This window comes from Lissotriton vulgaris, chromosome 12 (genome assembly GCF_964263255.1).
Source record: "Lissotriton vulgaris chromosome 12, aLisVul1.2, whole genome shotgun sequence".
Classification (NCBI taxonomy): domain Eukaryota; kingdom Metazoa; phylum Chordata; class Amphibia; order Caudata; family Salamandridae; genus Lissotriton; species Lissotriton vulgaris.
The window spans coordinates 811,911,017-812,159,264 of record NC_141700.1 but is presented as its reverse complement, the minus strand read 5'-3'; the positions used below and the strand labels follow the sequence as shown (position 1 = coordinate 812,159,264).

The 248,248-nt window shown below is 47.0% G+C and overlaps 3 protein-coding genes across 8 annotated transcripts; 2 read left to right on the top strand and 1 right to left on the bottom strand.

Annotated features, from left to right (window-relative positions):
- Positions 1–37,195: 37,195 nt before the first annotated feature.
- Positions 37,196–91,542, top strand: LOC147678859 (uncharacterized). Of its 3 annotated transcripts, XR_015302498.1 has the most exons (4): positions 37,227–37,505; positions 76,340–76,427; positions 79,088–79,271; positions 81,264–91,542. XR_015302498.1 is itself a non-coding variant. In XM_086946301.1 (3 exons), the coding sequence occupies exon 3, from the start codon at positions 79,739–79,741 to the stop codon at positions 80,600–80,602; it is 864 nt and encodes a 287-aa protein (XP_086802427.1). In that variant the 5' UTR covers positions 37,216–37,505; positions 76,340–76,427; positions 79,088–79,738; the 3' UTR covers positions 80,603–91,542. The 3 variants fall into 3 exon arrangements, 2 of the variants coding, with proteins under 2 accessions (XP_086802426.1, XP_086802427.1); XM_086946301.1 differs by having other exon boundaries at positions 37,216–37,505; positions 79,088–91,542; XM_086946300.1 differs by lacking the exon at positions 76,340–76,427 and having other exon boundaries at positions 37,196–37,505; positions 79,088–91,542.
- A 14,922-nt stretch (positions 91,543–106,464) lies between these two features.
- LOC147678858 (uncharacterized) lies at positions 106,465–227,797 on the bottom strand. The gene is made up of 7 exons (XM_086946291.1): positions 227,600–227,797; positions 204,973–205,093; positions 200,032–200,124; positions 177,969–178,139; positions 145,357–145,449; positions 142,680–142,895; positions 106,465–108,027 (listed from the first exon to the last, which is right to left on the bottom strand). Exons 1-7 carry the CDS (start codon positions 227,789–227,791, stop codon positions 107,270–107,272), a joined length of 1,644 nt encoding a protein of 547 aa, XP_086802417.1. The 5' UTR covers positions 227,792–227,797; the 3' UTR covers positions 106,465–107,269.
- A 117-nt stretch (positions 227,798–227,914) lies between these two features.
- On the top strand, positions 227,915–246,222 carry LOC147678857 (uncharacterized). 4 transcript variants are annotated; one of them, XM_086946287.1, is made up of 4 exons: positions 228,122–228,218; positions 236,382–236,594; positions 240,505–241,569; positions 244,183–246,222. In XM_086946287.1, exons 3-4 carry the CDS (start codon positions 240,597–240,599, stop codon positions 245,793–245,795), a joined length of 2,586 nt encoding a protein of 861 aa, XP_086802413.1. In that variant the 5' UTR covers positions 228,122–228,218; positions 236,382–236,594; positions 240,505–240,596; the 3' UTR covers positions 245,796–246,222. The 4 variants fall into 4 exon arrangements, with proteins under 4 accessions (XP_086802416.1, XP_086802414.1, XP_086802413.1 ...); XM_086946290.1 differs by lacking the exons at positions 228,122–228,218; positions 236,382–236,594 and adding an exon at positions 227,915–228,079; XM_086946288.1 differs by lacking the exon at positions 236,382–236,594 and having other exon boundaries at positions 228,120–228,218.
- The last annotated feature ends 2,026 nt before the right edge of the window (positions 246,223–248,248 follow it).

Genomic DNA, 248,248 nt, shown 5'->3' with positions numbered 1-248,248 from the left:
AGAAAAAGGGGACTTCCTTGCCACATTATACCTCAAGGACGCCTACTTCCACATTCCCATTCATCAGTCTCACAGAAAGTACCTAAGATTCGTGCTAGAAGGTCAGCACTACCAATTCAAGGTGCTCCCCTTCGGAGTGACAACAGCACCTCGAGTATTCACAGCACACTTAAGAAGGGACAACATTCATGTATTCCATATTTAGACGACTGGCTAATAAAATCAAAGTCATACAACCAATGTGTACAGCACATGCATCAAACAGTCTGCCTGCTGCACAAATTGGGGTTTACAGTAAATCAAAACAAGTCACATCTACAACTGTCCCTATCTCAGCAGTACCTAGTGGCAACGATAGATACCTCCAAGGCAGTAGCAGTACCCCAACTTAATGCAGAATCTCATACAAAAATTCCAAGCACAACACTCACTACAAGCTTTAGTGTTCATGCAGCTAATAGGAATGATGGCATCTTGCATTTTCATAGTGCCATACGCAAGGCTACAAATGCGCCCCATACAAAAATGCTTGGCAGGTCAGTGGAATCAGGCTCAACAAGAGATAACAGATCTGGTGGTAGTAGACGACCAGACGCATCGCTTTCTGCAATGGTGGAACACCAAAAACCTTTCCAAGGGCCGGCCGTTTATAGAGCCAGTTCTACAAATAATACTGACCACAGACGCATCTCTCCCAGGATGGGGAGCGCACTTACAAAGTCACACAGTACAAGAAATATGGACAATAAAACAAAGAGTACTTCACATAAATTATCTGGAGTTACTAGCAATCTTTCAAGCTCTAAAATCATTTCAACATTACATATCAAACAAGGCTGTACTAGTCTGGACGGACAATATGACAGCAATGTATTACATTCAGAAGCAAAGAGGAACACACTCCCTACAGCTCTCCCGGCTGGCGCAGAGCATTTGGAGATGGGCCATTCCTCAAAACATTTTTCTGTTAGCAGAGCGCCTACCAGGAGTTCACAATCAATTGGCAGATCTGTTAAGTCATCAGAGACAGCAGATACACGAATGGGAGCTTCAACCTCAAGTTCTTCAGCTATTCTTTCAAATGTGGGGACAACCAGAGATCGATCTGTTTGCCACACAAAGCAACTCCAAATGCCTAAGCTTCGCCGCCAGGTACCCACACCCATTATCCAACGGCAATGCGGTATGGATGAACTAGTCAAACATATTTGTGTCCATTTTCCACCTCTCCCACCAATTCCATTAGTGGTACGCAAACTAAGACAACATTCTATCACATTGATTCTAATAGCACCAACGTGGGCGAGACAGCCATGGTACCCAATGCTACTGCAGCTCTCTGTAGTACCACACCACAAACTAAAACTCTCCCCACATCTACTAACACAGAACCATGGAGAGATTATGCATCCAGACCCAATGCAGCTCAATCTAGCGATTTGGCTCCTGAGGTCTTAGATTTTGGATATCTAAATTTACCTCCTGATTGCATGGATGTCATTAAAGAGGCAAGACGGTCTACCAATAGAGCATGTTATGCGGCAAAATGGAAACGATTTGTTGTATATTGTACAAATAACAACGTTAACCCCTTAGATGTTTCAATACAAAACATCATATGCTATCTATTACATCTGCAAAGATCTAATTTAGCATACTCTTCAATTAGATTACATCTAGCAGCTATAGAGGCATGTCTCCAAAACAGACATTTGTCATTGTTTAGAGTACCCGCAATCAAAGCGTTTATGGAAGGACTTAAACTAATAATTCCTCGGAGAATACCACCTTCTCCAGTCTGGAATTTAAATATTGTTCTCACAAGACTTATGGGTCCACCATTTGAACCATTGCATAAGTGTGAGTTACAGTTTCTTACATGGAAAGTTGCCTTTTTAGTAGCAGTTACATCACTACGAAGAGTGAGTGAGATACAGGCACGAACAATTCAAGAACCATTTATACATCATCATCATAATAAACTAGTTCTCAAGACAAATCCAAAGTTTCTGCCAAAGGTCATTTCACCATTCCATCTCAACCAATCCATTGAGTTGCCAGTATTTTTTCCACAACCGCAAAGAGTTGCAGAAAGAGCTCTTCACACACTAGGCATAAAAAGAGCAGTTCTATACTACATAGATAGGACAAAACCTTTTCGGAAAACTAAACAAATGTTTGTGTCCTTTTCGCCTCCACATAAAGGCAATCCGATTTCAAAATCAGGCATTGCCAGGTGGATTGTTAAGTGTATTCAAATTTGCTACCACAAAGCAAAACACACTTTAACCATTCCTCCTAGGGATTATTCTACCCGTAAGATAGGAGCATCTATGGCATTCTTAGGACACATACCATTAGATGATATCTGTAAAGCAGCTACATGGTCTACTACACACACATTTACAAAACACTATTGTGTAGATGTGCAGGCAAAACAACAAGCAAGTGTGGGCCAGGCTGTACTAAAGACATTATTTCAAACTACTGCAACAGATGTGGGTGACCGCCGCTAAGGGAGAAACTGCTGTGCAATCTATGCAAAAGTGTGTGGTGTGCAGCCCATATGCCTCGAACGGAAAATGCTACTTACCAGTATGCATCTGTTCTTGGCATGTAGGGCTGCAGAACCACACACGCCCACCCGGTTACCTATATCTGTTCCAGTATTATCTTATTTAGATACACAATACATGGTTATCCTTATCTGTAATAATACAACAACTCCATCATTTGCCCAAATGGTGAAAACAATCTGAGGATGGAGTCGATGCCCATGCGCACTACGGTCTAAAGGAGGAGTCACCCAGCATACAAAGACTCTTCCAAGACAACAACAAAGTGTAATCATCCGGGCCCACCACCAGATGGTGATCTAATGCAAAAGTGTGTGGTTCTGCAGCCCTACATGCCAAGAACAGATGCATACTGGTAAGTAGCATTTTCCTTTCTGCCTCTTAAGAACTCAAAAGGAGTGAAGTTAGTTGTAGAATGAGGTGAGTTGTGATATGCATTGACTTTGTTTTTAAGAAAAAGATTCACATCTAAGCCAGAGGATAGAGCAGTCTGAACACCTTCTTAAAGAAAACGGTTCGCTCTTTCAACAAGTCCATTAGAAGCAGGACTGTATAAAGCTACTTGAACATGTTTAATATCCATGGATTTTAAGAAATCTTGCATGGCATTCGATACAAAATGAGTACCGTTGTCCGTAACAAGCTCTCTTGGAGGACCTTCAGAGGAAAACATTTTTGGGAGGAATTGCAAAACAGAATTGGTCGAGGCTGATTCAACAAAAGAAAAATATATCCATTTGGAAAAATAATCAATCAAGACCAATAAAAATCTTGACGAGGTGGGTAACAGATTAAAAGGTCCAGCAAAATCCAAGGCAATTTTCATCCATGGACCTTCAGGTAAAAAAACTGGACGTAGTGGATTTTGTGTCGTCTTCCAATGTTTGTCAGAGGCAACACATTGAGGATACAAATAAACCAAAGAAGAAACCTGAGTGTTTAAAGAAGGCCACCAGTAATTTTCCCTGAGTTTCTTACAAGTAGCAGTGACCCCTAAATGTCCTGAATGTGCAATCCATGTAAGTTGATTCCTAAGAGAAATTGGAGGAATAATACAACCATTCCTAGTGCAGATGCCATTTTCTAGGGATAATTCTGAAGAAATCTGAGCAAAAGGTCTTAGATTATGTGGAACATTGCGAATGGGATGCCAACCCTTGACAATAAAGTTAGAATTTTTTTTAAATCATGATCTGTAGAAGTAGCCTCAAGCCAATCTCTTTCAGATAGAGCACCATTAGCTGAAGAAGAAGCATCAATGGAAGCTACGACACAGTCAAACTCATCGACCTCATCAGTTGAAGGTAATGGAAGCTGAGAGAGGCAATCCGCCCTGAAATTCTTACCACCTTGAATATACTTAATGGTAAAATTGTATTCTTGCAAGTTGGATAGAACACGTACAAGGCAAGCAGAAGCTTTGCCTAAACCATCTCCTTGCAAAAGATAAACAAGAGGCTTATGGTCCGTGTATAAAGTAAAGGAATTACCTCAAAGATAAATTTTAAATTTACAGACATCCCAAACACAGGCTAAAGCCTCTCTTTCAATTGTCGAGTAATTTGACTCTGCATTAGACAAAGATCTCGATGCAAAAGAAATTGTGTAATCCTTACCCAGATTTTGTTGTCCGAAAACTGCACCAAGACCATTTAAACTGGCATCAACAGTAACAGTGCAATGATGACCATGAACAAATGGACTGAGCGCAGGGGCATTGACCACCAACTCTTTGATATTTTTAAAAGCAGCACTAGCATCATTGGACCAAACAAAACTAGTACCTTTTTTGAGCAGAGTTCTCAAAGATTGAACTCAGGTGGAATACTCGGGTACAAAATGAGCATAGTACTCTCAAAGACCTAAAAAAGATCTGAGAGTATCTTTATCAGAAGGAGGAGGAGCTTTAAGAATAGCCTCAACATTGCACAATTTCAGTTTAATACCTTCTGGTGTGATGGTATGACCTAAATAATCAATTATCTCAACTAAAAAGTTACATTTCTCAGGTTGAACCGTAACTCCTCTTGAATTTAAAATCGAAAAAACCCTATGTAAAGTGTGCACATGCTCTACCTTTGTCTCTGTGAAAACAAGAATATCATCTCGATATGTGTCAAAAAGAAATTCCCTTTGGGCACCTTAATGAGAACAAAGCGACTTATACATACAAAATATACATCAATTCATCAAACATGAAAACATATCAATCAGAGCAATGCAATGCAAATTCTGTAAGAACAAATAGATTCAATATGCACAGTTTATTTATATAATTAAAAAACAGATTAAACAAGCATTTGCAAATTAATACTTGTAACAGGGTGAGGCTGCGGACTGATGAGGAGTGGTGGACACCCGGAATTGACCTAGTACAACCTCCTTCCTTGCAGACAGAGTAATGGGGGACAGATCACGACGAACACGAAGAAGAGGAAAGCGGCTCCTTTAAGTGGGCATACACGGAGGAGGAGGATCCGCCTCCTGCACACGTCAGCGAGTCAGGATTGGCTAAAACGGAGGAAGTGTTGTTCATGGCGTGTGACATCACCCCAGAAGAGACGGCGAGGAGTGGAGACGGAGACGAAGAACCGGAGACCGGAGATACCGAAGAAAGAAGTAGAGAACCCGAAGAACTTGGAGTAGGCGGAGGAGAGTCCGTGGGAAAGCCAGGAGGCCAACGACCCTGCGAGCCGCCGTGCCACTCTCCCGGGGGAGGAGCGTGGCTTTCCCAGGTACGGCAGCGTATGGCGGCTTGGGTGGGAAGCAAGCGTGTTAAATAGTGTACAGAACCCCTGTTTGTGTCCTGCGTTCCCCCCCCTCTTGTTTCCCTTTACCCCGCGTTTTCCCTCACGGTCTGTGTACAACCCACCCACTTCACTGGCATAGGTTAGAGGTGCACGTTCACCGGTGACTCCTCTCCCAACACACTACACCCGGTCCCTCGGTGCCTAAACCCCAGCGGACAGCTGAACTAACAGCTCCCTTTCTGTTGGTCTTCTCTTTCCATGGGACACCGGAGTCAAGGGAGCAGCATACAACCCGGACCCTAACCAGACCTTGAGAGGCAGCGCTGTGCCCAGAATAGGAGAAGGAAGAACCCCCGAACGCCAAAACGGATCCCAGCCAGTTTGCAAAAGAGAGACTCACGTTTAGAACAAGGAGAACATTAATGTTAAGAACAAACCGAGGAATACCAATAAAGCCCTCTTTAACCCCACGAACCGGTGTCCAACTCGTTCCTGCATCACAACCTGATACCTCTATTGCCCCTGGTCCACAAGCCCAGTCCACAATACTTAAATAAAAGTGATTTTCATTTATAATGGCAATAGCTTAAACTTTTGTAAATAACTTTTGTGAAGATTATGTTCAGTGTATTTTATTGTGACGAAAATCCAAGAACAGAAGTGAAATATTAACATCTTTTTGTGACATTTGTAATAAAGCTTGAAACATTGAGAGAACATATTTAAACCAGTTGTTGTTGAATGGTTGCGCAGATTGATGCTGGGGTGGCGCTGAGGGGTGCTGTGGTGGTGCTGAGTGGTGCTGTGGTGATGCTGAGTGATACTGGGATGGTGCGGAGTGATGCTGAGGTGGTGCCGACTGGTGCTGTGGTGGTGCTGAGTGGTGCTGAGTGGTGCTGTGGTGGTGCTGAGTGTTGCTGTGGTGGTGCTGAGTGTTGCTGTGGTGGTTCTGAGTGATAATGATTGATGAGTGATAATGTGGTGGTGCTGAGTGGTGCTGCTGAGTGATGCTGTGGTGGCGCTGCTGAGTGATGCTGTGGTGGCGCTGCTGAGTGAAGCTGTGGTGGCGCTGCTGAGTGAAGCTGTGGTGGTGCTGCTGAGTGAAGCTGTGGTGGTGCTGCTGAGTGAAGCTGTGGTGGTGCTGCTGAGTGAAGCTGTGGTGGTGCTGCTGAGTGAAGCTGTGGTGGTGCTGCTGAGTGAAGCTGTGGTGGTGCTGAGTGGTGCTGTGGTGGAGCTGAGTGGTGCTGAGAGGTGCTGTGGTGGTGCTGAGTGGTGCTGCTGAGTGGTGCTGAGTGGTGCTGAGTGGTGCTGTGGTGGTGCTGAGTGGTAATGTGGTGGTGCTGAGTGATAATGTGGTGGTGCTGAGGGGGTGAGATGGTGAGAGGGTGTGTGAGGGTGTGTGAGAGTGGGGTGTGTGAGAGTGGGGTGTGTGAGGGTGAGTGAGGGTGTGTGGGTGAGTGAGGGGGTGTGGGGGTGTGAGGGGTTGAGGGTGAGTGAGGGTGAGTGAGGCGGTGTGAGGGTGAGGGGGTATGAAGGTCATAGAACAATCTCCCCTGCAGCATTGTACATATCAATTAATAATAGTGCCTGGCAATGGTCATCCTACACCCATGATGGAGAAGGAAATGGAGCATCAAGTATGTAGAAGAAAATCGAGCGGAAACCAGAGAAAGAAAGTGACTGGCTCTCCTTGGAAAGAATGAACGCGGGAGATGAGGCGAATGCGTCACAATGTTAGAAGACATAAAACCACATCACTGGTTAGGCAGCTGATTCTAGTACAGAGTCTGTCATGAATAGGATTATACATTTCGATTTCGGGTACCTGAGCACCAGAGCTGCTGATAACCAGCCATGCCCTACAGGGGTAGCTAGCGAGTGGGAGGGAGGGCCTAATCTTTTGGAATGTGTATGTGCTAAGATCGGAGTTAAAGGGATACGATAGCGATGAAGGCGGAAAAAAAAGGAGTTGGGAGGGTATAGAGAGAGTTAGCCGGTCCCAGGGTGTAGTGAAAACGAACAGGCAGCTGTTCCTATGCACAGGGCATCTGGATGCTCATCTTCATAACCACAATGGAGTGAGTCAGCCAGTCCCACCACACCAGAGTAGTGTACGATATAATCATGATAAACTCTGTGTCACAAAATTAAGCACCCGGGCTCTCCTTGTAATGAGCTGCATACATACTATAGCCAGGTGTTTATTTTAATTTTCAGTAATGAAGGAAAACACAAAACTAATAGTATTTAATTAACTAATCAGGGGGGATGAAAGTGGCGCTGATTCTGAACAAAGAAATGCAAGCTCAAAGTGAAAACTGCACCTGTAATAAATAAATAAAGGCACACTGCCATGAATTGTGTTAGTGGCGTTCACCTCTGCTACTCCTTTACATTAGTATTGAAAGCGGCTCAGTGGAGTTACATTTTAAGTCAAAGTGTTGCCGTGCAAACTCGGGAACTAAGAGGGAATGGTGCGTGGTGTTTCAAGCTGCTTGCATAGTACTTACTCAAAACTACGGTCTACAAAATAAACCAGCAGGCAAAGAACAACAAGGGAGGAAGGGTGACGAGACGCGTGGGGAGCAGCAGCCTTTGATGTGCCGGCCGGCCATGCAGTGAATAATTAGGGGAGGAGAAATGCCGGCCTGAGGCCGATCGCAAAGCAACAGATGGCGGTGGGGTATGACAAAAGGAGAGAAAGCCTGTGAGCTTATGAAGCTACAAACACTACACGATTCACACCACACACAGACAGGGCCTCTTTGATCATACAGAATTAAGACACCTACTTTAAACCATTTATGAGTATTAGGAATCTTGCTCAAAGTTTACTGTATTTTTAGGATTACCTTGATCACAGTCTCTTCTTTCGTGGGTTAGACATACTGCTCTACTGGCATTACAAACCCAAGAAAATAACAAAACGTTACTGTAGTCCACAGACTATTCAGAAAAAGAAAAACATTGTTCTCCTCTTTTCACGTTTTTAGACATCAGCGATTCAAAGCAAAGCAATTATCTTATCAAAAATGATGTTGGTTTGCACGGAAAAGACCACATTCATACAAAACCGAAAGTTAGAACATGTTTATCTCTAAGTAGGTGCTTTGACAACTTTACAAATATTTAGACAATCATGGCAGGTGGAAAGTCACACAATATCGGGTTCAGCATTTGGGTCAAATTTTGCGGCAAAAAAAAAATTACACAGAGGAAGAGGTTTTGCAAAACTGAATCATATTGTAGCTTTGTAAAGTTGCAAAGTTTGAAACGTTTGCAAAACTACGGCAGTGGAATTATAATTTTGCACACCACAACTCCAGGAATATGTGACATCAGCACACACTTAAGCTTAGTTTGCTGATGCAGCTCAGCCTGGATGAGTGACGCAACCTGTGGGGCGCTGAAGCAAAACACCGTTATGGCTTATGTTTAGAGCTAGAAGTACAGAGGCATGCCCCATCACAGACTACGTCTCACCTTGCTCACTGAGTTACATGCTCTTTACTGACATCTTTGATGATTTGCAGGGCCACACGTTTTGAATCTTGAGAAGGCCAATTCAGTCTTCCAGTCTTTTAGGGTGTAAAAATGAACACAATTGTACTGCCTAATAATTATACCTGTGATTTATAGGTCTTATGATAAGTAGAGGTTTGATAAGAATGTTATTATTTGCTAGACGTCTGACCCCCTTCACACACGAAGCGATGAGGCAGGCACTGTAGAGGGAGGGGGTGGGCTGCCTGCAACTCGACCTACCATATGGAGAGGGAGGGAGGTGGGCTGCCTACTAATGCGTGTGGCAACTGAGAGCGAAAGGGGGCGCGTGCTGGAGAGGGAGGGGGTGGGCTGACTGGTTACTTTCGTGGGTTAGACATACTGCTCTACTGGCATTACAAACCCAAGAAAATAACAAAACGTTACTGTAGTCCACAGACTATTCAGAAAAGGAAAAACATTGTTCTCCTCTTTTCACGTTTTTAGACATCAGCGATTCAAAGCACAGCAATTATCTTATCAAAAATAATGTTGGTTTGCACGGAAAAGACCACATTCATACAAAACCGAAAGTTAGAACATGTTTATCTCTAAGTAGGTGCTTTGACAACTTTACAAATATTTACACAATCATGGCAAGTGGAAAGTCACACAATATCGGGTTCAGCATTTGGGTCAAATTTTGCGGCAAAAAAAAAAATTACACAGAGGAAGAGGTTTTGCAAAACTGAATCATATTGTAGCTTTGTAAAGTTGCAAAGTTTGAAACGTTTGCAAAACTACGGCAGTGGAATTATAATTTTGCACACCACAACTCCAGGAATATGTGACATCAGCACACACTTAAGCTTAGTTTGCTGATGCAACTCAGCCTGGATGAGTGACGCAACCTGTGGGGCGCTGAAGCAAAACAACGTTATGGCTTATGTTTAGAGCTAGAAGTACAGAGGCATGCCCCATCACAGACTACGTCTCACCTTGCTCACTGAGTTACACGCTCTTTACTAACATCTTTGATGTTTTGCAGGGCCACACGTTTTGAATCTTGAGAAGACCAATTCAGTCTTCCTGTCTTTTAGGGTGTAAAAATGAACACAATTGTACTGCCTAATAATTATACCTGTGATTTATAGGTCTTATGATAAGTAGAGGTTTGATAAGAATGTTATTATTTGCTAGACGTCTGACCCCCCTTCACACACGAAGCGATGAGGCAGGCGCTGTAAAGGGAGGGGTGGGCTGCCGGCAACGCGACCTACCATATGGAGAGGGAGGGTGGGTGGGCTGCCTACTGCAACAGATGGAGAGTGAGAGCAATTAGGGGGGAGGAGAAGTGAGGCCAGAGCGAGGGGAGTGGGCTGCCTGCTGGGAGAAGCTGGGCTGGGCTGCCTTTGGTGCGAGTCACGGCCTGCAGCGCTGGTTGGGAAGCAAATGGCTGAGGCTTTGAAGGCTCGTGCATGAGAGCAGGTCACATGATTGGGCTGCACATGAACTGTTGGAAATCCTCCTTGAGAGCCAATCAGCTGCCTGAAGAGAGCCTTTGGGGAAAGAACTGGATCAGCGACAAGGACTCACCCCTGTTTTCTATTTCAACGAAATAGAAAAGGTGCGAGACCTAAAAACACATTAAAAAAAGTATATAAAACAAGGGAAAACAGACAATATATAGAGGAACAAATCATATACAAGAGTTCATCCAATTGATTCCTAAAACTAATGAGGGAGGTACAAATAGTGTATATTCAGCACCAGTCAGAATACTCCTTGATCAATATATATTGTACTTCTCCCTGAGTTTTCAACGCGTTTTGACGGGCATTTAACATATAGCCGCGCTCATCAGGAAAATATTAGCTGTCTTCCCAAGATAGCTTTAAGGGAAAGCCTGCCTTCTGGGTAGGGGATTAACGCCTCCTTCCTCTCAAGCAGGGTCGTATTTTCTAGAGCTGACGGTGTTTGCATAAGCCACAGCTAAAACGATCCTATTTGCTTCTCGATGTCATATACACGAAAGCGAATACAGTATGTCCCTTCTAGGCAGAGTAAACATATAAGCCTTAAAAAGCCGTTTTTAATATCACTTGCACGCGGTAACGAGTTATGGTTGCAGAAATTCGATACTCATAGTACGACTTTAATAAAGCGCACTAAGGGCCTGAGAGCTATCTCCAGTCTCTTCAGTCTTTAAAATGTGCCGCCTCATAAGATAAAATGCGCCGAACGTTCCGCGTGCAGTTCCACTAGTTTTCAATCATCTTGATATGCCTGAACATTTCCGATATCTCTAAAAAGAACATCCATGATTTTTCGAAAAACCGAGGCTGTCGAAGCTAAGCCAAACGTCAGCCTCAAACATTTGTAAGCTCCATTAAGGAGTAACAAATGTGAGTTCTTGAGAATCATTTTTAAGAGATATCTGGTGAGCGGAGATCGATGCTAGAATTTATTTTAGCATGACCAATGTTGGCAAGCATTTGTTGTATATGTGGAAGGGGATGACAGTCAACAATGATGTTGCGGTTAAGAGACCTGAGGTCCACACAAAGACGAAGATCTCCATTTTTTTTCTTTCCAAGAACAATGGGAGATACCCACTGAGAGGAATCAGTTTGAGTGATGACACCATTTACAGTGAGTTTCTCTAATTGCTTTTTAAGATCATTCCTAACACTGATCGGAACAGGTCTGACTTTGTGAGTGACTGGTGTAGCATTAGATTTTAGCCTGTTAACATGTTCAAAAAACCTTTTATAGTACCAATCCTATCACTAAAGACAGAAGAACATTCTTTTTTAAGTAAATCAATAGGAGAAGAATCATTGTTGATAGTCAGACTAGGGAGGTCTCCTAGAACAATTGGATTTTTGTGACCAGGTTTCAAATAAATACCTAGTTTGGCCAGGTCTCTCCAACCAACCAAATCTCTGCCTTTGAGTGCAATATAAAGCTTGGTTTCAGTAGATCTACCAAGAATTTCAAGGGACCCAATGAAGAAACCAAGAAGATCAATGTCCTTTTCTCCAAAAGCTTTTGGGGAAATATCAGGAGCTTGCAAGGGTATTGAATGACCCCAAACACTGAAAAAAGTGGTGTCAGCCAATACAGTAAAGGGAGCACCCGAATTAGCCATAACCTGCAAGGGTTTGTAGTTGATGAGGGCTTGACATAATGGTTTTTCACAATCGGATGGTTCATCAATAGACAAAAGCATATTGGAAAACATGTTGGTGCACTCAGGAACAGAATGAACAGAAACTGGGTTGGGAGAAGACTGTGAAGGAGACTGCAATCAAACAGTGTATTATAACATTTTGAAAAAAACGACGAGATTTACAAAATTCCTGGAAATTACCTGACCTTTTGCATTTACCACATTTATTACCTAAGGCAGGACATGAAGGATAATTGGTAATGTGATTTTTGGAACCACACCTAAAGCAGAAGGCATGTTTAGAATCCTTATTAACCTTAATAGCTGAAATAGAAAACTCAGCATTCTCAGAAATATATGAAATAGATGAATGGCCTTCATGCCCAGCTAAAGCTTGAGATGAAATTATTGATCGCTCATTTGCTTTTCCCAATGTCAATAATCTCCGAAAGAGAGGGATTGCAACAAGTCAATAGTCGTTCTTGCATTTATTTTTGAAAAACAATTAAAAACAAACTGATCTCTTATAGAAGTGTGAGTATAATTATCAAATTCACAAGTTGAAGCAAGAACCCGGAGAGCGCCAATATACTCTTCAACAGATTCATCACTCCCTTGTTTTCTCTTAAAGAAGCTATGTCTTTCCAACATAACATTTGGTTAATCAGAAAATTGTTTTTTAAGTTTGGCTTTGGATTCAATATATAAATTCCATGTGCTATCGCCAGAAGGTCTAGGAAAAGGTGGTAAATGATTACAAGCATTTGCAATGCAATTGGTCTCGCATTATTAAAGTTTGAGCTATTGGTGTTGCATTATTTAACAATGCCAATAGCTCAAACTTTAATAATGCGAGACCTATTGCATTGCAAATGCTTGTTTCAATTTGTCCAAGTCAATGCAGTGTCATGCAGGGGGTGGGGCATGTGTAGGAAGGAAAAAGGCAGCACAGTGATCCCAGCGCCAAATACTTTGCCGGCTAGGTTTTTCAATTTGTCTAAGTCTGAGCTTTTGACATTAAAATTCAAGACTTGACAGCAGAGAAGGGGAGCGAGCAGAGGAGGCAACGAATGGCCAGAGATGGGCAACCAAACAAAAAAAATGGTGATGTCTGTTGGGAGGGAACCAAGCACACAATGGAGGGACAGATGGATAGTATTGACCAACCAGAGTAAAGGAATTTAGAAAGGCAGGCTAACAAACCAACTAGAAGCGCTGGTCATGTTGAATGCCCATATCCTGAATACTGCATGTCTCGAAGAGAAAGCAGAAGCGCTGCGTAGGCAAAACCCAAAAAGGGCCAGGTGTCATCTGTACCCTGATACCTGGCACACAAGAAAAATAAAACTGCCAGGTACCTACGGACTGCTGTCCCCGAAGGCTAGGTGTACCCAGGGTCAGGGATCATACACATTAGAAACAGGTTCTACCTGTATGATGCTTCCCGGATGTACACAGTAATAGCGCTTTGGCAAGGATTACTTAATTCGAAATGTCAATAAAGCATTATCTCACATGAATAGACGTCGCCCACACCAAGGATGCCATGTACACATGAGAATAAGTCCCAGTTACTAGAAGCCAGGGTTACACTGAATTGAAATGGAAAGAGGCACAAAGCGAAGAAGAAAGAGGCAGAATTAAGAAGAAAGAAGCGCAGAGCGAAGAAGAGAGGCGCAGAGCGAAGAAGAAAGAGGCACCGAAACAGGTAAGTGAAGTGCATAAACAGGCAAGTGAGGCACAGAAACGGTCAAGTGAGTCGCAGAAAGAGGAAAAGAGAAAGAAGCAAGAAGAAGAGAACGAGACAAGAAGCAGAGAAAGAAGCAAGAGGCAGAGAAAGAAGCAAGAGGCACAGAAATAAGACTGCAAATGAGAAACATATGACTAATGAACTAGTGGAAGGTGAGGGAATGTAAGTTGAGGTTTGACTGACTGGGCAAGGGAGGGAGCGGGCACAGGCAAAGAATGAACTTACAAGAGGTGAAAGACCACAGGAGAGAGATGGAGAGACCAGCAACTTAGGCCAAAAAAGAACCAGCAAAGGGTGAAACACTAGACGAAAGTAGAGTAAGGCAGACCAAGAGGCGTACGATGTACCTTATCAAGAGCCAAATTCACTCCGCCTCCCATTGCACCAAATGTGAACAGTGGTTCTTGACTTTACCATTAAAATTGAACAAGAAAAACAATTGAGAGGAGAGAGATGGCGCTGAAGGCTGGCGGTTCAAGACAGATGGCGCTGAAGGCTGGTGGTTCGCGCGTGCACGCTCGCGTGAACGCAAGCGTGTAGCCAGCCAGCAGCACTTTGAAAACTCGCCTACTAAAGTCTCTCCGAGCAGCACATGCACGGTGACTCAGCGAGACCTAAAAACAAAAAAGAAGTTTCTAGGCCAAACGGTTCAAAAGTTACTGAAAACACAATAAAGTGTTGCAGCACAATGCAATGCCCTTTGCAAAGGTTGACTGGTCGCCTTTCTGTTGCTTATTGCTTATTGCTATATGTGGGTGTTGAATCAATACTAATGAGCTGCGACCTATGCCTAGACAGAGCAACATGTGTAACAAGTGCTGGAGGTCAGCACAAGATTAGAGACGGACACCTCTCTAAGCAGGCACATGCATCCTTGCTACACCTCTTCATGATGTGCTTAAATCACCCTCCGTCAGACAGCTGAGGAAAGCAAGGATCGAAGTAAAAGTGTAATGGCTCAGATGTGGCATACTGGCCAAAGCTGCCAACTTTGTAGCTGGGGAACCGGGTTTGCGTCTCGGTTCAACATCCTGTGATTCTTGGCAATTAATCACTTAATCTCCCCGTGCCTAACAAAAATGAATGTGTCCTTGTGTGTCTTAACTGGTGCTCATGTAATGCACTCCACCACCTTCAAGTCCATCGCACTGACTAAAAAAAACAGGCATTAATAAAAAATCCTTTGACAATGCTGACATTCTGATGCCCATGACAATTTGTGCAGGGATGGGAATTATGAGATGTGCTGTAATGAACTCTGTCCTAAAATGTGGCTGCAATATATAGAGACGTTTGTGACTTATGTTCAAAACTGAAAATGTGAGTCAAACTATATTTGTTAAAATGCAAAAAGAAATGGCTACACCATGTAACCTGCAACACAAGTCATGGAAGAAATTTTAAATTATTTGTACAATATAAATAGGGGGATTTATTGCCAAAGATAAATTGTTTTTAAATATCACAAACAAACTCAATGTAAAAAGTGTTCTTTTTAATTACAACACAGAATACGAGATGATTGTTTCCAATGCGAGTCCATTTTAGGCTCTCATGAAAGGTCAATAGAGGTCAGAGTGGCATGGTCTAAATTGATAGATGTGCACGTGGCTTCCAATGCACTGGAAATAACTATGCCTGAAGGAGGTTAAAAAAACTCTAGCACTGATTTAAGATTACATTTTCCATCTTTTCTTTCTCACTACTGTTCAAAATGACACTGGGAGCAAAACCACAGCTGACATCACAATCAGTTAATGAAGACCTGTAACTAGGTGAATTTATGTTTCTACTTAGTCTTATCATCTTTAGCTATTTTATTCTGGGTGCGTACTCCGCAAAGGTGAGAGCGTTCCTAGCATACAAGGAACTGTGAACACAGAAGAAAGGCAGCAGTGTGAGGGAAGACAATTGTGCGGAGAGGAACAGGAACAGGCCAAGACTAAAATAGCAAGAATGTTTGAGAGTTGGAGAACATTAAGTGCTGAAGGCAATAACTGCAGGGGCTAGGATGAACAACTGCAGATGTACTAAAACAGTGTATATGGAAAAGAATGAACTTCAGGGAAGAAGTGAGTTTGGGAACTGCAGAGAAAGCCCAGGACTGCTTACACAGTGAAGGGTATAAACTGCAAGGGAGGTAGAGAGCAATAACCGGGTACTGATCAGGAATTGCTGCAAATGGAGTGCAACAGAATTGCAAAGAAAGTAATGAAACAGGAACTGCCAAAGAAAATAGTAGCAAATGATGCCCCAGAAAATCAACAAAATAGAGTGCACTGATGGCTTAGAGCTGAGAGTAAGGTGCACACTGCTGAAGAGAGGGAGTAGGACTTGGAGGCGAAAAAGCAGGGACACGTTAAAACAATGACTGCACCTCTCTAAATGTGGGTTTCACTTAATGAAAACATCCACTTATAGGATTGGAAGAAAATCGCAGAAGCTCATTCAAACAACCATCTTCTCTTCCAGGATGTGCACAATAGGAACAGGAAGCTCTAGATCTAAGTAAACGGGAGGAATTTAGGCACGTCTCTCTGAAAATTTCGCCACTTGCCCCTGTAAGTTCACTCCTGACTGATCAGATTCCATGCTTGAGAAATGGAAGTAAACATGGAAAATTTACGGGACTCAGCATGTCACTTTGCTTTGCGTCGGACTCAGGTTGATAAGAATCTGTGAGAGGAGCGACTTAAGAGGGCAAGCTGCTGCGCCTGTGGAAGAGGTCGGGAGGAGGACTTTGCTCAGGACTGAAAGCAAGACTTGGAGCACGATGCATTCCAAGCCTTGTGTAATAATAAATTTAAAAAAATGAAAAAGGAGCCCTTCAAAAGCCTGAAACGCAGCAGAGGGGAGATTAGGTAAATAAGCTCGGTGCAAGCACTGTGCAGGAAAAACATTAAACTGCCACATATGCAACCACAATTTACCCGGTACCCCATAAACCAACGTCAATCCCGCGAGTAATGTGTGCGGCTGCCACTGCAGCACGGGGTGCCGACTACTTAAAAAAAAAAAAGAAGCACAAGCGCGCGACACTGCCAGCCCTCCTGCTTGGGTCCCCCGAGTTCCTGTTGGACAGGCTCCAGAGGGTCCAATCTGCGAAGCTGGCTCTGGGGCTTCCGAGAAGATCTCCTGGACCATCCGCCCTGGCAAAACTGCACTGGCTACCTATTATACAGAGGATACAATTCAAGGCCCTCTGTATAGTTTTTCGGGCTCTTCACGGTACTGGCCCAGCACCCTTACAATCTAAATTTGCCTGGTACACCCCCACCAGACAGCTTCGTTCCTCTGACGCCAAACTGGTAGTTGTCCCCAGATTCCGGAAAGTCAGAGCAGGAGGCAGATCCTTGGAGGTGTCAGCGGCCAGACTATGGAACTCTCTCCCTGTCGAGATTAGACACTTCACTGAACTCCTCCCGTTCAGAAGAAGGATCAAAACTTGGCTCTTCCCTTGTTAGTCCGTTTGTAAGCTCTCACTCCCTGTGTTTTTTTCTTCTGCCTCTTTTGATCTTTCTAGCGCCAGGATGCCTGCATGTGTTTCTATGATCGCGCCTGTGTGTGCACACTAATAGAAACCACGTGACGGCCTATTGGTGTCTATTACGCGCACCAAGCGCGTAATAGACACCAATAGGCCGTGGGCGGAGCAACGCGCCCGCCTTTGGCCAATTGCGTGCAGTCTTTTATAAAAAGACGCAGGCAAAGGCCAATGGGGTAGCACAAAGTGAATCGCACACGCACGAGCGTGTGCGATTCCTAGGTCAGTGCTAAAACCCCGTTTTTGATTACAAAATGCCTTGCGCTGCGAAGCACTGCTTTCGCAGTGCAACGCAGGTCGCGAGACCTAAAAAATGTTCTGTGCCGCAACACCCAAATGATTGTAAAGCAGCGCATTTTTCCTTTGAGCTGAAAAATCCACTCCATCAATAGCAACAAGATAGTTCTAAAAAATGTTGATCCATTGCTTCTAAACAATTTCAGGCTTGCCTGGTTTCTGTAGGAACGGTGGAGGGTGTAGAGAACTTTCTGAAGAGGACATAGTAAAAAATAGTAAAACTAGAGTAAAATTATGATGTCACAAAATATAATCATGAAGTTTCAGAAAAAATAGAATGAAGGAACAATATGAAGAATGTTGAGAGTCCGGCAGATATGTGGAATGAAGAAAATAATGTCTTTTGTAGTAAGGATTATAATGTCATCAGGCAGGGAAACATCCTTTACAACGCAACTTTTACCACGCAGTGCTTTTACATCGCAACTTTTACAACGCAAACCATTACAACGCATTGCGCTGGGGGGCGCTCTAGGATAGGGAATAGATTTAATTTACTATCCAACACCTTCCCTACTATCCACGGGCACTGGAGTTGGAATAGTAAATTAAACTATTCACTATCCAGCACCCCTCAACACTATGCGTTGTAAAGGCATGCGTTGTAAAACTTGCGATGTAAAAGCATGCGATGTAAAAGCATGCGTTGTGATGTCATACATCTCATCAGACACATTCTTGAAGTAAAGGTAACTCCCTTTGTTTGAAAATAGAATTAAAATTGCACATCAGAGTCTTGCAATAATTTTGGAATGAACATGTAAAGTTCCAAAAGAATACAAGGAAAGCTGCCACTCATTTGCGTATAAAACACTCTATGGATTGTGCTCTTCAATGAAGTTCTTTCTAATAATCATGCATTAAAAGATTCCAAAAGAACACAAGCTGTCCATCAAGCTGGTTGAATCTGGAATATGAGTGAAAGGAACTTGCAAAGAATGCCAATAATGCGATGGGAAATGGTGCGCTGCAGTTCCTGGGATACAGGAACAACAAGGAGACAATCCCACGCTCTGAAGAAGTGTTCACAAGACACATTTGAAAAATGCCTGACAGTAGAAGCTTGCTCGCGCTGATAAGACCGTTTCCGTTATCATTAGGTTGTTCACAAAGTTAAAATCCTTAGTTGTGAAACAAAATTGCAGCGAATTCTTTTCTTTTTTCCTTGAAAGTATAAAGCGCAATTACAATGAGCACTGCAGGTGCGATACAATAAATGTTCCAAAAAGACCTGCTTTGAATAAAACTGTCAGCTGGCAGGAACGTGCGCTGTGGGTCCGAAGAAACAAGGTATCTGGGCAGCTAGTCAGAAGCTCAGGAATGTGTCAACAACCTCTCCGAAAGAAACGCGTTTGAAGAGACGATCCAGGCAGGGAGCTTCAAACGTCAGCTGGGCAGAAATCCTCGAAGTACAATGAAGAATGCGAGTGAGAAGAGACAATATCTTCTACCCCACTCCTGGTACCAAAATATGTACAGAGGAAGGATTACCAGAAGTCAAATAATCTTCTAAGTAAAGAAACTTTATTAAAGTCTTAAAATCAAAGAATAACGGACCCACAGCAGAGCAGGCTATTATTCATTTATTTATTTTTGGAATTTGTAGAGTCCAAACAATCACCATTGCAGGCATCCTGGCGCTAGAAAGATCAAAAGAGGCAGAAGAAAAAAACACAGGGAGTGAGAGCTTACAAACGGACTAACAAGGGAAGAGCAAAGTTTTGATCCTTCTTCTGAACGGGAGGAGTTCAGTGAAGTGTCTAATCTCGACAAGGAGAGAGTTCCATAGTCTGGCCGCTGACACCTCAAAGGATCTGCCTCCTGCTCTGACTTTCCGGAATCTGGGGACAACTACCAGTTTGGCGTCAGAGGAACGAAGCTGTCTGGTGGGGGTGTACCAGGCAAATTTAGATTGTAAGGGTGCTGGGCCAGTACTGTGAAGAGCCCGAAAAACTATACAGAGGGCCTTGAATTGTATCCTCTGTCTAATAGGTAGCCAGTGCAGTTTTGCCAGGGCGGATGGTCCATGAAATCTTCTCGGAAGCCCCAGAGCCAGCTTCGCAGCAGCAGATTGGACCCTCTGGAGCCTATCCAACAGAAACTCGGGGGACCCAAGCAGGAGGGCATTGCAATAGTCCAACCTGCTGAGGATGGTACATCTAACCACTTGGGCGCGGGCATGGGTAGGTAAGAGGGGTAAAACTTTCCTTAGGGAACGAAGAATGGCAAAACAACAGGCTAGTGCAGTGAAAGAACAGTAGGAGAATGAATTCAAGGTGAATTCTAGAATAGAAGGGAGAGATGGAATAGAGATAGAAATAGAAGAAATATAAAAGAACAGGACATTACACCCCCCTCTCCCTTTGGTATTCCCTCTTCTGTTGGTCCCCCCTCTTCCTTTGGCCTCCCCTCTTGCTACTCCCCCCCCTCTTGTTGGTTCCCCCTCTTCCTTTGCCCCCCCTTCCTTTAATTTCCCTTCTTGCTGGTCCCCCCTCTTCCTTTGGTCCCCCCTCTCTTCCTTTTTCCCCCCTCTTGCTGGTCCCATCTCTTCGTTTGGTCTCCCCCCCCCCTCTTCCTTTGGTCTCCCCCTCTTCCTTTGGTCTCCCCCCTCTTCCTTTGATCCCCCCTCTCTCCCGTTGGTCTCCCCCCTCTCTTCCTTTGGTCTCCCCCCTCTCTTCCTTTGGTTTCCCCTCTCTTCATTTGGCCTCCCCCTCTCTTCCTTTGGTCTCCCCTCCTCTCTTCCTTTGGTTTCCCCTCTCTTCCTTTGGTCTCCCCCCTCTTCCTTTGGTCTCCCCCCCTCTTCCTTTGGTCTCCCCCCTTTTCCTTTGGTCCCCCCTCTCTTCCTTTTTCCCCCTCTTGCTGGTCCCCCCTCTTCCTCTGGTCTCCCCCTCTTCCTCTTCCTTTGGTCCCCCCTCTTCCTTTGGTCTCTTCCTCTGGTCTCCCCTTCTTCCTCTTCCTTTGGTCTCCCCCTCTTCCTTTGGTCTCTCCCTTCTTTTTGTTCAAAATATTTTATTAGTTTTTGCATAGATACATAAACAAAGACAATACAAAAAACAGTATTATAAATCAAAAATACCTAGAAATTTAAAATCATACAATAAGTAATTTCATCAATGGCTATCAAATACAATAGGTAATACAATATTCTAGAATCCAATAAAAATAAGAGGAAAGGGGAAACAGGGCACATAAGAAATATTGTAATGCATAACCATCTGAAAAGAGCTACAAAAGTAAAAAGTAATAATATACAGAGAAGTAAAAAATCTGGATTAGTAGAACTAATACAATACTTAAGAAGATAAATAAGTATAAACAGGTAACCAAAAGGAGTCATAAGATAAAGGATTATGAGCAATCCCCTTTAACGATAGCTGAGATCCTCTTCTGGAAAAGATAACCCATGACCACCATGAATGAACAGATAAAAGAGAAGCATCTTTCCAACAAAAAGTGATAGATAGATAGATAGATTTTATTTTTTGGTCTCTCCCTTCTACCTTTGGTCTCTCCCCTCTTCCTTTGGTTCCCTCTTGCTGGCCCCCTCTTCCTTTGGTCTCCCCCCCCTCTCTTCCTTTGGTCTCCCTCCACCACCACCCCTCCCCCTTTGGTCTCCCCTCGCTTCCTCCTCATTCAGACAGAAAAAACGCATTCATGTATTTTTTTCCCTCACTGTTATTATCAATCCATCTTGGAACAGTAATAAAAAAAAATGTCCATATGAAAGACTATTTTTTGTGTATTCTTTAGCCATGTGTTGTGTCTTGTAAATAACCAAGCGGAAACCTCTGGTTAACTTCCAAGTATTTACTCTACAGAACGAGCTTGTGGGGAGAGGAGGAGGAAGGACTGACAGGTTCACTCAGGAAACTCTGTCTCAACTCAGCCGGAGGCTGACGTCATATAAATACCTTTGCAACATTCTATACCGCGTCATCAGTATCCACCAATGGTGAGAACATATGGTATACAGGGAAAAATAGACTAGACCTACAACATCTCCCTTTCTTATGGAAAACAGCATTTAACTAATTTCATAGTCTTTAAAGGACTCAGGTAACTTGGAAATTCTGCCATACCTAGTGCAGGAACCTAACTCATTTCATAGTCTTCAAAGGACTCAGGTAACTTGGAAATTCTGCCATACCTAGTGCAGGAACCTTCCCATCCTCCATGACACCCTGCGCTATCATTTCCTGAACTATTGGGTGTGGGGATCACCTGACTAGATGCAACCTCATCACTTTCTAGGTTACCAAACACATTGTCATTATACAGTTCACTCTCTGTGTCAGTTACATTATCCATGTTTGGCACTTTGATTTCATCTTCACAACTGTTAGTAACAGGATATTGACAGGTTTGCTCATTAGATACAATAGCATCATAGTCTCCTTCACCTGTATAAGTGTCAAGCCACGAAAATTCATCACTTTCGAACACTGCTTTGTTAGTCATACCTTTGAACCATAACTCAACTTGATTTTTCTTTAATTTTATTGCATCGCTCTTGTTGCGCCAACCCAGATACCTAAGACAGATTGCGCTATCTGAAACATCGACAATTTCTTCTGGGTTGAAATATTTAGACTCCCCTTTGAGCTGACTGTGGGGTTTCTTAACTAGAGCCCATTCTCCCTTGCAGAACTCTTTGTAAACAGCTCTATGTACGTTGTTGTGATATATTTTGGCTTTCACTTGCCAGTCAACAATATTCTTCCTGACTTCAAGTTGCTCGTCACTGATAGCAACAGTGGTAGGTAATGACTTCTCAAAACAAGTAATCTTTGGCATGTCCTTTTGTCACATCTTCTTCCTCTCCTTAGAAAAAACGGAAAAAAACCTGTAACACTGTTTAGAGTTGTGTTGTTTGCAAAAACTCTTTCTTTGACGAACTTCTTCACTGGAATTCTTGAAGCCACAGCCAATTGTATTCCATCTTTGAGAAAACGATTCACCCTTTCTATCTGACCGTTGGACTTGGGCGAATACAAAGGAGTTTTCTCCTGACGAATGCCGTGATGGTCCAGAAAGGCGGTCATTTTGTTTGATGTTAGTTGCTTCCCATTGTCTGATACCATGATGCGGGGACTTCCTTCAATTGCGAAACAAGTGTCCAGAAAGTCAATGGCAGAGTCTGAGTCTATTATATGTACAAATTTGTGATATATCCACTTACTGTAGTAGTCACTCACAGCTATTAAAAATTTTGCATTCTGCTCTAAAATTTGAAAGGGGCCAGCCATGTCAATAGCTATCTTAAACCATGCAGAACTAGGGATAGATACCAGTTGCATCTCCTGAACTCAGGGTTTCCATCGTTTGTCTGACTTAACACAAACATCACATCTGTCAACAAACAGATTAACATTAAGATCCATCTGAGGCCACCAATATTGTTCTTTCAATATTTTTTTGTCATGGTAGATCCTAAGTGTGAACTGTGTGCAATTGCGATTAAATGAATTCTGATTTTGGAAGGGGGAATAAGTAAATCTCCTCTCATGAGGAAACCTTTAACAACACTTAATTCATACATGTAACATAACCTTTAAATCAGCAGTGAGATTACGAACCGGGGGCCACGCAGTAGACATGTAGCATTTAACCTTTGTTAACACCTGATCCAAACTCATGGCCTTCATCCATTCTTTCTCCGATATTACATTGTTTACGCATTGGAAACTTTCTATACTTGATCCTACATCCTCACCTGTGCATTCTGGATTCGGAGTGGGCAGCCTGGAAAGAAAATCGGCTCTGACATTGTCTTTGCCTGCTATATGTCTAATAGAGAAATTATATTCTTTTAATTTTGCAAGCAGTCTCACTAATCTGGCTGAAGCTTTCCCATTTCCTCTACTGTAACCATCAAACATGTTCGTGAGAGGTTTGTGATAGGTAACTAACTCAAACTTCTTACCCCATAAGTACATTTTAAGTTTATCTACAGCCCAGACGCATGCGAGGGCTTCCCTTTTGATGGTGCTGTAATTTTTCTCCGAGCTAGACAACCTGCGTGAAATAAAAGCAACAGTGTGCACATACTTATCAACTTTTTGAGTGAACACAGCTCCTATGCCCACCGAACTAGCATCTACCGTGATAATGTTTGACCCTTTGGTATCGAATGGCTTTAAAGTGGGGGCATGTACAATGGCTTTTTTGATATCTGTAAAAGATTGATCCTGTAGACTTTCCCATACAAATAGTTGACCTTTGCGTAACATAGCTCTCAATGGTTCAACCATGTTGGAATAACTTTCAATAAATCTTGAGTAATACTCGCTGAGACCTAAAAATTACCTCAGCGAGTCCTTATCTTCTGGTCTGGGTGCATCAGAAATTGCCTTTACTACATTCAATTTGGGTTTGATGCCATCCTGACTGAGAACGTGACCCAAATATTCCAATTCTGTCTTAAGGAATTCACATTTGTTCTTAGAAACGGTCATTCCCTTCTTTTGCAACTTACCTAGTGCTGAATCTAAAATAGCGTTGTGTTCTCCTATGGTACTTGCATGGATGAGAATATCGTCTTGGAAACTCTGGATACCACTCATACCTCCAAACATATTCAGCATGAGCTTTTGGAAGACACTAGCAGAAGATGCTAGGCCAAAAGGTAAACATATATATCTGAAGGCTCCTACGGGAGTGATAAAAGTGGTTAATTTTTTGGAATCATCATCAAGTCTGACTTGGTGGTACGCCGACTTGAGATCGAGGAGTGAAAAATACTTAGAACCAGCAGTTGCAGCCAAAATTTCCTGAATTTTAGGCAGCGGAAAACAATTCACTAATATATTCTTGTTCAACGATCTCAAATCGGTGCACAAACGGAACTCACCATTTTTCTTCTTAATTAGTACAATACCGGAAATCCACTCAGCTGAATCAGCTGGTTCTATCACGCCTTCTTTGACAAGTTTGTCCAATAACATTTGTAACTCCTCTTTAACTGACATCGGTAAGGATCTAACTTTAAGTCTGACAGGGATGGCATCCTTTTTAAGAATAATTTTATGAACAAAACCTTTTATGCATCCAATGCGATCTTCAAATAGAGACTCATATTTGCGAAGAATGGTAGAGATATCATCGTCGTTGGGGGTTATCATAGCTATATCAATACTTGATACAAACCCATCATCAAGTACGATGGGGTCATCTGCTCCAGGTTTCAAACTTATTTTTAACTTAGCCAGATCCCTCCAACCAACGATGTCCCTACCTCGTTCGGCGACATAAATTTTTGTTTTCACACACCTTCCCTTGATGTTTAAAACATCCTCGAAGTAACCAAACATGTTGATGTCAAACTCGCCGAATGCCTTTGGGTTCACATCAGATGACAATAAATCTACACGTGGCCAATGTTGGAAAAACTTTTTGTCTGAGATAATCGTTATCGGTGAACCAGAATCGGCTGTGATATTAAGTTGAATTTCCCCAACATAAGCTGTACCTAAAGGACCTTTGATACTTTTGTATTCGTCTTCGACCATTAACACAATGTTAGAACACATGCTCTCATCAAATTCCTCCACATTACTCACTTTCTTAGGTATGAATCTTTTCTGGGCAAATGTGCCACAAACCCCAGCAAAATGCCCTACCTTTTGACATCTTGTGCATTTCTTTCCAATAGTTGGACAATTCAATGAGTCGGCTTTGTGATTTCGAGAACCACATCTAAAACACACAAATTGAGATGTGTTAGCATTCGAATTAGGTCTGAACTCATTACTCGAAAGATTCTCTTTTTTTCTTCCTGTCATTCACAAAACTTATGTTACAACTTGAACTAACCACTCTTGACAATTCTTTAGACCCTTCCAATGAACGTTGTATGGGCTCTAGTTGTAACTACACTTCTTACAAAATCACAGATGTATGCATTAAATGTGCAGAATCTCTACAAAACGCTTGCTCAAATGTAGTAAAACAATTACTGTACTTGGAAACAATATGGACTCGACAATAGATATAAACACAATACTAGTGTATGACGCTCTGTATTATACGTTACCAATTAACTTTTGGCACTTAAAGCGCAGACCGGGTTTGTATTAAAGAAGTTACAAAAGCAGTTTACTTAGCAAAAAGAAAACATTTTACATGAGTACAGCCTTAACATGACAAAGAACTTTTTCTCGATCTATGCTCGAATTGCTGAAAAAAACAGAAAGTTCACTTTCCACTCGACGAATACTTAACTTGGAAGAAACGGTAAAACGGCTGGGAAATATCGCTCTACGCTGAAATAAAAAAATGTAATTACAAGTACCTTGTGGATCAAAAATTAGCTAGCATTCGCGCCAAGAATTTTCAATTCTATTAAGGACACGGAGGCAAGGATTATACTTCTCTTTCTTATATTTGCTACTCACAGCAGCCAATGAAAAACGTTTTGTATGCAAATAAAACTACATTTCCCATGATGCTTGCCCATACATCACATCCTGTATAGCCCCAAGCTGCACCCTGTGTCTCCTCCTCTTTCTTTGCTCGAACTTATATAGACCACACATCAAGAAATCCAGTCCACATTAATAAATCCAGTCCAATCCGCGGAATATGAGTCCCAATAATTATCCTTCATCATGGAGAACCATCTTCAAAGTGGAAAGTTTACGTCTTCTAAGCCAGAAGAACGCCTGCTCCTTCTTTACTCGAAGCTGAAAGGAATAAGACAGGGAAAACCCATAACTTCTGTTGATATAGAATATCAAGTACATGCGGGTGGGTAATTATTACCAATACTGTAATAAACCAGGTGGGATAATCCTTGCCTCCGTGTCCTTAATAGAATTGAAAATTCTTGGCGCGAATGCTAGCTAATTTTTGATTCTATTACAGGACCGGAGGCTTCGGATTATGCTAGTTTAACGCTTATCCGCACACTACAGTCTTATATCCCCCACCGGTACATAATAAATTGTTTAAATATAGTTTGAGAAAATCAATCAGTAGAATTGAAACTTGTTAAACAATGGGAATCATCAAAAACAAGAATGATAAGTATGGTCCTTTGAACGGACTGCGTCTCACAATTGGTTTTGAACATCAATCCTGGCAATATGCCCTCAACCATCGGCTATACTAGCCTCGGACCTACATATAAAAGTGTCAGTAATGATCAACAATAATATGAACAATTATACGAGAAAACCTCAGATAATAAATCCGATAATCATCATTGCATGCTGTAAGGAATGGAAAGAAACACCCACAAAGTACATTCATTCGAATTCATGTGACCAGGCCCTGACCACCTGCAGTCCAGACATTGCTTACAGAGCAACTTACTAGAGTAGGTACTGTACCTGTAAAACGCGACTTGTCTCGCCATAGGAACACCTAAAGGTGGGATGCCTCGTAACACAGCCTGACAAATAGTTAATGTCCGTTTGACATACTGATATCTATCTTTTGGCAAAAAGCAAATCACGAGCATAATCTCGGGCTGGGACTTTTACGCTACAAATAAGGAACTCAAAAGAAAAAACCCGACGCAAGTTAAGCAACCTGCCCTGCACCGAGAGTGAGCCTCAGAAAAACGGCCGAACTGGCCGCTGTAACGTGAACACTACTAAATTCCCCGAACATTGTTCAATGAATAATTCACAAATCAGAGAATCCGGTCCTCACAAAACTGCCACATGGTGTTCATACCAACAAAGCGACCCTCTGTTGCCGAAACATATTGCATGAGTGGGACCCAGAAATACAAAATGAACGCCCTCAGCGCGTTCGAAAACCTGGAAGTAATGTAGACCGGGAGCATAGTCATAACTAAAAGCAAGGTTGGCATATGTACCACCTGGGGAAAACCGTACTTACCACATTGCCATGTGTCAACCCTGACCCCTGCTTATTAAAGGCAACGGTTAACCTGCGAACCGTAGGTCCCTGGTGAATCATAAACATCTGCCCGGATCTACATGAGTGCCTGCATGAGAAAAGGGGGAAATTGTAAGGTAAGGTAGGAACCGAGCCGGCTGCCACCGACCCAAGGAGCGTTCGAAAAACAAAATGGAGACCTCCATGCGCGAAAGTTGCGATCCCAGGGAACGCCTGTAACTGAGAAATCAGTCCTGCCCCGAAAGGATCTAAGAGAAAGGACTCAAAAGGGCCTACAAATACTGACTGTCTCTCGGGTGAAGTTGCCAGCCATAGCCATCTCAAGGTACCCGAGGCCCCAGTCCTTTACTTTCCTGTGTGCTAAAGGAGGCATGCCGCAGAAACCTATACCCGCTGAAGGTTCTCCCAGTCGAGAAACTGCGCCTGCTGAGCAGAAGCCTAAAGAGGCCTGCACGATAAAGAACCAGAAAAACGGAAAGATCGGAAAAACTGTCGAGTGGCGGTGCCCAACGGACCGCTACTTTGGCACTCACCCGAATGGAAACTCTTTTCTGATACCATCGGAAAAACTCTTCCTAGCACTGTAGGTTCGGTCGTACAACAACTGAGTCCTCGCCTCCGTGTCCTTAATAGAATTGAAAAATCTTTGTCGCGAATGCTAGACAATTTTTCATTCTATGTCAGTCCACGGAGGCTCTGATTATGCTAGTTTAAAGTTTCTCCACCACCACCGAGGCCACATCCACAATAGGTTTATGATAAAACGTTTTAAAAGTAGATTCAGATGACCAATCAGCCGCAGTCATGATGTCCTGAAGCCGAGAACCGGCACCAAAGGATTTTGAGGCCATAGCCCCTCTTACAGAATGAGCTCCAAATTTGGAGGAATCAATACCCGCCGGACTCAACAACCAGGAAACCCACCTGGCCAGAGTAGCATTTGCGACTGGGCGGAAAGGTCTCTGTAGAGAAATCAATAATTGACCAAAATTGTTCCTAAACTCTCTAGTACAATCCTCATATACTTTCAAACACTTTACTACACACAATTTACTGTGGTGAGGAAAAGCAGGATAGGAAATACATTTTGAATGTGTTTTAGTACGTTTTGAAATAGTAAAGGAAACTCCAGTGGGAGTAAATACTCTACCTGACAAATCCAGAGCTCGAATGTCCGAGACTCTTCTGCAGGAAATCAAGCATAGAAAATCGTAAGTTTCGCTGAGAGCTGTTTCCTAGACAGACCCTCATTCGCCGGCCAAGCCGATAAAAAACGCAAGATAACAGAAACGTCCCAAAGTTCCGTATACTTAGGCTGAGGAGGGTTCACCAGCCGGATCCCCCTGACAACCTTACACACCAGTGGGTGTTCACCGACAGGTTTACCATCCACGTGCGGATGTCCCTCCGAAATAGCTGATCGGAAAGTTTTCACCGATCTGCATGCCAAGCCTGACTGAGCCAAATCTGCCAAAAATTCGCAATCATAGAGATATCTGATCCCACCGGATCTCCCTGTCGTTCGTTACACCAACCAACCCAACGTCTCCAAGCTGACTCATAACGCTTGTGGGTGGAAGGCACCCATGCCTGTGACAAGAAAAAGAGTGTCCTGAAAAACTCCCGGCACTTGCCAGCGTCTCCTGAAAGTCTACACGCCATGAGAGACAACTGATCCAGAAGGACCAGCGGATGTTGAAGGCCCACAGGGTCCGTCAGAAGGTCTGGGAACGATGAGATTCGCACCGGAGGTGCGCATGCAAGACTCATCGCGACCGGAAACCACGCTTGGGTTTTCCAACATGGGGAGATCAAAATCACCTCTGCCTTCTGCCTCCGAATCTGAGCTAGAACCCTCGAGATCATGATGAACGGGGGGAAAGCATAAAGAATGCCCATCGTCCATGACTGAAGAAAGGCGTTCGAGCTGATCGCCAACGGATCCGGGCGCCAACTGAAAAAATGGTTCAGAAAAGGGGGTGGTGATGAACAGAGTGTCTGAATTAAGCAGACCCCTCTTACCCAGTCCAAAGATCAGGGCTTGATCCATCACTGTTATGTAGCTCACTGCACCATCCCAGCTCAGAACCTGGCTATATGCAAATCAGTCTGTCCCTGGCCCAGTGCATCATGGGAACAGGGCAGACTAAACTACCAAGCCAATTCTTCACCAGAAAGGAGACAAGCTTCCGGGGGCCAATTCTTCACCAGAAAGGAGACAAGCTTCCGGGTGCCAATTCTTCACCAGAAAGGAGACAAGCTTCCGGGGGCCATTTCTTCACCAGAAAGGAGACAAGCTGGGGCAACTGTCTGTTGAGTCATGAGGCAAACAGATCTATCACACACGGACCCCAAAGGTGGTCCAAAGCCCTGAAAATCCTGGGATGCAACCTCCAATCGCTGGCATCCCTCAAATACAGAGAATTCCAATCCGCTGTCACGTTGACAGATCCCGGAATGTACTCTGCCGTCACCGATATTTGATGGTCCAGGCAATAGTGCCAAAAGTCCTTGGCTATCTCCGCCAGGAGACGAGATCTGGTGCCCCCGAGGCGATTTATGTACCGTACCGCGGACACATTGTCCATGCGTAGGAGAATGCAACAAGAGATCTTTTGAGGGGATAGAGTCCGCACCGCAAATGAACCCGCCAGGAGTTCCAGACAATTGATGTGGAGTTTCAATTCTTCGCGGGACCAACGGCCCCCGGTCTCCACCGAGCCGCAACGGGCTCCCCAGCCCCACCGGCTCGCATCCGACTCTATCACTACTTCTGGGGTGGCAGCAAAGATGGCTCTGCCGTTCCAGGCCTCCAAATGCTCCAACCACCAGTTCATCTCCGTGCAAGCGTCCGTCGACAACAAAACCTGTTGGGTGTAAGTCACGCCCTTGCGAAGATGCAAAGCCTTCAATCGTTGCATCGCTCTGTAGTGCAAAGGGCCCGGAAAGATCGCCTGGATGGACGAGGCCAACAGCCCCACCAGGCGAGCTAAGGTCCTCAAGGAAATTGTCGGAGAGACAAGCGCTTTCCTCAACTCCTTCTTGATTGCTACCCTCTTCTTGAGCGGTAAGAGCAATTGAGCCTTCACAGAGTCTATTTATTTTATTTTATTTTTAGAGTTTTCTATAGCGCGAACTTGAACCGATTAGGTTATCAGAGCGCTTTACATAGCACCAGTTCCGTTACATGTTATCACAGTAGTTTACATAGAATCAGTTACGTTGCACATTTCAGGATCTTGAACCTATTATGTTATCAAAGCGCTTTACATAAGACAGCATTCGATGTCCAGTGCCCTCCTCCGCCGTAAAGCGGGGGACCACTTCCAGCCCTCCGAAGTCGTCGAGCTGTTGGGACTAGGCTCCTGGAATTTCAGCTGCCCCTTTGCAACTAATTAGTTTGAAGTCATGACAGAAATATCAGTCCCAGCATATCAATCGGTGCATTACAGGTAAAAACAGGATATAGGACCACTACGAAAGACCAAACGGAGTAAACTGTGGACACCCCGGAGTATATGAGGAAGCAGTCGGTGCGTTACAGGTAAGAACCAATTTCATAACAGGTTATAGGGCGAGTACATAGAGAAACATATTGTTGTACATTGTGAGGATCCGAGAATATATGTTGTAGCAGTCGGTGCATTATAGGTAAGGACAGTTGCAGAAACAAGTAAATGTAGAAAGGCTGCAAAAAAAAGAAAAAGGCAGACACTATCACAAGATACAGGCAGGTAAGGAGCGCGGTGGTAGAACTTAGACTATGTGTCTGGTCTCAGCTCTTGTTCCAAAAGTGAGATTGAACTAGTCCATGATGGCCGCCACTGCGACAGAACAGTCTAAGATGGCCGCCAAGAAGGGGAATCATAGTCCTCTGTTTGTTGTTATTGCTTTGGACCTGTGTGGAGGAGATATGCCGAGGAGCCTCGTGGGCCTCTGGAGGTACCGGCAGAGATTTATGGTTTCAGTTGGTGACCCCTGCCCTTGTGAGCAATGGCGGTTTAAAAATGTGAAATGAATGGAGTAAATAAAGTACCTTATGATTATTTTCAGCTCAGTGGCGCCTTAGAGCTTAGGATGTAGGATGTAGCCCTTGCAGCAGCATGAGAGGGGAGGGGGGGGCAACCGGGTGTCACGTCCGCCAGGGCTCCTAGGCTGTTCACGCAGCCCGTTGTTGTTGTTGGGGGAGGGGTCCGGTGTTCGTCTCGCCTTCGTTGTCTGCTCCGATTGGGGGAGGGAAGGGGTCCGGTTTTCGTCTCGCCCTAGTCCCGGTGTCGGCCGTTGATGCCTCGGGGCAGCCACCACCACCGACCCGAGCCTCCCACAGCCCTCCACGCCGACGGGGCTCCCCTGCCGCAGTGCGGACCGGGCACCGCGCCGATCCGTGATCCGCAGCCCCTCTCCGCTCTCCGATGCCGCCGAGACTGCTCCGGGACTTCCGCTGCTGTCACATCGGCTCGGGTGAGCAGCGCCTGCCCGCCCGACTCGCCCCCGGTCTCCGCTCCTCCTCCCTGCCGCTCTACAGCCCGAGCTGGCAACGGGCGGCCGCCATGTCAGGTCCTCGGCGGGGATCGGGCGCACCCAGCAATCACCGCTCCACAGGCACCAGCAGCGATCGGGGCAGCCCGGCAGATGCCCCGCACCCTCCGCCACAGTTCGGAAGCGTGTGCGTCGCGGGGGGCCCCCCAAGGACGCCGGGATCCAGGCCGGAGCAGCGCGCGGGCCGGGAGCCGAGACGGTCCACGTCCGTCCCGTCTCGGCTCCTCCTCCGTGAAGAACATGTTGTTCTTTCCCATGGAGCATACCGAGACACAGTCGTTTTGTTCAGTGCCAGGAACAATTGTGGCAATGTGCCTATGCTTGTTATAATGGTGAGGGCCCAGCAGCTCCCACACCAGTAAGGTTTTACAACTGACAAAAAATAAAAGGGTGACCATCAATTTACGACCTGCTGGATTTACTAATGCTTGTTTATTTCCATATTTCCCACAATCTTATAAAAAATGGTTACACTGGCTTTTCATTATGAATATTTCTTGAAAATACTAACATACATCAACACATTTTACAAAATGATGCTGCAAAGAGGTACCTAAATGTTTACAGTATTTAGCTAAATATTTTTGCATTTTTTGTGAACATTTAATTTTGAAAGCAAAGAATCATCAATCTTGCTTTCAAGCTTCTGCATTTGCATCTAATCGGAGAGCATTCTGGGAGCAGTATACATATTGCTAAACATTGAAAAAGTGTACATATTTTTATACTGGAACCACTGTCATTAGTGCATTCTGAGCTTACAACATTTACTAAAAGCGCTCATCCAAATAATAAAGGCTTCGCATTAATGAACCATAAATACAAGTTTGAACAGCATTACAATATGGACACAAATATTACCTTAACTGCAGGCAATGCCTTTCCCTGATCCATAATGTGGTACTGTAAACTGGCAGCCAAAGGGTTTGTGCTGGAGGAGGTTGGGCCTACTTGTCCCCAGGACAAAATACACATGAAAACTTGTTGCCCCGGACCCCAAACAATATGTCCCCATTGGACTACAGGAATTCAACATCCCTGAATACTGATCAGATGTACGAGCAACAGGACAATAAATCAAGAGGATGGCAGCTTCAAATGTGTTTAAATACTGCAGATGCAGAGAAACTATGAAAAGTACTTTGGTTACTTTTGCAAAATACCAATGGCAAGGTACATAAGTGCAAAATGCCACATCCAGTTCTACATAATTTACGAATGTCACAGAATTGTCATAAGATAAATCAAGACAAAACAAAATCAATGTTAAGAATGTTGCATTTAATATTTCCGAACTGAAGACTAATCCTCAATATTCACACAAATCACGAGAACACTTAATGACATTCATTTTGCAGATTGACATTAAAAGTTGAGAGGTTAATATACTGAAAGCTCTCTGAGGGAGGTGAGCCGCAAGGAGGTATAGGCGTGACCGATACAAACTCAATGCTGGATGCTAGACATGTACAAAATGTATCCACTGGCATTTCAATCTAGTCGACCTGGAACCCCAGGAATTCCATAACCTGTGAAGGTGTCAGAATGGACTTCTGCAAGTTCAAAAGGAAGCCCAGTTCTTGAAGGAGGTGAACCGTCCATGACAAATGGAGCGAAACAATCTCCGGAGAGCATCCCAAAATCAGGATGTCGTCTAGGTAGATGATCATTCTTACGCCCCTCTCCCTTAAGCACTGAACTATTGGTTTCATCAGTTTGGTGAAACACCAGGGAGCGGACGAGAGGCCAAAGGGCATGGCGGCAAACTCGAACCACTTGTTGCGCCACTAAAATTGAAGAAACCGTTGATGCGGTGGAAAAATGGGCACCGCCAGGTAAGCGTCCTTCAAGTCCAGACGTACCATCCAATCCTGTTCTAACAGAATGTCTTGCAGTAGGTGTATGCCTTCCATTTTGAAGTGTCGATACACCACCCATGCGTTGAAATCCCTGAGGTTTAAAACGAATCGAAAGCCCTGGTCTTTCTTTGGAACCACGAAGACGGTGCTCGCAAAGCCTTGAACGTGTGGCAAAGTTTCCACTATTGCTCCCTTTCTGAGCAAAGCCAGCACCTCTACGTCTATGAAACTCTGTTCTTGTAGGGAAAAATGCAGTGGCGCGGGCGCTTGACGCTGCGCGGGGGAGGCATAAAACTCTATGTGATACCCTTGGACGGATTGTAACACCCAGGGATCTGTTGTTAGCTCCCGCCACCTGTGAATAAATAAGGCCAACCTGCCTCCCACCTTGTGTTCTGTTGCACAAAGAATTCGTACCTGAATAGGAATTGTCTCCTGAATTATTTTGCTGTCCTCTGTAATTTCCTTTCTGTCCGCTGCCACGTGAGGTCTGATTAAAACCTCGGCCGGACCCTCGACCTCGCTGACGTCCGGCCCTTTCAAAAACACCGGTGTTAAGCACCCTCTTTATCGTAGTCTGCGCCTTGTCAAACGCGGAAAAGGTGGCGACGTATTTGCCCATTTCCTTAACGAACTTGTCTCCGAAGAGCATGCCGTTAGTCATAGAACCAGGTTCGTTGGTGGCCATCTCTGCTAATTGGGAATCAATACGCATCAGAAAAGAACGTCTCCGCTCTGTAGACAGTGCCACATTCGCGTTCCCCAAAAAGCACATGATGCGTTGGGCCCATTCCATGATATCAGACGTGTCCATAGGCACGTCTTGTTCTTGGCCTTGACTGCGGCCTCCAGAATCTTAGTAAGGGGCCAGAGACGTCCAGTAATTTGTCCTGGCACCCCCGCCATGCCCTATCCAGTCCTTTTTTTGGGATCCTTAGCAAACTTCCTCATGAACGCTGTCATGGTAGGGTCAAGGTCCGGAGTATCCGCCACTTTCCCTGTCACTGAAGGTCTGGGGCATTCCGATCTCAACGTGGCCCGTACCCCACTCTCAAAGCCTTGCCGCAAGTTATTGGTTATCGGACTATCATCTGCCTTGAATGCTGTGTGCTTAGTTTTCTTAGTCTTCTTTCTAGAAGCTATTGAATCCACCTCCGAGTCTGAAGTACCAGGTGGCGTCGAGGAGGAATCCCCCGAGGTCTGACAAGCCATAGAGCTGTGGTCCCTCATCACTGACTTGGCCATCTGCGCTAACTTGTGGGCCTGGGACTGATCTGAAGTATCCCCCTTTCGTGAGGATTTAAACTTCCTCTTGCCCGATGGATGATGGGACTTAGTAAAAGGCTTTAACGCCTTAATCAGGGCTTTACTGACAGAGCTCTGGTCGTGGGTAGCCAGGGCTTCACCTAAGTTCTCCTCCAGTTGTTCTTCCTCAGGCTCATACTGCTCATATTCATTAAATTCGACCCACTGGTCGCCCTCCTCAGCGTAATACGCCATATCCAAAGGGAAAGGAGGTGAGGAGGAGATTAACAGGGGTGGAGTAACCCAGGGGTGCCTCTACACACACTCAGCAACCCCAGTTGCCAACACACCACAGAGGCAGGTCACTACACGGTGGAAGGAGACCCCTAGAACAACCAAAACTCCCCTAGAGCAAAGCTCTTACTCCGGACACGCTCCGGTCAGCGTTAGAATAAGGCCAGGGATTGATGCAGTCACTAACGTGCAGATCGCGAGGAGCCGGTAATGTAAAAATGGAACTCGGCTCCTCGCGCATGCGAGTTGCATTGGGGGCACACACTCGACTGCTCCCTGCGCGCGGCGAAGCCGCGTCTGCCTCCTCCTGCTCCACCGCCCCCTAACGCGCTCAGACACACAGCGCACCGCAGGACGGCGGACCGGGAAGCGAAACCCGACGCCGAAAAACAATCGCAAAAGTGCAATAACAAATAGCGCAGTAGCGCTACAATCAGTCGCGCACTCGAACACCTTTATAAAGTCACACACCATAAACCCCCATCCGCAAAGCAAATAAGGGAAAGGCACTTAACTCGCTGCTGCAGCAGCAAAGAAAGAGGAAGGTTCCGGTTTTGCATGGACTGTTATGTATGGGACTGGACAGTGATTGGTGCAGACTGATGGAGGGGGTTGTCCTTCCGGGGTCATGCCAGTTTAAAGTTTGTATTGGCTGCTGTTTTTGTCAGTAAAGATAAGAGAAGCATAATCAGAGCCTCCGTGGACTGACATAGAATCCGAAGCCTCCGGTCCTGTAATAGAATTTGAACTGCGTACTCGTGAGGCTGGGGTTTCCGATATTAGATTGACACTCTCAAAATGGCGTCACGTAACCAACGTTGAAGCGTGATGACGTGTGAGATGAGTCATCGGTTGCCGCACAGCTGAGGCGGTTGACAGATAACAGTTGAACTGACGTACTTGTAAACTGTAGCTTTGCCACTGCGTTACCTCACATAAATTCCGTTACACTCTGCGAACACACAAGTTGAAGAACATTTAACAGAATGAAAAACTCTGTCGGAATTGAAATGTATTCGTAACTTGCCTGAGAATTTTCTTGAATCAGCCTTGCAAGTTACGATCGCTACACTCGGGAATATTCTTTAGTAGAACGCTGCCTCACACAGGAAGAACCGTCTTCTACCGCAACTCAGAATCTCCACAAAAATAACAGAGAATGAAATTAGAATACACGAAACATTTCTCTTCCGAAGACTGAAATCTTGTCACTTTCCTCAAAGTATTGAACACGCTGCTCAATAACACTTCCACAAGCTCGTCGAATGACTCTCGTCCCGCCCTCGTCGCCAACTGTTGTGTCTTGTAAATAACCAAGCGGAAACCTCTGGTTAACTTCCAAGTATTTATTCTACATTACGAGCTTGTGGGGAGCGGAGGAGGAAGGACTGACAGATTCACTCAGGAAACACCTCTCAACTCAGCCGGAGGCTGACGTCATATAAATACCTGTGCAACATTCTATACCGCGTCATCAGTATCCACCAATGGTGAGAAAATATGGTATACAGGGAAAAATAGACTAGACCTACAACACCATACTTCAGAGACGTTGTACAGCATCTCTAAACCATTGGCACAGACAGTCGGTTGAAAGGCGGGTCCTCTTGCCTTTGCCAGTGCTTGTTTCTCTAGTCGGGAGCGCGCGCATCGTCAGCCGACACCTCATTTGTTGTTGATTATAATCTGACGAGTTTCCTTTTCCGGGTCAGCGCCAGGAGCAGGTGCGACCAATTCCCCGCCTTTTCCGGGTCAGTTGTGGTAGAGTCGGCAGTAGCAGCTACCGCCGTCACTTCCGGCGCCCGCAGTTGATTCTGACATCACTTCCGGCATCTCTCTGTCCCGCTTGAAGCTGAAGAGGAAGGTCCTCGTCATCTCGTGCAGGAATCCTCAGAGGTTCGGCGGCAACGCCGAACCCCCCCCCCCCTCCCCCTCAACAGCGCCTCACACACACCGAACATTCCCCCCCTCGGGCCAACTCCCCATACACCGACCCCAGGGCAACGTCCCTCACACCCCCACCCGGGGCCACCCCTCAGACACCGAACCAAACCCACGTCCCCGGGGCAACGCCCCAGACTCCGATAGCAGGAGGGGCGCCTGGAAGTGTCTGCGCCGGACCCGCTCAGGTAGGAGTTTGTCGGCTCCGTCAAAGCGCGCGGGACCCTGGAGGAGGCGTCTGCGGGAGCTGCGCTGTGCTGCTCCTCTGACCTCCCCTGCCCCTCTGTGCTGCTCATCTGCCCCTCTGACCTCCCCTGCCCCTCTGTGCTGCTCATCTGCCCCTCTGTGCTGCTCATCTGCCCCTCTGACCTCCCCAGCCCTTCTGTGCTGCTCATCTGCCCCTCTGACCTACCCTGCCCATCTGTGCTGCTCATCTGCCCCTCTGTGCTGCTCATCTGCCCCTCTGTGCTGCTCATCTGCCCCTCTGATCTCCCCTGCCCCTCTGTGCTGCTCATCTGCCCCTCTGACCTCCCCTGCCCCTCTGTGCTGCTCATCTACCCCTCTGACATCCCCAGCCCTTCTGTGCTGCTCATCTGCCCCTCTGACCTCCCCTGCCCCTCTGTGCTGCTCATCTGCCCCTCTGACCTCCCCAGCCCTTCTGTGCTGCTCATCTGCCCCTCTGACCTCCCCTGCCCATCTGTGCTGCTCATCTGCCCCTCTGACCTCCCCTGCCCATCTGTGCTGCTCATCTGCCCCTCTGACCTCCCCTGCCTCTCTGTGCTGCTCATCTGCCCCTCTGACCTCCCCTGCCCCTCTGTGCTGCTCATCTGCCCCTCTGTGCTGCTCATCTGCCCCTCTGACCTCCCCTGCCCCTCTGTGCTGCTCATCTGCCCCTCTGACCTCCCCTGCCCCTCTGTGCTGCTCATCTGCCCCTGTGACCTCCCCTGCCCCTCTGTGCTGCTCATCTGCCCCTCTGACCTCCCCTGCGCTGCTCATCTGCCCCTCTGACCTCCCCTGCCCCTCTGTGCTGCTCATCTGCCCCTCTGACCTCCCCTGCCCCTCTGTGCTGCTCATCTGCCCCTCTGTGCTGCTCATCTGCCCCTCTGTGCTGCTCATCTGCCCCTCTGATCTCCCCTGCCCCTCTGTGCTGCTCATCTGCCCCTCTGACCTCCCCTGCCCCTCTGTGCTGCTCATCTACCCCTCTGACATCCCCAGCCCTTCTGTGCTGCTCATCTGCCCCTCTGTGCTGCTCATCTGCCCCTCTGACCTCCCCAGCCCTTCTGTGCTGCTCATCTGCCCCTCTGACCTCCCCTGCCCATCTGTGCTGCTCATCTGCCCCTCTGACCTCCCCTGCCCATCTGTGCTGCTCATCTGCCCCTCTGACCTCCCCTGCCTCTCTGTGCTGCTCATCTGCCCCTCTGACCTCCCCTGCCCCTCTGTGCTGCTCATCTGCCCCTCTGTGCTGCTCATCTGCCCCTCTGACCTCCCCTGCCCCTCTGTGCTGCTCATCTGCCCCTCTGACCTCCCCTGCCCCTCTGTGCTGCTCATCTGCCCCTGTGACCTCCCCTGCCCCTCTGTGCTGCTCATCTGCCCCTCTGACCTCCCCTGCGCTGCTCATCTGCCCATCTGACCTCCCCTGCCCCTCTGTGCTGCTCATCTGCCCCTCTGACCTCCCCTGCCCCTCTGTGCTGCTCATCTGCCCCTCTGACCTCCCCTGCCCCTCTGTGCTGCTCATCTGCGCCTCTGACCTCCCCTGCCCCTCTGTGCTGCTCATCGGCTCGCTGACCTCCCCTGCCCCTCTGTGCTGCTCATCTGCCCCTCTGACCTCACCTGCCCCTCTGTGCTGCTCATCTGCCCCTCTGACCTCACCTGCCCCTCTGTGCTGCTCATCTGCCCCTCTGATCTCCCCTGCTCCTCTGTGCTGCTCATCTGCCCCTCTGACCTCCCCTGCCCCTATGTGCTGCCTCAGCCCCCCTGCCCTTCTGTGCTGCTCATCTGTCCTGCTCATCTGCCCCTCTGTGCTGCTCCACTGCCCCTCTGTGCTGCTCCACTGCCCCTCTGTGCTGCTCCACTGCCCCTCTGTGCTGCTCCTCTGCCCCTCTGTGCTGCTCCTCTGCCCCTCTGTGCTGCTCCTCTGCCCCTCTGTGCTGCTCCTCTGCCCCTCTGTGCTGCTCATCTGCCCCTCTGACCTCCCCTGCCCCTCTGTGCTGCTCATCTGCCCCTCTGACCTCCCCTGCCCCTCTGTGCTGCTCATCTGCCTCTCTGATCTCCCCTGCCCCTCTGTGCTGCTCATCTACCCCTCTGACCTCCCCAGCCCTTCTGTGCTGCTCATCTGCCCCTCTGATCTCCCCTGCCCCTCTGTGCTGCTCATCTGCCCCTCTGTGCTGCTCATCTGCCCCTCTGTGCTGCTCATCTACCCCTCTGTGCTGCTCATCTACCCCTCTGTGCTGCTCATCTACCCCTCTGACCTCCCCAGCCCTTCTGTGCTGCTCATCTGCCCCTCTGACCTCCCCTGCCCCTCTGTGCTGCTCATCTGCCCCTCTGACCTCCCCAGCCCTTCTGTGCTGCTCATCTGCCCCTCTGACCTCCCCTGCCCATCTGTGCTGTTCATCTGCCCCTCTGACCTCCCCTGCCCCTCTGTGCTGCTCATCTGCCCCTCTGACCTCCCCTGCCCCTCTGTGCTGCTCATCTGCCCCTCTGTGCTGCTCATCTGCCCCTGTGACCTCCCCAACCCTTCTGTGCTGCTCATCTGCCCCTCTGACCTCCCCTGCGCTGCTCATCTGCCCCTCTGACCTCCCCTGCCCCTCTGTGCTGCTCATCTGCCCCTCTGACCTCCCCTGCCCCTCTGTGCTGCTCATCTGCCCCTCTGACCTCCCCTGCCCCTCTGTGCTGCTCATCGGCTCGCTGACCTCCCCTGCCCCTCTGTGCTGCTCATCTGCCCCTCTGACCTCCCCTGCTCCTCTGTGCTGCTCATCTGCCCCTCTGACCTCCCCTGCCCCTATGTCCTGCCTCAGCCCCCCTGCCCTTCTGTGCTGCTCATCTGTCCTGCTCATCTGCCCCTCTGTCCTCCCAGCCCCTCTGTGCTGCTCCACTGCCCCTCTGTGCTGCTCCACTGCCCCTCTGTGCTGCTCCTCTGCCCCTCTGTGCTGCTCCTCTGCCCCTCTGTGCTGCTCCTCTGCCCCTCTGTGCTGCTCCTCTGCCCCTCTGTGCTGCTCCTATGCCCCTCTGTGCTGCTCCTCTGCCCCTCTTGTCTTCCCAGCCCCTCTGTGCTGCTCATCTGCCTCTCTGTCCTGCCCATCTGCCCCTCTGCCCCACTCCCCCACTCCTCTGTTCTGCCCTGCTTCTTTGTTCTGCCCCTCTCTCCTGCATCTGTATATACCAGACGCCTCCGACTTCTTTCCTGACATTTTACTTCTTTCCTGACATTTTACTTCTTTCGTGGCACCTGTCCTAGATTCTTCCCTCAGTCACGCGGTTCTGCAGTGTTTCTTGTTGGGTCTCTCTGCAGGTTCCCTCTTCTGGTCCAGTTGAATCCCCTCTTTGACCGCCTCAGGGACTCACGGGGCCTCCTTAAGGCCTGCTTGGGTCAGCTCGGCAGACACGCTTTGTGCATTGGTTGTGATCGGTGATTTGAAACTCCTTTCAATTGAACAGTCTCGTGATTTATGGACTGGGATTGTTAGATGTAAAAAGTGTACAATCTGTGGTCTTCTAACCCGTGCATGTTGTAGTTCAATGAATGTCTCTATCCCATTAAAGTTCATTCAGCATGCACAGTCATCACACAATGTTGGGTTGTCGTAAGTGTATACGTATATTTTGCTTGAAAGACGGTATAGATTGTGATAGCATCATTACGTTGTGCATTTGTCGATGCGCTGTTAAATGGCTACCTCTGTCTGTATGGTGGGACTCCACATTTCGCCCCAGATCCCAAATTGCCCGTCCAGGACCTGCACAGGGAGGTGCTGAGAACGAGTCCACTAATAGGAAATGGATCCTAGAAAGTAGCACAGAGAAGTCCTGGGTAAAAATTCAAACCCAGGTGGATCTACAGTCAGTTAAAGATGATTAATTTATTGAACAGAGGCTTGTTGTTTTCATTTATATATAAGAGGTGGCAGACCTCTAAGGCCAAGCATTGATGTCTGAGCCTGTAAGGTCTGGCGGCCAGAGGCACAGCTTTGCTGTCTGATGTCTGAAAGTTCCCACAGCCACAGACCTGGCTCTGATGTCTGAAGCTGAGCATGGAAGGTCTGACAGGCAATTGCATAGCTTTGCTGCTTGATCTGAGCCTAGCAGTTCTGGTAATGTGTGTGCTGTCGAAGCCTGGTGCAATTTCTGTAACCTAACCGCTTCGAGGAAGAGGTTTGTATTCTCAGTAATGAGATGGGTATGATGTCTGGCACCCAGAATCTAAGCTTCCTGAGTCATACCTCAGTTACCCGAGTTCTGCACCTGTGAAACCTGTAGAGCCAGTGCTTAGCCTTGATGCCTTCGGCCCTGGCCTGTAAGATCTCTGTAACACCAGTAGTAGTTCTTTGGTCTAAAATTTGAAACTGTCAATCTCTGTAAATTAAGAAAGAGTTCTAAGGCTCTAGTCTCTTAGATCAGTGCAACCCAAGGGGTTGATGTTTGAAACCTGAGCCTGCAGTATTGGTGCAGCGCAAGGCACAATTATATTGTCCGAGGTATGAGCCTGTAAGATTTGTTATATTCATGGAAAGCTTAGATGGCCAAGCCAGTAAATTCTCTGGTAAATTGGGGCATAAATATTGTCTCTGAACACTGGGCCTGTACCATCTGTGTCCCAAGGGAGGTTACTCTCCACCTAGCACCTGATGTATTTTGCTGCTGAACGGGGCCTCTGGTTTGGTTCCGCACAGGGTTTTAGGGTAGCAGGAGAATGGCGCTCAGGCAGGTAACATAGCTATGTGTATAGCAAAATGAGGAACAGAGCAAGTGGTGCTGCCAGGTCAAAGGTGAACCCAAAACCCCTGAAAGAGGGAGGGGCAAGAGCCCTTCACCAAACAAACATGAACAAATCCTGGGCACACATAGAACATCAATAGTTAATACAAGTATGTAACAATGAAACAGTCGGCACCGGTGGTTATTTTCTAAAGGGATCCTTATGTTTCTTGGGGAAAGCAAAAAACGCCAGCCGACACGTGTTTCGTCAACAGGTCAATGCCTGTGACTCTTCAGGGCTTAGAGCGAGTGAAGAAGGTATTCGATGACCGGTGAGAGTTCCAGACCGGTGTGTGTGTAACAAACAGCCGGGGTGCGGTTGTCCAAAGGTCAGGATAATACGGGCGAAAGCGTCAGTGTGCGTAGGAGCAGGGGGACCGGTGAAAACAAACCAGAAAGAGGATAAACAGGACAGCCGAAGTGCAGTAGTCCCAGAGGGCTGGTAAGCGGGCGGGTAGGTCCTTATAAAGAGGAACCTGGAGTTGCCGGTTACGCATCGTTGATCGTCAATGCGCCGAGGAGGTGTGTCGGACACACCTCCTCGGCACCCTCTGGTACTACCACACTTCGGCTGTCCTGTTTATCCTGTTTCCAGTTTGTTTTCACCGGTCCCCCTGCTCCTACGCACACGGACGCTTTTGCCCGTATTATCCCGACCTTTGGACAACTGCACCCCGGCTGTTTGTTACACACACACCGGTCTGGAACTCTTACCGGTCATCGAATACCTTCTTCACGCGCTCTAAGCCCTGAAGAGTCACAGGCATTGACCTGTTGACAAAACAAGTGTCGGCTGGCGTTTTTTGCTTTCCCCAAGAAACATAAAGATCCCTTAAGAAAATAACCACCTGTGTCGACTGTATCATTGTTACATAATTGTATTGACTATTGATGTTCTATGTGTGCCCAGGATTTGTTCATGTTTGTGAGGCCTTTGGTTTAATCAATCAATCAGGGGTTTGTAAAGCGCGCTGCTCACACATGAGGGTCTCAAGCCGCGGGGGCGGCGGCCCCGGATCAGTCGAAGAGCCAGGTCTTGAGGTCCTTCCTGACTGCGTGCAGGGTTGGGGAGCGTCTGATGTTCACAGGGAGCTTGTTCCAGGTCTTGGCTGCGATGTAGGAGAAAGCTCTCCTGCCTGTTCTGCGGATGCAGGGGACTTCCACCAGGGCGAGGTCGGCGGAGCGGAGGTTCCTCTTGGGTACGTGGAAAGATACTCTCTCGTTGAGGTATTTGGGTCCGATGTTGTTGAGGGATTTGTAGCGTGGGTGAGGAGTTGGAAGGTGACCCTCTACTCGACAGGGAGCCAGTGGAGGCCTCGTATGTGTTGGGTCATGTGTTCGTGACGCGGTGACCCGAGGACTAATCTGGCTCCGGCGTTCTGGATGGTTTGGAGTTTGTGTAGAAGAGTTCCATTGATTCCGACGTAGAGTTGCCGTAGTCCAGTCTGCTGGTTATGAGTGCTTGGGTGACTGTCCTTCTGCAGTCGGTACGGAGGATGCACAGGCAGTTGAAGCTAGTGGAGGCTACGGTGTTGATCTGGCTGTTCATGGAGGAGGAGTCAAGGATGATGCCAAGGTTTCATGCGTGGTATGTAGGGGTGGGTGGGTTCCCGAGGGCAGAGGGCCACCATGTGTTGGCCCAGGCGGAGGTGCAGGGTCCGAGGATGAGGACCGTGGTCTTCTCTGAGTTGAGCTTCAAGCAGCTGTCTTTCATCCAGGCTGCCACGTTCTTCATTCCTTCCTGGAAGCAGAGTCTGGTGTCTTCGGGATTCTTCGTGAGTGAGAGGATGAGCTGGGTGTCGTCGGCATAGGATACAATGCTGAGCCCATGCTGTCTTACGATGGCGGCGAGGGGGGCCATGGAGATGTTGAAAAGCATGGGGCTGAGTGATGATCTTTGGGGTACTCCGCAGTTGATATCTGTGGGTTCGGAGAGGAAGGGAGGGAATCGGATCCTCTGGGTTCTGTCGGAGATGAAGGATTGGATCCAGTCGAGGGCGGTTTCCTGTATCCCCGCGTCGTGAAGTCTGGCTGCGAGTGTGCGCTGTGAAACAGTGTCGAAGGCTGCTAAGAGGTCTAGAATGGTGAGGGCCGCTGTGTGTCTCTGGTCGAGTAGCATGCGGGTGTCGTTAGTGTCAGCAAGAAGGGCGGTCTCAGTGCTGTGGTTGCTGCGTAATCCAGACTGGGAAGCGTCTAGGATGGAGTTCTCTTCGTGAAGGCAGTCAGCTGGGCGTTTGCGAGTCTCTCTGTGACTTTGGCCATGAAGGGGATCAGAGAAATGGTCCAGTAGTTTTTAAGGGTCCCTAGGTCTGTATAACATGAGATAGTTGTGAGAAGGTGGCCTGATATGCAGTGCTCACTATTCTAGTGAACACTATGTATCAGTCCAGCAACCCTTATTGATGATTGGTTGTAAGTCAACCTTATAGACCAGCTATCCTAGTAGCGTGGATACGAGCAGTCTAAGGCTAAAGACTCGAGAGGGCGTGTTAAGCCAGCTGTTATACCACACATGTACCCCTTGAACACCCAGTGAAAAGGACACCACACAAGTGTTATGAAAATAAACAGTGTATTTATTAAAATCACAACAGCCCTGTACTCTTTATGAGGACAGGGTACTAAGCACAAAACAAAACTCTTACGAAAATACTTAAGTTAGCACGGTATATACAAATGCCCGAGGGGCACGGAAAACCATATACTCTGAAAGTGGAATGCGAAATTACTAGCAGGTAAGTACAGTACTAATAGGCTTTGGAATCGCTAGGACTTGACTATAGAATCGTTAGATTACTTCTAGGAGACCCAGGGGACTTGGATGCAGAGTGTGCACTCTCACGCGTGATGCGGGACAAAGTCTATGGTAGCTAGATTTCACAAAGTTAGTGTTCTCGGGCGAACCCGACCTGGTAGGAGGAAAACTAAAGTGGATCCTGACCCTTGGATAGTGAGGCTATGCTGGGGCACCGAAATGCCGAAGTTACCTAGCCCAGGGGCTGCATAGGTCTCAAAAGACGTCGGGAATCCTCGTAGACGGACCAGGAGCCTGGAAGAAAGAAGTTGCTGGCAGGCGACCAGTGAAGAAAGTTCGATGGATCCAAGCCTGGATCGAAGGAAGATGACACCTGAAAGCAGAGGGGACCAAGTTCGAGACTACTAGCCAGTAGTCAGGTGGCACCAGGAGGGCACCGGATGGTAGTCACCTCGACTAGGTGAGTGGGTGACGCTGTGCTCGCAGATCTCACGGACCAGGAGGCGTTGTCGGCGACCAGGATGGAGGAGCGGGCTGTCCCACGAAGATTGAAGCTGTCGGCGTCGCTGGACCCAGGATTGGGCAACAAAGCCTTGGCAAATTCAAGCCCTAGCGGTGGACTCAAAATGGCGTCTGGAGTGGACCAGGAGGGTCCGGGGTGCTTCTCTTGAAGAAGGAAGCAAGGGCCAGTCTGGAGCAACCAGACCAGCAGCAGTGATGTCGTCGGGCGTCATGAAGAAGGCCACAAGCCAGCCGGCTAGTAGCCACACAGCGCGGTGAGCACGCAAAAGCAGAAGGGCCCCACGCAGATCGTGGAGATGCTGATCTTCGGTGCTGGAGCTGCTCAGGGTCGGGCTTCTCGGACCCCAAAGCACTCACCAGTGGAGCACACGGTGGGCTTGTTACAAAGAAGTCGTGCAGTCTTGGCGATCGTCGGTCCCTCGAGGTCTCGTCGCACTCACAGTTCTCAGCTTTGCTGTAGAGGTCAGAGGTGCCAGGGAAGCCGGGTCTCGTCGAGCTGGGTCGTCGGATTCGTGAAGAAGGACTTTCAGCAGACCGCAGTGTTCTTAGGATGGTGCCCGCTTGATGCAGGGTGACTACTCCTTAGCCACAAGGGAGAATCTTGAAGAAGAAATCTTGATGTCCTTTCGCAGAAAGTCGTGTCTTGATTCCAAAGATGATCTAATTTGAACAGGGGGCCCGCTCCTATCTTTATACTAAGAAAAGGGGCTGACCCGGTGACTAGGTCCTGCCTATGGGTGGGACTAGGAGGGGGGTGGTTACACCCCTCTGCCATGCCGGACTTTCCCCAGGCCAGGGGCTGGTGTGCCCCTGGAACTGGTTCTGACCGGCCTATGCGTAGTGAGCACCGGGGTGCCACTCAGCAGTCACCTTCCTGTAAAGCCCTGCCTACCCAGGATACACAAAACCATGTCTGGGACGGTGCTAGCACCGCCCCTGACAGGAAACCCTTTGTCCAGGCTCCCCTCGCTGGAAGGACTCCCAGCTGCAGGGGGTCAGACTCGTGTCTGTGGTGGCAGCATCCATTTTGTGGAGCTGAGGCTTCGTTTAACTTTAACCGGGGTTCACAGTTACATACATGTCGTGTCCCTCTAGAAGGGTGGAATGCTAACCCCGTCGCCTGAATTGGCGAGGGGTTAGTATTCCAATTCGTATGACACCTTACTCGACATGTTTTGATAAAGCAATACCAAAGATAGCATTTAACCGCGAGGATTATAATGCACTTAAGAGTATATGGTATGCGATATCATGGAACAGCTATTAGGACTTGATTCCGCAAGCTGCAGACAGGCTCAGCTCATGCCAGAGCACCATCTCACACGATTCCAAGCACTCTGCCTTCAGGATTGTTAAGGCCTGCCATAGGAGTGACTGATAGGAATCTGTGTGTCCATTTTAGGGTTAGATATAGGTATACTATATCTACAGCAAAGGGTGATTACACGACTTTGCCCCAGCTGTCATGCAGCCAGTTGTGTCAAATTTAGGAGGCCAGCCAGGGGTGGCATAATACATGCTGCAGCCCCTGGCAGCCCTGGGTACACCCATGCCCTGAGTTACAGGGTCTGATAGGGTGGCCCAGTACCAATTGGAAATGCACCTAGGGTACATGGAATCCATTTTAAAGAGAGCAGTAGGCCTGGGGTCCTGATTGGCAGGGTCCCAGGTCGACTATGTCCAAAACCAGCTAAAACACAGGGCAAAAAGTTGGGGGCAACCATAGTCAGGAGGGACCTTCCTACACAACCCCCCCCCCAAACGAAAGGAGATAAGGCTATCCTTGTCCAGGTAAGCCTCTATTACCTAAGTGGCCATATAAGGAAGGACCAGCTCTGGCTTGGTTTCCCCCTGTGTCATGGTCCACTAGGCAACCCCTCACCCTAAGGGTATCTGAGGGTCTCCACCATAGGGAATCTCTGTCTCTGGTGTGTCTTGGGAAAGTAAAAGGCTGATGCTGGGATGGAGTACTGAAGTGAGGCTCCTCTACCTTTGGGCTCAACTTCCTCCAATCACCATCCATCATGTGTGCCTTTCTTTCTTTAGCTGAGATGCACTGAGCTCTCAGGGTCAGCCTCTGGCTACCTAAAGCTGGAGGCTGAGTCCCTCTGTTTGGCTTACTGGAGGGACAGGTCAGGTTTGGGGTTTTTAGGCCCCAGGTTTGGCTGTGCCCAACAGTGTCCAGCTGTGGGAGGTCCTTAACTACTTTTAAGGGGGATCCCTCAGGAGTCTGTTTTACTTTCACTTGGCTAGGGTTACCAGCTTCAGTGATCCTAATCTGCTGATTAAGGGGTTCTTTTGGACAGGGGGGCCTTTGGGGACCACCACTGGCCTCCTTGACCTCCACAGCCCTGGGCTGACTGAGGCAGGGTAGAGAGGTGCAGGTTACCTGCTCCAGACTGGGTCCCACCTGGGAAGGGTCCACTGCCATCAGGGGCTCTGCCAGGCTAGGCCTGACTACCTCTGGGGCAGTTCCTTCAACAGGGGTAGAGTCAGTTCCCTGAGGAGGCTGGCTCTCACCTAGTGTCTGGGAGGGGGAAGACTCTTCTTCCTCCTCAATGCTCTCTGTTTGAGTGGAGTGATCCATTGTTTCAGGCTTCACAACCTCACTATCTGTTTGAGTAGAGGCTGAGACCATTTCAACCTTGCCAACCTTTTCAGGAGGGCACTCAGTTTGTGTTTGGGCTGTGACTGTCACAGCCCTCCTATCCTGTTCTGGAAAGTCTGTCTGAGCCTGGGCAGTGGCTACCACTGCCCTTCCAACCTTTTCAGGGAGGAATGGTGCTTGGACTGGGGCTGTAGCTATTACTGCCCCACTAACCTGGCTGGATAGGCCTATCATTCTGGAGTGAGTTTCTTGCTCCACCTCAGCCCATGCTGAGAGTTCCAGGTCATTCCCCAGTAAGCAATCTACAGGTAGGTTATCTGTCACTGCCACTCTCATGGGCCCTGTGACATTACCCCAGCTGAGCTTGACTACTGCCATGGGATGCCTTCTCTTCACTCCATGAATGTCTGTCACCTGATAAGTAAAACCAGGGGTCAGTTGAGCAGAGGGGACCAGATGGTCAATCACCATGGTGATGCTGGCCCCTGTGTCTCTGAATGCCTCAACTTTCTGACCATTCACTATGACCTCTTGTCTATACTTTCCCAAAATGTGGGGTCCAGTAGTGAAGTTGGCAAACCCCATGCCAGTCTCACAGACAAGTGTGGTCAGGGGACCTGGCTAGGCCATAGTCCTCCTGATTGCCCAAAGTAATGCCCACCACATTCTTGGGGGCACTCCCACCACCTGGGGGATTACCACTAGTGGTAACAGGAGGTTTAGGAGTATTACCTGGGGGTATATTTCCCTTATTGCCATTTTTAGGGCAACTGGCATCACTTTTGTAATGGCCCACCTGTTTACAGGTATGGCAATAAGGTTTCTTCTGTTCTGAAGGAGTGTTCTGGGACCCACCACCCTTGTTGGAGTTTTGGGGCCCTTGGGAGGTCTTCTCTGTGGATTTATCCCCACCCTTCTCTTGAGGCTTGGTTGATTCCTTCTTTTGGTCACCACCCTGGTTCTTAGGCCTGACCCTGGTTCTGACCCATTTGTCTGCCCTCTTACCCAATTCTTGTGGAGAGGTCAGATCAGAGTCTACCAGGTGCTGGTGTAATAACTGGTTCTGACAATTATTTAAGATTTGCTCCCTCATAATTAGATTGTACAATCCTTTGAAATCAGTAACCTTACTACCCAGTAGCCAGCCTTCAAAAGCCTTAGTGGCACAATCAACAAAGTCAGTCCAATCCTGAGACTGAGTTTTCTGGGTGTCTCTGAACAGCATCCTGTATTGTTCAGTGGTTAAACCAAACCCATCAACCAGTGTATTCTTCAGGACTTGGTAATTGTTAGCATCCTCAACTCTAGTAGTGAGGAGCTTATCTCTACCTTTACCATCAAAGGAGAGCCACAAGATAGCTGCCCACTGACTTTGGGGAACACCCTGCACAGTGCAGGCCCTCTCCAAAGCAGTTATCCATTTGTGGATGTCATCCCCTTGTTTAAAGGGGGGCACTATCTTATTCAGGTGCTTTGTATCAAAACTCCTTTCCCTATTGCTAGGTTTATTGCTGCCACCAGTGGGCTGTAGCCCACATAATTCTTGCTCTCTAGCAAAGGCAAGTCTCTCTTTGGCCAGGGCAAGTTCTTCCCTTTCAATCCTCAGTTTGACTGCCCTTTCTTCAGCTTCATACACTCTCCTCTGAGGGGATGTCACCCCTCTGTGAGAAGAGTTGTGAGAGCCATTGGTTCGAAGGGATCTGTTAGAGCCTCTTGATAGAGACCTAACTCGTCCATTCCCAATGTTAAGCTGGCCAGAGAGTGGCCCCAGGGGTCCCCTAGTACCATTCTCATGCCTGCTTACGTTGGACCTGGTTAGTCTTCTGACTTCTACCTGTCCCTTATCTGCCTCATCCCCTGATAACTCATCCTCATCCTCAGCATCATCTGCCTCCTGGAGGGGATGGTCGTGGTTATCAAAGGGACCCTGTAAGGAGGGCATACTCCCATCTGGATTAGAAGAGCTAAGAAGTTTCTCAGCTTTTCTGGCATCATAAGTCTCTAAGAGACCAATCAGAAAGGACGTTGTGGGGTTAGACCCCTGTTTTATCTTCCTGGAGGTACACACTTGTCTCATCTCCTGGAAGCTAAGAGCAGCATATTTGGAAGTGGGGACCTGTGGAGGGTCCACTGACACAAGGGGAGACTCAGAGTTTCCTCCTGTGACTGACATGCTGATTCTAGTGTGGTGTAAGTGATGCACCTACCTACACTATGTGTTTGCCTACTGATCCCTTGCTAAGAGTTGCAGCCAAGGTGTGCTAAGCCTTGAGGAGCTGCAACAGCTGGTTCAGTAGAACTCAGAGTATTCTAAGCTAAGTTATATGTACCTAACAGTACTTATGTGATCTTTCAACAAGATATTCTTAGGATACGTGTGGTAAAACAACAGCAAGCTCAAATCCCAACCGCTGCTCACCAATGTGAGAAGGTAGCCTGATATGCAGTGCTCACTATTCTAGTGAACACTATGTATCAGTCCAGCAACCCTTATTGATGATTGGTTGTAAGTCAACCTTATAGACCAGCTATCCTAGTAGCGTGGATACGAGCAGTCTAAGGCTAAAGACTCGAGAGGGCGTGTTAAGCCAGCTGTTTACCACACATATACCCCTTGAACACCAAGTGAAAGGACACCACACAAGTGTTATGAAAATAAACAGTTATTTATTAAAGATCACAACAGCCCTGTACTCTTTATGAGGACAGGGTACTAAGCACAAAACAAAACTCTTACGAAAATACTTAAGTTAGCACGGTATATACAAATGCCCGAGGGGCACGGAAAACCATATACTCTGAAAGTGGAATGCGAAATTACTAGCAGGTAAGTACAGTACTAATAGGCTTTGGAATCGCTAGGACTTGACTATAGAATTGTTAGATTACTTCTAGGAGACCCAGGGGACTCGGGTGCAGAGTGTGCACTCTCACGCGTGATGCGGGACAAAGTCTATGGTAGCTAGATTTCACAAAGTTAGTGTTCTCGGGCGAACCCACCCTGGTAGGAGGAAAACGAAAGTGGATCCTGACCCTTGGATAGTGAGGCTATGCTGGGGCACGGAAATGCCGAAGTTACCTAGCCCAGGGGCTGCAGCTGCATAGGTCTCAAAAGACGTCGGGAATCCTCGTAGACGGACCAGGAGCCTGGAAGAAAGAAGTTGCTGGCAGGCGACCAGTGAAGAAAGTTCGATGGATCCAAGCCTGGATCGAAGGAAGATGACACCTGAAAGCAGAGGGGACCAAGTTCGAGACTACTAGCCAGTAGTCAGGTGGCACCAGGAGGGCACCGGATGGTAGTCACCTCGACTAGGTGAGTGGGTGACGCTGTGCTCGCAGATCTCACGGACCAGGAGGCGTTGTCGGCGACCAGGATGGAGGAGCGGGCTGTCCCACGAAGATTGAAGCTGTCGGCGTCGCTGGACCCAGGATTGGGCAACAAAGCCTTGGCAAATTCAAGCCCACGCGGTGGACTCAAAATGGCGTCTGGAGTGGACCAGGAGGGTCCGGGGTGCTTCTCTTGAAGAAGGAAGCAAGGGCCAGTCTGGAGCAACCAGACCAGCAGCAGTGATGTCGTCGGGCGTCGCGAAGAAGGCCACAAGCCAGCCGGCTAGTAGCCACACAGCGCGGTGAGCACGCAAAAGCAGAAGGGCCCCACGCAGATCGTGGAGATGCTGGAGGGCTGATCTTCGGTGCTGGAGCTGCTCAGGGTTGGGGCTTCTCGGACCCCAAAGCACTCACCAGTGGAGCACACGGTGGGCTTGTTACAAAGAAGTCGTGCAGTCTTGGCGATCGTCGGTCCCTCGAGGTCTCGTCGCACTCACAGTTCTCAGCTTTGCTGTAGAGGTGAGTAGAGGTCAGAGGTGCCAGGGAAGCCGGGTCTCGTCGAGCTGGGTCGTCGGATTCGTGAAGAAGGACTTGCAGCAGACCGCAGTGTTCTTAGGATGGTGCCCGCTTGATGCAGGGTGACTACTCCTTAGCCACAAGGGAGAATCTTGAAGAAGAAATCTTGATGTCCTTTCGCAGAAAGTCGTGTCTTGATTCCAAAGATGATCTAATTTGAACAGGGGGCCCGCTCCTATCTTTATACTAAGAAAAGGGGCTGACCCGGTGACTAGGTCCTGCCTATGGGTGGGACTAGGAGGGGGGTGGTTACACCCCTCTGCCATGCCGGACTTTCCCCAGGCCAGGGGCTGGTGTGCCCCTGGAACTGGTTCTGACCGGCCTATGCGCAGTGAGCACCGGGGTGCCACTCAGCAGTCACCTTCCTGTAAAGCCCTGCCTACCCAGGATACACAAAACCATGTCTGGGACGGTGCTAGCACCGCCCCTGACAGGAAACCCTTTGTCCAGGCTCCCCTCGCTGGAAGGACTCCCAGCTGCAGGGGGTCAGACTCGTGTCTGTGGTGGCAGCATCCATTTTGTGGAGCTGAGGCTTCGTTTAACTTTAACCGGGGTTCACAGTTACATACATGTCGTGTCCCTCTAGAAGGGTGGAATGCTAACCCCGTCGCCAGAATTGGCGAGGGGTTAGTATTCCAATTCGTATGACACCTTACCCGACATGTTTTGATAAAGCAATACCAAAGATAGCATTTAACCGCGAGGATTATAATGCACTTAAGAGTATATGGTATGCGATATCATGGAACAGCTATTAGGACTTGGTTCCGCAAGCTGTAGACAGGCTCAGCTCATGCCAGAGCACCATTTCGAACCCTCCTTATCTTGCAAAAGCTTGGTATTGTCAATCTGGGGTCTTCATCCGGACTAAACAAAAGTGTGTGAAACCATTCTAAATTGATGTAACGTTTTCAATTTCCGATGAATCAAATGCGGGTTCTCATAAGTGAACTCCACCTTCACTGACTTCCTTATGTACTACATCAAAGATCTAAGTACTCAGAACAAGGGCACATTAAGGCCATCCGTCTCCATTTTGAAAAAAGTCACGCTCACTGTCTCTTTAGATGTTTGTATTTCCACAACCTTTTCACTCTTACAAAGTTATCGTGGGTAAATCCTTACTCCAACATATAGTCTGAATCTGGCTCCTTTAATGCTAAATCATGTGCAGTATTACTCCCAGCACAGGCAATATGCGGGAAACCAGATAGAAATATCGGGCGCACATATGCTGCCTCTGAGAGCTTCATGATTCAACAAGCATTTACAATGCAATGGTTTTGCCTTTGTTAAAGTTAGAGCTATTGGCATTGCTCTTGACATTATTTTTATTTATGTTTTTTTTAACATAAATAAATGGCATTGTCATTTACAATGCCAATAGCTTAATCTCTCGCAAATGCCACACACAAACACCCACAGAGAGCCCCCCCACAAACACACACAGCGCCCCCCCACACAACCACACAGCGCCCTCCACACATACACCCACACAGAGCCCCCCCCACACAGAGCAGAAGTATGCTACATTTAATGCGAGTCACAGGGCTTTAGATCTCATCCACAGAGGATACCAGACCCTTCTGGTGTGCATTAGTTATCATTCTGCGCAGTCTGTATTCAATCCATCAATCTCGGCGTCACTGGAGAGCGCGAGATACCCGGAAAAATAAACTGCGCGCGCATGACGCAGCCCCCACCTCCCAATCCTGACAGGAGCCGTTCAACACCCCCTTCGTACGCTGCGCTAGCCTCCGCAAGAGGCTGATGTGGCGTAAAACAATGCAGCATTGCAGCTCTGGTGACCCATAATAACCTCCTGGCTTGCAGGCTAGCGAGGCAGCTCAGCGGGTCAATGCGCCGACTTAAAAGAGGTTGGCGCAACCGGCATGCGAAAAATTCCAGGCCCAAGGGCCGACTCACTCATTATTTTTAATGTAGATGAAATAAGTAAACGCCTGATCAGTTTTACTGCTCGAGAGTTTGATTTTGGACTTGCTTTACAAAACCGGGGAAAGTGCGTCTATATTTATGATCGCTATTTATTGGCCGAAAAATTTTGTTTTGCTAATAAATCTGAAGCCATTTGACAGAAATATATAATTTTACAACAAACACAACCAAACTGTTGTTGTATATGCAGTCAAAGCGACCACGAGTACGGTTACTACGCTTCAGAGCGCTGTGGAGGCAGGGTCAGAGACAAGGACCAAAAAAAAAAAACTTTTTAAACATATTCATCAAAGCGCAGATTGCTACAATTCCAATCCAACCCACATAATTCCAGTACACACCACATGCATACACTCCATAACACAATGCTAAAAGACATTGCAATTTACAATGCCATTAGCTCTTACTCAAATAAATCCGAGACCTATTGCATTTCCAATGCTTGTTATTCATGTACTGCAGAAGCAGTTAACCTTCTCTTGACAAAGCTCATTCACCCCTAAATCAAGGACACTAGGAGTTGTTCAATGTATCCATTGTGTTGGTGGAAAAACAATCACGTATAAAGGAAAGTCTTAGGAGTCACAGGGTGGGGGTGAAGGGCAGAAAATCTGTGTGCACAGCGACCTTGCAAGTATTGACTGTATGTTTAGCATTTCCGTACGTGTAGAGATGCATGTATTTGTCCGTCAGTGCAGCAGTTTCTGGGGTCTGTAGTATAGCTTGTGGTTATTTGTCGTGTGCATTATAGCATACTTTTGTTTGTACATAGTGGGGGCCCCGGTATTTACCCATTCATGTAGCAAAGGTTGTGTGAATTTGGCCCCATATGCAACAGAGGCAAGTGATTTCTGGAACTTCTAGTTATTGGTCAGTTATGTGCAGCAGAGCTTGGAGAGGTTTGTATGTCTAACTTAGCTTGTATGCATAAGTCTATATAGCAGAGTTTGCGGTTATTTTGCCATGTGTACAGAGGAGCTACTAGCCTTTGTCCATCTGTGCCGCAGTTTCCAGGTACTTGCCATTGTATATAGAAGAGCTTGCGGGTATTTCACAGTGTGGGCAGCGGACCGACACACATTTGGCACACCATCTCCCATGCCAGAAAAATGGTCTTGTAACACACGTCCGCCCTGACAAGTCCAGACTCAACTCCTCTCTCTATAGCAGCCTCTGCTCCGTCTCCTCCCTGATATAAACTTAACCTTGAAAGAGCTTTGTGAGAGATGTCTGTATACAGCTTGAAACCACCAACTACAAGCCATTATCTGCGACAGCTCACAGACTACAACACCTACCACCTCGCTGCTCTCTCCTTCTCCTTCTCCAATCCTCTGTCTCTCTCCCTCCCTCCTCTTCTCCACTCTCCTACCCAACCATCAAGTCCCTGGAATCATTATCCTCATCACTACAGCCTCCTGGATGCGAGGCCCAGTCTACTTTAGAACCGCCACACAGCTCAGGATCCCAGAAGCCCAGGAGCCCAGAAGAACTGAACGTTGCTGGGGATTTTTGTAGCATTTGCTGCAAAACAAAATGCATGTGTGCGCACTTCTACACCGATTAAGTCAGAATAGAAGTAACTGCCAGAATGCTCGGGCAACGGAAAGTGCCACGGGCCAACTTCCATGAGACTGGAGTGCACATAGCGCTTTGAAGCGCACTATGGAATGACTTGGGTATGGGTAATTTTTTTTTTTTAATTTGCCTGGTACAAAGGTTTGAAAAAACTACAGGTAAAACACCAGCAGTTTGAAAAAGAAAACCTTTAAAGCCCAAAAAAAGCCGTCAAGTAAACACAAGACTGGACACCCACAAAGCCCGCAATGACGTCCAGCATACACAGTGAACAAGTGACTATTTGAAAGCTTCTCACCACAAAATACACCTACAACACAGAGACTTTCCTCAAATTAGCAGATCCCCAAGCACACACGGGCATATAGCTTAATAATATACTGTATAAAGTAGTAGCTACCAACATAAAATAAAAAAGGCATCATATTTTAAAGAGTAAAACACCCACAACTCACGTGAACAGACGAGTCTCTCAGACAACCCACGCACAGCACAAGCAGGGCACAGGCATACACAACACTTACAGGCCCACACGACTCTCAAACACACAGACAGTGCAACACTCGCAGAACATAGACAGACACCACAAAAAACAGCACACCCCACAGACCCACATACAGGACCATCAATATATTACACCACCTGGTGACACGTAGGAAACAGGACATAGACAAAAAACAGCACAAAACACACACAGACAACCCATCCGATTTAGAGGTAGCATATACAGACACAACACAACGAGATGCACACTAGACAAATCAGCAACATGATGCAGACCCCTGGTAGCGCTCTTACCTGGCATGGCCGGCCGGCTAGCTGTGCTAGGTGGGCATGATCTTGAGCCCGTTAGCGCTGGGTCGGTTAGCGCTCGATAGTCCCAAAATGCAAATTGGGGGACGCTGATTTATTGCATATAATATGGTCATGCCATAGATTGCAGAATTATTGGCTTGGAGTGATTAGTTTATTAACCACCAGCACAGATAGGGCAATACCGAATACATGCGGGGCTTGCATCAGGGGTATATTTCCCAGAGATAAAAAATACAGGGCCACCTCTCGTTTTCTTAATTTAGGGCTGGCAGTAGCCAAGCGATTGGTCGTCCGCTGCTGGCAGACAGTTGACCACCCTTCACTCATAGCCTGGACTCACTCGATGTTATATTGGGCTAAAGCAGAGGCAACTTTATTGTTAAGAGAGGACAGACACGCTGTTACTCTGCAAGTATCCCATTTCGGCAGCATGGGGAGTGATGCTGACGGCATTACACGTGGCATCGGCCCCAGAAGACTCTTCCACTGCATCCGACACCAATCAAACTAGTCCACACACTAGGCACGGTGAGTCCAGTCATTAACGAGCTCTGCACCTAGTGCGCCACATCACCTCCGATATAGTTTCTTGAAATGTACCTTTTCTCCACACGACTCTCAAACACACAGACAGTGCAACACTCGCAGAACATAGACAGACACCACAAAAAACAGCACACCCCACAGACCCACATACAGGACCATCAATATATTACACCACCTGGTGACACGTAGGAAACAGGACATAGACAAAAAACAGCACAAAACACACACAGACAACCCATCCGATTTAGAGGTAGCATATACAGACACAACACAACGAGATGCACACTAGACACACAAATCAGCAACATGATGCAGACCCCTGGTAGCGCTCTTACCTGGCATGGCCGGCCGGCTAGCTGTGCTGGGTGGGCATGATCTTGAGCCCGTTAGCGCTGGGTCGGTTAGCGCTCGATAGTCCCAAAATGCAAATTGGGGGACGCTGATTTATTGCATATAATATGGTCATGCCATAGATTGCAGAATTATTGGCTTGGAGTGATTAGTTTATTAACCACCAGCACAGATAGGGCAATACCGAATACATGCGGGGCTTGCATCAGGGGTATATTTCCCAGAGATAAAAAATACAGGGCCACCTCTCGTTTTCTTAATTTAGGGCTGGCAGTAGCCAAGCGATTGGTCGTCCGCTGCTGGCAGACAGTTGACCACCCTTCACTCATAGCCTGGACTCACTCGATGTTATATTGGGCTAAAGCAGAGGCAACTTTATTGTTAAGAGAGGACAGACACGCTGTTACTCTGCAAGTATCCCATTTCGGCAGCATGGGGAGTGATGCTGACGGCATTACACGTGGCATCGGCCCCAGAAGACTCTTCCACTGCATCCGACACCAATCAAACTAGTCCACACACTAGGCACGGTGAGTCCAGTCATTAACGAGCTCTGCACCTAGTGCGCCACATCACCTCCGATATAGTTTCTTGAAATGTACCTTTTCTCCACGATGGTGCAGCTCTGCGTTCCACGGTGTCCAGGGCAATCTGACCACGCACAAGCAAACTCCCCGCAGCAGCGCGTGAGTGAGGACGATGGTCCAGGCAGGTCCATGGGAGCCGATCCCAGGCTCAGAGCAGACAAACACATCTGGGCAGCATCGCACAAAGAAGGGAAACGGAGGTAACGGGACAAGGCATTCCAAATCGGCAGAGCGTCAAGGCAGCGGAACCTCGAAGGATCTCGAGGCACCTCTAGCAGAGCACCGTGACGATCGGTCTGGGAGGCGAGCAGCGACAGGCTGGGCAGCCCAGACAGAGCGGCAGGTTGGAGAGGCACTTCTCCGGTCTCCCCGCGGGCGCCGCCATAGTGCTTTCCGTCTTCCTCTCCTTCTTCCCCGGGCTGCGGGGGCGGGCACTTCCGGCCGGCCGCGCTAGGATTGGCCGGCCGGCCAGTCACGGGGCGGGAAACGGGAAGAAGAGACGCAGTAGTGCCGGCAATGCCGGACCAGACACGGGGGCGTTCCCGGCGTCCCGTGACGTCGGCAAAAGCCAAAGAATGTCGGGAACGCCCCCGTGTCTGGTCCGGCATTGACGGACAGGCCCCTCGTCCAATGGCAAGGCTCCGTTTACGGAGCCAGCCAATCAAGGACGAGGGCCGAACCAAGCCACACTACGGAACTCAACAGGATTTCGCCTGCGCCGAAAAGATGCGCAGAGCGCATCCTTCGGCGAGGCAAAACCTAACAAGCATTTACAATGCAATGGTTTCGCCTTTACAAAAGTTAGAGCTATTGGCATTGCTCATGACATTATTTTTATTTATGTTTTTTTTTTAAAAACATAAATAAATGGCATTGTCAGTTACAATGCCAATAGCAGGGCAGGAGAGCAAGCACAAGCAACGAGGGGGCAGGATAGCAAGCACAAGCAATGAGGAGGGGGGGGTGGACAGCAAGCACGAGCAACGGGGGGCAGGGGAGCAAGCACAAGCAACGGCAGGACAGCAAGGGGGGCAGGACAGCAAGCACAAGCAACGGGGGACAGGGGAACAAGCACGGAGAGGGAAGGACAGCAAGCACGAGCAACAGGGGGCTGGGGAGCAAGCACAAGCAACGGCAGGACAGCAAGGGGGCAGGACAGCGAGCACAAGCAACGAGGGGGGGCAGGACAGCGAGCACAAGCAACGGGGGGCAGGACAGCAAGCACAAGCAACGAGGACTGGCAGGACAGCAAGCACAAGCAACTTTTTGTGGACCTGTGAGATTGTCAGGTGGACAGGGTCATTGTCTCCCTTGGCCCCCCCCACACACACAGAGCCCCACACACACACACACACCGAGCCCCACACACACACACAGAGCCCCACACACACACACAGAGCCCCACACACGCACACAGAGCCCCCCACACACACACAGAGCCCCACACACGCACACAGAGCCCCACACACGCACACACACACACACAGCCCCACACATACACACACAGAGCCCCACACTACACACACACACAAAAAAATCAAATGGCACACTTTTTTGCTTACATTTCCTTAGTCAAGATTTGAAGACATGAAAACAGTTTATGTAGCAATTTTACGGAACCTTTGCACAACACACATAAATTAAAAATAAAACGGATGAGAGCAAGGCTTGAGACAAGGATTCATTCAAGAACACACGAGCAGGCTATATGAATCACTCTGCAACTTCCCGAACCCAAAAGTCCGACACTTTTCAGCGGCTGGGGGTACCGCAAAACTGCATGTAAAGGTAAAACTCCACCTAAAGTAGCCAGGGGCTCACGAAATATGCATATATTCTAAAGAGAAACTGGGATTTCCTCACTCCAACTTATAGCTAGATATGTTTTCATCAATGCGACGTCACAGAACTCCGTCCTTCGAAATTAAGGTTAATTATCTTCATCAGTGCTGCACTTTAACAGAGCTGGGTCTCCCTGCAGAGGGTGAACTGACAGGTGGGCGCAGGTGTGACAACGTAAGGGTGCAAACAAATACAAACAATGTGAACATCTTTAAGAGGGAGGAGGGGCTAAAGGGGGTCATGGCAGAGGGTGGCAGTGGTGTAGCGAATAGTGCGGTTGAGTGATGAAAATTGGTAGAAGGGATGGGTGCAAGGTCAAAAAGGGAATGACGGCTGGGTGGATTGACAGGTTGCAGGGTGGAACAGACACGGTAGAGCAGGGTCATATGGCCAAAAACTGTGGCACAAGTAACAGGCGGGCATATAGTGCGAATGAAGGGTGGCACAAGTAAGAGACAGGGGTTTATAGTAGGTATGACGGCTGGCACAAGCACTAGAGGTGGAGGTACTGCCAGGAGGGTGGTAAAGAGAAAATATAAATGGCACAGACTGGAAAGAGGGTGGTGGCACAGGAGTGTGGGTGGCAGTGCGAGCAAAGTGAAATAGGCAAGAGGTGGACTAGACCACCAGGAGGGTGCTAGAGGAAGCTGGCCATGTACAGGGAGTGAAGCCGGAGGGGAGGTGGTGTAGGCAGGAAGGTGAACAGTACAGAGATGGTGGATGCAGACACAGAATGAGAAGGAGGGGTGATATGGAGAAGGAGGGGTGATATGGAGAAGGAGGGGTGTATAGACAAGAGTGAGGCACAAGGTACAAGGAGCAGCAGAGGTGTTGGGAGGACACGAAGCAATGCGGTGTGTGGGGATCGGACAGGCAGGAGGGGGCAGTGAGGGCAGTGATACGGGAAGAAAATCGACGGGTAAGGTGGTGCAGATGAGAGTCAGGCTTTAGAAAAGTGGGACAGGCCAAACGGAGGGTAAGGGGCACAGCAGCGGGGTGTGAGGGGATGGATAGGTGAGATCCTCCAGGCAGGGAGGCGGGTGCTGTACTTGTAACAGCTGTACGAGGAGATGGTGCAAAGGCCAGGCCAGCACAGACCCTCTGAACCCCCGTTCTCACTCACCGCGAGCCTTCTTGTTTGGAAACAGCCGCTCAGCCTTCTCTAGGAAACGCAGCGCCTTGTCTTGATGCCCGTTCTGGATGGCAGTTAACGCTATGGCAATACAGCGCTCTACTTCGTCCCTGTTCGATTCCATTGCGGAAACAGTCATCGGGAGTCCTGGCTCCGGTCGACGCCGCCTGCTGATGACGTAAACCGATTGGAAGAGCGATGCAGTTCAAAGGTGTCACCAGTTTCAGTGCTGACTGATGCGGTTTCTTCTGACCATGGAAACGAAAGAAGGACTTTGTGCCTCCCATGGACGCATCCTACTGAAAGCAACATCTCACGTTGACTTCTTAGACACACATACTTGCTTACGTTTGGAAACACTGTTGCTCTGCAGCGGTTAGACAAAAACATTATGCTTTCGGTGCACAGCCCGTCTTTCCGTGCAATGCATTTCTTCTGTCTACTGTACAAAGAAGGCAGAGTAGAGCGCACATAGCAACAGCCCGGACAGCTGATTGGGCGGTAGGCGTGGTTCAACGCTTCCCTGCTTGCAAGGTCTACTACAATTTCCTGTCTGTTTGGCAGTAGTATCAGGTTTTCTCTTTCTGTGCTTGTTAACTCAGCTGTGTTTGAGCGATTTAAGAAACAATTTAAGAAAAAAAACAGCACAAGCAGTAGAACTCAACAGCAGGCGATAACAAGTCGGGCTTCCCTCCTCCGCTCTGGGGGGGGGGGGGGCGGACGGGAGAGGACGAGGGGGGCGGGAAAGGTCACGGACGTCGGGAGGGGGGCGGGAGAGGACGAGGGAGGCGGGAGATTATTATAAGGAGACCCGAGCAGCAAGGGAGGTGCCGGCAATGCCGGACCAGACACGGGGGCGTTCCCGGCGTCCCGTGACGTCGGCAAAAGCCAAAGAATGTCGGGAACGCCCCCGTGTCTGGTCCGGCATTGACGGACAGGCCCCTCGTCCAATGGCAAGGCTCCGTTTACGGAGCCAGCCAATCAAGGACGAGGGCCGAACCAAGCCACACTACAGATCTCAACAGGATTTCGCCTGCGCCGAAAAGATGCGCAGAGCGCATCTCTTCGCAGGCGAAACCTAAAAAGGGGGGTGGTGATGAACAGAGTGTCTAAATTAAGCAGACCACTCTTACCCAGTCAAGAGATCAGGGCTTGATCCATCACCGTTATTTAGTTCACTGCATCACCCCAGTTCAGAACCTGGCTATATGCAAATTAGTCTGACCCAGTGCCTCATGGGATCAGGGCAGACCAAACTACCAAGCCAATTCTTCACCGGAAAGGAGACAAGCTTCCGGGGACCGGTTTCTGGCATTTCAGCTAAAAAACGGTGATGGATCAAGCCCTGATCTTTGGACTGGGTAGGAGTGTTCTGCTTAATTCAGATACTCTGTCCATCACCACCCCCTTTTCTGAATCATTTTGTCCACCATAAGCGTGGAAGGGTATACTCAGATGTGAGTCCCTTGCTCACTGCACCATCAGGATTCAAGCAAGCCGGGCCGAAGACGGCTGAAATGCCAGAAACCGGTCCCCGGAAGCTTGTTTTCTTCCCAGTATAAGAATTGGCTTGGTAGTTTGGTCTGCCCTGTTCCAATGATGCACTGGGCCAGGGACAGACTAATTTGCATGTAGCCAGGTTCTGAGCTGGGATGGTGCAGTGGGCTAAAAAACGGTGATGGATCAAACCCTGATCTTTGGACTGGGTAGGAGTGTTCTGCTTAATTCAGATACTCTGTCCATCACCACCCCCTTTTCTGAATCTGAGAGCTTCAAGCGTTCCACCGCCTTCGCCGCAAAAGGTGTTCAAGAAGGCGGTGGAAAGCTTGAAGCTGCGTTGAAGAAGACGGTGGAACGCTTGAAGCTCTCGGATGTGCTCCAAATCTACTCGCATCCACACCTGTCTCTGACATGATCCATTGTACCCAAATGGCAATGGAAGGAGAGGAAACCACATTGAAAAGTTTCTGGATAGCGAGAAGTAATTGCCTTTCCCCCAGGGGACGAAGCTCTGAGGTCATATCTTCATATGCCTTAATGCGCTTAACCACATTTTCAACTTAGAATGTTACGGAAAGGAAGGATAAGATACTGACCTGGTATTGGTCTTTGTCGTCCTAGATATGGTAACGGTGACCCCTACTGGGGTAAAAAATCTCACGGAGATATCCAGTGCTCTCACAACCGAAACCTGCTTGCATGAAATGAGACATCGCAGGTTGGCCAGTTTAGCTGATAGCTCCTTGTGAGACAGATATTGATTATCTTACCAGCCAAAAAGAAGTCTCAGCACTGCATTAACATACCACAGGCCGGAATACTTAGGCTCTGGAGGTTTAGACAGGGGGATGCCTTTCATTAACCCACAACCTGAGGTTTGCCATCAATCTCAGTGTCCCGCTGAGATGGCTGAGCAAAAAGAATTCACTGTTCGATAGGCCAGACCAGCTTGGGACAATTCCGCTAGGAATGGGCTGCTACTCTGTGTTTCATCATGAATGGGAGAAACGCATAATGGTACTTCTTCGACCAGTCCTGGAGTAGGACGTCCACTGCTGTGACTTCCAAGGTCAGGTCTCCAGCTCACAAACCGTGGAAGTTGATGGTTCAATCGTGAGGCAAAAAGATCCAGATTGCATGGGGCCCCATCTGTCCATCAATGCCAGGAATTCCGCACAATCTAGTTTCCAGTCACTCTAATCGGAGAAGTTGCTGGCATTCTACCGCTACTGTGTTCTTCAGGCCGGGGAGGTACTCTGCTGTTACCGAGATCTGCCTCTGGATGCAATAGTGCTAAAAGTCCTTCGCCAGGTTGGATAAGGCCTTCGATCGAGGACCGCCCAGGCGGTTGATGTACTGGACCGCTGAGATGTTGTCCATCCTCAGCAATATGCAACAAGAGACTCTGTCCCTGGTGAGAAACTTTTCCACAACGAATCCCGCCAGCATCTCCAGACAGTTGATGTGCAACTGTAACTCCTCTTCTGACCATATACCTCCCATCAAGACTTCCCTGCATCAGTCTCCTCAGCCCAATCTGCTGGCATCTGACTCCATCACCATATCTGGAGTCGATCTGAAGATCGCTCTTCCATTCCAGGCAGTCAGGTGGTTGATCCATCACTGGAGTTCCACCCGTCAGGAAGATGTTCTCGGAGTAGGTTAGGCCCCTCTGTAGATGCTGAGCTTTCAGTCTCTGGAGGGCTCTGTAGTGTAATGGGCCCTGGAAAATGGCCTGAATAGAAGAGGAGAGAAGGCCCACTATCCTGGCCTTGTTTGAGTTCCTTCTGTATCTTGGTCTCCTTTGGAGTTGGAAGCTGCGATTGAATATGAGAAATCCTAGGAAGATCATCTGCTGCGCCGGGCGAAGATCCGACTTTTGTTTGAGGATGACAAAACCCAAATCATGGAGCAATGAAATAGTCATGTTCATGTTGTGAGTAAGATGCACCAACGATTAATCCATAATCAGGATGTCGTCCAGGTAGTCTCATCAACCTCTTGCAGAGAATTTCCACCACTGGGCGCAACAGCTTTGTGATGTACCAAGGGGCTGAAGAGAGGCCAATGTGCAGGGCTTGAAATTCAAAGATCTGATCTTTCCAAGCGAACTGGAGAAATCTCTGGTGAGGAGGGAAGATGGGGATTGCTAGGTAAGTGTCCTTCAGATCTAGTCGGACCATTTAATCCCCTGACAGCAGGATGTCCCGAAGCAGGTGTATCGCCTCCACCTTGAAGTGGCGATAGACCGGTTGCTCGTTGAATTTTTTTAAATTTATGACCGGTCAGAAGCCCATGTCTTTCTTCTGAACCAGGAAAAGGTTGCTTAGAAACTCGTTTGGGTGGCGTATTGACCTGCAAATAACTCCATATGAAACCCCCTCACGGGGGGCGTGGCTTGGACGCCTATGGGAAAGGCAGCGCGAGCCAGTGGCGCCAAGCCCGATCCCGAATATTCTCCTGAAAAATTTCCTGGACGTCGCCTACAGTGCAGAACCTGAGGGCGGAGTACCTGGGGCAGCCGCTGCGACCACTATTTGAGGCAGCGGAGGGCTCTGTTGAGCAGTAAAAGCCGGCGAAGCTGACCAGGGAACTCAGAGGTGATGGCAAGATGGCGGCGACCTCTGGGAGCTCCGTGAGTCCGTAGCCGGGAGGCCCTCTGCGGGCTCGGTCGGGGTGCGGCACCGGAGCGTAGTGTATGCCCGTGCCGCTGGGTGCCCGCTGTGCGGAGGCGAGGACTGACGGGCTGGAGGTGGGCCCCCCCCTGACTGCGGCGCTGCCGCGGAAGCCACGACCTGAACCGGAGATTTAAGATGGTGGCCAGTGGGACACTGAACTGGGAAACACACCGCGCCTAAACCGGCGATTGCGGGACACTTTGGTGGTCGGGGGAACCCCCGGACACTGGGCATAGAGACGCAGCCCCAGACCCGAAACTGGAGATCAGGAGCCCGCATTCGGCGGGAAGGCTGCAGCGGGACTGCGAGTGGCGACGCGGCGTTGGCCTGGACCAGGAGAGACCCCGGAGCACTGAAGAGGACGGCGGCACATGGGGTCCCCGGGGGGGCATCCACTAGTGGAAGATTGCGAGGAGGTGTGGCGTCCCTGGAGGCTCTGGTGAGTGCTGCGCTGCGTGCCTGCGCCCGGTATCGTGGAGCTCGGAATAGGGGCGGGTCTGCGGCGTAGCGCTGGCGAAGAGTGCTGTGGAGCGGTTGTGCGGCCTGGGGCGGCAGCGTGACACGGCTGTGATGACAGAGGTCTCCGGCTGGGCCCTGTAATTGGTGAGAGGGCCCGTTGACTGTCCTTCCCTGAGTGCGACTGCTGTTGGAATTACTCGATCTGCTGGCGAGGTGCGCCCTGAGGACCCCTAAACGGCTTGAGGTGCCCGTGGTGCCATGCTTGAACCCCTGAGGGGTGCCGCCTGGGCCTGAGTGGTGGTTCACTGCAGAAGGGCTTGTGAATACCACCGGCCCCTGAACGAAGGAGGGGCGGAGGACTGGGGCTATCCCCACATTAAATGGGCCCAACAAGTGTGACAGGGAGTTGATCACCTGGCTACCTGAGTGTGAGTGGACAGGAAGGCTGCGTCCCAGGGCGGCCGATGATTTGGCTTCTGCGGCCGGGAGGAGTGCTGGCGGACCAAAGGCCTATTGAGCCACTTGCGGGCAAGCAGGGAAGGGCGTACAGACAGAGACCCACATCGAGGAGGAAGTGGCTGAGGAATTTCGGCCAGACGGCTGGTGGTGTACGGTCCGCGGCTCGGCCTCGTGAGGTGGCCAGGTCCTGGAGGCGGGGCTGACTGTCCCAGGGGACACCAGGGTGTTGACCCGAACTTGTTACCAAGACGCAGAGTGTCCATTGGGTGCACGGAGTACATGCCCGGTGCATCTCCCACGGAGGAAGTGATCTAGGAGGTGCGGGAGGCCGCATTTGCCGGTGTGACGAAACCAAAGTCGAAAACGGAGGGCGAGATGGGGCGAGACAACAGCCAAGATGCCCATACGAACCCTGAGGAATCTGCTTAGGAACAACGGCTAAATAAGCGCCTTGACAATATCCTGGACGCAATAGCAGCAACAAAGGAATCATTGCACCAAGATCTAGCGCAGGTAGCAACGGGGCTGGGGCTCCTGAGAGCGGATCATGCCAAATTGGTAGACAGGGTGAAAGAAACCGAGCTGGTACTACAAGACCTGAAACTGGCGGTGGTCACGGCGGAATACAAGTTGAACGATGTGCTGAGCCGCCTGGCGGTCTTGGAGAAAAGGGCTGAGGACTCCGAAAGCCGCAATCGGCGCAACAACGTCCGAGTGGTGGGTCTGCCGGAAAAGTCAGAGGGGGAAGATATAGTCGCGTTTCTGGAGAACTGGTTCAAGACGGTTGTTGCCCCGGAGGGCCTCTCCTCCTTCTTCACCCTTGAGAGGGCACATAAGGTGCCAGCCAAGCCGCCTTTGCAGGGTCGCCCTCCTCGGCCGGTGGTGGCCAGGGTTCTACACTTTAGAGATAGAGATCTGCTGATTCAGAGGGCTCGTTCGGCAGGGCCTTTCCAAGTGGAGAATGGTGCGGTCACAATCTTTCCGGATTACGCTCAGGACTTGCAGAGGCGCAGGGCTTCGTATTTATCGGTGAAGAAGGAGCTCCGAGATGAAGGGATTCACTACTCGCTGCTCTTCACAGCCAAATTGAGGGTCATCATGGATGGGTCAACACACTTTTTCCTGACGCCTGAGGAGGCTTGGATGTGGCTTGAATCATATAGAGCTGGCACGGACCGCAGAGGTAGAGGAGAGTGGGGCAAACCGAAACCGTTGCAGGTGCGCAAATCACAACGCCTCCGCAAGCGGAACAGACCTCAGCTGAAGAAACAGACCGACCAAATGGCCGCCGACAAACGGGGAGCCCTGGCGGCGACGGCTGTGATCACAGGTTCGCAGAAGAGTGGATCGGCGTTGGTGTCGGAATCAGAGGAAGCAGAGGGAAAGTCGGGCACGGAGCTCTCCGATGTGGACAGTGCCAGGGGCCCTGTGGTCACAACCCAAACGGCAGACGAAATCGTGGGTGACTAACCCCTTAGGGACCGTGCCTCCTGTGAACTGGTCCTGGCGGAACGGGGGCCCGGGGTACACAATGGAACTGGGCTTATGGTGACGCACTATCACATGGGATCCAGGGCTAGGGGTGGTGGCGAAGCATGCCGCCCGTTGGCCCATACCCACCCTCCTATCGCCCTTAAGGCTTTCTGTGGTGACTACCACAGATTAGAATTGTGTGTATTGTTATGGGAGTTTGGATGGGGACTAATAATTTGTTATTGGGTCCTGTTCTGGGAGGGTGGACTAGGGGAGTTGTGCGGGGTGTTGTGCTTGGGGGTCAGAGCTGTTTTGGTGTGGGCGATCAGGCTGAGAAGACGGAGAAGCTGAGGGGTGGTTCCAATGGTAACGTTACCTGATTTGAAGTGCCTCACTTGGAACGTGCGCGGTTTGCAATCTATGTCAAGACGCCATAAGATGCATGCGTACTTGGTGAGACGTGGGATCCAGATAGCACTGCTTCAGGAGACCCATCTTACCAAACAGGAATGTACTGCCTTGCAGAAGAGATGGCATGGCCAGGTATTTGGCACGACATACTTGGCGTTTGCCAGAGGGGTTTTGGTGTGGGTGCGGGCCGGCACCCTTTCCAGGTCACGAACCAGGTTATAGATCCGGTGGGTAGGTATGTGGCGGTGGAAGGGAGGTTGTATGGCCGTGATGTAGTGCTTTGTAGTATTTATGCCCCAAACACGGATCAGGCCAGCTTTTTTGAGAGACTGTCGGGATCCCTGGCACATTTTCTGGCGGGACAGGTCTTGCTGGGGAGAGATTTTAATTCGATCACAGATACATTGCTAGATAGGTCGCACCCACCATTGAATCATGCTCCGGTTCGTAGGCTAGCTGTGCAGAGGGCAGCATGGCAGGACAGATGGGGCCTCATAGATGTATGGCGGGGGCAGCACCCCACTGATAGGGACTACTCCTTCTTTTCTGCGCTCCACGAGCTGCATGTTAGGATAGATACAATCCTATGTAGTAACATGATGGCAGCCCTGATGACGCACTCAGAGTATTTGACTAGGACCATCTCAGATCATAACCCCCAGTTGGTGTGTATCAAATGGCAACGTGAGAGGACGGTGGTCCCCACGTGGAGATTACGGCCCGAAACCCCAGAGGATCAGTGGTTTCAGTGCTGACCCCCGGGAAGGCATTGAATGTAATTTTACTGAGAATGACGGAACGGCTACCACTAGAGCTGTAGAATGGTATGCGTTCAAGGTGGTGGTGAGAGGGCTATGTATTTGAAAGTACTCGGGTGCGCGGTCGGCAATCATTGCTGACGTGGACAAGGCGGAGGGGGCTCTGCGGGACTTAGAGCAGCGGCGGCCAGAACAACCGACTCTGCAAACATGATTAATGGAAGCATGGGAGCTAGTTGCCGCGGAGACAGAGAGACTGAGGGGTTACGACTACCGCCTGTATACAACGAAAGTGCATGCAGAAGGGGACAAGGTGGGCACGCTGTTGGCGAAACTGGCGAATCCGGTACCCAGGGGCTGCCCGATTATGAGCGTGCGCGAGGCGACTGGAGAGATGGTCTATTCCCAGACTGCAGTCCTCTCATGCTTATTGGGTTACTACACAACCCTCTACCGAAGTCAACTGGAGGCTGCCGCCCTCGACTTAGAGGGTTATCTGGCGGAGATTCGGCTCCCTCAGCTAGATAAGGATAGCGTTGAGGATTTGTGCCGCGCAATAATACTTCCCGAGATAAGAGGGGCGATCAAGCAGATGGCTCGGAACAAAACACCGGGTGTAGATGGCCTACCGGTAGAATTTTATGCTAAATATATAGATGTTTTTGTGCCCCGTCTACTAGTGGTATATGCCGAGGCGATGGAGCTGGGACACTTGCCTCAGTCGATGAGGGAGGAGCTGATCGTTCCACTATTAAAGCCGGGAAAGGAGAGTAGCGATGTGACCTCATATAGGCCGTTGTCCATGCTAACGGTGGACTATAAAATTCGGAGTCGTATTCTGGCTACCAGACTATTACCACACATGACCACACTGGTCCATGACGATCAGGCCGGGTTTATCCCAACCAGGAACACATCAACCAATATCCGCCGCCTTGTGAGGTTGTTGGGGTGTTCCTTGGACCCAGATCAGATGTCGGCAGTGCTGTCCATAGATATTGAAAAAGCTTTTGATAAGGTGCTGGAGAAGTACGGCTTGGGCGACCACTTTGGATGCTGGACGAAAGTCCTCTACTCCTCGGCGACAGCCAGGGTGAGTAGGATCGGTCATATCCTCCGACTATCTGGTGCGAAGGGGGACGAGGCAGGGATGTTCACTCTCCCCGCTGCTGTTGGCGATGGAACCACTGGCGACCCAGGCTAGAACAGGGAGGGCTTATGCAGGTATTGTGTGCGACGAGATCTCGCAATACATTTCACTTTATGCAGATGATTTGCTGATGTTCTTGGAGGACACGGCTGAGACCCTGGATGGGGCAACTGCAATGTTATCGCACTTTGGGAGGCTGTCAGGCCTTAAGGTCAATTGGAGTAAAAAATGCCTTTTCACGTTGCGGGCGACCATGCCGCGGCTGACCGAGGACATAATTTGGGGTCCGCATCTACCACGGGGCTGATAATATGCTAGAAGGGAACATAGGGCGTTGCATACAAGCTCTGAGGGGCTGCATGGCGTTCTGGGCGACCCTCCCCCTATCGGTACAGGGCAGGGCGGCGCTGCTCTACTATTTTCGCACGCTGCCATTGTGGATCCCACAGCGGATCTTTAAAGAGTTATGCACTCTAACGACTGATTTTTTTGTGGGGCCATGGGAGGCGCCGGGTAGCACTGGATAGGCTGCAGAGGCCGAAAGCAGAGGGGGGACTAGCGGTTCCTAATTTCAAAATATATTATTTGGCGGCGCAACTACAGATCCTCACACAGAACGTAGCGAAGAAGTTTAGAGGCCCTGTCCAGGCCAGAGGGGGAGGAATACAGAGACACATCCTGTCCTATATTATCATGCAGCAGAAACTTGAGCTACGAGATTTAACGTTCGAAGAAAAGACCCTGCGTTTGTGTTGGAACAGAAGCCAGAAGAGGGCGGGGGTAGCGCACCCATATGCTCCCGAAATTCCGCTAGGTATGTTGACGGCGCTGCCGCATGGTGGGGACTGGTCCCCGCTCATGGATTGGGTGGATTTGGGACTCCATATGGTGGGAGACCTATATGCTGATGGCGAATTACTGCCATTTCGGACGGTACAGGAACATTTTGGCCTCCCAGATGGTCAAGTCAAGTCAATGAATTTATATAGCGCGCTACATACCCAGAGGGTCTCAAGGCGCTTGAAGAGGGGTGGGGAATTACTGGTCGAATATCCACGTTTTAAGTTGCTTTCTGAATGCTAGGTGGTTCTGAGTGAGGCGAAGGTGAATGGGAAGTGAGTTCCATGTTTTAGCAGCCAGGTAGGAGAAGGATCTTCCTCCCATGGTGGTTTTGTTGATGCGAGGTACAGCAGCAAGGGCTTGATTGGAAGAGCGCAGCTGGCGGGAGGGGGTGTAGAAGGAGAGTCGTGTGTTGAGGCATTCTGGTCCGAGTTCGTAAAGTGCTTTGTGTGCGTGGGTTAGGAGGCGGAATGTTATCCGTTTATTGACGGGGAGCCAGTGGAGGTCTTTCAGGTGATCAGAAATATGGTCTTTATGTGGGATGTCTAGTATGAGTCTGGCTGCTGCGTTCTGGATGCGTTGGAGTTTTTTCTGAAGTTTTGCGGTGGTACCGGCGTATAGGGTGTTTCCGTAGTCCAGTCGGCTTGTAACCAGAGCGTGGGTGACCGTTTTTCTAGTTTCGGTGGGGATCCAGCGAAATGTTTTTTTGAGCATGCGGAGAATGTTGAAGCAAGATGATGAAACGGCGTTGACTTGTCTGGTCATCGAGAGTGAGGAGTCCAGGATGACGCCCAGGTTCCGAGCGTGGTCCGTCGGGATGGGTGCTTTTCCAAGGGCCGCTGGCCACCAAGAGTCGTCCCAGGCGGAAGGGGAGGTGCCTAAGATAAGGACTTCTGTTTTGTCTGAGTTCAGTTTCAGACGGCTGTGCTTCATCCACTCGGCTACTTCTTTCATTCCTTCATGTTGGTTGGTTTTGGCGGTGTTGGGGACTTTGGTGAGTGAGAGGATTAGTTGAGTGTCATCAGCGTAGGAGATGATGTTGAGGTTGTGTTGGCGTGCGATGGCCGCAAGGGGGCTCATGTATACGTTGAAGAGGATGGGGCTGAGTGAAGATCCTTGTGGCACGCCGCAGATGACTTCAGAGGCTTCTGATTTGAATGGTGGGAGGCGGACTCTCTGAGTTCTTCCGGCAAGGAACGAGGTGATCCATTCAAGTGCTTTTCCTTGGATTCAGATGTTTCTGAGGCGTTGTAGCAGGGTGCTGTGACAGACTGTGTCGAAGGCTGCGGAGAGGTCGAGGAGGATGAAGGGCGACTGTGTCTCCATTGTCCAGTAGAGTTCGAATGTCGTCTGTTGCTGCGATGAGTGCGGTCTCAGTGCTGTGTTTTGCTCGGAAGCCGGACTGTGAAGAGTCGAGGGATTTGTTGATTTCGAGGAAGGTGGCGAGCTGGTTGTTGACAGCTTTCTCGATGACTTTGGCCGGGAATGGGAGGAGCGAGATGGGGCGGTAGTTTTTGAGTTCAGTGGGGTCAGCTATGGGTTTTTTCAGAAGGGCGCGGAGTTTGGCGTTTTTCCAGCTTTCTGGGAAGGTGGCGGAGTTGAGGGAGCAGTTGATGACGTCTCGGAGGTGTGGTGCTATGATGGAGTCTGCTTTGTTGAAGATGTGGTGAGGGCATGGATCTGTGGGGGATCCTGAGTGGATGGAGTTCATCAGTCTGATGGTGTCCTCCATGGAGATTGGGTTCCAGTCATTAAGGATGTTCAAGGGGGGTGAAGGTACAGCAGAAGGTTGTGTAGGTTGGTCTCCGGGTTGGTTGTCGAAGCTGTTGTGGATGTCAGCGATTTTGTCGTGGAAGAACGAAGCTAGGGAGTCGCAAAGGGTTTGAGAGGGAGTGATGTCGTTGGAGTTGGCAGTGGGGTTGGTAAACTCTTTGACGATGTTGAATAATTCCTTGCTGTTGTGGGCGTTGTTGTCTAGTCGGTCTTTGAATGCGGCTCTCTTGGCAGTCCGGATCAGTTGGTGGTGTATGCGGGTGGCGCTTTTGAAGGCGTCCCTGGTGCTGGTGTTTGGGTCTTTTTTCCAGGCCTTCTCAAGGGAGCGACCGTGTTTCTTGGATTTCTTAAGATCATCGTTGAACCAGGATGCGTTTTTGTTGCCTAGTTTGATTTGATGCTTTTTCAAAGGTGCTAGGATGTCGGCGCTGTTGGTTAGCCATTGATTGAGGTTAATGGCTGCTTGGTTGGGGTTCGAGGGGTGGGCGGGGGGGTTTTGAAGAAGCGATGAGGTAATCTGGTCGATGGTGATTTTGTTCCAGTTTCTTCGCAGAGTAGGTTGAGGATGGTTGTGGGTTGCGGTCTTTTTGTAGGTAAAGTGAACGCAGCTGTGGTCCGTCCAAGGGAGAACTGTGGTGTGACTGAAGGAGATATGTTTGCTGGAGGTGAAGATAGGGTCGAGTGTGAGACCTGCGTAGTGAGTAGGGGTATTAACAAGCTGTTTAAGTCCGAGGTTGGCGAGATTGTCCAGAAGAGTGGTGGCGTTGCGGTCGTTTCCTCCTGTATGCGGCCGTGACAACGGCAATACGCAAACACTGGCAAACTGGACAGACTGAGCCCAGCACGACCATGGCCTGCCAATATGTGGTAATGGCGGCGGGCACATTCAAGGCGGTCACCTGCCTCCATTCCCGAATGTTGAATGAGGGCCTAGAACCACTTACAATATTGAAACAGAAGTGGGAGGAGAGCATTGGGGAACCCATACCAGATGCGACATGGGGCCACATTCTGAGGAGAACTTGGAAGGGGAGCAGAAATGCTCGGTTTCAGCTGGTGCACTTCTTTGTGGTGCATATAGCCTACCTTACCCCGGGGAAGATTAGGAGGCACTTCCAGATCCATGGGGCGGCATGCCCTAGGTGCCTGGCAACTGATGTGGAACTAGACCACATGCTATGGAGCTGTCCGACACTGGGGGCATACTGGTCGGAGGTGGGGGAGCTCCTTAGGGTAGTCACTGATCGACAAGTGGAATTTGATATGGCGACCTGTTTGCTGCTATGGTTCCCCCACACGGCGAAAACAAAAATCACTAGTAAATTCATTGACCTGGGCCTCATTTTAGCACAGAGGGAAATCACCTGGCACTGGAAGTCGAGGGAAGGCCCATCCAGCAGGAGGTGGACGAATGAACTGCAGAAATGGGCCAGTAGTGAAAGTGGGCTTAGGTTCCAGCAGGCCACTCGGGCGGCTAATGTAAAGAGTATGGAGATGGCAAGGGCGTGGGAGGGGCTAGTGCAAGCGCTAAAAGACTATCTGGTTGCTGATGAGGAGGTGAATGTGGGATCATTGTCAGAAGTTCCGTGAGGCACAACCGAGAAAGAATATTGATCCCCGGATCTTTCCTGACTATAGATATTTGTTTGAACAAGGCCCACAACACTAGCAGTACGGGGGGAGGGAGGGGGAGTTGGGGGATCTCTTTAAGAGTGTAAATGTTGAGAAGGGTACCTGGGGGGATACAGAAAAGCAGATGACAAACCATTATACCGACTGGAAACGATTGTTTTCTCATGTGTTTTCTTTTCTTCCTTTCTTTCCTGTGTCCCTGGCATTTTGTGGCAGACGCCGCCCGACCTCCGGGTTGTGGGCTGAATGGCCGTGTGCTGTTACAATTATGATCTGTGGACGGCAGCTGCCAGAGGCAGACCTGTCGGAATGATTGCTTAATAAAAGGCTCGCCAAAGAGCTAACCCTGTGCTATGGGTCTCGCATCAAAGATAGCTAGGTCTCCTAGTTAGGGGTCAATGTTTATAAGGAGAGACCTTCTCCTCTCTGCTGCCAGGGCACAGTTCGCATTGCTGAGGAGGCATATCGCTTTCTGTGCCCAACCAGCAACTATGTCCGTAGACCTAGGGGATCCAGAAGCTTTTGAGTGTTTTGCCTTTTGGATAATTTGGGTCAAGGGGTCCACTACGTCCAGGATTTTGTCCTGGCAATTTTTCCAGGACCTATCTGTTCCCTTTTATCTTGGGCGTGTTCACTACTTTCCCTTTGAGCGAGGGCCTGGGGCATTCCACCCGCTGTCTAGTTCTTTCTCTATGGGTTGATAGATTTTCCCCGCCATATGGTGGTATATGTGTGTAGGGTCAAACATATCTGAGTGGCCCCTGTCCCCCTCTGGGGACTCAGAGGATTGGGTACCCTGGCACCAGGGACGACCCGGGTCCTTACCTTGTAGTCGAAGAGATCTTCCTCTGACACACCCTTCCCATCGGGGTCAGAATTTGGAACGACCATGTTGCAGTTTTCTCTGGGCTCATTTTTCTCCTGGCAGGGTACGTTTTAGCATTTGCACACTTCTTAGGAAGGTTTCCCTGAGTTTGTCAAATCCTTCCAAGTGCCCTGCGTCACGCTTTGTGGCCCTTTTTTCCCCACATGGGAGTCACTATGACCCACCTCAACCTGGTTAGGATCACTGAACATCCCTAGGATGCTTCTCGCCAGCCTGTCCACCTGTTCCCTAAGGGGAGCCAATGCCCTAGAAATAGCCTGCAACAGCGCCTGGTCTACTGCAGGTAGAAGGCGTTTAGGGGGGTGGTGGGTAATTTTTCTTTAACCTCCTGGTATAAGGAGTAAACATGGTCCCCAGATGAGGACATTTTTATTCTGGGGTGTGAGCACAAAGAAACAAAGCCTTTAAGATTTATTGGGCAGCCCCCTCGCCGGTGCTCCAACAGCTAAAGCTAAATTAGTTATATCAAAATGAAAAAATTGAGAGCCAATATGCCAATGACCACCAGATGGCGCTGCTGGGATTCAATTGTGTGGGAAAGGAATCACCGCGTTGCGCTGTCAGTGCAGCAAGGGTTGGTTAGGGATAGGAACGGCCGCAGGCTCGGGAGTCCTATTCCCCAAGCATGCGCAGAGTGCTGGCGAGAGCACTCAACGGATCGTCCGGGCTCTGTGTGCCGCACAAAATCCCCACAGAGCATGTGCCCCGCAACTGAGAGGTTCACGATGGTGGAGGAAGAAGCGCCCGGGCAAAAGCCTACTGCGCAAAGCCAATCACCAAATACTGTTATTGAAAAAACAATATATAACAATACAACAATAAGTTGGATAAGAGAAGAATGCTAGAAATGTCACTTAACTGACAAGCAGTGAAGAAAGAGGCAGCGGAAGAGACGGCACACGATTATATGTAATGGACCGTACTATGGTTACCATGGAGACTGCTCCCTTATGGTTCATGGGATGTGTAGTCTGTATTGTTTTTACAGATTTTTTGTTTAATGGTTTTTTAATACTGCTGTTTAACCCCTTGCATGCTGATGACGAACCCCAGCCGTCATGCACTACGGTGCTCGTGTGCTGATGACGGCTGGGGTTCGTCATGGCCCGCCCCTGTTCATTTGTTTACAGCACAGGGGCGGAAACGGGCCAGCAGTGAAGGGGTTAAATAAAGTGGGGGAAAATGCAAATCCTGCCTCCACCCTAACCTATAATATTGCAGTCCTCGCGCTCCTCTGCTGATTTCGCGATTATTTTGCAAATCGCGAAATGCTGGAGGGTCTGTATTTGAACTCCGTGAATCTGCTTCCCATTAGAATAGATATCAACCTAACTGAAGAAGGTAGTAAAGTGAAATGCTCATTTTGAAGAAAGATTGTTTTAAAGGCAGGCCGTGTCTTTAGGTATTGATACATGTTCCTCCTTTGTCTTGAACAGGTGAAGAATAGCTACACCGGTCTCTTTCCTTGAATGTCTAAGAAACATTGATAGATTCTGTGCTGGAAGCAACATAAACTCTGGACTGGTAAGTCTCTGCAAATGCTCACAATCTGACCTCATCCTGTAGAAACATCACCATTTCCCAGAGTTGGAACAGCCAGCTCATTCTGGTTCCGTGACATAGTGCAAACCGTTTCAGGAGCTGCATAGTGAGGCACTACTTCCTGTGGTCTGTTTGTGCCGTGTGCCAGTGACTCTTTAGCCAGTTTTTTGCACTGAATTACAAAGCTGATGCATATTACACAGTCTGGTCTGAGTAATTCCCCATGCCAGCATCTCATGCTGGCTTGCTATGCCACATGGCTTGGCTTACACAATGCCTTCTTCAAGTAGCTCACATATCTGCACATAAGGAATTAACTCGGGCCATGAATACACACATGCAAAAACAACAAGTGATGGACTGAATGTGGATCAATGTCACACACTCCCCCAGTCAAAAGATCTGGGCCCAAATCCATTGTTTTTTTGCACTCCACACCACCCTGGGTTAGACAATGGCGATATGCAAATCAGCTCTGACCCTGTTGCCCCATGGGAACAGTCCAGTCCGAACTACAAAAGCCATGTCCTTCCCAGAACGGAATCAAGCATCCGAGGACAGGGTGGTGTGGAGTGCAAAAAACGATGGATTTAGGCCCAGATCCTTGTACTGGGGTGAATGTAAGACATTGATCTACATTCTGTCCATCAAATTGTTTTTTGTAATTTTCTCCCTGAGTGTACTGGGGTAGCTCAGACGTGGGTCCCAGAGCCTTCACACCACTGGAGTCAAGCTAGCCGGGCTGATGAGAGGTGTTACCTCGAAACCGGTCCGGTCCTCGGATGCTTGATTCCGGTCTGGGAAAGATATGGCTGTGTAGTTCGGACTGGACTGTTCCCATGGGGCACAGGGTCAGAGCTGATTTGCATAAAGCCATTATCTGACCCAGGGTGGTGTGGAGTGCAAAAAACGATGGATTTAGGCCCAGATCCTTGTACTGGGGTGAATGTAAGACATTGATCTACATTCTGTCCATCAAATTGTTTTTTGTAATTTTCTCCCTGAGTGTACTGGGGTAGCTCAGACGTGGGTCCCAGAGCCTCCACACCACTGGAGTCAAGCTAGCCGGGCTGATGAGAGGTGTTACCTCGAAACTGGTCCGGTCCTCGGATGCTTGATTCCGGTCTGGGAAAGATATGGCTGTGTAGTTCGGACTGGACTGTTCCCATGGGGCCCACACGAAGGCCACCAAATCTGTTGTCCTTCTCATGTGGCTCATAAAGTAGGAGCAACCCCCATCTCACCATTCCTTCCATGTGTCTCAATCAAGACACATATCTGCACACCCGGACTGACATACACAAACCTTTATGCCACAGAAGGCAATGGCAACCTTCCTGGCTGAGGTTCCTCCGCCATAACTCATCTCAGAGTAGCACTAATAGCTTGACCTCTCTAGCTCCGCTACTAAAAAAAAACTGATAACACGGTCATTAGTTGCCAACCAGACTCCGGGTCCAGATGGATATCTGCTGGAGTTCTACTGCACCTTCTCTGATCAACCATCCCATGTGCTGGAGCAACTATGAGACCCCGACGGAGAGTGGTCTAATTCACTTCATCATCAGCTTGAATGTCTGGAAAGAATTTGCAACTGGACATGTGCTAGTGTCATTTTGAGGCATTAATGTTCTGGAGAGAGTTAGTCTTGGAAGTGCAAACCCTGACATTATCTGGATTGTTGCATGTGCTAATGTGCAGTCGTGATTATGGCTTCAGCAATAAATTGCTCATTGATGACAAAAGCAGGTCCTCAGTTAGGCTCGGGAGAAAAAAACATGATTAGTATTGTTTTCATCATTATTATTTGCCTTACTTGACGTCTTTCAGTAATGTTGGGTTGTAAGTGGTATATTACTGTGCAAAGTGAGAACTGTTAAAGGACTGGATACTGGAAATGCAGTGTGCTTAATTGATAGAGGACATATGCTGCTTGGCTCTTTGAAAAGCTGCATTAGGGCTAGAGAATATCTTTTGAGGTTATATTGTTCTAGAGTATAGGGTTGCGTTCTATTGTATAGTACAGGTTAATTATATAGTGCTTCTCATATCCCTTGCTAGGCCGAAAGTGCTTTCTGGGTGATCGGCTGAATTGTTATATAGCACATCATGTCTCTTGTGAGTTTGAGAAGTGCCCCATCTTACAGTGGGTGAATGGTTGAAAGGGAGTTGTTAATTGGTTCGGCCTATGTAGGACATGGTAATGGTTTGATGATGTGGTTGACACAGTGCGCCAAGGAGCATCCGCACATAATCCTGGAGATTGCGAGAGTGTGAAGTTTTGTGCTATCTTTTGCAGTGGGCCGTAACCTACTTAGAAACGACACATTGATGTGCATTGGGGTTACAGTGTACATATGAATAACTCTTAAATACCTCTAAAATAAACTGTTTGAGAAAAAGGTTTACTGATGACACAACGTTCTGGGTAACTAGCACTCACCTATTTTCTGGTCATTTTGCTACTTGTGTTTGACAGTTTTGTGGCTTTCAGCGGTTTTTGTTAATTGTTCCATTTATGATTTATTATATTTTAAATAGTTCTTCAATAACTAGTTAAATGTTTTTTTTGTGGTGCTTTGAATTAGTATGAAAGACATATTCTAGGTTTTAACAATGGTAAATATTTTTACATCCAACAGAAATCTTCAAACACATGTGAAGAAGATGGAACATAAATTGAATTACTGATGACTCCAGTAACAAAACTGCTGTAAGAATCCGGGAGAAAATGGTCTGCAATCAGAAACTGAAGGAACAAGATGGAAACAGAGAAACACTCACATGAACAGACAAACAGTTGAAGAAACCAGCACAGTTAGTCAGGTGGGTGCCACCCTGCAGCTGGACTCCTAAAATGTCTGCATAGAGTCTGAATAGGTGGCATGCCCTGCAATGTACCATCTGGCATAGAAACATGCTGGCGACCAGCCCTGGTCCAGAAATATCAATACAGTGCTAACCTTTCAAATACATAATTAGTTGTCAGCTCCACTCATCGATGGACCACTGCAAACAGAGCTAGCGCAAAGGTGCAGCAAACCTAAATGAAGAGCTGGACAAAAGAAAGTTGAATAGAACGGGTTTTCAGTCCATTTCAGAACATATGACTGGAATTCCAAATGAACAATAAGATTCATTGGTCAAACTAGTTTTTTGAAAACCATTGCCCAGCTTGGAAACTGTACACCTAAGAGTTTGTTGTCCATTATGTGATACTCTTAAGTGACATTTAAACCGTGCTGTGAAATTGGCTGACGTTTATCTGAAATATTATAAAGGAGTGTTGAACAATGATGGCCCAGCAGCAATCGCTTGCACACCGAATCATACCCTTGTTTGCCACTGTACCTGCAAGAGAAATATTATACGTATGTATTGAATGTGGGAAGGGCTTTACTCGCTCATCAAGCCTAAAACGCCATCAGCAAACACACACAGGAGAAAAACCTTACATATGTGGTGAGTGTGGGATGGCTTTCAGTCGATCATTTGATCGAACAATTCATCAACGAATACACACAGGGGAAAAACCATTCACATGCAGTGAATGTGGAAAGAGATTTAATGACTCATCGATCTTGCGAAAACATGAGCGAACACATGTGGGAGATAATTCATACGTGTGTCCAGACTGTAGTATGAGTTTCAATGATTTACCGTCGCTACGGGTCCATCAGCAAATACACATAGAAAGAAAAACATACATATGCAAGGAATGTGGGCTGGACTGTTCTCGGTTATCAAACCTAAGGGCGCACGAGCGAACACACACAGGAGAAAAGCCATACGCATGCGGTGAGTGTGGAATGAGTTTTAATGTCTCATCAGCCCTAAGACGTCATCAGAGAACACACACAGGAGAAAAACCACATACGTGCACCGAATGTGGGATGAATTTCAGAGCCTCGTCGAGCTTAACAGCCCATCGGAGAATACATTCAGGGGAAAAGCCATATGAATGTAGTGACTGTGGGATGACTTTCAGAGCCTTATCGCATCTAAGGGCCCATAAGCGAAGACACACAGGGGAAAAACCATATAGCTGCAAAGAATGCGGCAGGGGTTTCGGAGTCTCATCAGCCCTAAAGCGACATCTGCGAACACACAGAGGAGAAAAGGACATAACAAGTGAAAGTGAAGTTAATGTCAGTTGATCTTCAAGTCAAATATCCTGTCAGTGAACACACATGAGAGAATACACCCCATATAGTAGAGGTATTCATGTAGCGCATACAACCACTGATGAGGCGCTGAAATGCTTTGCAGATGGGCATTATGCTACACCATACCCAGTGTTAATGGTTACTGACGTATAAGGAGTGTAGCTGGTGATGGAGTTTCTATTGGGTGCCATGCATTATGTAATTTTCTTCTCACGCACATTGGAGCGGTATACTCCTGGCTCCAATTGTTAAACTAGTTAACCATGCTTTGATTAATAAGGATGCCTCACACTATTGGTAATATTGTCATCGATATGGATAATAGATTGGAATGCTCTTTGTGGACATGTATCGATAATGCATTGTCCTGCTATTCGTAGAAAGTTGTGAGAGCGATAATGTTGGGAAAGTGGTAGTATAAAGTTTTAAAGCTCCCATTTAGCCTGAGTATGAATGTTTCAAGTTATGGTATGCAATAGTTTTGGATAGCACAGCAGAATAGGGATTTAGGGAAAACACCACATTTAGAAATTACATGCAAGGTCATGTTATGTGTGAACATGTACTGTATTGATTTCATAATTTCTGAGCTTGCTGTGAGAAATGTTTTACTGGAAACAGCTTTCTGAGTGGATACACTTTATTGTTACAGATGCACTGAACTTTAACAGTTATAACACCGAAGGACTCTTCAGGGAATGCACACAGGTCAGGAAGCCTGCACATGCCTTGAATGTCGCAAGAATGATAATTCAATTTTGACATCTAAAGAAACCTTGGTGAACACGCTCACTGTTGTCTAGTCTATTTAGAAGTGTTTGAATTGCCTTAGTTTCCACCACGTCAGACATCTTTGCTGTGCCATCAGTCCATCATGAATATTGGTGGTCAGTAGTAAGATAATAAATCCTAAGATGCAGAAGCCATAACACTATATAATGTGCATCATATTGGCGCTCAAAGTTCTAGTGTCATGCTACCGACTCTGCAGACCATTATTCTGGTGTACCTTCACTTAGGAATGAGGTTAGATGCTGTAACTGTGTGTATGTTACACCTCACAGCCTGGAGATTCGAGCACCGAAAAGGAGCCTGATATGGAGTTTGGTAGGCGGATTATCCTCCCTGCCATATTACTAGTGCATTATAGCCTTTGGCACTTGTAGTAAGACAGACAGGATATCTGACTCATTCGTGACAGAGTAACCCATCTACCAAACTAAATAGGGTCCAAATTGTGCATTTTTGGGAAAGGCTTAAATTGGTTCTAATCCACAAGAACTCGCCAGAACTGTCAGGAAAGTAAACATGAAGTGAATTCTGAAGGCATTTCAATGACCTGCGCTGAGCAAGAACCCATCAGAATAAGAAGGCACATTCAGTGGATGCTGGATGGTTTTCAATTCTCCTTGCTCCTTATGGATCAGTTGAAAAAATATGCTGGGTGAATGTACAGCTACAGAACCTCGCCCAACATGAGATAACCAAGGACCTTCGTGTGTCGGACTTAGACACTGGCATGACAGACAAATTATTAAAATAGTTATTTCAGCTGTGACCCTGGTTCGTTCTAGGTATTTGCAATGCTGTAAACAGTCACTAACATGCCTTGTAGTGCTGTTAACCCCTTCGCTGCGGCGGCTATTCCGCCGCAGCGCTAAGGGGGTGGGGCGGCCGCGCGGCGGTTCCGTGCTTGTGACGGAACTGCTCCGTCACGGCTCGCGGGTGAGCTGTGCTTGTGACGGGACGGTTCCGTCACGGCCCGCCCGTTCTTTAGAACGTCCGCGCAGGCGCGGAATTCGCGCCGCGCAGGTGCGGCGGCAGGGCTGTGACGGAACTGTTCCGTCACCAGCACAGCCCACCCCTCGCTCGTGACCGAACGGTTCCGTCACGAGCATGGAAGAGGTTAATTAATTGTTGATCTTGTTGATGGTCACTCTGACCAAAAAAGGTTGACAGTCCCGAAATCAACAGAGGTGGAAACTGTATAAGATTGGAGAAATAAACCCTATTTGGAGATGGTATCTATGAAGACATTTTTTTTCAGGGTTTAACATCATTGGCTGAGAGATTTACCAGGAATTGCACGTTCTTGATTAATTCAGGATGTTCATCCATTGAGGGGACATTCAGGGGAAAGGTGCAGCAGGACATAATCACCCCTGACCGTGTGCACATTTGTCTCCATTACTGCTGGGCTTGCCTGACTCCGATTGGTTTTGATGATGTACTTGCAGATAGTATGGCATGTTCATGCTAGGTGTAGTTCACAAACTACTAGGCCAAGGGAGAAGATTTAGCAAGTGGAGACACCAGGCCATAGGCTTGTATACTGACACTGACTGGAATAATGCTGTAAAAGATTTGTGTGGCGGAACAGCAGAGCCAAGTGCCAACCATGCCCTGTGTATTTGGGCAGACTGTGCCAAGGGCAGCCAGCCCTCCGCAGCAGACGAAACCAGTGGTGAAGCTGTCCAGGCTGTGAGAGAAGCCTACGGTTGTGGGCAGTAATGCCCAAAATATTTAGGGAGTGAGGATTGCCATGTCCTCCGATGATCTCTCATAGTAGTTGCCACTCTTATAGATACTACAGGCAAGCGCAATGTCTCTGTACAGGGCATGATTCTTTGAAACTGTTGCATTCACATGTAAACTGAGGACCACAGTTCTCTAGCAGAGGTATTCCTGGAGACTCTAAGCAGACTACAGTCCTGGACATCAAGTGATTTCAGTTTTGTTTTTGAAGTGCCTGATCTAGAACAGACACTGTTCCATTTGCTTGTGTTAGGTGTGCAAGTCATTCCTTTTACCTTTTGTTGGTTATTTATATTCGTTTTATTCAATCTGTTAGTTTATTTTCCTTTTTAATTTTATTTTGTTAATTGCTCCATGGCAGTAGCCAGTGTCACAACCCCCATTATTTGCGAATGAGGCGGGGGCCTTTTTTTCTATTGAAGAAGCTGTGTGAATCCTACTTAGTTGCAGTTGGAAGAGGAAAAAAAGTAAGTCTTTCAGGAAGTAGAATATACTGCTTCACAATTTGAGGGTGCAGCAAGTGTATGACAGCCCTCTTGAAATTCGAGTGGGGAAAGGTGGTGGTGGCTTTGCCGGTGTTTGGCATGCATTTGAAAATATTGAATTATCGGTTCTTGTATTTTTTATTCAAAGTAATTTAAAAGCCACAAATTATATAAATGATAGATGGTATTAATAAACAAGCATGTTAGCGCAAAAAATCTTAAAGGTGTCTCATGTCGTGGATCAAAGAATCAGGGCTTACACAAGACATTTAGAGCGATGTCCTCAAGCATGCTTTGGGCCGTGCAGGGGTAATAAGAGACTGCACCAAAAATCACCAGTTGTCCTGCTGTTTATCATGTAGAGCTTCCATCTCGGACTACCCAGAATTGCATCAGTTGCATTATCTTATATTAACTATACATCCCTATGGCCTTCCCCAATGGGAAGGTGTGGCGCAGCGGCCAGGGAAGTGACTTCGGAGCACTGGGTTCGCGGTTCGATCCCCGGCTCCAGCGGCAGCTCTGCACCGTGTGACTCTGGGCAATAGCTCACTTAATTTCCAGGACGGCCCCCAGCGCCTTGAGACCCGTAAGGGTGAGTAGTTCTCGCTTTACAAATACAGATCTATGGCGAGAGCACCAGCAAACAAGCAGACTGTGATATCAATCATTTGAGCCAATTCCATCACTGCTTTTCTCACAGACCTCCACCCCTTAATTCTCTTTGACAAATATTTTCCTGATTAGTTGGAAGAAGTCCTGAATATGTCCCCCTTTGCGATATCTGTTTTTAGGTCGCAGCCTACCAGACAGTGCAGCTTTCTGGTTTGCTGAAGACATCTTGAAGACTCTCAAAGTTGATCTAGCAATGCATTCGGTCCATTGCTAACCATTGACTTTCTGGTTAGTAACTCACATTTTCTGGCTTTCTATTTGCTGGCTTTATTTGCTTTAAGCTCTCCAGGCTCAGTTCATACCTCCCATTGCCTAAACCGTTCTTTCTGTATTCTTCCACTAACTTTCTTTCTGTAGACAGGCCTTTAAATCTTGTTCTTATCTTGTCACGTTTGCTGTTCATTCCAAGATAGAGTTCAAATATCTAGCTGTGTCTACGAGGGAGCTTGGTGTATACTTTGCTTTTGGATGACATAAAAGTGAGATCGTTTATAGGAAAGAGGAATGCAGATTACTCTCTCCATGGAGCCTCCTCATGCTCATTCTATGCTCCATTTACAAAGCTGTAATATAATCCTTAAATAGCACATCCTGTAACCTGTGGATGACAGATTTTTATTTTAGCTAGATAGGTAACATGGCTGTTAGCGCTCTGGCACCCTGCAGTGGGATTAGTAGCGCTTTTAAAATAAATAAAATAGTGGTATTTCTAGCACATTCTCTTTCTGCGCAGCACATCGTGCCACCACTCAGGCTCATTAAATATTTATCCAAGTTTTTACGAAGGTTATTCATTATTATTGCATCGAGGCCTAAACTGCATTGTTCAAAACATTTTAGAATGTTCTGCAAGACTCAAAATTCATTAACAGATGTGTGATTTACAAAAACAGCAGCAAAACCAACAAATTGCAGGTGGTTTCCACATATTGAGCACTTCACTTTGCCGTTTACTGGATGTATTTTGAGCCCAAAAAATAGTGGTCTCCAAACGGAACACAAATTTAGTTGGATGAATTAAGTGAAAGCAGATGGAACAAATAATGGTTTTTACTAGAACATCTGCTACTGAAGATTGTGCCAGCGGTTTTCGTTTAAACTTGTATGTTATAAAAGTGCAGCCTTGGCTGACCCGTATCCTACTGCTGCATATCTTCATCTGGATTCGGATGGCCCATGTTTTCTGCATGTTTGGGATTTTTTGTTTTTTTATCTGTTGGTCATTAGTGCTCTTCCCCAGCCCTCTAAACAGTTGTCTGTTCGCCTACACGTAGAATAGTTTTCAATTTTCTTTAGGTTAATAAGTAGGTTTGTTTTATTCCTCGAGATAGTGGTTAAATGTATCACTTGAAATAACTTTTCTTAAGACTGATTTGATATAGATTCATCTGTAGTCCAATCGTATGTTTAAATCTTTCAATTAGACAACAGTGTAGGGTTCAGAAATCCTCAGACGAGCATAAACTGCCCCACTGATCTCACCCCCACCAAACTGTCAGGAAACAGATACCAATAGTTGTATATAAACCTTGCACATTGGGCATCTTCACACCCAGAAACTAATCAACCCATGTAAAGGGGCCAGTGAGAGAGAAGAGGAAAGGAGAGAGACCACAGAGAAAGCAGGAAAACATGCATTGGCAAAACCAATAGGTTTTACCTATGTGGGAGCGATTGGCTTTGCCAGTGTCTTATAGCTAGTTATTAACATGCATTGGCATAGCCAATAGATCTCGTCTTTGGGACCTTACAAGTATTTAGTTATGCAGCACAATATCCTTACTGCAACAACATTAACTGTTGCATGGCTAAACACTTATAAGGTCCCAAAGGCGAGACCTATTGGCTATGCCAATACACATTAATAGGGACATTAAAGTGATAGCATGGCCTCTGTGAAGTGCGTTCCTTCATGCTCATTACTTTCATCTTCCCCCTTTAACACCTTCTTAAACTTATTTTAATATATATATATATATATATATATATATATTGCTCTTCAGTTGCTTCAAGTTTGGCAGCACGGTTTTATTTTCACTTCCAGTAGCACATGTGATACCAGTATACAATGTTGAAAAACTCCTTCGTGCGCTGTTTTGCTCCTTTTGCAACAAGCCATGCGTCTAGAGTGAATTCGATTTTAATGGTTGGCTGGGAGTGTGTTGTGGATCGAGATGACCGTGGGCAGAGCTGCAAGTCAGTCCGCCCCAATGCTTTATGGACATAGTTTGCCAGCAGGGGGCGGTAGAGAGAGCAAGATGAAGAGAAAGAGAGAGATGGGGCGAGAGGAGAGAGAGCGAGAGTTGATAGATGAAACACAAGTGGTAACCAATCCCGACCACTTCTCCAGTCAAACTTAACCACCAGTGCCATGTATTTGGTTTCTATGCGCCAGCGCCTCGAAGCAGGTGAGCTCCGCAGTGTGCACAATAAAAGCCAAATAAATATAAAAGACATTGTACAGAAGCAGCTGGTACCGTGGGTTCCTGCACCACCAGAAAATGCACAAGCGCAGAGTCCCAACGCCAGACATCTAGTACACCCGCCAGCGTTAATCCCACCAATGCTAGGGATTGGAAAGATAATAAACGACTATATGGGTCAATAAAAACCCGACCAACCCAGCAGGCACCCGCAGGACTGAAACCCGCAGTGGACTGGCCAGCAGCCTAGCAGCCTTTTGGTTCTATCAGGTTGTGTGGGTCTTGGTAAAACGCGGCTGCAATGTGCTATGCCAAGGCCAGTATTAATCACTCCTCTTTTTATTTATTTATAAAAACAGTAATCTCAGGATCTAGGCTTGATTAAAGACTTTGTGGGAGCAAGCCTGGAGGAGAAAGCGGCCTCCTAAGTATCGTATAACAGGAAACACCCCGCCCCTAGAGTGAATTCGATTTTACTGGCTGGCTGAGAGTGTGTTGTGGGTAGAGATGACCGGGGCATGGTTTGCCAGCAGGGGGCTGGAGAGAGAGAGAAAGAGAAAGAGGGGGTGGGAGAGACAAAGAGAGGGAGAGAGATAGAGCGAGAGAGAGAAAGAGAGCGAGAGAGACTTAGAAGCCCGGGAGTGGTGCGTGTGCTGTTTTTCAAAGCACATACTCGTGCTTGTGGCACTCCCCTGCGCGTTCCCGCAAGCTGGACGCCGCCACAAGCACAACTGTGTGCTTCTAAAAACATCAGAGCGACGGCTAAAGGTCTCCTATGCAGCGACCTAGAAACAAATACTATAAGCACGCTTTTAAACATTTTTAATTACATTCCCTCTTCATAGCACTGCTTTAAATACAATTTATAGCCCTTTTTAGATCATGTTTTGCCATGCTGCACAGCACCCACTCTGCTCTACAACATAGCTAAAAACAAATTGTCAAATCGCTCTCACATAGGCGAGACCTATCAGCTTTGAGAATTTAATGACAGCAGAAACAAGAATTGGCAAAGCAACGTCCGTGGTATTTATGCCTTATGCAAAACCTGGACTGAAATAGATTAAACTTAAACATTGGAGGAAAACGTTTTCAAATGTATATATAAGTTTCCCCATCCATATTGTTTAATTTTGTTTTACTGTTTTCTTGACCTGTAGCTCTGATCACCCCCAATGCGGGCCTTGCCTCATCCTTCATTTGGCTCTGTATGTTGTTGTAAACCACTGAGCACACAGTGCCAAGTCCAGCACACCACGAAGTTTGTCTTCAGGCAGCTTTTCCATTCAGAAGCTCAATGCATCCTTATTTGCCTTGAGCACTGTCAGTGACTGAAATATTTGGCAGGGCCTAGTATTAAATATCTTTCAGACTTCAGCAAATGTCAGATTGATAGTTCATAAATGGGCTGTTCAACATTGCACAGTTCCCAATCCACCACCGAGATGTATCTGCCTCTCTGCAACTTCTGAACCATAGTAAGCTCCACATTTGTCTTTCTTCTGCAACTTTCTGTGCGTTTAAGATTTTTCACTAACATTTTGCTGAGGGTATTTATTATGTATTGGGACAGCATCATTATGGGGCTAGAGGTTATGCAGATATACCAGAAGATTGTCCTTGTGTTCAAGAACCCATTCACAAACCTCATCCTCTTAATGTTAAGCAGTAAGTCCAGCACCGGGGCAAACAGAAAAGGTGAGAAGGGCCACCTGTGTCTTTTGCTTTTTCCAGCCTCTCTCTACTCAGACACTATTTTCATAGTCTACATTTATGACCGAATTGTAGAATGCAGCTGCTCAACCAGATGCAACAATCTATCCCTCAAGTTATGTAGTATGTTGAGCATAAATAGCTACCCAAAATGCATTTTTGACTTCTAAAGGCACAGCTTTTTTGGGGTCTTTTCGGCCACCTCATGGGGTAGCCTACTCATGTTCTTGGAAGTATTGTGAAAGAGCGAGAACCCGTCTATGCATGTAAGGGATGTCACCACCCCTTGCACTCTTGTAGCTAACCCATTTCTAAATATCGAAGTGTCAGCATTGAGTGGAATGTGTATGTTGTAGGACCTATGGTTATTGCCTGGTTTGGTAATTATCACTACTCCATCTTCCCTCATCGATCGTGAGAGGGTTTCATTTAGCAGTAATGTGCCTCAATCAGTGACCAGTCATCTGAGAGATTGCCACCAAAAGATGTTTTACGATGGCTACTGCTAACTCAGTTCTATTTAGCGGTTTATTCAAACCAACCGTGTACATACTGTTGGTGCTTGAAGTCTCAGAAGCTATCCTATGGTCTCCATATGTTCTAGATGTGGGTCTGGCATGCAAATGTCTAATACTCCCTTGGTTGCCTATTGTGTTAGGATTAAGGTGTCCTTGCATAGTGGTGTCACTGTACTGCAAAGGTCTTCCATTCTGTGTGGCCTGAGCAATAGTCGGCCGCCTTTGACCATGAGGTCTTTGCCTGTACCACATATTATCAAAAATCTGAAGGTGCTCTGCTTGTGTGAAATTGGGTGGGTGGATGTGGATCACTGGATGGTGATGGAGAAGTGGCCAAATAATCAGAGGAAATTCAAATAAAAGTTAAACCGTCTTGAAAGAGTATAGGAGGGGATGTGTGCGGCGGGGATCTTGTGTAAGTACCATGTTCTGGAGTTAGCAGTGAAAATTAGGGTTTTGATGATATTATGTGCTTTGAATACTGAAATAATGAGTTGTGCTTGTCCATTAAGAGTGACATGAGCCAGAGCAATGTGCCCAGCCACTATCCAGACCATCCAGCAGCTGAATCGATGCAGTCAATGGAAACCGGTGCCTGGGAAGGAGAGATAAATACCTTGATTCCGACAAAATGGCAAAGGTAAACACCAAACAAGAAGAAACAAGATCACAGGAAAATACAGAGGAGTGAAGTGGAGCTAAAAATATATTTTACAGGATGAGCAAAACTACTAAAAGTACACAGTCTGATGTTACGGAATTTTAATGAAAGCTGAAGAAGATATTCCCCTCCGACTATATTTTGTGTTACAACAAACATTTAAATAAAAGAATACAGATCAGCCTTTGCGTTGACGTGTAAAAAATCAATTTTTTCAGAAAATTTACATTTTAAATTATTTCATAACACTAAGATCTTTGTCAACATAATATGACCGCTACTGTTTTTAAAGTAAACATTTTGTATGTGAATAAAAAGTACCTGTGAATTTGCACTCTATCACCATGACTGGAAAAGACTGCATGTGAAAGCTGACTGTTGGTGATCAAAGTGTATATATCGTTTTAGGCCGACTAGATTTTTTTTAATATATGAATATAAGTAAGAAATGAGAAAATATGTACCAAGTAAGAACATCTGAGATTGTTTTTATATGTTGAAGGTGTTCTATAATGGTACTTTTGGAGGTCAGTCTGAGAAGGGGGCAGGACAAATCGACACTGTATATGAATCCTCAATCAAATTATTTTTCTCTCATTCCTTTTAATATAAAGCGCGACAACCTCCTTCAATACCATCTGAGCATTTCAACTGTAGGGGGTGAGTTACGAGGGTCTGCATCAGGATGGGAGTACAATGAGGGTGTACGGGATTGACAACAGGGAAAAGGGGATCGACCTCCAAGATCTGTAAAATGTAAGAAATAAATGAGGCGGCTCTTTTGTGACATGCCTTAAAGGGTTGGTGGTCTCTCATCTGAAAACCTGCAAATTTATAGAGACCTAATGATATTTTTAGCCAGTAGAATTGTGGTGAGCAAGACCCATCTAAGTCTGTTACAATTTAGTATAGCCAGGTCTGTGAATTTTGGGCTATAAGCCAATGTATTGTGTGTTAAAAGGAGCAAATGGAGGTCAACAAGAAAACAAACTTAAATGGGTTCCGGGTGCACATGTTGAGTATCAGTATATGGTATTTAACTCTTTATGTACATTGTCACTTTTAGTCCAAAGTGAAGACTTATAAAATATTTAACAGTAAGAAGAATGTTAGAGTCCTATACAATTAATTTAAATTGTGAATTTTTCTGAAACATTTTGGTCACATCAAGTTCACAACTGTGATGTATCCTTATTTAAACTTAGGTTTTTGCACCATCTCTAATCCATCAATCAGGATTTGTAAAGCGCACTATTCACCTGTGAGGGTATCCAGGCTTCTAATCAGAAAGATTATCCCAGAGTCCAAATACAATTGTGTTCCTTAAATAGGTCCAACACTAGCTCTTGTCACATGATACTACAGACTTAGCAGACTGGTGGACCGTGGTATGATAGAGAAACACCTTGAGTGATTCCGTTGCAATATGTTGACATGGCTCTATCAGTTGGTCGGTAAGAAAAAGAAAACATGTATGTGCCATACTTATCCATAGTGTTATTATAGCTGAACTTCCAGGTCTTCTCAATTTACTTTCTTGTTCCTCAAGCAACAAATTTGTTGAGCGCAAAAAAAGAGTGAAACTGAGTATTAAAAGCAGCAGAAGGTCAAGACATTGAACTGTAATGAAACACTTTGAAGGATGGACTGCAGCTGGCCTCTCTGTAGTTAGTCAGGCAGTGGATATTGAAAATATACTTTAACCTTTTCTCTATTAGTGTTTCGGGTGGCTTTATAATTAACTTGGGTGTCTGCTTTGGATTCTCTATTCTAAAAATGACGTTTGAAATCCCTTTTCTTTCAAGCAGGATTTTTTCTTGTATGTACTCATATAAATTCTGCATCAGAAAAATATGTATATAATATCAATGCTTTCTTTCTTACTGTTTCAGCTGCATGTAAAATAAACCAGATGGCTCAATCTGTTCCCTGTGTATTGTTTCTGGAAATAGTTTTGCACTGTTGTTTAAAATGTTTTCTGCAATAACCTGAAGAAGAAATGTAGCACTCTTTGAAATTCCTTAATAAAGTGTGCTTCTCTTCTTATCTGTGTATTTTTTGTATGTTGCTAAAAAAAAAAAAAGACTGATGCCTCACTTCAAATGCACTTTTCTGTAACAAAAAAGAATGTGCCTCTGCTCATTGTGGCAGCCGTTTTTGCATTTTAACTGCTTTTAAAATGAAACCAGCATCATCCTTGGGGTGGGTAATTGCTCATCCTAGTTTTGGGGGAAGGGTCTGCGGGAATATCGGGGCAGTGATGCTTGTAGGGTATCATATGACATCGACAGTTCCAGGCACTTTCATCTGATAGAGACATCTAACCGCAGATTCCTTAACTTAGAATATCCCTAGGTGTTTTCCCCAGAAGTACCTCTGCACGCCGGTCAGTCCTGATGTCTTCCACGGAAGTGACGTCAGTGGAGACATCAATGGAGACATTTAGGACCCCCCTGGCATAGCTAATGTCAGTTTTCTTCTTTTCTGCGTCCCAACGCAGATCCGGAGAAGCGGTTACCTCGGGCCTGTTTGTTTCTTTCTCTATGCCTTTGGCATCCGGGAACAGTGTGTGATGCCTTCTGGCTTCAAAGCGTGTGACTCCTGTAAGCGGCAGATGTCAGCGACGGATCCACACGCGATCTGTATGTGGTGCTTGGGAGAGAACCACAACTCTGAAGCTGAAGTCCCTGCGGGAACGGCGCATGAAGTTGTTGTCCGCCCAGATGTCCTGTTCGGAGTCCGTCTGCCGCCGGTCTCCTTCTCGTGCAAGGGGTTCGGTTAGGGACAGGTCGCGGAGTCATTCACGCGGATGTCGATCTCCTGCCGCAGGTAAGCATAAGGAAAAGAAGTCACGGAGGTCGCCGACCTCGCACGACGGCGGGGCCCGCTGCTCCTGGTCTCCACCGGACATGGGCCTTCAGGATTAGAGCCCCACTTAAGATCAAGATTTTGCCTGCGGGTTCGCCCTCGGTGCCGGTTGAGCACCCTGACTCCCGAGTCGGTGCGATGTTAGGACACAGCCCGGAATGGCATCCTTCTCACACGTCCAAGTCCAAGCCTTCCACGTCCCTGCACAGCCCTGTGGGGCTCCCTGCGCTAATGCCGGCTGAGGCTGCGGTGCAGTCCTCGACTCCGAGTCGACTCTGTTCCTCGCAGGTTCCCACCTCGGTGGAGGTCGCGTTGACGCCGTTCCGGCGCTAGACAGAAGAGGCTCATTCGGAGTTAATGGACGGTGATACAATTCTGTCTTGACGCCGATCAGCGTCGGTGCTATTTCCCAGCTGTTCATCAGTTTGTGGAGGCCGAATCTGAGGAGGCCCCTGTGGGTTCGCCATTCCCAGGGTTGTTTTGCTGTCCTTCTGGGCAAGACCACATGCACTGGCAGGTCCCTGGATGTCCTCAGGCTGTGGAACCCCCATGTTTTGGTGGCAGAATTAGCCTCATGCCGTCCCCTATGGATGACCTGTTGTCGCCATCTCGAATAGCCACAGTGGCTACTGTGGCTTTTGCAAGGGCGATTCGCAGAGCTACGGATATTTTACAAGTGTGGCCACCCTCTGCCTCTGAAGTATGTGCTGATGATTTGATTAATTGAATCTTCTCTCCTATGAGTGACAGTGACTGTACTGTACTTTGAGGTGGTTCACATGCAATTAATTTAGATAACGACTTAAAACTTACCCGAGTCTGTGGTTATTTACTTCAAGGTATAAAAGTTAGAATTAAGATAATTTTCACCATCAACTATTTCAACTAATGGTCCATCGACCAGAGGAAAGACCTTTTTGATCAGTGAAAGGTTGGTTAAGAGTAAGAAATAATCAATATTGAAGTGTGGAAAATCATAAACTTTGACACCAGCGGTTTACTCATTTCTGTGGGTTTATGGGCCCAGGTGAGTATACGATATTGGATTATCTGTTGTTGGTATACTGCTGGATCAGTTTTCAAGGACTTATCGCCGAGTTAGCTGCACTTTATCTCAGCCAAAGTGGGGATAAATGTATCTTCCTATTCAGAAGCTGGTGCCAACAGCTCATATCACAAATTTACCTGCGATAGCAGCCACAAAAAACATCTCCACAGATGACCCCGCAACTAACGCTAATGATATTCAGAGTAGGTGTTCCCGTGCAAAAAGCCGCAACAACACCACTTCGCAACATTCTCAACGACCAGCGATAAAATCACAAAACTTGTGATAAGGCTTGTTAGCAGCAGGAATTTAACACCTGCTCTTACCTGGTGTAAAGTCGGACGACAACCTGCACCATAAAAGGGAGCCCAGCCCAGAGCCTTACCTGAAGAACAAAAGATGCCATGGAGCTACTGATCATGCAGCTCGGACACCCAAGAGGGCCACAACACCTACCGCCACCACCCCCAGGACCCCTCCCCCGCACACCGGACAAAGATATTTAAAAACTTTACAAAATCATGGACAAAACAATTCGCCTGATGTCACACAATTACAACAATTAACATTCATGTGTGGTCAGAAAAGGAATCATTCATTCATCATTGAAATTCCAAACAATATTTCATTCAAATTTAACTCAAAACAACTATTTGGAAGAGTCATGGTGGGTCTTCCCTGGACAATCTGTAAGTCACAGCCTGCAAGACAAAATTCAAGATAAGTTGTCATGCACTCATCAAAGGACAGAGAGAGAGAAAAGGGGGAGAGAGAAAGAGAGATTGTACAAGGAGCGCAAGGCCGCTCGGGCTCTTGGCTCATACATGCCAACTGTTTTGGGTGTACCGCTATTGGTGCACCATAAGCCTAAGGCCTGGCCTCAACTGCAGCGCGAAAGCCACATCACATTTCTAGAATGCACGCAGTAGTCAGACTAACATTAGGGATAAAAGCTCCTTTGTCTCAATACACAAGGCGGAAGGACATCTGCACCTCTGACCTTGGTATTGAATGTGGCTGGCACCCCTGTGAGAGATACCATAACAGATGATGTCGACGCCCACACCACGCACAGCGCTAATGAAAGGCCAATGTATCCACACACACAAGTCCCTGCTTGAGGTACTCCTGCATGGGATGTTTTTGACAGTTACATACACAACAACCCATACGTCCCAACGTTGCACACACATATGACTCATTGCTCCAAGCTGTGGCATATCATCCAGATAACTGCCACAGGGCAGACTGTCGGTTCTACGAGATCCAACAACGCAATGGTAGGACATCCCGGGCACATGCACAACCCCTGTCACGTGGAACTGTACTGTGCCTGTAAGCTACATTTGTTGGGGGCACTGTCACTGGCAGTGTTGCGCATCAGTTACGTCTGAGCTTCTGTCTTGCGTACGTCACCTGCGTCCAGCCTTGGTTCCACTGTCGATCCTGCACATCGGAGTGGCCCATGGATGTCTGCCTATTTAATACAACAGTAGCTGAACTGGATTATGACGTGTGTGCGCCCCCTGTTGGCCCATGACCAGGTGTGTAAACGTGATACCCATGGATGGGATTCCTTGATATTTGGTGTATGTGCTGGCAGTTACAATCTGGCCCTCCAGAGGTGGGACTTCGTCCCCTAGCATACCTTAAGGCAGAAGGAGCAGCTGGCCACAATCAAAAAAGTGCCTGTGACTTTCTGCAGCGTGAGATAAGAACATGGTCAGGCTCTTTTATGCTGCTTTGCCCGTAAAACTTTCAATCTGGCCCTGCTGGGGTGGGACTTCTCCCCCACATACCATGAGGTGGAAGAAGGGGCTGGCCACGTGCAGAAAAGTGCCAGTGACTTCCGTAGTATGAGACAGGCCCGGGTGTGTGCATGGGTGAAGACCGGACCAAGACAGGCCAGCCTTAGTCAGTTAGAGACTGGACTGGACTGGACCTAAACTCTTGGCCCAATACTTTCCTGATACATGGCGACTTAAAAGGTACTGTGAGTTTTGTTTTATAACGCTGGAGTTCCTCACATGTGCTGATCTTGCCCCACGGTGAATATGGGCAAGAGGAAGGTCGTTCCTGGGAGTTCTTCAGCCCTAAAACAGCCATTGTCATGCCAGCACACCATAATTGATAGTTTCCTGATGAGGGCAGTGGACTTAGCTGAATTCCGGCCACCTTTAACAGTTAATGATTCGGACCTACAATTATAGCCGATAGCGGGTATCCCATCTCTATGCAGTGATGGTCCTTCTGGCCCTTTGGTACAATCTGCCAGGTGGCACAGTTTATCTACCAGGGGTACCCCTGGCGTTTGTTCTAACGACAAAGGGGTTGTTCGTGCAGGATCCTTAGTTGAGGATGAAAGATCAGTTGTATGGAGTGGGAACCTGCCTAACCTCAGTTCTTTAGATAAGACCCCAAACCTAGCTTAAGGTCCAGAACCACGTCCACTGGCATAACACAGGAAAAAGGCTGTACAATCTAAGCCATTAGGACGTATTGCAAAGAAATACTCCCACTCCAATTGTTAATCCTTGGGACAGTAGGAGTGCATATTTAGTTGACTTACTGGATGCAAAACTTCACCCGCTTAATGATTGATTGGACACAAACAAGGCCAAATTGGTCAAAACATGGGAGGGGCTCCCTCAGAAGGTCCAGCCAAGGTTGCCCACAGAAACTAACCCTCTGCACGGCAACCACATCTGCGCAACAGTTTGCTTGCAATAGTGGGGGTAGTGATGCTGATGCCAATACTGGATTTCGGGCTTAAGACACAAGAACTGCGCTGCCCTCAATACAGCAGAGCGCTATGATTGAGACTTTGTGAGCTCCACAAGACAATCTGGTGAATAATGGTCGTTTAAGGTGAGGGTCTTTCCCGGGGATAGATCCACACCTGTGCCGCATGCCCATGTGTCATTGCGTTAGCTAATCTACCTAACCTGCCTCCTGATCATTCTGAATCTACTAGGGCCCTCATGACTAAGCAAGCCGCTGGTTGAACTCGAATGTGTGCGGTCAGTGGGACTTATGTAATTAAATCCTCTAACCATTTTAGAGGTGACATAATAGTTCTTAATGTACGAAACCCCCTTGTGGCAAGTGAGGTTTTGGCGCAGGCTAGAGCCGGATTGGTCAAAACTAGCTCAGTTAGGATTGTGCCACTGGCGTTTTTTTAATAGGCATCTGGCCCCGGCTGCACCCAGTCCTTATGGACCCCAAGTCCCCTCTTAATTTAACAAGTCTAAACCAGTTTACGTTATTGCCCTCAAAAACAGATTTATGGGGAACTTGGCACAGCGTAAGGAAATTACCCTAGTGAACAGGTTTACTCCCTTGAGTAGCTTAGAGGAAAATGAGTGACCGTGGTTTCAGCCACAGCTGGGGGAAAGTTATGAGGTGAATATCGTGAGTTGGAATATAGCAGGGCTGAGGGCAAAAAGGGATGATATTGATGGACTTATGTTTTTGGGAGTAATTGCATAGTCATTATGTAGCAAATGTGGGACCTGGAAAACTCATTCTACTTGGAGGATTTCTCATCCTTTTCCAAGGCCACATTGCCATCACCTGGAGGAAAAACTGGGGCAGCTGGTTTACTCTCGTAGTAATCAAATTGCCCTGTACTGCCACCCTAATAGACAAGGGGGAATATTTACAATAAAATGTCGGAGCGATGTGTTACTCCAAAATTGGTGATGCCGCGCTCTGACATTTTGTAAATGCAGGGATGCACCGTATGTACAAAATACAGCGTAACCCTGCATTTCCCCTATTACTGGTGCTTAAAAAGCTGCCTAGAACCTGCACAGGCAACCTTGCGCCATGTTGCAAGGGTGCCTTGCTTCAGGGGCGATTGTTTATGTGAAGGAAAGGACACCTTCCTGCACATAAATCATTTTTAAGGGCAATTCGCTTGTTTCTATGTGTGCTGTAGAATGCATATTGAAGGCGAGCTCGCGCCCCAGGCAGTCGTCTCCTCCTCGAGACTAAGGCCGGCCTCTGACATTTGCTGGGGTTCTCCATCAATGTGCCGACGTCACACCCGATTCCTTCTCAGATGCTCCTCTTCATCGGAGCAGTTCTGGACATGGCGCGGTTTCGGGTCTATCCTCCCGAACAACGAGTCCGGGATATTCAGGCTATGATTCCGATCTTTCAGCCTCTATCCCGGGTTTCGGTCATTCCGACCCTCAGGCTGCTGGGCCTCATGACCTTTTGCATCCTGCTGATCGATCATGTCAGGTGGCATATGCAGGCTCTGCAGTGGAACGTGAAGTTCTAGTGGGCGCAGCATCAGGGGAATCAGTCAGATTGTGTCCAGATCTCGGAGGGCACTGCTCAACAACTGAAGTGGTGGCTTATGAACCAGGATTGGGTTAATGGCAGGTCCCTCTCCCTTCCCCAACCAGAACACACTGTGGTGATGGATGCCTCCTTTTTGTGATGGGGCTTCCACATGGGAGAGGCTGAGATCAGAGGCCCCTGGCCTCCGGCGGAGTACGGGCTTCACATCAACCTTCTGGTGCTCTGGGTGATTTGTCTTGCACTGAAGGCATTCCTTCCCTCTGTCCGGGGAAGAGTAGAGCAGGTGTTCACGGACAACATGACCACCATGTGGTATTGAAAGGAACAGGGCAGGATGGGATGGGGTCATGGACCCTATGTCCGCCTCTGGACATGGCCGGAACATCAAGGCATTTCCTTGGTGGTTTAACACCTGGTAGGTTCCCTGAACGCCAGGGAGGACAAACTCAGCCGCTGGTGCATGATGGATCACGAATGGCGTCTTCACTCGTGGTGGTGCAAGGTCTCTTTCAACAGTGAGGAGAGCCTTGGTTAGATCTATTCGCCACCGAAGAGCAAGTGTAATGTCAGCAATTCTGTGCCTTGGATTTTCCATGGCGGCACTCCCTCGGCGAACCTTTTTGCCGCGAGTGGAGTTGCGGTCTGTTGTACGCCTTTCCGCCTATACCACTTCTGCCCAGAGTGCTGAAGAAGATCAAGCGCGACCATGCCCAAGTCATTCTTGTGGGTCCGAATTGGGCACGAGGAGTCTGGTATCCTGAGCTGCTCAACATGTCCATCAATCCTCAAATCAGACTGCCTGTTCGGGAGGATCTTCTGTCGCAGCAGCAGGGGACGGTTCTCCACCCGAACCTGTCCAGTCTCCACCTCCTTGCGTGGAGATTGAGTGGTGGCAGTTGACGTCTTTTGACTTGCCTCCTGAAGTCTGCCATGTAATCTTGGCAGCCAGGTGTCCCTCCACAAAGACAGTATACACCTGCAGGTGGAACATATTTGTAGCATGGTGCACAGCAAAGGCTGTGGATCACCTTTCTGCCCCTTTTTCAGAAGTACTCTTGTTTCTTCTCTCTTTAGCCCAGCAGGGCTCTGCTCTTGGCACTATAAAGGGCCATCTTTCAGCCATCTCTGCCTTCCTTCGGTTGCCAGATTAACCTTCTCTTTTCAAGTCCCCAGTAGTTAACCGTTTCTTAAAAGGCTTCACACATCTTTTTCCTTCAACCCCCTTCGTTATGCCTCAGTGGGACTTGAACCTTGTGCTAACCTATCTCATTTGTGCTCCCTTTGAGCCACTGTATAACTGTCCTTTACGCCTTCTAACTCTTAAAACTGCTTTCCTGGTAGCCATCACTTCTAATAGACCCCACCCCGGAGAGCTTGGTGGTCCAAGCCTGCACCTCCAAAAGCGCCTTCCCTACCACTCCACGGGAAAGGGAATCCAAGAAGCTAGACCACATTGGCAAGAAAATTTTCTCTTCCGCCAGCTTAGGACCGCAGGTCTCTTCGGCCGTTATTCACACTCCGTGTGGGATACAGTGGCGCAAGTGCTGCCTCAGTGTCAGGAGGAGTGTTCATTCCGTTAGTGTAAAATTAGTAATTTAACTGAAGTTGATGGCTGTGGAGAACTTTCACAAAGTCTGTAAAATATTAAACATTTCTGATTAAATATCAGTTTCAGGGATTCCGTTAGTATAGTTTGCGAACGTTAATGATCCAATTTATACTTCTGAAGCTAGATGGCAGTGTTTCGTAACTGGCTGTGGCTCAGTGCTAAATTTGAGCCAGTGGTTTCCGGTGCTCCTGTTGTCAACGGTGTGTCAGGTCATGATAGAAGTCAGTGTACCACTGAACACAAAATGGTGGATGGCTGTTTTCATGTTTTTTTGGAGTACTTGATAATTTACTGTAAAATATGTTTGGAATGTATTTTTTATGTGGTTTATATTCTGACAGAATGTATATTTAATTTGTTTGAAGTAAAAGAACACGTTTTCGACCTTCTTTCACATTTAACGTAGTATCTCTGGATTGGGGACGAGCGACGTACAGTTGGTTGGAAGAAAGGGAGGACTACTAGGTGCATGCCAAAAAAAAGTTTCTTAAGCTGTTGGTGCTTTGTTTACATGTGTTTTTAATATGTATTTATTTTAGAAAATGTGCATAAAAAAGATACAGTGCTGCCTTGTTTTCCAGTAATAATATATATATATATACACTGAAAAAAACATAGGTTTCAGGCAGGTTAAAGTGAGGAATTATCATTTAAAAAACCTTTGAAATTCACTGAAAAAACCATAGGTTTCAGGGGTGTTATAGTTAACTGGTCATTTCACTCATACAAAACCATTGAAATTCCTCCGGTATAGTTAGTTGTACTAATTGTAACTCTCGCGTCCGCAATCCACTGGTGATGTCACATAATTCATGACATGGTCAGTGAATTCACTGATGACATCATCCAGTGAATGTGGTTTGGTTCCATATTTAAATATATATATATATATATATATATATATAGCAATCTGCATTGAAGAATGAGCGGATATATATAAATCTGGATAGTGGATTTAGTAGCAGTATGATTGATTGTTTACTTGAGCGATTTATAGTGTCTCCCTCAATATATTGGATAGTGACTAAACTGTGTGAATATCTGTATTACTTGGTCAGTTGTTCTGTAAACTGCTGCACCAGTTGGTTACTAGCTACGTGAAAGTCTATATTACTTATTGATTAGTTAACTGAGTAGTTGTATGGGAGAGTGAATGTGTGTGTGGTTCGGTGGGGGGTGGGTAGGTATATGTGGGTAGGTATATGACGTTAAGACTACATGTTATAACAATTGTTTGGGTGAGTTAATATCTTTATGGGTGTGGTGATGAGCAAATATATCTCTCAATGGTACATGTGCAATAAAGTACAAAAATAAAAGCCAGTGTATGTGACATTTATATATAGTGGTGTTTGTGTAGTGAACGGGTTGTGCTGGGGATAGATTTAGGTTTTAAGGTAGTGCATTGGGCTTTGTGTAGAGTAGGGAGTCGTGTTGGTGGTAGATTTAGCGTTTAGGGTAGTACACTGGTGTTTGTGTAGTGTAGGGGGTCGTGATGAGTGTAGTGTTTTAGGGTTTAGGATAGTGCAGTGGTGTTCATCTACTGTGGGGGTTGTGTTTTATGGTTTAGAGTAGTGCAGTGGTGTTTATGTTGTATAGAGATTCATGCTGGGGGTAGTGTTGTGGTGTTTGTGAAGTGTAGGGATTGTGCTGGGGGTATGTATTAACATTACACTGTGACCACCCTAAGCACAATTATCAGTAGTAACCACCAAAAATTTCCAGGTGAAGTTATCAGCAGAATGCTAGGAAAAAGTATATCAATATTAAATGCTTCTAATCAAGTAAAATTCAAATCATCACATGCAGTGTGCCACAAATGGTATTACCACAGCAGTAAGTCTCCCCAACTTAGATTTAAAGTGGATAAACATGTTTCAGGTGACAGACCCATAGGCCAACGCTGCAGCTTCCACATGCTTCAACACCCTCCACATACTCAGCAAGACCTTCAAATAGACCCACCCCCCGAATCAAGGAAGACCATCACCCAAGCACTCATCACCAACAGGCTGGATTACGGGAACACCCTCTATGCCGGAATCAACAAATCTCTACTCCACAAACTTCAGACTATCCAGAACACCGCAGCCAGACTCATCCTCAGCATCCCACGACAAGACCACATTACCCAGCATAAAAGAGCACTCCACTTGCTCTCCACTTGCTCCCCGTCGAAAAAACAGTGACCTTCAAGCTGCTCACACACACACACCTATAAAGCCATCCACAACACCGGACTCTAATACCTCAATCTCCTTCTACACCCCCAAAAGAAACCTCCACTCCGCTGACCAGGCCTTGGCCGAAATCCTCTGTACCCACAGAACCAGACTGGAGGCACACCCTTCTCCTACATCATGGCCAAGACCTGGAATGAACTCCCCCTCAGCTTCAGAAGTGCCTCCACACTGAAAGCATTCAGGAAGAGCCATAAGACATGGCTTTTCGAATGACCAAAGCTGCACAAATCCCCCCCCCCCCCCCACATACTCCCCCAGTGCCTGGAAACCCTCACAGGTGAGTAGTGCGCTCTATACATCCCTAATTGATACGCCACCACAGTCTGTGTTTGAGTGTTATCAACAGGCCCTGTCATTGGTTTGGCTGTCTGTAACTCTTACGGGTAGTGACATGAGCAGTGCTACCTTCTTTAATATACAGTGAATCTCTGAGATTGGTTTGGCTTCACCTGTGGGAGCTACTTTCAGGGTGCTGGTGAGCTACCAGTAGCTCCCGAGCTACTAGTTGGAGACCCCTGGTATGTATAGTGAGTGGGGAATTGTAGTCCTGAAGCACAAATGTGAAGGTTATTACACTACTACATGCATAATACATAGCACTTTGAATCACTCCATTCCCTAAAGCCTGGCTCACTGCATGAGTACATGCTTACTGACTGAATGATTACATTAATATAAGTAAAGACACTGGGTGAATTCTGAATTGGTTCACTTTTACTTTTGTGAATGAATTACTATATGGTACTGAAAGAGTCACTTTGAAATTGCAACAGCAGTCAGACTGTGTTTGCTGGACTATATAGATAGTGACTGGGGAATTGCAGGCCTGAAGCACAAATGTGAAGGTGGTTACACCACTACATGCATAATGCATAGGAGTTTGAAGCACTGCTTAGCCTGCCTTACTGCAAGAGTATATATACTTCTGTAACTGCAAACACATCAACCAACCAAATCATTCTTTGACAAATGGACACTGATTCATAGTGTGATTCTAGACCACTGTGCCCTAGAGCTTGCTGTTACGCACGGGCGCCCGCTTACGAGCAGAGGTGCCATCTGGCTTTCCTCTCTCGTCATGGGTCATCAGCTTTTAAGACACGAGAGCTTTCTTTCACATTCCTGAAGTCGATACCTTCCTTGTTATTTGCATTACTAAGGAATCCTGGGCAGAGCCAATTGTTAAATTAAATGAATCAGGTTATTCGTGTTTACAAGCATCTCCTGAGAAACGCAGCGAAACTTTCAAACGACTGAAGATGCTTGTAATCAGCTTTCAAGATAGGAGAGCTTGCTTTCACATTCCTGAAGTAAATATCTTCCTTTTCATTTGCCTATATATCCCTACCTCTCTTCTACCCCTCTACCTCTCTTCTACCCCTCCACCTCTACCTCTCTTCTATCCCTCTACCTCTCTTCTTTCTCTCTACCTCTTCCACCCCTCTACCTCTCTTCTACCCCTCCACCGCTCTTCCACTATACTACCCCTCTACCTGTCTTCTACCCCTCTACCTTTCTTGTACCCCTCTACCCTTCTTCTACCACTCTACCCCTTTTTTTACCACTCTACCCCTTTTCTACCCCTCTACCCCTTTGTTACCCCTCTACTACCCCTCTACTACCTCTCTACCGCTCTACTACCGCTCTACCCCTCCTCTCCTACCCCCTACCCCCCCTCCACCCCTCTGCTTCTCTACTACCCCTCTACCCTTCTACTACCCCTCTACTACCCCCTTCTACCCTTCTCCCCCTCTACTCTTCTATGCCTCTACCCTTTTTCTACCCCTCTTCCACCTCTCTAATACTCTTCTACCCCATTACCTCTCTTCTACCCCTCTATCCCTTCTACCCCTCTACTCTTCTACGCCTCTACCCCTCTTCTACCGCTCTACCCTTCCACTACTGCTCTACTCTTCTACTACCCCACTCCCACCCTTCTACCACCCCTCTACCCTTCTTCTACTCCTCTAACCCCCTTCTACCCCTCTACCCTACTGCCCCTCTACCACCCCTCTAACTCTCTCTACTAACCCTCTTCTACCCCTCTTCCACTCTTCTACCCCTCTTCTAACCTTCTACCCATCTTCTACCCACTGTAACTAGCACAGACATTGTGTCACGGCAGCATCACTCAGCAGAACCACAGCATCACTCAGCAGCATCACTCAGCGTAACCACAGCATCACTCAGCGCCACCACAGCATCACTCAGCGCCACCACAGCATCACTCAGCGCCACCACAGCATCACTCAGCGCCACCACAGCATCACTCAGCGCCACCTGAGCATCACTCAGCGCCACCTGAGCATCACTCAGCGCCACCACAGCATCACTCAGCGCCACCACAGCATCACTCAGCGCCACCACAGCATCACTCAGCGCCACCACAGCATCGCTCAGCACCACCACAGCATCACTCAGCGCCACTACAGCATCACTCAGCGCCAGCAAAGCATCACTCACGGCCAACACAGCATCACTCAGTGCCACCTGAGCATCACTCAGCGCCACCTGAGCATCACTCAGCGCCACCACAGCATCGCTCAGCGCCACCACAGCATCGCTCAGCGCCACCACAGCATCACTCAGTGCCACTACAGCATCACTCAGCGCCAGCAAAGCATCACTCACGGCCAACACAGCATCACTCAGCGCCACCACAGCATCACTCAGCGCCACCACAGCATCACTCAGCGCCACCACAGCATCACTCAGCGCCACCACAGCATCACTCAGCATCACTCAGCGCCACCACAGCATCACTCAGCGCCACCACAGCATCACTCAGCGCCACCACAGCTTTGCTCAGCACCACCACAGCTTTGCTCAGCACCACCACAGCTTTGCTCAGCACCACTACAGCAACACTCAGCATCACCTGAGCTTCACTCAGCGCCACCACAGCATCACTCAGCACCACCACAGCATCACTCAGAGCCCACACAGCATCACTCAGGGCCCACACAGCATCACTCAGGGCCCACACAGCATCACTCAGGGCCCACACAGCATCACTCAACACCACCACAGCATCACTCAACACCACCACAGCATCACTCAACACCACTACAGCATCACTCCGCACTACCACAGCATCACTCAGCACTACCACAGCATCACTCAAGGCCACCACAGCATCACTCAAGGCCACCACAGCATCACTCAGCACCACCACAGCAGCAGTTGGCACCATCACACATCACTCAGGGTCACCACAGCATCACTCTGTACCACCACAGCATCACTCAGCATCACCACAGCATCACCAAGGGCCAGCACAACATCACTCAGGGCCAGCACAGCATCACTCAGGGCAACCACAGCCTCACTCAGGGCCAGCACAGCATCACTCAGGGCCACCACAGCATCACTCAGGGCCACCACAGCATCACTCAGGGCCACCACAGCATCACTCAGGGCCACCACAGCATCACTCAGGGCCACCACAGCATCACTCAGGGCCACCACAGCATCACTCAGCGTCACCACAGCATCAATTGGGCCACCACAGCAACATTCAGCACCACTACAGCATCATTCTTCACCACCAAAGCATCACTCACGGCCAACACAGCATCACTCTGCACCACAACAGCATCACTCAGGGCCACAACAATGTCACTCGGTGCCACCAAAGCATCACTCAGTACCACCACAGCATCACTCAGAGCCCACACAGCATCACTCAGGGCCCACACAGCATCACTCAGGGCCCACACAGCATCACTCAGGGCCCACACAGCATCACTCAACACCACCACAGCATCACTCAACACCACCACAGCATCACTCAACACCACCACAGCATCACTCAACACCACTACAGCATCACTCCGCACTACCACAGCATCACTCAGCACTACCACAGCATCACTCAAGGCCACCACAGCATCACTCAAGGCCACCACAGCATCACTCAGCACCACCACAGCAGCAGTTGGCACCATCACACATCACTCAGGGTCACCACAGCATCACTCTGTACCACCACAGCATCACTCAGCATCACCACAGCATCACCAAGGGCCAGCACAACATCACTCAGGGCCAGCACAGCATCACTCAGGGCAACCACAGCCTCACTCAGGGCCAGCACAGCATCACTCAGGGCCACCACAGCATCACTCAGGGCCACCACAGCATCACTCAGGGCCACCACAGCATCACTCAGGGCCACCACAGCATCACTCAGGGCCACCACAGCATCACTCAGCGTCACCACAGCATCAATTGGGCCACCACAGCAACATTCAGCACCACTACAGCATCATTCTTCACCACCAAAGCATCACTCACGGCCAACACAGCATCACTCTGCACCACAACAGCATCACTCAGGGCCACAACAATGTCACTCGGTGCCACCAAAGCATCACTCAGTACCACCACAGCATCACTCCGCACCACCACAGCATCACTCAATACCACATCAGTATCACTCAGCATCGCCTTTACAATAGTACACCACCATATAATCATCACTCAGCAATACCTATGTATCATTCAGCATAAGCTCAGCATCGTCTCAGCACCAGCCACCACCACCACCACCACTACTACCACCTCAACATCACTCAACACCACCTCAGCCTGCTCTCGGAATCTGCCATCTGTTGATTCTTCCCTAGCGTCTGGTCGCTGCTAGTGTAATAATACAGGTACTAGTTCACAACCTTCAACCTCCAATTGTTTATGCCCCCTCAAAAAAAACTTTAACAAACAAACATTGGAATAGGCAGAAACAAGTTGCCAGCATTGCAAGAATAAAAGAAAAATAAGGAAATTTTTTATTGTACATACATTTTTTAATACGGTCGTTCTGTTGGACATAATGCCTTTTTGGTCATATACAAGTGTAACAAAAATGCTTCTGGCACTTTTTTATTACAACTTTTCAGCATGCTGCACAGCAGCCACGCTTCTCTACAGCACAGCTTAAACACATTGGCAAAGTCAATAGCCTAAACACTTATAAGGACCCAAAGGCTAGACCTATTGGCTATGCCAATGCTTGTTACACATGGCGTGAAGCTGCATGGTAATGCAGCGGTTCTGGCATAGGGTGACCTCTGGCTTGGCCCGGATACTAGCATGGCAGATTCCTCTTGAGCCGAAACTGGTCCTTCTTCATAGCACAGAGGAGATCGGAGGTAACCGATATGAACAGCATCTCTGGTTTCTGGGGTTGGTGTTGGCCAAGTGTCACATTGCCCAACACTGTAGTGCGGGCTACCCGTCCTGGGAGTGGGTTGAGGGCAGCCTTGGACAGGTGCATGGAGATAGAGGTTGCGGTCTTTCAAGCAAGGGGTTGCCATGAGAAGCATGGGAAAATTTGGAGACTAAACGTTTTGCATTGTGGAAGAGATGATATCATGGGTATCCTTACTGTCTGGGGTTCAGAGGGGTGGGGTCTTTCCTGTGCATGTTTTATGGGGATTCGTTACTCAGGGTTCATTGAGGCCTGCTGTGTTGTTGAGGATACATTTATGTGAAGGCCTTTCAGGACTGGATGTGCTCAAAATTTAAATTACATTTGTTTAAAATTTGTTTATAAGAAAAAAAAAAGTCCTCACATGTGTATTCTCATATGTGCTTCATATTTTCCTTTACGATTAAATCTTTTCCCACAGTCAATGCATTGATAAGGTCGTGCTATGGAATATCCTGAATGTGCAGCTTGGTGCTCAACAAGATTACCTTTCAATTTAAAGCCTTTCCCACAGTCGGGACACTGAAAAGGACGCTCCTCAGAATGAGTCTTCAAGTGAGTTTTGAGGTTTCCTTTCTGACTGAAGCTTTTTCCACATTCTGTGCATGTAAACGGGGTCTCTTTCGTATGAGTCCTCATGTGTGTATAGAAATGTCCTTTATGGTTAAATTGTTTCTCACAATAAATACACTGAAAACGAAATACTTTTGCATGCATTTGCAGATGCGTGCTGAAGTTCTTCCTCTTGTGGAATACTTTAGCATATGTCGTACAGATATATGGGCTCCTGCCTTTTGGTGCATTTGACTGACTTGAATCATTTGTACGACTCAGATGGCCCTTGATTTCTTTACTTCTAGACTGCCTTGGTAATGCAAGAGTTTCTAATTGTGAACTGCCATCTACCAACTCACTACAACCACTTTTACGCAGACAAATTCTTTGTGATCCCAGTTCCAGGTTGCACTCTGACCACACCTTGTTCTCACTGTTTATTTGATGTTCAGAGATTGGTCCAGTTCGTGCTCCAGCCTTCTCAAGTAATGATATGAATGGTTCCACTTCACAAGCAGTTTCAGAATCTTCACTTCTTTTTATTTTGCTCCAGTGTCCTTCACCTGCGGATTCAGAGTCAAATCGTTAATTTGTGTGAAACATTACATATGAACATTCATTCTGCCTACACAGTTACATGCTAATCTGAAGGGCTCCCCTAAAGCCCAGCAAACCTTTGAAACAACCAACTGATGGGACGGACACAGCTCATGACCTAATTTACATGTCTGACTTCTGGGCCTGGCAGGACTCTTGATCTCTTTACAGAGACAAGTCAGAGACTGTTTCGATGCGTTTTACCACCACGATTGCCAGGGCGCGTTACATCTGTATTGTAAATCAAGTGGCCTCTTTAAACTGCCCATGGAGCTGGCACGTCTCATGTTCTCTGTATAAAGAGAAATTCCAGTGACATTTTATATGCGTGGCCATCGTACTGGCAAGGGTCATACCGCTGTACACAGGCATGTTTGTGACTTCTTTAACCCTTTCTATGCTGATGACGGAACCGCTCCGTCATCAGCTGCGGTGGCGCTGTGCTGATGACGGAGCAGTTCTGTCATGGCCCTGCCGCCGCGCCTGCGTGGCGCGTTCTATTGTGCGGGCGGGGCCATGGCGGAACCGCTCCGTCATGAGCACAGCCCAACCGCGGCTGATGACGGAGTGGTTCCGTCACCAGCATGTGGCCGCCCCGCCCCCTTAGCGCTGCGGCGGAATAGCCTCCGCAGCGATGCGGTTAATTGCCTGTAGATTTGGGAAAGCTCATGATCAAAATATGTTTAACCTATATTATATGTCTGAAAGATATAGCTGGCAGTGTTCATGAACTGCATCACCCCCAACGTACAAGCAGGCCATTGACACTTAATTGCCTGTTGTTCAGGCGGGCCTTCTGTGGGTGATGTTTTTAACATGTGTGAGCACTGGGAGTGGCAGGGCTGGTAACCCTTACACAGACTATGAGAGTTTGGCATGGTTCACAACCCCTCTATAGAGAGGTCTACTGATGATGTGCTTATGTTATGTATCTGACTGAGCGAACAGCCATTGCTCATGACCCCTGAAGGGAAGTGTGCCAGTGAAATAGCTGCTGAGTTGTAATTTGACAGTGAATGGTATATAGTGGCCTTTAAACAGTAGAAATGTATTCAAACTATTCTACACCTTCTCTGCCTACAGATACCTAATCTGTTAATTACATGAAGTTCTTATGCTGCCTACGTGTTACAAATGAGAAGATAGTTTGGTGAGGGGGAAAAAGTCAGACCACAGCACACCATGCAGACCTTCTTGCCATGGACATTTTAATGTGCTCTGTGTCTGCAATTGGGGATGAGTTAGCTGCACCATATAAAGGAAGGAGTCTGATTCAACACTGTCTAACCCTGAAAGATGGACTGCAATGGCTTGTGCATTCTGGCTATGGTAAGTCGGGAAACTTCCCATTACACCCCTCCATTGCTTGTTCAGATACCCTGGTGTCATGTTGTCTGTCTGGACGAGCTGTAAGTTTCTAGGGAATGCAGGAAGGAAGGATTGCAATGCTAGGTGGGCACCCTGAGTTCCAGAAGACTGATGTGCAAGGATGACTCCTTCTAGGACCATGTGCCTTGTAGATTATGTTAATTAATATAAACAGCCCCCAGCCAGTTAGAGAGGCGTCTGTCATACCTGTTTGAGACAGAATGTACTGATGAAAAGGAACACAAACCAGATGTTTATGTTCGCATTGTAATGGGTAGGATTGCACTGCTGGTGTTAGTATCAGTCCGTTCTCCACGTTTCCTGATGCACTGTCTGCTGAGAGAGCCATTTCAGCTGGATCACCAATAATATCTCTGATGACGCCAACACTCCTGTCTCTTGAGTGTCCAAAACTGCTCCCAGGTAATACATGAACCTGGGTTGATTCTGTCTTGGCATAAGTGACATGCAAGCCTAAGCAGTAAAGAATGGAGGCAGGAGTTGAGTCTATGGTGAACCAGTAATCGAGGTATGGCTACATACTGTGCTTTCTTCCGAGAAATGGAGTCACTACAGCCATACACTTGGAGAAGGTTCATGTGACTGATTGCGGACTGAATTGGGGCATTTTATGCAGTTATGTTATGCAGATTTGTATAGCGCACTATCATCAGGCAGAGTTCCTGGCGATGAGCAGGTGCGAGCCTCGTCAGTACCCGGTTTTCTGCTTCTAGCGGAAGTCAAGAAAAGAGGAGGAGGCTCAGATGTGTAGTGGCAGGTTGTTGCACGCTTTAGGAGCGATGTAGGAGAAGGATCTTCCACCGGCTCTGGTTTTTCGTATATGTGGATGGGTGGGATGTGTGTAAGTAGTCGTCCGGAGGTGTCTGGAAGGTTTGAGAAAGTAAATGTGACTGTTGAGGTATGTTGGGCCAGTGTTATGCAGTGTTAATATTCTGAATTTCTCCTCACTTATATATTAGTTTGCAGTCTATAAGTTGAGAATGGGTGTGAATGCTAGTTTGGGCCCTTTCCTTTGAACAAGAAAATAAAAGGAATACAGTTTCCTTTCCTTTTAGGAAAACAGAACTCTCTGTACCGGCATGTTCTTCCAGAAGGATGTGGACTTCTGCTAATATCTTGATATCATAAGAAGTACATTTTTGGAGGATTCGCTTGAGACAATGACTTGAACCAAGCATAGCCATTTTGACCAATATTCACAACCTATCATTTGTGATATAGGGCGCACGAGATGGAAGGAGGGAGTCAGTGAATTCTTTCAGCCGAACGTTTTCCTGTACTGCTGCCTCATGTCGGTTAGAGCTGCACTCTTGAGCTCACTAAGGCTTGAACCCCTTGGCATTTGAGTTCTTGGGGTATTTTAATGGTATTTACACTACTCTTGCTTTCCTACCCCAATGCCTCTACAGTTTCCACATTTTTTTTTAATTCGCTACATCTTACTGTCAGCTTGGCTTCTGAAGAGCGTTTACCCAATAAATGCTAGTTCAAAATCCTTTGGTGGGCTGCTGTCTTGAGGCCTGTAATCCGATCCCCTCCTTGCCTTAACAACCCAATGCTAGGTGGATGTTCTTGGCCAGGACATGGCAATATCCATGTGCAGCCAGACCTGATGATTCTGTGCTGCAAGAACAATATGCTTTTAAAAAAGTCTTCCCCTCACTGAGAATATATTGCAAATACTCCTGCCTCGGTCTACGGAGAAATTCTGTGAAATGTTGTAGGGAGTCCCACAGTGACGTACTGTATCTGCCTCAATCTTCCAGAGTCTGAATCCAGTCTACTGCTCTCTTTGCTCAGTGGTTTTGTTGACAAAAGAGCAGAGGTAGGATGTTAGAATTGGGGGTATCTGGTTGGCGCAAGTATTCACTTGTGACAAGCAGGGACCCTCTCCTCTAAGTCAGGGCAAGGGACTTACTCCCAGAAATAACCCCTGCTCACCCTCTAGGCGGCGTGGCGCGAGCAGACAAGGCTAATCTCCAGAGTACATACGGTTAAGCATCTGTAATAATACACACAATGACCCGTCAACCCAACACACAGAGACACAAGACTGTTTTTTTGTAAAAATATACTTTCTTATATAAAGCTTCTCAAGCAGACTTTAGATACAGTTCTTAGGTTCCAGAAACGATTCCAGTTACTCCTAAAATGTTGCCACAGTGCTTAAATATAATGGACAGTACTGAGAATAGATTAAATCACTTTCAAAACGGCTTCTCAGTACTCAAATGGTTTCAGTTATTGTTAAAAGGGATTCCACAATATTCAGATGCAGTTCTTTTTGGCAATAGTTGTCAATGTTGTACGCTTTGTAGCGCTCTTGTGCGCTTCGTAATGCCCCTGAACGCCTCATGCAGTGTAAAGAAAACAGCCTTGCTAAGGCTCACGCGCCTCGCGTTAGACGCGTACGAAGCGGCCTGTTCTTCAATAGGGGTACGAGTCGTACCACTTCTGTGCGACTCGTACTGTACTCACAACCAGGGCTTTTGACAACAGCATGCGCCTCGTGGACACCTTTGTCCGGGCGCAACACACGATGCGGCGTGTACCCGGGCTTTTGAGGCACAAAGGGCGGTGCAAGCCGTAGGCTTAAATGTGACTCGCACCGTTCACAGCGTACAGTACCTTTTTGTCTTGGGGGTTCGGGGCGGACAAAAACAGGCGTAGATCGGACGTCCCTTGTCGCTGTGCGTTCCTTCTTCATCGCGGACTCCGGCTCATTGGCTCAGTAGGTTCTGCACTCAGAGGGCAGCGATGCGTTGGGGGCTCTTGATCTCGATGTCCGTCTCGATCTTGAAGAGGGAGGGGGCGGCGGCTTGAGGTGAGTCCAGCAACGGTGCGCTGTCAACAGGGCGTCGTCTTGGAGAGGCGAGTTCAGGTGCAGCCAGTCTTTACAGTGTGCTCTACGGCTCGGGGGCCACAGACTCACGTTGCTTGGACCGGACGGTCCGTTCTTGCGGTGCGAGCTCCGGCTCGATGTTGCAGCAGTTCGCGGTGCTCAGGCCAGGCGGGGCAGGCCTTTACGATGCTAGTTGAGGCACAGTCGTTCAGAGGTCACTTTGCTCGGCGGGATGGGGCGCACAGGCTCTCAGAGTGCGGGACAGATTCCCAGTCGCACTCAGGTCTCCGGAGTCAGCGCTGAAGGGGAGATAACACATGGGGCAGCTTCCTTCTTCAAAAAGGAGGGGTAGCGCCCACTGTTCCTGGGGCGCAGTTCAGGGGGCAAGTGCACAAGCAAGCCCTTGGAGATTGTTCACAAGATGCACAAGTAGATAAAAGTCACTTCAGTCTTTTCTCCTCTCCTTCTTGCAGCAAGGCACCCACCACAGGCCAGTCTCTCAGGCAAGAGACAGTAGTCCTCCAAGCAGCTTTCCCAGGTCCTTCTCTTCGGGCAGAGTTTCTTCTTGGCGTAAACAGGATCTGATTTCTTAGGAGCAGGGCTCCTACTTTTATACACCATTTATTTTGTTCTTGCACACCAGGGGGGCCTTTGCCTAATCCAGCCAGTCTCTGAGCACTTTGTTTTTCAGGCCCTGGCTTCTCCTTTCAGTGTGCAGGGCAGGGACATCAGACACTCCGCAGGAGGTGGAGCCAGCATTGTGATTACAAGTACAGTCAGGAGCACTCTGTTGACAGTCTTCCCTCTTCCTGGACAAGGTGCAGGGCAGAGTCATCAGTCGCTCCCCAGGGGGCGGAGCCAGAATTGTGGTGGCAGAGCACAGCCCTATTCAGAGTCAAGGGGCACTCCCACCACCCATCCTGGTGTAATCTCTCTATTCACCACCTGTCAACCCCAGCCTGTCTCCTGGAATTCCCCAGTCCCGTCACACACAGAAACCAGACAGCAGATACACATCAGAGCAGAGGCAAGCTGAAATGGTTAGGCAAGCAAATACTAACTTTCTAAAAGTAGTATTTGCAAACACAGGATATTAAAAAAAACTTTACTAAAAGAAGTATTTTATTATTGTGAGTTCAGGCATACTAAACTTGACTTTCTACCATGCTCTCTGAGTCTGCTGGGATTATAGAGTGTAATAATTCCAGCAGCCCATTCTGGCCTATGGAGAGTAGGTAGCCTTACAATAGTGAAAAACGAAAATGGCTGTAATTCACTATTAGGACATGCCACACACATCAGGGCTTGTCCTACCTTATGCTTACAACGCACCCTGCCCTGGGGACTACCATAGGGGTGACTAATATGAAGTTAAGGGAAGGTTTAGGGACTGGCAAGCAGTTGTACTTGCGCAGTTAGCATGACAGTACCAGACTGCACGCAGGTCCTGCAATGGCAGACCTTAGACACATTTTACTAGGCTGCTTCTGTGGGTGGCACAACCAGTGCTGCAAGCCCACCAGCAGCATTTGTGTTTACAAGCCCTGGCAGTCCTGGTGCACTTTACTGGGGTCCGACAGTAAACCAAATAAGTCAATCATGGACACCAATCACATATACACTTTTCAGTAGGAAGAGCATATGCACTTTAGCACTGGTCAGCAGTGGTAAAGTGCCCAGAGTCATTAAACCAACAAAAACAGGTCAGAGAGAATATTGGAGGAAGGCAAAAATTTCAGGGATGACCCTGCCAAGAGGGCCAAGTCCAACATAGGCCTATTCCAAGCAGCCATAAAAACTATGGTGAACAGGGAAAGGAACATCCCCTGTGCCGTAAGGGCTGAGAGGGATTCTCTTGTAGGATTTTTTCCTCCCGTGTATGAACACTAAACCACAAAAAATACTCCACGAGAACCTGAACAAAGTCCACTATTTAACTAAGATGAATCTTAGTAAGATACGATAGGGAAGCTAATATGTGAAGTCAGTACCCACTAGGGAGTAGCGTAGGAAAGGATTCCTTTTGTTTTCATTACCCTCACACACCCTAGTGGTGTCATGCTTCATCATCGGGTCACCCGGATGTCTAAAAGTCAGGGTGGGCTCAACAGTATTCCAGGGAGCTCTTAGTGAGATATGGCCAGGGGAGTTGAAGATTAAAAACCTGCAGACAGATCCCAGTATCCCTTAATTCGTGGATCTGTCAGGGATATTAAAAAGGGTCATTGGGAGTGTTATGGTCCTATGACCCTACTCCCAACATGTTTCAGGCCTGTGTAGGCCACGAGGGTCCTGGACTTTCTTCAGGGCAAAGAAACACGTCCTCCCTGGATGAAGCAGAGGATGAGGGGGGGGCTCCTGCTTTTATGTAAGGAAAGATAGCTGCTCCTTAGTAATAAGTAAACAGATAATTATCTGATTGACATTTATATCACCATCTGAAAATACAAGAAAGAGGAAGACACAATAAACAGATTATAGTGTATCATTATGTAAACAACATTTTACTTCCCAAGTGTGATGTGCTTGCCAATGCACCTGTGTTATCTAACCAGGAGCGTGTCCGGTACACATCAATCAACACACCTATTTGGTATGTGAACATAGTACAGTATAACATTACCACATCCGACTAGGTGGCATCTGTAGTGTGGTGGTGACATGTCACTATCCGCATACTTGTGCATGCGCATTCTCAGGGAAATATGCCTGTGTCACTCACATCAAACAGCACTAAGCGCCTATCAGTCGCCGTGGTTAACCAATCATTCATTACATCCATACATAGTGTTCTCCTTTACCCCTCTTTGGGAGAGAAAATGCATCACTGGGACACTCAGGAAAACATAGGGTAGCCATTTAGTCATACACTGCGTAGGTAGTGGTAGAACGGATGCCAAAATGGTAGAGGTAATGCCCAACACGCTACTGTGCATTTGTCATCATTGATTGCTTTTATGAGGCTATTTGGGTTAGAAATGGCTCTACAATGGCAATTATATGGCAGGCATGATACTATGCATGCACTTATGCGATCCCAGGTTTTGAATATTAGACTTTGCACTATGCTTTTTTTTAAATCACATTATGGCTCCCTCCTCTTATATGTATCAAAAGAAGAAAATCGTGCTATAAACTCGTGACCTGCTCTGAACTTTCAAAATTAGAATATTAGGAAATATATTGAGTTAGACTCTGGTTAATGTTAATAGGGAAGCTTTGTAAATAGACTGTACTCCTACATATTAGCAAAAATGTGAAGATTAGGGGGCATTTTCTTACTGAAAAGTAAATGTGGAGAGCATCATTTGTGTATTGATTTTGGAAACATCATCATCGAGCCACTCAAAAACAAAAGAATTGTTATAAAGTCAGCAAATGTCAAGCGACAGCAGTCACTGCGGCTCCAGGTTACGTGGGTGCCCTTCACACAAAGCATTTTTTTTCCAGTAAAAAGCCCTCTACATGCTGAGACTTATAGATCCACACCTGCACTAGGAAATAGACAACTTGAATAGCCCTGACAGCAAAGACGTGACGAAAAACTCAGATCTAGCTGAGGAAGATGTATGGGCCTCATGGCACTATACTGTGGTCTTAACTCAGTCTTTGCCTTGAAACACAGCATCTGAGACTTACATTTACTTTGAACTTATCCAAAGGTCGAGTGAATTATCCATGTTCATTCTGAAAATCTGCCATGGATCTTGCTCTCTCTGAGCTACGTTGGACACCCCTGGCTCGAGTGGACCATAGGAGATTCCAGCAGGGGGCTGGGAAAGGCCGGAAGGCATGATGGTCTCTCCTGCTTTGTCTACAAGTATGCCTGCCCAAGGCTCTCAGCCCTGGCTCTGGCTGCACCAGCGAGGTGGAGGGGTGGAAAGGAATCCCAGAAATGGGTGCTAGAAAAAAAGAAACAATCTTATTACAGATGTTGGCATTCTAGTGTAGGCGACTCGTTCCTGGGAGAAGCTTCGACCCGCGTCCCCTATCTCCTCGGGGTGATGTCCAAAGCAGCTCAGGTTGTGAGAAGCTTTCACGGTGTGTTTTCTCTAATTAACCTAGATGTGATCCGAGGAAAGCTGGGTCCAAGCCTGAGGTGAAAGCAAGTGTGAGAGGAGGCGGCGAGAGGGTACCTGCTTACCACCGAGCCTTCGAGGCCCACTGAGGGAGGTGACAGTGGCGGAGAGGAGCCCGTGTGACCGGCCTGCAGCACGAGGGTGGTGGGGAGCCTTGTGTCATACGTCTCCAGTCCTACCCGAGGCAGGGTGAAGGACTGTGGAAAATTGCTAACATGACTATCATGCCGCCATCTTGAAAAGTTTTCACGAACATTGCCCTTGAATGTACAAATCCTGCCGATCCTGCATCCTCCCCACCTCAGGCACAGCTGTACACACAAGAACCCCCTCCATGACATTTGCCACCGAGCCGACCCGGGAAGGTGGCACTGAACTGTTTCCCACACTCTGCTCCCGGGTACACACATCTGCCTTTGACAACAGCTGAAAGCTATGAACAGGATCATCAAACACTCTTCCTGTGCGGACTTAACACCTCCTCCCTGAGATCAGCGGAATCTAGCTATTTACGACCTGGGAATACGATGACTTCAAACACTTATTGCTTCCTCCATCCGGTTTCAAAGACTCTTGTGCCCGGACATCAAAGGCGGGAGGGGCGGAGCTTTGGGTATAAGAGAGTGGACGCCACGGATTAAAGTGGCAGTCTCAGCAGATCAGTTTTGTGTATTCCAGGGGACTGTCCTAACCCGGGTTAGCAGAATAAAAGCTGGTGTTCTAGTTTCAAGCCCGAAGTCCCGAGTCCATTTCTTTTCCTGGAATGTAGACTTGGGCGTGCCCTGCGCCGCTGGCCCGTATCCGCACAGTAACAAGTGGGAAGTCTCCGGGGGTCAGTTCTACAGAATGGCGGCCGAAAGTGGACACCTCCAGAGGTCATAGGTCAAGCCCGGTGGTCGTGGACGGGTCCGGTGATCGACATCCAAGGGAGGCGCCCTACACCAATTCTGTCCAAGTTGTCAGCTTGTAGATCTGCGGACTCCGAAAACCGGTCCTCACCACCCTAGGTCTAGGCTAATTGACTACAACCCTGGCTGGGGTTCCTATCGGACGGTCGGACTCCAGGAAAAGGACCGGGATCTGCGGCCAAGACTACAACACCTTTAAATCTGTCAGGTAAGGGTGGGTCTTACAAACCCACCTATATTTAATTCAGAGTTGCAGCTAAATCGGTGTAAATCGGATAATTCGGGTAGTCTTCGGCCTTTGCAAAGTTCAAAGCCAGTAGTGATTGTTTTATTACGCTACTGATTATTTCAGGTAAATCGGATTTCGGATAAGGAAGTATGCCTAGGCTCAGTAAGTTTAAGAAACTGTGTTGTTGTTGTTATTCTAGTTTAGAAGATAGGTTAGAAGAGGATCAACCGCTACCCCGTCTTGGTACACCTCTTTATGAGATGTATGTCAAGATGGGAATAACTCACATAAAATGGACGTCAATTTGGCGGAAGTGGAGAGGTCGAATATGCTACTTACCAGTGTGCATCTGTTCTTGGCATGTAGGGCTGCTGACATTCATATCTGTGCATAGATCGCCGCCTAGTGTTGGGTCCGGATGATCGCACATTGTTGTCCTGGAAGAGTCTTTGAAGTATCACGAGATAGGTGGCTCCTCCCCTGGACTACAGTGCGCATGGGCATCGACTCCATCCTCAGATTGTTTTTAGCCATTGTGGCAAAGATGGAGTGAAACTTTGTGAATGATGACCATGCTAGAAGTATTTGTGAGTGCTGCAGCCGCTACAGGCGCCGGGGAGGAGGGCGGGCGATATGAATGTCAGCAGCCCTACATGCCAAGAACAGATGCATACTGGTAAGTAGCATATTCAGTTCGAGGCATGTGGGCTGCTGAATTCATATCTGTGCATAGAATACATAGCAGTCCCTCCATTAACGGCGGCCGCCTGTGCCAGCTGCAGCAGTTTGGAAAAGTGTTTTTAGAACAGCCTGCCCTACAGCTGCCTGCTGTTTGGAGTGCACATCTACACAGTAGTGTTTTGTAAACGTGTGTGTGGTAGACCACGTGGCTGCTCTACATATGTCTTCTAAAGGAATATTTGCAAGGAAAGCCATGGAGGCTCCCAACTTTCGGGTGGAGTGGGCCCGCGGGGAAATTGTTAGAGTGCGCTTGGCTTTCTGATAGCAGATCTGAATACACTTAACGATCCACCTGGCTATACCAGCCTTGGAAATGGGGTTGCCTTTGTGTTGTGGCGAAAAGGCAACAAATAGTTGTTTCGTCTTCCGAAAATCTTTGGTCCTATCAATGTAGTACATCAAGGCTCTCTTGACGTCAAGCGTGTGGAGCATTCTCTCCGCAACTGACTCAGGATTTTGGAAGAACACAGGCAGTTCTATAGTCTGGTTGATATGGAACTGTGAAACCACCTTAGGAAGGAACTTAGGGTTAGTGCGAAGCACCACCCTGTTGGAATGAATCTGTATGAATGGCTCTTGGATAGTTAGTGCCTGGAGTTCACTAACGCGTCGTAGCGACGTAATCGCTATCAGGAAAGCCACTTTCCATGTTAAGAACTGAATCTCGCATGAATGCAGTGGCTCAAACGGTGGACCCATCAGTCTTGTGAGGACCACATTTAGGTTCCATTCGGGAGCTGGTGGGGTCCGTGGAGGAATGACTCGTTTGAGTCCTTCCAGAAAGGCTTTGATGGCAGGCAAAAGTCAGATCTTTGCTCTTCTGAGTAAGGTGGCAACTTGCACAAGATCTGACTTTTGCAAACTGAACGAAATGGGAGCAACGGAAGCTAACCAACTGCAACAGCAAAAACGTAATTTATATGATTACCTGCCCTTGCAGTTTGGAGTACATTGGCATGACCAAAAGACCAGTGAAAATACGAATCGGGGAGCACAAGAGCAACATCCGATGCAAGAAGACAACAAAAATGGCCACGCATTTCATTGAGAATGGACATTGTGTAAATGACATTAGGTGGACAGTAGTTGAACAACTCCCATCAGAACAAGGACTCTTTGAGAAGGAGCAAAGGTGGGTCTTTAGACTTGGGACTAGCACTGTAGGCCTGAATGATAATATCCCCTGGGGTCAGTTGACGTAGATGATCTCCTGATAGATCACCTCCCCCACGAGGAGTACTTGTGAAAAAAACAATCTGCATATGCTGAGAACCCCGTTCAGATCTCTGAAACTTTTTTTCCCTATCGCTCCCACATGGAGCATCTACGAGGCTAACTAAAATATGCCCAGGTGTCCGCTTTACCACTTAGCCATATCCTTTACACTGTGAAAGCTTTTCGTCCGTTTATTAAGGAAGAGGATTCGTGGAATGAATAACCATGCACGCAACCAGAAGTATAGTATAATAGGCACGCACTTCTAAAAGAACGCCTTCCATAGTGCCTATTGTGAGGAAAAGAAGCCAATTGTATTGACATAATGAACCTTCGTCACAAGGAGTATACGCACAGGATAGCGCATGCGCGTGACATAAACAGAAAACGCTTACGTATGCGCATGCGCAAAAACAAAGGACCAAACGTGCACATAGGCGCATGCGCAATGTAAACACGCTTCCTCAAAGCAACCGCGAGCAGAACCGACAAAGACCTTATATGAAGATAAGGAAACCTCGATTATTCAATCAAACAATTAAATCTACCCGGGAAAAGGTATAAAAACCCGACCTCGAGATACCTTCTGGCATTATCATCAGAGCCACGAAGGGATCGATCGGGGGGTATTTCCTTGCAGAAATCGTGAGTAAAAAGGTCTGAGGACCGCGAGCAGTGTCACCACTACGTTAGTGTAAGTAAAGTTAGGGTCTGAACATCCCTTTCTTTCCCAAACAGATGCTAGTTAGCACACCAGATCCTGACGCTAGGCTCATGAGGCATTTTCTTCAACTCCAAAACAGTATGTTGTGAATATGTAATGGCATGAAACTTTTCCTCTTTTCTTTACAGGGGCATAATACAATCTTGCTCTCATCTGTTTACCAATAATGGTGTTACGCTCAGAAAATAAGTCCAAAACACCTGAACTAAGTTTTCTTTATTAAGTGTGTGTTTTATGTTATGTGTCAGTGAGTCTAGTGTGTTTTTTTTGTAAACTTTTACCCCACCATAGGCACTTGAATGCATTTATAGTGTATCACCTGTAACCACTGGACATTTTACCTATGGATATGGAGAGGTAGACTACCAGAAAAAAAAATGTTGTCTTCTTTCCTTTGCAGGTTGATCAACAGACAACGTTTTTTTGCTAGGTACATTGTTTTTACCTGTACTGTAATTTTTCTCGCTTTTTTTAGAAATTCTGGTATGAGTTAGAGAAACGTGAGTAAGGTGGGGATTTGTGTACCCCGTCCTGAAGGTGTTTTTTGCACCGAAATATGTTGACGCACACAGAGAGGAGGTAACGCACATTGTCAGCGTAGCAACCTCCCACCTTTTATTTTAATAGCACCAGCCCGGGGGCTTATTAAATATTCTTTAGTCACCCCACGGGCCAGGTTCTTTTTAACCTTCACTATTTTCTTAAACCCCACTAAACACTCACATACAAAACAAAACCCTCATCCACACCACACATAGTCTACCAAGTGCTCCCACGTATCCGCAGGTCGCAGCACGCCGTACCGCGTAGAAGGGTACGATGACCCCGATGATGAAGCATGACATCAAGGGGCCTGTTGGTGTGTGAGGGGACCTAAAAACAAGAAGGGTGTTCCCCACTGTGGAGGATGCACCTAAGACTCAAGGAGTGGATTCTATTTGTTTATTTATGAGAGTGTGTACCTCCCTGCTTCTGAATGTAGTACATGGCCGTCATGCTGTCCCTCCGGATCAACACGACCTTGTTGCACAGATGTACTTTGAATGCTTTCATCGCCATGAAGATAGCCATCAGCTCTAGAACGTTGATGTACATCTTCTTCTGCTGCATTGTCCATAGTCCCTGCACAGTGTAGTGGAGTACATGAGCTCCCAAACCCTGGAGAGATGCGTCCGTCGTCTGAATGATCTGTGGCACAGGCTCCTGGAACGGTCGTCCCTTGCAAAGGTTTAGTGGATTCCACCAATGCAGAGAGTTGTATGCACGACCGGTTACCAACACTAGGTCTTTCAAATGTCCGTGAGCCTGATTCCACTGACGTGCCAAGCACTCCTGAAGCGGACGTATATGTAGTCTCGCGTGCGGGACTATGAAGTTGCAGGAGACCATCATGCCTATCAACTGCACGAACACTCGTGCCTGAAGCTAGTGTTGAGGTCTGAATTTCTGTATTAGCGATTGAATGCTGCTGATCCTCACTGAATTTGGCTGTGCTTTGGCTGCCAGAGTGTCTATCGTCGCACCCAGATACTGCCGTATGTGGGCGGGTTGCAAGTGGGACTTTGGGTAATTCAGTGAGAATTCCAGATCGTGAAGAAGGTGAATGGTGTGGGACATGTGGGCGGCACACTGCTGGGCCGACTTTGCCTGGATTAGCCAGTCGTCCAGATACGGGTAGACGTTCCGTAGGTGTGCCGCCACTGTCGCCATGCACTTTGTAAACACCCTGGGTGCCTTGGGGACTCCGAAAGGTAGGACCGTGAACTGGTAATGTTGATTTTGGATGGTGAACCTGAGGTATTTTCTGTGTGACGGGTGCAGTGGAATATGAAAATACGCATCCTTCAGATCTAATGTTGCGAGAAAATCTCCCTGACTGAGGAACGGTAGGACTTGCTGCAGTGTTAGCATGTGAAAGTGCTCTGACATAATGTACTGATTGAGGGGTCTGAGGTCCAGTATGGGTCTGAGGGACCCGTCCTTCTTTGGTATCAAGAAGTACAGTGAGTAAACTCCTGTGCCTCTTTCCTCCACAGGCACGAGCTCGATTGCTCCTTTTTGCAGCATGACGAGTACCTCCTGCTGCAATAAGTGCAAATGCTCTGTGGACATAGGACGGTGTCTTGGGGGTATGTTCGGTGGAGTGGACGTTAACTCCAGACAATAACCGTACTGGATACATTTTGTGACCCACCTGTCTGTGGTGATGGACTTCCAGACTGGCAGGAACTGTTGAAGTCTCCCCCCGACAGGTGTTGTATGGTCGGGGGCAGTGACAAGGCGTCACTGTTTGTTAGTGGCGGAGGACCTGGAGCTGTTGTTTCCACGACCTCTGCCTTTGGCGCTGTTTCCACGATAACCACCTCTATTTTGTTTGGTGTATGTGGTTTGCGCGCCACCTTTATTGTACTGTGTTTGCTGGGACAGCTGGCCTCTGGAAACACCTCTATTGCTTGAGCGACGAAAAGAACCGCCCCTTAACTGCTGCGACTGTAGAACCCCCATAGACTTTACAGTCTCAGTGTCTCTTGATTTTCTCCAAGGTGGTGTCCACCTCTGGGCCAAATAGATGATCAGAGTTTACTGGCTGATTCAGAATGGTGGTCTGTATCTCTGGCTTGAACCCGGAGATTCTGAGCCAGGCATGTCGTCTCAACATGACACTAGTGTTAACGGCTCTGGCCGCGGTGTCTGCTGCGTCCAGTGCACATTTGATAGAAGCATTTGATATGAGCTTCCCTTCCTGTATGAGCCTCTCAGCTGCCTCCTTATATTCATCTGGTAGGTGCTGTAACAGGGTCTCCAGTGTGTCGTAATGGGCCCTGTCATACCTGGCTAAGAGTGCCTGAGTGTTTGAAATGCGCCAGATATTGGCCGCTTGAGCTGCCACCCTTTTCCCTGATGCCTCTAACACCTTAGATTCCTTATCTGGGGGAGGAGCATCACCCGTTGTTTGTGAATTAGCCCTCTTGCCGGCATTAGAAACAACAAGAGAGTCCAACGGCAACTGTCCCTTAATGTAAGTAGGGTCCCCAGGCGCCGGTTTGTACTTCTTTTCAATCCTGGGGTTTATCACCCTGGCTCTTGTAGGCTCCTTAAATATTTGCCCAGCATGTTTCAAGACACCCTTCAACATAGGCAGAGTCTTGACAGTTTTCTCTGAGGTGGAAAAGGTGTCGAAAAGAAAGTCTACTTCAATAGGGTCAGCATGGAGCTGGACGTCATGATTCTTGGCTGCCCTTTCAATGAGTGCATTAAACGCTGCTGAATCCTCAGTAGGCGACGTTTTTACAGCATGCACATGAGTGTCTGGAGCAGTGTGTGGATCTCCAGGGTCAGCAGCATCTCATTAGTATCATCTGGATCAGTGACCACAGGATAGCTGTATTAGTCATTATCACCTTCACCAGTTTCCACATCTGAATAAGTGGGCGAGACATCATGGCCACGTGGAGATACAGGTACTACAATAACAGGTGTTGTAGTAGAATCCTTCTTTTTTAGTGGGATTTTATAGGACTCCATTGGCTGTTCCGGGGCGATCTTTCGTTTATAAAGAGAAAGTCTGCCTGTCTCGGCATCGATAAACTGTTCCTGTTGCTCTTCCAACGAGGACTGTCGATGCTTTGTGGCTGGGACCACAGTTGTCGGCTTCAGCATCGTGGACACCTTCTTGGGCACGTCGACGGCAATTTTAGGAACGAAAGCCTTCGGCACCACTTTCGGTGGCAGCGTGAAGTGGATGGGCGCCGATGTCTTTTGAGGCTTATCGGCAGGCTTCGAAGGTGGAGGATCCTTAGGCCCGACAGCCGAAGCCTTGTCCTTGATGCGCTTTAGGGATTTTGCCACCTGCTTCGAGAAGGAGGCGGACGGCTGCGTCGACTCTACGGAATCCTTCGAGGCACCACCAGGCGTGGACTCGGGGGTTGTTCCGCTCTTGGCCGTGTCCGGCCGACGCGGAGGCTCGAGAACCTTCGGATCACCGAGTCCTTTGTCGGTGTCGACTGTCTTCGGCGCCGATTTGTTCGGGTCGATGGCCTTGACCTTTGCCTTCGGCGTGCCAGACTTTGTTTCGACGCCCTTTAGCGGCCTCTTCGGGTCGATAACGCTCTTCTGCTTCGTCGGTGCCGATAGGTCCGAGGACTTCGAGCCGCCCAAAGCAATACGCACTTTTGGTTTCGATGTAGTCTCAAGTGCTTTTGTCTGCGTCGACACCGGAGTTTTCACTTTCGGTTTCGATTTCGCTATGTGTGGCTCCTTAGAAATGTCCGAAGCCGAGCCCGAAGGCAGGGCCGTAGAACTTATTGGAAGATCTTGGGTAAGGCCTAGTGGCGATCCCTCGACCTGAGCCTTATGAAGCGGTTTGGCCCCAGTGTCAGTTTGTGGGCATAGCTCCTCTCTCAAGCTATCTTCCATGGCCCCAAAGGCCCCATCGTCGTCTCCTACCTCGTCAACGACGTCTTCCGCATTGAGCATCTCAACATCAGCGTCAAAGCTGGATTCGACCTCCGATGCGGGATCCGACAGGTTTTCTCGAACCTCCCGCTCTGCTACTTCATCATCCCCGGCATCAAAGATGTCCACTGGTTCAGGTGCAGTCTGCTGGGCTTCCTTGCGCGCAGCGCACCGATGCAGAAGTGTCTTCTTGGATCGAAAACGAGAACAAGCCATACAGCTGGCTTCATCATGATCCGGCGACAGACACTTGTTGCACACCGGGTGGACGTCGATGTGGGGATACTTCGAGTTGCACACGGGACATCTCTTGAACGGGCTCCGTTCCATGATGGGTCGTCAAGAAGGCCTCTGGCGTCGACCGGGCCTTCAGCGTTGAAAAGCACGCGGCTCTGCTGGATATCCGGCTCGGGAACTGAGCTGGAACAGAACTGGGCACCGATCGCAAGACAATACCAACGAAAAAACTAAAGGCCTTTTGGCCTAAAGAAACTTTTATATCGATTCCGACCTGAGTGAACCAATATGCATCCGAACCCAATGGCGGAAAAAAACAATCTGAGGATGGAGTCGATGCCCATGCGCACTGTAGTCCAGGGGAGGAGCCACCTATCTCGTGATACTTCGAAGACTCTTCAAGGACAACAATGTGCGATCATCCGGTCCCAACACTAGGCGGCGATCTATGCACAGATATGAATTCAGCAGCCCACATGCCTCGAACACCCCCTTTCTTCCACCCATGTACCCCGGCCATTGCTCCATACCCAGCAGCCAATCCCCCAATCCTCGGCCAACCAGAGAGAGGTCCCCACATGATACGGCAATGAGTACACACGCCTTAGCAACGATCTGACATATTACAGCTTAAAGCAGCCTTACCAGATCCGCGCAAAAACCCCACAGCCTATTACAAGGAATTAGAGCAGCAGCTTAACGCCTCCATCATGACATACACGGACATAGTGATGTTCTTTGGTAGAGTAGTCCTGACAGACGTATGGGCAGAGATACACGGAACAGATCACGCAACACGATTAGGAGACACATGGAAGGCTCTAGAACAAGCCGACCTAGATCGAAAGGTAGGAGATAAACCACCACAAATAATACTCGACTTACCAAAGAAAATAGTCGCCATGATGAAAGGAATACTGAAACCTAAAAGTATATTATGGGACAAACTGACGGCATGCAAACAGGGCAAAGACGAAAGCGTCTCGGACTTCTTCAGCCGCTTCGAGCAGACCTTCACTGATTATAGCGGTCAAGACCCATCCACTGAAGGCGGCCTCCGCCTCTTTGTGGACAAATTTGTTGAAAACTTGTCCCCCGATATATCCCTCCTCTTAAAGACGTCCGAAAGCTCCAGGCAGGCGGCTACAAAGAGCTGGTTGCTCTTTATGGCTAACTACTACGAGCAAAGGATACACGAGAAACAGGAAAAGGAAGGTAAAAAGTTGAAGGATCTGAAAACAAAAGTACTGCTCCAACAGGCTTATCCTGCACCCCAAGTAGCCCCGGTTCAGACCAATAGATCTCATCCAATAAATAGACAAAGACCACCCTAAGGAGAGAACCAGTGTTCTTATTGCAAACAGGACGGCCACTGGTCTAAAGACTGCCCTGTTCTCGTTGCCAACATAGCCGCTGGCATAACCAGGCCACGTACATTCCGACCATTAGATACTAATCCAATGAAGGGGCAAGGTAGAGGCAGAGGACAGGCAACACTACATCAGCAACCCAAACGAGTATCCAATTACTTTGATAAACCAGCTGAAAGGTCCTGAAACTATTACACGGAGGATTACGACCCCGAGGAGGGTGAAGGTTATCAGACAGCATAGGACAGCCAAGAGAGGGGAAATGGGCCAGTACAAATTCCAACCGACCAGGAGGGGCCTTACATTCGTATAGGCCTTCCCAATGGAAAGCAGGACAACTTCCTAGTAGACACTGGGGCAACAAGAACTTCTGTCTCGCACGCTCTGGTCCCTGGGGCACCCCTTTCAGGCATTACAAATGTTTCTGTAGGTTTTGCAGGTATCCCTGTAGCCAACCCTGTTTCATTAACCATGCCCTTGCAGATAGGTCCGTACACTGCCAATGCTCCAGTCGTCCTCACATCTGGATGTGCGGAGAACCTGCTAGGCCTAGACTTATTAAAAGCGTTACACGCTACCATACAGTGCTCTCCAGACGGCGTACAGGTGACTATGAGTGCCCCAGAGGTTACAAAAGCCTGTTTTTCCTCCACGTGTCAATTAACACCTGAATAGTCCTCAATCCCGGACGCCCTCTGGGCCCAGTCCGATACTGATGTTGGATGCCTGGACATACCACCCTACCACGTACAGCTAAAAGAGAATGCCCACATGCCTCGCATTCCCCAGTATAAGATACCCGCAGATGGTCTGCATGCACTCATCCAGATAGTACACAATCTAATTAAGAAAGGAGTAGTAGAGGAAACAAGAGGAAATGTATGCAACAGCCCCCTTATACCGGTCAAGAAGAAAGGTCCAGCAGGTACTCCCCATGTCTACCGACTGATAATTGACATTCGTGCCATCAATAAAATAGTTGTTCCCCAGTACCCTGTAGTGCCCCACATTACCATGTTACTAACCATAATTCCCCCTACTGCCACACATTTCACCGTCATAGACCTCAAAAATGCATTTTTCTCCATCCCCATACACCTGGCCAGCCGTGATATATTTGGATTCACATTAACCGGCAGAAGCTTCCGGTTCTGCCGAGCTCCACAGGGGTACACAGAAATCCCTAGCATATACAGCCAAGCCCTGAAAAGTCAGTTGGACACCATGACCCTACCCCCCACTTCAGCACTCATACAGTACGTTGATGACCTACTCTTCGCTTCCCCGTCCGAAAAAGAATGTCGCGAATACACCACCATACAGCTCCTACATTTGCACAAGCACAAACATAAGGTTTCCCTCCCCAAATTGCAGTACTGCCAACAAGAACTTACATACCTCGGACACCTCCTATCAAAGGAAGGGAGGCGACTCACGCCAGATAGGATACAGTTAATCTTTAACATGAGCAGAACCCGTACCCAGACAGCAGTCAGAGGCTTCATAGGTATCACGTCCTACTGCCGTCAGTGGATCCCAAATTACTCTCTCACAGTCAAGCCGTTGCTCGCACTAATCACAAAGGAAGTTCCCGACACTGTGCCATGGTCCTCTGAAAGTGAGCAGGCCTTCCAGACACTGAAACAAGACATGTGTTCTGCACCTGTACTAGGTTTCCCCTGCTACACCAAACCCTTCTTCCTTTACACGCATGAGCGAGACGGATGCGCATTGTCCGTACTGATGCAGCCTTATGCCGACAAACAGCGCCCATGCGCCTACTTTTCAGCAACCCTAGACCCTGTTGCCCGAGGGCTCCGGAGTTGTTTAAAAGCCGCTGCTGATACAGCTGTGTCAATACGACAAAGTGCCGGACTAGTAATGGGTCATACCCTCACTGTAATGGTACCGCACTCTGTTGAGGCCCTCTTGAACAAGACAAAGACCCAACACCTGACTAGTGCACGCTTGACCAGTTACGAACTCACACTTATGGCAACCCACATAACCATACAGAGATGCACCACACTTAACCCAGCCACCCTACTGCCCACTGCTGACGGACATCAGAACGATACTGATCCACATGACTGCCTTCTCCGAACCGAGGAGGAAACAAAAGGACGAATTGACCTGACAGACCTACCCTTAAGTACGCCAAACGGCACACTCTATGTAGACGGGTCTTGCTTCAAGCTACCTGACGGGAAGACCACAGCAGCCTATGCAGTAACCACATTGCAGACAAAAAGTAGAGACAGCTAGGATACCTAAGCAATCAGCACAGACAGCCGAACTCATAGAACTCACCAGAGCTTGCGAACTCAGTACTGACTTACGGGTGACTATTTTCACTGACAGTCAGTATGCGTTTGGGGTGGCACATAACTTTGGCCGACTATGGGCAAACAGGGGATTCTTCACATCCCATGGGACACGTATTCAACATGGTGTCTTGATAGACAGTCTGCTCAACCCTCTGACACGCCCCAAGCAACTGGCCATAGTGAAATGCAGTGCACATAAGCGAATCACAGACGACATAGGACGAGGGAATGCCTTCGCTGACCAGACAGCCAGGGAGACAGCACAGCAAACGGTAGATAGAATGTATGTGTCAGGCCCGGCCAGATGGGTCCCCGAGGGGGGAATGATCGAAGATTCAATAGACAGTGTAAAAGAAATACAGGCAGAAGCGACAGAGAAAGCAGCATGGACTGACAAGACCGCCCAATTAGACGACAAGGGATGTTGGACAGACCTCTCGGAGCATCAGAGATGGATGCTCCCAGACGCCTACGTCCTTCCAGTAGTATTAATGGCCCACGGACCTGCACATATCAGTGCAAAAGGAATATGCAGACTCCTAACACCAACCTGGGCCAACGAAAACATTGCCAAAACAGCCACACACCTAGTAAAGACCTGTATGGTATGCCTCACGCACAATCCCGGCAAAAGAACTCCCACACCTCCTGGCAATTTCGCTCCTCCTTCCTTCCCATTCGAAGCCCTACAGATGGACTTCATTGAGATGGAACGAGTGAACAACCTAAGATGTGTGTTGGTAGTGGTCTGCTCCATTAGTAAGTGGGTGGAAGCATACCCTGCAAAAGACTGTACAGCCACCACAATAGCAAAAATCCTCCTGAAAGAATTCTTCCCGAGGTTTGGGTTACCCCGCCTGATATGCAGTGACAACTGAAGTCACTTCACAGGCCTGGTTATACAGAGCGTTCGTACAGGTCTAGGCATCAGACAGAAATTCCACGCCACAAACCATCCGCAATCCGCCGGATTGGTGGAAAAATACAATGGCACCCTCAAACTCAAACTCAAAATATCTAAGATCTGTGCAAGCACCGGATTGTCATGGCCTGATGCACTACCACTAGCCTTGCTGTCCACCAGAACCACACCACACACACGGTCCGGACTCTCGCCACACAAGGTAGTCTTCGGTAGACCCGCCAATGTGTGGGGAGTACCCAGACCAAAGAGGTTTTCCGAAATAGAATACCCAATGTTGATAGACTACCTATAGAAACCTATCGTGCCGCCCCTTCTGCCCCTCGGTACTCTGATGCGCTTCGTAAATGCAAATCGGCATGTAAGCTCCTTGAGAGACGCTGAAGATTAACTTATTCCCCCGTCGGCAAGCTCCTATACAAATCTGCCCTTAAAGAGTACAGGAAAAAAATAATTGAACACAAAAGAATTTTTCTGGAAGAAAAAATTAACCGCACACAGGGATCATCCAGGGAAATATTTAATACAGTCAGAACCTTCACCGACCCCTTAGCTCTCAAACGACCTCCTCTGGTGTCTCAGACACTATGCAATAGTCTTTCTGATTTTTTCGAAAACAAAATTGCCACCATATATGACTCCTTCCCCAGCAATATCAACCCAGACAATCATGTAACCAGTACTGTCGCTATTGGATCGGACTGTACTTTTTCCAACTTTAAAGAGATTGCCTTAGATCAATCCCTAAAAGAACTCCTAAAATGCAAATCTGGCTCTCCTCTGGACCCCTGGCCAGCTAAGCAATACAAATCTTTGGCAACTCTTCTTAACCCCATTTTGAATGGGATATGGAATGATTCCCTGCATACCGGTGTCTTCCCAGATTCTTGGAAGCATGCTCGGTTAGTCCCCATATTGAAGAAAGCTAATGCCGACCCCAGTGAACCCGCCAACTACAGGCCTATCTCTCTCTTACCAGCTCCTGCCAAAGTGCTCGAAAAACTTGTACAGCAACAACTAGCAGGCTTTTTAGAAACACATGGTGCTTTTCATGAGTCACAGCACGGTTTCAGACCAGGGTATAGCACTGTGTCAGCACTAATCGAGATGGCCGATGCCGTACGCTGGAAGATGGACGAGGGATCAAGAGCGGTGTTGGTGCTGCTTGACTTGTCGGCAGCATTTGACACCGTCTCCCACCCCCTCCTCCTGGACCGCCTCCAATCAAAAGGCATCCAGGGTACGGCCTTAAAATGGATTGCATCCTTCCTGTCCAACCGGACGCAAGCAGTGTTCACCCCTTCCTACACCTCGGACAGTCGACCGATTCGGTGGGGAGTCCCTCAGGGCTCCTCACTTAGCCCTCTTCTATTCAATGTTTATTTCTCACCTCTTGCTGAAATCATCGCCCAAACTGGAATAAAGGCCACTTCCTACGCAGATGATATTCAACTCTGATTTACTTTCAACAGCATCACTCAATCTACCTTTGACCCACTAAAAAACTGCCTGCGTACCATTGCCCAATGGATGGAAAACTATTTCCTCTGGCTTAATGCCGGGAAAACTGAGGGATTATTCTTTCACAAGCCGTCCCCACTGGACCCCAACATCTGGTGGCCCCTTGATCTGAGTGCCCCTCTCCAGCCTAAAGAATTGGTGAAAAATCTAGGCGTTAGATGGGACTCTAACCTCTCATTCCAACAACAAGTTCACACGGTCTCTGCAGCATGCTTGGGACTGGGGTTGCACACAGCATCGTCTGGGACTGGGGTTGCACACAGCATCAACTGCTTCGCGGCCAGATGGTGGGGACGGCGACGGCGATCTGTGCCCTGCCGCACTGGCGATCTTGGCAACCAGGCTGTCTCCTGTGAGCCCCGCATGCATGATCGGGCAGCCTCAGTGCAGCATTGGTCCCAGTGAGTGTGCGCTGCATCGCGGGGATGCCTGCTGCCCAGACCTACAGCCCGGTTCTTCGCCTGTGCACTGTCTCGACTCGGCCCCTCTGCTGGTTACCGGGAGCACTGGGAGCGGACCGTGCCTTGCCTCTTCCATTCCTCTCACCCCCCCCCGCATCCCCTCTCCTATTGCCTGCACCTTTCATGAGCGGACCTGCCGACTGTTCCTGGAGGTGAATGAGCTCTGCTGAGCTGTGCATCTACGGACGGCCCCGATCTCAGGTCTCAATAGAAAAGGGTTTTTGCCTTGGTCCGTTTATTCCCGGATTTTTCATTTTCATTTTGGTTTCTCCATTGCCCAAAATGGCTGGGATCATAAACTGGAGTAATAAAATGCCTCCACTGCCCCCAGATGACCACGAGGCTGCAAAACAACGGGGTCAGGGACCACCAAAAACGGAGATAAGACTATCTCCTCCCCACCAAACAACCCAGAAGCTGGACTAATTCGACCTGCCCCAGAGTAGAAAGGGAAGCCAGACTCTCCAAACTTTCATCACTACAGAGGACTACTTTTCTCTTCCATGCTCTCCTATTTGGTGGCCATCTTGACTAGTCTTCCACAGTGGCGGCCATCTTAGACTAGTCATCCTCAGCACAGATCACACTGATGGTTAGTCCCAATTTTTATTTTATTTTATTTCTATTTTACTGTATTTTATCTCATTTATGTCTGTTCACATAACCCTGTATTTACACCTACCTTCACACACCCCTCCTCATCAATTTTTATTCTACTCTTATCTTACGTCATTCTTATTTCATTTACTCCTATTCATATAACCCTACAACTACACCTACCTCACATCCCCCCCCTCATCGACCCACCCCACCTCCCCCAACATCGAACACAACGGCAAGCACACATACAAAATTAACTACCCACCCGAGCTCACCAAAAAAAACGCCAAACGCTTCAAACACAACGTACTGAAGGCCCACCCTGAAACCCCTTTCGTGGACTCCTACTTCTCACTGATCAATGGAGCCACGAGCACCGATATCATCTTCTACACCACACGTAGAGCACAATGGAGGAAAGCGCTCCTCTCCCTCCTCACTATCTCCACCACCAGGAAATCCGCTCATGGCCTAACACTCTCTTGCACACCATCCCAACTCTTCCCAGGCAGAGCTACCATCACTATTTACAACAATGGGATCATCCTATTCCAATCCACTGATAAGAACCTTGACCTACTCGACAACTTGTTCCCCACCTTCAAAGAACATATCTCCAACAGGCAGACCTCCAACCCAAGCACCTTGGACTACACAACACCCCCTACCTCGAATCGCCTATCTGACCCTCCTAACCGTGCACAGCATCAGAACAACATGCACCCCCACCCCCAGCCTCCCATTGTAGCTACTCCACACCCCACAATTACAGACGTAGATCACTCCCCCTCTCACATCCCCCATTCCCCCACCCCCCTAGCCCCCACCTCGCACCTCCTACTTTCCCCGCAGAATTACCCACCCCCCTTAACTCATCTCCCCCTCCTAGCAACATGACCTTCTCCCACCCTATCCCCCCACCCCACTCTTAGACCCTACTACACCACTCTCCCAACCAGTCTCTCAGAACACAACACCCACCCTACCATAACTCCTCCCCCTCTCTCTCCCCCCACTCTCAGCCCCCACCACCTTACCTGCACCCCAACTTTCCCCCAGCCTACACTCATTCCCCAACTCGCCCTCGCCGCCTACCACCAACGCCCTCACTTATACCACAATCCCCCCCCTTACTCCTCTCACTCCCATTACCCAGTTACTCGCTCACCGGCCGAATACCATTGTACTTACCAATACCGCAAAGCCCTGCACTAACACTAGCGCACCCCTAGCCCCACACTCCAGCTCCAGTTACAATCATCCACCATCGGCTCTCAACCCCAACATCACCTCCAATCCTACACTGGACATGATTATGTCCACCTCCAAGTCAAAGAAGAACTTCGCACCATCAAAGAACTCCTCCTCATACACCCCTCAACAAACACCACTTCCTCGTCCAACAAGTCCCACAGCATCCACACTGCCCCTCTCACTCAACACTCCCCACATTGGCCCGTTATCCCGGCGCGCAACCACACCAACCGCGCCCTCAATCCTCTTTCGGTCCACGACATTCACACCCTCCTCCGCTCATATGGCCCAGTTCCTGTTAACCACACTTCCACCACACACCTCTCCATACCCACGATTCTCTCAAATCCCCTTAGGGCCCCCCACTCAAAACAACAGAAGCTCCGTCCCAGATACCCTTAGAAAAGCCCCCCTCTCTAGAACCCTCTACCACCCTTTTCACCCACAGACTCAAATGTATCCTACTCAACTGCAGATCAGCCCCTAGACACTCCTCCGACATCGCAGATCTCATCATAACAATGGACCATGACCTAGCCATTCTAACGGAAACCTGGCTATCTGAATCTTCCACAGCCATAATGGACATTCTTGTCCCCCCCCCCCCCCCCCCCCCCCCCCCCCCCAACTACCACATCAGTAGACTCGACAGGTCCGGCAAGACAGGCGGGGGAATCACATGCATTTTTAGGAGCAACCTTTCCGTTGCTCAAGGCACCTCCCCTTCCCTCACCTCCTGTGAACTAATCTGCCTCGACGTCAACAGTGAGGGCAAACCTGTATGCTCTCTACATGTCTTTTACCACCCGCCCGGGGACAACCTCACCTTCACCCAACATCTCATGGACAAGATCTCCGCCAATTCCGGACGACAGAACACACAAATCTACCTGGGTGACTTCAATCTCCACTGGAACGACGAGAAAGACGCAGTGGTGAATAGTCTTAAAACTTTCCTTAACACCTTGGCTGCTAGGTGTTTTCCCCCCCTGTGCTGGCACTCATTTATTCCCATTGTTCATGACGAGCTCAGCTCGTCATCAGCACAGCTCAACTGTGCATCATGACGAGCTGAGCTCGTCATCAGCATCGAAAGGGTTAATGCGCTTGACCTCACCCAAATCTGCAACAGCCCGACACATGACAAAGGCTCTATCCTTGACCTTATCATCGCCAAAGAAGACTCTACCCAACTGGGGTCAATCCAACCCTGCGATTGGTCAGACCACCACATTATCACATTCTACATCAACGAAAAAGTCAAACTTAATCCGGCTCAACCTATCAAATCCAAGATCTGGAAAAGGGACCTCAAGAAACTCATCCCCAACTCCTTGCCTTCACACAGCTGCAGTCTCCTCCTTCCCCCCCACCGGCGCATCAGACGTCCAATCTCTGACCGACCTCTACCTCAACTCTATGACTTCAATAATCAACAAAGTCGCCCCCCTGCAGCTGAAAAGTCTCCACCAAGAACTCAAACCCATGGTATGATGGCAGACTCAATGAAGACAGGCGTGCCATGCGAATGGCTGAGCGCACCTGGAGATCCGACCCATCAGCACTGCACCTTAAAACTCTTAAGATGAAGAGAAATGCCTATTTTAGGAAAATCAAGCGCTCAAAATCAGCCTTCTTCAGCCTCCAGCTCGATCAGGCAAAAAATAGACCAAGAAAATTGTTTGAACTAGTCAAAACTCAAACCAAGGAACAACCTCTACATTCAAACCTCACCTCAAGCGATATACCAACCTGTGAAGAATTCTCTGCTTTCTTTAAGACAAAGACCCATACTATAAGAAGCGATCTCCTCAATGATGTAAGCCGTTACTCCAATCCCATCGGCATAACTTCCACTCAACCTAAAAACAATGCGACATGGTCATCCTTCGACACCTACTCAGAAGAATCAATTAACAAACTGCTGGGCACCTTGAAACCCTCTAATCACCTCACTGACCCTTTACCTGCGAATGCTGTAAAAGACTGCACCCCCCTGCTCCTCCCACTATGGACTAAAATCATTAACTGTTCCCTTCAACAAGGTCTCAGCCCTGACTCCCTCAAGGTGGGGCAAGTCACGCCTATACTCAAGAAACCCACAGCTAACCCTGCTGACCTTAATGCCACCAAAATCCCCACCCTGGCCAAACTGCTGGAAAAATGCGTTCAACTCCAACTGACTAAACACATCGATCAGTTTGACCTCCTCAACCCACATCAATCAGGTTTCCGAGCAAAACACAGTGAAATGAAATGAAATGAAAATGGGATTTGTAGAGCGCTGCAGTTGCCCTGAGGCGTCCAGGCGCTAAAAAACAGAAGATACCCTCAGGAGGTTGCTACTTATTGAACAGGAAGGTTTTGAGCTGTTTACGGAAGCTAGTTAAATTGGAATTATCTCGCAGCTGCAAGGGGAGGGTGTTCCACAGCTTAGACACATTGTACGAGAACGAACGTCCTCCTGCTCTGGCTCTAAAGATTCTAGGAATTTTGGCTAGTGATGCGGTTGAGGAGCGAAATGCCTTGTTGGGCAGATATGGAGAGATCAAGGAGCGGTTGATTTCTGGGCCCATTTTCCAGAAAGTCTGGTGGGCAATGCATAGAGCTTTAAACTTCACTCTGTCCCTAACAGGTAGCCAGTGTAAAGTTCTTAGGCCAGTTTTTATTGATGTCCTCCGGGGGACTCCCAATAGCGCACAGGCAGCACAATTTTGAGTGCGCTGAAGTTTCCCCAGGGTGTAGTCTGGTGCTCCAAGATAGAGGGCATTATTAAAATCCAGACGGGATTGGACAAGGCCCTGTATGATTATTTGTCTGGCCTCGAAAGGGAGAAGGGGAAGAATTTTTTTGATCACCCTAAGAAGGCCGAAACAGATGGCCGACACTTTGGTGGCCTGTGTATTAAGGCTCAGCGATTTATCGAGCCATACTCCCAGACTTTTGATATTGTCTCTGGGGGGTGGGGCCGTACCCATGCTTATGGGCCATATCAGCTCCAAGGTGGAAGGGGCCGCCGGGCCCAGGAGCATGAGCTCAGTTTTGTCATCATTGAGCTTCAGACATGAGCTCATCATCCAGCTCTTTACATCTTCCAGGCAGGCCGCTAGATTGGGCGGAGGTTGGAGACCGCTTTTCTGTGCAAGGGAGACCACCAGCTGGGTGTCGTCCGCATAGGAGATGATACTGACACCATGCGGACGAACAATCCCAGCCAGCGGCCTCATGTATGCGTTGAAGAGCGTAGGGCTCAAGGATGAGCCCTGCGGAACTCCGCACCCTAAAGGCCTACTTGATGATACGGATGTGCCGTCAAAGACCTGGAAGGTTCTGTCCGATAAAAAAGACTCGAACCAAACCAGGGCTTCTCCGGACACAGTACGGAAACGGCCATGACACCGATAATTGACGACTCCCTCCAAATCCTAGACCGCAATGACTCCTGCCTCCTCATCCTACTTGATCTCTCCTCAGCATTTGACACCGTCAAACATGAGAACCTACTTGAGCTGCTAAACACCAGAATGGGTCTATCGGGAACTGTCCTCAAATAGTTCACTTCCTTCCTACATCACCGGTCTCAGAAGTTCAAGGTCAACAACGTGCTATCCCCAGCTGTGCCGGTCTCATTGGGCGTCCCTCAAGGATCTTCACTATCCCCCACTATGTTCAACCTAGTCATGGAACCACTCACCACCTTGCTCCAAGCATCTAATGTACACTTTCATATGTACGCCGAAGACACTCAACTCTACCTCAAACTACAATCCCGGAAGACATCAAACTTCTGAACTCTACGCTCAAAAACACCCAATCATGGTTGGCCGATAATCATCTCAAACTAAATGCTCTGAAAACTGAGTTCCTTCTAATCTCACCTCCGGCGAAAATCTCCACCACTCAAACCTGGCTTAAGCACCTAACTGCATTCAATGTCCAACCCACCATCGTGGACTCCGTGAAATCATTAGGCATCACTCTTGACGCCAACCTCAACATGCAGCAGCATATCAACAAAGCAACTAGGGGAGCTAACTTCCAAATCAACACTCTGAGGAAACTTAAACCCTTCCTCCCAGCTAAGGACTTCCAAACTGCAGTTCAAGCCCTAGTCATCCCACGCATAGACTACGGAATCGTGGCTCTCAGCGGTCTCCCCCTATCAACAACAGCACCCCTAAGAGCCTCCTTGAACGCTGCAGCGAGACTTATCACTGGTTCTAGGAAACACTCGCATATTTCCCCTGACTTAAAATCCCTGAACTGGCTCCCTTTTGAAGCCAGAATACAGCTGAAAATTGCCTGTATGACACACATGGCTATACACCACAAGTCTCCCAGCTACCTCACTCAAAAGCTGACTTTATCAGGAGGCTCGAGAAACAGAAGCACAAAGAATCTCCTCCTGAAACCTCGAAGATTTCGGAAGGAAAAAACTTACAAGCACTCCTTCTCAGGAATGGCACCCAGGATTTGGAATGCCCTCCCTCCCGAAACCAGGTTATCTCCTCCACTGCACTCTTTAAGAAAGAAGCAAAAGCCATCCTTATGGCTAGTTGCACTTGAACACTTTTTTGGTTGTACCGAAGACTGTGCACAGACTTTGTATTATTGCTTATTCTGATTGTCTATTGTACGAAATTGTTTATCAGATTTTGACTCTAGTTTGTTAGACACCTAATACCCGCTACTATCCTGTACCCAAAAGTTTGCTTTTGCCGGTCTATCTTATTGTCTATTCGTTCACAAGTTGTTTATCTGGTTACCATCCTAGTTTGCTACCCACCCACTACCCATTACTATCTTGTACCCACAAGTGTGCTTAATTCTCCCGCTTGTTTCCCTTACCCCGTGTTTACTGTGAAGCGCTCCGATATCTGCAAAGATCTTGTCCACGCTATATAAAACTTTGAAAATAAAAAGAAAAGAAAATAAATAAAACTTCTTACCCAACAACACCAGGAAGACTATAGTCCAAGCACTGATTACCTCCCATCTGGACTACGCCAATGGCCTATACACTGGACTGACAGCAGGTCTTTGCCATCCACTCCAGACAGTCCAGAACGCTGCAGTACGGTTGGTGAGTGGCATCCCCTTACGTGAGCACATCTCGCCCCACGGCCGTAGACTACATTGGCTGCCCATACAAAAAAGGGCAGAATTTAAAGCACTAGTACTGGCCCATCGTGCAGTAAGGGGAAAGGGCTCTCCTTATCTTTCCACATGCCTCTCCCCCTACAGCAATACCAGGCTTCTTCGCTCTTCCTCAAAAAATCTTCTCACTACTCCCAGAATTAAAAAAACCCGCTCTGGCGGAAAAACCTTTCAAGTATGTGCCTCTGCCCTCTGGAACAAGCTACCAATTTCCATCCGGATGATCCAGGAAGAACTCCCCTTTCGGAAAGCCTTAAAAACTTTCCTCTTCTGTTAATCCCCTCTCTAAAAATTCTAGTTCAGCTTAAGAATGCACAGGATCGCCGGGACACCCTGTTGGGGTAGCTGTGCGCTATATAAAACACACTAAATAAATAAATACCCGAAACAGCTCACTGACAGTTTTTGGTCTATCCATACACAGGTAAAATACGTCCTTCCCCAGATTCCTGAAGGACACATCATACGGCGGGCGATTGGGTGCCGACCCGGAACTTCCAGAGGAAGAAGAGCCTCGAGCCCCGCTGGAAAGAACCGCAGCAGGTGCTACTGGCTACGAGGACCGCTGTCAAGGTCGAGGGTCGAAAGAATTGGATCCACGCAACCCATTGTAGGCGTGTACCTCTGCCATTGCCCCATGGTCAAATGGGGGAATAACGACTTGCCTGACCAAGACAACGAGACAGCTCCAGGACCCATACCCTTCAGTGACACATAACCAAAGGACACAGAGACGCAAAGAGAAACGGACAATACACTATTTGAGGCCATACCTCCTCACACAAGAAACAAACAATTGTTCGATGATCACACCACCCCAGGCAAAGAAAAATACAACTTATAGCCAAGAAAATACAGTGGGACATACTACGTGTCGTCCTCTAACAAGTGCCTGACATCGCTGACCTGACCACTGAGGCGATCGTACTCAGTCACGACTCAGATACAGGATGAACGGAAACAACGAAGCACAAGTAACAGAACAGCGAGAGAAGAAAAAGGAAAAGTACTGTAAGGTGCTACATGGGAGGTTCACTGTATGTCTGGGCTTGCTACTGGTCGTCTGTATGGCACTGACTGCCAACGGATGGGTACTACATGACATTCTGCCAAAACCAGTACCCAAAGATCTGTCAGAACATGAGCATGCCACAATGCCACCACATGAGGGCCACAGACGAGAATATGTGAACAACACATTCCTCCAAATGTTACACCAACACCAGCTCGTCATGAACGTTACCAACCACTGGGTGTGCGGCTTGATACCGCATTCCACCAAACGGGGAACGCCCTTCCTTCCCCTGCCATTCTCAGAAAACGGGTCCACATGGGCCCTCTACAACATATTCGCCGGTGCATATCTGAGCACTCCAATCCAGGCCCCTGACACTCCGTTTGGGCCTCAGAGAAGAGCAATAATAAACAGAGTCATGGCAATGATGGACTATCTCAAAAACAATAACACCGGAACTCCAGACGAAAACGAAAAATATGAACGATGGAACTTGACCTACTATGTGGCCAGCTTCAAAGAAAGAGAACCTAACAGAAAGCCACCACCGGATGTCTGGGTTGTGCCACATAAAGGAAATCTATGCCTCCAAGGAAAAGGCGGAAACAGCAAAACCCAACTGGGCACCAGCATATGCGACAACACATATGCCTTCTCTGAAGCCGCATCTCCGCCACTGGTGGCAGCTCAAGGCACCTACTTTGTCTGCGGTGACAAAGCGCATACTTGGCTCCCAGCCAACTTCAGAGGGACTTGTTACATTGCCTTCCTCCTCCCACCAACGTATACCGCCACAGCTACCCACCATCAGGTGGGATTCAAAACACGAAAGAGAAGAGACACTCTGAACTCCGAAAGCACTACTGGCCAAATAGCAGGCGACTTCTTCAAGGGACTCATTCCTTTCTCAACAAAACAGCAATATCACAGCAGAGGTCCAAGCGGACCGCCTCATGACGCATCAGCACCGCATGGTCCTAGACATCATCCGGTCCTCGGAAGCTTGTTTCCGGTCCAGGGAAGACATGGCTTGGCAGTTCGGGCTGGACTGTTCCCATGAGGCACAGGGTCAGACTGATTTGCATATAGCCATGTCTGAACTGGGGTGGCAGAGTTGGCTAAAGAACGGTGATGGATTAAACCTAGATCTTTTGACTGGGAGTGAGTGTTTGATTGATTCAGATTCTCTGTCCATCACCACCCCCTTTTGTACCGTGTATATATTCCAGACACCGCGCCAACAGTGTACCAGGCCATTCAGAGACTGCATAAAATCACTGAATCCATCCACACAGAAGACAGAAGTTGGTCCTTAACTGGCTGGGTATGGGGGCTGATCACAAGCTGGGGCTGGAGAATAATGACTGTTATCGGAGCCATCCTCGTTGCTCTACTCTCATGCTGCCTCTGTATGCAGTGTGGGCCAGCACTCTGTGGAATCTCTACCGTGTGTCTAACCCCCACACCGGTCAACAATCACAAGCGAAAAGAAAAGAAACAACAACAACAACAAGAGATCCATGAACTCATGCAGATACGCCTCTAGGGTTTGCCATTCAATGGCAAAAGGAAGGACTGAAGGACTGTGGAAAATTGCTAACATGACTATCATGCCGCCATCTTGAAAAGTTTTCACAAACATTGCCCTTGAATGTACAAATCCTGCCGATTCTGCATCCTCCCCACCTCAGGCACAGCTGTACACACAAGAACCCCCTCCATGACATTTGCCACCGAGCCGACCCGGGAAGGTGGCCCTGAACTGTTTCCCACACTCTGCTCTCGGGTACACACATCTGCCTTCGACAACAGCTGAAAGCTATGAACAGGATCATCAAACACCCTTCCTGTGCGGACTTAAAACCTCCTCCTTGAGAACAGCGGAATATAGCTCTTTACGGCCTGGGAATACGACGACTTCAAACAGTTGTTGCTTCCTCCATCCTGTTTCAAAGACTCTTTTGCCCGGACATCAAAGGCGGGAGAGGCAGAGCTTTGGGTATAAGAGAGTGTACACCACGGATTGAAGTGGCAGTCTCAGCAGATCAGTTTTGTGTATTCCAGGGGACTGTCCTAACCCGGGTTAGTAGAATAAAAGCTGGTGTTCTAGTTTCAAGCCCGAAGTCCCGAGTCCATTTCTTTTCCTGGAAGAGGTGAATGTAGACTTGGGCGTGCCCTGTGCCGCTGGGCCGTATCCTCACAGTAACAAGTGGAAAGTCTCCGGGGGTCTCCTGTTACTGGGCCCCCTTACCGAGCCTGCCCTCCAGGTGTTTGCCTGAGGCAAAAGCGTGCCGATTCCCACTGTTCTGCCTCTACCCGCTGGAAGTACGGACTGGAGGCAACAAGCGCTCGCCATCTGTTTTCACTCAGCCACTTGTTTATATTTGCATTGCGCCTTCACTTTCACTTTAACCACATCGCTGCTGTGCATTTTCCCCTCCTGTGCTGCATGAGGCTCATTTCCATTGTTCATGACGAGCTCAGCTCGTCATCAGCACAGCTCCACTGTGCCTCATGACGAGCTGAGCTCGTCATGAGCATCGAAGGGGTTAAGTGAAAGCGCGATGCAAAAATAAACATGTGGCTGAGTGAAAACAGATGTCCTCCTAAAGATAAGACATCGCTATGCGACAGCCGCAAAGCAGATGAGCCAGGCTGGATGGGCCGGACGAAAGGGTGGCAACAAAAATACCCCATTTCCAATGGCAGGCGACCGTTTAGCATAAACGATGACGCAAGCCAATGAAAATGAAGAGCGGGGCTTCGAGTCCCCTTCTGAAAACCCCTCATCCACATTATCTCTCGCCGAGCGAGCAGCGCATGTACTGCAAAGCTAAGTGAGACCTAAAAATTCGGATTAATGGCACTTTATTTACGCATTCCGGGTCTTGAGTCTGAGTCAGGGGGCTGGCACTGAGGGAGGGTTAGTTTGGTAGCCTCCACAACACTGCCCATGCAAAGAAACAAGAGCGAGGGCACGGGATCCTCTTGATCATGGAAATATGTGACGTTAATCAGAGAAGTTGCAGCTAAGCAAAGGGAAGAGAGGATGACTTGAGTGCGTACAAAGATACCAGAAAAAACATAGATCCTTTCATTCCTTAAGCCTGCGAAGCAAATTATTGTAAATGTGTCACTTCTGATTTCAAGAAGCGAAGTACAGTTTACTCACCTGAGGAATTGTACAGGCTTTCCTCCCGTTCAGAGTCCTCGAGCTCAATGCAGTAGATTGCGTCTCTTTCAATGTCCTGATGCACGACAGAGTAGATCGCGTCTCTGTTAGCATTCTGGTGCTTGATGGAGTAAATCTCCTCTCTCTTAGCTTCCTGGTTCCTGATGGAGTATGTCTTAGCTTCACATTTTATAGAGGATGAATCTAGCTCATTTCCTGTAATATAAGTGAACACATTAAAATATGTTACAACGTAAATATACTGGTTATACAACATTCCACGGCATGTGAAAATACTAAAAAGGCTGTTTCTGAGGTTACAGTCAGAGATATATTCATTCCCTTAATCACACCAATCACATGCGTTCTTACATTATAGGGAAAACAAAACTTTATTTATAAGAATTTACATTTTACGTGAACCACCAGCTGGCTGTCCCAGACCCATCAGCAGTCTTCTTACGATGTAGGGGCTAAAAATAATATGCATTTATTAGACGTTATATATAGCTAAAACAAGCCTGCTTTTGGGCACTTACAAGGAACCCGCGGGGATGGTGGGAAGTAAGGTGGGAAGTAAGGTAGGAAGCAGTTAAGGCTGATCAGAGAGTCACATATCTTAATGACATAGGAGCTTTTCAAGCAGTGGCAAAGAAGTAAATATTAAATCGAATAAGCATCTCTAGTGTCCATCAAAGTGCTATCTAAGTAAAGGAACTTATGAAAATGTAATATTTCACCAACAGAAAGGCAGCTTCCAAGAGCGGAGGACCACAAAGCAAAGGCTCTTCTTTGTCCCCTTCTAGCAGTAAAATAGTTCAAAGGTGTCTCAAACATCGCGTCTCAGGAGATCTCATTTCCTATCTGAACCCAAGCAATGCAAGCACTGAAATGTCAGTCACCTGCTGAGAAGCGATCACTAACTGACTGCACATGCGTTACAGGAGAAGCATATCATGGGGAGGTCTCTCCCAACCCATCCCATATCATGGGGAGGTCTCTCCCAACCCATCCCATATCATGGGGAGGTCTCTCCTCATCCTATCTTAGTTTCGAGATCCCAGTAAGACCTCTTCTCATTCTGTCCAAGACCCCAGATCATGACATGGTATCTCTTCATCCTAACCCAGATCATGGTGAGGAGGCCCCTAATACTATCTTAGATAATGGCAAGGTCTCTCTTCATTACATCCCAGATCATGACAAGGTCGCTCCTCATCATATCTCAGATCCAAGAACACAGCAAGGTCTCGCCTCAATCAAATCCCATATTACGGTAAAGTCTCTCATGCAGTCTAGGATCCAAGTTCATGGCACAGTCTCGCTTTATCCTATCCTACATAACGGTGAGGTTTCCCATCATCATCTCTCAGATCACGGCAAGGTCTCTCCTCATCTTGTTCCAGATCATGGTGAGATCTTTCCTCATTTTATGTTAGATCTTGGTTGTGTCTCTTCTCATCTTATCTTAGAATATGGTGTGGCCTCTTCTCATCTTATCTTAGATTATGGTGTGGTCTCTTCACGAGAAATGCGCATACGTGGCCGCCCGCGCATGCGCATTAGTACCCAAGACGACGGCGATGAAGAGAGGGAGCCCCGGAGACGCAGCGGGCAGCGGCGGGCAAGGTAAGTGCCTTTTAATTCTTTCTAACATTTAAATTAAAGTATTTAGGGAGGGCGGGAGGCCTGCGGTGCGTAGTGGGGCTACGCGGAGTGCGGAGGTGGGCGTAGTTTCTCGCCCACTTCACGTAGCTCCGCGAAGCCCCACTACGCCCACTACGCCCAGCATTAATCATGGCATGGTCTCTCCTTATCCAATCGTGAATCCTAGATCATGGCAATGTCTCTCTTCATCCTATCTCAGGTTCCAGATCACAGTTAACCCTGTGTGAAGTACTGCGCTACTTTGCGAATTGCACGAAGCACAGTGCAAACACGCGTAGCTGTAATTATTTGCTTGCTCGCGTTCCTCAACGTCAAGTTGGCGGCCGCGAGCGACAAAAATGACATCCCGGCAAGACTTTTTCCTCGCTCTCGATCAGCAACATCAAGTTGCCAATCGCGAGCATGGAAAATAAACCTCCCTGCGAGATTCTCAACGCAGGGAGGTCAGGTTTCTCATTGTGAGTGGTTGCGTATGCTCGCGACCGCTCGCAATGAGAAACTACCAGTCTGCGTTGAGAAAGCTGCCGCTCAAGTAAAAATCTACTAGAGCGGCAAAAAACGACTGCTTGCACTGTGCAAGATGCGGTTTGCACTGATTGCACAGTGCGGACAAGCATCAGGCACTGCAATCAGTGCGAACAGCATTTTGCTCGGTGCACTAAGCAGTTCGAGTAGCTATGTGTGATGCTACTACGCGAACTACGCCCAGGGTTAATCACGGTGAAATCTCTCCTTATCCATCCCCAGATAAGGACAAATCCACCCCCATTCAAACACCAACCATGAAGCAACCTCTCATTACCCAACCAAGTCAAGAAGAAGGTTGCTCATCATCCTCCCTTGTATTCCGAGGTGGTCTCCGTCCGGCTTACCCTCGGCCAAGAAGAGGCCTCTCCTCATCCTACTTCACACCACACAAATGTCTCTTGTCATCCAATCTATTTCAAGAGGATGGTCTACGCTAATCCAATACCAGCACTGAGAAATCACAGAGCCATTAGTAACGCACCTGAGGTGATGTCCCTGCTGCCTTTTTTGACTTCGTGCCCAGAATGATCAATAAAATTTGAAAATGGTTCCTCTTCTTTTCTCAAACAAACACCTGTATTAAGAAAGCAAAATCACGTACAATAAGTTAACAGTTCAGCACTTGAGAAAGTGTCAAAATTGTGACGTTTATAGACTACAACATTACAGTTGTAAACAGTGTTATTTCCAAGACATGGTGCAGGATATAAAAGTTTCTCATCTCAGAGATTTTTATATGTAATTTTATTTATGTGTGTCTGCAGTTTTGAATAGTGTGAACAAGACTCTCGGGGGTCTGAGAGCTTAACATAGGCAGACTTTTTTTTACAAAGTAATCAGTTGCTACAGCATTTCGATAATGGATAGTTTAAACGGGCCTAATACAGTTTACATTCATCATTGTGATGAATAAGAAGAGGAATGAACACTGCTCAGTGCATGCAGCATTTCCATAAAAACATTTGTGTAGCAGCAATATTGACATCATATATATGCACAGGAGCAATATTTACAAATAAACATTCACACAGGAACAATATCTACAAACAAAGATTCCCACAGCAACAATATATGTATATGTACACATCCAAATGAAAGGTTGTCCCAAACAGAGAGCCAACACAGGTAATTTTTCTCTTTCATGAATTTACTTGCAGCAGCAGCCTTCACAATGAAACCGGAACACCAGGAATGATGCCAGACGCGTTTCGGGTATAAGTCTCCCTTTTTCAATGGCGTGTTGTCACAGTGAGACACTCTTTATTTCCCTCTTTATCAAGTGTTTCATCGCCTCCGTGGGTGTGGCCCACTTAGCCTTATGGTTCCTGAAGTTTTAACGGTAGGTATTGCTCTCCGAGCAGGTCTCGTTTTTCTGCATACACTTAATAAAATTACCTCAGTGGGTCAATGTTCAGGGTAAAATCACCAAGACTGCTCCGCTCTTTTTGGGACAACCTTTCATTTGGATATAGAGTGGATGTGCAAGTGCGTGTGTGAGTATCTGTATGGGTCTGTGAGTGGGCGTGGTAGTAGTTTTGTGGGTCTGTGAGTGGGTGGTGTGAGTGGCTCCAAGAGTGTGTGAGTAGTTGTGTGGGTGTGTGAACATCTGTTTGCTGAAATTAGACCTATTAGATTTTCACACCCGATATTCATTTGAAAGTCAATGACTGGATAGTCTGTACTTGGTACACCTGGAATCATTTCTGTTATACCACAGAGAGTTTACCTAAACAACTTCCACCAAGGTTTCATTAATCAAAATGTGCTAATCTCTGATGGGTTTCGCTTCATCCTTTTGGAGATACTGCTGTTACATTTTTATGGCTCTTGTTTGACAGTTTACCTGCTACATGTTCTTGCTTGTTCTTTGTTCTAATGTACAACACACTGACAACCTTCTGGTCGAGGCGCAAGTCATTCCTAGAAGGTAAACATTGAACAGGTGTGGAGGCTGAAGTGTTCCATCACCCCGTGATTCTACCGATGTGAGCCCCAGATTCAACTGACGTTGATACTCTACACATCAGTCCTCACATCCAACGAGATTTCCTTTGCAGAGGGCCTAATGAATAAGCTTAAATTTCCGAAGCAACTCAACTGCCCTATGTACGTAGGTTCGTCCGTTATAACTCCAATGTGGACCCACTATGTGCCTTCTGGATGTTTATTTTTATTTTTCAGGTAAATCGGCCAGTGTAGACAGACAGACGTGGCTCTACATGTGGGTGTAGTGGCTGCACGCGCACCAGAATCTCGGTGAACACTGTTCCAAAGGAAAACGGGCCGGCAAGACTGTATTATTCAGTCATTTGAAAATTAGTCATTTTACCGCAAGTTGAAGCAACTGCACTCCCTGTGCCTTCCATCCCATTCCCGAGATCCACCAGGACTGCACGGATCACTGTACTCCTTGAAATACTTCCCACACATCCTTAGATTCATCAACTGTGGCATCCTTGTTGCAGACCCCCTTCCCTCACAGTGGGTGCCCGGCTGGGTCCCATGTGAGTACATCCTTCTTTTCCTCTCACTACCTTGTGACACACACAACACGCGGCCGCGCAACTACTGCCTAAGATATCGCTACATCTTTAGGTCCTGAAGAGACCCTTTACTGCAGATAGGGTTGAAACGTCGTTGACAAAAACTAAAGCAAACCATTAACCAGCGCCTTTTTATTGTACAAAGATGCTGCCTCTGTTCTGTATAATTGAATATGGTCGACTTTATGAAATATTGGAAACGATTTGTGCACATCACAAATATGTCACCAATTTTTGAGGTTCCATGTTCCCTGGGAACACTACGCACTATTGCTTTGCTTTTTGAAAATGTATATATTTTCTTTATATATAAATATTGATTGTGACAACTAGCAAATGTGGTGTATATAAATTCCTCTCCTATCAGCACCAACTTAACCTAGCCTATTGCAATTTTGCACATAAACATTATTACAAATTGGTACAATTTCCCACAGGAACCGTTGTTTCTGCTTATGCTAGATTACCCTGGTTCCCAGTGTTTAGGGTTTCCCTTGGCTCTTGTTCTTTGCCTGTATGTCGGACCTCTGCATGCGTGGCCCTTTATTGCAAAAAGGATAGCTCAGTGAGCTGAACATTCACAACTGGCAAATGTGGTGTTGTGGAGACTTTAAGGTGGAGTCTTGGCATGGCAGATTGACCCTTCCATCCTTCCAAGGGGAACATTGTATACCATATATTCGCTATTAGTAACACCTGTTATTTATAGAACTTAGAAAAGTCTGACATGTGGCATTTAGTGCTACGTGAAAGCAACTTATAATGTTTATCGGTCATGTGTGCATGGATACACGTCACTGTGTATGAGGCTCTGTTTATTTGGCTTATGTACATCAGTTTGTGTGTTTATTGCAACTTGTACATAAATCCTGTTATCTTTTTATCAGTGTACAGTAAGGGACCTGCAAGTTGTAGGTCTGTGTGCAAAGATTCCTGTATGTCAGCGTATGTCATTATTTCAATCTGTGTATGTATGTAAAGCTTCTGCTTTTTATTTACTTTGTAAATGCAGTGCCTCAATTTAGCCGTAGCTGTGATTCGGACATGCCAGAATCACAAAAGTTTCAGATTGCTGGTATGCATTTACTTCTTTTAATTCAAGTGGTTTCATATTTCTATTTCCTGCAGCATGCATGCTGCCCTGGGCATCTCTACTGGGCAATGGATTATTTTTTGGCATGTGCTAGTAGTTTTCGGGCATATATAAGTCGTCCTTGAAAGCAGAGTGTATTTTTCGAACTTGTTTTTTTTCTTACACTTCAATGTTTTGTATATTTCCATGTGGTCTGAAATTGTGCCCCTTTAAGTTGGTTTCGATGAGTGTTAGAACGCCAGCCAGGTTCTTTATTGGTATGACATGTGACAAAGGGAATTAGATGAGGCAAATTATACTGTTAAGAGGGGGGTTTGAGTCCGGAGCAGTTTTGCCGGCGGGTCCGATGCCAGGGAAACAGAAGGCAGTGAATGTGCGTTTGTCCTGCTGCACTGGCCATGCGAGCAGCTTGAAAGCTCTAGTTGTGACGGTTCCAGAGAAGATATTCCGCCTTCAAAGGAGCGGATGTGACGTGCGAGAATGCCTGCGACAGCGGCAGAATCCTGTGGCGCAGTGTCATTCCTATCGCAACAGGACACTTTGAAGGTTGAAAATGCTGTTTTTAAATCAACACGGGAGGTCCTGGATTCTGAGGGGTCAGGGGGCGAGGGGGAAGCTCAAAGAGACATTCAGAAATCAAATTGTCCTATGTAGATTGGATTGCTAGGGCCTAATGCACTTTCTTTGCATCTGTGTTGACTGGTTCCAGCAGTCCCTACTTAGAATAGCGGGTGTATGATACAAACAAGTGGGCTTGTGGTTAAAAGGCACGCGGCCTCGAAATTAAAATAATGAAACCCAGGATTTTAAAATGAAAGCAGGCTTGTAGTTAAAAGGCGCACTGCCTACAAATCAAAATAATAATAAAAACCGCATTGGTGAAAATGAAAGCGACGTGTAGTTAAAAGGCGGGCGGTATCCAACAAAATTTGTTTACAGACTCATAACACGCTACCTTCTGTCAGCTGAGCGTCAAGCGTGTTTCACCCCAAAAGCGCAAAAACACCACATTCCCGCCACATGAGCAGAGAAGAAAAAACACAAGTGCAGCCGGGAAAGTGAAAGCGCCGTGTTTATTTAATAACCTGATCCACGATGCAACAAGGAATGCGGCTGCACCCTGCGCGCCGCATTGGAACATGCACCGCCTTTGGCTATTTGCGTGCTTTCTTTATTAAAAGCTACACGCAAAGGCCAATCAAATGTGTGGGCGGAGTCACACCCACACGGAGAAATTTGTAGTGCTCACAAGAAGTCTCCCATTGAGCAGTGCATGCGTGCTGCGCTAGGCTCGACCTAAAAAGACATTACAAAATTAACCCTGAAGAGGGTAGGTGTGTAAAATCCTTCCTCTAAGAGACCCTTCTCCATCACAGAAGGTTTTCTGTAGATGGAGCCAATAGAGCTCCGCTAACAGAAAGCTGATGGTCTGCCGGACTCTAAATAAGGCAGGAGGGCTTAGCAGGCAGGGTACTCTGCTGCGTTTGCGATGGAGTACTACTCTGTGCCACACTCTGAATCAGGCCCTCAGTGGCAGAGAAGACCACTGGCTCTGGGTTGCGAGGTGGCCAAAGAGTTCTCCCCATTCTACGAGGGAGTCCCCTGAGGCTAGGGTGTTGGGTGCGGGGCCCAGGGGAAGGGGTCTGGGAGGTCAAAGAATGATCTGCCTAATAACAAGTTCTTATTGCTATAATAATACTGAATCCTGGGCTCCACCAATCCTAGATCCTTTTACTGACTAGTCACTTGAGACCACGGTTTTATAAGGCACACATGTAAAGGTTTTTAAGAAATGTACTGTGTGCTTTGTGGGGAATGTTCTTAAAATGTTATTGATTCTTGACTCTTACCGCATTTTATTGGGGAATCTTTTACTGCTGCTCACTTGTTTGGGGGTTGCAGAGGGTTTTGGGCTCCTTCCCCAGTCCACCACGGCTTGCCTATTGTGTGGAGAGAAGTGAGTCTTTCACTTTTTCTCCTCCCCTCCACTTCCTGCGGCAGCTCTACGGGCGGCGCTCTAGCTTCTCCCGGTCCCAGCAATTTAATCGGATGCCGGGCTGGACCCGCAATGGATTCACGCAGCGGGCACACCGCCGGCGTGATGAAGGCTTGCCAATGGCAAGCACGTCTGCAAAAAGTTTGCACCTTGTGCCAGAGATTCTGGCCAACTTATTTCTAACTCTAGTAAGCTCCTGGTTTACTCCAGGGAACTGCTCCTGTAGCTTCAATCACAGGAGGGCTCGTATTGTAGACCTTTGAACTTTGAACCCCCAGCTGGTTGTCAGAGGTATGAGTGTGCCAACTGTGAGACAGCCATCTTGCTGGGTGCAGCCAGCAATTCCCTTGAGGATAGCTGTCAGTCCCATCCCTTGTTTTAAAAACATTCCTTTAAGGGATACCTGCTTAATACTAGATCCCTGATCAAACACACTACAGAATTTAATGACTTTGTGTCCCTGCGAAAGCCCGATTGAGTCTTCATTACTGAAACCTGGTCTAGAGACTGCTCAGGCCCAGATTTAGTGGAGGCCACTCCCACCGGGTATGTTCTGTCTAGACTCGTAAGGGAAGGAAGGGTAGGGGGGGTTTAGGAGATATGTACAAAGACATCTATTCGTGCTTCACCAAGTCCCTCACTTCTCCCTCGGATCCCTACAAGGCCCTCTATTTCTCCTTGAAGGTCCTACCCACCGAAATTTTGTTGGACTTGTTACCTATCGGCCTCCCAGACCCAGATCATTGTTCACTCAGAATTTCAGTAATCCAATGGAGCCCTATCTGGCTAGATCAAATCTAACGCTTTTGGGTCACTTTAATTTCCATTTGGAGAAAACGCTGTGCCCTGAAATGCAGGCTTTCTCGGAAATTATGGATTCCCTCAGCTGGTGAGGAGCCAAACGCATACTGCAGGACACATTTTTGATGGGATATTTTCTAATGATCCTTTGATAGAGGTGAATGATCCCATTCCAATCTCCTGGTCTGATCATTTTGCCGTCCCATTCCTCATGAATGTTATGTTATGTTATAACCTATTTGTAAAGCGCACTTTGACCAAGGTTTCATGGCGCTATTTGAGCAGTTATGAGTGGACTGTTCTGACATGACTTCAGTAGAGACGGTTTACTCATGTGCCTGTATATGAATATGCCAGTAACTCACCTAGACCCTAATTTTAAGAACAGGGTGGAGTTGAAGAGAAAGCTCAGACGTGTCAGTAAGGAGGATCCTCTTGCTAAACTCAGCAATTACTGCTGCCTCCATCATTTGGATGACAATTCCATTTATGGCGATTTCTCCAACTGGCTGTCGGCGACATTGGGCTCTCTTGTCCCTCTCAAAAAGCACTATGTGGCCAGAAAGCACCCTTCGGCGCCATGGTTCTCCGAGAGGCTGAGAAAGTTCAGACAGGTCTGTCGACATCAGGAAAGAAAGTGGTGCAGCGAGCCTACCACAGTCGAAAGGGACCTACACAAACTTAGGCTGAAGGAATATAAGCAGGCCATTAAAGAGGAAAAGGTCACTTATTACTCCAAGATGACGGAATCCATCAGATCCCCCAGTAAACTTTTCACCCTGATCAACTCCCTTGTAACTCCCACTGCCCCTGTTAATACAGAGGTTTCTCAGGACCTCTGTGATAAAATGGGTTGTTTCTTCTATGCCAAAATTAAGGACATATACTCCTCCCTGGAGAAGTCCAACTCTGGAGGATCTGAGCTAGATCCTCTATTGGTTCCTCTGGTAGCACCTCTGAAGGATTGCCGCCTGCACTCCTTTCCTCCTATACTCCAAGAGGATACTGAGCAGATGCTAGGTGGAATCAGATTAGGGTCTCCCCTCGAGCCCTGTCCCTTTAAGATCCTGAAATTGGGACAGGAGGCCATTGCTCCACCTTTGACTACCATCCTTAATACCGTCATTACCTCTGGCCAATTTCCCACCGTATGGGAAATGGCGGTGGTAAAACTCTTTTAAACAAGCATTTGCAATGCAATAGGTCTTGCATTATTAAAGTTTGAGCTATTGGTGTTGCATTATTTAGCAATGGCAATAGCTCAAACTTTAATAATGCGAGACCTATTGCATTGCAAATGCTTGTTTTTTACAGTCTGGAGATCATCATGCAGAGAGGCAAATACTGCCTCGTTAAAGGAGCAAGGAACTGGAGCATCTGGTCCCACAGAACTCTGTGTGAGTTCTGTTCCCAAGGTCAAGGGCGGTGCCTTCTAATTGGGATCCTGGGGTTCTAATGAGCATGTTCTTTAGCGCACGGTCTATTGTTCCCCTTCCCAGTGGCCATGATGACTTCACCACGTAGGCAGCCCCAAGATCATTGTATGTTAAAGTCCCCAGTCGATCCTGCCGGATTTATCTCAGAAAGATAGGCTAAATCATTGAAAAAGATATCCTGGATAGTTTGTAGCTAGTGAGGTATGGGGCCCGTGGAAGGGAGAATTCCCCAGCCCCTGTAGGTGCTAGCTGAAAGAGGATCGTTGTTAGTGTGAAGAGCAGGGGGGCAATGTTTAGGTGCTCACTTTTACCTCTCCAAGTATCAGTCCGGGCAATATTTACCACAAGCCTCCGGACCTCGTGGCTGTTAAGCTTCGCCAATTAGTGCCTTGATGGTTCCTGTCCCCTAAGCCATCCACCCAGTGTACAGTATCGAGATAAAGCATCCAATGTGAAAGGGCCCAGTCTATATAGTGGCACAAGTCTCCGGAAAGCCTTGATAGCGCAGTGTGAGAATGGAGCGCAGAGGCCCTTATCTGAGGTCCGAGGGGGGTTGGAGGATTTAAGCTGCCGCAAAAGATCAGTTTACCTCGGAGCTCTCTTCCTTTCAAAGCCCGTAGGGCTGCCACTGGAAGAGCGACCACTCTTTCGTTCAAGGACCCGGGGCAGGGTCTATCACCACTGAGTATTGGGACACAGATTACCCGTCTCTCCTGAACCAGGCCTAGTTTCCTTCCAAACCAATCAGGGGGGGGGGTGCATAGTAATCAAAGGATCAGGAGTAGCCCCTGGTCTGCAGCCCCAGAACCTCCAAAGCCAGGGCCCGCTCTGGCCCACAATGACTATTTTCCTGGGAGCCCTGGCGGTGCAACAAGGATCCAGTATCAAAGTCTGCCCAGGGCTGCCCAACGAGATCCAGCTTCCTCTCTGCTCAGCCATGTATTTCTTTGCAACTACCAAAGCACCATAACAGCAGGGCTGCAAGCCCATCAGAAAGCCGCTCCAGAGGTACCGCTAGATGTCCAGGACAGAGCACCACCCACCTAGATAAGCAGCACGACTCGTTCACTTCGGATTGATACTCAACAGTGGTCTGGGTGTGGCCTCAGATGATGTAGTAAGGCTCAGAGTTAGGGTCCCGACCGCCGCAGACTCCAGCACAGTCAGGCCGCCATTCTGTGAAGTTGTGAGTTCAACTGAACTTCACTAGTGTATCGCAGTTGTGGCGTGGCAGGCCGAAATAACCTGCTACGCAAGTGCTCCGTTAGATACCAGTGCTGGTCCTGCTCAGATCAGGTGAGTAGACCACGGCTGGAAGACTGAGCGAGAGGGCCCTGTGGCAGGAGACTGAGAGACCTAGAAACACGTCTCAGCTGCCTACCATCTTGGCCACGCCCAAGAGCTTTTCAAGCAATTGTAAGTAACTTCACCAGGGATTGCAAAAAGCCCCTGGCAGGTCGCTGAAAAAAAATTAAAAGCACGCAGAGAATAAGAAATAATGATTATTTTCAACACATTTTTGGAAATGCTTAACTTGTAAGAAAGAAAAAAACAGCGTCTAGAGGAGAGGCAGTGGTGTGTGCGTGCCACTGTGAGGAATATGTTTTCAATTATCGCACCAGTTTCTGGGCACGATAATTGAAAACATATGGGCTTTGGTGCGCGTAACAGACAACACTAGGCCATGGGCGGAGCAATGCGCCCGCCTTTGGCCTACTGCGTGTTCTGTTTAAAAAAAACACACACGCAAAGCCCAATAGCGGAATTTGAAAAGAAAAAGCACACGCACGAGCGTGTGCGATTTCAGGGTCCGTTTTCAAACCTTGGACAAAAGGGCTCTTGCCTGCACGAGCACTGCTGCGCCCTGCAAAGCAGGGCGCGAGCCCTAAAAAGGCCTCTCTGGACCTGACTGCATTAAAAAACTACTGGCCTATTTCCCTGTTACCCATCCCAGCCAAAATCCTGGAAAATCATCTTAACCTCCAACTCAGTACCTATTTGGAGGAATACCAATTGCTCGATGGCTCGCAGCATGGGTTTAGAAGTGAACACAGTACGGAGATGGCGTTAACTGTTGTTTTTGACAATATTCGACAAAAGGTTGATGCTGGTCATACCACCTTACTGATCCTGCGGGACCTGACGGCATTCTTCGATACGATTTCCCCACTTAGATTGGTTGGGAGACTCCGGGAAATAAGGATTGAGGGCTCTGCCCTAAATCTGCTTTTATCTTTCCTCTTGAACCGCTCACAAAGAGTCAAGATGGGCCAATTTCTTTCCGCCCCTAATGAATTGTTCTGTGGAGTTCCCCAGGGATCCTCATTGAGTCCCACTCTTTTTAATATTTATGTAGCCCCGCTTGCCAATGTGATACGGTCCTTTGGCCTAGAAGTGTTATCCTACGCTGATGACACCCAGATTATGATCTCCATCACTGAGAGTGTTACAGCGTTAGCAGTAAATTTTAAAAACTGCATGCGGGCGGTGGCTTCATGGATTGTCGAGAACTACCTAAAACTCAAAGGGGAAAAACTGAGGTCCTAATTTTTGTAGACAAGAAGGACATCTGGTCAGAGGCCTGGTGGCCAGACACACTTGAATCCCGCCCATGCCCCTGCCTTAGTGCCAAAAATCTAGGCATCATCGTTGACTCTTCCCTTTCCCTGGGCCCACAAATTAATAGAACTGTCTCCACCTGTTTTAGGATGATGCGGATCCTCAGGAATATTATCCAGTTTCTCTACCTACCCTCGCGGAAACAGGCAGTTGTGGCCCTTGTGATGTCTAAATTAGACTACTGCAATGCCCTTTATGCAGGGATAAATCAGGGGCTCTTACACGGACTTCAACTTGTGCAGAATACCGCAGCCAGGCTGGTGATGGGCCTTCCTAAACTCCACTCCATCTCATCCACCATCAGAAGTCTGCACTGGCTCCCTTTGGGGAAGAGATTTAAGTTTAAAGCTCTATGCTTCGTTCACAAAGCTGTCCACAGTAAGGGGTCAGAAGGCATACAAAAAATTGTTTCGGAGATATATCCCAGGCAAGGAGCTGAGATCTGCCAACAAGAACCGGGTAACAGTCCCCAGGATTAGGAAACCTAGGTGCGGGGAGGGCTATTTTGTTGATCGGAGCTAACCTGTGGAACTCCCTTCCGCCCCCTATTTCCACTTTGGAAATTCATTCCTCATTCTGTAAGGCCTTGAAGACCTGGCTTTTTACCTGTCCCAATCTGTAAGCCCTGATAACTATGGACCACTTTGATTTTGATCTCTGTCCGCAGCGCCTTGATGCCCATGGGCAAAGTTCGCGCTGTACAAAGCCTATATTCGTTCATTCATGTGTAGATGAGTATTATGCGTTATTGCAATACAAGATGCAATACTTTCAGTCAGTTTCATAATCGTTCTTAATGTCAGAGAACGCAGCATGGAGTAAAAAAGGGAAAGCGAAATTGTGAATGATTACACTCTCTCATTGTTGGAGTAGGCTTTGCCTATATTGTTCAGGAGAGAGGTGAGATGTTATGGCACAGACTGTGAAGCCGTTTGAATGGAAGATACACAATGTTTGTTGAGTCTTAGCAAGTTACTGCTCTAGGCTGTTGCTCTTTACCAGCCAGTCCTCTATGTCTGGAAAGACATGACTAGCATTGTGGCGAAGGTGCATTGCCAGATATTTTATGAACACTTGTGGGGCCGTGGAAACCCAGAAGGGTAGTACTTTGAATTGGTAATTGTTAGACCTGGCACCATTGGCGTGGGTCTCCCTTCCATTTTTGCTGTTGCCTCATGTGTTTTCCTAGTGTTAGATGCTTTGGGCACTGTGCCACTGCTGTCCAGAGCCACAGTGCAAGTGCTCCCTACAGTAAATGAATGTATTAATTGGTGATTCCATGATTGACTATTTGGTTTACTTGTCAGACCCTAGTACAGTGCACCAGGAGTGCCCGGGACTTGTAAATCCAAATGCTGCTAGTGGGCTTGCGGCACTGGTTGAGCCACCCACAGAGGCAGCCTGTAAAAGTGTGTCTAAGGTCTGCCATTGCAGAGCCTGTGTGCAGTCTGGTACTGTCATACTGACTGGGCAAGTGCACCCACTTGCCAGTTCCTAAACCTTCCCCTTTCTTCATATCAGACACCCCTTTGGTAGGCCCAATGGCAGGGTGCATTGTAAGAATAAGGTAGGACATGCCCTGGTGTGTGTGTGGCATGTCTTAATAGTGATTTACAGCCATTTTCGTTTTTCACTATTGCAAGGCTACCTATTCTCCATAGGCAAGAATGGGCAGTTAGATTGTTACATTCTTATAATCCTAACTGACTCAGAGAACATGGTAGAAATTCGAGTTTAGTACGCCTGAACTCGGAATGATAAAATACATCTTTTAGTGAAGTTGGTTTTGACATTCTGTGTTTGAAAATACCACTTTTATAAAGTAGGTATTTTCTTGTCTAACTATCCAAAGCCTGCCTCTGCTAGGTTGTGTATTCCTTGTCTGGAGTTTGAGTGACAGGGCTGGGGGGATTCCAGGAGACAGAATGAGTCAGCCCAGTGGTGAATAGAGAGATCTGCATCTAGATGGGAGGGAGGAGTTATACCCGAGACCTGAATAGGGTGGTGCCTGCCTTCCACAATGCTGGCTCCACCTCCTGGAGTGCAGCTGATGTCTCTGCCCTGCAGACTGAAAGAAGAGAAGGAATTCTATTAACAAAGTGCTCCAGGGCTGTGCTTGGCTTCCACAAGGCTGGCTACACCTCCTGTGGGGCGTCTGATGTGTCTGCCCTGCACTGTGAAAGGAAAGAAGGAGTATTGTAAACAGAGTGCTCTAGAACTGGTTTGGACTAGGAAAAGGGCCCTCTCCCCTCAGAGAACAAAGGATTTTGGGGTATAAATATTGGGACCCTGATACCATGAAATTAGATCACTTTTGGACTACATAAGAACCCTCTGCTGAGCAGAGGAACCTGAAGAAACTGAGGAGAGACTATTCCTAAGCTGAAGTGCTGCTTAGGGGATTGGCCTGCAGTGGTTGCCTGACTGCCAAAGAGAGGAGAAAGAACTTTGTGTGCTTTACTTTCAACTTGTGAAGGATCTCCAAGGGCTTGGAAAAGAGCTTGCCTCCTGCTGACTTCAGCTCCTCAGAGTTCTTTGGAAGTGCCTGCTGCTGTTTTGGGCTTTTTGAGGGACTGTGTGTCGCAAGGAGCTGGAAGCGCGACTCATCGAGGAAGAAGCTTGTCGACGTCGCTGCTGCTACCGTCGCATAGTGAATGTCGGCGCTGTAGCTGTAGCTGTCGTATTGCATCGCGTCAAGAGAAGCGTCTCGCAACGAAGAGGAAGCGTGTCGCTGTCGCTGCTGCCTCGCAACTGTAAGGGACGGTGTCGTCGCTATAGCTGTCGTATTGCACCGCATCAGGAGAAGAGTCTCGCAACGAGGGAGAAGCGCGTCGCCGTCGCTGTTGCATCGTGGATATCAGCGCTGTAGCTGTCGTATTGCACCGCATCGAGAAAAGCGCCTCGCATCACCGGAGAAGTGCGCCGCCGTAGGAGCTGCTGCCGTCGCATCTTGAATGTCGGCGCTGTAGTTGTCGCATTGTGCGGAGGCTTCTCGCAACATCGGAGAAGAGTGCCGCAGCCAAGTCTGTTGCCGTTGCATCGCTGAACAAGGGTGTCGCTGCTGCAGCTGACGTATCGAACCGAGACTCCTCGCATCCTCGGAAAAGCGTGCCGCATTTGGAAGATCTTCAAGTCTTTATTTCTTTGCAACAGTACGTTACCGCATTTCCATCGCTGCAACATTACTTGTTGTGGAAGCGCAACGCATCGTAAGGTACATTGACGCAAAGTGTCGCATCTTGAGAACTAAACTGAACTAAGCTAAAACTACCCTTTTGAGTATAGTATTGTGGATTTTTGTCGTTTGTGGTCTTGTATTAGGTCTATATAAAGAATACTTATTTTTATTATACAACTGTGTGGTGTCCATCTGTAGTGTTTTCACGGTGTTACTGTATGTGGTCACAAATGCTTTAAACACTGCCTCTGAGATAAGCCTGTCTGCTCGTGCCAAGCTACCAAGAGGGTGAGCAGGGGCTATTTTAGGAGTGTATCCCCTTTACCCTGACTAGAGGCAAGGGTCCCTATTTGTCACAACTAGCTACCTGTGCCAACTAAAGACCCCCAAATCTAACAGTACTGCTTTCCGTTTACCACAAACCTGAGATATTGGTGGCAGGCCAGATATACGAGGATGTGGAAGTCGGCGTCCTTGATATCAAGGCTCGCCATTTTGTCTCCGACGCACAGCAGCGGAAAGAAGTCTTGAAGAGTTGTCATCTTGAAATACTTTGAAATGATTTACTGATTTAGCAACTGGAGGTCATGCATCAGCCGTAATGTTCTATTTTTCTAGTGGATCACAAAGTACATAGAATAAATGCCCTGTCCTGCTTGTGCGGTAAGACAGGCGATTACCTTTTCTGAAGCAATGCCTGCACTTCCTCCTGCAGTAGATATTTGCGGTACAGCTGTTGGGGAATACTGGATGCTGTGGTATGAAACTCAAAGCAATGATGGAAAAAACGCAGCTGTCTAAGGGTTATATCTACACTGGACCTGGCCGCATTAGCCGCATCCTGCTCAACACACGCTCCCTCCACAAACACGCCGTGGAGATCTGGGTCCTATTCGAATTGGTCTATCCCGACATCACCTTCCTCACGGAAACCTGATTGAACTCCACCTCCGCCCTGGACATCGTCACCACCATCACGGACGGCTATAAAATCATCCACAAGGACCGCATCAACAAACCGGGTGGAGGCATTGCCACTGTACAGAAAAGCACCCTCCGTCTCACTACCCCTTCGGACAACCACTTGACACACATGGAGCAACTCCACTTCCAGGTCCAGACTACCCTGAACACCACCCTCTGATGCACCTTCTTCTATCGACCCCCCAAAATCCCATCCACCCTTCAACGGCTCCATCATCGGCTTCATTGCTCCCCACGCTCTTGCCTCTTCAGAGTACATCCTCCTTGGCGACCTCAACTTTCACCTGGACAACCCCAACGACAAGAACCATCGTCCCTGCTGGAGAACCTCACCACCGATTTCAAACAATGGGTCACCTTCCCAAACCACTCAGCAGAACATACGCTCGACCCCATCTTCCTTACAACACCGAGCTGCTTTGGACTGACCACCGCTGGGTCCACTTCGCCTTCACCAAACCCACTGTACACCACCATGCCCACCGCTACCCTTGTAGAAGTTGGAACAATGTCACCTAACAACTGACCACCTCCCGCAGAAAAAAGAAACACCTCCGACTTCTGAGGATGCCAATACCTCAGCACGCAACTTCCACCGATTAATGTCCAACTGCACCTTCCCACTGGCTCCCCTCAAGAAAGCGACAGGAAAGCGGCACTCCAAAAAAGCCAGCTGGTTCTCTCCCGCCCTTCATGAGTCCAGATGCACCTGTAGACAGCTCGAGAAGTGATGGAGGAACAGCGAGACCCCGGAAGACTACACAGCATTCAAAACCGCTATCACCGCACACCACCGCCTCATTAGAACAACTAAGAACGCAGCCTTATAGGAAAGGATCGGTACAAAAGGGGGTGGTGATGGACGGAGCATCTGAATCAATCAAACACTCATACCCAGTCAAAAGATCTGGGTTTAATCCATCACCGTTCTTTAGCCCACTCTGCCACCCCAGTTCAGACATGGCTATATGCAAATCAGTCTGACCCTGTGCCTCATGGGAACAGTCCAGCCCGAACTGCCAAGCCATGCCTTCCCTGGACCGGAAACAATCTACTGAGGACCTGTTTCTGGCATTCCAGCCGTCTTCAGCCCGGCTTGCTTGAATCCAGTGGCAAAGTGAGCAAGGGACTCACGTCTGAGCATACCCTGCCACACTTATGGCAGCCAAAAGCGGTACAAAAGGGGGTGGTGATGGACGGAACATCTGAACCAATCAAACACTCACACCCAGTCAAAAGATCTGGGTTTAATCCATCACCGTTCTTTAACCCACTCTGCCACCCCAGTTCAGACATGGCTATATGCAAATCAGTCTGACCCTGTGCCTCATGGGAACAGTCCAGCCCGAACTGCCAAGCCATGCCTTCCCTGGACCGGAAACAATCTACTGAGGACCGGTTTCTGGCATTACAGCCGTCTTCAGCCCGGCTTGCTTGAATCCACTGGCAAAGTGAGCAAGGGACTCACGTCTGAGCATACCCTGCCACACTTATGGTGGCCAAAAGCGGTACAAAAGGGGGTGGTGATGGACTGAGCATCTGAACCAATCAGACACTCACACCCAGTCAAAAGATCTGAGTTGGATCCATCACCGTTCTTTAGCCCACTCTGCCACCCCAGTTCAGACATGGCTATATGCAAATCAGTCTGACCCTGTGCCTCATGGGAACAGTCCAGCCCGAACTGCCAAGCCATGTCTTCCCTGGACCGGAAACAAGCTTCCTAGGACCGGTTTCTGGCATTCCAGCCGTCTTCAGCCCGGCTTGCTTGAATCCAGTGGCAAAGTGAGCAAGGGACTCACGTCTGAGCATACCCTGCCACACTTATGGCGGCGCCATAAGTGTAGCAGGGTATGCTCAGACGTGAGTCCCTTGCTCACTTTGCCAGTGGATTCAAGCAAGCCGGGCTGAAGACGGCTGTAATGCCAGAAACCGGTCCTCTGAAGCTTGTTTCCGGCCCAGGGAAGGCATGGCTTGGCAGTTCGGGCTGGACTGTTCCCATGAGGCACAGGGTCAGACTGATTTGCATATAGCCATGTCTGAACTGGGGTGGCAGAGTGGGCTAAAGAACGGCGATGAATTAAACCCAGATCTGTTGACTGGGTATGAGTGTTTGATTCAGATGCTCCGTCTATCACCACCCCCTTTTGTTTCGCTTTTGGTCGCCATAAGTGTGGCAGGGTATGCTCAGACGTGAGTCCCTTGCTCACTTTGCCACTGGATTCAAGCAAGCCGGGCTGAAGACAGCTGGAATGCCAGAAACCGGTCCTCGGAAGCTTGTTTCCGGTCCAGGGAAGACATGGCTTGGCAGTTCGGGCTGGACTGTTCCCATGAGGCACAGGGTCAGATTGATTTGCATATAGCCATGTCTGAACTGGGGTGGCTGAGTGGGCTAAAGAACGGTGATGGATTAAACCCAGATCTTTTGACTGGGTGTGAGTGTTTGATTGATTCAGATGCTCCGTCCATCACCACCCCCTTTTGTACCGCTTTTGGCCGCCATAAGTGATGCAGGTTATGCTCAGACGTGAGTCCCTTGCTCACTTTGCCACTGGATTCAAGCAAGCCGGGCTGAAGACGGCTGGAATGCCAGAAACCGGTCCTCTGAAGCTTGTTTCCGGTCCAGGGAAGACATGGCTTGGCAGTTCGGGCTGGACAGCTCCCATGAGGCACAGGGTCAGACTGATTTGCATATAGCCATGTCTGAACTGGGGTGGCAGAGTGGGCTAAAGAACGGTGATGGATTAAACCCAGATCTTTTGACTGGGTGTGAGTGTTTGATTGATTCAGATGCTCCGTCCATCACCACCCCCTTTTGTACCGCTTTTGGCCGCCATAAGTGTGGCAGGGTATGCTCAGACGTGAGTCCCTTGCTCACTTTGCCACTGGATTCAAGCAAGCCGGGCTGAAGACCCCTGGAATGCCAGAAACCGGTCCTCGGAAGCTTGTTTCCGGTCCAGGGAAGACATGGCTTGGCAGTTCGGGCTGGACTGTTCCCATGAGGCACAGGGTCAGACTGATTTGCATATAGCCATGTCTGAACTGGGGTGGCTGAGTGGGCTAAAGAACGGTGATGGATTAAACCCAGATCTTTTGACTGGGTGTGAGTGTTTGATTGATTCAGATGCTCCGTCCATCACCACCCCCTTTTGTACCACTTTTGGCCGCCATAAGTGTGGCAGGGTATGATCAGACGTGAGTCCCTTGCTCACTTTGCCACTGGATTCAAGCAAGCCGGGCTGAAGACGGCTGGAATGCCAGAAACGGTCCTCGGAAGCTTGTTTCCGGTCCAGGGAAGACATGGCTTGGCAGTTCGGGCTGGACTGTTCCCGTGAGGCACAGGGTCAGACTGATTTGCACATAGCCATGTCTGAACTGGGGTGGCAGAGTGGGCTAAAGAACGGTGATGGATTAAACCCAGATCTTTTCAGTGGGTGTGAGTGTTTGATTGATTCACATGCTCCGTCCATCACCACCCCCTTTTGTACCGCTTATAGGAAAGGATCAACATCACACTCAATAGCAAAGACCTATTTGCTGTGGTCAAAGAATTTGCCAAACCCAATACAGAGACAGCAGACATCATACCCTCCCAAGACCTCTGCAACAACCTCAGTACCTTCTGTCACCTCAAGATTAAGGAGATCTACGATAGCTTTAACAGCCTCGAAACCTAAGACCCTCTCACCCCACTCGTAACCACGGCACTCAATAGCACCGGACCCCAGCAGACCCTCCCCAGCTGGACTCCCCTCACTACTGACAATACCCTCAAGATAATGAAGAGCATCCACTCTGGAGCACCCTCAGATATCTGCCCATACCACATCTTCAACAAAGCCGGCACCTCCATTGCCCCGAACTCTGTTGCACCATCAACTGCTCCATCAACTCAGCCACCTGCCCAGAAGTCTGGAAACACGCAGAGATCTACCTCCTGCTGAAAAAAACCCCTGCTGACCCGAAGGACCTCTAGAACTTCAGACTCATCTCTCTGCTCCCCTTCCCAGCCTAGGTCATCGAGAAGGCCACCAACGCCCAATTATCAGAAATTATCTAAGTAAACCGCATCCTGGACCTCTCCCAATCCAGCTTCCAAAGCAACCACAGCACAGAGACTGCCCTTGCCGCCACATATGACATCCGTACCCTCCTTGGCGGAGGCGAAATTGCAGCCCTCATTTTCCTGGACCTCTCGGCCATCTTTGACACAATCTTCCACCGCACCATATGCACAAGACTCCATGACACCGACATCCACGACAAACTCCTCGAATGGATCCGCTCCTTCCTCACCAGCCGAACACAGAGTCAAACTACCAACGTTCCACTTTGAACCTACAGAGATCAGCTGCAGAGTGCCACAGGGCTCCTCCCTGAACCCCACTTTCTTCAACATCTACATTGCTCCGCTGGCAGCCATTGTAGTAAACCACAGACTCAACATCATCTCATACGCCAACGACACCCAGCTGATTCTCTCACTCAGCAACAAATACACAGTCTCCAAGAGCAACTTCCACGACGGGATGAAGGCTGTCGCCACCTTGATGAAGGAGAGCTGAATCAAGCTAAACCCAGAGAAGCTCTAGGGTTAGCGTGGGACTCCACCCTCTACCCTTGCGAAGACTACTGGTGGGCCGCAGATCTTGTATCCCCTCCACACCCACAGACCACGCACGAAACCTCAGCTTCCTTTTGGACTCCTTAATCACCATGAACCACCAGATTAATGCCGTTTCACCATCCTGCTTCCACATGCTATGAAAGATCTTCAATGGATCCCCACTGAACAAAGAAAGACAGTCACTCGCACACTCATCAGACTCCACTACGGCAACGCACTCTACACCAGCATCACCCAGAAACTCCTCAAGAAACTGCAGAACATTCAGAATGCCTCCACCAAACTCATCCTCAATATCCCCCTCCCCCCGCAGCCATATCACTGGCCACTCGAGACCTCCACCGGCTCCCAGTCAATAAAAGAATCAACTTCAAGCACCTCACGCATGCCTACAAAGTCCAACACAACGCGGGACCTGCGTACCTCAACCACTGCCTCGCATTCCATGCACCTACCAGAGACATCTGCTCCGCCCAACTGGCCCTGGGCACCGTCCCACATATCCGCAAGACCACAGCAGGAGGAAGATCCTTCTCCTACCTTGCAGCAAGGACCTGGAACACCTTGCCTCTCCACCTCAGGCAATCACCTTCACTGCCTCAATTCAGGAAGGACCTCAAGACCTGGCTCTTTGACTGAACCACAGAGCCTTTGACGGACCAGCAGCGCCCCGCAGTACCGTGAGATACTTACGGGTGAGTAGTTGAGCTTTACAAGTCACTTGATTGATTGATTGATCTTGCCACCTTGAAAGGTATTAAGTTAGACGTTCCCAACAAGTGTTTTCTGGCTGAATGCATAGGTCATTGGTTGGTTGTGCCCTTGCTTTAACCGTCTCTGGCCTTATAGTAGTTGTTGCTTCAGAAGCCTCGGCTGGAGGAGGGTTTGACTGTCTGACCCTCCAGAAAGAACTGTTGTGCCTGGAATGGAGAGAGTTGATGGCTGCTGTGCTGACTTTATTTCATCCAATGCTTGTTCCCTTCAAATTCGAGACCTCATATCAGGCATGGATTGCTCCTATGGCCTTTGCTGTATCCCTGTTAGACATTTGTCAATACAGCAGGAGATACAGGTTGTTAGCACCAAGCAAGACAGGAAACCTGGTTCTAGGGCAAATTATGTGACTTCTGTAACTCTCTCTCAATTATTGACTATTTCATGTCCTGGCAGAGTGGTGGGAATAGACTTACTCTGTGGTATTAGACGTGGCCATACGTTCCGCAGACACTCCTGGTTCATGCCGGACGCTTTTTAGAATCAAGTACTGCTTTTGGTGGTGGTAAGGGTGGTTATTTAAGTTATTTAAAAAACGATTTTCACTTTCTGTGTTTGCTGTCTATCCCTGTGGTTGTTACAGTTAAAAATTGTAGTTTTAGCCTGCCTGTAATTGCATATTTTATCACCTGTGTTGTGTTTTAAATGTGTGGTTTTCCCTGCCCATGATTGCGAGTTAGTGTGTTGAATTGTGGGATTTGCAGTCCAACTTCTGTAGTTTGTCCCTCTCATTCCTTGGTGACAAATCTATTTTCCCTCCAAATTTCTCCTTTGCTCTGTGCTTAGGCCTGTGTGCTGAAACAGTGCACCCCCAGCCACCATTTTGTGTTCACAAGCCAGTGAGGCCAGCCCCCCTGCCCCCCCCCCGCAACAGGGATTTTCTACATCAGAGGGTGCTTCTGTGAGCTGTTGAAACTGTATTTACTGGGGCCTGTGCACTTCGTTTTTTGGCCAGCAGGGGGAGTAGAGCTTTATTCAACCAGTATTGTTAGATTTCGAGTTAGTGAAGCCTTTACCTGCTGAAGTCCAAAGTTGTGGATTGAGCCTGTCTGTCTCCTAGGAGATTCTGAACAGGAGCAAGCAGCTTCCAACTCCCTGGCCAGCAAACCTTGTCTGAGGTTGCTGGGACCTTATATGGTGTGCTGATGGTTGGCACATGTGTACACTGATTGGTGGTTGTATCTGGTGTTTCTATTGGGTTAGGGTTAATGTCCTCATTGGCTGAGTATTTGAGGGTTCTGATTGGTTTCTCAGTCTGTGATTCAATCATTGCAGGGTTGGGACTAGGGCTAGGGTTCGGATTTCTATAGGAAGTAGGGACTAGGGCTTCCTATGTTATTGGTTGTTGGGAGTAGGGTGGGACTAGGGCTACGGTTAGACCTTTAATTGGAAGTAGCGATTTAGTGCTTCTGGTGTGATTGGTTGTTGGACCAGTTGTGGGACTAAGAGTAGGGTTAGGCTTTCTATTGGAAGTAGGGACTAGGGCTACTTGTACCATTGGCTGCTTGGACTTGGGTTGGGACTAGTGGTAGGACTAAGGCCTTTATTGGATGTCGAGATCAGGGTTTTTGAACTGATTGGGTGCTTGGACTAGGGTTAAGATTGGCTGCAAGGTCCTGGTCTCCTATTGGTTCAAGATGTTAGGGCTAGTGTTGTAATTGGATAGTGTTAGGGCTAGGGTTCCAATTGGCTGAAGGGGTCACCTGATTACTAGGGCTACAAAAAGGGCCAGGCTTAGGGCGTCTCAGCCCGGGCGTCGAGGCTAAAGGTGGAGAGGACAAGGGTAGTTGCCTGTTTGGGCCTGTTAAGGGTGGAGAGGACAAGGGTAGTTGCCTGTTTGGGCCTGTTCGAGACTGGTCGGGACTAGGGCCTGAAATGCTACCCTTTTTCTCTTAAATAAAAAAAACCTTCACTCTTTTATCCCTCCACTATCCTTTTTCCATCAAAATTAACAGACTAACATGTTCACTTCTCAAATTCCATGTTCCATATTCAACTATACTAATATACTGCCCAAATAACTCAATAACATATCTACTACTCAAATTACTTCATATTTATACTATACTAATTTTCAACACTAAATCCTTTATGGGTTCCGGAGTGGCGTGCTACTCGCCAAAAAAGCGCTTCAACACCCATCAGGGGTAACAAGTGCTATATGAATGCAAATCTTTCTTCCCCTTTTATCCTTCCGCTATCCTTCTCACGCCAAGTAACACACTAATATCCACCACTGAAATTACCTCATATTTCACCATATTAATTCACCACTAATCCTTTATAGGCTACCTGAATAGCATGCGTCAACAAGCGAGTGATAAATAAATACTAACCTTTGTCCTACTCTATCCTTCTGCTATCATTCCAAATCCAAATAACTGACTAACCTATCCACCACTTAAAATGTACTTGCATGTTTCACTATACTAATTCAAAACTAATCCTCTGTGGGTCCCGGAGTAGCGTGCTACCCGCCGAAAAAGCGCTTTGACGCCTCGTCAGGGGTAGTAAGCGCTATATAAATGCAATTACAATTACAATATATTAGGGTGTCACTTTTCTGTTCCTGTCATATTTACGGCACTTGGAAGCCATTTTGTTTGAGAAGGTTATTTGGAAACCTGGTTGTGTGGAGAAACAAAAAGTTTCCTTTACCGGTAAATTATAATACTAGAGAATAAGATTCAGTTCCTTACAGTAGTGTCAATATATAAAGTGGGGTGTTTGTTTTACAGGTCTCCTTCCCCACTGTTCCCTTTCCTCACTTGATCACCTTAAGATTTTGTGCTATTATAGCAAGCCGAATTAAGGCTGTCAAGATGTGGACCTATTGAGCAACGAGCCGACCCTGAGGGATTTGATTATACAACTTGCAATCTGTTTCTTTTTTATTGTTACTGTTTCCAACATTGAGCCAGTTTGAAGGCTGACAATGTGTTCTCCATCAAAAGGCACATTGAGGAGGTGATGCTTTACTTCCGGTTGGAATCCACAGATTTGCAAGCAGGCATGTGTTTAGAGGAGAATGCTGGTGTTGTTTCTCTGGATGCAGTGTCGGCTGCCTCTACAACGTATCTAATGATGATTTGTACTTGCTAAATGAGCTCCCTTCTGCCTAACCTGTGGGCCCCTGCCAGTGGTGTATGTCGTACCTTCACAGTAATCCATCCAAGTTGGCTGTACACCAATCTATGGAAGGCCCTCATATTTATTTGCTAGTGTGCTGCATCAATCTGCTCGCTTTCCTTGTCAGGTAGAGGTATGTGACTTGTAGTCTGTGTAAAATCCCCCGTTCATGCACAATATACAACAAGCAGATCTGGTAGCACATGTCCTCTGATGTATATGCGTCACCTGGCGTAGCTTTGTACTTTTTCTAACCCTTGGTGTGACAGTTCTGACTTTAACTGGGTCTTTAATGTTTTTGCAGAACACTTGAAAATTTTCTTTATCGTAGGCAGAAGCTACATTGGACACTCTAGCCCCAGTTAAGACTCTTCACCCTAAAAGATCACAACCTTCTGAGCCATGGTTTACAGAGGATTTGATAAAATCAGAAACCTGTGTGTAAACGGCTGGAGAGGAACTGGAGGAAGGGCTATGGAGAAGCTGATAAAACACTGTATAAGCTCAGTCTGCAAAATTATAAACAGTTTATTTTTACCGGCAAACAAAAGTACTTTACAAATTGTATTGATTTGGCAAAGAATTCAGCAAAAGAGCTTTTCAGAACTGTTTCGAATCTGGTTTCTCCAGGTCCAGCCTAACCAGGAACTTTGCAAATATATCGCCAAGTTTTTCCTGACCAAAGTAGAGTCCATCTTTTGCGCTTTCAGTGAGTCGAGCTCTCGGGGGTATATGCAACTGCAGAGGAACCAAAGTTAGCAACAGGTCCCAACGTAATGTTTGAGAATTTCTCACCAGTGTCACCTTATGACCCATATCCAGTGGCAGTGGCCAAGCTGGCTCCGATCCCTATCGCGTTGCTGCTATTACCAATTTTTAATGGCATGTATGCAACTGGGCAGTTTCCTACATGTTGGAAATTAGCTTCCATCCTGCCCCTATTAAAAAAAAGCAATCTGGATCCAATCGATCCCAACAACTTCCCCCCCATCTCTAGGCTTCCGCTCCCAGCAAAACTGATAGAAAAAAAAATGAATACACAACTCAGTGTCTTTCTGGTAGAGACACAAGCTTTGGGCTCTTCTCAATATGGCTTTAGGGAAGGCCATAGCACTGATAATGTCCTCAGTAAGGCCATAGATGAGATCAGGGGGGCTGTAGATCGGGGGGGGGCAAAGGAGTTCTGGTGTTGTTGGATCTGTCGGCTGCCTTTAATACGGTCCATCAGGATATTTTGATGGACCGTCTAAAGGAATGCAGGGTCCTTGGGAAAGCGTGTGACCTTTCTATCTGGTAGGAGACAAATTGTTGCACTTGGAGATCATCAGTCAAAACCGTTAGCACTGCCTTGCGGTGTTCCACAGGGCTCTTCCCTTAGCCCCATACTTTTTAATGTTTAGGTCTCCTCTCTGGCACCTATAGTTAGGGCGTTTGGATTTGGTTTGACATCATAAGTGGATGACACCCGAATTGTAGTGTCACTGCCACCCGGAGAGGAGGCTGGTATAGACAATCAATTCCAAGAGTGTATGTTATCAGTGGGGAGCTGGATGGCAGAGAATTGCCTAAAACTCAACACGGGTAAAACAGAGGTCATGTTTGGAAACAATATTAACTTCTGGACTCCAAACTGTTGGCCAGACTTGATGGGCTCTCTCCCCCACCCATTAATAAGATGAAAAACTTGGGTGTGATAATGGATGAGGTTCTTACTTTTAGGCAACAGGTTAATTCAGTGGCATCTAAAACCTTTTATGTGATCAAAACAATCAGGAAAATATTGCAGTTCCTGCCCCTGAGCAGTCGGCAAATAGTGGTCGAGACTCACGTAATGTCGAGATTGGATACTGTAATAGTTTGTACCTTAATGCTGAACAAAGGCTCCTGAATAAACTTCTATCACTACAGAATGGAGCAGCCAGACTGCTTTTGGGCACACCTTGGTTTGCGCCCATTACCAAGGAAATAAACAAATTGCACTGGCTACCGGTAAGAAACCGAGTACGTTTTAAAGCCCTGTGTCTGGTCTTCAAAGCGCTGTATGGTTCAGGTCCTGACTACTTAAAACAGTATTTCTACTGGTGCACAACGAAAAGGCCACTTCGCTCATTAGGGGCTAGGTTGGTCTCCGTGCCATGTATTAAAAAAAAGTTCGATGGGGAGGCAGAAGTTTTACCTACAGTGCGGCCAAGGTCGGCAACGACCTGCCGTTCCAGCTAAGATGCATCACAAACCTCTTAGCTTTCAGGAAAAGCCTAAAGACCTGGCTCTTTGCCCAATGAACTTCTTCCTTTGGCCACAGGGGATATAACTAGTGTGGTATTTTTATCATCAACATTAACTGTGTTTTTAGCAGTGTTTCAATGAGGAAGTCATCCCAACATGATGAATGATCTTATGATGGGCCGCTGCATGCAGGATGTCTGCCTAGTATGAGGTGGTGCGGTCATGTGTCGATGGCTTTACAAGGTGTGTTTCCAAAGACTTTAAAGTACAAATCAAAAGGGCTGGCCCAGGAGGATGGTGTGCCTGAAACCGAAATTGACCATAGAGAGGGACCCCCTTCCCATTTGTTTAATAAAATGTATTTTTATTTTAAAAAGGTTCAAGCCCCTGGGGATGGGATCCTGGGGGCCCAAAATATTCTAGGGAAGGGGGCCACGCAACGCCATTCCTAAAAAAGTAAACAAGAAGCTGGCAACTTATGGAAGGCTCCGCTCCCTTTCTCTACTACTCAGCAAATACGCCTTCTGGTGCGCTCCTGGTTGGGGGATGAAGTCCCCTTGGCTGCTGAGGGTTGCTAGTGGCCAACAAGACCTCCTGTTACCTCCAGTATACCCCACACAGTGGGATTGCTGAGAGGTGGTCGGAGGCCACACCACCTTTCTCCACCACTCTGTAAACGCGCCTCTTTTGTCGCACTGCTGGTGGGAGGATGAGGTCCCCTTGCCTCCGGACTAAAGTGGACTTCATCCCCGAAGCAGCAGAGCACCAGGGGCTGTTTGCAGAGTGGTGGGAAAAGGGGGCTGGCCTCCGACCAGCTCTCAGGAATTCCGTAGTGTAGGACTTACAGGTGGTACCAGGAGAGCTTCTTCGTCTCCATGGTCCCTCTGGAGTAAAGTGGATTTTACTCCCCAACCAGTAGTGCACCAGGAGCCGTGTTTGGAAAGGGGTGGAGAAAGGGGGCGTGACCACGAAAACCTCTATGCAAACCCACTGTGTGGGACTTACTGGAGAGAACAGGAGGGGTAGTTGGCCCCCAAGGACGTCCTTGGGGGGCAACTACCCCTCCTGTTACCTCCAGTAAGTTCCACATAGAGGGATTGCTACGTGGTGTTCGGATGCCATGCCTCCCTTCTCCACCCCTTTTCAAAAACGGCTCCTGGTGCATTACTGGATGGGAGGCGAAGTCCCCTTTACTCCAGAGGGACCTTGGAGACCAAGAAGCTCTCCTGGTTCCCTTCTGTAAGTCCTACACAGCGGAATTCCTGAGAGCTGGTTGGAGACCCGCCCTATTTCTCCACCACTCTGCAAACAGGATTACTACCTAAAAAACCATAGAAGTTCACTGAAAAAGACAAAGGTTACAGGGACGTTATAGTTAGGCTGATATTTAATTTGTACAAAACCAGAGAAATTGAGCAGTTATAGTTAACTGAGCGCCCCTACAATGCACTGCTTATGACCCAACATATTACATTACTCATGACATGGTCAGTGATATCACTGATGACATCTCAAATGACATCACTGATTACATCACTGATGACATTATCTACAGATTCTCTGACACAGCCTCTCACACCCCATGTAACCATTCATACACCCACTACAAGTTTCATACTATCATTCTCAAAACCAACCATTGACAAACCCACACCAGTACTTGCATACCCACTCACTCATTCATAGGACTATACATACATCCACTCACTCACCCATACAGCCACTCACTCACTAATAAAGCCACTGATATATCCACCTATACACCCATACAGACATTGACACACTGAGTCAGTCACCCATAGAGCTACTCACACTCCTACTCACTCACCCATAGTCAATCACATAGACACTTACTCACCCATAGAGTTACACATACATACCCACCTACTTACCCATACAGGTACTAAGACGTACTCACTCACCTATACAGTCACCGACACAAGCACACACTCACTCCTACAGCCACTCTCACATTAAATAGCTCATAGTCACTCCCACACTCACCCATACACTCACCCATACGTATACCACATCACTCACCTATGCTATCTTTCACATACCCAGTTATACACGCACACACCACTGAGAACTCCCCTCACCCACACAGCCATAAACACACTCACTCACCCACCCATAAAGCCCCTAAGACACACACTCACTAACACATACAGCCACTGAGTTACTCACTCTTCTATACAGTCATACATCCCCTCACCCACCCACACAGTCAGACACTCATTCAGGTACTCAGATAACCAATCAATAACCTACACAGCCACTCACGTACCCACTCACACACAAATACAGCAACTTCGACATCAACTACCAGACGGATATAAACATTCGCACAACCAGTCACACACTCATACATTCACTGAGACACAAAATCACTCACCTATACGGTCAGTCATGCACCCATTGAATTATCTATACAGGCACTCATACACCCACTTATTCACCAATACACCTTTGTATATATATTTAACACTCAAACATTTTTAAAACACTCACAGCCACTGGATGATGTCATCAGTGATGTCATTTCAGATGTCAATAGTGATGTTGCTGAGCATGTTATAAGTGATGTAATGTGTGAGGTCATATGCAGTGCATTGCAGGGGCGCGAGTTATAGTTAGCTCAGCTAACTATAACTGCTGCAGTTCTATGGTTTTGTAAGAGTGAAATGTCAGCCTGCCTTTAACGTCCCTGTAACCTTGTTTTTCTCAGTGAATTTCTAAGGATTTTTTAAAATTATATTTCCGAACTATAACGTCCCTGTAACCTTTGTTTTTTTCAGATATATATATTACCTACTGGCGGTCGCCAGTAGGTAGTTATAGTTAGGATTATTTTCAATAGAAAATCTCAACATTCTATTGTGAATAACTTTGGCGCCGGTTGAGGAATCTGCCTGAAAAGTTCCTCAAATTTGCCTCGCGGCGCCCCGGTCCTTCCCTGAAAGTTTGGGGGGGATTTGTCAAGCGGGGGCCGAGATAAAAGGGGGGGTCCCAAAACGTGTTTTCCCCATGTTCATTTCTATAGGGCGGTCGACCTCACTTTTAGCCCGAACGGCTGAATGGATTTCCACCAAACTTGGCAAAATTGTAGGGACTGGTAGCCCGATATGCCTTTGCTATGTTTCAAGATATGTGCTCCAGTGGATTTTGAGTAATTTAGGTTAAAAAAAAAATATATATCTATAAGCGCTCCCTGGTACGCGCACCGGGGCGCTAACCAGCGCGTTGCGCGGAAAGCTGATTGGCTCTCGGGTGTCTGTCAACATTCCAAACAGTCCGGAGCGGCCGCCATCTTGTGTCTCGGTAGGATCGAGACACAAGAGGTGGCAAAAACAGAGGGGGAAATTACCATAAGGGGGCAGAGTAGACCCCCCCTGACCCCCTAGGTTTTTTGATTTGCGCGGGGGCAGCGCCCGGTACGCGCACCGCGGAGCGTACCGGGAAGCTTTCCATGGGGAAAAAAGAATGATAGAGTTTTTAAAAAATTTAGCCTTTTTTTTTATAATTTGGAGGTAGTTCTAAAAAGAACTGTTTTTTTTCTTCTTTTTGCTGTTTTATATTTTTGTTATGTTTTTTGAACATTTTGTACTTTTTTGGCTTTTATGAACTATTTTATATTTTTGTTGTTATTTTTATGGGGAGAAACAAAAAACAGGGAATTGAAAAAGGCTCAACTGGAGCAAAAAAAAAATCAGGAAAAAATTAGGGTTTTTGGGGGCAATTGTGGTTGTCACCAGCAAGGAGGATGAGCTTTATGCTCTGCTCACCATAGGAGATGGTCTTACCACAAAAAATACATGTGATCCTGAATTCACCAAACCGTGGTTGTATGCAAGGGATCGTCTCCCTTGTCTCTGGTCCCGATGGAGTGGGTTGCTTTCTTTTGGAGGTGCTGGGTGAAGATTGGGGAGGGTTACTGGCCAGTTCTCTCACCTCTGCGGCAGCATAGTTGTTGGGATGATTGCGCTGCATGTGCCTAATCATGGTATTATTACCAAATGAATATTTTTTGTTAGGGTTCCCCCTTGAAAGTTCAATGCCACAGATTTGGCAAGTCACCTTTGGCGCATTGACTTTCTTCTTGCCCTCTGGGATAGAAAAAAACTCCCATACAATGTGCTGCCTTGGTCTGTATGGGGTATTGTCTTCTGGCAGCCACCTCCTCCCCTCCTCCTCCTCCTCCTCTTCTTCTTCTTGACCACCAATGTGATGTTGTGGTGGTCCTCTTGGTGGTGGTGGTGGTGGTGGTGCAGATGCTCCAGCTGCTGCTGCTACTGTAGCCATTTTAAAGTACAAACTATTTCTGTTAGATCTCCAAACAGGTCTTCCTCAGTCAAAGGACAAGGTCAGAATAAGGAAAAAAGGTGGGGGCTCTCATCATTTGGAAAAAAAAACCTGTCCTGAACCAATGAAAAGTGTTATTTTCAGGTCACATGACCCGGGCTTTCATCATTTGGAAACCAAAACTGTTCTGCACCAATAAAAAGTGTTATTTTCAGGTCACATGACCCGACGCGCTTACGCAACTTGGCCCCGGGCGTGTCGCGTAAGCGCGTCAGATGCTTACGTTGCGCGATCGTATTCGCTCGAGTACTTCCGGGTGCGCTTACGCCGTGCGTATCACGCGGTGGCGGCTACGCGATACGTCATGATGTTTTCGTTCGCGGCAATAGCGCTAACGGGACGCTCACCGGTGCGCAACCCGGGGCGCTCCGGAAAAATGCGCTTTCCAGTGCGCACACCGGGGCGCGCACCGGGAGCGCACCAGGGCAAAAAAAAAAATAAATAAAAAAATTAAATAAAAAATAGTATTATATAAATATACAATATAGGATTCATTATAAAAAATATTACATTTCATAGGTTTGAGGCCCTATATATAGTTAGGAATTAGCATTTAAAAAACCTTTGAAATTCACTGAAAAACCATAAGTTTCACACCAGTTATAGTTAGCTGCAAATTTACTGACATAAAACTATAGAAGTTCCAACGTTATAGTTAGTTGGACTCACTATAACAAGAGCGCTGCAATGCACTGCTGATGACGTCACATATTACATCACTCATGACATCGTCAGTGACATCATTCATGACATCACTTATGACACCATCCTTGTGACATAGTGACAGACCTCCTTTTAGTGTAATGTAACCCTTGAAATAGATATTCAAAAATAGAAACTAAAATTTTCAAAAAAATGGAGATACCCATACCAGTTACAACCAATTCAGTAATTCCACCATCTATATACACATCCACTCATTTACCAACAGTTCTATATAGTCACTCATACATATACTCACTCATTATATGTAGTGATACATCTATACATCCTGTTATACACCGACAGTCATCCAAAAGTTACTCACACACATACAAATAAATGATTGAACATCCATTTATTTGCATATAAAACTATACACACACTACCTCTTTACTTCTACATACTTACTCTCTTAAACAATCACTTATATAAACATATACTTATTTAAACAGGAACTCTTACAATCTCTTACTCTCACATATACTTACTTATATACATCAAAACTCACATACACTAGATTAAAATATATGTCGTTACTAAAAAACACAATAGTGAGACAGTCATTCACTCACTAACACACACATATACACACACATCCACCCATTCAGTCCTGCACCTATGCTGTCTTCAAAACACATACAAACAGTGAAGTCAGTCACCAACCCATGCAGCTACTTATACACAAAGTGAGACACTGATACATATATTTCAATATTTAAAAGTTACTCGCTAATATATGTATTTAATAAAATACACTTAATAAGGCAGTTAACCAAGCATTTTTTTAAAAAAAACATCCATTTACACACTTATTTAACCATTTATTCTTCCATCAACCTTTACAAATACAAATATTAAACATATTAATTTTAAAGAAAGACACACATTCACTGGCTGGTGTCATGAGTGATGTCACTGACGATGTCATGAGTGATGTAATATGTGACGTCATCAGCAGTGCATTGCAGGCGCGCTTGTTATAGTGAGTCCAACTAACTATAACGTTGGAATTTCTATGGTTGTATGTCAGTAAAATTTGCAGCTAACTATAACTGGTGTGAAACCTATGTTTTTTTAAGTGAATTTAATAGGTTTTTTAAATGCTAATTCCTAACTATAACTAGTGTGAAACCTATGGTTTTTTCAGTGAATATATATATATATATATATATATATATATTCTTTTTTTTACAGATGGGCATAGATTTGTGACCTCCCACTCAAAGACACTCTGAATATACAGCTTAAGAAAGTCTAGTCTATTGTATTATATATATAGGTACTTGCAAAGTGCAGTGTTCACCTTTGAAGAAGGTCTCTTGCCGCTACAGAAAAGGAAGTTACACTAAGGTTGGCGACCTTCCAAGGCATGCGTTGACCTTCCTGTGGAATTGCAACAACGTTTTCTTTTTCAAAACAAAAGGTAACAGAGTTTAAACACTTCACTAAAGAAATGTACATTCTCCTCGCCTCATACTTGTTAGCTTGAAAGATGGCATGACCAAAAACATCTTAGAATTTGATCATAGTAGGTCTTATAATGAGGAGAGTTGAAGAAATTGTTTTAGAAAGATGGGAACATTGCTAAGAAAAGAGTGGTGCATCAGCATTAGACTTTAAAGGTAAAATTAACTTATGTCAGATAATTTTTTTTTATGGTGGATGTTCTGGTTCACACATCACCAAGGCACAACAAAGTATGGAAGATTCTAGACCTACCAAGATGTGCTTTTAACCAACCCTACATGTCAACTTCATAAAAGAGATTTAAATATCTGGGAGAGGCTAGGAGAATTTAATCCAATTAACAGTGGCAGGGCTGATCCAATGTGTAGAGAGCTGTACCAAGCATGCTCATTCTCGAATCACACTGTTTGTGCCACCGCTGAAAGCAAGGGTTAGAAGAGGCAGCAGGACCAGTGGACGTTTTGTGACAGGCATAATTAAATATGGTATGAGGTGCGAACCAGAGATGAAATGGAATTCAAGCCATATCTCCAGTTGTACTTTCATTGCCTGTATGCAGTGTTGAGCAAGTGAGGTTCTAGCCACCTGCGGTACTTCTAGACAAAGGAAGTAAAGGGGGAAGAAGTCATAACCCTGGTTCATGATGAGACTTTCCTTCCTGCTTTGGGACTGTCTGCAGAGCTAACTATCAACCATGTCACTGGAAAAGCAATTCTAATAATTTGGTATGTTCTTTCAACCTCCCAAAGCCACTAATGCTCTTAAAGCCTGTAAAAAGACACCTGTGCCTGCACAGTTACAAGTTACAAGCCCTCTTCCCTCCTGAGATCCCCAACTACACAGCTAACAGACTGTGAGTCCCAGTCAAACATTCCCTGCTCAATGACCTCAAGCAAAACTGGCTATCCCTTGGAAAACAAGTGGTTTATCACAGACTGGTCCATCACCAAAGGAATATCTTCAGCATGATGAAAACAGTGAAAAGCGCAGCTGGGGAAAAATACAATTGCTTTTCTTAAAGGATGCAGGAACTACAGAAAAATGTTTTGAGGCCAAGATAACTTATTAAGTCACGTAGATTATCTCAGCTAACAATACAACACAGCTTCTCGAATCCTCCCAAGCTCCCACATCGCCAACTCGGACAATGAAATACCTTTATTCCAAGATGTGTGCAACAGTTTTGTAAGATATTCTCCTGAATGATCAGCACATTCTGGGAGAAAATATCCAGGGCACCCAGGAGGACAAGTGTTTCTGGCTTTCTTTTCATTCCAGGAATGAGTCTCTTCTTCACACTTTATGGGGAATGGATTGAGCTTGTTTTCTGTAATAAAAGTAAAGAGGCTTCAACAAGACATTCAAATTTAGAAGCACGCATATTATTCAAGAGATAACTCACTCAGGGGGTGTCAGTTCACATATGCAAAATGTGTCAAAGAGCCTGGTAAGGATCTCTTTCCATGCTTTATTCAAGGTACTGACTGATAACTTTACATGCATATACCTATGAAAGGGTCTTCCCAGGTACTGTCGGTACCAACAAAACGATCCCCCTAATAATTTGAAAGGAAACACATACAAGAGCTCATGAATACAATGTTCTCAACTAAAGCTCCAGTTTCTGCTTCTAACCAGGTAGAGCATTAGATGTCCCCAGAGGATAAAGTTTAACCTGGTTTAAACGTCAGCAAGTGCAGGAAAGCTACAGTTTGTTTGGCGGGTCATAACGCAGGAGTAGGATGGCCGGACGGCCAGGATTCGCCCAGACGGTCCGGGTTTTAAAAAAGCTTCTCTCAAAATGCTAACACTTTTTGCAAAAGAAATATATATCTCCACACACGGCCCCATTTCTTTTGAGCGAGTCTGCTGAGCATGTACATTTATCTCAGTGCAGTGTTGGATTATGTTGACACGGGCCCTGTTATCACACCAGTTTATATGTTTAAAGAATCTTCTGCTGTAATGCATTGACCATATCATGAGTGATGTGATCTGTGAAGTAATTAGCAGTGCACGGTAAAGGTGTGAGTTATAGTGGGAGAAGTCCACCTATATGTATTTGGGGTGGGGGTTTCAGGACACAGGAACTAGGTCTTGAATCCTAAAATGGCTGCCCAACATTTTTGTCAATGTTTATTTTGTTGATGTTTGGCAGATATGATCATTTAATATGCGAGATCCCACGGGAGTCTCTCCACTAGATATCTTTAAAATATAAAAGCCTTAATTTCTCAAAAAATACAGAACAGATTTATACCAAATCACAAATGCACGATTTCGGAGTTAAGCTTTGTGGCAAATTTGGTGTATAACCCCTTCCATGCTTATGATGAGCTCAGCTAGTCGTGAGGCACAGTGGAGCTGTGCTCATAACAAGCTGAGCTCGTCATGAGACACAGTGGAGCTGTGCTCATGATAAGCTGAGCTCGTCATAACTGCTGCGGCCTTCAAACGTGCGGCGAATTCCCCGCCTGTGCGGGCGTTCTAAAGGAGAGGGCGGAGCCATGCCGAGTCCTTCTCGTCATGAGCACAGCTCCACTGTGTAGCATGACGAGCTGGACTCGTCATGAGTACCGCAACGCCGCGCGCGGCCCCTCCCCCCCCCCGCACCGCGGGGAATTAGCCCAGCGTGGAAGGGGATAATTCTGTTCACCCATTTCGTTGTAGAGTTGTCTAGGGTTCCTATGAGAAACTGCATGTGGAAAATGTGTATTAGGATCACCCCACCTTTTTTCTCGGCCTCTGCTTTACAAATCACCCTAAAATTTCCTAGGAAGGCGCCGAGAGGGATGATTTTTGTTTTTTGGACAGTTTTATGAAGATTGGTCAAACATTGCCAAATTTATTAGCAAAACAAAAAATGCCCTATCTAGGGAAAGTTTGATCCAACTATAACCAGTCCATAATTTGTAAATAATGCAAGATCCGGGGCCCTTATCAGGAGGCCACTGCAGACTGCACCACGCATTGCCCCTGCAAACACTGCCAATAACAGTACCAACACAATTACTATTGGACTCTTAAAAGTGTGACAGTTCAGACAATTCCGGACGCCTAAAGCTATAAGAATGGTGCAGAATAGTAATTAGACTAAACAGCGCCACCATCTGGTGGACTGTCATAAATGTCGTGCACTGGAAACCACTGGCTTAAATTAAGCATATATATTATATTATATATATATATATATATATATATATATAAAAACCAAAAAAAAACGTCCTGAGCTTAAGGAGGCACTCGGCAAACAGGTAACTTTATCCAAAGCATTTATTGCAAGCCGATTTGCATTCCGTTTCAATTCTGTGGCCTTACGCGTTTCAGGGCGCCTGCCCCTTAATCATAGGCTGCTCATCAAGGTGCGCCCCGTGCTGCTTGCGTTTTTTTTAGGTTACCGCCCTGCGGTGGGCTTTCTCTCTAGTGAGTGAATACTACTGCATTCTGGTTCCTGCAGTTCATCGCACAGCACTATTTTCCTTTGGTGGAAAGTGTCACCTCAAAGTTATTGAAACACATTTCATACCCTCCAGTGGGTTACAGGAATCCACGTCGACCTGAAATTTTGAAACCTTCTGCCCCACATTCGAGGCTCGGCATGATTCCAAACCCCGCTGGACCTCTCACAGTACACGAGGTGGTTTCATCACTCCACAGCCGGACTGCCACGTATTGTATTACCAAAAAAACTTCCTGAGCTTAAGGAGGCACTCGGTAAACAGGTAACTTTATCCAAAACATTTATTTCAAGCCAATTTGCATTCCGTTTAAATTCCATGGCCTTACGCATTTCAGGGCACCTGCCCCTTAATCATAGGCTGTTCATCAAGGTGCGCCATGCTGCTTGCGCTTTTATTAGGCTACCGCCCTCCGGTGGGTGGGTATATATATATATTTCAACATTGAATTACTGTATATAGACAGAACTGGATCTGATTGTAAATACTTTATTTAAAATTGTTGGTTCAGGGTTACTTTTTGTACTTCACGTAAATTGTACATAACTATGTGTAATAACTACAAACATGTACTATCCATTTGTCCACTATGCAGGGTTGGTGGTCTAGATGACCATGGAAATAGTAAAGGGTACTTACACTTATCACTGTATTTAAGTAAGGTCTAGACCTGTGGACTCTATGGTCCAGTTGAAGGCAGGAGCCGAAACGCGTAGACCGTCCATTTGATGCACTTTCTTTTTGCACTTGGTGTGTAAATATAAAACGCGAAGAAATCATCTGCTGCTGAGCCGTGTCTTTGTCTACTAATCGTAGGAAGAAGCAGCGTGACCAAGGGCTTTCCGCCCGAAACGCGTCGCTGGTTCTGTTTTTTTCAATAAAATTCCATCTTGCTGACTTTGATGGTCCGGTCCTCGTTCTTTGCTGGCGTGGAGGCGGTGTCTGCGAGCGCAGAGCAAGCTGAGGAGGAACTGTTATATATATATATATATATATATATATTACAGCTCAGAAAGCACCAAAGCGCCGCACTCCCAGGCGGGTGCCTCCGTTGCGAGGGTGCACTCGCAAATATATATACTCATACACCCACTCATACTTCAATATACCTTGGCATATATATATGTGTATATATATTATATATATATATATATATCTTTTTTTATACTTTACAGAAATACACATTCACTGAATGATGTCATCAGTGATGTCACTGAGCATGTCATGAGTGATGTAATATGTGACATCAACAGTGCATTGCGGGGTGCGAGTTACAGTTAGGTCTACTAACTATAACAGCGGAATTTCTATGGTTTTGTACGAGTGAAATCTCCAACTAACTATAACGTTGGTCCCTGAAACCTATGGTTTTTTTCAGTGAATAAGGTTTTTTAAATGCTAATTTCTAACTATGCCTACAAAGGTAGGACATGTGAAGGAAGAGGAAGAAAAGCGCAGAAAGAAGCAAGACAAATGCAGAAAGAGGCAACAGAAGTCCAGAAAGATGAAGAAAAGTGCAGGAAGAAGAAAAGATGTGCAGAAAGAACCAACAGAGGAGCAGAATTCCTCCTGTGCCCCCAACTTTTTTGCTGATGGGTTCTGGTGGTAACTGACTCTGACTAACCAGGCCTAGAGCCAGTGCTATGCTAAAAGACACTTAGAATACAGTGAAAACACCTACATACACTAGGGAACACTATGCGTTGGGGTACCCCTGAGATTAGCATGACCTCCTCTGTATTTAGCAAGAGTTAATGCCTGGGTCATTGCATGAGTACATGCGTAGTGACTGGATAATTAGAGTGCTACGAGAGTGCATGGTGATTTTATAAGTGCTTGAGTTTTGGTGCAGTGATTGGATAAGCACATAGAATTGTCTGGGTGATTGGAGGAATGCATAGATTATACCAGGGAGATTACTGGGCTGCATAGGTAGCACTCAAGGTATTGCAGCAGTGCATGTGTTAGTGACTGGGTCACTGCATGAGTACATGTGTACGGAGTGGATAATTAGAGTACTGCAAGGAGAGTGAGTGGTGAACGTATAATTGCTGGATATTGGAGGAGTATTGGATTAGTATATGGTAGTGGCTGGGTGACTGGAGGAGTGCACAGGGAGTAACAGTGTGATTGTGTGACTGCATGGGTATTACCTGGGGAATTGAAGGAGCAAATGAGAAGTGTCTAAGTGGGTACAGGACTGTACGGGTAGGGCATATGGGATTGTAACAGTAATCAGTTAGTGCCTGGATCACTGCATGAGTACATAGCTAATAAGTAAAAGATTAGAATACTGCAAGGAGAGTGCCTGTCATGGCCGGGTTTTCTGATTAGATGGGATCAGCCCCTAGGGGCCCCTCCAACCCAGCCAGAACGTAACCACATCCCTCCTCAGGACCATCTATCCAGGAACCTAGGTACCTACCTGAGGATGGGGAACTCGCAATATACAAGCTCATATTATTAGAAACACCACTAAATCTATAGGGATACTAAGAATACTCACTGATTACTAAGGATATCCATGCCCTACACTACACTCATACCTTATAGTCTCGCGGCCACTCAGACCCAGACTAATCTACCCCAGGGCAGATATGACACACAATCCGGTGCGTCTACACATGGGCCTGCAGAACCCAATGCTCTCTTTTCCAAACGGTTTACAATCCGGCAAACCTACACGCCAGTCATCCCCCCTGACGCTCTCACTTACACAAGCCACAATCCTGTGGGTATACACGCTGGTAATCCACCCCAGCGTTCTCACTAACGCCGCATATCAACGACGACCACATTCCTATGAACACCTTCAGTTATATGTTGGGAAGTCTGTCTCTCCCTATTCACTAAGGGCTTGCTACTACAATAATATTATGGGATAGCCGAATTACTTAGTGTCAACAATTCCCTAGCTCAAGGGCTCCCTGTTCTCCCTATTTATTCAGACTTACCGGATCAGGGGCAGCATCTGTTCTGGCTGTAACATCTGACTAGGAGGAAAAAGGTTACCTATGCTTTGGAACAGAAGACGCTGTTTACAGGATTATGGGAGGGTGTACTAACTTGGTCCCTTAGTTGCAGGTCTCCTCTCTCCCTAATTATTCACTATCACTTACCTGATCAGGGGTAGCATCTGTTCAAACAGTAATACCTACTAGGAAAGGAGATTACCCTCACTGTATGGGGACAAAGATATACACACTATGTGATTGAGTTATTTCTTGATTTAAGCGCTCCTACTCCCTTCTGATCCATCAGTGGCTCAACGGCAACTGGCTAGAAGCCAGACTAGCTTTATCATAAAAAAACTCATGCACTGTAGTTATGGGGATGTTTATTGTAACAATAATAAAATACACATATACAAAACTATGGGGTCTCTATAACTAGCAGTAACTTTAACACACCGCTGAAAGAAAAGGATTAAACATACAATTTATTTGCGGGGTAACAGGAACTTTTAACACACCGCTGCAAGGAAAAGGATTAGCAATACAAAAGCCTAGGGAATAAAGATAAGATTAAGATGTAAGTGTGATTAGTTCAGACTACCTCACCTATTAGAAGGAAGATTTCTCTCTGCCTCTGGTGGGATTAGGGCTCTCTCTGTCTCTCCCTCCTTCACCACATCATCACGCCTCTGGTTCAATTGCTCCAGCTGACAGCCTTCTTTGATGCTCTCTGCACTGCTCTCTCTCTCCTCATCTTCAGCAATCGTCTGCCTTCTTTCTCCATTTAAAAACTGCACTCTATTCTGCAGCTCCAGCAGACATCCTGTTCTCTCTCCAAGCTGAACTGAGCTCCAAGCTGAACTGAGCTCCAGGCTGAACTGCACACAAGCTGGAATGAACACAAACTGAACTGAACACTCCTCCTCTCCTGTAGCTCGCTAATATGGAAGCTTGTCCTTTCATGGAAAGTTACGGCCAGTAACCTGCCGCCCACCAAATTCTTGTACCTCCCCGTACCAAGGACACGTTCCCAGCTGGCCAGCCTGAAGTTGTGTCTTCGGAGTGGAGAAAAATACATTCCTTCGATAAGGGCCAGCCTGAGCCGGTTCTCTCCAAGCGAACAACAGCTTTAACTATAAACTTTACCTTTACTCTAAAAAGCCTCTCAGCTTCATCAAGATGGAGTCCCTCTAGTTCTAGGCCTGTAGGCCTGAGAAGGATGAAATACCCCTTAGCTCTGTCAGAATACCTACATAAACCATACTAATGTGTCTAATATAAGCAAGTATGTCAAAGCCAATAGGCAATAGACAGGTTAGAGTCAAGAATAAGGGATCTATCATCATATTAAGCAGCTATCCTCTTCTAGGTCTGGAAGAAAGGGCTTAAAAGGGCCAACACAAGCTAAGAATACCTATCCTAGATGTGAGCAAGATAAAAGTCTTTATCACTGCTAAATAGAGCCAAAAACCCTGCCATAACAGTGCCTGAGTGAATTTATAAGTGCCTGGGTATTGGCGGAGTGTTTGGATTAGTACATGGTAGTGGCCGGGTGACTGGAGGACTCCACAGGGAGTGACAGGGTGATTGCTGGACTGCATGGGTACTACCAGGGGAATTGAAGGAGCGAATGATAAGTGTGTAGGTGGTTAGATGACTGCATGAGTAGTACACAGGGATTGTAGCAGTGTATGTGTTAGTGTCTGGATCATTGCATGACTACATGGATAGTGACTGGATGATTAGAGTACTGCGAGGAGAGTGCAAGGTGAATTTATAAGTGCTTGGGATTTGGCGTAGTGATTGGATAAGTACATAGTGCTGACTGGGTGATTGGGGGAGTGCCTGGGTAGTGACAGAGGGATTTCTGGAGTGCATGGGCACTACCGAGGTAATTGGAGGAGTGAATCAGTAGTGTGTAGGTGGTTTGAGGTCTGCATGGGAAGTGCTTAGGGGATTGTAGCTGTGCATGTGTTAGTGCCTGGACCATTCCATGAGTACATGGATACTGACTGGAAGATTAGAGTACTGCAAGGAGAGTGCATGGTGAATTTATAAGTGCTTGGGTTTTGGCAGAGTGATTGGATAAGTACACACGTCACATCAGTCCCGCCCCCTCCCTTCACCACTCTGCAAACGCACCCCCTGGCAGGTTTTAAGTTGGGGGATTAATTCCCCTTGAATCTTGAGAGTCTCTGGGGGCCAACTAGCCCACCAGGTAACTCTAGTAAGCACCACAGAGCTGCGTTGCAGAGAGGTGGTCCAAGGCCATGCCCTTTTTTACACCTCTCTGCAACGCAGCTCTGTGGCGCTTACTGGAGGTACCTGGTGGACTAGTTGGACCCTCAGGATTTATGGGGACTTAATCCCCCAACTTAAAATGAGTCATGTGGCGCCTTTGCACAGTGGTGAAGGAAGGTGGCGGGGCCTGATGTGACATGTGTGCTAACATGCCCTGTGGTTACAGAGAAGTGGTCTGAGGCCAGACCACGCCCCTTTTTACCCCTCTTTGCAACGCAGCTCTGTGGTGCTTACCGGAGGCACTGAGTGGGCTAGTTGCATCCCTTGCTTATTTTGCCACTGGATTCAAGCAAGCCAGGCTGAAGACGGCTGAAATGCCAGAAACCGGTCCTCGGTAGCTTGTTTCCGGTCCAGGGAAGGCATGGCTTGGCAGTTCGGGCTGAACTGTTCCCATGAGGCACAGGGTCAAACTGATTTGCATATGGCCATGTCTGAAATGGGGTGGCAGAGTGGGCTAAAGAACACTGATGGATTAATCCCAGATCAGTTGACTGGTGGCGAGTGCTTGTATTGTCAACGCTCCGTCCATCATTTCCTTTGGTTTTTCTTTGCATCCCAGGGACCTTCAGGATTCAAGGGGACTTAATCCCCCAACTTAAAACGCGCTTTTGCACAGTGGTGAAGGCAGGGGGCGGGCCTGATGTAAGTGTGCAAACATGCTCTGTGGCGCATTTTAAGTTGGGGGATTAAGTCCCCTTGTATCCTGAGGGTCCCTGGGGGCAACTAACCCCCAAAAGGGTAGAAACACCCTGACCCCTAGGCCTGTTTGCCTAGCCCAAACAAGCATTTTCAATGCAATCGGTCTCGCCTTTGGGACCTTCCAAGTATTTAGCCATGCAGCACATTATGCTGGGTTCTATAATATCTACTGTTTAACATGGAGGTTTGACACGAATAGGCACATTACCATATCATACAATGTTAATGATAATATTTGCAAAACTGTTGCAGCGTCTCTGTTCCGAGTGGAAGCAACCTAGTTAAACACATTACCACTTAAGGCCATTCATTTCAAGTTTACGCTAGCAGCCGACATCAAGTTAGTTTCAAGTGCCGTAGTGCGCAAGTGATTTTTCCATGCACGCAATACTAAAACAATCAAACCAAATAGTGGGGCCTTTGTTTTTAGTTTATAGCCAACAAACCGGCTTACAGCCAAGTCCAACATAACAGGATGGCACGGACTACATTATTTTACAAAACATGACTTTTCTGGGTTGTGTGCCAAATAATTATGAAAATGTTGCTGCACATGTTTCCGTTTCAAATCTTTTGATATGTAACAAATTTGAGAATACAAAATGGAAACAAACACGGCACAATATAGGCGTGCTAGAAACAATCAAGACTGAAGCAACTGGGGCTAGTGCCCAGGCTGCGCTGTAGGCAGTCCTGTACACAGAATGAAAGATGAAGCTGTGCAGCTGCGCATTCTTGGCGGAAAAGAAAACATTTCATCTTCCTCTTCGCTAAAATTAAGCAACCGTGGTCTACAGTTGCACTGGCTTTATCTGCGCGGTAATCCAAGGAGGCTTTGATGCACTGTGGAGTCTACAACTCAGATGCACACGGCCCTCACAAAAGGTAGACCGGGTCAGCTTGGTCTGTAGACAGGCAGCCTGGTACAGAGCTCTCTACACAGACAGTCCTGTTCAGCAACCAAAACCAAGCAAAGTAAGAGGCACTCCGGTGCAGAGCTTTGCACAGCAATACCTCTGTCGACACACAGGCAGCCAAGTTCAGAGCTCTGCAATTAGCCTTCTAATTCCAACTCTATGAAGCATTAATCCTCCCGTAGTAACCTCCCTAGTAATTGAACGCATCCTTAGTGTATTGCCTCACTTCTTCTATTCAGACACCATCATTCCTTTGAGGCACTGACCTCCCTCAAAGCAGTAGCGGCACTACAAACGCTTAACAAGGTTACACATGTGTACTTTAGCCGCTCACCTTTTCTTCGCCATCCAGTTGATACTCCTTTCTCTCCAGCATCTGTCCCTGGTGGTACCACTTTTCGGCATGCCCCAGTCTGAGTCTTCTCTTAGTCTGTCAGATGGCATCTGACAATAGTGTGTTTTGGATACCGAGGCAGTTGCCTCATTACTCCATATTTATTTTTAAGTTTTATAGTTGCTGTTTTCGGTTTTCTTATTGATCTGTGGTACTTTGTCACAGTTGGAGTTGATTCACAAGGTCAGCTCAGTGATGAGCATGCCCCTGTGGCTCTACTATTTTTATATACCCATCCAATGGTGCTGCCACTTCTTAACGTCCCTTGTGATGATGCCACCCTTCCGATTGCCCCACAGTACTGCAAACCTTTGGACTTACCACAGTGGTGGTGATTCTTGTTAGCAAAGCGCTGTGTTGCTGCGGCAACAGGGCGCAAATTACTCCGCTGATGTTCTTCAGCATTCTCCCCATTGCTGCAACTCCTTAGCATCCCTCTTCAGTATCCGCTTGCGGCGCTTACAATCCTTTGGGCATCCTCTCGTGTTTTCCTGCAGCTCCACAGAATTCACATGTTGCGATTATATTTTTAATCATGACCCGATTACGCTGCCCTCTCTTCAGCCTCTCCTTATGGCTCTGCTACTCTTCACAATGGCAATGCATCCCTTCATAACACTTTCTTTATTCAGCATCTTTCTATAACACATAAATGTTTCAGCATGTTCTTCAAGACAACCGTCCAAGGAGAAGTGTGGCTCAGGGGTTAGAGGCGACAGACCCGGAAGCTGAGATCGGCCCTGGACCAGGGTTCAATTCCCCGCCTCGGCGGGTCTTGGGATAAAAATTCCACGGACTCGATAATTCTCGCTCCGGTGCCTTCTCGACTCACGGATTCACACTCTGCGACTCTGGGCAATAGCTTGCTTAATCTCCACAACGGCCCCTCGCGGCGGGATGCCTGGCTTTCACCTTGTGGATACCCTGCCGGGGTTATCTCACAGGGGAATAACAGGACAGGTTCCCTAAGCAAGCACCGGGAAACCCACTGCGGGTAGCTGTGCGCTATATAAGCTCAAATACATTTACATTTACATTTACAAGCCATCACTAGCATTATTACTTTGAATAGTTCTAACAGTGAGGCATCGATTGCAAGGCCGAACTTAATTCTCTCAGGGTCAGTAACAGGAGATACCAGCACCAAGGGAATTTGGAGATCTGCAGGAAGACTGCAGATCCATTGTGTTTCAAATAGAGATTTCAACAGCTTAAAAGCAGGCAAAAATCTCCAGATGAAAATCAAGACTAAAATGAGGCATTATTAGGGGATTCTTGCCCCGAATCCCTGGTCACTACTTGCTTCTTAAAGGACCCTCGGTGCCTCACTTACAATCTCCAGTAAATACTCCCTCTTGGAGTTGCTGATGCCTCCAATATCGGGGGAACTCTCAAGGGTGAAGTTAGAGAGAGGATTTCAGGGGCACTCGCAATGAAGGCTTAAGTGGTGTGTTTCTACTGATTATCTGAAGTCTGTACTTAACCTTAAGATCCTTCTTAAATACCAATAAGAAATAGAAGTGAAGAGGTGCCTATTCAAGACCCTCAACACTTAAACGGAGAACTATCATCGGCTGGTATCCTTTGGTTGTTATTCTGAAATCAGCAGGGGGCTGAAGCATATATTTCATGTTTTGAAGGCAGCATTGCAGCCTGTAGAGAGCTAAAGCACGGGCTATTCAGGTGCAGTATTAACCTTAAATGTGAATTATTCTCCCTCTTCAGAAGCAACTAGATTAATAACCACCTTGTTCGGTGTCATAAGTAAATGTATGGAAAGCCATAGGCAAAGACAGAGCATTAATGTAGTCATGATGGGATGGTAAAAATAGATGGGCAACTGATCTGTCTGTTAAAGTGAGTCAGTAATGTCATCATTTTTCAATATGGGAACATGTCAATTGAAAGTGTAGAAAAAAGGACCCAACCCTTCAAATTTTATTGGAACTTTGACAGAGAAGTGATCAGTGTGACTTAGAACCCTTTTATCATTACACCACCATAGTCACTATATTTCTACCATTAAAAGGAAGCCAACTTGTTGTGATGCGGTGCTGGATAGCAAAAGGACAAAGATGTTAACTGGTTTATATGTTCATGCGTGCTTATCCTAAAAAAATGTGTAGGTTATCATTGATGCACACATAATATCAATGTCAAACTTGTCACAGAGGGAGAACTAGGTAATTCAACATTTATTGCTGAAACTTCAAGGAGTGAAAAGACCCATCTGCACTACATCTGGATTGCACAATCTGATCATGTCTCTGGAATGCCAGTCTAACTTGGGTGGCTAACTGTTGACTCACAGAAAAAAGCCATATATCCAGATCTTCATTGGAAATCCTTTTAGACTAAAGAAAACTCTCCACACATGACTGATTTCATTTGGCTCAACAATCTCAACAGATAGTCAGGCTTCATGACAGATCCCACAGATGCTATTCCTGAACAGTCTACTATTCAATTAACATTGTCAGAAAAAAGTTATGGAAGGGCCATTTTACCCCAAAGCATCAGGGTACATTCACATTTTCTATTTATAAATGTGCATTCAAGCACCATTATTGGTTTGATCCATTGTACAGACCTTTGGCATTGAGGTTGTCTGGTTAGGGTGATTTGATTAAGAAAAAACACTAACTTTACATTTAATTGATTAGCATGGGTGCAATTTTAAGTTTGAAGTATGATTAAATCTTCATTGTATGTGAATATAAACACACACACACACACACACTTAATTTGTTTCCCTTGCTCTCCATTTTAAGGAGTGATATTGCATTTTTATGCCTGGTGCACACTACAAACCTAGCTGTATCTGGGCGCCTTAACCAGCTTATTAAACAAATCAGTCACCTATACCACACAGCCAGGCCAATGCTGCTACCACAGGCAAAATCCTGCCTTGCAGAAAGACCTCCATTCGTTTTTAAATAGAATGGTTTTAAAGGTTTTTTTCTGGAACTCTATAGTGTGTCTTGTAGTGTGCATTGTATTTTAATCTCACTTTTCATGTGTTTTACTGGAAAAGCAACTGATACGAACATTTTGTATTGCTGCTGTTTTCTGACTTCGGCTATAGAGGGGTTGTTGCAGGATTTTTTTTCCTTCTTTGCTTTATAGAGTGATTCGGTACTATACAAATAATACAGTTTGAAGGGGATGGGCAACTATAATTGTGTTCGCAGTCACAGTAAGCATAGTTACTGCTTAAACATTAGTGAAAACGATGGGATATGGGTGGGTGTGCCTGCGCTCTCAAATTACCTTTATTCTAAAATTAAGATAGCTATGTCATAAAACGAATCAGCAGACCAGACCATGCACATTATTTTGAGTTTTGCACAAATGTGAACACTTTAGGTAGACAAGCTTCAAAGTTCCCAGTGAAGCCTACCCGGACTCAAAAAGAATCACTTTTTGACACAAACAAGCCACAAAGTATTACACAGAAGCTGAAGAGTTACATATGCCCTCCTTGGAGAGCAATCGATCAACATTGCTAAGCGCGTGAATTTCACACCAGTTTATCTGAACCTGAACTGCAAAGACTGCATTTTACAGATTAGACGTTCTAGTTTCCCCATCTTTTGCCCCAGCCCAGCAGTGCTCCTTTAGCTGCAACTTCTAATATACCTGACAACCTCACCCACAGGCTGTGCCCGGCAGTACCCACCTTGGGTGATGGCCATGGACTCGAACCGGTGCAGCTTCCGCAGCAGGCAGCTCCACTCGGTGGCATGCAGGCTGTATATGAAATCCCGGGCACCCTGTGCGGTGTTTAGCGCCTCGATGGGCTCCTTCCGTGGGTGGGTATCCAGTGCTCTGCAAGTCCCGGGCCAGCACCAGAGCCGCAGCCGGGCAGGCCGCAAAGCAGTCCGGCTCAAAAGAGTCAACATTGGGGTGGCGAAGGGTAGAAAACCAGGGTCAGAGATGGTCCAAGAGCCAAGGTCTAGGGCAGCAGCATCCGCCCTCTGAGGCGAGAAGATCCGCGGTTTGCTGCTCCCAGAGGATCACCAACCAGCCTGTGTGTGAAGAGGGCACACGCCGAGCGCAAAGGGAGCCCGTGAAACTGGTGGCGAGGGGGCTCAGCTTGCAGGTGCAGGGCACAGGCTCCCAAGCAGGTGGATTGCTACTGTGGTGCACTACGGAACACTGAAGGAACTCTCGGGAGTTGGTGCAAGGGCTGCCGCTAACCCGCAGGCTGGCTCCAGGCGCCCTTTCACAGTGGTCGCACGGCCCCTGCGTGCCCTTGGGGGTCTCTCACCTGACGCTCCGTACCTGACGCCACCGCTTGTCAATCTCGCACGTGCCCCGGGAGGGAGGTCTCTTTGTGGTGGTGGGGGGGGGGGAGACAGGACACGCACAGCTGACAGGAGGCTCGGGACGGCAAACAGTGGGCGTCACCGCTTGATAAGGGTGCGTTTTCTCACCCCTCCCGCAGTTGGGGCGGTCCTGGAGTGACATCACTGCGCATGTGCGGAATCTGTGCTTCACTGTACGGGATGCGCGTGTACGCGGTGCATCTTAAAGTAGGGTCAGTACTAGGGCAGCTGCAGTGTCCGAGTTGGTCTGGCTGCTCTGTGTGACTAACTATTGGTCCAAGCTATGAAGGAATTGCAGAGTTCCCCGGAGAACCATACGCGCAGGAATGGTACGGAGCACGTTTTCAGAACGCAACCTAGCATCCACCGCCTCGTATATCACAGAGTAAAGCAAACGGATAGGAGGAGCAGAGGCCGCCGATTCAAGTGAGGGAAGCCCCGCGTGACGGAGTCTGTAGCCCGGTGAGTGGAGCGGGCGGGTGGGGCTTAGTTGTAGGGGGGTGAGTGTGGCTGTGTGTGTGTGCGCTCGATTGTGCATGCGTGTGTGTGGCTGTGTGAGTGCGCGCGCGATTGCGAGTGAATGGGGAACAAAAGATTAGCACTGCTCCGGGCTGGACGTGCGAGTCCACAAACGCAAATCGCTGCGCGTGCCCCGGTTTGTCTCCCTTGAGAGGCATCTCGGCGACAATAGGTCTCGAGGGCGAGACCTAAAACAGCATTGAGGGGTCCTGGCCGGGAACATGGGGGCCTTCAGGCTCCACTAGCAGTCCCAAAGGAGATGGCCATGCCCCAGTGATGGGTTCCCTTGGGTCAAAAATGGCCTGGGATGGGGGCCGCTAAAGCCCGCTTCCATTTAAAAAAAAGAGTTTTTTTTCGAAGGGTGGGCCCCAGGGGATGAGGTCCCCAGGGCCAGAATCGATCTGGGAAGGGGGGGCCACACGGCCCGAGCTCCCTTAAAATAATTTTTTTTTTAAATAAATAGCCTGGCCCCTGGGACTAAAAATGGCCCTGAACGGTGGCCGATCAGCCCCCGGTGTTGAAAAGAAAAAACATTGGCTGATTCCTCCCGTTTAAAAATCTAGACAAATGTCCAGCCCTGATGGATGGTGTCCCTGGGGCATATAGCGCCCTCCGGAGGGGTGGCCACGCACCCCCCTTCCATTTTGTTTTAATAAAAGAAAATGGGTGAGGCCCCAGGGAATGGGAACCCGGGCCCAAAAAGATCAAAGAAGGGGGGCCACAAAGCCCCCCTTCTTAAAATAACCACAAAAAAACAAAGCCGGCAACTGTCAGAAAAGGAAGGAACCCACACTTCAGTAATTTCACACCATTCAACTTAAGGTGAAAAAAAGAGAGATAAACAAAGTTTAATATGTTTATCCGGGCGATTAGTTGCGCCGTTTTATTTTTTCAATTTTATCAAAAAATGAAGGGTCACTTTGGTCTAAAGAAATCACAGTGTCTTGAACGTACTAGCCACCAGCGTACAACAAAAAACTTAAATCAAACAGTGCATCAAAACACAATAATTTTGTACAACATACAACGTGAATTCTGAAAGCATACTATGAGTGAAACTTACAGTGTGTAAAAAAACACAAATTGTGGCAAATTATTACAGCAGAAAGGGGGAAAAATATATATATAATCATATATTTCAACATGACATGATCAGAAAATTGTTAATTGTTAAATGTAACCAATAGGGAGTCTATTGATGAATCTCCAAAAGGAAACAAAACCACCTCTCGGTGGCCTTATTAGCAGGCTTGTAGTTCCTAACAATTTAATCTGTTTGTCAGAACTGAGGACTTAATCCTGTCCGCCTACGCGTTTCGAGTTTGTGATGTGTCTTCTCAAACTCTCCTCAGGGCAAATTGAATTCTTTTCCCCGTTTATTAAACCTATTCATAAAAACATAAAGGTTTGGGGGACACTTGTTACTATTAGCTCCCATCAACCTAATCTCGCTTTCTCATACATACTACTATTAAAGTGACACATACCTCCGGGGAATAGAGGTGGTACAATTCATCCAACCCACATATGTCGGTATCAAAGGGGTTGGTGGGTTCTGTGCGTGCAGGGAAAATCAATGGTTTTGCTCCGATTTTCAAATCGCTTTCCACATAGTTAACTGCAGGTAAAATGAGCATATTACTCGCTGTTTTCAATGCGGGAAATATAACACTTTCAGGGGTGTTAGAAACCAATAGTCACTTACTTTGTTTGTTTTTCTTATCGAAAAATCAGAATGCCTTAGTTCAAAAGATTGTACCGGTTGTCTTTCAACAGCGACTGGTGCCGTGATTCTGTTGAAAAAAGCACGGGCGGCAATTAGTAATCACTCGGGAGCTTCGAGCTCCTTTGTAAGTGCACAGAGCGCGCGTTGGTGTTTACCAAAGGCTGCGCCAGGTAGGACAAGCACTCTGCTAACTGACAGCGCGTAACAAAGCGAAGCCCAAACAAGACGCACACGCCTTTCCATTTTGGAACGAGCGGTTAACATTAAAAAAGTCGACCCGTTCAAGCGCAGCCTTTGGTAAACACCAACGCGCGCTCTGTGCACTTACAAAGGAGCTCGAAGCTCCCGAGTGATTACTAATTGCCGCCCGTGCTTTTTTCAACAGAATCACGGCACCAGTCGCTGTTGAAAGACAACCGGTACAATCTTTTGAACTAAGGCATTCTGATTTTTCGATAAGAAAAACAAACAAAGTAAGTGACTATTGGTTTCTAACACCCCTGAAAGTGTTATATTTCCCGCATTGAAAACAGCGAGTAATATGCTCATTTTACCTGCAGTTAACTATGTGGAAAGCGATTTGAAAATCGGAGCAAAACCATTGATTTTCCCTGCACGCACAGAACCCACCAACCCCTTTGATACCGACATATGTGGGTTGGATGAATTGTACCACCTCTATTCCCCGGAGGTATGTGTCACTTTAATAGTAGTATGTATGAGAAAGCGAGATTAGGTTGATGGGAGCTAATAGTAACAAGTGTCCCCCAAACCTTTATGTTTTTATGAATAGGTTTAATAAACGGGGAAAAGAATTCAATTTGCCCTGAGGAGAGTTTGAGAAGACACATCACAAACTCGAAACGCGTAGGCGGACAGGATTAAGTCCTCAGTTCTGACAAACAGATTAAATTGTTAGGAACTACAAGCCTGCTAATAAGGCCACCGAGAGGTGGTTTTGTTTCCTTTTGGAGATTCATCAATAGACTCCCTATTGGTTACATTTAACAATTAACAATTTTCTGATCATGTCATGTTGAAATATATGATTATATATATATTTTTCCCCCTTTCTGCTGTAATAATTTGCCACAATTTGTGTTTTTTTACACACTGTAAGTTTCACTCATAGTATGCTTTCAGAATTCACGTTGTATGTTGTACAAAATTATTGTGTTTTGATGCACTGTTTGATTTAAGTTTTTTGTTGTACGCTGGTGGCTAGTACGTTCAAGACACTGTGATTTCTTTAGACCAAAGTGACCCTTCATTTTTTGATAAAATTGAAAAAATAAAACGGCGCAACTAATCGCCCGGATAAACATATTAAACTTTGTTTATCTCTCTTTTTTTCACCTTAAGTTGAATGGTGTGAAATTACTGAAGTGTGGGTTCCTTCCTTTTTTATACAGTATTTGGGCCCTTACCCCACTTCCGTCCGCATGGGCCAAACTCCCTTTGTTGTTACAAGGCAACTGTCAGAAGGCCCCGCCCCCTTTCTCCCCATCTCTGCAAACGCACCTCCTGTTGCGCTCTTGATTGGTGGATGAAGTCCCCTTCGCTTTTGAGGATCCTTAGGGGCCAACTAGCCCACCTGTTATCTCCAGTAAGCCCCACACAGTGGGATTGCTGAGAGGTGGTTGGAGGCCATGCCCCTTCTTCCACCATTCTGAAAACACAGCTCTTGGCGCACTGCTGGTGGGGCAATGAGGTCCCCTTGCGTCCTGAGGGCCTCATGACTAAAGTGAACTTCATTCTCGAAGCAGCAGTGCACCAGGAGGCGTGCTTAGAGTGGTGGATAAAGGGGGAGTGGCCTCTAAACACCTCTCAGCAATCCAGCTGAGTGGGGCTTACTTGAGGTAACAGGAGGGCTAGTTGGCCCCTAAGGACCTCACCATTAGTGATATCGATATCATCAGTGTTGTCATTTGAGATGTCATCAGTGATGTCACTGACCATGTCATGAGTGGTGTAATATGTGAGGTCATAAGCAGTACAGTGCGGGGGCACGAGTTATAGTTAACTCAGTTAACTACAACAGATGAATTTCTCTGGTTTGGTACGAGTGAAATGCCAGCCTAACAATAACGTTCCTGAAACCTTTGGTTTTTTCAGTGAATTTCTAAGTATAGATAAGTGAGTATGTGTTAGTATATGTATGAATAAGTGAGTGGGTGTGTGTATAACTGTATAGGTGAGTACGTAATGAGGCTGGGCATGTACGTGTTACTACAGGTGGGGATTTTTTAAAGTAAGGCTTCAAACAGCACTCAAACAGAAAATCGGAAAGGAACTGCAGAAAAACTCCAATAAGCAAAATAAAAACATTATCTTAAGAAGTAAGAGGTAAAAAATAAAGGCCAGAGCTGAAAACCAATGGACTAGGCTAGTGCACAGCATTGTGGATGATGTTAAACTGGTGGTCTAGCAGGGAAAGAGGGAGAGGGGTCCCCTGAATTCATGTGGAGCATTTGTTTGACTTTTTCGGTTTAGAAAGATTTAGCCTGTTTACCCCTTGTTTACGCACTGAATCATATTGTAATTTTCAATATTCATTTGAAACATGTTCCTGCATTCTACAAAAAAAGCAATAACATCCTAACAGATGTGAAGTAATGAGGATCTCGTAGCAGGTACAACAGTCTCATCACCAAGTGCATACCTACTAGAGGGTTTTCATTTACTATGCAATCATAAGAAGCTGTGTGACATCATGAGAAGGGATCTCGGACCATGAATGTATCACATCGGAAGAAATTGTCCCTTGGAGAGAAAAGACCTCTCTGCATCTAAGCGCAGAACAAAAGAGGTCTTGCTTTAGTCAATCCCAGACCTAGAAAACTATCGCCATCCAATCCTAGCCCAAGAACAGGCCATCTCCAGCCAACCCAAGCTCACAAAAAGGACATTGCCATCCAATCCAGGTAAAGAAAAGACCTGCCTCCTGCAATCCCTAAGGAAGCAAGGCCATCAACATCCAAACTCAACCCAGGATAAAAGGCATCAATTCCGGAGTAAGAGGCATTTTCCATAAATTCCAGGCCACGGTACAGACTATCTTCATCCTCAAATCAAACAGCAGTTCCCTTTCTACCAGCACAGTACAAACAGATAGTACAGAAATTAGACTAGTTCCCTTGAGACATATACAGGATAAGCTAAAACTTAGCATAAGGTACACATCAATTTATTAAAGTAACAGGAATGTGTACCTTATGTTTAGAATTGTATTAGTTCATGATTTTATCGTTGGTTGCTTTAAAGCTAAGTTTTAGCTTATCCTGTATATGTCTCAAGGGAACTAGTCTAATTTCTGGGTCCAACACCCCACTTCCCTTGACGAACTCAAGGGGTTCCTCTCTTTTCTTACAACAAACAGATAGTACAAACAGATCTTAGAAGCTTGTGTCCTACCTGAGCTGCCGTCCGTGCTACTTTCTCCAACTTCCAAACCAAGGTGAGAAATGTAGGCTGAAACTGGCTGCTCGTCTTTCCTCAAACAATAGAAATCATGCAGAACATGTCAATAATTGTTCAATGACTCTGAAGGTTCACACATTTCAAAATAGAAATTAAACCTCGGAGATGAGGCAGGTACTACATCACTCTAATATTTCATGGTAATGCCTATGTATATCAGCGTTTGTCCCACAAATGATTAGTGGAGTTGCACTGTTCAGGACCTGAAAAGAAGCTTGAGTTCATGTGAATTGGAATGGATTTTGCAAAATAGATACTGAGGCTTAACTCTCTGGCTATTCTACCCTACTTGACCATTAAAATACATCCCCGACTCTTATCTGGAACCATGAACAGCACCAGTGTTTTACCAAGTGCGAGCACTTATCTTTGGTTAGTAGACGCTACAGTTGGACAACAGGAGACACTTCAGTATTTTCTGTGTGTTGGTTTATGCATGTTTTAAACAGTGCACATTTGCCAGGTAATTCTTGCTGAAGAGTCTGGGTCTGCGATTGTGTGCTTATCCACCAACGCTGGCCAGCTGGAGTCTGTGTAGTACGATTCGGAGTGTAAGGAGCTTAACCCATGGAGAGCAAGCGTGGCTTCTACGTTGCTTGTCATTTTTGGGGTTTTAGTGGGCTTCATTAACAATAGCAGGATTGTTGCTCTTTTTGTAGCATCTCAATGGGCATACTTTCGAGTAATGACTGTGCGGTGATTGAGCCTAAGACACTTCAGTGTTGGGTTGGACAGTCAGAGTTTCCCTAAATTATCTGTGGTTAGGTGGGGAGAGGGAGGTCTGTTTCCTTGATCTCTGGACTGATGACTCATCTAACCTTGTCCGATTGCTCTAGGTCATTTGCACTGTTCTTAATCTACTTGACCAGTGTTCACACTCAGAGTGCGTTTTCTCTTCCTGTGCTTTTGGTTTCCATGTCACCCTATCCAGGTCTTGTCTCCTCGGTCCCCATTATTCTTTCTCCAAGTCCCCACTTCTGTCCTTAAGATTCTGCACATCCATGGTTGCCATTGATTTATAGTTTTCTTTCTGGTTCTGTGTAAGTTTGCTGCCAGGAGGGCGCCCTCTTCTTATAATAGTCATAATTCTATATCAACTGTAAGACTACAGAGTCCAATCTTATATGCATCCTGGGTGGCAGAAGGATGTGATGTAAGTGTGAGATGTGCTAGAGAGGTGCAAGAGAGATCACGATTGAGGGCAAACTGTGAACATGGGCATGTAGGGGGGTGCAGGATGTGGGGCTCAGTGTGGGCAGAAGTTGTAGGCAAGAGAGCAAAGGTGACCTGTGTGGGTGCAAAGAGCTCAGTGTGAGAGGAGGCGGGACTAAGTTACAGGCATATTAATTCTCCAGAAACATTTCAGACTTCCAGTATTCTTAACAAAAATAAACAACCAGTATGACAATCCTTACACACCCCCACTTTACAAAATCGCAGCACAGCTCCACCACGCAGAATTAACAATATAAAACCAGAAAATCATCAAACAGCATACCAGTTGTAATGTAAGTGCAGGCCAAATGGCACAACCCCTGACAGACTCATATGTTCAAATGTTCTGAGATAAGGCGGCCGGGGCGCGGTCTTCATGACAGTACAAAGAAGCCACTGAGTGCTACCTTTCTCTCCATCACTTCTAGGAAGCAGCTCTGACCTTGCAGTTCACCTCTTTCTGTCGCTAGCAGCCCTTGTACTTGACTCATGGGCGTTTAATGACCCATGTTTTCCTCTGCCCTTCTTTAGTGCATGGCTGTCTCTTCTTTCCGAATGTTTCCTTCGCTTCCCGAGTGGCCAATTCTCCTGATACAGATGGATGGTTCACTTAATTGAACCACTGATTGGCTGCAATCTCCGCAACTCCTGCCACTATATTTATTTACCTCTATTTTGTGGATGGCACGTTTTCTCTCTCTCTTAGTTCTTTCCTCTTAGCTTGTCTTTTTCCTGACTCAGGCTTGTTTATTTAATCTCACTGTTTGGTGCCTATGTTTGCCACAACTCTCCAGGTGATACGGGTTCTCTTGCCACTGCTCATCATTCTCGTTATCATGGTTACTTTATTACTCACTTTGGCACCTCTATTCATTATACTTGAATAAGTCTCTTGTGTGCTCTGTTTTCCATACGTTTACCTTCACATAATTTCCTCATTTTCATACATTCATCACAGAAGAACCACTGACATTTCTCAGTATCCCCAGTTATGATGGGAAAGGAGAAGTCGGCGTAAGGGGCGGACCCAGGCACTTCTCCCTTTGTGCCCTTATTGTCAAGTCTCCTACTGTGCCACTTGGCCTTAGTTTACCTGCAGTCACTGGTGTGCACAACCCCTTCTGAGGTCTTGGAAGAGGTGAGACTGCATGTATTTGTGGCTTTTTTATGGTTTGACCAGCATCAGGCCTTGGAAACAATACACGTCTCACTTAGGAACAATGCATACCATGTCTTCTCTTGACCGCCCACTTGTCCATGGAACAAAGCTCTTGCTTTTCTTTAGTTCTTAATGAAAACACTGTGTTCACAATAAGAGGACCTGTTAAAAAAAATAGACATGTTTAAGTCTCCTATGAGTTTTTTTCTGTTTTATAGGAAATTATCTGGTCTTTTGGCTTGGGGTATATGTTCAATACAAGATTTTTACTTCAGAAAAGGAAATATTACTGAATAACAGAAACATCACAATGGGGTGCAATTTAAGTTTACAAACATGAATTGATTATTAGAAAGTAGAACAGCGAGTGCAGAGATATATGTCCCCACCCTCAACACTGCGTACCACCAACATTCTTCTCTGTCCTCCTCACAAACATGTTATTCACACCTCCAACTCAGCAGAACATTTCTCATCTTACTTCAACTTGACAAAACTCCTCTTGAGGCCATTTCAATCCTCCTACATCTGTCCCAATCTTTATAATGTGTTCTTCAAGCTCTTTCCTCTCACACACATCTCCTGCTAAACTGCTACTCTATGTAAAGCTGCCAATCGTCAGTCCTAAACCATCAAACTCCTGGCTCGCTCTTCCCTAGTCTCTCTAAAGTCAATCTTAATACAGGCAAGTAACCACCTTACTTCAAACATGTGTAAGTCCTAACCACTACTACAGCTGAGGCTTCGGCACCGCCTAAATACTTTGCTGCCCCCCTTTCTTTCTCTAACATTCCTGAATGACTGCACAAGGCCAACTAATAACCCCATTCATCCACGTTGATCTGCTTTTCATGCTCTACAGAAATTGTCCCTTTCCAGGAATTCAATAATCGATCCTCTTAGTGCTGACTGTCAGACATCTCAATCTTTCTGCCACCTTCCACTCTCTTTATCCGAGCCCTTTACCGTCCAATATAAACAGCACAGACCTGGAACCTGACTGGCATTTATCCCATTGCTCCAATGATTAATTTACTATCTTCATGCTCCTTGCTCACCTTCCACTCAATTTTACCACTAAGGTTCCCATCGGGCACTGTTCTGATCCTCTGTCTTTTCTCACTGGATACCTCATCCCTTTCCCATCTCTTTGTTTTTTCCAATCACCTCTACGTGAAAGAAACCCACATTGTTCTACATGTATTTCCCACCACCACAGATCTCGATGGCTATGGCAGCACCAAAGCTAAACTTACCTAAAAGAGAAATAATCTATTTTCAAGTACCTCATCGGCTGCTACCCTCCCCTCCTCAAGCCTAACCACTTCACAACAAAAGTCTGACCTCCACACCCCCAACCATAAACCTCAGAGGAGACTTCAGATCTGCGATGAATATGAAACATTCATAACCAACAGTCACATGAGCTGGATTTTAATGATTGAACATTAAAAAAATCTGTCCATCTGTTTCCTTCCACACAGCCAAACCACTGATATCTTCACTTTTCTTACACAAACCAGTCTTCTGGTTAGTCTCTCCCCGTCACATTTGCCCCATTATAAAGAATAATCAGCTTTGTCAAAGGGACTCTTTATAATCTTCCCAAACACAGACTACTTTCCTCAAAGTGGATGGCTATGAGCTGAAAATAGTGGATTCTACAAATTTCTAAATATAGTTTTCAAAGACATAAATATTTAACTGCCAGCTACCTCTCTTCAACCCTTAGCAGATATGTTCCACCCAGTAATCTAAGCTCAGTTAACCAAACTCCCCATAAGATCTCACTCTTCGATTCATTGGGATTGCTGCACTGGAACGCTCTACTGGCTGAAATATGCTCTCTCGTACTCACCACATCATAACTCCGCTCAAGAATCACCTCATGTCAGATAAACCCTAACTACTCACCACACACCAGCCCCACATGGCACATGTATACATTTGTATGTTAAAACATCCACCATCCATCAAGCCCACAGCGTCCTTTATATGTTCTTTGACCAGCTGACAACTGATTATGGACAGTGTACATTCTTGCCGTTTGCCATGCTTTTTTTAAATATTCGCATTGGCCTCAACCTTCTGGATGATGCAAACCTTCCTGGGTGGATCTAGTCAGCTGGTCTTCAAGGGCCTCATGGTAATTTAACAGCTCAATTCCTTGAACCCTGACAGAAACTAAACTCTCTCTTGGTCAAAGTCTATGGGTTTTTAGTTCATGTTCAGCAAACCACCAAGTGTGAAGGGAAGGCAATGTGATGATACAGGACAGACTTTCCGCTGCAGGACTTAGATGAATAATTCATCGGCCCACCAGATAACAATGACTCCTAGAGAGACGGTCCTAAGGGCAAATCGAATGCAAGAAGTCGTGTTCACAAGACTCACAAAGCAAACCATAATTGGAACCACCATTCTCAAGATCATTTAGTCCCACAACATGCTTGTAACATCTCTCTCACATATGCAGACAGGGACAAGTGCGCACACAAGCTCTTCTCATCCACCTGAAAAAGGGCGGTGGAGGTGTCAAGCCAGACCATAATAAATCCAACATTGAACAAGCATAGATAGGCACAGCCAATGGGTCTCACCAATGCAACAGATTGAATTTGCCAATGCCTTTTTATTTCCTTGATAGTTGTAGTGAATGCATGGAAATCTATAACAGACGTATTTAAATGTTCTTTTTAAAAATTAAAAAAAAACACAAACAAAATGTCCACTGTGGATGCATGTGCAACCACAGCCACAATCCTTGTATCAATTTTGTTTTAACTCCATGAAAATGTAGCTGCAGCGGAAGGGGTCTCATCCAAGGCGTCTCTATTCAAAAGGCTTTTCTTATACTTTAAAGAAAGCCAGGTACACGGAGCATCTTAGATGACAGCACATCCGCGGCACTGATCTGTGAAACCTCACTCAAAGAAAGATGCCATTGATGCACACACATTAGCAGGGGCCATCTTTGAATAGTTTTCCTTTCAATATAATGAAAGAGTTTCCCAGATGGCTGCCGCTCAGGCAGGTACATGCCCGGATGGACATCCTAGAGTAGTTAAATACATTTTATGATGGCCAGCCATAGACAGTGCGAGGGGCTGGAGTGGCAAGTGGTTGAAGGGAAGGAGGGTTTTAATAAAGATAAGGTGATTGAAGGACAGGGCAACAAGAGGGTTGAGTAAGGGGAAGCAAGGAGAGGAAACGGTTCAGCGCATGCATTCCACCGCAAGCGATTAGGTCAGCTATCAAAGAACATATGCTAGCAAGTCAAAACGCAGTGAAACCGAAATGCTTCTTTCAGGACACTTAACACATGGGAGAAATAGGTAACAAACGTACCGAATCAGGAGCAGGGAAGTGAAGCAGACAAGACAAGAAAGCTATCAAATTACGAGCACATGGCGGATCCACAGCCCACTCTATGTAGGAGTTCTTCACAATAAGTATTTGACAAGAACCAGAAGTGAATGTGTTGAAGGGGGTTTGGACTAATTCCAGTAGACAAAATAAACATGAACACTTGTTGTCCTTCACCCCAAACAACATACCCTGTTTAGTGAGTGATAGAAATTCCATTCCCCACCCCTCTTTAATGGGCAAAAAAAGTTTCCTAAGGCAACACAAACACCACATAGGTGAAAACTACAGCCACCTTAAACTAACAGGGAAACCACAGAAAACTAACCACCTGCTTTGTAGGATGAATTACAATCAGTCCTGTCAGATTTGATCCACATTTGCCATTTAATTTCTTCAATGGCTACAAGAAGTGTCACCGAGTAACAGTTACGTTAGGAGTAGTGTTCCATTTCACTGCTCACACTTCTTCATCACCACACACCTAAACAAATCTCTGAATAGTCCTACAACTCTTTAGGGAGGATAAAAAACATGACATCTCTCCAAATGAGTGAATGAATGTATACAAGCTTTATAAACTGCAAACTTAGCCCAGGGGCATCAAGGCACTGCGGACAGGGATCAGAGATGTCCATGGATAAATGGCGTCCTGATTCAAGCTCCAAAGACTCTTGAAATACAATACCAGGCATGTCAAACATGTTATTTTGGGTTTTGCATCAATTAGAGGACATATTTATCTGAGTGGGGCATTTAAGCAATCTAGAGCCATCAAATCAGGCTGTTGGAGCAAACAGCTCTTCCAGCTCCCTGGCACTGATGAATTCAGACTGAAGCAATTACTCCCCTGGGCGATCACTGAGAAAGTCAGAGCCAAAGGACGCAGACCCAAAACACCACTAGAACAACGGTTTACTCAGGATTCTATGTGAAATGGTATTACTCGCCTATACAACACTCTATATGTGGTGGCAGCGTCCACAGGTGAAACACTTCTGGGTAGTGGTGTTACAAAAGATCGGCTTGAATATTCGGTGGAACTGCCACTAGATGCATTAGTATTGCCTTTGGGAGAGTCTGGTGAGGACTCAGTGTACCCCTATACCACCACCGAGGAAAGCTCCTGATCCCCTAGCTGTTAGCGGCTCAACTTTCCATTGCCCACACCTGTAGGAGCCCTCATCCTTCAAGCCTAACATTCTGGTGGTCCAAAGGCTGGCATTTCTACAGTATGGAGAGGTTGACCGCACTTGTAAAGGACAAAATTAACAAATATGATAGAATCTGGTTCCCTTTCAAGACATACCTAAAGAGGGAGAGTGAATGTGTTGTCCCAGACACTGTTATATCCAACAGGTTGCAAAGATCCTGACCAAGAGGACTGTCCTCATCGGCGAGTGACTCAGATGATACTGCAAACAATCAAGACCTCCCACCCCTTGATTGTTATCTGCAAATAAGGACTGCCCTATATTTTCTTCTCTTGTTTCCTCAGTTGATCGGATGCCTGGTTCATGGAACCCTGACCTAATCTGGTATGCAATCTTTACATGGAATTTAATTTCTTTGAGCTTTGTTTGTTCTCCTATGTACCAACCAGTACTATGAGAAATAATAAATAAAGAATATAAAAAACCTTACAGAGGGAAATCAAAGCTTGGTGAATTTCCTTCATCACATTCCTGTAAAGTTCCTTCTGCCAGTTGTGTAACAGCTTCCACTCCTCTCCAGGGAAAAAGGTAGAAGCATCACTGAAGGTCACCTGTGAAGTGAAAAGAACATGCTGAATATTAGCTCTGTCCAGAATTAAGGATGGTAAATTATATGTAAGGTCCTCAGGTCACTATTTACCACAATATATTTATTTCAGTGTATATGCATTTGTTTGATGGGTAAACCTCCAACATAACAATAGTAGAAACATATAATCTTTGGTCAAATAATACAAAACAATTTGTTTTAAAACAGCACTTTATTTATACCAAAAAGAAATTCTATCCCATAATACTCCTATGTGTATTTTAAAGTAAAGCACTTAAATCTGCATACGTTGATCTCAACTAACAGTCATTTTCCAATAAATGATGTAACAAAGATGAAAGGAAATGCGAGTGCTGCTATAAATAAGATAACCAAGGAAGCTCTTGTCTTCTCTGATGTGCTCTACAAATATTTAACATACAGGCACGGGCCTATATTGTAGGAATCCTAAACTGGGCTGTACCTGGAATACTTAAGCAGGGTGAATAATTAAAGTTCTGCTTTTTAGGGTCGAGGGTGCGACAGCACATTTGCTCTCGCTTGCGACAGAATATTGTTTACAATAGAGGGCTTCCAGCCCGCCCATTGTTTACAATTTGTCGGATTCAGTCTCAATCTGCTTTGCTACCTCCAAATTGGCCATCACAGTCAAATTGTAATTTTTGGTCTTTTGTGTGGAGCACGAACCAAGCACAGATTGATTCAACTTAGTTAGTGCCCCTCCGCTGCTCCCAACATGATTGAGGTACTATTTCTTCTTCCTCCCCTTCCAAGCCTCTTGTTGTTTAATAATACCACAATGCAAAAATGAAACCTGGTCTGGGGCAGTTGCAACACTGAAGGGAAAGGGGACATAAGCGTTTTACTGTGAGACCGTTTTACTCTAAACTGCATGATCTCCCTTCACTAAGAGCTCACAGCGGTAGATACATGCCTGTCAGTACTGTATCAGGTTATAGTGCAGGTGTGTCATCTTGCAGACGACTTCAATGCGCATTTGAATCCCCTCAGCACCTGTGCCTGCAGGCTTTGTCAAAGCATGAAGCAGCAACTTACACAATGAAGAGATCTGCACCCACTATCTATTGTTTTTTCGAATGGTGATCGTTTTTTGCTGTCGCGAAAACTGTCAGACCTGGGTATGCCGGCTACCCTTTTGGAGCTAGTTCGAGCTCTCCATACGGATACTTGGTGAAGAGTCCTAATAGGTGGGGAAAGAGGTCTCTCCCAAACCCTCCCCACTGCAAATGGCCTAAAACAAGGATGTTTATTAGCGCCTTTACTTTTCTCCCTATATATTTCTGATCTTCCTCACAATTTACCTCAAAGTGAGGGTATTGCCCCGTTACTGGGGGTAACCGATTGCATGTTTACTCTATGGGCTCAATGACCGCATCGAATTGTTGTGCTACCTATAATTATGTACCTTGTTGATTACATATGATTTATTGTTGCATTTATTTTTCTCGCTCACACATATCTTATTTCATTTATCCCTTCCACCTCACTTCTGCTACACTCTAATATGGCGGTACTTTTTAGCACTTATCCTCGTTCGCACTGAGGCTCGTTTTCACTGTAGTCCCTTGTTTGTTTTCACACACTCCGGTTATTTTTTCCTGACGCTATGGCTGCTCTGCACCTTCACCACCGCTCCGCCGTATCTCTGCGGGCGATCTCATAACCTGTTGCATGTAAGTACTCCACTGGAGACTGTCTCTATATTATCACTCGGTTGGTCTAGTCATATCGCGGGTCTATCTTTCCTACGTTCCACTCCTATTTGCACAAAAGGTCTTTCTGTTTACCGCACGCCGGCTTTTCAGCATGCCGTAGACTCACGCTGGGACTCCATTCCTTCTAGCGGACTTCTATACATCCAGGGAAACTATGGATCTGTACATGCCGCTTGTCTGGTACACGTTTATAACTCCTATTTTTTCACTTTTACAAACCATTCGATTTTCTTTCACTCATAGCGCTAATCATTGCTTTTAGCTTTTCCAATGTGTGTTACTTGTGTTACTGATTTTGGTCATTTTCTGACTTGTTTGTAGAGTAATCCCTTGACAAAGGGCACCTGCCCGAAATGCATCGGGATGTTTGAGGATTATCATGTCACCTACAGATTTAACTGGAAGACATGTTTTTTGATTTCTAAAGAACTTCTTGAATGAAAAAATTCAAAAATTTCACATCATTCTGAATAAAACCCAGTGATGGTTAATCTGGACTTCTGATCCTTTGTATATGGAATAAGACTTCGGTCCTTCACGGTTGTGCACAGGGGTGTTCTCTCCCCAGACGGGGGAGCCTCTTGATTACTCTATGCAGACGACATAATAATATTGGATTTAACGGCTAGGGGATTAAATAGTCGTCTGCAGGCACTACATAAATTTGCAGAAGCCCACTATCTAAAGATTAATATATCTAAAAGTAAAATTATGTGCATGCACGGAAGAAAAAAGCTGCAGTATGGGAATTTTGTGTGATCTGTGGGTGGCCAAAAATTGGAACTTGTAAAATCTTTGGTTTTCCTGGGAAAAATAGTGTGTGGCAACCCAAGTGATAAAGCCTATATAGAAAGTAACATCCGTAAAGCTACCACGCAGGGAAAAAGTTTAGGCTCCCTCTATAGATCAACTGGAAGAAGACATTTTGCATTCTTGTTCGAGGTTTTCCGTGCAATAAATACCTGCCTCTCTGTTATATGGTATTGAATTGCTTGACATAGAGAAATGTTTTTTTTTTTTAAATACAACAGAAGGACAAAGTTTAAGAAGCCTCGCCTCAGTCAACTCTGCTTGCCCAGTGGCTGCCCTACGGTTAGAATTTGGTTTAAGAAGCAGTTGGGTACAGGGTCTTGCGGGGATAGTGCGATGGGTTGCAAGCATGGTAAAGGGTGATCCTGCCACACTAAGATTTTTAATCCAGAAAGAAATATTAGAAAATCTGAAGGAACAGTCATTAGTTCTTTAAAATTTTAGGATTGCGGTTGATTTGTTACAACTGGATGAGTCTCTGCTTTTCACCCTCTCGGCATATCAATTAAGGGCCACCTTGAAACAGGCCACCAGGAAATTCAAGTTTCTCTAGGGATAGGGATGCTCGCATCCTAAAGAGGGGTATCCATCGGTTTATATACTCCTGTGAGATAAATAAAGCACAGGCTTAAATTTTCTGGAACCTGCCCCACGGAGTGTGCAGATTCTGGCTATTATTGAGACAGGGTATGCTCCCTTTAAATAATGTGCTGTCTAAATGGTATGGTTCTCCCCCGATCTGTAATTTGTGTAATAACTCATTCCAGGACGTTAATCATTTGCCCCGCTTTATTATTGTATCGGCGTAAATGGATGAGTGTTTTATACATTTGTCTTAAATTATATGTAAGAAGCAATTATTAACTTTGGTTTTAACCTGATGTTTTAGTGTTCAGGGCATAAAGGATATTTTAATTATTTCATATTGTATAAGAAACTATGTTGGCCAAAACTTTTATAAGTAGCTGGTCTTTCAATGTATGTGGATCTCTTTGGAGTTCCAAGAGCATAAATAAAATCAACTTGAATGGGATCTAATCTCATCAGAATTCAATTGATTACAAACGCTGGGTTCAGACATTAGACTCCCCAGATACTATCAGGAGAGATGCTTGCGTTCTAATTCACGACACCAGCTTTCTATCCCCCGCGCCAGGAGAGCCAGACTCGGAGGCAGATCCTTCTCTGCCTGCACGGCGACACTCTGGAACGCCCTCCTGGCCAACATCCAATTGGCTCCAACGGAAGCCAGTTTTAAGAGGCAGCTAAAGACTTGGCTCTTTTCCCAGAATAACTAAACACTCCCTCCCCTTTCTCCGCCCATTCTGCCTGGAAAAATGATCACTTAGCGCCGGGACACCTCCTTGCGAGGTAGCTGTTTGCGCTATATAAATATCGGTATTATTATTATTATTATTATTATTTAGTAAACGTTGTTTACTTCCAGAATTTTCAAATTCATTACATTTCTTCAGACATGTCATATGTCAAAAATTCTTAACTGCCAGTATACAAAAAATGTTCACATCAACGTAGCCAACGCGTTTTGTCTCTTTTCCGCTAGACTTCTTCAGGGCTCTGTCCTTTTTGAAAAACATTAATCAAGACATCTGCTCTCATTGATTTGTCCAATTCCAAAGAGATCCTTAGTTAATCAAATAGAGGCCTTCAGTTGAAGCCTTCAAAGTTCAAGACCAGCACATTTATAATTCTGGCACATATAGGCAATGGAACCAGGTCAGTATTGTGGTGTGCACCGTCTCCGGGTTTGGAGTGAAAAAAAGCGCTATGACTTGACCTGTGCAGGCCGTGTCCTAGCACATTTTTGTCTGGCAGCAGGGGTGGGACAAGCAAGACAGTATGGGGCAGTTCAAGCAACACAACTTGACCCGATATCAGTCCATGAACATATTTCCAAAATATAAAGCAGCATGTGAAGCTAAAACACAACTAAGTGCGGGTGCCCATATTTGGTTAAAGGAAACTGAAAGATAAGGAGTCTCTAATAAGTATATACCATGTCGATATTTCACAGGACCCAGGTTTCAGGTAAGCATATATAAACTCATGGAAACAAGACCGGCAAGTCTATCTTCAAAAACTTTGTATGTGTATGCAACAGTTCCTGTAATCCATGAAAACATTAAAGCATATGAGAAAATCAAATGAGTGTCTAACACGCTAATCTACAGGACCCGTGTTTCATTTTAAAGCTTATGCAAACGTATGAAAATGAGGCCAGCGAGTCCGCTTTCGAAGTCTTATTATACAGCAGCACCCATCATCCACAAGAGCATTTAAGCGTTTGTAACTGCATAAGTAAAAAGTAAATGGTGAAAGACGGCAGGAATACCTTAAAAAGCCAGAATAAGCAAGGCAAATAATACAAAACAATGTCCATGGTCCTCAAAATACTCTCTCTTTGAAGTCAGAGAAAGAAAAGTAAACAGGCGCCCTCGGAAAACAGCACTTGAATACACTGCAAATGTGACAAGATAAGAACAAGAATTTCAGGCCTGTTTCAAGAAATGGAGCTCGGAGCGTGTGAAAAACACAAGTGCTTGCATTAAGTGCTCTTTAACAAACAAAAAAAGTAGTCCGTAAAACAGTTGCTAAAATGGGAGCGGTGGATGGATAGTAATCCCTGGTCCATGCTCTTAGGAAAGGCTAAACACAGGAAGAGGGTTGAAGCATGCATGCTATGGACAAATGATGAGGAAAAATAGGAGAGCAAAGATGGAGCCAGTAAATGGGCAGCCTCTGGGTGGGCTGAAGTCCTCCAAGTATATACAACATTCCTCTTCGAGAGAGCAAGTGATTGTGTTTTTAGGTTGAGCATCCGAGACCTTTTGTATATAATTTAGTATATACTTATATGTGTATGTACTTTGTGGGCTTTGGAGATCAGCCCTAGTACTTGTCTGCTTCCGCTTAGGGACACTTTTGTTTCTGTTCAACTCCCTCTATTTTATTGTCTTGATAGAAAACGACCAGAAGAGGTCAGTAAAATACCAGAATTGCTTTCTGCTTATTCAACTGCCTCTATTTAAAAGTACTGATTGAAAAGGACCAGTAGAGGTCAGTAAAATACCCGAATTGCTTTCTGCTGGGGGACTATATTTAAAAAAAAATTCTGGCGACTGCCTCTGTTTAACTTTCTTTTTTTATATATATATTTTGATTGAAGGAAGAAAAACAAGAGGAAATATTACACATATCAGGTGTCATACAGTAAGTACATTGCAACGGTGTGTAGGCGAATAAGCCAGTATGGTAAAATCAATGCACAGGAGAGTGGGACGACAACATGAATATGTATATGAATAAGAAGCAACAATACGATCCACAACCCCGTTAAGCTGACACCAGCTGAGTCCGCCCACCCCACGATTCAGGATAATTGAGACCAGAGCAGACACCCAGATTATGTGGAAAAGATCGAATCAGGATAAGTAACCCACCTCTCGTAAAAGGGGAAAAGAGGAAAAAATGGCCATAGAACTAAAACAAGGACAAAATAAAAAAAACCTCCCCCGTTTCCACCACCCTGCACCCCTGCAATGGCTACGGCCTAACCCCACTAGCAGCGTGCCTGTCGCCCCACAACTAAACCTAAAAGAAGATAAAGAATGGAGGAGGAGAAGTCATACTGGCTCCCGGCCCCACCCGCTCCCCGCCAGAAGCAAACCACCCCGAAATACAGTCAATACACTATGAAGCAGCAATTACAAAACAAACGTGGGGGGGTTTGTGAAAACCGCTCGACTCCTGCATCGTTATGGCTACAAGTCCCGTATCAAATAAAGCCACGCTATCCAACCCATACAATCAAACTCAACCCTGGCCAGTCCGATTTTTCATGCGAACACTCTCCGCCTGCACCGCCATCCCGACAGGAGAGTCAAAACGTTCAAGAAAGGCAAAGTCAGTGCGGTGTGATCGGATCCAAAATGTTAGTATTCGAAGTCCACCAGTCAGACGGCGATACCAGTCCATCAACAGTAATTCACTAGAACGTAGTCGAGCCGACTGGGAGGAAACTAATGATAAGGCAATCCGATAGTCACTGGGGAAATTATCTCGGAATAGAAAATCAGCTGTGTCTATCTTGGGCAGTGTCGGCATTAAGCATCATGAATTATTGATAGTTACCGGCACGCTAGCTGGTATTCGAGAGCCAATAGAAAACACCAGATCTGGGTTCCACTCGGGGTCCTCTGTCTCAGGCATGTCTTGCTTCGCGGGTAACACAACTTGTTTCAAATCTATTAAAGGGTCGTAGTCCGGTTTCAAATGCATAGTTTCAGCTGTTTCGACCATTTTGTGGATGATGGCGGTGACCTGCGAGTGAAGCGCCCCAATGGCGGCCATTACGGTCTGCAACGACGGCGTACCTTCCACCCGCTCCATATCTTCTCGCAGAGTAAGAGATCAGATCTTTGACCCCGGAGGTCGACTACTCCGGGGTAACAGGCACAAGCGGGTCCGACAGTCACGGGGGGCACCAGTCTTTCTCGCGGTCTAGACACTGTCGCCGCTAGCGAGAATCAACGCCCGTCGACCCCGGGGGGTCAGCAGGGTCCCCGGGCAACGAACTCCCATCCACAGCAACCGGTGCGTCCCACCGCTGTGTCCTTAAAATCAACTTGACCACCATGGCACCATCCAAACCGGTCAGGATATTCTCCACTTCGGGAGACCGGACGCCGCCCAAGTCCCGCGGCCGATGTTGTTCAACTCCAACCCGGATGGGTTAGAGCTCGAGGCCCCGGCTTCCACACTGAATTAGGTCGAGAATGAAAACACGGCGTAACTTCATCAATCGAAAAGATGGAAATCTTGGAAGTAAACCGTTGAGATCAGCAACACTTCAGCCACACGGGAGTCTGATGCGAAGTCAGGATCAATATCAGGATTTATATGCTGCTGGCGGAGGTCGGCAGAGCTGGGAGCTTACGCGACCATCTTGGTTGCTAGCGTAGCTCCTCCCTGTTTAACTTTCTTGTTAGAAAATGACCAGCAGAGGTCAGTAAAATACCAGAACTACTTTATCATTCTCTAGATTCCTGTCCATACAAATTGTCTTCCACAAGCACCCGTAGACAATAATATTGTTTTCAAATATTGAATATTGAGTGATTTAACTGCTCTATGGCCCTCTCCTTTATGCCTCTGTGCTCTACGCCACTCTACTTTACTCTATGCCACTTTAACATACGCCACTACTCCACTCTACTCTACTCTATGCCACTTCAGTTAATGCCACTCTACGCCACTTTCCTCTACGCCGCCCTACTCTACGCCACACCACTAACGTTTAGCCATACTGAACAACAGCTATGCTGCTGTACAACAAAGCTAAAAGACTTTGGCAAAGCCAATAATTTTCATATAGGCTTTGCCAATGCTTGCTGTTTTTCTGGGCCCAGAAAGGTGGGTGAAATCGATCTATATCACACATTAAACCAGTTTGTTGTAAACAGTTGATATGGAGGCACCCTCACCCCTTAATTGCTATAGGCTGGTTTTCTGCAATTTGTTTATGGTATAATATTTGTACTTACAAGAAATTTAAAAATAATTAGAACAATTACAATATTGTTCAGTAACCCACCAACAAATAAATCCAAAGGCTTTGATTGTTAAAATAGATCATTAAAAGTGCTTTCGTTAGTGTATATCGAAAACGTCCTTAGTTTATACCTAAAACTTGAAATATTTGTTGGCATGGTGTGCAAAATGACAGTGGACTGGGGAATGGCATGAGTAATTACCAGTGGCTGAGATTAATAGAAGCATTCCACTCTTCACATTGTGTATACTTCCTATGTGTGATGTGTATGCCTAGACATGAGACCTATACTCACTGTGGAACTGGAATCAACTACACCCAACTGAAGAGGCCCAATCAAGGTGAAACCTGTCTTGCATTGCTTGTGTTCCGGTTCAGGGAGGACCTGGTCTGGGTTTTCAGACTGTATTGTCTCTATTGCAGTAGGGTCAAGACTGATTTGAACATGAGTCCAAACTGAGGTGGCATGGGATGTAAAAATAACTGCCTGGGAGGTGACTCTGGGTTATTAGCAGTAGCTGAGATTTATTCAAGTATTCCACCCCTTGCTGTTTTGTATACGCGAATGCAATGCCTCGACAACAACAGGTATGCCCAGACATTACTCCCATGCTCACTTTGCCACTGAAAACAAACTACACCTGACAGAAGAGACCTTATTAGGGTGAAACCAGTCTTGGGTTGGTTGTATTTCTGTTCAGGGAGGGCCTGTCTTGACAGTTCATATGGCATCGTTCCTATTGGAGCAGGCTCCAGACTGATTTGCAAAGGACTAGGTCTAAACGGAGGTGGCAAGGTGTGCAAGATATAAATGGACTAGGATGCAGCTTGAGTAATTGCCAGTAGCTGAGAATAATTCAAGCATGCCATCCATCACCTTTGTGTATACTCAGTATCATCAACAACAGCACATCACTCGGCATGTTCATACCACCCTTGTCTTCTGAAGAAAACTTCTCTTCACCACTCAAACTAAGGTGTGCATGTGGGAACTGAATGACTTTATATGGAACAAATAAGCGCCAGGTGAGATCACTGCTCATGGGACAGTCCCCCCCCAAATCCTCCCCAGTACTGACCGCAACTGAACTAGCCAAGCAACACTTTAAGCTTAGGCAGATCATATTCACCTGCTAAGGCAAAAGGGATTGGAAAGGCTGGGGTGGGTGAATGCAGCCAGTGAAAAAGATGGGAAGACACTTCTACAATGACAATCCTTTTCTGGAATAAAAGGATAAAGTAAAACATTATCTTTTCTTTCCCTTACTCTCACGCACACTAAAGCTTCTGTTTGGACACTCCTACTCCAAGGAGATTCACTGATTACTCATCTTGTGGGTTTGTAGACTCTGCTCTCAAACGAACACACCTCTCTAAAAATACTGTTCTCTTTTTGCTCAATCTTAACATTGTATGTTTAAGAAGGTTATCTAGAACAGTATATTGCCTCTTGGTACTAATGTCTTATGGAGTCACAATGACATTTGCCTTTGACAACCCTTAGGGTTGTTGTTGAGACAGTCTATGGTACACCCTGGGTTCCATGGGGACTTCCTTTTCCAATACCCAATGGGCCCCAACCCTCTCTCTCTCTCCGCTCAACTATCACCAGTGTGTCCCTCCCCTGTCCCCTGTATTAAGAGCCATAACAGCACTGGTGCCCGGTCATGTATCTATCACAACCAGCTGAGTGCCTCTCAGCGTGTTCCCCATTCCATTAATTACTCCCTACCACATTCATCTATTTTCATGTAGGATTTTCTTGTGCTTTCCACTGTCAGAGACAAAGTATGATAGAGATGTTTGGAATGCCTCCAGTAGGCAAACGTCTGCCATACATGCAGAAAGCTGATATCAGGAGTCGGAAAAACCTTCAACACCACCAAATACGAGAGGTCCTGGGTGAGAAATGAAACAATGAGGAACTGAAAACGAGTATTACTGGGAAGGGAATTAAAGTAATGCTGTTGTTTCAGTTTCATCCTTCCCTTTCGTGGGCGATGCATGCAGCGTGGCACTGGCCACCAAGAATTTGTGAAGGACCATTAACTATCCCGCTCATCCAGCTAACAGACCTCTCTGAAGCAAGATGCATTGGAGAAACCAAAACATGAACCCCTCATGCCACTGTGAACTAAGAGGCGTTTGAGAACCCTCAACTGAACTTCCTCATGCCACTCTGTTCTAAGAGGTGCTTAAGAACCCCGAACCTGAACCCCTCATTCCACTGTGAATGAAGAGTTAGAGAACCCCAATCCTCATACCACTCTCATACCACTCTGTACCAAGAGGTATTTGGGAACCCAGAACCTGAAGCCATCTGAGTTTCACCGCCAGTAATGCCTTTACCTTCACTCCTTTCAGTAGATATTGATGGGTACTCGTAAAAATAACATTAATAAACTACTGGCGGTGGGCAGTGATTGCATCTATGCCACCTAAAATAGCCGTAACCAAGGTGTCAAACTACTTCACACCGGGGAAAATAAATAAATAAATAGGTGGGCGACCAGGAGAGGGTTGAATCTGGAATGGCGCTGACCAAGGAAAACCTGTTAGCGTACCTGATGGACTTCAAGACTGAACTTAACACCAAGGCCACAACCCCCCTGCCTGACCTCAAGTGGGCGGCCTCAGTTGGTCTCTCCATGATGCTCTACCACTCCTGGACAATAGAACTGGTCATTGACCTGATCTTAACAACATCCCTCACCTGACCTGGATCCTGCTATCCCTCCAGGACATGTTCGCTTTGAACTTTACCTCGACCGTGGACACCCTGCTATTTGACCGATGCCCGTGGAGCTACCTGTTAGCTGAAGAGGAGACGGTCCGTCACCTACCCAGCCGGACATTGGGCCGACGTTCCTTCGTCTCTCTGTCGTACCCCCCCTCCTACCCCTTCACCCTACCCTCTTCCCCCTCTACGCCCCCTTCTTCTCGCCTTCTATCCCTTAATGCGTTTCAGTTGAGACCTAGCTATTTGTCTGATGCCCGGTGGAGCTACCTGTTAGCTGAAGAGGAGATGGGCTGTGGATACCCTCTTGGTCATCACTTACCCAGACGGACATTAGGCACACTTTCCTTTATCTCTTTGTCGTACCCCCTCCTCCCCTTTCACCCTACTGTCTTCCCCCTCTACTCTCCCTTCTTCTTGCCTTCTATCCCTTTAATGTGTTTCTGTTGAGACCTAGCTATTTGACCGATGCCCGGTGGAACTACCTCATAGCTGAAGAGGAGATGGGCTGCGGATTCCCCCTCGGCTGTCACCTACGTAGCTGGGCCTTGGACAGACTTTCCCTTCGTCTCTCCATCGTATCTATGCCCCCTTATTCCCTAACCCCCTCTCCCTTCTCCACCCCATTTTCCTTTTCTTCTATGCTCCTTAAATGTTTTTACTGTTATCGTTGGAACTTGTACCAGATTTAAGTTCGCAACTATGTGGAACCTTATGTAAAGCGCTCTGATACCTTCGGGTCTAGCCAGCGCTATATAAAACTCTTTAAATAAATAAATAAAGTCACTCTGTACCAAGAGGTGTTTGAGAACCCTAAACCTCTCTTGCTACTTTGTACAAAGTGGTGTTTGAAAACCCTGAGTCTGAACCCCTCATACCACGGTGAAAGAAGAGGTGTTTGAGAACCCTAAACCTGAACCACTCATGCCACCCTGCACCAAGGTAAGAACCCCGAAAGTGAACCGCCACAGTGAACCAAGAGGTGTTCGAGAACCCTGAACCAATCATGCAGTTGCTAATAATCAGGGATATTCCAGGGATCGTCGTATGGAGCTGAATAAAACTTAATTTCTCATGTGCTGTGTCCTGTCATCTCAAAAGCTGCAAATCCAATTTTACAGTTATTTACAACCATTCAGCAGTTTTGTACTTTTTAGGTCGAGCTGATGTGGCATTCATGCGAAGCATGAATGCATCAGCTCGACAACTTATGCTGCCCGTATTTAGGAGAGCGGACAGCTATCAGACGCGCGCTTTCCCATTGTCAGATTTCACCTCGGGAGCGCGCGTCTGATAGCTGCGCATGCGCGGTGCAAGCCCTGGCTCTCACACAGACACAGGCAGCCCCCACCCCTCTGCATGCACGCACGCACACACACACAGGCGCGCGCATGCACACGCAGGCACACTATCCCCTGCCTCGCATTCTCTCACTCACACACAGTCACGCATGCGCACACACATGCACACACACACACGCACGCACACATGCATACACACACAGGCCTTCACATTAGCCCTGGCCCCCCCTCCCCTCCCACTCACCGGGCTCTTTCGGCGTGTTCCGTGTCTCCTCTTCAGCGCTGGTCGGAGTCGGCCGGCTTCACTGCTTCCTCGGCGGCAGCGGGCGGAACTTCCTGCTGGATTGCAGGCCCCGCCCCCGTCTCGGCCAAAAGTGCCTGACTTCCGGTTTTCACGGAGCAGGGCTGCGGCGGTGATTTCGAATGCTCTACGTTATTGAATGGACGCAATTTACAGCACATCGTCACAATTGACGACGTCAAGCACGTAGACACCGGTGCAAGGTCACGCATGGGGTCAAGAAACGTAACTCCATTTTGTAAAACCGGTAACCTAGCAACATACAGGAAGCACATCGGAACTCTTCCGTTAAATAAATATAAGTACTAACAAAGCTGAATTACTCATCAGTGACACGCACACTGCGTGTCATTTTGGCAAACCATTAGTGACGCACACAAGGTGTCATTCCGGAAAACATTACCTCATCAGTGACACGCACACTGCGTGTCATTTCGACAAACCATCTGTGACACTTGTTTTTACAGCGTTCCATAAGTAAGGTTAACAACCCCCCACATACACACACACACAGACACAGCCCCTTGCATGCAGTTTATAAACGTAGCCCTTTGCATGCTGCTGTAAAGTAGGTTTATAAACTACACAGGGGAGGTGGGGTTGATTGACTGCATCTTGGAAGACCTTGTTTACCTCACTTTTAGGAAGGAAGCTGACTCGTGGTATCACAGAAATGTAAATATCGGGGTCACCACCAGCCCGAAGCATAGTTTTTTTGTGGCAAGATTTCAACTGGAGGCGTTCTGGTTACTCGCAGCAGGTGCATTAGCCGACAGAATTTTCTCTTGGCACGTTTCTCGCTGGATCGGCGTGACATCAACCTGTGCGTTGATTGGGTGCAATTTATCCGTGTAGTGCTGCAGGCTGCAATTTCGAGAGATGCCCCCTCTAGATAAACCTACCATATGGGTGGTTAATCTGTAATGCTGTGGACGTGACATCCTCCACCTGGCTGAGAGATGTCTCTCCTCAGTTGTAAAAAAAGAGAGATTACAAGTCAGCCAACGGTGCTTGCAGTATTATGCACACTCCTGCACAGAGAGGGCTCTCGAACGCTTGCGGCGCGCTGTTACAAGGGCCCTGCGACCTCAAGGCGCTTTGCTAAGCCAGCCACCCGGCCATTAACATGCAGGTTGTCCAAAGTCCAGCGCGGTGAGGCAGGCAATCCGCTGTCATCCAGCTGTTACCATTCAAGAGGCACTTGCCGCAGCGGCGTAAGTGCACTTCAGCACAGGAAGTTATCTCCAAGGCCAGGCCAGGCAAACAGGATAAGCACACTCGAGTCTGCGAATAGTGCCTCTCACTCTGCCTCCGTCCCAAGAAGTCCCCTTTTTAGATACACCCTGGCAAGACTTTTTATTTTAAAGGCTTTATACTTCTTAATAAGTTCCTTCCGTTTATAAATGTCTTTATTTTCATGTCCTTCTGTGAAACCTCTTGCCAGAGTGGCACCATTTTGAAAATCCGCTGTGAGTTATTTTTTCCAAAGGTCTGACTTTCTTCTCTTTTGCCTGACTTGTTGCGGACTCTCCCCAGCCCCACTAGCATCTCAGAGGTCTCCTTGATAGGACTTTACATGGTTTAGTACCTCTTCACCCTCTTTTTACGGTTCACTGTTAATGCAATAGGTCTCGCATTATTAAAGTTTGAGCTATTGGCATTGTAAATGACAATGCCTTTTATTTGTTTGCATCGGTGCATAAACAAGCCCTTTGTACTTATAGTCTATGCTTATGAGAAGCAAGGCTGGCAGTCTCTTTTACTGCCAGCCTTGCTCATCGTAAGCAAGGACTATACATTCAAAGTGCGTGTTTATGCACCGATTGCAGATTTTAAAAACAAATGAATAAAAGACATTGTCATTTACAATGCCAATAGCTCAAACTTTAATAATGCGAGACCTATTGCATTGTAAATGCTTGTTTATAGTGAATCTACATATTTCACTTCTCGTGCTGCTGACCTTAGAGGCACCTAAACTACAACTTTCTCATATAATGTAATGTAAGGAACAGTTTTATAGCGCAACTGCCACCCAACGGGTATCCTGGTGCTGAGATTACCAAAAAAGAAACACTGTGTGTAACTGAATTTAAAAACAGGGCTGGAGATTAATCTCTGGGAAACAGTCTAGTTTTCAATTCCTTCCTGAGGCGTGACAAAGTGTTCAATTGTCTAAGCTCAATTGGCAGTATATTCCACAGTCTGGAAGCTACAAAATTAAATGATCTGCCACCCAATCGAACTTTGTGAACATCTGGAATGCATATCAGATTAGCTGAAGAGGAACGCAGGCTTCTAACTGGAGAACACCAGAGTAATTTCCTCTGTAAAAGCTTCGGCCCCATTTTATGTCCTGCCCTGTAAACGATACAGAGTGCCTTAAACTGGACTCTTTGCGCAATGGGCAACCAGTGAAGATCTTTTAAGGCATGCGAGGCAGATGCTCTAAGTTGTCTGTTTAATGCAAGCTTAGCTGCAATAACCTGTATCCTTTGCAGTTTTTGTAACAGGGAAGCTGGAGCTCCAAGGAGTAGGGCATTGCAGTAATCTAATCTGCTCATAATAATACTCCTTACCTTTTGAGTTCTAGCTGAAGCAGGTTGAAAAGGGAGTATTTTTCGAAGAGCTCGGAGCAGAGATAGGCAAGTGCTCACTGTTTTATTTACTCGAGAGTCCAGTTGTAGATTACTGTCTAATAGTACTCCTAGATTGCGAGCTGTCTTAACAGGCAACACAGGAATATTAGCAGTAACTGGCCAGAAATCTGCTGGTAGGGGGCGATGAACTTTGCTTGCAGCACAGCAAATTACTTCCGTCTTGTCACCATTAAATCTCATGCCAAAGACAATCAAATAAAATCCCCAACAGCCATACACACATCTTCTAGACCAGCCCCTCAAGGACTGGCTCTTACATCCTTTATTTGTTGCTCTCTCCATCCTTCTCTCGTCTACCCCATCTCCTTAAGGGACTGCTATTGCCCTCCTCTTTCTCTCTCTCTACTCACAGCATCTCCCTCCCTTCTATCTCCGTCTCTCTTGTATCTGTTAGCGTTACTCTCCCTGGCCCCCTCAAAGAACAACCCCTGCTTCCCGCTTCACACTCCTCATCTCTCCTCCATCTGTCCCTCCTTTGCTCTTTGTCTCTATGCCCCGACCCTCTCTCCGTCACATTGTCCTCTCCTCTCCCCCACTCTTTCTCTTTCCTGTTTGTCTGTGTCCCCCCTCCCCCCTCGCTCAGCTCACTCCCTCTCCATCCCACTGTCCTCTCCTCTCTTCTCTCTGCCCATCTGTCCCTCCTTTCCTCTTTGTCTCTCTCCACCACACAGTCCTTTTCTCTCTCTCACCCTTTCTTTTCTCTTCTCTCTCTCCATCTGCCCCTCCTTTCCTGTCTCTGTCCCCCCGCCCAGCTCACCCCCTCTCTCCATCCCACTGTCCTCTCCTCTCTCTCCTTCTGTCCCTCCTTTCCTCTTTGTCTCTATGTGTCCCCACACACTCTCTCCACCACACGGTCCTCTCCTCTCTCCCCAGGGGATGCTGCTGCTCTCCCTCGGTCCATCACTCTGCCCTCTCCTCTCTCCCCAGGGGATGCTGCTGGTCCCCCTCTCTCCATCACTCTGTCCTCTCCTCTTTCCCTTCTCTCTCCTTAGGGGATGCTCCAGTTTCAGAAAAGTACCAGTCATTTGTTGACGTTTAGTATTCTAGAAGTGTCAAGAACTGGTAGGTGACAAACTGTGCATAATTCTCAGTATTCTATTATAAAACAGCAGTTACAGATGTCACAGTTTAGGTCTCGCCTAGGCAGCGAGCATGTCCTGCATAGGAGGAGACCTCTTGAAATCGATTTGCTTTTTCGCACAAAAACGTGCACGCTTTGCACTGCTTTCAATGGCAACGCGTGCACGTTTGGCGATTCCCTTGCGGGAACGAGCTTTGTTGGCATCTGTTTGTAATTAACTTTCAAACAGATGGTGCCCCTGCTCACTCATCTGCCCTCGCTGCCCCGTTGTTCTGTGGAGGAGGGATGCAGCAAGGCTAGTTTTCCGGTGAGTCATCAAGGTTATTGTGTCTTTGAGTGATATGACGCCCAGAACTGATTTGTACTCTGTTTGTTTCAATATTTTGTAGACAGCACCGAGGCTCTCTGTCATCAGTTGTTTTCTATTATTGTTCTTAAACTTTTTCACTCCCTATAATATACCCTGGTTGTTTAATCCAATTTGCCCGTAGTACATCAAGGCCTTTTTTTATTAATTACATTTTACAGTTTTGATAATGCATTATAAATTCAGGAATATAACTCCCAGAATGCAATGGAAAGGAGCATTGCCTAGACCGACTGATATGGTTTATTTTCGGTATGTGGTGTAAGTGCTTCAATGAAAGATGCAGCAATTACCCAGAATATGCAGGCCCTGTGCTTAATTTGAGCCAGTGGTTTCCGGTGCTCAGCACCTCACTTAATCATCAATACCAGTGCTTTTCGTGAGCACAGTTAAGGACACATTCATTTATGTAGCAAACACTTTTCCCAAATGCAGGGGGTGATAAAGTGGTTTGCCCATAATCACAGGATGTTGAGCTGACTCCGAGACTCAAACCTGGTTCCCCAGCTATGCAGCCAGCAGCTCTGGTCCTTATATCACATCCTTTTACAACTTTTATGATTAGTAGTTAGTTCTATTTTAGGCGGCGCTAACCAGAGAAATAGCCTGTTACAAGCAGTCTCACTGCACATATTTTTTTACAAATTAAACACTGCACAGGTCGGTAGGCCTAGTAACGAGTGTCAGTGGTACCACAGAGAGTACACATAAATGGTTCTAGTTATGGTTGACAGCAGCTCCACAGAGTGCATGCAACAGTGGGCCTAGGAATGTGTGTTGGTAGATCCACGCGGCACAAGCATCAATGTGGTTTGTAACAATGACCACACTCTGTGCATGCATAACCGGCCCAAATAAAGGCCTCACTGTTCCTACACAGTAAATACATGAATGGGTCTTGTTAAAATCATCAGTCACTCGTCAAAGTGCTTGCCTCAATGGGCCTTAAAATGTCATGAGCTAGGTAATCTGTGTAAATCAAAAGCACAAACAGTGTCTTAAATGGTAAAGCAGAAGTGGCCAGGACGGTGTATGTTATTTTTCAAGTTAAAGTAATCTACATTTTACTTACGTTCCTACTACGGTATTTGTTAGTAAAGACCATAACTATGACCATATAAAGACCTGTCCACCTCGCGTTGGACAGGAAGTCAGCCCCATGTCCACATCCCTGTTATTATCAGCACCAACAGAATCGTGAATACTATCTACTCGCCTAGACCCCCTGCTCAATACACCTCTATCCACCTAACTCCCCACATCATCGAGGCTCCCCGTTCGCTCTCTTGTATGCTCCTCAACTGCAGATCAGCAGTACAACACGCTTCTGACATTGCTGAAGCTCTTCTCGCTGAAGATATTGACATCGCCTTCCTCACTGAATCCTGGTTCAATGCCCACTCCACCCTTATTCTTGACATTCTCACCCCACCAGGGTACAACCTCATCAGACAAGACAGGCCGATTAAAACGGGGGGGGGGATGGGGTCTAGCCATCTTGCACAGAGATCAAATACAGATTACCAAACTCAAACCTGCAGTACACCTTTCGTTTGAATACCTAGGCGTTGAACTCACTACCAAGGTCAACCCACCAATCAAATTCCACACTATCTACCATCCTCCCGGAGAGCATACCCTCTTCCCAGAAGAACTAACAGACCTCATAACACGATTCTCCTTGACAGACACCAAAGACGTGTTCTTGGGTGACCTCAATATCCACTGGAACGACCCAGAAGACTCCACTGTCCTGAACCTTTCCAACCTTCTGGAAATATATAACCTCAAGCAACTCTGCAATAAACCAACCCACATCAAAGGTGCAACTCTAGATGCGATCATAACAAACAACGATCGGATCTCCTTGAGAGAGATTTCTACCATTTACTGGTCCAACCACCACCTCATTTTGTTCAAGATTGACACACTTACCAACCTCCAACCTATCTGTGTTGTCAACCCCAAACTTCTAGCATACCGGTGTGCGGTCTTTTGGCGGTCGAGTACTGCTACCAGTCCTTTTCTACCAGGAGCGTCACTATCTTCATCAAACCTCACGGGCAATGCTATGACCAGATCATCCTCCATAGTATCTTCCGCTCCTGGGACATCCTTTCTACTTTATCTTTAGGTGGATACAAAATATTCGTGCTAACAATTATACATCATTATTGCTCGCCTCCGGATATTTTATCAACTTGTGGAGATAAATACTCGCTTCCTTCACTATTGCTCTCATCACCTTACCATCTACTCACTGGAAGTTATCCTCGTGGAGGTTCTACAAATGTCAACACAAATAACGATCTGAATCTAAGCTACCTCCACTATACTGTTCTACCACCTCCTTTTCTCTGATGTCATAACATCATATGACAAGCTATAGGACTACATCGTTCCACATCTCAAGATCTTAAGAAGCTGCCTTTACTGACTAACCTTTTATATCCACGCCACACCTAACTGTGAGTCCTGGACTCTTTGAAACTCTAACAATAGACGGTCACCTGAAGAAGGCTCAAGAGCCGAAACGCGCGTAGTGGTGTCTACCGCTTTGCCTTTATCACTGTATATATGTTTCATGTCTATTGATTTTGTATTTTCTCTTTTGTATTTTTAATTTAAGACTATATAAAATTTAAACACATAATCACTTATAAAAACTATATATACAAAAAACAGTAGAAAACAAAAGAAAAATAGTCAACAACAATAAACAATAAAGCTCTATCAGAAATTATTTTGCTCATTGGTTTCTGTACACAAGTGGACTTAATATACTGTTTCATCCTAGGTTTTTATTTACAAAAAAACGTAAATTGTATTATCTAATCAATGTTTGTCACTTTGCTATAGACCTTTCCTAACTCTGTTTCTTCCCTATGTATAGCAAGTGCTACTACATTATTTAGGGGTCCCCTTTTTCCAAATATCAACCCCAAACTCTTAACCAGAAACATCAAAGAAATACCTTTATCCGAACTTGAAGCCAAGATTCTTCCCCATCTTCAACTCCATCCCTCAACATGGACGGCTGATGACCTCACTTTTCACTTCAACTGAAGAATGGCAGAGGTCTTCGGCCAAGTAGCTCCTCTCAAACTCAAACAACCGAGGAGAACCAAATCAAAACCCTGGTTTAACATGGAGCTGAATGATGAATGGCGCCAACTCAGACAAACAGAAAGGTCTTGGAGACAAAACCCCTCATCCCTGCAACTAACACATCTTAGATCTGCTCGACGGTCTTACAAAAAACACATCTTCGATTAAAAGGCATATTTTTCTGCAGCCAACTTGATCTGGCGAAAAACAGACCAAGAGAACTCTTCAACATTGTTAAAAGCCAAACTAACTGCACTCCCTCTCAAGAAATCGAAGCCACCAAGGAGCGATGTGAAGTAATTGCCACTCTCTTCACCAATAAAGTCTCAAAAATTGATCAATCCTTCTTGCAAACTGCTAACCCCCTTCCCCCTTAACCTGCCCCCTTCAACCTCCCTGGACCACCCGACAAGAGCTCTTACCAAAGACAATCAGACCTACCTCCGGCTCAAAAACAATGAGCATTGGTCCGACTTTGAGCTAATGTCGGTAAACAAGGTCTTCAATATAATTTCCAATCTAAAACCTTCCTCCCACACCATGGACCCCCTTCCTTCCACAATCATAAAAGAACTCAACCACATGATCTCCCCTTACTGGACAAAAATTATCAACGCCTCTCTCACCTCAGGCTGTGTCCCAGACTCCCTTCAACTAGGAAAAATCACACCCATTCTCAAGAAACTGGGGGCTGACCCTAATGATCTTAATAACCTCAGCTCTATCTCTAACCTCCCATTCCTTGCAAAAACATTAGAGAAATGTGTTCTCCTCCAACTCAATAATCACATTAATGAGTTCAACCTCCTTGATGCCTTTCAATCTGGTTTCAGAAAAGGCTGTAGCACGGAATCAGCTATGCTCAACGTCGCCGACAACATTCACAAGGCCCTAGACGAAGGAGATGCCTGCCTACTCATCCTCATTGACCTATCTGCAGCATTCGACACAGCAAACCATCCAGCCCTTTTGGAGACCCTGTCGTAACGGTCCGGCATCAATGGCACAGTACTAAAATGGTTCACCTCCTTCTTTCAACACCGCTCGCAACAAATTTAAATTACCTCCTGTCTCTCAAAACAAACTAAAGTTACACTTGGGGTCCCGCAAGGCTCGATCCTCTCCCCATCCCTCTTCAATCTCTTCATGGAGCCCCTCACAATCATATTGAAAAAAGCCGGAGTGAATTACCACCTTTACGCGGACGACACCCAAATCTATTTCAAGATCAAGTCTCCCAGCGACATCCAACTCCTCAATACCACACTAACCGAGATCCAAACTTGGTTCTACGTTAACCACTTAAAGCTCAAACCAGACAAAACGGAACTAATCCTATTCTCTCCAAAACGTAACCATCGCCCAATCCAAGAGTGGCTCAAGAATCTGGTTGCCCTAAACTGCCCCTTTACCCTAGCCGACTCAGTTAAGTCTCTAGGCGTCACCCTTGACAAGAACTTATCTATGGAGGCCCACATCAAAAACTCTGCAAAAAGTGCTCTTTTCTCTCTAAAACAACTCAGGAAACTGAAACCCTTTCTACTCCACGATGACCTCAAGACAATAGTCCAATCCCTAGTTCTCTCCAAAATCGACTACGGGAACCCCATCCTTACAGGGACTCCGAAAGCTCATCTAGCCCTTTTAAGAGAAGTGCTGAACATGTCCGCTCGGCTCGTATCTGGAGTTAAAAGATTTGAACACATCACTCCAGCTCTCAACTCCCTCAATTGGCTTCCCATGGAAGGGAGATGTATCTATAAATTGGCCTGCATCACACACAAATCCTTCACTCTCCTGCCCCCAACTACTTAAACAACAAACTGAATAGAGCAGGTCCATCCAGAACACTAAGAAGCTCCAACTCAATCCTTCTTATTCCTCCGAAAGTGAAAAAGAAAACAATCCAATACCATTCGTTCTCTGGCATCGCTCCCAGGATATGGAACGCTCTCCCTGGAGTCCTCAGATGCAACCCCTCCTTCTCCTGTTTCAAAAAGGACCTGAACTTCCATCTCCTAAACAAATACTATCATGACCAATGTCAACTAACCTAGTCTTCTTTATCCAAGTTGTCTCCCCTCTCCCTGGACTTTCAAGGATAGTGGGTTACCGGACTATGTCTTTCTCGCCCTTTTCTTTTTGCTCTCTCCCCCTCCGCTGCACTGCATATTTATTCCCATGTTGTATTTTTTGACTGTAGTTTGCTTCCTTACTGTCGGCCTACTATGTAATGTAATGTCCTTCTGCTGTTTACTGTGTGTATGTAAAGCGCTCTGATACCTACGGGTCGAGCTAGCGCTATAGAAAACTTTATAAATAAAATAAAAACTCTTGAGTAACAGTGTGCTATTACCTCATAGTGATAGGTAGATGACTGATGTTGGAAAGCATAACAATTCATACTTTTGACATGGTGAAATAAATATCAGGCACATATCCTTCTTGATGCACATAATTATCTGTACAAGGTACAGTTGTAATCATCAATAGGGCCGAGCCATGTTTAAAATTCACCATTTGACCCTACTTTACAAGACTTTGTTTTGTGAACCTCCTCCCTTTGAAGGGGGAACACCATGATGTTAGCTCACTCAATTTCAAGAACATTGATGGTGTTCCGTACTTCCTGATAAAACAAGCATTGGCATAGCCAATAGGTCTCGCCTTTGGGCCCTTGTAAGTGTTTAGGTATGCAGTGCAACATCCTCGGTGCAACATCATCAAGTGTTGCATGGCTAAGCACTTATAAGGGCCCAGAGACGAGACCCATTGGCTGTGCCAATGCTTGCTTTAAATTCTTCCTCTCTGCCCCCCCCCAGGATGAGACTCACCCCCTCCGCCTCCTGGGGGTTCATGTCTGCCCTGCGGGTCCTTCGGTCCGCTCCTCTCGGCTCGTTTCGTACAAGGACCCCGAGCACCGGGAGTTCCAGGGAGACTTCCGGGAGGAAAGTGTGAGTGAGTCCCCTGGCCTCGCCGGAGGGGCTGCAGGAGGGATGGGGGGCAACACTGCTCCTACTGCGCATGCGTACGAATGGTATCCGAGGCTTCTAATACGCATGTGCAGATCTCACCAAACTATTTTACTACGCATGCGCAGAACTTGAAACGGCTCTAACCTGCATGCGCTAAACTCACAACTTCTCCTGCAAGGGGAAGTACAAGTTGTGTCACTATAGCGCAGGCGCTGATGAATACACAGCTCGCGGGCTCTAGTCGATCACTGAAGCCTGAGCGGACGGACTTCAATGCGAGCCGAACGATGTGCGCATGCGGTAACTAAGCGGGGACCCTGGAACGAGCATGCGCAGTCAGTAAGTTAGAAGGACCTGGCGCGCGACACACACGGAGGATGTGCGACAGGGGAGGCGCGCGGGTAGCCGGCGCATGCGCTGAAGCGTCACTGCAGGGCAGGGTGGGGGCAAGGAAGAGAGACCCAAAAGCAGAACTGAGGTGAGGAGTCCAAGGGGCGAGGAGAGCAGGAGGTGATGAGTGCAAGGGTTGAGGAGAGCAGGAGATGAGGAGTGCAAGGGGTGAGGCGAGCAGGAGGTGAGGCGAGCAAAGGGTGAGGAGAGTAGGAGGTGAGGAGTGCAAGGGGTGAGGAGAGCAGGAGGTGAAGAGAGCAGGAGGTGAGGAGTGCAAGGGGTGAGGAGAGCAGGAGGTGAGGAGGGCAAGGGGCGAGGAGAGCAGGAGGCGAGGAGAGCAAGGGGCGAGGAGTGCAAGGGGCGAGGAGTGCAAGGGGCGAGGAGTGCAAGGGGCGAGGAGTGCAAGGGGCGAGGAGTGCAAGGGGCGAGGAGTGCAAGGGGCGAGGAGTGCTAGGGGCGAGGAGTGCTAGGGGCGAGGAGTGCTAGGGGCGAGGAGTGCTAGGGGCGAGGAGTGCTAGGGGCGAGGAGTGCTAGGGGCGAGGAGTGCTAGGGGCGAGGAGTGCTAGGGGCGAGGCCCAGGCGTGTATATGGGAGAAGTCCAAGGGGTGAGTCCCAGACCGCAAGCAGAGGCTCTATGTGTGAGTGAGTGGCTGTATGAGCAAATGAGTGGCTATGTGAGTGGCTGAATGGCAGAGTGAGTGGCTGTGTAAGCGCCTGTATGGGTGTGTCAGTGGCTCTGTATATGGGTGTTTGGTTAACTGAGTGGGTGTGTGAGTGGCGGTATTGGAGAGTGAGTATCTGTGAATGGCTGGATTGGGGAGTGAGGGATGAGTGCTTGTAGGGATGAGTGAATGGGTATATAAATGGTTGTAAGAGCGTGTGAGTGGGTGTGTATATAGGTCTATTGAGATGCTGTACGGGTGAGTGGCTGAGCAATTGTATGAGTAAGTGGTTATATGAGTAGCTGAATGAGTTATGTGAGTGGTTTTGTAAGTGGCTGCATGGGTGAGTGAATTGGTACGTGAGTGATTGCATGGATGAGTGAGTGGGTGTGTGAGAAGTTGTATTGATATGTGAACAGGTATGTAAATGGTTCTGTGGGTGTGTGAGTGAGTGTATGAGAGATAATGGGGGTGTGAGTGGTTCTGTGAATGATGTAATCAGTGATGTCACTGACCATGTCATGAATGATGTGATATGTGAGGTCATAAGCAGTGGATTGCAAGGGCGCAAGTTATAGTTATCTCAGGTAATGATAACTGCTTAATTTCTATCCTTTAGTATGAGTGATATCAGAGTCTAACTATAATTTCCCTATATCCTTTGGTTTTTGCAGTGCATTTTTATGGTTTTGTAATGTTAATTCCAAATTAACACCCCTTTAGCCTTTATTTTTAGTGCATTTCAAAGGTTTTTTTAAATTTCATTTCCTATTTGTAACCTGTAACCTTTGAGAGTTTGTGGGTAAGTGGCTTTATAGGTCAGTGAGGGGGTGTGTGAGTGGCTGTATGTGCCTGTGAGTGGCTGTATGGATGCCTGAAGGAGTAGCTTTGTGAGTTGTTGCGTTAATGTATGAGTGGGTAAGAGTGTGTCTGAGTGGATTTGCAAGTACCACAATGAGTATGTAAGTCAGTCTGTAAGTGAGTGTCTGAATGAGTCTGTGGGTAGGTCTGGAAGTGGGTGCATGAGTCCCCGAGTAGCTGTGTGAGTCTCTGAGTGGGTCTGGGAGTCTCTGAGTAGGTGTGTGAGTGGCTGTGAGAGAGTATGAGTGGTTCTGTAAGTCGGTGCATAAGTGGCTGAATGGGTCTGTGAGTGAGTGACATCCCTGCGTGGGTCTGTGAGTGGCTGTGAGAGTGTCTGAATGGGTCTGTGAGTGGCTGTGAGAGTGTCTGAATGGGTCTGTGAGTGGGTGCATGAGTGTCTGAGTGGGTGTATATGCCTGCATGGGTGTGTGAGTGGGTGTATATGCCTGCGTGGGTCTGTGAGTGTCTGAGTGGGTGCATGAGAGCCTGAGTGGGTCTATGAGTGCATGTGACAGTGTCTGAGTGGGTCTGTGGGTGACTGAGCGGGTGTATCAGTTTGAGTGGGCCTGTCAGTGGGTGTGTGATTGCCTGATGTGTGAGTGGGTGTCTAAGTGTATGTGGGGGTTGTCAGTAGCTGTGTCAGTGACTGAGCCACACGAGAACCGCACCTACCCCTTTACCCAGCAAGAAACCACAGTTTTAGACAAAATATCTAGTGGAGTTTTTCTTTTGGTTAATTAGTAACTACTACCACCTTGGGGGAGATGTTCAGTGCATATTCTACACTACGTCTTTGTAATGGATGATGTGGAAATGCCTTTAGTGACTTTGGGTGAATTTCGGCAATTTGATTGTTCTTTCTGCGCCACTATTCATAAATCTGTGATAACATGTATCCGAGACTCCACCAAACAAGGGTACTTCCTTAGTTATATGAAGTAAGTGCTTCCTTGGTGGAAATGACCTCATATTTCTCGACATGAAGAACACATCATTAAAATCAGTGGGAAACGCGCTGGGAGGCCTTTTGATAAGCTGTACATAATCCTTGCAAAAGGCAGGAATATCTTTGTGTACTACTAAGTTGGGTGGTGAGGCCCGCCCAATTTTTAGAAGGGGAGGGTGCCGCGCAGCTCCCTCCCCAGGCTGATTTCAGCCCCTGGGGCCCCATCCCCTGGGGCCAGGCCTTTAAATGCTGGGTGCCCTGGAGCCCACCAAGGGAGCCCAGTCAGCACCTTAGTGGACTGCAGAGGGAACCTGGATGCCCCTGCTGTCCAAGCTGGTTCCCCACCTCCAGTAGGAGCCAGCATTGATCTCACAGACAGGGAGTTGCTAAATTTGCAGTTCCCTCTGTCTGAGAGCAATCGTTTCATCTATTTCCCTGCTCATTTCACAGCAGGCAGGGAAACAGAAGAAAACTATGCTCCCAGCAAGCTGCAGCAGTTTTATGGGTCCCGCTTGCCGGGAGCGAAGTTAGTGTTTGCTCTGACTTTGTGGGAGCTGTCAGTGATTTCTCCCAATTAATCACAAATCCAGCGAATTCATCATATATTTTATAGACATGGGTCAGTGATTGTTCAGTACCGGTCGGGTAAAGTAGAACCTCGTACGCATGTAACAATATCTTTCTTCCCATCCCGATTCTCCAGTCCAACCCCAGATCTGAGCATCGCAAAGCGTTCTATCGCCAATGCTAACAGTATCGGTGAAAGAGGGAAACCCTTCTTCATTCCCCTTCCATTATGGAATTCCCTGGTGAGGCAACCATTGACTTTTATTCTAGCGTGGTGTCTCTGATGCAGCAGTTTTATCCTTTTTATTGTAGCGAGGTCCGAACCCCATTCTTTGAAGAAGTAGAAGGGCCACTCCACCAAATTAAATGCCTTACTGGCGTCCAGGGACACAATAGCCCAGGGCGTCACCCCTGCTCCTGATTGCATTATGTTATTATGGAGGTGCTGTAAGATCAGTTTTGTCGAGCAACATGGCATAAAGCTTGTCTGATATGCGTGAACCAGATCTGACACCACTGTACGGAGTCTATTAGCCAGCTCTTTTGCAAGGATTTTGGTGTCGATGTTTAGTAATGAAATTGGCCTATAGGAATCACACCTATGTTCAGGTTTCCCAGCCTTGGGTAGGAGTACAATTGTCGCTGTGCGCAAATCAGCCGGAAATGACCCTACAAGGGGATCCTCTTGATATATTAGGACCATTGGTTTAACCAACCTTCTAGCCATTTTACGGAAGAATTCTACGGGCAGCCCACTCATGCCTGGGGCCTTCCCTGCCTGCATCTGAGATAATGCCTCCCAATCTACCCCTCACTATCTTTCCCATCTCTAGTAGCAGCTCCCGCACATGCATGGACTCTCTTTCCCTGCTACCTATCCAAGCCAGCAACTTAACCAACAAAGAGGGGTGGGGTCGCACATACTCACACACCGGCGGAAGTTGCCCCTAAGGACTCTGGTCATTGTAGTAGAGTGTTCGCGATGCATCATCTTTCGATCTTGCTGTCTTTGCCATCCCTGGACACGTGTTTCGGGTTTTCAACCCTCGTCAGCAGGGATAGGCAGTGTTCTGGGGTCGCCGATGGCTGCCAATATCTGCCAGGTATAGCACCACTCCGGCGCGTAGGTGCGGGATCCCAGGCTCGTCAGCCCGCTGCTCAAGGGAGCTTTAAATTACAAGGAGGGGTGGGGTCGCACACTACTCACACACCGGCGGAAGTTGCCCCTAAGGACTCTGGTCATTGTAGTAGAGTGTTCGCGATGCATCATCTTTCGATCTTGCTGTCTTCGCTGTCTTCGCCATCCCTGGACACGTGTTTCAGGTTTTCAACCCTCGTCAGCAGGGATAGGCAGTGTTCTGGGGTCGCCGATGGCTGCCAATATCTGCCAGGTATAGTACCACTCCGGCGCGTAGGTGCGGGATCCCAGGCTCGTCAGCCCGCTGCTCAAGGGAGCTTTAAATTACAAGGAGGGGTGGGGTCGCACACTACTCACACACCGGCGGAAGTTGCCCCTAAGGACTCTGGTCATTGTAGTAGAGTGTTCGCGATGCATCATCTTTCGATCTTGCTGTCTTCGCTGTCTTCGCCATCCCTGGACACGTGTTTCAGGTTTTCAACCCTCGTCAGCAGGGATAGGCAGTGTTCTGGGGTCGCCGATGGCTGCCAATATCTGCCAGGTATAGTACCACTTCGGCGCGTAGGTGCGGGATCCCAGGCTCGTCAGCCCGCTGCTCAAGGGAGCTTTAAATTACAAGGAGGGGTGGGGTCGCACACTACTCACACACCGGCGGAAGTTGCCCCTAAGGACTCTGGTCATTGTAGTAGAGTGTTCGCGATGCATCATCTTTCGATCTTGCTGTCTTCGCCATCCCTGGACACGTGTTTCGGGTTTTCAACCCTCGTCAGCAGGGATAGGCAGTGTTCTGGGGTCGCCGATGGCTGCCAATATCTGCCAGGTATAGTACCACTCCGGCGCGTAGGTGCGGGATCCCAGGCTCGTCAGCCCGCTGCTCAAGGGAGCTTTAAATTACAAGGAGGGGTGGGGTCGCACACTACTCACACACCGGCAGAAGTTGCCCCTAAGGACTCTGGTCATTGTAGTAGAGTGTTCGCGATGCATCATCTTTCGATCTTGCTGTCTTCGCTATCCCTGGACACGTGTTTCGGGTTTTCAACCCTCGTCAGCAGGGATAGGCAGTGTTCTGGGGTCGCCGATGGCTGCCAATATCTGCCAGGTATAGTACCACTCCGGCGCGTAGGTGCGGGATCCCAGGCTCGTCAGCTCGTTGCTCAAGGGAGCTTTAAATTACAAGGAGGGGTGGGGTCCCACACTACTCACACACCGGCGGAAGTTGCCCCTAAGGACTCTGGTCATTGTAGTAGAGTGTTCGTGATGCATCATCTTTCGATCTTGCTGTCTTCGCTGTCTTCGCCATCCCTGGACACGTGTTTCGGGTTTTCAACCCTCGTCAGCAGGGATAGGCAGTGTTCTGGGGTCGCCGATGGCTGCCAATATCTGCCAGGTATAGTACCACTCCGGCGCGTAGGTGCGGGATCCCAGGCTCGTCAGCCCGCTGCTCAAGGGAGCTTTAAATTACAAGGAGGGGTGGGGTCGCACACTACTCACACACCGGCGGAAGTTGCCCCTAAGGACTCTGGTCATTGTAGTAGAGTGTTCGCGATGCATCATCTTTCGAACTTGCTGTCTTCGCCATCCCTGGACACGTGTTTCGGGTTTTCAACCCTCGTCAGCAGGGATAGGCAGCGAAGATAGCAAGATCGAAAGATGATGCATCGCGAACACTCTACTACAATGACCAGAGTCCTTAGGGGCAACTTCCGCCGGTGTGTGAGTAGTGTGCGACCCCACGCCCTTTTTGTAGCAACTTAACCAACCTTGTCACAGCTTCATAAATGCGCTTCAGCTTGGGTAGAAAGGACGTCTTCACCTCACGCCCCCTCCCGGTACTCTGTGTGTTTGCACGCCATATTCTCTCATTGGGATGTGACGGAATGAGCCGTGTGTTCCCTCTCTAATGCCTCTATTTATTATTTTAGTGTCTCTAAATGTTTAAGTCATTTCCTCGTCACTCACTTCTCCTGCTATTAGTACATTTATTTTATTTATAAAGTTTTTTATAGCGCAAACAAGATCCCGAAGGATATCAGTGCGCTTTACAAAAAATATTGGCAGGAAGAACATAAAAGCAATGATATAGAGTAAAAATACAACAACAAAAAAACAAGGAATAATTACAAGGCAAATAAGACAGGATGAGTAATACAATAAACAGGCTACGCAGGAAGACACACTATGCAGTAAGGAAGAACAGCATCAAATGTTTGTACAATGAATGTAGGATCACTAGCTTCGAGCAGGAGAAACCTAGCCCAATTATGGTAAAAATGAATTAATTAGGACTCTTTTGGTTTCCAGTTTAAAAGCAGCCGTTAAGGAGATTCTGCAAATTTCCGGTGGAGAGAGATTCATATTTTTGAGGCCGCGCCGGAGAAGGCTCGTTGTCAGGAATCGAACCAGGAGGCTGCAGGAGCCTATAATTGTGGGTGCCATCACTACTTCTGGCAGGGAAAGACACTATCTATCTTGGACTGAGCTTTTTCATTTGCGCTCCACTAAGATGGCTGTAAGTGCTGAGGTCAGCGCTTCAGCCTTCCTGCCTTGAGCACGAGACCCTGAGCACCACTCTAGGCAAGCGCTCTCTCGCAGCTGCTTGCCCTTCACCGTAGCCGCTGGACAAGTTGGAAGGGTATGCTCCGACGTGAGTCCCTTGCTCACTTTGCCACTGGATTCAAGCAAGCCTGGCTGAAGATGGCTGTAATGCCAGAAATCAGTCCTAAGAAGCTTGTTTCCGGTCCAGGGAAGGCATGGCTTGGCAGTTCGGGGTGGACTGTTCCCATGAGGCACAGGGTCAGACTGATTTGCATATGGCCATGTTTGAACTGGGGTGGCAGAGTGGGCTAAAGAACGGTGATGGATTAAACCCAGATCTGTTGACTGGGTGTGAGTGTTTGATTGGTTCAGATGCTCCGTCCATCGCCACCCCCTTTTGTACCGCTTTGTTCGCCATAAGTTGGCAGGGTATGATCAGACGTGAGTCCCTTGCTCACTTTGCCACTGGATTCATTCAAGCCTGGCTTTAGACGGCTGTAATGCCAGAAACCGGTCGTAGGAAGCTTGTTTCCGGTCCAGGAAAGGCATGGCTTGGCAGTTCGGGCTGGACTCTTCCCATGAGGCACAGTGTCAGACTGATTTGCATATGGCAATGTCTGAACAGGGGTGGCAGAGTGGGCTAAAGAACGGTGATGGATTAAACCCAGATCTGTTGACTGGGTGTGAGTGTTTGAATTGTTCAGATGCTCCGTCCATCATCACCCCCTTTTGTACCGCTGGAGAAGGAGCAGCTTCTGCGTCACCTTCATTTTAGTGTTAGTGTAGATAAGAAGATTTTTCGTATCGTTTACGGCTGTAGTTTAGAATAATCTGCGCTTTGGATAGAAAAATATACTTCAGAATCCAGAGACTAATGTCAGTGACTCCGTTCTCATTCTCGGAGCATCCTGACTTCATGAGAATGAATTTCCAGACCTGCAAGTGCTAGTTAAATTAAATGTTAAAAGCGAGCCTCACTGAATATTTTACTCACCAGAAAGTTTTGAGTCAGCCCAAGCTCTCTGAAGTTCTTGGCTTCTGTAAAAAGACGAAAAGAAAAGAGTTTAGTTTTCAGTTGTTTGTAACGAAATCTAGTTTTGCATTCAAATATGCTTACCAAGTATTCTGGTGCTAATCCAGCATATTACATTTCCTGTAAAAGAATAGAAAGAAGGTTTAGTTTCCAAAATGGTTTAGGTCTTGCTAAAGAATTGCTTAGGTGTTATATAAACAGTCAAGTTAGCTTCTGTTAATTTACATTTCGCATAGAACAAGACAACAACAACGTGGCTGAGTCCAGTTAAAAGGGTATCAACAATAAGTACAGAGAAAAATACACCGCTATTTATTTAGAAATGCCTAATACTGGATGAATGATATTGTATTTTAAAGGTGTTAAATAAAATAAACTCATCCTTAACACTATAGAAGAGAGGCATAGCCCAGTCTATAGAAGGGTACATAAGTCTAGGAACAGGAAGTTCATAAATAGAATGTCTAAAGGATTGTAAGGCCTGAGTAATTTGTTTATTTATGTTACAGTGTCCATATACTGAAACACAAGAAGAAAACTAGAAGTAGCGGTTCAGAGAAGGCACCCAAGATAGAAGAGGAGGCTGTCTCTTCTTTATCCCATCCCCCTTGAAAGTTTCTTCATTCTTCCTGGAAAAAACTCTTTAGGAGTGTGGAGGTAAACTCGGGACGAATTGGGAAAAGTCATCATTCTGCTCCTGTGAAGTACCAGGGAAACTTCAAGTAAGACTCTTGACACTCGGTGACAAGTCCTCTTTTTGATAAGGATGAGTGGTTTCAGGAGGAAAGCATTGGCGCTTCTTGAGGCGCTACCACCACATGATAATTCAAGCTTTTGAGCGAGGTATCTGGGAGTATTGAGATGCAGAGCTTTGTGCACCAGAACGGCAATCTTTCACTGAATTCTAGCTTCGTAGGGCAACCATTTAAGAGATTTTAGGACTGGGCATATGTAGCCATGTCAAGTGCCTGAACCATCTATTTGTTGGCCAATCTCCAAGTAAACATTCTCCAACCCTGGGGTTCCTTATCCTGCTGGTGGTCAGGGTGACCTGCAAGAGTGTTCAGAAATCCATTGCGTCTCCAAGAACAAACCCTGGTATCTCTAGGGGTCAGAATATAGTCTAGATGAGAGGACATGGCCTGTGGGTATAAGTAGAAGAAGAAGCCCTTTTATTGTCCGTTAAGGGTCTTCCATACATCCTTCAGTCCTAGTGCCGGTGTGAAGCCCTCCGATTTCCCAACTGTGGCCTCTCCTTCTGGTTTGGTACTCCTTCTATCCAAATGTGTGTCATGCACTAGGTTGAAATATTCCCCCCACAATATTAAAGGGCTGTGGAAATACAGCCAGGCACAGTTCCACCTTTTGTAGTGTTTGCGATTGAAGGACTGGCAGAGAGTATACATTAAGAAGAATCATTGTTCCCCTCCCATTTTCCTATTATAGCCGTATAGCAGTTCACAACCTATGACCAGGTACGAAGGTCATGGAACATCAATGACTTTCTAATTGGGAGTGCTACCCCCTTGAGCCCGATGTATGTTGCCCATAGGATGCAACCCAATATTGATCCCTTCCAAGATTGTTGTGTTGTGAGTCCATCAGATGAGTCTCTTGGAGGTATCAGCCCTATACCTGTTTAAGGCCCTAGTCACCAGGCTTCTCTTCACCTTATGGCAGACGCTGTTGGCATTCCATGAGTCTAGAATTTCATTGTGTGTCTGAGCCATAACAATCCTGCCTATGTGGGGATGTCTTTGCCCTATCGGGGGGTACCTTCTCCACTGTATGTCTGATGTGGTGTCCATGTGCATGTGTCGGTTGTAACAATCCCCCTAAACACCCCCTACCTTACTGTGCTGTGTTCTAGAACTTTACCACCTCCCCAATTCATGGTATGTATGTGCCCTTAACCCAGTAAACACAAAAAAGCAAGAGGAAACTTTATGCAGTACTCGTGTGAGAGCGGACCCTGCATGCACTTCAGCAATTACAAAGAAAAACACGTGTTACCCACTGGCCCTCCCCCAGTCCTTTGCAGTCCCGTAGCACAAGTATCAATTATACCAGGCTTGAGGCATGAGTCCACATGAGTGTGGCTCAATGGTTAGAGCGGCAGACCCTGATGCAGCGATCTGGCCCGGGACCAGGGTTCAATTCCCAGCCTCGGCGGGTCTTGGGCTCAAAATTCCACGGACCAGATAATTCTCGCCTCGGTGCCTATTCCAATCATGGAGTCCCACTCTGCAACTCTGGGCAATAGCTTGCTTAATCTCCACAACGGCCCCCACAACGCTAAGGATGCCTGGCCTCCACCTTGGGGGTGCCCAGGAGTGGACGCCTCACAGGGAAAGCCAGGATGGGTTCCACAGCGGTATTCGTACAAGCGCCTTGAGACCCTTGCGGGTGAGTAGTGCGCTATACAAGTATCAATTGACATTGTCAATTGACACATCTAGTGGCGCCCAGCCCCCGGGCATGCAGAACCCGTGCTCGTACTGATAGTCCACTTATATTAGCAATATTTCAGTTTTAGGCAATGTGGTCCAAAGTCATCGGGGTAATCACCGGTAGGTGCTCTCCCTCTCTCCCTTTATCGGATCCTGTTAAATCTGTGTCCCCTCCCCCGGTGCTATAGTTCTCTATTTATCAATATCAAGGATGTCACTATAGGCGTTAATTTGTTTCAGCGCCTTTTCTTGTTCCACTTTCATCTGCACATTCGTCGGGGAAGATCTGCTGCCTGCATCTATTCTTTTCTAGGACTTCCGCTGCTGCCACTCAGTTTAGTTCTCCGGGGAGGTCTCCTGAACAGACCACACCCCCTGTTGTTCCAACCAGCGCCACGCCTTCTGCGCAGATAGCAAAAATTGTGCCTTATCTTTGTGTACCACTCAGTTTCACTGGAAAGATAAGGGTGTATGTGAGACCTAGCTGGCGCAGTATTTTCTTAATGGGCATAAATGCCCCACTTTGTCTTTGGATCAAGAACATATAATCTGGATATATTTTGACTTCCTGTCCTTCAATTATCCATGTACCTTGCTAATGGGATATTTGGAGGATATTGCCACGATCTCTGTAGTTCATTAACCAAGCAATTATCGGTCAGGGTTTACCCCGGAGCCGGAACCCTTGCTGGAATCCGGTGTCCTCTCTCTACTGAGAAAAAAACATGAAGGCCATTCCTGCAGTACTATCTTTTCTTGCCAGTCCTCCATGAAGAGCTCAGTGTTCTGCCCCTCTGCCTTTTCAGGGATTTCTAGTAGTCTGACATGCCTTCTAGATCTCCCTCCGGCATCTTCCAGGCGATCAGTAAGGACAGTCACCGCTTTCTCCAACTGTGTGAGTTCCTGTACTGCTGGGTGTGTCGTGTCGAGCTTATTTTCCGCCTCTTAGACCCTTTCCGCTAGTTTGTTGTGATCAGCCCTCAATATGCCTACTTCGCGACTGCTGCTATTTGCGCTTTCAGCTTTGTGTCTTTGATGGACACCAATATCACTGCGGTATGCTTCGCTTGAAGACCTCATCGCCCCACCAGCAGGTCGCCAAGAGGTGGTGTTAAAAGGGGCCTGGCCTTGGACCACCTCTCTGCAATCCAGCTGTGTGGCGCTTACTGAAGGTACCTGGTGGGCTAGTTGGCCCCCAGGGACCCTCAGTATTCAAGGGGACTTCATTCCCCAACTTAGAACGCACCAGAGGGCACGTTTGCAGAGTCATGCAGGTAGGGGGCGGGGCCTCTGGCGAGTTGCCGGTTACTTTTTTCTTTTTTTCTTATTTTATGGACAGGCAGTGAATGAGGTGCATTTTGATGCTCAGTGTTGAAACAGGCAACATGTGCGGTGAGCTGGAAGCGCTTTAAACGATGTGGAGAGATATGGCAGATATTTAGCCCATTTATCAAGAGGCGCATACATGATGAAAATGCAAGGATAAGGGTGTGAACAGGAGGGTCCCAAGATGCAACAGCCAGGTATCACACGGTGACATTGCACAATACCTGCCTTCTGTGCCCTGTGTTGAGGGGGCGACTGTCATAAGCATATAGTGAAAGTCTGGAGGTGTGGCACAGAGGAAAGAGTGGCAGCCGGCGAGATGGAGGTGTGGTACAGACCCCCCAAATCGCACACCACCACATTGGCCAAATAGACATTGGGACACCTAAGATGGCGAAAAGCAAATCTCTGAAATGCCCTTGGCAGTAAATGAGAAGTGGGCAAAAATTGAAGACTTGGCTTTTTTGCTCCTCCCATGGAGGAATGTAGTGGTCGGGTTCCACCTAGTTGGATGCCCGCGTGTGGGGTTGCTGGGGTGGCTGTTAGGGCTCTGTTTGTCCTAGCGCGGGGACTCTCCGGTTGGAGTAACCATTGCGCTTTACAAGCTCACTAATAATAATAATAATAACTACACGCACAGCTATGTACACAATGTGTTGATGCCCTTTTGAAGGCGAAAGATCAGCTGCACAAAGAGAACCAATTTCTGGCATAATCAAATATTTAACTTTATCATGGATAAACCTCCATAATGGAGACTGTTTTATTTTTTCATATCTCTCTAAATCTCTGTCCTTCTCTTTCTCTATTTCTATACCTTGAGCATTGGTAACCTTGAATATAACTATTGTTTCAGATTAAAGCAGCAAAGATGCATCTGGCACAATTGAAAGGAAATAGGAGGAGTGGACACAACCTGGAACCAAAGCTCAGCAGTGGGAAGACCATATGGAGCAGGTGAAGAGTGTTAAGGAGAAGAAAGGTTCAGCCATGGCTTGTGGGGACACCATGTACCCTGTGGATGGGGAGCACTCTTCTGCCAGCAAATGCGACCACTCTGTGGACAAGGTAAAGAGTATCAAAGAGGAGAAACCATCAGCCGGGGATTTCAATCCCCTCATGAATGCTGTGAGGAGCCACAAAGAGACAGAATCCTCAGGAGACCGTGATGTCATCTTGGACAAAGTGGAGATTGAAGTGGAAGATGCTCAGCACCCCATAGCCCGGGATGAACCAACTAATGAAAAATCCAAGACCTCCACTGAGCCTCTGAAGATGGAGGTTGAGGAGTCACCGTCTTCCCAGCTTCAGCAAGTTTCAAGCCACAGTGTGAAAGTTGAAGAAGACCAGGAGCAATCTCCTAGGGATTGTGGAGACATCATGGATATTGCAGATGATAGTACACAGCAGGACCCTTCTGCTAGGGATTGTGAAAACTCTATGGACCAGCTGAAAAGTTTTAAAGAAGAGAAACCTTCAACAATGGATTTTAATGTCATCATGGATCCTGCGAAGGGCAGCAATGAGGAGGAGCATTCTGCCCGATATTGGGATGGCAAAGTGAAGGTTGAAGTGGAGGATCCCACATCTGTCTCAGGCACTCCGCACTCCATGGGCTGGCTTGGGGCTGAAGAGAGGGCTGGGGCAGCTGATGAGCCAAGAAAGGACTTCACTGAATTGTATTACCAGGTTTACCAGGTTTCGAATCTCTCTGTGAATATCGAACAAGGCAGGGAGCACTTTCCTGAGGATTATCACCAACCATCACTTTATATAAATACTGGAAGTCAGGAAGAAATCACGAATAAAACACCACAGGACTTAATCAGACAGATGACGTTTAGACCTGATGAGGATGAACAATTGCCCAGTGATCCTCAGCACTGTGCAGAAGGATGGTGGCTTGAAAGCTCAGTCGCAGGTAAGCGAAACAGGCTCTAATTCTGTCATGATTCTAAGCCTAGTTCTCACCTGTTTATCAAAGGACCTCTCTGATATTGTACGATACACACGAGGTGTAGGTTTACAAGCACCACCTCCCCTTTGCAAATGGCAGAGAAGGTTCATCTAAATAATATATTAGTGTCTGTGAGCCTTAGCCAGGCATTGACCTAAAACAGAAATTAAGTGCCAGGTGCTGAGAAGCTGTCTTAACATGCCAGGTGTGGATCTGGTGAACAGCCAGCATGTGCCAAGTATTAATTCCATGCTGTGCTTCCAACCTAAATTGGTTGCATACCCATGGCCACACATTTGTTCCTTATGAATAGGACTCTCACAAAATTTTCTTTCATTCTTAATTAATTTCAAAAAAAGATTTATTTTTATTTGAATTTTCTTTCTTTCGTTGAAATTCTTTTCATTTCAATACGAATGGTTCTTAGGTTAATCTCTTTTTAGTCATGGCCCTTTAGGCTCCTAACTATTTGTTATATTTTGTAATAAGGCTTGTTTACATGCCTTATTACAAAATATAACAAATAGTCAATTATGAGTTAACAATGGCATATCAAATGTTACAATGTGTGAAAACACATGTGTATTATGATCTCTTGACAGCAATGCTCCCTGATGAAGGGCTGCCTAGCCCGAAATGCATCGGAGCCTAAAGGGCCATGACTCCACCCAATCTGCGGGTTTTAGTGCCATATTCACTCTTAGGCCCAGTGATAATATTATCAATTTTACTCTCGGATTTTTAACTCACAGAAATGTTTTAATACTTGCTATGACAGTTATTGTGAATATTTAATAATGACTTAAAATTGCGCATGCTTATTTATTAATTGCTTAGTGCGCCATGTAACATTGTAAGTATGTGATTTTATGACTTCACTGTCTTATAAAGCTTTTTGGATTGGGATTAGGCATAAGCACGGTTGTCTTTACAACTATACAAAAAACAGGATTCAACAATTACAAGGCAGACACATATAGAAATGTTCTTGACGGGGGGCACATACGCTGGACAAACAAACAATAAGTGTGCCAGGGGCTAGTATGTTTGTGGATATTTGTATCTGGTTTGCAGCTGGAGTGCAGCGGTTTGATTCGAGAATCTAAAGCAGTAGTTACCTAAGGCTAGTATATTTGGGGTTATCTGTGTCCGGTTTGCAGATGGTGTGCATCATTTTGGGTTGAGTCTAAAGTAGTAGTCACATAAGGCTAGTATGTTTATGGTTATCTGTTCCTAGTTTGCTGCTAGAATTTAGCTTTCTGAGTTGTCTAAATTAGTAGTCACTTAAGGTGAGTATGTTTGTAGTTATCTGTCCTGGTTTACAGCTGGCGGGCAGCGTTCTGAGCTAAGAATCTAAAGCAGTAGTTACTTAAGGCGAGTATTTTTGTGGTTATCTCTTCCCAGTTTGCAGCTGGTGTGTGCAGCGTTTGGCAAACATTTGGATCTCATCTGCGCAGTTTGGCATCCCTTGGCAGTTCCTTCAGAAGGGGCCTAACACCAGGGCCGAACTGGCCATAGCGGGCACCGGGCAATCCCCCGGTGCACCGCACAGGTGAGGGCCAGTTTTGGGCCCCTGGGGGCCGTTTTTTCTGCATTGCTGAAAAATCGGCCCTGTACCAAAATCGGCCGAAAACCAGTCCAGTACAGCACTTTTTATGGAATCCGTTTACAATGTCTTTTTGAGGCCAGTTCTCACTACAGACCCTCCGGATGTCTTTTCTCTGAGAAATCAGGATGTTGTCCAGTGACTATACATGAAGCATGTGAATTTGCGCTGAAGGCCTATCTGATCAGTCAGTTTCTCCTGCTTTTCTCTCTCTCTGTCTCTGTCTCTGTCTCTCTCTCTCTCTCTCTCTCTCTCATAAACATCATACTATACGTTATGTGCCTTATACTCCTTTGTTCACTAGATTCAGGGCATAGCAGCAGGGCATGCTATGTGCGCCCTGCATCTCTATGGATTAAATACAGGACATGGCTGCAATGTACTATGTACTTTCTGCCCTTGTGTACATCATTCACAGGGCATTGCCGTGTTCCTTGGGTCCCACATACAGGAAATAGCCATAGGCATATAAATGTGGCTTACGCATATAGATGCATTGATCTTTCACATTTTGTGTTGTCATGTCCCTTTTTTAACCACATGGCTGCTGGCAGTTTTCCCGTCCTGTGCTGGAAATTGCCATTTTGCTGTTTCCATGACGAGCTCAGCTCGTCATCAGCACACGACACCCGTGGGTGATGACGAGCTGAGCTCGTCATCAGCATCGAAAGGGTTAAATAATCCTAGATATTACGAGCAGAAACATAGTTTTAGATTTCCTTATTTGCAAGGATTCTAACATTTCTATGTATGCTGTTCATTGCATATTCTTGTTCCTTTGCTTGTTATGCATTTTGAAATACTGGTTTTCAGTTTGACTTGTTAACTGTGCTAAACGGAGAAAAATACATTCGCTTAGAACCGCAAAAGAATGTGTGCAGCATAAGATAAAACATCTATTGGTTTACACATTACTTGTATTACTATCTAAAGGCACGCAGTAATACATAGATTTCTGCTTCTTTTGACAGAGAATGGAATGCTTAACAAAACCAGGATCCCGGGTGTGCACCAGACGGTCTATGACGTTATTAGTCCACATCAGTGCACAGAATGCGAAAAATGCTTTGATCCAAGTTTAGTCCGGTGTACACATCAAATGAACCACACGCAGAAGAATGGCTACACAAGCACAGAGAGCGGTCACAGCGTCCAGTGGGCCTCATTATTGGTTGAGCATCATGAATCCCTTGCAAAGAAGAGCCAATTCCAGTGTTTGAGGTGTGACAAAATATTTCTTCACCACTCAGGTTTGAAACGGCATCAGAGGATTCACACATGCACAGAGTGTGGGATGCATTTTAGGCAGACATTAGACCTGAGGGAACATCAGAGATCACACACGGGGGAGATACTTCCTCCAATGGAGAGACCCTACAAGTGTGCAGAGTGCCAGAAAACCTTTACTCGTAGCAAAGGACTGTTGAAGCATAAAATGATACACAATGGAACAAAACCTTACTATTGCATGGAATGTGGAAAATCTTTTAGACAGTCATCGTCTCTGATGGATCATCAGAGAACCCACACCGGGGAGAAACCGTACCAGTGTATGCTCTGCAGTAAAAGCTTTGCGAACAGCTCAAGTCTGAGCAAGCATGAGTTGGTCCACATTAGAGAAAAGTCCTACGAATGTAAAGACTGTGGCCTCCACTTTAATCAGACATCACAGCTGAGGCTACATCAGAGAACACACATGGCAGAGAACCATTACCAATGTACAGGGTGCGAGAAACGCTTTTCCTGTAAGTCACTATTGGACAGGCATAAGTTGACCCACACTGGGGAGAAGCCCTATGACTGCAAAGACTGTGGTAAATCCTTCAGGCGTATGTCACAACTCCTCGAGCATCATAGAGTACACACAGGGGAAAGACCATACCAATGTATGGTGTGTGAAACATGCTTCAGTTCTTCTTCAGCTCTAGGCAGGCACAAAATTATCCATTCTAGTGGGAAACCCCATGTGTGCTCTGAATGTGGAAAGCATTTTCGTGAGTTGTCAAAATTGAGACGACATCAGAAATCCCACACAGGGGAGCGCCCATACCATTGTACAGAGTGTGAGAAAAGATTTGCTCGGAGATCGGATCTGCTCACTCATGAGAGGGTCCATACTGGTGAGAAGCCATTCCAGTGTCTGGAATGTAGTAAGCACTTCAGCCACAGGTCTTTCCTGAGACAGCACGAGAAATACCACACTGGGGAGAAACCATACAAGTGTACTGAGTGTGAAAAGCGTTTCCTTGACCGTTCCCATCTTAAAAGGCATCAGAGAACCCACACAGGGGAGAGACCATACCAGTGTATGGAGTGTGAGAAAAAATTCACTCACAAGTCTGTTCTGTTAAACCATCAGATGATTCATACAGGGGAGAAACCCTACAAATGCTCAGACTGTGGCAAGCATTTTAGGCGAATGTCACACCTTAGGGACCATAATAGAGTTCACACAGGAGAGAAAATGTTCCAGTGCAAGAAATGTGAGAAGTGTTTCAGCCAAAGAAAAAGTTTGCGAACTCATGAGAAGACCCACACCTATACATCTTTATTACGTATTGTGAACGTCAAAAATGGTTCTTAATATGCACTGGCAAGCTCTGTCCACTATTTCAATAACCAGTCCTGCTTTCTGAAATCCTAAGGGTATCTATCTGCAGTATCCTAAACCCATGAGAGAAACCGCAACCCAGCGGTGAATGCTATACAGATGAAAAGGAGCTTTTTAAAAGAATGCACATAATACTGCCTAGAATCCAAACCGACAGATGCATTCAATTGAGCATATTTTGTCCAAAGGAACATTATTCTTATTGATTCTTTCATTTTTTGTTTTTTTAAATGATCTTGAGAATGTTATGAGTTTACTTGTGTTTTTATGATTGTGGATACCTTTTGATGTATAAAGTAGAAAAGTGTAAATCTGTATATCCATTGTTTTTACTATTTACAAAATAGAATAATGAAAAAAAGAATTAAATAAAAAAAATGTCTCAAGATGAGCACAGATCTATATGTATTTGTTTCTCTCTCCTTTTTTTGCCTTAAGGACTGCTTTTGTTTAAGTTGATACTAAGAATGTTGTTATATGTTTTCAGGTCGCGACTATTATGTTCTGCAAGGAATAAATAGACGAGAGTATTGTGGACAAAGCAAGCTCTGAAACCAGGGGATTTAGGACAGTTCGTGTGGCTTACTGAAGCGGAAAGCGCGTCCACATCAAAGTCATCAGCCTCCCTCCCACAGGCATCTGAAGCTTCCCCCAGCGTGCGCTTGGCCTCAGGCTGTTTCACTCTCACGGCCGCGAGGCCGTGCTTCAAAGGGATCTGCTCCCCCGCCCCCTGCTTCAAACTTTAAAGGAATGCTCTCCCCCGCCCCCCACAGCAATGCCAAGAGCTTGTCATCCGATGCCTCTGCCACCCTCCTCTCTTTTCAGTGTTTCCTGCATTGTTCGCCCATATTTGCTCCTATGATTTTGGTTCACCCTTTTCTCTGCCATCCTCCTGTCCCTTCAACATCACTCTCTGTTTCTCACTTTTCCCTTAATGAACCTTAGCTCTCTCACTCTCCTGTCCTCTGCCCCTCCCAACCCTTCTCCCCCTGTCTTCTCTTTCTGTCTCTTCCCCCCAGGCTGTCATATACACACACTCTCGATCAGAGGCTCACACAAGCAGTCTCGTTCTCACTCGCCTCTCTCGGTGGTGCTTTTGTGCAGTGTTTGCACTCTCTCACTCCCTGATCGCCACCACTTTCGCTTGCTCCCACCCACTCCACCTCTGCCCTTCGCCGACTATTTCGCTCCCTTTCCTGCCTTCCTCTCCCTTTCTCTGACTCTCCGCGTTCTGGTGTGTTTCTTTGTCTGACTCCTTCCTCCCTGTCTGACTTTCTCTCTCTCTCCCCCGTATCTGCTTCTCTCCTCCATTGCCCTCACCCCATCTCCCTTTCCGTCCTTTCTCTCATTCCCTCCCTTCATCCCTCTGCGTGCTCTGTCTCTTTATCTCCCCCTTTTTTTGTTTTTTTCTCTCTCTTTGCCGCTCTCTCTTTCTCGTTATTTCTGCCCCTTCCACCTCGTTCTCCTTCATACACCGTCTCCGCCCCTTTCACAAATTTTTTGCTGCTTTCCTTCCCTCAAATATTCAGGATTGTGCAAGCTCCGGTGTTAGCAGCTCTTCTGTGCTTCTCTGTCCATGTGCAAGTCTAGTCTTACTTCTATTTTTGTGAAGTGTCCCAGTATTTGGTTCGAAATATCCGGTCACCTTATGCTCACAGATTTTGTTTCACCCTTTTCTCTGCCATCCTCCTGTCCCTTCAACATCACTCTCTGTTTCTCACTTTACACTTAATGAACCCTAGCTCTCTCACTCGCCTGTCCTCTGCCCCTCCCAACCCTTCTCCCCCTGTCTTCTCTTTCTGTCTCTTCCCCCAGGCTGTCATGTACACACACTCTCGATCAGAGGCTCACACAAGCAGTCTCGTGCTCACTCGCCTCTCTCGGTGGCGCTTTTGTGCAGTGTTTGCACTGTCTCACTCCCTGATCGCCATCACTCCAGCTTGCTCCCCCCCACCCCCCTCTGCCCTTCACTGACTATCTCGCTCTCTTTCCTGCCTGACTCCTTCCTCCCTGTCTGACTTTCTCACTCTCTCTCTCCGTATCTGCCGCTCTCCTCCAATGCCCTCACCCCATTTCCCTTTCTGTCCTCGCCCCATCTCCCTTTCCGTCCTTTCTCTCATTCCCTCCCTTCATCCCTCTGCGTGCTCTGTCTCTTTAGCTCCCCCTTTTTTTTTTGTTTCTCTCTCTTTGCCGCTCTCTCATTCTGGTTATTTCTGCCCCTTCCGCCTCGTTCTCCTTCATACACCGTCTCCGACCCCTTCACTAATTTTTTGCTGTATTCCTTCCCTCAAATATTCAGGATTGTGCAATCTCCGGTTTCCGCAGCTCTGCACCTGCACATAAACCCTCTCCGTGCAGGATCCAGGGAGTCCCAAGAATGGAAAATATGTCAACATGAGAAAGGCAGGGAAGACAAAGGGAGTGGG

Excerpts from the sequence above, each read along its gene's own strand:
- LOC147678859 (XM_086946300.1), top strand. The coding sequence starts at position 79,739 with ATGATGGCCCAGCAGCAATCGCTTGCACACCGAATCATACCCTTGTTT.
- LOC147678858 (XM_086946291.1), bottom strand. The coding sequence starts at position 227,791 with ATGCGCAGTAGGAGCAGTGTTGCCCCCCATCCCTCCTGCAGCCCCTCC. Across the intron at positions 200,125-204,972 it reads CCAAGCTTTGATTTCCCTCT|GTCCTCTTATTGTGAACACA; the intron begins GTAAGGTTTTTT and ends TTTTTTTAACAG. Across the intron at positions 108,028-142,679 it reads AAGCCTGTACAATTCCTCAG|GTGAAGGACACTGGAGCAAA; the intron begins GTGAGTAAACTG and ends CTGAATCCGCAG.
- LOC147678857 (XM_086946290.1), top strand. The coding sequence starts at position 240,597 with ATGGAGCAGGTGAAGAGTGTTAAGGAGAAGAAAGGTTCAGCCATGGCT. Across the intron at positions 241,570-244,182 it reads GCTTGAAAGCTCAGTCGCAG|AGAATGGAATGCTTAACAAA; the intron begins GTAAGCGAAACA and ends TTCTTTTGACAG.